This window comes from Lampetra planeri, chromosome 10 (genome assembly GCF_965212315.1).
Source record: "Lampetra planeri chromosome 10, kcLamPlan1.2.h2, whole genome shotgun sequence".
Lineage (NCBI taxonomy): Eukaryota > Metazoa > Chordata > Hyperoartia > Petromyzontiformes > Petromyzontidae > Lampetra > Lampetra planeri.
The window spans coordinates 9,437,204-9,693,510 of record NC_136116.1 but is presented as its reverse complement, the minus strand read 5'-3'; the positions used below and the strand labels follow the sequence as shown (position 1 = coordinate 9,693,510).

The 256,307-nt window shown below is 45.6% G+C and overlaps 9 protein-coding genes across 19 annotated transcripts; 6 read left to right on the top strand and 3 right to left on the bottom strand.

The window, feature by feature from the left end:
• Positions 1-17,446: 17,446 nt before the first annotated feature.
• On the bottom strand, positions 17,447-27,621 carry LOC144720993 (Golgi reassembly-stacking protein 2-like). Of its 2 annotated transcripts, none has more exons than XM_078598251.1 (10): positions 27,425-27,621; positions 26,245-26,325; positions 24,722-24,925; positions 23,766-23,852; positions 23,503-23,633; positions 22,665-22,782; positions 20,938-21,100; positions 20,321-20,377; positions 19,619-19,735; positions 17,447-19,516 (listed from the first exon to the last, which is right to left on the bottom strand). In XM_078598251.1, the coding sequence occupies exons 1-10, from the start codon at positions 27,485-27,487 to the stop codon at positions 19,218-19,220; spliced, it is 1,320 nt and encodes a 439-aa protein (XP_078454377.1). In that variant the 5' UTR covers positions 27,488-27,621; the 3' UTR covers positions 17,447-19,217. The 2 variants fall into 2 exon arrangements, with proteins under 2 accessions (XP_078454377.1, XP_078454376.1); XM_078598250.1 differs by having other exon boundaries at positions 17,447-19,519; positions 27,425-27,620.
• Positions 27,622-46,393: 18,772 nt separating this feature from the next.
• LOC144721141 (dual specificity calcium/calmodulin-dependent 3',5'-cyclic nucleotide phosphodiesterase 1C-like) lies at positions 46,394-71,447 on the top strand. Its single transcript, XM_078598537.1, has 3 exons — positions 46,394-46,652; positions 64,919-64,972; positions 71,215-71,447. The coding sequence occupies exons 1-3, from the start codon at positions 46,568-46,570 to the stop codon at positions 71,445-71,447; spliced, it is 372 nt and encodes a 123-aa protein (XP_078454663.1). The 5' UTR covers positions 46,394-46,567.
• LOC144720992 (dual specificity calcium/calmodulin-dependent 3',5'-cyclic nucleotide phosphodiesterase 1C-like) lies at positions 71,356-95,568 on the top strand. The gene is made up of 14 exons (XM_078598249.1): positions 71,356-71,443; positions 72,642-72,755; positions 73,461-73,643; positions 76,046-76,112; positions 76,889-77,005; positions 77,691-77,831; positions 78,585-78,685; positions 79,272-79,400; positions 85,705-85,806; positions 86,292-86,415; positions 88,123-88,204; positions 89,959-90,079; positions 91,819-91,967; positions 94,498-95,568. The coding sequence occupies exons 2-14, from the start codon at positions 72,742-72,744 to the stop codon at positions 94,833-94,835; spliced, it is 1,668 nt and encodes a 555-aa protein (XP_078454375.1). The 5' UTR covers positions 71,356-71,443; positions 72,642-72,741; the 3' UTR covers positions 94,836-95,568.
• Positions 95,569-95,831: 263 nt separating this feature from the next.
• Positions 95,832-100,640, top strand: LOC144721140 (uncharacterized). The gene is made up of 4 exons (XM_078598536.1): positions 95,832-95,864; positions 97,231-97,356; positions 98,931-98,982; positions 99,279-100,640. The coding sequence occupies exons 1-4, from the start codon at positions 95,832-95,834 to the stop codon at positions 99,458-99,460; spliced, it is 393 nt and encodes a 130-aa protein (XP_078454662.1). The 3' UTR covers positions 99,461-100,640.
• A 3,544-nt stretch (positions 100,641-104,184) lies between these two features.
• Positions 104,185-117,660, bottom strand: LOC144720991 (protein ITPRID2-like). Of its 3 annotated transcripts, none has more exons than XM_078598246.1 (6): positions 117,272-117,660; positions 115,694-116,010; positions 111,179-111,381; positions 107,669-108,510; positions 105,575-105,638; positions 104,185-104,916 (listed from the first exon to the last, which is right to left on the bottom strand). In XM_078598246.1, exons 2-6 carry the CDS (start codon positions 115,990-115,992, stop codon positions 104,765-104,767), a joined length of 1,560 nt encoding a protein of 519 aa, XP_078454372.1. In that variant the 5' UTR covers positions 115,993-116,010; positions 117,272-117,660; the 3' UTR covers positions 104,185-104,764. The 3 variants fall into 3 exon arrangements, with proteins under 3 accessions (XP_078454372.1, XP_078454374.1, XP_078454373.1); XM_078598248.1 differs by lacking the exon at positions 117,272-117,660 and adding an exon at positions 114,125-114,328 and having other exon boundaries at positions 115,694-115,784; XM_078598247.1 differs by lacking the exons at positions 115,694-116,010; positions 117,272-117,660 and adding an exon at positions 114,125-114,785.
• A 5,626-nt stretch (positions 117,661-123,286) lies between these two features.
• Positions 123,287-139,538, bottom strand: LOC144720990 (late secretory pathway protein AVL9 homolog). Of its 4 annotated transcripts, XM_078598242.1 has the most exons (17): positions 139,436-139,538; positions 137,056-137,170; positions 136,393-136,478; positions 134,656-134,727; positions 134,019-134,108; positions 133,838-133,904; positions 132,868-132,908; positions 132,331-132,369; positions 132,029-132,098; positions 131,451-131,896; positions 130,348-130,482; positions 129,073-129,307; positions 127,987-128,104; positions 127,116-127,169; positions 126,515-126,603; positions 125,614-125,829; positions 123,287-123,843 (listed from the first exon to the last, which is right to left on the bottom strand). In XM_078598242.1, the coding sequence occupies exons 1-16, from the start codon at positions 139,499-139,501 to the stop codon at positions 125,630-125,632; spliced, it is 1,923 nt and encodes a 640-aa protein (XP_078454368.1). In that variant the 5' UTR covers positions 139,502-139,538; the 3' UTR covers positions 123,287-123,843; positions 125,614-125,629. The 4 variants fall into 4 exon arrangements, with proteins under 4 accessions (XP_078454368.1, XP_078454367.1, XP_078454369.1 ...); XM_078598241.1 differs by having other exon boundaries at positions 123,287-125,829; XM_078598243.1 differs by lacking the exon at positions 139,436-139,538 and adding an exon at positions 139,311-139,367 and having other exon boundaries at positions 123,287-125,829.
• A 98-nt stretch (positions 139,539-139,636) lies between these two features.
• Positions 139,637-143,516, top strand: LSM5 (LSM5 homolog, U6 small nuclear RNA and mRNA degradation associated). The gene is made up of 5 exons (XM_078598240.1): positions 139,637-140,060; positions 141,959-142,054; positions 142,514-142,541; positions 142,703-142,775; positions 143,256-143,516. Exons 1-5 carry the CDS (start codon positions 140,024-140,026, stop codon positions 143,286-143,288), a joined length of 267 nt encoding a protein of 88 aa, XP_078454366.1. The 5' UTR covers positions 139,637-140,023; the 3' UTR covers positions 143,289-143,516.
• A 3,055-nt stretch (positions 143,517-146,571) lies between these two features.
• LOC144720988 (la-related protein 4-like) lies at positions 146,572-179,349 on the top strand. Of its 5 annotated transcripts, none has more exons than XM_078598238.1 (17): positions 146,572-146,626; positions 149,407-149,518; positions 158,628-158,766; positions 159,688-159,960; positions 160,675-160,762; positions 160,981-161,117; positions 162,670-162,773; positions 163,190-163,300; positions 163,930-163,983; positions 164,820-165,062; positions 165,331-165,431; positions 165,983-166,348; positions 167,580-167,625; positions 168,180-168,347; positions 169,961-170,097; positions 170,888-170,984; positions 171,515-179,349. In XM_078598238.1, exons 1-17 carry the CDS (start codon positions 146,610-146,612, stop codon positions 171,818-171,820), a joined length of 2,499 nt encoding a protein of 832 aa, XP_078454364.1. In that variant the 5' UTR covers positions 146,572-146,609; the 3' UTR covers positions 171,821-179,349. The 5 variants fall into 5 exon arrangements, with proteins under 5 accessions (XP_078454364.1, XP_078454363.1, XP_078454365.1 ...); XM_078598237.1 differs by having other exon boundaries at positions 158,595-158,766; XM_078598239.1 differs by lacking the exon at positions 146,572-146,626 and adding an exon at positions 146,713-146,880 and having other exon boundaries at positions 158,595-158,766.
• Positions 179,350-229,123: 49,774 nt separating this feature from the next.
• LOC144721139 (uncharacterized) lies at positions 229,124-247,259 on the top strand. The gene is made up of 3 exons (XM_078598535.1): positions 229,124-229,169; positions 243,422-243,475; positions 245,255-247,259. The coding sequence occupies exons 1-3, from the start codon at positions 229,124-229,126 to the stop codon at positions 246,481-246,483; spliced, it is 1,329 nt and encodes a 442-aa protein (XP_078454661.1). The 3' UTR covers positions 246,484-247,259.
• The last annotated feature ends 9,048 nt before the right edge of the window (positions 247,260-256,307 follow it).

Genomic DNA, 256,307 nt, shown 5'->3' with positions numbered 1-256,307 from the left:
TACGCAGCCACCCCTTTGCGGGAGATGCAGCAATAACTACCATGTAGTGCTTTAAAATACGGGATGAAAAGTGCCTCTTACAATGCGGAGACTTCGATACGGCAGTCACATCAGACGAGTCATTCCATACCGCATGTGTCTGCCCCGTGACCTGCCAGCGAGCCTTCGACGCTTGACGTGGCCTCAACGTGCACCTCGCCTGGGACGAACACCGTGGTGACGTCACCACCACTTAGTGGCGAGAGGTTGTGTTTTTGGTGAGGGGGGGGCATGTGGTCACCGACAACGCCGTTCCTGACCATGGATCCATCCGCACGACGTCGTGGACGCACGCAGCGAGGTCCAAGCAACAACTGTTTGCTCAACTACGCAGTGACGAAGCAGCTGCATTCGAGCCCGTGTATTTGACACCAGGACCTGCCGTGGAGCTGTGTTTATTGTTATTGTGTCGAGAGTACAACGTTGAAATTTGAGGACGCGTGCGGTTTCTCAATCAACACATGTCGGTGTCGATGTCGACACAGGAGTGAATCTTTGTTCACCGATTGCGATTGGCGTCTTTGTACGAGTGAGCTCTTGGCCATTTTGTTCAAAGAGGATTCCTCCAGTCTCATTGAAGATTCTGATGATTATTTATCTGATTTGCCGTGCGCGTGTGCGCCGAGCCAGCGTCGGCAACACGCCTTGAGCATGTTTTTTTTTAATGAAGAATGCGTTGGCCCCTTAGCGGACACACAGGGCTTCAACAACGTGGGTTCTGACCGTCTGTCTGACATCACGGGCAGTGACGGGTTATTCATTATTCTAGGAGTAGAAGTAGCTGCATATGTAGTAGCTATGGGCCCGCACTTTCAACGGTACCGGGCTAAATACTTTCAATTTATAAATTCCGGTTCAGTGATTCTGCACTTGCTCTATTACTATAGTACTATACTGCCTTCAACTTTTTTTAATGAACAACTGGGTGTTTAAAGTTAGCGATTTGTCGTATTATCTGGCTGTATAGCAAATGAAAAAATACAATAACTTCACTATGCAAGTAAAACATTTGTGTTTTAATATTTATGTTTTTATTTTGTGTAGGACCCCTTTATAACATATGCCACAGGCCCCGCACTAGCTTAATCCGTCACTGACCGCGGCTACGGCTCGGATTGTCGCGTGAGCTCCCACCCCCCGTCTCCCGTCCCACCTCCACACACACACACACCTGTGTAGGCTCGGTGCACACAGAAGGAACCCGTTGATTAAGGGTTCCCAGTCGCGGCGACGAAGATCGATGATGCCAGGTGAGCGCATTGTATGATCGTCCACGAGGAAAGCGGTCCCCATACCTGTCAACCCCTTATCAGTGCCGACCTTATTGCAGACCAATTCAGACCTTATTGGTCACCCATTGCCCATATAAATCTCAACGTTCATCATCACAAAGGAGAAACACAAACAAATAGACAAAAACATGATTTTTTTTGCCCGTATTTAAACGGCTGTACGCCGTATGGACCTGTAAACTCAAATTCCATGTAGAAGAATACTACTAAACAGTATGGGTTAATAGCTATGGGGTTGTAGAGTTGTCCATGAGGAAAGCGGTTCCATTATTGACGATGAGAGAGAGAGAGAGACACTCCTAGCGCCAGCACACATACTCTAAGGATGCAGTCATCGCACTGAAAGGAGCCGTTGAATGCTGCTGGGACAAGTGCTTGTTTGTGAGCACCTATTGGGGCCGAGCGACACACGAGGGTGAGGCGTGGCCAGCGCCACGCCCGGCCACAACTATCTCTTCGGGGTTGTAGCTTGCACACCTCATCAAATACACTGGTTCGCTGTCAGGCTGAGTCGACCTCGGAGAGGCACAACAAGAATGCAGATGTCACTCACAAATGATGTCCACCTTGACCGGGAATCAAACTGGGGCGACCGGATTCGTAGGGCAAGTGATCCTCAGCGATGGCACCACTCCCCATATGAACACACACGTGAACATAGGTACGAGCACATGATCACATGGACATAGGGACTGGCGCATGAACACATGGACACATACTTAAACGAAAGGGACTATCACGTGAACACATACTTAAACATATGAACTGTCACATGAACCCATGATAATAGGAACTAGCACATGAACACATACTTAAACATAGGAACTGTCACATGAACACGTGAACACACTCGAATACTGCCGAGAGGAATATTCACTGTGGATGAGAATGAAATAAGCTCGCCTGCAGTTCATCGGTGCATTGTCACATCCAGCAGTGGACCGATCATGCTCGATGATGATGATGTTGAACATAGGAATGTGCACGTGACAATGTGAGCACGCACGCGAGTACACGCGTACGCATACACCGAACGCCTGGTCTAACTGAAACACGTGCTGAGGAAAACGTTACGCGACAAAGCCGGATTCGTTCCCCCACAACGTCGATTTATTTTACACTGAATATTGATGCGAGCACATGCCCGCAGAACTGAATACTGTATAAGGCGAAATGACCAGCTAAACTTGGGCCTCGCCGATGTAAGTTATGTCAGCACTGCCAGTCCTTTATTCAACACGTTGATTAAGTCGACGGTGTATCAAAGGGACCGCACAATGATTCACTATGACAGCGGGAAAACCTGTAAACGGATAAGAAATCCATCATCATCATCCATGAACTATCCACTGCAAGTTGATGGCATACTCATGTCATCGCCATCTTTCATGGTTTAGTGAAGCAACGATCAATCTGGCCCCTCTACCGAGCTGCTTTCATTGATCCTCCTGCACGGCTGATGTCCACGTGGGTGTGTTTTCTCTGGCGGCTGCCACTGTCGTTATTATCGACCACCCAGCCACCATCCCATCGAGTGGTGTGTCCTCCCCGCATCAACTTCACTTGATAGTACTCATATTCTTAGGTTTTTTCGGTAAAGTCACGTAGGTAAAACATTAAAATTAATGAAAGTAAAATAAAATAAAAAAAATCACGACGTTTCGGAGGCAACACAAGTCTCCGTCATCAGGTGGGACCGTCACAGCCAGATTTGCTGCATCAAGTGAGGCAATGATTCAAGATGTAATCCCTTCTAAGCAAGTTGAGGGGGGAGGAGAGGGGGGCGGAGCTCATCAGAATGTGGTAGCCAATGAATGGAACGTATCGGGAGGGAGGGGGGCGGGGCTCAAAGACGGCACGACGTGCCACGTAGAACGCCTCGGCGTCGACGTGTACCACGTCGTGCATTCTTTTGGCCCCGCCCCCCCTCCTCCTCCCGAGGCGTTCTACGTGACACGTCGTGCCGTCTTTGAGCCCCGCCCCCCTCCCTCCCGATACGTTCCATTCATTGGCTACCACATTCTGATGAGCTCCGCCCCCCTCTCCTCCCCCCTCAACTTGCTTAGAAGGGATTACATCTTGAATCATTGCCTCACTTGATGCAGCAAATCTGGCTGTGACGGTCCCACCTGATGACGGAGACTTGTGTTGCCTCCGAAACGTCGTGATTTTTTAAATTTTATTTTACTTTCATTAATTTTAATGTTTTACCTACGTGACTTTACCGAAAAAACCTAAGAATATGAATCCTTGCAGTCACGAAAGCTTCAAATCTAGAATTGATAGTACTCTTTGTTTTTTTCGGTAAAGTCACGTAGGTAAAAAAATTAAAATAAATTAAATCACGACGTTTCGGGCTCAACACAAGCGTCCTTCTTCAGGTGGGGACAACGTAGCGAAAGCACGTGACTGTACCGAAAAAACCAAAGAGTATGAATCCTTGCAGTCACGAAAACTTCAAATCTAGAATTCACTTGATAGTCTCTTTGATGTCTACAGCTCGTGTACCTGACATTGCTTGGTGCGTGAAAGTCCACTGCCAAGGGGTGTATAGTTGCAGACATGTATTTATCGGCATGGTGTGTCCATTCTTTTGGCTGCTAGCCATTGAACAAAGACAGTTACCGCATCGCGCACTTTCAGATGCGCTTCTGCCGTCGCCTGGAACGCTCTTCCTTCCGATATTAGGAAGCCACTGGAGCTATATACTTTTAAATCATCAAGATTGAAAACTCATTTATTTAAAAACAGATTGTTTGTATTTTGTTCGTTGTCCTTCCCCCGCACCTCCGATGAGCACGGTTGGCTACGTACGGTGCGAAAGAAGTTCAACATCCTTACATTTATGTTGATTCTTACACTGACAACACGCGCATGAACTCGTGCTTATGATAATTAATTGTGTACGATGTGTGCAAATTGTACATTTCTCTTAGTCCGATGACTTGCCACAAATGAGACAAAATATGATATTGTTTTTTTTATCAAGACGATTCATCAAGACGGCGGCATGGGATGAAAGGCGTGCGGAGTTGACTCAGATTGGGCTTTTCACAGTCACGTTTGGCATGCGTTCGGTAGCGTTAATGAAGTGATGCATAATTCTGCATGCCCATCAACATTAAATCCATTAAACTCTTTACGTGGGTAAATCTGAGTGAATCATTCAGCCTGGCGTGGGTTGGAGTGGCGGTGGAGGGTGTGGGGAAGGGAAGTAATGAGCTAATGTTATCCTCGTCTTTACTTGGATGGCGTAGGTATGCCCCTAGTGTATGTTATCATCGTCATCGGCCTTGGCCGATCTACTGTTGGAGGAAAGCCTCCCCAGAGCCGTCATGCCTCATGGTCTCAATGATGCTGGACATCTGTGAAGCTACCGGGCATCTGTGAAAAAGAGCTTCATAGCTCGTCGGATTCCTCCAGGATAAATCAAGATTCTGATGTCGATGCAACAATGCATCCAGCTCCTGCAACACGAGCTGGTCTCATCGCTCCAGCTCTGCGGTGAATGCCTCTTGTGGGCCGGTTCCCGCCCTCCTTTGGCTGCCACTCCATCATTCGTCTCGACCACCCGCCATCAACCGACTCTGCCAAAAGCTCACTTTCTCCTAGCAGTCGGTATGATTTCTGTCACTTGTGGAGAGTCTCTAATACATTTGTATTCACACCTGTTTCAAGCCACCGCAAATGATCCATCCGACCCTTCGAGTGCTTTGTGCGACAGACGTTACGGTGGCAGAGCAATCGTTTGATGGCGATCATAACGATGACAACAGCAATAACAGACGACGATGAGCCGTGATATTTTGTGCGCGCGTGTGGAAAAGTCATGCTGCTACTGCCCAGCCCAGTGCCGATTTGCTGCTCGTTTCCAGGTTTAATGAGGCCACAGCTGGGCCGCCCTGCAGGACAAGACGAAAACAAAGGGAAGCTCTCCGCCTAATTAGGGCGCGCAAGTGTATGTCCACGTGGCCAACAGCTTGCACCCCCAACGGCTTTTGTGCGTGGCCCCTTTTGTGCGGGGGCAGCGAGCGCCCCACGAGGCAAGAAAATAAAGAGCAACTTGTGTCCATTGTTGGTGTCAAAGAGGTAATCGCTCTGACAAATCGCTTTCATTGTGCGAAACGTGCCGGGAGTCCTGTAAGTGAAGGTGAACGGGGGCAAAGGTGCAGCCCTGCAAATTCTGGCTGCTGGAGGAAGGGAGATCTGGGGAGCCTCTCTAAAGGGACATTTGACCCACTCTTCCCACTACGCTGGCCAGATGTTGTTGTTTTTCGAGGTGACATTTACCGGCACTTTACTCCGTCACGCGACCTTCCGTTCGGCAACAAATGGTGTGCCCATTTTTACTGCTGGGTGAATAGAGAGCAAGGGGTGGGGGGGGGTAGATTTATAGACATAAGAGTCCATTGTGCTCACCATGACACCTCGGCAGCATTCCTCCTGCGGTGATGACCTGGCTCTGAAATGTGCGTTACGACGCGGTCACCGTGTATTGGCATGGCTTACGAATTTAACTGCAAACTTTCATGTTGCAAAAACAAAACGGCAAATCGGCAGTGTGTACTTGGTTCACTGGCACGCGTTAAGAGCCGACTGCCTGCTGGATCCCAGGAGACGAGCGGCTCTGGATGTGTTTTGTTTATGTCCCTGCTGGTGTTCATGTCCTTGCCCTCGCCCTGGAGCAAATTCATACCAATCACCACGGAATGAAGCACAAAGCCGTATTACTGTATATGTTACCAACACATCCACTGGCTTCTCCCCTTCTCCACCGGTCCCTATTCCTGGCTGTGGTTAAATGAGTTTCACAAATGCTGGGAGTCCATCTCAACGAATTTGTGAGCACTCTCTCCCACTAAGCATGAATTTACTCTGGATTTCCTCCCAGGTGAAGCTCACCATTCTTAATTGGAATTAGCCAAGCATCAATGTGTAAGGATCCTCGTGAAAAATGAGCCATGCTTCTCAAGATTTCCTCGGTAAATAAAGTGCATTATTACTACTGCTACGAAAGCTTCGTTTCAGATGGGTCTGTATCGGTTGGTAGCGTAGGAAATATTTCTTCACCGGCACACAACATCCAGTCTATCTTCTTAGGTGTTTTCGGTAAAGTCACGTAGATAAAAAAATAAAAATATTAATTAATTTAAATGTTTTTATCTACGTGACTTTACCGAAAAAAACCCCTAAGAATATGAATCCTTGCAGTCACGAAAGCTTCAAATTTAGAATCCAGTCTATCTTTAACTAGGGCTGTCGCTAAACGTCACGTGCCACATCCTGGCCTGCTCCAGTCTACCAACGAACCATAAAAAAGTATGAATTGACCAATGAAGCTCTTATTGTTACTATACGAGGCATCACCGAGAGCGGTGCCACGGGGACGGTCTCCAAAATCACGCGCAGAGCAAAGTGGTCACTCTCAGAAGGTTCGGCGTCCGCTGGCGATCGCACCGAAAATCGCAGATCCGTGTACAGCATTTACGGGGGGGGGGGGGGGGGGCTATAAAGCGGGATATTAATCGATGGCCTTGCCCCGGTGGGAGAGGAAATGGCTGGTAATTGACCTAACAAGCAGTGTGGAGGTATTTACTGTCTCCAGATGCATTACGGAGTTGGGTTGGGGGGGGGGGGCGAATGAGACGTTCCATGCGTTGTGTGTGCCCCGTCTGTTGAATGCAATGTGTGATCGTTAATGTAGAATGCCGATGGCGTGTGCAGTAAGCACATTATGGAGGGGCAAGTAGTGTTACCAAAAATCACTCCAAGTTAACACGATCAGAGCCTATGAGGCACTCCCCAGTGATAACATTTGTCAGTCGGGGGCATTTGTTCTCTGGCGGAGATGTAAAAATCGCTTCAGGCTCGGTGGAACGCAATCATAAAACGAAATAATGTACAGACAGCTCTTTGTCGACTCTATGCTGGATGAAGGCCTTCCGACGCTGCGTCATTCATTCGTGGGAGTCGTTCAGCCATACTTCACCATGCAGGTTGGTGAATGAGAGGGGATGGAGTGGGGCAGGACCTGTGCAGACATCGCATGCCACTCGTGTGAGGCAACGGCCGAGAATCACTCGGGTCACTGAGGCTCAGAGCGCAGTGCATTATCCACTGGCTCATCTGCGTCACCCCCCCCGCCTGCCCCCGTCCTATCCTCCATGTGAATATCGAGATGAAATGGTGATCACGGTGACAACAACAAGTGCCACTCTGCCTCCATTGTTTGGTTCCCCAGGCCTGTCTGTCTCAATAATCCTCACCCACGAGACCCCCCCCTCCTGCCCCCCTTGGAAAGTGGTCACATTTCCACTTCGCCTCGTCGTCGTGATGTGTCAGTGATCCCCAATGCGGGGGTTAACAGTCGTAGATCCCCATCTCTTCCTGCCCCTTGTTTCACTCCAAAGTGCCGTAACTTAAGTCTGTACACGAGCGTTTTTTTTTGGGGGGGCAGGGGGATGGGTTAGATCGCATGAATATAAATGTGTCGTGAAAATCCACCACCATCCGAAACGGCATATTCATCAGTTTTTGCGACGTAAACAAAACGTGCCAATTGGTTACTACTTCAGCGCGCCAGTGTGTTGGAGAGTAAACGCACAACATTTACATTTTGAGCACGACGTTTCGCTGGTGATTACCGCCAGCTTCATCAGGCGACTAGCCAGAATTGTGACGAAGGCCTCCTGTTTCGGTCTTAAATCGAGTAAAGGTGATGTCACCACTGGGAGCCTTAAGTCTGTCCTTGCGAACCAAACCACTTCAATAGATTTGTCCAGACGCTCACCTCTTTGCCTCCTTTTCGATCACTTATCCCGCAACCTCGCACATTCGCCAATCACTCTTGTCTCATTGCATGTCACATGAAAAGCTGTCTTGCTTACCACCATCATCTTAAAAATTCACGACGTTGCCTTGCTCTTCGCAAGACCTCTTCATTCATTATTGTTTCAGCCTGGTTGACTTTTAGAATTCTCCTTAGAGTCTACGTGTTCTGTCCTCGGCAGGTTTTGCTGCAACTCTTTAATTTTAATTGTCCGTGTCTCACAACGGCACGGCAATGTTAACCTATCGCGACATTTTACCATTCTCTCCCTGATGACCATGTTGGCCAGTTCTGTTGCGTCGGTGAAGAATGACTCCAGAAAGACGAATTTCTGCTCGGATGGAAACTCGAAGCTGAGCGGGAGATTTGAGTAGGCGCATCTTACTCGCGAAATACGGAGCCACGGGCAGATTAAAAACAAAACGCAGGATGCCTCTCCACTTGACTTCGTCCGCTCGCTCCCCACCCTCGCCACCCTCCCCACCCTCGCCACACCCACCTGTGTAGAAGTCCCTCGAGGCACGCAATTGTTCCGTCGTTGAGATGTAATAAACAAAAAAAATACAATGGTAAGAGTCCCCGAAGCGTTAGAAATCAGCAGAAGCCTTCCTAACAAAACAAATGTTTGTGCTTTGAAATAAAAAGATCTCACATGAATTTGAAGTTGACAATAAAATACGATTGGTGACGACAGCTGAGGGTTCGTTGCACGTTGTCGCCTAACCAATTGTACAACGGCCTGTACAATTAACGCCGTCATCGTAATCGGCAGCCACGATCTATCCACCGCTCGATGAAGGCCTCCCCACAACATCGAGATTCCTTGTTTCATCACTTTGATACAGGTCCACCACCAATAATTCCCCTTGGTAAAGATACTCCAATGTGCTTTCTGTCTCGTGCATCTCGGCCGTACCACAACATTGAATCGGTGCGGGAGGTCACGTTTGTACGTTGATCTTCTTTGGCACCGTACGTAGCCAACCGTGCCAATCGGTTAGCTCCATGCAGCGACGTTCTAACTCGGTGGGACGCGGCGGGGAAGGGGTGGGGTGGGGTGGCGTAGGCTGCGGCACGGATACCGTGCAGGAGACATTTCACCACACACACGACATCCTCGTGCCACAAAGGTTAATAACTACTGGTCGAACAGAAGTTTGAAACAACTGTCATTGTAAAATCAAACAGTCTCTTGTTGTGACACCGTTTTAACATGTGCATTGCCTCGCGTATAAATATGGTTTTCATCGGATTTGTTCGTGAGCTTTTGCTCTCAAATTTCAGACTTTCAAGCACTGACGTTGTATGTGTTTGCACAAGGGGATGTGTGTGTGTCAATCGCTTCTCTTGAAGCGTGTGTAATATGATGTCCTCCGGGAGTTTGTGTCGAGTCAATTGATTGATGTAGCTGTAATGGGGACATTGATTTTCGTAGTGAATTTCCAATACGCGCGACACTTCGCGCTGATTCCGTTTTAAGTCGGAAACCAGTGCGTTGGCTTTGCCGTCAATCAAAATTTGCGTAGGGCCGACTTGTCTATTTTTTGTTTAAAATGCGCCCATCTGTACTAATCCAATTTAAGTGTTGATAAAATATAAATACCAAACATATTTGCACATTTGATTTATTTTTCTTACGTTTTTTCTTTTACACGTAATCTTATATATAAAACAAACCAAAAAATGTTATTTTACCAGGTAAGGCCCACTGAGCCATACAGCTCTTTTTCAAAGGCGACCTCGCCACGAATGATAGCTCAACAAAGTGGCTTATCATCTGTAAAGGAACTGGAGAAAAATCCACACGACCACGGGGAGAACGTGCAAACGCCAAATATACAGGCGTCAGGGTCGGGATCGAATCCGCGACCTCCTGTATACCAGGCGAGGGATTTAACATCTCGCCACCGTGGCGCCCGTATATTCTGTCAATGACCAAATAACCTGTAATGAACCCAATATCGGAGGCTAAGCAGGTTTAAGCTTGGACAGTGCTTGAATGGGCGACCACCATGCACCCCAGGTTGTCATTTCGGTGTCGACGGAACAGCAGAGGGTAGTGTCGCAAATTCCCTTGTTGTCATGCACGTGGATTCTCCCATGTTTACGCTCCCTGCATCTCGCAACCCGCACTGACCAGCGTGGTGAAATATGGTGAAACAACCCCCGCGGCATGAGGAGGTCCTCACCCAGCAGTGGATTGACATAAGGGATGTACGTGTCTCTGTTTTTAAAATATTCTGCTACATTGTATATCTTGACACATTTACAGATAAAAAATCTCTTTCGCAATTTTTCAGGATGTATTTCAAACGAAAGGGTATGTAATGCTGATTGTTGTCGCCATCAAATGGTCTAATCAGTGATGTCAAGCAAAAAAAACCAGAAAGATAGCGTGAAAAGCAGCTATCAGTCCAGCTGATAAGCAATTTTATCCAGCAGGAGCCTGCCACCGCTAGTTGCTTCTCGTAAATAATTCAGTGGGCAGTCAGGAAACAAAATCCCTAGGGCAGTTGAGAGCCGAAAGCTTCCCCACGCACTACAAGCAGACAGTGGGGCCCGACATTAGAATCGGTCATAAAAAAAAACGTACGCAACCCACCAGGGAGGTCCTTGGGGTTTCTGTAATGGACTGGCTAATGTCTCATTGGCGGCATTAGCGCATGGGATTTTTTTTAATGTGACCTGTCAGCTATTGGCTTGAGATGTAAAGAGGCTGGGCGATTGAAAGCCCCACTGTGTTGGATGGAGAGCCGATGCCGGATGGGGGTGAGAGCGCGGAAGGACGTGCGTTGCATTGGTCGCGGATGGATTTCCGATGATTTTTGTTTCTGTCGCTAAACGTTGACGTCTGCCAGGGGCCCCGTAGGGGACTCTTTTTATGTCGCCTCGATGGTCGTTTCTGCTATAGAGAGTGCTTTAAAATTCAACAACAGGTGACAATGTTTTAATTTAATGAGCTCAGCCACGACCTATTTCGCCGAGCTTTTAAGAACATTTAAGCGAGTCCAAAACACAATTTGATATTGCAGACTGCAGCGCCCTTTCCAAAAGAAAATCACATTTGATGACACTGAACTCTGCTTGGATCGTATTCAAATAGAGTTTTACTTCGATTTTTTTTACACAATTCATGTTTTGGCATCGCTAATTTGCTTGGTAAGCAATAGCACTAGGCAGTGGCTTCTCACGACGAAATGTGTAAAGATCAGAAATGCAGCACATTTAAATGACACCAATTTAGATGGATTGGGAAGCGTTTACGAACTGTGTAAGACTCTTCTTTATTACTCCTCCTCCTCTGGACATTTTCTCAGGCTTCAATATTCACTAAAGTACTTTTAATTAAAACACATTTTTTTTAAATCGCCATAATATCATTAAGTGCTGTGATTGTCGGATCCAATTAAGCCGAAGCTTTTTTTGTTGAGAAAAAAAAATCCACCTGTAGGAATTTAGAAAATGTCTAAAAAATTAATCAAAGAAAAACTGGTGAGTCAAGTTGTAATGGTAAAGCTCAGGGCCCTACTCAGAACTTCTTGTGATCCTCTTTATGCCTCCAGATGACTGTGGCTTTTTCAGGTCACGTAAAAAAATGCATGTGAACGCCAATTAATCGTCTCATATTCATGCACACGTGACAAGACGCTTGTCACTTCTTCGCTGCATCGAGGGAGTCGCTTCTCGGCGGTGGCGTGATTTGAGATCCTCTTTATGCCTCCAGATGACTGTGGCTTTTTCAAGTCACGTAAAAAAATGCATGTGAAAGCTAATTCATCTTATAATTGGTTATTTACCCTTCTGTCTGGCAACAAAACTGACACCTTTTTACAAGGAGTCATGTTGTGCGCCTTTTGGCGTCATCTGGTCCAACCCATATGAGACTAGGCTCTAAGGAAAGCTGTCTCGGGTGTGGATCAATCAACTTTAAGGACAGTGCACATTATCAGAGTTATGTTCTTTTGTTTGTATTATGACTGCAGGTATTGCGGTCTATGCAAACATGACTCCTTGTAAAAAGGTGTCAGTTTTGTTGCCAGATAGAAGGGTAAAGAACCAATTATCATATTTTTACTGGCAAATGAGGTTCCCATAGTGTAGGTCTAATTCATCTTCTCATATTCATGCACACGTGGCAAGACGCTTGTCACTTCTTCGCTGCATCGAGGGAGTCGCTTCTCGGCGGTGGCGTGATGGCAATTGTAGACAAGTCACGATGCTTTGGTTTGGCAAACGAAGGCTCATCTGCAGAGGTAGGAAAAATCATTTACCCTGACAGATGATTAATGCAAGTACCCCGTACGTTAATTAATTTCCGATTCACCTCGATGTGTGTGAGGTAGGAACTGGCCATGCCGCTCACTGCGCGAATGCAGTGGCCAGTGCAAGCGGGAACTGTGATGTCACGTTTCAATGTTGCACGTGTTTTGTCCACGATTGAGCAATACGCGTGCACGTTCTGAAATGCTGGAGGCTACACAACAATAACACGAACCTATGAAAACGGCTCCAAATTAGTATCAAGAGTCTTTATCAGCAGGGCTTTGCTCAGGAGAGCCAGTTCATCCTTCAATGAACTAGTAACGAATTTACAGGTTTTGATTACGTCACAACCCTTTTCAATCGGCTTCGTCGAGTGGTAGCGGGTTTAACGACGCATTTATATTTACGCGATCTAACCCAAGAAACCTCTTTGATGGATAATATTAGTCGCGAAAGCCAACGTGTTAAAAAAAATCAAATTGAATTGTCTCGAAGTACATGCCCCCCCCCCCACCCCCCGCCAATGTCTGCAAGGTTTTGCGATGTAGTCATGTCCACATGCCAAAGGAATCCACACATTTTGTTCAGCGGGGTTTATGAACATACTTCACCACACTAGGATTGGTCTCAACATATCACTTGCCGATGCTGTTAGCCTTGGTCAGGTATTGAACTCGGGTGGCTTCACAGCGCAGTGAGAGAAATCACTGCCTTGCCGCAGCACCTCGTACCGTAATGACACCGCGTGTGTTCATTTTACCGAGATTGCTGATGTAACATTGCATCCAGCAATCTTAGTTCGATTCCTCGCCATGGCGAACATCAGTGATGAGTGATATCTGAACTGGGGCGGGGCACGCCCTTCACCAACCAGTCCTGGGCCAGCCCTGGCGAAGTGGAGACACAAGCCAACACACAACACGGCTGCCAGAGCGTGCGGAGCTCTTCATGCAGCAGTGGATAGACCAGAGCTGTACATTATTATGGTTATCACGTGTACGCAGTGCACTGCATAGAGAACGACATCCGAGCTGTTGTCATTAACTGGAATGCGAAGCGGTGCTGTGTGAAATGTATTGGTATCATTATTTGAAGAGCAATAACAGCAGCAGAGCACGGGTTTCCGATTAACTGCGTAGTATTGCGTCTCTCGTCAGATCTCCTAAGTTAAGCCTTTTTTCATGATTATTTTATTATATTGTTTCCCTCCAGAAAACTCTCAGAGTCTCATGACCTCTTTCAGGAGGTGATTGCCAATTCTTCAGGCGTAGGGGAGCGATGATTGCAATGTATATTCCGAGAGTAATTTACGGGTATTTTTTTTATTTGGCCCTTGACACTGGCACACAATGGCCTACTCTTGCACGTGACGACAGGGGGTCTTTAACGTCCACTACGAAACAGACGGCACGTATTTTGTTACCGCTGCACCCACAGTGATGACCAGGGCAAGTCGCCGGACTCTAACCGTGAATCTCTGCAACGAGCGACTCACTCGGCCGTGCCACGACCCCACAGCTTGAGCCTGGATTGTGCTCGAGTTGACGCATCTCAACAGGCATGACACAGGTGGAGTAAACGCAGGGGGGCGTCCATAAATGACGTCACGCGATTTTGGACGATTTTTGACCCCCCCCCCCCCTTCGTCACACGGCGTCACAAAAAGTGAGACCCGCCCTCAAATATGACGTCACAAAGCTCTGCCCCCCCCCCCCCAAATAAAACATGCTTCAAATGGCTTTAAACTATTGTCATTGTAGTGCGTATTTAATGTGGCGCTGCACTCTGATGTTGTAGGAGAAAACATTTATTAAAAAGTCTATTTAATTTAGTAGAACGTGTTGTCGATATTTATTTAAAGTTGCGCATTTTGATGTGACGTCACATTTCTCAAACCCCCCCCCGCCCTTCGTCACACATCGTCACAAATGTCTGACCCCCGCCCCCCCGCCCTAGGTGCGTGACGTCATTTATGGAGGGCCCCTATGCTGCTTGCTGCAGGGTTATTCTGTCAACAGAGGACGGTGCAGCAAAATTCAATGCGCTCCGCGACAGCGCTCCAAAAGTTATGCGGCTCGCCTTCAGCACGCTCGTCTGCGTGTGGAGTGTGAGCCAATAACCCAGAGGTCGCAACCGGGTACCCGATACCCGTACCCTACCCGATACCCGGCTACCCGTACCCGGCCGGGTACGGGTAGCCGTTTGCGACCCTGGTGCGGCCGGGCACGGGTAGGCCGTTAGTCACTGGTGAGTAACCGTTTGTCAGAGGCGTAGCTAGGATATTTTGCGCCCGGGGACGAACTATAAAATTGGCGCCCCCCCCCCCCCCCGTTTAATCACATTTTCCTATTACCTCGAATAAGGAATAACAATTAACATTTTAATGAAACATTGTATTTAAAGAAGCAAATTTATAGAAATTATATTACATGGCTCACTCAGTCACTGTCGTAGACTGGTTGACATAGTCTACAAAAGATGATTTTTTCTCGATTTCACTGTCGCAAACTGGTCAATCACGTAATAAAAATCTGTTTTTTCCAATGTTTCCCTTTCAACACTAAGAAGAGCAAGATCGCTGAGGCGATCTTGTCCCATTGAAGCACGCAAATACGACAAAATAAGTTTCAATTTGCTGAACGACCGCTCACAGCTTGCAATTGAAACTGCTATAGTTAATACAATTTGCAGTGAAATTTGCAAATTCGGAAATATGTCGTCTTCATAAAACACAATAAAACCAAGAAGATCCAAAGGAGTTTCTGGTAGAACTTCATTCCGGTTACTGAGCAGCATTTTGCAATCTTCAATTTCTGTGAAAAGTTCGTGGCCATTGATGTCGGTGTCATAGAAATTTCCAAAATCTGTGCAATTTCGACGAATTGCATCGACATCTGTGTCGGATAGAAGAGTTTTGACGTCCAGCAGAAATCCAAATTTTGTGTTCAGGTCTTTTAGTCGTAAAAACCGTGTTGACATCTCCTGTTGAAGTCGATAGAATACGCTTTTCATAACACGCACAATTTATTTTTCTGCTGAAAGTCCTGCATCTCTTGCCAGTTCTCCTGGCATCTTCCGACGTCGTCTAATTCTTGTCCACATCGATCCCCCAGGCTGTGCATCTTGTTTTGGCGTTTTCTACAGCAACTTGGCTCAAATCATCACGAAGCTTGACAAATTCATGCTCCAAAGATTCAAGATGAGTTGCTGCTTTCTTGAAATTCATAGTAGGATCCTGTAAGTGCTTCTGAACACGATCAATTTTTCCAAGAATGACATTCCAGAAATGTAATAAAACTATGAAGTTAAAATTTAATACGCATGCCTGTAACTGTTCTGCATCACTACTGGTTTCAGGCGTCATAGTTACGTCCTCCGATAATTTGTCTAGCAGCCCTACTAGTTCATCCAGTCCTTCATAGATAGCTTTAACAGCTTCTGATCGTGCACTCCAGCGTGTTTAAGGCCGTCGTAGTTTCTGCCACCAAAAAACAGGCCAGTGACTAAGGCTGAAAGACTGCGCCTGTCTGTTGTTTGGGACGTTCTTCCATGTAAGTTCTTAATAGGCGCACGTACCAAAATGTAATTAGATATAATGTAGGCTGTGTGTGGCGGGATATATAATCTTTTAGGTTGAGGTGTAGATTTGTGCAGTAGTTTCAGGCTGCCGCGCCCGCCGCAATAAGTTATAATGTAACGTTGTAAGCCTCATTTTGGCGCCCCTTTACCTTGGCGCCCGGGGACATATGTACCCCCCTGCCCCCCCCTAGCTACGCCTCTGCCGTTTGTCACTCATTTCGGATAGGGTACGGGTAGGATACGGCTACCTGTACCCGGCCGGGTACGGGTACCCATTTGCGACCCTGGTGCGGCTGGGTACGGGTAAGGAATCAAAACACGTTTGCGACCTCTACAATAACCCCTGCGACCTGCACGGCATAGGACAATTCCCTCATTCAGTAGTGGACTGACAACAAAAAAGGCTGGCTGTACGTGTACGTACCAAATGCAAAATCATGATCTCATTGCTCCAACTGTTGCGATGCGATCAGCTCATGTGCCGGAGGGAAATGGATGTTGGCATTGTTAGGACCTTAAGGGATGGCAACAACCACTCTTTGGCTGTGCAGCACATTTGAAATAAGTGGAGCTGGCTCGGTTAATCTGTTGTACTGGAAGAGCATTAAAAAAGATATCCATGTTTAGATTTAACTCGTAATTCGAAAAGACAATGTATTTTATTTGCATATGTTGATTTCCTGCCCATGTACCAGGATTAGCGTGCATGTTTATTCGGGTATTACATGCCAGATATGAATCTTTGCTTCAGTTGCAGCAATGTAATATTGTTAAAAGCAGGAGGCTGAAACTGTTTTGACGGCGTAAAGCTGCTTCCAAAGTATTTGCACTTGACTTAAGCCGTGAAAATGCCATATGTGCCGATTAAAAACAAACTGGTTACACTGGTTCACTAATTCCACGCAGAACGAAGCTGGCCTGTGGCACAATGGCAATTCAGTAAAATTATCATCAAGTTGACAATGCACAAAGCAGTTTTCAGTTCCTTTCTCTGAAATAATCCTAAGCTCGAGTTCCCTCATTGACTGCTGCATTCCTTTCTGGTGTTCTCAACTCGATACCAACACTCGGTACACGTTGCTACTTGCGCAGGTGTATAGCCAGACATATTTGTAAGTTCTCTGTTCTTTTATCTCGAGGTTCTCCTTTAGGGAGTCGAGTGCGATTGTTTTAGGTTGTAAAGCTACAGTCGCTAAGAAAATCCAGACATTACAATTTAAGCAGGTAAATAAAAACTTTTTGTTGGTTTATTTTTCAAATGGGAAAATTCTACAATATTGTAAAATGCTGCTACAAAGAGAACGCCAGCCAGTTGCCTAAACACGTTAAAATTATATTAATTAATTTAATGATAATTTATATATCTCCTTGCTGTGGAATGTAACTTTCACAATGCAGCATAACATAAATCCGGGGAACAAAGTAAAACGTTAAGACCACGAGGTTATTATAGTGCCACCTTTAATTCCGTTCCGCGGATCCGTAAAGTGCCATTGGATCGCCATCTGACAAAACAGGCAGAGCGTCTCGCAAGAGCCTCGTGTGAGCAAACTGTACCGACGGGTGTCAAGGTTTCAATCCTTGAAGAGCAAACCACGATGCCGACATTGTCACAACCGCTGCCACGACGGATGGCAGTATGTGCACCGGTGATATTTAAAACGAATCTGACCAGACTCTTTGAACTACAAATTGTTAGTGTTTTAACGTACGTTACACATATTTTGAAAACGACAAAAAAAACTTTGGTGAAAACTGACAAGTCATTGAGATGTTTAATATAACCCATTGAAGGCTATGTCTGCGAGTGCTGCTGAGCTGAGAGATTGATGCTGAAATCAACTGTGTATGAAGTAGAGGGATGTAAATCTTTGGGGTTTATTAATTTGCCAAATATTTCAATTGCAATACAAATTGAAAACTCACCACATTAGTCAAAATAGCATTTATGACAGAATATATATAGGCTACTATTTTTACAATGGCCCCTCTTCAATGGCAATGCCTCAAATACTCTAGAGGGACATTTCCTACAATGTGAGTTTATTATATATCGTTGTGCTATCAGGCAATCAATGATGAACGTGGTACGTTTTTACAACTTGCATGTTTTGACCAATTCAGTCTAGTAATTTTGGAATTCCGTTTTTGATAGCGCTACTCAAAAATACCCAGTGGAATTTTGACTTAAAGTTTATCTAAAATAACTTAACTCGATAATGAAATGATGATGGGTTTCAAACTGAAAAATCCCTGCCATACATTACTGAGGGCACACACAAAGCCAGTTTTGGGCATCCTGTTAAGCAGCGTCCTCTGATTCTGAACTGCTTAAATCTAACATTTCCAAGTTGACCTCATGTAAGGGGCAGAACTAAGAAGTTGAGAAAACATGTTCCACCTCCCAAGTGCAAGGTACAGTAATCATTGTGGCGACTGCATGGATGTATAACAATGTGTTCAATGGATTCTATCCGTGGGGGAATTTGTTACACTATTTAGCAGCAAATGCTGCCCCTCTGTGGGAATATATAACAAGTGTTCATATCCAGTTTGGCAACTGTCCAGCTCCGTACATTTGTGCTGAATGCATTGAATCATCATATAAAATGCTTCCCAGCGGAAACAAGAATTTAACATCAACATGTGTGAAGACATACATCTTGAACATACATACATAAATATGTATGTCTTCATACATACATCTTCGTTTAACACACCATAATAGTCTACAAAGCTCCACAAAAAATAAAGCCTTCACAGTATGTATGTCAGTCTGTGTGCACCAATTGCACACAACAGTAATACTACAACCGCTGAAATATTGTTGGTTTTCTTTTATAATGTGAATTTCTGGGATTGATGTGAGCCCACACATGATATAAAACAGAAACAAAACGTATTAAGCGCTACTCTCTCTCCCATAATGAAATATTATTGCAAATGTGCCAATATGTGAATGACGTGGCCAGTTGCGTTTTACTTGTGCCCAAATATGACTATGCAGACAACAGACTTGTACAGCCCTTACCTTCATGAATGACAGTCTGCTGCTGTTTGTGATGCGTTATTTTACTCTGTCAGTCAAAGATTGGCTTAAACACTACCACAACCTAACGGTCTCATCGGTTAATGCCGATTTGGTTCCATGCACCGCAAAAGCACTTTATAGACGAAAGGGTGCGTCGGCAAAACAGTTGGACAAATGAGATGTTTTAGCTGCTGCCACTGGCTGCTGCTGCTGCCATGGGTGGATTGAGGCCTGATGACGTCGCTACCATAGGCACTGGGCCGATGGGCGGAACACCAGCAAGCGTGGTGGGGAAAGTGCTGGGAAGCGTGCTGGACAGCTGCAGGTTCGTCATGTTGGTCAGATAACTTAGATTGGGAATGTTAGATATGTTGGGCAGGCCAGCGGGGAGCGAAGGAAACGTCGTGGGAAGGCCTCCCGCCAGCGACAATGGCGGCACTTGTGAGGGGAGGAAACTGTCAGGCAGCGAGGGAAACGGTCCACCTGCTGAAAAAGAAACGAGAGATAAGTTATACATAACGGTGTCGGCAAGGAATGCGGATGGCGGCATTTGCATTATAATAGTGATCTACGTAAGTTGCCTACCTGCAGTGGTGGTGGTTGGTATGGGATTAGCACCAGACATTGGGCCGATGGGCGGCAGGTTGAGTGGAGGCATGGTAAAGCTTAGGTTGGGCATAGTTCCAGGTAAGGTTGCCACACCTGTACAATGGGCAAAGTAAAAAGGGTAGTTATACACTTACATGAGAGTACACGAGTACTTACACATGTGTACATGATTTTACATCTGAACCCATATGTTAACTTTGTACAACCGATGTAACTGTAATGTTAAAAGTAAATGTCACTTAGTTTTACTTGAATGAAAAGTGTCTTGAAATGTTTTGTGTACACTTATTAACTCACGGAAATATCTATACATTGGTTAAAGTATGCTTGTGTACAAGGCTATATATAGTGATTTGTACACTGCGCTACAAACCCAGTGACACGAGTTCAATTCCCGTTCATGGCCATCACCAGTGACGATTATCTGAACCAGTTATGGGCCTCCCCTAGGTCGACTCAGCCTCAAATGAGTACCTGGTGTGGTGTCTCAACATCACAACTGGGGAGACAAAGGCGGCCGGGCGTGGTGTTGGTCACCCACCCCATTGTGTGCCATGCCAGCCTTCATAGGTGCTCGCTAACAGCACTTTCCCCAACAGTCTGTTCAAGCTATATGGGGGATCTTTGTCTATGTGCATACAGCTATATTGTGCATAAAACTACAGTTACAATATTTACTTGTAGATGTCAGGAAGGCATTAGAAGAGGTAGGGATGACTGGCATAGTCGGAGAGCCTACAGGGTCAGAATTAACATCACACATTTCATTACTTGCATCAAATGCACATTTAAAGTAATTTAAAATCATCTAGCACAAAAAGTTATATCGGTGCGTACAGAACAGGCAAACTTGGACTCCTAAAGGCTATTATATACTCGGGAAATATTTTGGTAGTCAATGGCAATGCTTGCCAATTTCCACTGGATAAATGTCCTTACTGCTCCCCCTCGTGGGCAACTAGGATAACTTCAAATTAGATCAAAGACATAGGTCACATGTCTACACAAATGGAGACCAACCATCGTTTGTCATAGTTCTGAAAATAGTACAGACCGGCCCACATCATGGACTTGACACTGGAACAAGTAACAAATGTAGTTTTTACTGGCTAGACAGAATTCTGTGAATCTATGCCAAGTTGCCATGGGTGCTCACAATAAACGTACTGCCAGTGACAGTTGCCGACAAAGACTGCTCAAGTGAACCATCACTTTAATCAACGCCTGTGCTGTCATTCCGACTCGCCCCCCCCACCCCCACCCTCGTTGGAGTTGAATGCAAAAGGGAGGGCTACCTGTGTTCAGGACACTGCTGAGAGGTGGCGGAATTGCCACTCCGGGGCTGCTGAGCGACAGTCCAGACAATGTTTGCTCCAGACCCGTGCTGGGAGTCATGGCGGCAGTGACAGTGGCAGCCGGCGAAGCACTCGCCATTGAGCTACCAGCAGACAGCTGCACCTGAAAGGCAGCAAACCCAATGAAGACCGAGTGAATTAAGGAACGTTGCATCTGCACTACCCCGTGACTTTGTGATCACAAGTGTCACGATATGATTGCGTATTACCGCTTGTATGATTTTAAATGTACGCGAACAGCAGATACGTCATGCCGCTGCTGAATGAGTGCCTTCCCATGCCTGTATGGGTTGTGAGGGTTATATGACCAGACCTCACCACGCTGGGTAGTGCTGGTTGGTGAGGGCGGGTAGCATAAACGTGGAAGCATAAAAGTAGTACATTTATGTATTTTGCTGCATTGTCCTCGACTGCCTATAGTATAGCCATGTAAGCTCTATGACAACATTTATATGTATGGTGATCACCCATCCAGGCACTATCAAGGCTTAATACTGCTTAGCTTGAGCACATAGAAGCAGTCACGATACGTTTTTAGTCCTGCTCTTTTAACAACAAGACCACCACCACAAGCAGCAATGCAAACAGGTGTGCATACATCCAACAAATAGAAGGGTGCCCTATTGTGTAGTCAGTTGTATAAGTTATGCAGAGTTTATATACTTCGCATGCTGTGGAACCGAAAGCCAGTGAAGTACTTCCCGCATCAGCTTTAGGAGTCTGTGGTCATATCACCTCGTGCCGGTAATCTGCATTCATGACACGACTGAGATGTGCCTGTTACTGCAATTGCAGCGTTTTATCAAGCAACTTTGAAATGGCGGATTCAATACTGCTCAATAGTTTTTCAATTCAACAGCATTGAGTCATCTTCTTGAGCAGTGGCTGATCTTTTGCTTTGTTAGCAACCATAAGACAAAGACATGTTTAAGAAGAAGCACTCTGGTATTTCTAAATCAACCAGGTTGGAGCCGAGTCACACTGGCATAACTTGTGTGGAGCAGCAGCATATATCGGCTTCTCTCTAACGTTATGTTGTACGAGGAGCCCACGAGGTTGATTGTTTGAACTTCTGCATATGGAACTTGATGTAACGGTGCACTGGCAGTCAAAGCCTGAACATCAGCAACCGTGTTGGAAAAGGACGAGGCAAATTTCCCAGCATTTTGAGAGCCGGAATCATTGTCCCGGTCGTTTGTCATCTCTCAGAAAGTCTGCCACAGCCACTGTATGAGTTGCCACAGCATCAGACATCTTTTCGTGCCAGTACTGACGTTTTCTTGGCTTTAAGCATCCAATTAATCTGCTTCGTTTGGTCGATCCAAGTTAGTCAGTCTGTGAGAGTACGAGTACGGCAAAGGCGTCGCTCAAGCATTCTTGTTCATCACTGTATAGCGAAATACTCCACATCGAAATACTTGGTTAGCAGCTGTACTTCACAACGGACTGTTTGAGTCGGACAAAGTTTTATCAAAAAATTCTCCCATTGTACATTTTTTAGGTTTTCCTGGTTCATCAATCGTCTTCTCATTGAGAGGCACCAGGTTGCTATACAGGGCCGAATAAAGCAGGTCCAGTTTAACAAAGAGCTGTACATCTATATGATCAACAAGGTTTGATGTGTATAGTGTAGGGGGTTTTTAAGATGCATCACGGTGCCCCCTTACCTCTGTGAAGCCCTCAAGTCGCTGTGAACTGTAGCCAAGTGCAGCATTGGGGTTGGACTCGGTGAAGGGACGCGTGGGAATCCGGTGAAGGTAGCCATACCCAATGCCACACCCGAGCCTGAAGCAGAAGCACCAATTACCAGGTTTATTTTATAATCCTGCATGAAAAAAATACGAAGCATGTGCCTTCACTTTGAGCTGTCTCACCATACGTAATAATTGTATGGTTAACAATGTGCATGTACATGAGGAGCAGTAGACTCCACTTGCATCCCACATTTTGATTACTGGTCATGCAAATCTACGACAAATGGGATCTGGACCTCAACATAATCTAACGGCTATCAGTAAATGCATGACAAATGGTAACAAAACAATAAAGAGTAATAGTATAAAAGATTGTAACTAAAGGTTTGGTCTACTCCATCATGCCTTGTAATTCACGTGACATCACCATACTTTGTGATGTTACGAGAATTTTGGACGATGGCAAGTCATAATAGGTTACTTTCAGAATTAGACCGAACAATTTGTCATATATTTATCCAGTCTTGCATTGGGATTATTGTCCAACACCAATAAAGACTATTTTGTGTGTGGGGTACTCAAATAGAATCCACGCATACATGAGGATAACACTGTTTAAAAAATCTGAACAAGTGAGTTCATCAATCCATTTGTTGTACCGCCACCTCCTGGGAACCTCGCTGCATAGCAGACATTTCACAATAATGCATGATCCATCAACCCATGGCTCCATAAAGCTTGGCTATGACACTATACCACAGGAACTTGCGTGTGTTTTTATATGTATGTTCACATATGTGCGATTACGTACAATCCCTCCCCTCCCCAGGACTTGTTAGGTGTGATGATGACCTCTCGACAGCTGTCCGTGTCCGTGTTGTACACATAGAGCTTAAGAGGTTTCCCGTCATGAGACTCAATCAGGGAGAACAAGTCTTCAGACTGTGGCAGAGAAAGGACCACAGCGCAAAATACAGGTTACGGGCGTGCAGCAAACAACAAGTCTGCAGTGCAATATTAAAACATGTACATGACGAACATAGCTCAATATTAGAAGTTGTCTAACTGCCATACCTCATTTAGCACAGCATCCGCACCGATGATATAGTCAGTGAAGGGACGCAGCCCAGCGAGGACAGCAGGGGAGTTGGGCTCCACCTCCTGCACGACAAGAGAATTGCCAACACCATGTGAGACTAAGGAAAGCTGTCTCGGGTGTGGACCAATCAACTTCAAGGACAGTGCACATTATCAGAGTTGTGTTTTATGTTTGCATTATGACTGAAGGTATTGTGGTCTATGCAAACATGACTCCTTGTAAAAAGGTGTCAGTTTTGTTGCCAGATAGAAGGGTAAAAAAACAATTATCAAGCATTGGCTACCTTGATCAAAACAGGTATCCAACTCCTAAACGTTACGAGTGGACAGCCACTCAATTATTGTTTGTGTTTGCAGAACACCTTAATGTGTCCACCAGAGAAGAGTGAATATTAAATACGAGGTAAGTGATTGTAAACAAGTGCTATTATCACGCTTTCATGCATTACAGGTAATTAACGATATTACTGAGCAGGGATTGGCTATTTTTGTTATAATAATAATAATGCCTTACTTATTCAAGAAAACCTCAGAGCTTCAATAGGATGTTTCCAATATTTGGCCAATTCCGCTTTGAGTGTTCAGAATATGGGAGGAAAATAGATAAACCCAATAAAACCCACATGCACAAGCAAATGATAATTAAAAGCGACACACAAAATGTAGACAAGAATGTAGTTCCTATAATGCAATATGGTCACCTTACACAATTCTGCACGATTCATAAACTCTTACCTCCAAAGGACTGAATTACATGTATGCGCCACTACGCCTGGCAAACGCATCGAGTGTTCTCATTACAGGTATGATCCACCATGCATTGCACCATCCGACCGTGAGAGAAATGCCTAATTAATGACAATAATCAGTTTTCTTGTGGTTCTCCACACTTATCACAATGTTCTCAAATATTCGCTGGGGAATTTGCTCACCAGAATGTGCCACACATTTTCGTTGGCACCGTCAAAGCTGCAGAACCGAATGCTGACACCCAGGAGGCCCTGGCCGCCCCACAGCGCGCTGGGCGTCACCGTCACTTCGCGCACCTTCAGGTTTTTGCTGCTGTACACCTGCATCAACACTGGCTTCTCCACATTCTCCTTGAGCTGCTGCCGCAGCATGTCATTGTCCTTGTCCTAAAGCGGGCCATGTCGGGGGAGTACAGCGCAGTAAGCAATGGTACATAACATTCGCGTGTGAGGAGAGCTGATTAACCGGAAAAAAATTGGTAAGAGAAGATAACTGCAAAAACATATACAGGCATGTACACTCTTTGTCAATCCACTGCGAGATGAGGGCCTACCAATGCTGGAGGGGTGGCGGGGGGCATAGAATTCTTAGAAAGTATTGTAGTTCTAATTATTTGAGCATATTTATGATCGCTTCCATAAAATAATTATCTGAAACTCAGGTATGATTCCAATAATATATAATATCTAAGGTAGAGCAAATGAGACCATGAATATTTAGCTATCAGCATACCTTGCCCAACACTGATTTATTGAACGCGTGTTTCAGCTATACACTGTTTACTTATTGAAGTACGTTTTCCGGAAAGACGGCGGTGACGTTTCGATTGCACGTGGTTTGACGCTGCTAAGATTCTCATCTCCACGTCAACAAGTTGTGCACGGTTTGTTTGTAGATTCTGCGGATGAATATATCATTGCAATTTTCCCTGCTGTGTTACCAGCATCCCGTGCACATTGTCCACGCTGTTGTGTTGATCATCTCGTGACTATTATTCGTACCCAGTGCCCTTAAGACAATTTTTAATCATGGCTCTGAAGCATAAATTAAGTGGTGGTAATTCTCGTGAGAAAAATCTGAAAAAAGTGCAGTTGTTAGATAGGCTTGCGAGAGGTGAGTGCTGCACCCGTTGAAATGTGCTATGGTATGAATGAATCGACTGGAAACGATTAGGAAATCGGAGGAAAAGATAAGGGCCAGTGTTTTTTGCCAGCGCTCCCATCAGTGGTAATGCATTGGAAAAGTCGCTTGATTTGAGGACCCAAGAATGCAACCCTATTTTTCCCTACGGTCTATTATTTGTCAAAAGCGGTGTTGCCCAACATGCTGTTTTCCAGGATCGGTATCCCCACATTCGGCGAGGTATTACTGTACTCGTATGTCAACGTGCATACGATAACATTTAGCAGAATGTGCTCGATGAGAGTTTCAATGTGTATCCCATCACGCATGCCAGGTTGCCATAGACGGCTGCGGACCTGTGCTACGTGTCAGGCTTCAGATGGTAGTGCTACAAAATCCATTCATGTATTGTACTTATATGCTCTCGCATCTATGCTCCCCACCTTCACCAGCGTGAAGTATATAATCAAAAAAACCCTATCACCCGCATGACATGTGGAGGCCATGCTCCAGCAATGCATTGACAAAAGGGCTGTACTGAAAATGCATTTTAATACGTCTGTTATCGGAGCTTCATTTATACCAGTCTGGTGCTTTCAATGGCCACTATGAAGTCGAAGAACGGTTCGAGTCCTGCCTGGTGGCCTGGCGAGCCCTCCTGCACCTGCGGTCGGGACACAAGAGCACAGGATATGAGAAATCTCAAACAGGGGTGACCACACTGGAACCTATTTAATGGCAACAATGTAATTTCAACAATGACAGGTAGTGTAACTGCCATGGATTTTTTTTTTATTCAGATGAAATATTTTAAATGTTAAATGTTACATTTGCTTTCATAACTGTAAAGACAGCCGGACCAAATGGTTAGATTGACCGTTTAATGTAATTTATATTATGGATGAAACTCAAAATGCATTGGTTTAAAACGTGAGTTTATTCTGAATGACTGTAGATTGAGGCTCTGTTTACAGTTATGAAAAGGTGGTAAACCACGAAACATTCCTAATGGAGGGGGCAAGTTAGTCCACAGCACAATTACTGTTGACTTCCCACAGTGACTCATTTTACAAACCCCAGAAGAATGAACCTCTGAATCGGCCCTTTTAATGGGTTTAGAACTTACGAATATGAGCCCTCTGAAGCGACACCAACGCATGTTTTAAACTCAGGACCATCGGTTCCCTGACAAGGCCATAATAAACGTGGCATAACCATTATTATACCCAGAACCAAAGTTTGAATGCAGGTCCTCGGCGAATATGAACACAGCCACTATGAGCCTGACATGCCCATTATAGACTACCTTGCACACCCATTCGCAGTGTTTGAACCCAAAGGCCTCCTCCAATGTCTGACGTGGCCATTACGCACCTGGGAATGGCCATTATACACCCCTCTGAGAGACACCCTGTGACCCAAGGCTGAACGCCAATGTCTGACGAGGACATTCTCAACGTAGCATGGCCATTACGAGCACCCCCCTCACGAGACCCCAGGGGCTTCAATCCCACAGGGCTTCGTGTCGAGGCTGTTAAGCCACCTCAGCCACTCGGCCACAATTCGCGTAACATCTCCCCCCCCACCCCACCCCTGTGCCTCTCAACAGACACAAATGAAGGCATTGCACGCTCACGCCAAGATTTACAAAGTGACAACAAATTCCGTAAATTGGTGACTTGAATCTCCGGTGCGGTCCTCTTGAGAGGCTGTCCTGGTGAAGCATCAATGATAAACACACACACACAGGCACGCACGCCTACCCTCAATACATGGTAGCCCTCGCTTCCTCCGCCGGGAATGTCCACGCTCTGCGCTCCACCCATGATGTATAACTGTGAAGTTTATTTTTTTATGTAAATGTCACTTTATTTATAATTAAGTTCAAAAGTCGGCGGAGGCGGCGTTGTGGCTTGAGAGGGCCTCGTCTGGGGTTCAACGCGACATTGGAATATGCAGTCCGGACACGCGGTCCCGCTGCGAAAAACGCGCGCCATTGGTTAAAGGGTGTTCCCACGTGATCGCATGTCTCTCTGCTATTGGTCTAAAGCGTGCACGCTTGCTTATGCGCTGTAAGATTTCCAATGGGGGAGCTGTGGCAGTGACGTGGCGCTGAGATTGAAGGGGGGCGGTGGGGGGGATGAGGGGAGGGGCGGGGGGCTGAGGGCTGAGGGGAGGGGTTGGGGGGGAAGGGGGAGAGGGGATGCGGGGGGAGGGGTCTTTGGGATCAAGAAAAGGATGTGGGGGGGGGGTAAGGGGAGGGGCGAGGGGATGAGGGGAGGGGTTGGGGGGGAAAGGGGAGGAGGGATGCGGGGGGAGGGGTCTTTGGAATCAAGCAAGGGATGTGGGGGGCGATAAGGGGGGGGAGGCGAGGGGGGATGCGGGGAGGGAGTCTTGACGTCTCTGTTGCTGTCTCAAATTCATCGGATTCGTAGCCGGGATGTAATCCATCCGAGAGCACCACACCATACCAGTTAATTGTTTGGGCTGAGTGGACCTAGGGGGAGGAGGCCCAGGACCGGTTCAAATAATCGTCACCGGTGGTGGCCGTGAGCGGGAATCGAACTCGGGTCGCCGTAGCGCAGCGCGCTAACCACTACACTACAATGCCTTCCACGTGCGCGGGTCACATGACAGATTTGACGTCACAGCTCCCCCCCCCCCCCCCCCAAAAAGTGTATTTTTATTATAATTTTTGCATGGTGTATAGTCTGGAAAGTACCCACATGGCAAATTTCCAGTGTTTTGCATGTCGGGAAGTACGCTAAACATTTTGAACAGACACACATATTCACAACTTTGCCTTTTATATATATGGAGATCTAAAATACAATCATTATCATCAGCAGCAGCCATGGTCGATCCACTGCTGGATGAAGGCTGCCCCAAGCGGTGGTCACCTTTCAGGATCTTGGGATGTATCAATCCACCTAGCTGCTGCAACACGAGCTCGGTTGATCGCTCCATCTCCCCGATTGGACGCGATCTCAGATGCGTTTCCGTTCCTGGGCTGCGACCTCATTATTATTATTGACAATCGGCAATCATCCCTCATAGCGACGTGTCTTGCCCAAGCATTTGAATGCTATATCAGTTCATAATTGACGTGTCAGTCATTAACCACAGTCCCTGGGTTCAAGCCTTGCGTCTTGTGTGTCCCTTCACGGAGTTTATATTGTCCATGTCACGTTCATCATCGCCATGTCGGGTGCAGCTAGACGGATTATTCATTTGCAAGATCGTGAGAGATGGCGGCGGCTTGGTGAGGCCTTCATTCAGCAGATTGACCACGGCCAATGATGATAGCGTAGTACACGAATAAGCAAATTGTGTCATTTAGATAGCAAGCGACATAGCGATCGTCTAACAGTTAACTCCAGCAGGGGATCAGCACTGTTCAGATAAGAATGCCACGTGTATGGCTCAGCACCATGGAGAGTAGCCGATTGAGAAACAAATAGTCGTACTATTTGTTTATTCGTTAACGCCTTATTGAGTCTCCTGATTCGTTTTAGGAGGGTCCTGCAGTGGGATGGTTGTCCAGTTCCCTTTCAAGGGCTGAAATGGTTCTTTTAATATGGGGGGTGGCACGTGCCCCCCCAATGATCCGATCGAAATTCCTAATTTCTATCGGATCATTAGGGTTTATTAGTAATAAATCGGCATTTTGCGACCCCCACTGCCACTGTGTAGCATATTATTACGTGCCAGGGACTCTATGAGATGATAGGATAATAGTCTGAGTCCATAATTGCCAATAAGTAACGGCAAAGCAGTTATAAGTGACTCACAGAATTGTGCGCAGTTGCGTCTACAGTACACGACTTCCCTGAAGGCATTCACCTTCAGCGAGCACGATGCCGATCACACAACGCGGTTCGAATTCGACCCTCGATCGATGGCTGCGCCATCGCCGCACACGCTTCGAATAAAAAGCAAGGGACAACTCCTTACTTACTAACAACTCCTCTATCATGTTTCATTTCTGGACGGGTTGCCCCCCCTACCTGAAAATCCTGGCTCCGACATTGGGAAGGGGTGGAGCGGCGAATGGCGTAGTTAAATCTTGACTCACCTGATGATTGCTTGTGTTGCGCTCGAAACGTCGTGATATCTTTTATTATTTTTTCTATCTACGTGGCTTTACCGAAAGACCCAACGAATATGAATAAGATGGCCTGGTTTGTGTATTGTACTGCGCCACCCACCAGGTGGCCCAAGGTTCGATGTTGGGTTCATGTCAGTGGCGAATGAGAATTGGACCAGCGTGGTGAAATAAAAAAAAACCCCCAATGACTAACACGGCGTGGGGAGGCCTACATGGCCCAGCTGTGAATTGGCAAAGAGCTATAAATGACCATGTTGATGTTTATTGCCTGTGGTATAAATGAGTTATAAAATCGCTTCGGAAACGCAGAAAGGTAATTAATATATACCGAGGGCGGCTTGCGAGGTATTACATTCATATGGGTGGACATACGAAAACAGAACGTAATCAGCCACTTACTAATTCATATACATTGTCTTATGTATTTAATGCACACCGATTGATATGTGAGACAGAGCTCTCGCTTCTGTTTCAGAATTTTCCACTACGTTTTCATTTTCCAGCTGCTTTAATTTCCGTTCTTAAGTTGACTGCCCATACGGCAGATTCACGGCTCAAGCGTCTTCAATCTCTCTCATCACCTCGCTATACCACACCCCGTATAGTCCATTAGGCCAGTACGGATGTTTCACTTGCCGGTGCCACCCGAAGAGGGTATGGTTGTACTGATTCCAGTATCTTTGTGGCCAGTGATTTTATGTGATGAATATTCTTATTTTGAGCCATATAAATAAATGGATAATACTGGAGTGTTGTAACTATGGGTGGTGCCAATCTCTGCGCTGGCTCATGGATTCATAGACGGATCCTTGATCAATGGCTATCTGGACAGAGGATAGATGTGGCTCGCCTTACCTTTCTCAATAATGCTTAGATAAGACTATCACCGAACACAACTTAACGTCTTACGCAGGACGTGTTTTATTTCAAAATATGACCATAAAATGTACCGTAGTTTTTGTATTCAAATTCAGACCTGAATATGCAGTTTGTATCTGCTGGGGGCGATGGATGTAACTGGTGACATTGCAGCGGATTAATTTCGGTGGCTGCGTTTGCTGCGCGTTTTATTGATTAGCAATAACAGGCGCAAAAATAGAGTCGATTTAAAATGAAAGCAACGTAAAACAGCATGGAAATATAAACAGCTGCTCTTGGTTGCCACGGGTGTTGTAATGCGTTGTGAATTCACCGAGGAAAGCGTTGCTGAGATTTAGGACTCATGTTCAAGTCGCTCTCTCTTGGGATGTGTGTAAAATTATCTGCGTTTTAATGTGAGCGTGAGATGACACCAGAGTGCCTGCATGACATCCTCGCAAAGTTGCCAAAAACGTCCACACACATCACGCAAAGCCGCCACAAATACCTGGCAGAGGAATCACGTGGGTATCCACGCAGACTCCATCTCTGCGTGCTCCACCAATGCGGCCTCGTCGCTGGATTCAACCGAACTTATAACGGCAAAACAATCATAAGCGCCGCTGTAAACAATATTAGTATAACAACTAAATTAAGCGGACAATAAGCCTCCTCATATGTCAATAACCCCGCATAAAATATAAAAGTATCGTTTTACACATTTGAGACACTGTATGTCGAAACTGGTCCAGAGTTTGCTTGTATTTAAGCAACGTTGATGAAAATGTGACTCCCAAACGGCTGTGTGGTCGATGGGATGTGCACATATTTTATGTTTTTAGTGAACGGGTAGATATGGGAATTAGGCGAACTGTCTACTTATTAATTTTATAACGGCAGGAAATTTCCAATAGTTATGTTTGTATTAAACGCGTAAGCTGGAATTCTAGGTAATCACAGTTTAATTCATGGATTCACCGTCGTCACTAACCATTGCTGGATAAAAGGCCTCTTCAAAATAGCTTAAATGTAAGCAGTTTCTCAAAAAAATGTAATCGGTCGGCGAGGACCTTTTGAAGGTGCTGCTGCTTTCTTCGGCGTGTTCATTTCATCACCGCAGTGTATTTATGGACACCGCCTAGCACCCGTTTCGTTCTCGACCGAATTCATTTTTTTCCATGTTCATTGAAGCTGTTGCAATGAGAAAGCTGGCAACGCGCGCGTGTGTGTGTGTGGATGCTGCAGTGACGAGCACGCCGTGACACGAGCATGAAGGCTCCCCAATGAGACGCTCTCTGGTAGTTGCCATCAGGCGCGCCTGTGCGTCGCAGCTGTGCCAAGCCACCCTGGCTTTGTCGGCGTGCGCTCGGGGCGGATTTAGCATCGTAAGTAATAACCGATAATTGGTGTTAATGAATGTGTTTACTCAACTCAAATTGACAGTGACGCCACGAGACGATGCGGACAAATAAACATGTTTTGTTTTTTTGTCTTGTTTTCCACTCGTCGGATATACTGCACAGCTCGGCTTTGTACATTGGTGTTATATTTATCACGAGCGGGGAAAACCACGTGCGCTAGGTTGACGGTGTTGTACGCGCGGTTCCATTATGTACGAGGCGCGCACGTGAAATGGCGACAACCGAGACTGGTTGGTGATGTTTTAGTCCTAGAATGGTGACAGAATAGCCGCCAAAGGAGAGAACGAGTCCAAGAGGACACCAACCGCGGGGCTAGAGCAACGAGATCAGTTCACGTGCAAGAGTGAGATGGATGTGGCATAGTAGCACTGGACTGTTAGGGATTGCGACAACTTGTGGAGGAGTTCATCTAGCAGTGGAGAAGTCATGGCTGACGATGATTAATACAGGCTCGGGGCGGTGCTTTTACGGTTTCAACAGAGCGTCGTGTCGGTCATCGGTGGCCTCCCACTGAGCGATTATTGATAGGGGGCTTCGACAAAAAGCCTCTGTTGCTGAAGCGGTGTGCGTGGAAATGGAGTCGATAGAAATGAGAGGGGAGAGGTAGGAGAGTGGGTGGGAGGACAGTCAAGTGACATGAGAAGGGGAGTAGTAGACATGGGCAAATCCCTGGAGGATGTGAAAGCTTCGATTTAAAGCTTTCGTGACTGCAGGGATTCATCTTCTTGGTTCTTTCGGTACGTGACTTTACCGAAAGAACCAAGAAGATGTGAAAGCTGTTGAGTGCAATCTTTAAGTTTATCTGGGACTGAGTTGGGAGCCAATTGAGAGATCCAAAAGTTGGGGTGATATAGTCTTGTTTTTCGGATGCATTATGATGAAGTTAAATATCGACATCATCGTGCGATGAAGGCCTCCTCACTCAGTCGCCATTTCTCACGGTCCTGATGTCCTCGCTCCTTCTCCGTCGGAGTCGTCTCCCGGCCGCGTGATCTCTTTTGGCAACGATTCTGACAGCCGCCTTGTCCATGTGCCACACTCTCTTGCCGCGATATGTTGTACCCAAGCCCATTTACTTGTCCTAACATTCAATATGATTCCTCTAACGTGCCTGTATTCCCTGACACACGTGTTCCTCATAGGGGGTACAAATGTACTTCTCGAAAAATATATTTTCAGCCACACTCGTCGTGCGTTGATTTTTACATTATAATTGTTCGCCTTCTTGGTTCTTTCGGTAATGTCACGTAGAAGGGAAATAATAAATTAATAAAAATGTAACATAATAAAATACAATTGTTCGCCTTTTGCATTTAATTTTTTTTCAATTAATCTTCAACGATCGCGCTAATTTTACATTGTCTACGGCGAAGCCAGCAACCTCCGTCTCACGTGGAAACAGCGAGAATATTGATTTTTTTAACCGATGTGGAAAAAATAAACTGTGCCACCAACGGGGCCGTCACAATAACCCCCCCCCCCCCACACATCTGTGATCTAGTCTGAGGCAGCTGTGAGAGGTGTCTCTAAACCTGCACGGCCACACGATACGAAGCGCGAAACAACATCACGAAGAGCCAGTCACAACTGGAGAAACCCGTTTAGGTGGCGCACGCTGCACCCGTGACTTGGGATTGCGTGTGGATCGTGAGAGCGCCTTGCGAATTCGCAAATGGGGTTGTGCAGGTGATGTGTGGATTTACACATCGCAAGAGCGGGAGAGATAGCGACGGTTTGGAGGTTGGGCGAAGGGGGGGGGGTTGCTTCGTACAGTAATGGATTGATTGTGGCTGATGATGATGATGATGATGATGAAATAATATACTTATAACCAAACGATGACCTTTGGTAGCAACCGATAGTTTATCAAGTAACTTCCGGAGGAATCTTGATTTGAAGCTTTCGTGACTGCAGCAATCCATACTCTTTGGTTCTTTCGGTAAAGTCACGTAGGTAGAAAGAATAATAGATCACGACGTTTCGATCGCAACAACAACCTGAAGACGGTCGCTTGTTGTTGCGATCGAAACGTCGTGATCTATGATGTTTTCTACCTACGTGACTTTACCGACAGAACCAAAGAGTATGGATTCCGAATGAATGTTTAGAAGTTTATGTACACTGATCATGGTTCAGCACCATGGACAGTGACCAATCTAGACTGCAGTACAGTACTGCAGTATATCAGCACAATAAGTATGGTGCTGTAGCTTGCTTATCCGGCTGATTGATGTTGACGATTGCGTCTGCGTACAAACCACCCCACGCCCGTGACGTGCGGAATCTTTAATTTTTCCTTTTTCGCCATAACGCGAACACCCAGTCATCGACGCTTGCATATCACTCAGCGCGCGACCTGGGCTGTCTATCCTTACAACCGACAGTCTTCCGTGGCAAATTGAATCTGACTCCCTAGTTGAGTGCGTTTTCTGGTCCTGTATAGTGTTTGCGCTTCGTCGCTCAATGTTTTGACGCTGTTGAATGAAGGCCCTCCCTATCGGTCGTGCGGGTTGTTTGATTCTCTGTCGGTCAATGCCGGTTGGTGATGGACGCATCACCCAGGACCGGTTCAGATATCACTCGCCACCGATGCTATAGCCAAGGCCGGTCATCGAACTTAGGGAGCCAGGTTAATAGTGTAGTAAGCGATATATTGCAATGCGCTACTGCTAAAATAACTCGGATGCGTTTTTTTAGTTGATTCCACGACAGTTGATTGTTTTGTTGTTGCTAGAATCCACTTAATTAACCTGTGAGTGTTGGGAAGAGGAGGTTCCTGGTGCGATCGCTACGGAGCCGAGTGGCCAAAGACCTCACCGCAGCGCTCATCCCGCCCGTGCTTACGTGCGTCTGTCTGTTCTGCGGCCTATATTTAGCCGGCGTATGCACTGCTTCAAAAAAAAAAAGAGGAAAGTGCCCCGAGGGAGTTGCTTTAGCGCGAACGTACGTCATGGCATCGCCCCATCAGAAGCGGGGATTGTTCGGCACTCCCGCGGCTCAAATGGAACACTCCGCCAGAATAATTAAGCGCACCTGTGTCATTGCGTCACAGTCACCGCCAACTCGAAACGATAAAGGTGGCGGAGTGTTCCATTCGACTTGCGGGGGGTGGTGGTGGTGGGCGCGTTTGCGTTCTTTGTGTTCTACTCTCACATTTGTAATCATCGTAGGGTTCCAACTCGTACCCCGTTGCGCTTGGCAGCAGCTCACGTTCGCTGCACGCTCCCCGTAGCGCGACCGAGGGACTGCGTGCAGCGGCGAAGCGCCGCGCTCCGACACCCCGAGCCGATGGGGTCCGCTATATCAGCACGCCGCTCGGCAGTGGGCCCGACCTCTCGGGAGGGTGGTGTTCAGGCAGCGGTGACTGTCAGGGAGCCCTCCTCCACCTCATCCATGCCCGCGTCCCGCGGCCGCGATCCTGGGAATCTTCACGAGCGCGCAGGTAACGTGAACGAGGCCGCCTCGGACTGTGCCTGCGGAACTTGGGGGAAACTGATTGAATGGAACTTGTAGACCATCGGTGGCTTTGCTGACACGCATACTGCTATGTGATGTGTATCTGCGTGTGTTTGTGGAGATATATATATATATATATACACCGCTCCGCTTGTCTCCGAACAATTGCGCTTTAAGTGGTAAAGTTGCTCGTCACGATTATTTGCAACTTTGGGCAAAAGTTACTCTTTCATTAAACCCCTTACACGCTGAAAACAGTAGATGTGTTTTTTATCCGATTCTGATTTTGTTGGATCCTATGAAGCCTGGTATTCTCGTCGCGTTACGCATTACGCGTCGCGTCTTTCCCCTTAAATCACACAGACGACTACCATCTCATTACAACTCTACATTATCTTTATGAATATACACGGAAGGCCACTACAGTGCATCTCACGTTGCAATAAGTACGCAGGAGAAACATCGCCTCTGCGCACGGTGAAGTTAATTAGTTTGAAAAAACCTTGCGAATGTTAATTTGCTCGTGGACAACCGCGCCTTCGCCCGTGGATAAATGTGCTTCGATGGAGGCAGAATTCTACCCTCTAGCGCCCACACCGCACCCGAAGGAGCGGCTCATGGATGAAATCCAATCCAACGGCTATGACGCAGGCGAAAGCGCTTAATTAAGCCCCTTGCACATAGTGGGCTGTTTGTGTTTGTGTAACTAATAATCTCACATCGCGGCCAGCTATAAACCCCAGCGGATATAATTACAGCGGTGGACAACTCCTCGACTCCGTGTGCTGCATGCCGCAGTCAATCTCTGGCAACAATGTCGACCAAAGTTCGAGCTAAAGTTCGTGGGCCGACTCTGTAGGGTTTAGCCCAGGGAACCAGACTGTACTGTGTTGCTCTTGCGGTGCCACGTGAAATGGCAAAAATTGTAGTTGGACCAACATTATAAAATCGCCAATGAAAGTGAATCGTGAAATAACCTAATTTATTTAATAAGTACGCTATCACATAATCAATCCCCTTTGTATTATCCGCAACGAGAAGCTGGTCCTCCGAAATATGTGTCGCTACCTTTGGTACCGAAACCTCCTCCAGCTCATGGCCTATTTTTGGCAGTTGTGAAACTCGACGTTTCGCTCCACATCCGGGAATCCGCTTCGATTCCCTCCCAGAATAAGTACCGGGAGCACGTGGAGCGAAACGTCCGACATGCCGAACACCACGTGGTGCAAGCCGAAGACATTGCAGCCACAGTTTAGTGGAATGTCACGGCTCACGCTGCCCGCGATCCTGGTTCCTTGACCACGAGGTCGAACATTTTCCACTTTTCGTAACTAAAGTTCCTGTGGAGTGATACGAATCCCTGCGTGTGGACTCCCAGTACAGCCTCTCACAGGGAGCCAGACTCCCCCCATGATTCTACCCGCAATAAATTAACCACATCATGAGCACTATAACCAACCTCTCCCCTTCCTGCCTTCACACAAAGACAGAGATCCCCGTTATAGCCTTGAGATACATTTGGGGAAAGTGCCGTTAGCGAGCACCAATTACACACACAAAGACAAAGATCCCCCGTATAGCCTTAACAGACTGTAGGAGCAAGTGCTGTTAGCGAGCACCTATTAAGGCCGGTACGGCACATGACGAGGTGGTGTGGTTGAAACTAAATCCGGTCACCTTTATTATCTCCTCACTGGTAATGTATACGCATGACCCCAGGAATCCAATTAAGGCTGAATCGACATAATGGTGGCCCAGAACCGGTACAGATATCACTCGCTACTGATGTTAGCTGTGGCTGGGAATCGTACAAAGATCACCGGGTCCGTAGCGCAGTGCGCTAAACCACTTTACACAACAGCACTTGCACGCGCTGCAGTCGCGCACCCATATCGAATAACACGCGCACACGCACAAAATCACGCATGCACTCGTACACACGGACCCAGACAAAGACTGTCCGTGTGGCATTATAAACTTGGGATGAGTGCCGTTTTTAAAGGGCACTTAATGGAGGAAGGCTGCAACCCGCACACGAGGGTCTATGGTGTGGCCAGTACCACGCCGGGGCTGCCTTTCTCTCTCCCCCAGTGCTGATGCTCACACGAAGACAAATATCCCCTCTATGGCCTTATACAGACTGTTGGGGCAAGTTCTGTGTCGCGAAAACCTATGAAAGCCGGGGGGGGGGGGTTTGCGGCGCTTACACAGCCGAACCAGGCACTCATTTGAGGCCGAGTCGACCTACGGGAATGCCCAGGACCGGTTCATAAAGTCGTCACCGGTGTTGACCGTGAGCTGTGATCGAAGCTCAGGTCGCCGGGTTTCGTAGCGCGCGGCGCGTTCACCTCTACACGGACCTCTTCCCCTAAGCAGCAACCCAGGTGAGTCGCCGGCGCACACAAACAAAAGCGTGCCGAGATGAGCATTACGACAACCAAACAAATGAAAAAAAACCACGGGCAAAGCGGCCGGTGGCGATACTTTAAGTCAAACGGAAGAGCACGAGAGGAAATCAAATGAAAAATCTAATTGGAAGGAAAATTGTCCGACGAGTCCTGACGTTTCCCAAGCGCAACCCACCAAAGGGAGTGTAACTGCGGCCGGGGGTGAGAGTGTGAGTGGACAACACGGACTCCTCCCATTTCAACAGCTCGCACGTTCATCATCCCTCTGGGAGTGGCGTCCCTGAAAGCCAAAGTCGAGTTGAAAGCCGATTTTTCTTCTCGGTGGCGTCGCCTAGCGGACACACGTGGGAGCGGCGGCTTCCGGCCTCGAGGATGGGACCGGTTAATCACAATCTAGATTTGAAGTTTTCGTGACTGCAGGGATCCATACTCTTTGGTTCATTCGGTAAAGTCACGTAGGTATAAAATGCAATAAATTAAATCACGACGTTTCGGGCGCAACACAAGCGTCCGTCATCGGGTGGGACAACCACAGCAAGAAACAAATGCTGAAGTGGGCAAAAGGGCTGCTGTGACAAGATGCTATATAGGTAAGAGAGGGGAGAGAAGCAAGGGAGGAGAGATAGAGAGGGGGGTGTGGGGTAGGGGAAGTGGAGCGCTGCTAGAGCGTTATTATCTCTCACGTCTGTCTGGCGCGTCAGGAATGATACTCACGTCAATCAGTCATCGTGAGCAAACTTTCTTTTGGGAATTAGTGATCAAGTTTACGACTAGTGTAAATTAATCATCCACGTACAATAATAGTGTAGTTATCATGATACTAATCCGTAATGATGCATTATTATAATAATTTTTTTATTTTTATTTTGAGGATGATAATTATCACCCTCAAAAATAAGTCTTTCTTAATTGTCGCAAATGATCATCATCAATATAATCAATTCACAATCATCCATCGTCATCAATACTCATCATTATCGTCAATTATCACAATACATAATTCAATATTTTTAATGCATTGGATAGAAACCAATGCTCAATAATATCATTATAAATAATCAATGCATTATCGATAACAAATAAACGATAATGAACTGTATAACCAGCTGAGAGCACATCGATGAAGAGGTATTTTGCAAGGGAGAGCTGGTTTCCAGAGTAAATAATAATGTTAATTTACAGTCCTTGGTCAAACCACTGCTGCATTCGGTACAAATAACTCGATGCAGCAACACGGACAATGAAACTATGAAATAAAGTCGCTACTTATTAAGGAATAAAATATAATATATGCAAGAACGTAAAAAGTAAAAGTGCACCGCTATACCTTTCACATATCCTCACCTACATCCAGTACCCACCCCTGTATCACTACATCAGCACTCTCACCCTGTCTCACTACATCAGTACTCTCACACCTGTCACTCGACACCGGTACTCGCCACGCTCACCTATAGTCCGTACACCCACCTGTGAGCTGGTTTACACGGAGTAGTCATTTCGATCCCTGTCGCCAACTACTATATGGGCCCGTTGTATGTCGCTGTTAGGAGCTACGCACACATTTCAAACGCTTTAGTTTCTCATCCCCCCCCCCCACCCCGGACCATGGGGTTGTCTGCAATGGGGTTCTGCTTTTGACCAAATCGCCTCTTTTTAAATCCTTTATATTAAGTTCACTTGCTTGCTTGCTTGCGTGCTTGCGTGCTTGCTTGCTTGCTTACAACCGTGCAAATCTTTCGGTCGTGTTTTAACCCACTTCCCGTGATCCAATCGAGCTGACATTTTGCACACAGACTCGTTGTGCGTGACAATTAATTTTCGTGAAAACACATTTCCAAAATTTTACACTGTTTAGGGAAAATTTTTTAAATACTTAATTACCAATTGCTTAATGCTGGCAGACAATCATCTGACCCATAGGTGGCAGCCATCTCAAGCCAGAGGACGAGAGGACTCTAGCCACCACGCATATAAAGGATTTAGAGTGAAAAACTTTGTTTTTACGGGTTAATCTTTTAAATCCTTTATATTAAGTTCGCTTGCTTGCTTGCTTGCGTGCTTGCGTGCTTGCGTGCTTGCTTGCTTACGACCGTGCAAATCTTTCGGTCGTTTTTTAACCCACTTCCCGTGATCCAGTCGAGCTGACATTTTCCACACAGACTCGTTGTGCGTGAAATTTTTTTTCAAACATTTTACACTTTTTAGGACAAAAATATAATATTTAATTACCAATTGCTTAATGGTGCAATGCAATCATCTGACCCATAGGTGGCAGCCATCTCAAGCCAGAGGACGAGAGGACTCTAGCCGCCATGCATATAAAGGATTTAGAGTGAAAAACGTTGTTTTTACGGGTTAATTTTTACGGGTTAATTTTTTTTAAAAATGCACCCCATCTGGTCAGATCTCGCAAGACCGAGTAGGTTTGAGCCTGGCTGGTCCACGGCAAGGAAGCTGACGGGGAATTGCCGGGGGATGCTGCAGGGCATGGTCGTCGAGGTGACCAGGAGATGGCGACAGAGCGACGGAGTCTGGAATCTCTTGTGTCTGGAGCTCTGGAGCTCTGTGCGGTGTCGTCCTCCCCTCGTATGCGAGACGCGTTTTCTCACGACTGCTCTGGGTTACTAACCACGTGAAGTCAAACACTCTTGAATGGGATTTGACCACACTTTCCCCCTTTACATAACCCTCCACAAATGTATTAGGAAGCCACTTGAGATATGCATTTGAAAAAAAATCGAGATTTTAAACTAATTTCTTTAAAACTTATTTTTGTATTTAGTCTGGCCCTCCCCCGCGCACCTGCGATTAGCACGGTTGGCTACGTACGGTGTGAAATAAGTTCAACATACAGTGCATACAATAGTTGTTTTGGGAATCATCAAGGCTTTCCTGGGTAATTAATGGACATTGTTACGCAGATCGGTAACGTAATGCAGATCTGAAACGTAATGGTTTATACCGCAACATTGTGGTTGAGTGATGGTGCATTGTTAGCTCCCTGAGTTCGATTCCGTGTCATGACTACCGCCAGTGGGCAATGTAGGATCCAATGCATGGGGCGATTTCCCCCCCGCCACTCACCTTGGGATGTTTGTAGATCAGCCTCTGACCAGTGGCTCTGGTAGAGTGATGACTCTACCGGTTCAGCCCCCTCACCCACCCACCCCCACCACCAGCACTGCCTCAGGGTGGCGATGCTACGACAATTCCCACGATCAACACGTCATGGGTGAGGCCCGAATCGAGCAGAAGATCTGAATTGGGCAAATGTCAGAGGGGCTGGCTTGCTAAAGGAAGCTCGGGTATGGAGATGCTGGGGGAAGGCCGAGACATATACAGAGGAAAGTGTTTCTTAACGACTTTGAGAAAGGGCTTTCTGTCCACTGAAACGAAGAGGAAAGTGCAATATTGCAATATAAAATTGCAATTTTCAGCCCTTTGTAATGTCCACTGCACGTTGAAGACTTTTCCACTCCATGTCAGTTACGGAGGATTTGGACCAGAATGCACCAGGCGCGATCAGTGCGGTTGGGTGAAGGCAATGTGCCCACGACCGGTTCAGATGTCAAGAAACACTGACGTTGGCAGTGGCCGGGAATCAAACTCAGGTTGTCGGGTTCATAGCATAGAAATAGAGAGATGAACAACCGAGCTATCGCTCCACCCATTTTACCCGTACAATATATAGGGATACAGCAAATAGGGTGAACTGTCGTAAACTTTAAGTATGACCATAAATCATTGGCGATCATTGCTTTACCGTGTCTGTGTGGACACCGTGAACACGTCATGAATATTATGGCGCTATAAGAAACACAGCACTAACAGTTTTTTTTTTCAGTTTCATTTATTTGGTATAGCCCTGTGAGCCATTCGGCTCTTGAATCGGGTGCAACCGCAACAAACAAAAAAACATGAACACGAAAACATGTTAAAGTGACTATGTGACTATGTGCAAACAGAAAAAACACAAACGATGTGGTTACCTTACAGGTATCTTACTCACGTGGGTGCTTTGAGCAGCACTGCAGCCTTAACAGGTGATATGCACCTGCAGAGGTAGATAGTGTTTGTCCAATCGTCATCATCATCACACATAGTCTATCATGCTTATTGTTTATGACAGTTCCCACTCTTTACCGTATATTGTATCTTGTCTCGGATGATTTTTTTTATCAGTATATCCTCCGGCAATAATTGGGTGGAGTGTCGGGATTTAGGATGCATACGTCATTGCGCGGGGGAATGAAGCCGCTTGTCTTCACACGCAAAGTTGCGCTGCTCCTCGTGGTCACGTTGAGCTTTCCTGAAAGCACTCCATCCTGCTCTCGAGAGAGCTCCCGCTATTCCGCCGGTTTGATCCCAATCCTTTTTCAATAATTTACCGAGAAAGATTCCTATTCGTATATGCTACCGTGCGTTTCCAGGTGTGTCTGTAACACGTGCTATGGTTTGTTGTTGCCTAGCTATGTTAAACGTTTAATAGGTTTCTTTAATGAATATACATTAATAATTACGCCTCCAGTCTATTCCAATGATACAATTGACATCTCATCATTCGACCGATTATAATCCATTGAGACATCTCGTGAATTTTTTCCCCCGTGTGTCAGAGAATGTACCCGCGGAAGCAATTTATGGAATTTGTCCAACGCCATATTATTATTATTATTTACACCGTAGGAGGCACACTTCGCAACTCGCTCTGCTGTGAGGTTATCGCCTGACAGTCTAAACCCCATTGTACACAGTATATCTGTAATTATTCGAACTGGAATTTTGCCGAACCCATTACAAATGCAAATTATTAATGCTGCGGCGTGGATATTTGTTTTGTGTGTGCAGTAATTGGTGACCAGGCTGAGAAACATCAACTGGTTTACAACACCAAGTGGCTGCGTGAATTCTAGCACATGCGCTCAGTGATGATAGCTCAGCGCTGAAACATCTGAGCGACCTGCTCACATCTATATATGCACACACATTAAAATCATGCACATATACAAACGTTAACTCTGCTTGTTAAACAAATCTTAGTTTATTGTGCTTTATGAAGACACACCCTGCACAAACATATTTTCGTGCGGGTGTTTAACCGTCTTAAAAATATATTCCGTGTGCACGAGTTGTTTGTGAGAGAGGCTCTTTTATTTATACCGAGGCGGGGTTGAGATAAATGTGATGCGGCGTTTTGATTGCATATTCGTGAGCCATGTCAATTTAGTATTTTCATTACCCGTTTCAATGCAGCCAAATAATTGTTGACAAATTGCGCCTCATATTAGTTCATACCGATGCGCATTCTGGGATGATGTGTGTGTGTGTAGGGTGTGTAGTGTGTGTCGGATGTGCAGGAGAGCAATGCCTTTAATTTTAAAGGAACACCGAACCTGCGAAAGTCATGCATGTTTAATGTTTGACGTATTTTTTATGTTTATACGCACATTCGAGTCTTGTTTCAAAAGCCCTTCCAAAATGTTAGAAGCTAGAAGTCAATTTACTGATGTTGAGTAACTTTAGTGGCAGCTGCTAATAAAAATATCAAATATAAATGAATAGCAGCTTTAAGAATGTAAGTTGATATTTTACTGTTTAAATTTGTTTTTTATATAATGAAATAGAGTATTGCGGGCTATGGAATTGGCTGGAGAAAACCCGTCAGATTGAACTAATGAGTAGCAAGGAAGTGCTAGACTGGATTCAGTGGGACAGAATTCTGATAGGAACAATTTGGAGAAGGCAGAATATTTGAATAGGGCAAATGTCAGAGGGGTATAAAGATGCTGAGGAAAGGCCAAGAGGTATGAAGAGGAAAGTGTCTTTTAACGACTTTGAGAAAGGGCGTTCTGTCAACTGAAATGAAAAGGAAAGTGTAGTATTCGGCAAGATAGAAGGAGCTTGAACCGAGGAGTCTGCTCTTAACAGAGCATAACAAAGAGGACAATATTGGAGGTTTTGATCAACCATTGCGGAGATTTATTTTTTGCGCATGGCTGTATGAATAGCAGCTTATACGTTGTACGTTTTAATAGCAAGTTATAAGTTGTTAAGTTTCTTGCCAACTCACTCGCAAGACGAGCGAACACTTTTTGAAGGCGCGTCAAACACCTCTCAAATTAAATCCGTAATGCGTTACTCTCAAGCGGCAAAAAACTCGCGTGGACGGTCACCTTGAGACAGCTTCCGTAAACCGAAGACGACGTGGCCCACAGATACACAACGTCTCCATGGGGCACGCGTGGAGCGTTGGTGGTGAAGTGGCCTCGCTAGTTGTGAGCGTGTTTGATGTGCCGCGCAAGTGGGTAAGTCCACCAGAGGGTGGCATTTTATTCTGTTCATTGTGGGCACGTGGAAGTGGCACGGCACCGAGGATTGCCGCTGCGCTCCTGTGGGACTACCTGCTCGTCACCCGTGCCCCATCTGCACGTAGATTTCCCATTAACTCAAATTACATTTTAAACTAAAATCCAGACACGAGCCTTCGACTGCACGCTGCTCTGCATCTTTAAGACTTAAGCACGATATTTATTTTTAGTTTGGTTATGAAACTGGCTATTCTGGTGGCATACACATTGGTGGTGTAGTTAGATCTTGGGTTCGATTCCTGGCCATGGTCAACATCGGTGGCGTGTGATATGTCTTCACAAACCGACCTTGACCAATTGGGAAATACTGTATATTAAAAAAATAACTATTGCCGGTACAGCACGTGGAGGACTTCATCCAGGAATGGCATGACAAAGGGCTACACATAATTATTATTCTTATGAATCTATCCTTGAAGTCAACCTACAGTTCACAGAAAGGTTTTGCCTCAAGGATAATTAGTAAATTTTTCAACTTTAACATTTGGCACATTTTAATCAGGTTAAACGATGTCCGTAGGTAGATAAATCTCCATGGAGAGGCGTGCCGTTGATTATAAAATTAACTTACAAACGAAATATTTCAATTTCCAAACTATTCAAATCATTAGAGGGCTGCTTGAGGTCATTGATTGTCTCGTGTCTGTGTCAAAATATACATAATGTATCCTGCCGCATGAACAGACAATGGCTCTACGCACGTGCTGTGTGTTACGGCCTACACGTGCACGCTTGGAGAAGCAACAAGGTATTATCATGCATAAGGCATAGATGTTTTTCTTGTAAAAAAAAAAAAATTTTGAGCACAAAGAGAGAGGCAGAAAAGAGAGCGAGAGAGAAAAAGATCCAGCGAGACATTGATCGAGATTCTTTGGCATAAAATGTTGTGTGTAGTTTTCTCTTTCTCTCGTGACCTTGTACACGCATTTAAACCGCGTCGGAAAAAAACGTGGTGCTGGGAACAAGCGTTGCTAGGGGTGAATCCTATTTGATTTAGTTCTTCCACAAACACAATGATCTCCCGTATAGCCTTTAGAACAGACTGTTGGGGCAAGTGCTGTTCCTATGAAGGCCGGCACGGCACACGAGGTGGTGGGTGGCCAACACCACGCTCGGCCGCCTTTGTCTCTCTAGTGGCGATATTTACGCATTGCACCAGGCACTAATTTGAGGCTGAGTCGACCTAGGGGAGGCCCAGGACCGGTTCAAATAATCGTCACTTGTGTCGGCCGTGAGCGGGAATCGAACTCGGGCGGGCGGGTTCATAGTGCAGGGAGCTAAACGCTACCCCCCCCACACACACACAAACACACACGTGTACACACACAGACACACTCACTCACCTCCCAATTCACCTACCCCCTTCCCCCACCCATCCACCTTTTTTGTGCACCCCTGCGCCCACTGCAGTCAGCAATGTTCAATGGGGGCGCTACCATGCATCGATTAATTGTCGATTATTTTTTCCCCCACCTCCAATTACAAACACATTGCGCTCTCGGTGTAATGTCATGCGACGAAATCGTTGCTGTTTGGAACTGCAGCTGCCAGTGCATCACCCTGTGTCAATTGGTATTAAGGTTCGCGATGCAATGCGTGCGTGTGACCAATCGACGCTTTCCCGATTACGCAGCAACGTCTCCGCCAAACGATGCGATCGTTGCTTCATACAAATGCGGCTGTGAATATGATGCGAACAAACAATGAGAATCATTTCTTGAATCTAATAGCGGCCGTGATTTGTGACAAATCATCACAGCTCTGGAGTGCGTGGGGTTGGAGATGGGTGGGAGGTGATGTGGGCTGGAGGGGTTGGGTGGTGGTGGTGGTGGGGGAGTAATGAGTGCTGGGAGGCTGCGGTGGGTTTTGCTGGGGGGGTGGGGGTGGTCGAGGTGAGTTGTGTGACCTGGGGAGATTGGGTGCCGGCAGATGCGGGCTGGGGGGCTTGGGTGGGGGGTGGTGGTTGGATGTTTGGTGGGGAGTGGGGAGTTAGGTAGGTGGAGGAGTGGCGGGGAGGGGGGGGGAGGTTATTCACTGCACCCCTATTGGACAATGTTGCTGGTGAGATTTCGCCCGCCCGCCTCGCTCGCTCTGCACGCTGTGACTCGCGGGGCCGCGCCAGGGAGACACGCGCAGGGAGACACACGCACAGGGATTTCCATGCGCGTCCTCCGCGTTTCTCCAAACTCGCGATCGAGCCGCGCGACGCAGCCGCCTCACGCCGGGACATCGCATTCACGAGCGCCGGCGACGGAACGTCACGGCCATCATCATCATCATCACCATGACGGATAAAGGCGCCAAGAAAGGAGAGTTTATGAAACGGAGGAGCGCCACTTTTAACATTGGAGGGTGCTCGTACATCATAGGTACCTTCCCGCGTCTTGCACCGTCTCGCTGTTACAACTGAACGTCGCGTGGTAAAAAGTGATATTACTCGGAGGGGACTATTGAATTTGACCGCTGCATGTGTGACCGTGTTAAGCAAAAACGGTATGGATCACATACCCGTATTTTGACGGGGTTACTTTTAATGTGTATTTAGCGCAGCCTGATCGTTTGCTACATTGTACGTGTGTGTCGTGCCGTGTATACTCCTCGCCGTCACCAGTCACCGCGATGGTGAGGTATGGCTAAATAACCCCACAGCAGTGCATTGTTGACAATAACTTTACCATGTACAGGACATATTTGAAATCAACCTCCGCTGTGATGACTATTATGCAATCGCTCCCTCCACGCGTGTCTTTGTGCGCGCGAGCGGCTTAATTGGACCGCCGTTGCCCACGTTGATGACTTTAATGGTTGCTCCTCGCTTTGAGTGCCATTCTCCAAAAACACCGTTGCTCGATTTGCATCGTCGGCGCCTTCACTGATCGCATTGCCACGTTCGTGTTCCCCGTGTTTTACACGCGCGCGTTTACGCTCGGACCACGGTAGCGCCTTCCGCGTGGTTCCGCTTTATTAGAATCCTGCAGTAGTTTTGTACCAGTTTAAAGGGTAAAAACCTACTACTATATTTTGCCACTGGTAAAGGAGGTCTCATAGTGTAGAATCCTACAGCTGCTCTGTTGCACGCGGCTGGAGAGCAGCGCCGGCTCGCATTTCCATAGCGAGCATCGATGGCGATTGATTGGATGCAGTCCATAATGCAATTGGCGCGGTGCGGTGCAGGGCTGTGATTTTAAAGCACCGCGTTTTGCACCTGGTCATCCCAGTTCGATCCCCTGTCACGGCTGATCGTTATTGGGCGAGTGATAGCTGAACCGGTCCTGAGTTTCACCTCGTTACCAACCTGTGATTGAGAGTGTTCGTCCAGCACTGCATGACATCGAGCAGACTACATTGCGAATACGTACTACGAATATCATTCATTTAAGACTGTTATTGGAGGTGAGAGTTAGCATATATACATACACGTTTCAGAATTTAGCGGTGTAGTTATCAGGTACAAAAATAACATAAATGTACAACAAAATAATTCGAGAAAGGGTAATTAGGTTTCTTGGACATATAATGCGAAATAAAGAGACGTAATATAAATGTTTTTCTTCTTTTTTTACTGGGAAAAATTAAGAGGCACAAAAAGTCGGGGAAGACGGCGAATTAAGTTCGCCGTGAGCAAGTTGAACAATCGGTGCAACTGTGGGAGACCCTAATGCGGAGTTGACCGAGTAGATATCACGGGCAGGGTTCAACGGAAGAAAGGCCACGGTCGCCGACGTCTCTGAGGAAGGACACGGCTAGCAGACGAGAGAGAGTGGGCGGCCGGGCAGAGGAGGGGTTGTCGTTATAATTGCGTGTTTATGTGTTTCTGTAAAGCTTCTGCATGCGTCTTGCGTCCTGTTTTTACCCTCCGTGATGAACGAGGGGGGGGAGGGACGTCTTGAGGAGCACGCGGAATTGCCGACTCGACCGGTGCAGCTGGCAAGTGGCGCCCGGCGCAAAGCGTGCATCGGGAAAAACGACGTTTTGCAGAACGCCCGCGCGGATTTTTCGCAATGCTCTTCATGCCGTGCAATGGTTCCTGTTCCGCGGCTGATTAGTCGCACACATGCGCGCGCACGCACGCATAAGTGTGCTGCTTTTTTTTTTACATAACGCGCGTGGCCGATTGCAGATGAATGTTCCACGCGGCCGGACACGGTACAATGGCCTTGGGCACTGTGCGACAAAAAGAAAAGGAATGGGCTCATTCAGCACGCAGTGTATGTACCTGCATCCGTTGAGCTATCGACGTTAGTTTGCTCAGCGCGCGGGGCCTTTACGTTCTGGAGGAACAACTTGTGGCACGCAATTGTCTCGTTTGCCGGCCACCTTCCACGTTGCAATGCTCATGCGTTGACGCGCAGAGGGCAGCGCTGCGTGTTCGAAGCAAACACAACAAACATTCCACCGGAGGGGCTTTAAGACTCTGCGGTTTGGGGGGGGGGGCAGCGGGTGGTGATTGGAGTGGTTGTGCTACGCGTAGGTGTGTGGGGGGGGGGTAAGGGATTAAGGGAGTGGCGTGGGTTATGTCGAGGCCGTGTGGATTTGGGGGAGGATGAGAGGTGACCAGCTGGCTCGGTGTTTTAATAAACCAGCCGTCACCTTAATTGTGCTCCCACTTCATCATCATCACCACCACCACCACCAACCATGAGCACCACAGCCATGTTTTATCCATCAACTCCACCCCACCTCACGTATTCCCAAACGGGCCATGTCTTCTTCCTCCGAACACCCCACCTCCCAACCCTCCCCTCTCCCCCCACTTTCCACACCCATCCCTGGACACTCACACCCACGTACACTCGCACGCACAGTTGTTGGGGTTGTTGCTATAGAGGTAAGCCGTGGGGATAGGAGGGCAGTAAGATGCAGGGGAACGCAGTTGGACGGCGGAGTGTTTTGGTGGTGGTGGGGTGGGGTAAGCTGTGCTTTAAAAACTGCATCAAATGATGTGGAATTAATAGGTTCGAATCTTTTGAGACATCTTCACCCCCCCCCCCACACACACACAATCTATCGTAGATACGATAAGCTGGCACACGTAAGGGTGCTGTCGGGCTGGAAGGACCTCGTACTTTGATGATGCACAAACAACAACAAAAAAACATATCAAAACAAAACCGTTGGTTCAACTAATGTGGGGGAGGGGATTTAATGAACGTTGAACGTAGACGTTAAACGCAAAGGAGGCCTAACGTGGTGCATCATAGCAGCACACGCGTCTCACGCTAATGCACAATTGGCCTCGTGCTCTTTAAACGAGGTTTGCATCATTTTCAATACGCGTCTGAGAGTTGTTGCGAAAGCAGAGACGCCATTAAACATATACAACATGTCAGCTGCATCATGGTTTCAATCCCCCCCACCACCCATGAACGACGTTCATGAGCCACATATAAATGGATTCATTCAGATACCCAGTGTGTGTGTATATGTGGTCGTGTGTGTGTGTGTAGGGGAGCGGTGGCGTAGTGATTAACGCACCGCGCTACGAACCTGACCTGGGATCGATTCTCAGGCGTGGCTAACACCAGTGGCAAGAATACAAGCTTTTCCTGGGCCTCCGCTGAGTAGACTCGGCCTTAAGCTAGTACCTTGTACGGTGTGTGAACGTCAGCACTGGGCCTGGTCCTGGCCCCACACCACCCCTGTGTGCGGCCTAAATAGGTGCTCGCTAAAAGTCCTGGCACCAACACTCTGGTCAAGGCTACAGCGAGGCCCTTTGTCTTTGTAATCCGTATGCAGTCGCGTCGTATGTAACCACGACATCGATTCTACTACAATTCGTGTACGAAATTTTGTGACATTTGGTGTCTGTAATCTGGCCCGATCCTTTTCCCTATTCTTGAACGAATTGGCCCCTAACGAGTACTCATTAAGTCTCAACAATGTTGAGACAAAGGCGGCCGGGCAATGTAAAGCGCTCAGCGCTGGCAACCTTTACCCCTTAACAGGCGCTCACTAAAAGCACTTACGCAGAATGGGATTATTAATAAGAATTACAAATGTAATTTGTGCCTTCCTAATGCTGCACACGCATAGGCTGATATTAAGTGCAGCATATATATATACTGGACTGTACTACGCCGTCGGTGGAGCGGTTGCGCAATGGTTTTAGAACCCGGCGACATGAGTTCGATTGCCGGCCAGGATCAAACGTGAGTGCCGCGTGACATCCGAACCGATCCTGCACCCTTCCCGGCTCAGCAGGGCCCGTCTGCTGCATTGCTTTCAGCACCATGGCCAGCACGGTAGTGGAATGCACACGTTTTGCACACGCGCAGGCCTACGACTCGCGTTGCAGAAGTAATCAAAAAAATCGCTTGAATAATTTGAATAATCAAAATTGATTAACCAATTGTAGAGTCCCGCCGGCTTTTAATTCGGTGTGTGACGAACGTTTTCGGCTGCATTTTTCTGGAAATAATTAGCCTGAAAAGAATAAGAGGGGGGAGAGAGACACTCGGGTTGGTCGGGGGGGGGGGGCGATGGGATTCTGAAAGAACGTGACGATGCAGCCGATTTGGAGCGGAGATCTCACGCTGCGTTTGCTCTGAATGAACGAGTTCACGCGGACTTTCACCATGGTGGTAGCGATATGAGTGATACTGGGGGGACTGACCGCCGATGGGCGAGTGACTGGAGTGAATGAGTAAGTGCGGGATAATAAATCAGCCGGACTGCTTTATGTTGAATGTTATCGAGTGCAGCGAGAAAACTACTTCTGAATCGCTTCGTGAGGCCTCTCTAAGACATATTATAGCCTCGCGTATGTACAACTACTCGCCCTTACACATCTAGGCCAAAACTCAGCAGACTTCAAAATAAAACAACGTGAACTTTTATTTGGGCGGGCAGTCCTTGGTGTGACCAGGTTGAGACAATTCATTCACTGCGCCTGAAAAATCAGTGAAACAACACGTGGCTATCGGCCTGATTCGAACGCAGAATCTCAGTGGCGCAGTCCCTTGAGCCACTCGGTTACTTTTACATTCTCACGTATATATGTGTGCTTATATATAAACATACATTTGTATTCGTATCCATATCTCCTGTACAACCACAAACCGCTACACCCACCGTCTTGGTGTCAGAGATACTCAAAGCATAACACATTTTGACCCATCAAATATGTGCACGTTTTTTTATTATCTAAATAATCATCCACATTTAACAATATACAACAGCGTGGCGGATGTATACTGTTGAATGTGGATGATTATTTAGATTATTTATACGCTGATCGTGTAAACGAACGCGAGAAAATATTCGACACAAAATAGCAATCGCTTTTTTTTAATCCTTTATATTAAGTTCACTTGCTTGTGCGCTTACGACCGTGCAAATCTTTTGGTCGTTTTTTAACCCACTCCCCGTGATCCAATGGAGCTGACATTTTGCACACAGACTCGTTGTGCGTGACAATTTATTTTCGTGAAAAAAATATTCAAAAATTTTACACTTTTTAGGAAAAAAATAATTATATTTAATTACCAATTGCTTAATGGTGGCAGGCAATCATCTGACCCATAGGTGGCAGCCATCTCAAGCCAGAGGACGAGAGGACTCTAGCCGCCACGCATATAAAGGATTTATAGTGAAAAACTTTGTTTTTACGGAGTTAATTTTTTGCACACCCTGTGGAGCCACATTTTTTGTTAGAACAACTTCCTCGTCACCCATCGCGCGCACGATGTGCACGTTTGTGAACACCTCGACGTGTTAGCGCTGTGTCACGTGCGCTTGTTAGTAGTTGCTGAGGATGTGAAATACGAGTGCCTGTAGTTGTTGCTGAGGATGTGAAATACGAGTGCCTGGTAATTAAGTGAGCATTTTATTTTACGATGGCATGTTTACTTAACGTATCATCCGCTGTCTAATTGAATAATTGCTTGTTATTGCTGAACGCTCATCCGTGCCATGGCGACGGGTTTCGTTGTTGCTTCGCGCGGGCATTGTCCTGGCGCGACGTGGAAATGTCGAGATCTCGGCGCACTGGCAGCAAAGTCAGGTGGGTCACATGCCTCTCTCCCACCTGGCCCCCCCCCATCGCCCCAGTCTCAGATCCGACCCCGCCACAGAAGCACTGCCAACAGCGTGAATACCGCGGCTATTCATTCCGCCAGTTCGTTTTCTAATTTGGCGGTCGCTTTGCCCTGATTCCACGTACAATTATTGCGTACAACAGTGCGACTCAAGTTGGGAGGTGGCGGTGGAGAGGCAAATCGAGTAACCCGCACACACAACGCATCTGGTTATTCAGCGATTGGATTAATAGCTTTCTCTGCCTCTTCCACGTGGGAGCGAGACGCAAGGCAGCAGGGAAAGAGCGCTGCACGCGGCTGTTTGTTCGCTCGGTGGGAGCGACTCTTGTGGCGTGCGCATCCAACCCCGTGTGGACACGCGTGTGTGCTGTGCATGGGGAGCGGTGGCACACGGTAGTTAGCGGACAGCGCTACGGACACGGCCACCCGAGTTAGACTCCTGCTCAGCCTTAAGTGAGTACCTGATGCAGTGTGTAAATATCAGCACTGGGGAAACTAAGGCTGGCCGGGTGTGGCGCTGGCCACCCACTCCCTCGAGTGCCGTGTTGGCCTTCATAGGTGCTCGCTAACCACACTTGCACCATCAGTCTATTAAGGCTATACGGGGGATATTTGTCCGTGCATGCAGGGTTTTATTTGGGGATGGAGGGGGGTGACAGCCCATGAACGAAGTGGGGGATGGAGGGTGGAACAGATGGTGGCTGCGGAAAGAAAAACAATAGAGGAGAGACTCAGAGCATCGTTGGCAGATGGGATTGAGGTCACCAGGCAAGAGGCTACTGCTAAGATGACATCACGCCCCACATCTGATCACTTTGAAGAGACCCGCTAACTGCACGTGGCCCTGTCTATGAAGTCGAACGCTAAGTCAACAATAATTATCAATTATTTAACCAGACAAGGCTCGCTGGTCATCGAGACTCATTCTCTACATTCCATCGTAACAGATGACCACCTTACTCACGAGCAGGAAGCCAGAGTAACACGTGGACAACACGCACACACATACACACGAGGGGATGTATGGATGCAAAAGTACGCACGGATGGGTGTATGAACCCGCTTGCTTTACTGCAATTTCCTGACCAATTTGAAAATCAATGTACGCATCTACGTAAAACGTCTTTCGCACCATAAGTAGCCAACTGCGCTGATCGGTGGTGCGGCGAGGGGGGGAGGACAACAATCTAAACACAAAAAAGCAGTTCTAAAGAAGCGAGTTTTTAATCTAGATTTAAAAGTGCAATGTTCCAGTGGCTACCTAATGACGAGCTCCAGTAGCTTCCCAATCCAGCAGGTGCGGGAGTGTCACCACAATTGGCGTGATCGTCAACTCTTGCCTCCGCCGCGCCGGCTTTACAAGCGTGAGCCGCGACCCGTGGGACACTGACCGGTGACTACAGCTGCGCCGTGGCCCGCCAATTTTAGGCCGCGAAGCAACGATTTCTGGCGTTTGTTTTCCAGAATTGCGTGACCGAGGTGGGGGGGGGAGGGGTATAGGTGGTGTTTGAGTGAAAACAAAAAAGGATAATTCCACCAGGTGACGTGAAATGATGGGTAGGGTCACCGCAAGGGGTCCAATTGCTCTGTCAGTGCTATCACATTATTTTAGGAATGGCAGCAATAGTTATTTTCATGTCAGTTGTGTATTCTGGAACGAGAGGGAGTGGGTGGGTGGGTGGGTGGGGGGAAAACACAACGTATTATAGTCGCTGCCAGGTGAAATGAATAGACGCATTGTTTCGTGGTGAGAGCACCCGATGTGGTCGTTTCACACGAACCGGGGCAACGAAACCAACTTTACTCGGCATCATGTTACAGCAGTCGTTTGACCATACTTCACCATTCTGGTCAGTGTGGTTTGGTGAAGGGGGGGGGGGGAAGTGTGGTGTCCGGTCGGAGTTCAGATATCACTTGCCGACTCAACTGAGTCGATGTATCTTGGGCAAACGTTGAACGCTCTGAATTCACAGTGACAACGATTGTGCACTCAATATTGGCGGTGTGTGGGTAAGGCACGTCCCGTATGCCGAGTTGGGAGTGGCGGCGCAGTGGCTGACGTGCGCCGCGTTATGAATCCTGAGTGAAACATTTGCAGCCGCGGTGGTTAACATCAGTGGCGGAGAGATCATTATCTATTCCGCCTCCGCCCTCCCGCTATCACCAGCCAGCAATCACAAGCGTGGTGAAATATGGTGAAACATCAAGTTCATTTATTAGGTATAGCCCTGTGAGCCATTCGGCTCTTGAATCGGGTGCAACCGCAACAAACAAAAAACAAAAACATGAACAAGAAAACATTTTAAAGTGCAATCAGAAAATCCAAGAAAAGACCGCAAAATATTGCAGAAAAAACACTGCACACCAACGCTGTGTGCAAAAATCCCAGTGGGATGCAAGTCAAACAACAACAACAACCACAAGACAACTTAGATTAAGGCCATCAGTCTAACTCTGTACTACAACAAACAAACATGGCCAAACCAATACACTTTTCTGACACATTGCATCAGGGGGTGGGGGTCTTTGATCCAGAAGTGAATTCATAATGGGCTGTACATGACGTTACATTTGCAGCAGATGTTCTTGCCAGCGCACGAGTCTAGAAACGAGGATCGTTGCCCGCTCACCTTTTGCTCCAAGGCACCCCCAGCTGAGCCCCACACGAGCAGAGCCTTCTAATGTTTGCTTTGCTCGAGCTTGAAAAGAATGCCCAGTCGTTACAAGTGTGTGCACTAAGACCCGGCTCTTCGGCGAGGTGAGACCCCCCTGCGAGTGGGAACACCCTTCGTGGTGTTATTTGATATTGGAACAAATGTGATTTGTATGCCCAACACATATATACAGACGCTGATATCGGCCGTATAGCTACGTAGACTGGTGGAGGGAAACAAGTGTTGTTTGCGTGAGCCAGGTAAGGCTACATACAACGCAGCTTTGGGGGGGGGGTGGCAGATTGATTCGTGGTCTGAACCTGGTGTGTGATCCGAGTACTTTCCAGACGGTTCATATCGTTGGCGAGTGACATCTGAACCAATCCGGGCCCAACTAAACCAACTTTCACCAACATCTGTCAAATAACCCCAATGATTGACACAGTATGGGGAGGCTTTCATCCATCAGTGGATTTACAAATAGCTGAATATTATAATCTACACACACACAATGCACCTGCGAACATTTAAGACATTGTACTCATAGACCATATTCCGAGTGTGTGTGTCAACCTCTCGACAAATATTCTGTATCTATAGCTTGCATTGGTTTAATCTTGATTTGAAGCTTTCGTGACTGCAGGAATCCATACTCTTTGGTTCTTTCGGTAAAGTCACGTAGGTATGAAATAAAATAAATAACGACGTTTCGGGCGTTGCTTGTGTTGCGCCCGAAACGTCGTGATTTATTTTATTTCATACCTACGTGGCTTTACCGAAAGAACCAACGAGTTTGTATCGGTTTTATGATTTGAGACGTTTTTAGAGCCGAAAATTACGTAAGAAGAAAAACAACCAATCTCCTTGCCAGGATGTCACTCCGGTACAATCCATAGTACAATTGCTGCAGCCCCATCTGTGGTCACCTGTGCATTTACATTCTAGTTTAGAGCCGCTTAGTAGACAATAACACATTTGTCGACAATGCGCTCGGAAGCGACGGCACATAATAGGGCACTGGCACTCTCCACTCTGATGCCAAACGCGTTAGACCTTTCCAATCAAGGTCGGCTGTGCTATAAAGCTTCAGCTTTATGATCTTGACACATTTCATGAATGCGAGGAAGCCTCCTCCTCCTCCTCCTTGCGCGTTTAAATGTGTTCAACCCGTCAACGATTTACAACGGCCGGGCCAAGCACTGATTTGATAATTGTGCTGAGCTCGTCTAGAGAGCGCCTTGTCGGGCTGCGGCCTGTTTTTGAGGTTTGGTTGCCAACAGCAGGTGGCTTCACGTGTGTGGGTGTGTGTGTGTTGTTGTTGTGGGGAGCGGTAGTGCAGCGGTTAGCGCGCAGCGCTAAGAACCCGGCGAGCCGAGTTCGATTCTTGCTCACAGTTAACACCAGTGACGTTTATCTGAACCGGTTCTGGACCTCCCCTAGGTCGACTCAGCCTCAAATAAGTACATGGTACGGTGTGTAAACATCGACACTGGATAGACAACGGCGGTCGGGCGTAGTGCTGGCCGCCCACTCCTTAGTGCGCCGTGTCAGCCTTCATAGTTGCTGCTCGCTAACAACACTTGCCCCAATAATCCGTTGAAGGCGATACGGGGGATCTTTGTCTTTGTGTTTTCTTATCAACGTCGTCTCGTTCAATCCCCCACTGTTGCCACCTGGAATCAGGTAAAACAAAGACCGTTGCGACCTTATTTGGGCTATAATTCACACAAACAAAGCTTGTCGTAAATTGTTTTGCTTTTGGGTTGTATCAATATGAGCGGGGCATCGACCTTCAAACTGTCGGGGTGGGTTTGTGCAAAACACATTCTTTAAGCAGTCGGGCGTCCAGATCAAAGTAAAATAACAAGCGCCAAATCAAGTTTAAAATAACAACTTTAAGGTTTCTGGCCAATGCAGCGGTTTGTCTAATTTCAACAAAAAAAGTCACATGCAAAGCAGGATGGGCAGCAATGGTAAGGGTTGGAGCTGCAGTTTGGTTGTCCAGGTCAAAGTAACCATACACACGGAATGCTCCTGGTAAATACAGCGGTGTAAGCAATATATGGCGGTGAGCCGAGAGTGAATACTACAGAAAGACCCGATCCAAGTAATAAACCACTTACCTTTGCACATACAACGTAAACCTAGGGCAGCGCGATCTTCACTGTCAGAATTTCAACATTCCTATAGAACGAGATAACTCCCATGCATCTTTCCAATACTACGTCAGTCCAGTGGCATCGCTCGTGGGCTCTAAAGGGACGTCAGACGGTAATAATAAAGTATTTTCGGTAATTAAATGACCTGCATGTAATCTCGTGTCTCTTAGAGCTCTCTTCACTTGATACAGTAATTTTGCTGTGACGGTTCCACCTGAAGACGGAAGCTTGTGTTGCCTCCGAAACGTCGTGATTTAATTTATTTATTTTCTTTTTTTTTACCTACGTGACTTTACCAAAAAACCAAAGAGTATAGACCCTTGCAGTCACGAAAACTTTAAATCTAGAATTAATTAAATGACGCTTAGGTGCTTTTGTCAGACGAACTCGGGACACGCAGCCGCGAGATAAAAGCTGTTTGTGTCTTCTCATTTTTGGTTGCATCATCAACTTTTGCAACGAGAGGAGAACAGCTTCTGTTCGCCAATAGGTGACGGTGACGTCACCGCAGTGCTTGTGCCAGGCTCAGTGCACTTTGAGGCCCACGCGAAGTTGTCAAAGTCTCGCGCTGGCAAGAAGTCACTGGCGCCGGTTGTCATGGGGGAACTGACCGAGATGACTGACAAGTTCGAGTGCGTTTAAAACAACGAGCCCAATCGCACACACTCGCACGGCAGTGCACAGAGGTCCTCCGAGAAAACGTGTTGAATAAACTCTGCTTCCTTCCTGCCAGGATGAGTCAAGAGAATGTTTGTACGAGAGGAACAGCACTTGAATACAACCCAGTGACACAATTGAATTACACCAAAAAAGTAGTTTTCTTTCTTACCGTTTTGTCTGTTTCCCCATTTACAATTTGAGCTGTCTGGTGCCATGGTCATGATACAAAGGGGTCAATTTGGAACTCTTGCAAAGTAGTGAGTGCATCGCTTCATCCTAGACGATGCGTACATAACTACTTTTGAGGTGCCTTCACGTAGATATGTTCTATTATATGGCAATGAAACCTACGTAATTTTTTTTGTTAATGTACTTGTGATCTAAAAAAAAATCTAATATGAAAACCATGATGGGTTGTATTTTTGTGTGGTGGTCATTCCAGGTTAGGTTTTTTTTCGTAAACCATCGCTCTGAGAATTCCATTTCATCACGGGTGGCTCAGATCCATACCCCAGAAGTCTTGTCAGTGCTACTTCAGCACTGCTGCGAATCCGTGAGCCACTTCCCAATTGATTTGAATGTTTAAAAAAAAAAACGATAACACGGCGTGCCTATCCGAACTTCGGCCACACCAAAGCGCGTGCAAGGAGGCTGGAAATCCACGTGCGGTTTGTGGCAGCAGGGCCGTACAGCTCCTGCTCGCGCCGCTCGAAGTGAAATCCGATCGCTCGTTTTAAAGAGCGCAGCAGCAGCGGCAGCAGCAGCTGCCTGCGTGGGTCTCGCGCTCTGTAAACAGCGACGCACCCGGCGGCGTCCGCGGAAGAAAAAAAACATTCCGCGCGGCGCGTGGCTCTTAAAACAGCACGCCGCGTTTGTTTTTGTGCTGCTGCTGCTGTTATTATTGTTTAGGACAAAGGCGGCCGGGCGTGGTGTTTGCCAATCCCCCTCCCCACGCCCACCCCGCGTGTGCCATTCCGGCCTTCATAGGTGCTCGATTAACAGTATTTTGCTCCGATAGTCTGTTAAGGCGACACGGGAGATGTGTGTTATTGTTTAGGCTTTGCGTGACATGTCGCAGCGTTCGCTGTTTGTCGGGTTGTTGATTTCCGCAGCGAGTTTTTTTTTTTATATTCCATGCTGCAGGGATGTTCGCCATCTCGTGAGAACCGTGGAATCTCCTGGGCAAGTCCACGGATGCTGTGCTCCTGCCATTAGGATGTGGAATTGTGATGACGCGCTTGAGACTACGGCCGTAGGAGTGCGCTGGTTGTTGTAAGGAAAGGGGGGAACTGATATCTTGACTGGACGTGCCCTCGCGAGTTTGCGTGTCGGCGACGGTTCGCAGTTTGCGGTTAAACCACAACTTCTTGAATGCTTCAGCTGCTGCGAGGTGTTTTCTTTTAGGTCAGCTCATGTGTAGCGAGTGAGATGGACTGTGGCGTAGCAGGATCGTCGTGAGGGATTGCAACGACAGCATGCGGAGGGGACACCTCATCCAGCACGGAATAGACTGGCTGGAAATAATAATGATTCATGTATTTGTGCCCATATTAATATGTAGAATTGCACATGGGCACAGCACAAATTAACGTATGCATGTACTAGCCTTGTAACCAAATTGCCTGGGATGTGCCCAAACTAATCAGATTTGAGAAGCTATACAGAGTCGAGGTTGGATAGATGGGCAACGACATGCATAACAGCTGTTGTCGGCTGCAAGGGATGCGTGCTTGCCAGAGTGCAGTGCATCAAATTAATGATTTTCTTGTACAGTGCTTCGATGCCCCCGTGTATATGTTCCCTGCCTTCAAAGCATACCGAGCAGCGTGGTGCAGTTTGGTCGACACGTCGTGGGGAGGGCCCTCATCCAACAGTGAAATGACGACATCTCGTACATCTATCGATACTCCGCGGCATAGGGGGCGGAGGGAGCCGTGCACGCGTGCATCGCATTTAGACGACATCCAGCGATGCAGCACGAAGAGAGTGCGTGCGGTCACCGTCGCTCGATGGGATTGAAGGCGGCACCGCACCGTTCCGAGGCAAATGAATGGCAGTCCTCTTATTGGACTCGCCGCGCTCCGATCCGCATCGACTTTTCCAACCTCCTCGGGACACCCGGGAAGCCGATCGGCACCGCGCTTCCCGCGTGATGAGGACGTCAAGCCGCTCGCGATCGCCCAATTAGACGCCGTAATCCAGAGGCGCGGTGCCGCTAAGCGACGCGGCGCTTGCGGGGAAGCGCGCGAGCCCCGGGCGTGGAGCGCTCGGCCAATTGGTTAAACCGCCAGTCGTGCGCAGAGGATGTCCCTTGCACTCCGGGGGGGGGGAGGGGATCGATCCCCACGTGGACGGTGTCCTCGCTGTCCTGATTCTGTGTGCGTGCGCGTGCGTGCGCGCGCGCGCGTTTGGTGAGGTGAGGAGCGGTGGGTGTAGTGGTTGGCGCGCGCTGCGCTACGAACCCGGCGACCCTAGTTCGATTCCCGCTCACGGCCAACACCGGTGACGATTATTTGATCGGTTCCTGGGTCTCCCCTCGGTCGACTCGGCCTCAAATGAGTACCTAGTGCAATGTGTAAATATGGTCCCTGGGGAGGTAGTGCTGGCCACCCACCCCTTCATGTGCAGTGCCGGCCTTCATATGTGCTGCGAGCTAACAGCACTTGCCCCAACAGTCTGTTCAGGCTATACGGGGGATCTTTGTATTTGCATTTGGTGAGCGTGTGAGAGAAGTGCAAGCGATGAAAACTCCCACAACATGTGTACTAATAACTGGGTTCTTTCGGGCATTATGTAAAATGGTAACAGATAAAGGTAGTAATAATCATTGCAGCCGATTTTCAATCCACTGCTGGATGAAGGCCTCCCCATGAATTTTGGTCATGGAGGATGTTTGGCCATATTTCACCGTGCTGGTCAGTCCACGTTGGTGGAGGTTTGGTGGCCCAGGATCAGTTCAGATCTCAATTCGCCACTGACGTTAACCAACGTCGGGAATCTAACTCAGGTCACTGGGTTCGTAGCACAGTGTGCTAACAACTGTGCTACTCATCCGCCACGTCTAAAACGGGCTGTGGTATATCTGATGCACAAAGACGATTGTGCATGAGTTATTTATATCCATTCTAATTATGTTCTGTAAAGACTACATAGCTTAAATTGTGGGTACAAATATATTGCTAAGTCTATGCTTTTAACTAGGAAAATCTGACAACCTAAATGGTTGAATTTGCACCGCCATAAATGTGGGCAGGAGCTGTATTACTTTCACTCATAAGGCAGAGTCAGCCCAAAGTTCTAATTTACTTAAGTATTGTCCTACACACTTGCAATGTACGGTCTCCATTACCAGTGAACCAAATTCATTCAGCTGAAGACCTGGAGAGATTTATTGTGGAATGGGTTTGTAGAATGTAAAACCATGCACTCAGAGATAGACTAGCAGAGTGTAATGCAAAAGACAATAGTACTTTTTTGTGGGCTTAAATTATTTTGCTTGGCTCACTCCCTAAATCGCTGTTATCGTCGCAATGCACGAGTTGAAATCCTAATCCATTCAGTTCAGCCCATTGTTACGGGTTTTGGAGTTATTACATTGAATCGTATTTGGTGAACAGCACCTTGCTGGAGAAGATCACTTATGTAATGGTTATATTTGTAGCCTGCCATAGAAATGTGGAAATTCTGCAACTGGAATATGATCACGAATGGAAATGAGTGGCGGACAATGTTCCTTTAAAGAACGGGGACGCATTGACATTTCAGAAGCTATATAAATAAAATGCATTTAATTTAAAATATGAGCATCAGGCAGCACTTCTCATAATGTGTAGAAAGAAAATTGCACCATGAAGTCTTAAAAACCTTGTTTCGATGACCCAGACACGTGAATTGATGGGTGGAAAAAAAACATGAGATTTAAATGGGAAATGGAAATAGGGTTGACCTGGCTGTGAGTAGGAAGCAGCGAGCAGGGCAACCGAAACGCTGAGCGCGCGAGGTCACAGCGGCACCGTTTTCAGTGACATCGCCACATTACATTCAAACTAAACTTTTCATTTCACCACTGAGCTATTGGCTCTTTTTTCAGAAGCGACCTGGCCACAAATGATCGCTCAACCAATTGGCTTACGTGGCATTTTATAGCAGTCAAATACACTCTGAACGCATGTTTCTAAATGTGGAGGGACAAACCGGAGAACCCGGAGAAAAATCCACGTGACCCACGGGGAGAGATACACGCAAACTCCAAATAAAGAACAGGCATTAGGGTCGGGATCGAACTCACAAACTCCTGTATACCAGGCGAGGTAGTTAACATTTCGCCACCGAAGCGCCCTGCTGAGAGCATCTTTAGGAGCGGCACTCCACTTGACACGTGGCAGCGGATATTCCCTCTGTTCAAGTGCGACACCTGAGCAGGCGTATCCAGTGTGAAGACGTCAGACGGCGACCCTGAGTGTGGAGCTGGGATATAATATATATGATTATTTTAATAATCGATTCCTCTACCGGTCACCGTCGGTTCCATTCCTCTGCTAATCGGATAACAAACAAAAATGTATTTGAAACAAAATTGATAATATCTGTTCAGTTGCTTGCCACTGGAATGGGAGGCGATGGGCATGGTTTGGTGACGTCGTTGGCATCACCAGCACGCAATGTTGGGCATCACTTGTAGGTGGCTTTCCTGCTTTCGGGAGGCAGGATTTCTTGGTGGCTGCCAATTGTCTAAGGGCCCAAATAATCGACCACAAACTTGTCGTTTGCAATTTTTCGTCGATTTGATTGATTGAATTGACGAATCGTCTAAAACGCGAAGAGTAGCCTGACATTGCCGTGACAGCATGTTGTAAACTTGAGTCTCCCAGGTAACGGGGCTTAATTCCAGCCGGGTCTGTGCAGGTGGGTGACCCAGTAAATGTATTCACACCTGGCACACAACAGCCGCCTATACCTGTCACACTAGTCACGTGCCTTACTCCTGACCTGGGTAACCTCTTCTGCGAGGTGTGGAGCCCTCCCCGGTGAGCTCGCTCACTGCGACCACCGGGAGCTCCACGAGGCACTTCGTGACTTGCTCCTGACGATCACGTGGTTGATAATCTGGTATCGACCTGTGAACACAAACGCAAGAGGAGAGGAGCAACTCCACGTGATGTTGGGCAGAGGCCACAACTGTCCACGTGGGCGGGCCCAGTGGGGGCAAGGTGAGTAGGGGGGGGGGGCGAATGTGACTCTCGCTCCTGGCGTTATTTTCTGACAATCCAAGCAGCCGTAGCCTCCACGGTCTCAGTGATAGTTCGAGCCACGGTCCCCCTCCTCGCCCACCCCCTCCCGTGCCGCTCCGCCCTCTAGCAGTGAAGCGTGGTCGCGCCCGGCGCTCCTCGTGCGAGAGTGAGCCACCTGGAACCGGCTAACGAGCCGGTACGCTCCCGCTACTCAGAACTCGAGCGGCACGCGAATGTCACGGCTCCTGCCCAAGAGGGATGGAATGTCGCGCTTTGCTGCGAGGTCCATCTGCTGCCTGTCACGATGCACGAGCTGCTGAACACGGGAGAACGGGCCGCCTACAAGAGGCGTATTGTCATGGAATGGGTTCCAAGTCATTTAGTGAGGAAACCAAACTGAGCAAACACCGCTTGCCAAATGAGCACTGTTGGTAACATGCAAATAAACAGATACAAGTCTATATCTGTTTATTAAAATAAATTCCAGTCTATAAATCAATGGGTATAAGTTGATTTATTTGTACATTTGTCTTGCAATCTCATATCGCTCCACTGATTTTTATTTCCATGAATGAGAAATAATTTGGAAGTTTATCAAGTGCGTTTATTGTGAACAATTTTAATTACGAATGGATTTCTCTTAAACCCAATAATTTGCCTAATTCGGCTGATTGGCTCTGAAACTGCTTATTTATTCTACCATTTATTAAAGCCTGGAATATTCAACAAGCTATTATTGAAAACCATACAACCAATAGGCATAACCCCCACCAGTGAATCTCAACGAGCTTACCACTACTGTAGTTGTTTTATAATGAGTCATTATAATGGGTATCTATGCAGTGTTATTTTTGGCATTGACGAGTCCCATCACTGAAATGCATGGCTTGTGCATTTAACATCCAACAGCATTACAGTGTTGGTTTAACAAGCCTGACTACTGATGAGACCCAAAAGGTCAAAACCAGTCCACGGAGTGTTTTCCTAAACAAATGCTGTTAGACAACATAGTTCCAAGAGGTCCAATGGATGTTGAACATAAAATATGTCTTTATAATGAAGGAACAAATATTTTTTTAATGTTTATTTCTTAACCACAACATTTGGTATAGTTTGCTCGAGGCAAGATACATTCATCAATTCCCTGGAGCCATTAAATTAATTGTCACAGTTACAGTGTCGATATTTAGAAAAAAAAAATGTTCTATAACATATTTTGTCTTGCTCACCATTATTCCCCCCCCCCCCCCCCCCCACCTTTTAATAAGTTACGTTTACTTCACGAGCATAAACATCGACATTAGCATTCCACTATAACTTGTCACCGTTTAAGCATGATTCTTACGCGCACGGCATTATGCAAGTATCATGAGCGTAGGGATATTAATTTGTTGTCAATGAGTCTATGCGTCATCACATGCCCGTCTTCTCTATCCGCAACGATCAAAATTAAATATGGAAGTGCTGCTGCTGTGGAACCCGTTCGTCCGAGAGCGGCCCACGTCAACTGCCGTTTCCACCCCTGCAGAACCATCAGAGCAACCGACCTGAAAAGTGTCAGGACATCCGTGTGTCGTGTTGTGAAGAGTGGCGGCACGGCATGCCATCGTGTATACCGCGGGCACGTGCGTGTGCGTGTGTTTCATCGTATGTATCCTAAATATCAATGTATTGCATGTGTAAAGTGAGAGTGAGGAAAAAGTATGAAACTGTTGCAAGTATGTTCAGTGTAAAATCAGTTTTTTTCAGTGGCGTACGTTTGGTTAATCTGCAGTTTCACCAAGTTATTTGTTCTTGTTGATGTTGAATCATCTAATTATCTTCTCATCTCCCGCTCTGCCTCTCTCCCCACCAATGCCTCTCATTCTACCCCCCACACCGCTCTCATTCCACAGTCGCTAAGGAACACTACGATGCTGAAGGAAGGAGGCCTCTGGAACGATTTCGACGTAAGTACTCTCCCATTGATTAATTATTCACACTTTTGATGATCAGCAGCAGCCATCCACTGCTCGATGAAGGCTTCCTGCAAGCGGTCACCCGACCTCTTGGTCGTGCCGATCGTGACAATCCGCCTAGCTCTTGCACACGATCCGATTTCATCGCGATTATATATTTAAAAGAAATATAGTATTGATCATGTATTCGTTCACCCCAGAAATGCCTTAACGGAAGTGTGTTGCGCCCGAAACGTCGTGATCTATTTTATTTTATTTTATACCTACGTGACTTTACCGAAAAAACCAAAGAGTATGCCCTCACGGAGTCTAAACCTAAATTGGCAACAATAGCTTGCTGGTTTTTTTGAACGTTTAAACAATATTTATTGAACATTTTTGCTTCAGCTTGGCAGTGCCTGAAGACAATCCGCACAAGCAAGGCATGCCAAATGCTGCACAAATCGCTCGCAGCGAAAACCTACTTGCTGTACTGTGTCTAATATATGCATATATATTGCTCTGCAAAACAGCTTTGAACACATTTGTGTTTTAGTTGCACGATATGTATATAGCGCACACGTAATGTGAACATGAATACACGATTGTGTGTGTGTGTGTGCGATGCTAACAATTGAAATTGGCTGTGGAAATAAAATCCCGGTGGGAAAGAACATGCTATTCAATTACTGACCACGTCGGGCCATTGTGTGACATGTCAGGCTTAGTCTCAAGTTTGAAAATATTTCACAAATGGGTTTGTTAAAAATTAAATACTTTTCCCCCTACACTATACTCTACATCTGTGATTCCATGGATTTCCATACCTGAGAAATAATGACTCTTGCTGGGCCCTCGCCTGGTTAAATAAACATGTTGAACTGAATATAAACGACTTCTCCCTTAGACATTCCCATACGTTCGTACATAATGTGTTCATTATGAATGTTGCTTACGGCAAATTGAATTTGTATATTTAGTGCCATTACCTTATAATGAATGCTATTTTATCATCATTATTCTTTTTTATTTAACCCTGCAAAAAGCGTAGCTGATAAATGTGGCACAAGCGAGGAGGTCGTGCGATTTCCTAAACGTGCTTTGGCGGATCATTCAAGATCCAACAACGTAGCATTATTAGCAGGGATCATTTTATAATTACTGTCCTTAAACGGAGCCGATCGATTTTCCGGTGAGGGGGGGAGGGGCAAAAGAAAAAGGGAGAAATTTTGAAAGGGGACTGACAACGGAGCATAAATAAAAAAACAAATAACTGAATTTAAACGCTCGTACGCACGCTTTAATCAGCGGCTCTCCGATGATCAAACCTCAACATGCTCGTAAACACATTTGCCTCGTCCAAGTCAGCGGGTAAGGCATCTGCCCCAAGAATGCACGGCCACGTGGCGCCGAATGAGAATGAACATTCTAATGAATGAAGACAAAACGCCGAATGAGAATGAACATTCTAATGAATGAAGACAAAACGCCGAATGAGAATGAACATTCTAATGAATGAAGACAAAACGCCGAATGAGAATGAACATTCTAATGAATGAAGACAAAACGCCGAATGAGAATGAACATTCTAATGAATGAAGACAAAACGCCGAATGAGAATGAACATTCTAATGAATGAAGACAAAACGCCGAATGAGAATGAACATTCTAATGAATGAAGACAAAACGCCGATTGAGAATGAACATTCTAATGAATGAAGACAAAACGCCGATTGAGAATGAACATTCTCATGAATGAAGACAAAACGCCGATTGAGAATGAACATTCTCATGAATGAAGACAAAACGCCGAATGAGAATGAACATTCTAATGAATGAAGACAAAACGCCGAATGAGAATGAACATTCTAATGAATGAAGACAAAACGCCGAATGAGAATGAACATTCTAATGAATGAAGACAAAACGCCGAATGAGAATGAACATTCTAATGAATGAAGACAAAACGCCGAATGAGAATGAACATTTTAATGAATGAAGACAAAACGCCGAATGAGAATGAACTTTCTAATGAATGAATACAAAACACCGAATGAGAATGAATATTCTAATGAATGAAGACAAAACGCCGAATGAGAATGAACTTTCTAATGAATGAAGACAAAACGCCGAATGAGAATGAACATTCTAATGAATGAAGACAAAACGCCGAATGAGAATGAACATTCTAATGAATGAAGACAAAACGCCGAATGAGAATGAACATTCTAATGAATGAAGACAAAACGCCGAATGAGAATGAACATTCTAATGAATGAAGACAAAACGCCGAATGAGAATGAACTTTCTAATGAATGAATACAAAACACCGAATGAGAATGAATATTCTAATGAATGAAGACAAAACGCCGAATGAGAATGAACTTTCTAATGAATGAAGACAAAACGCCGAATGAGAATGAACATTCTAATGAATGAAGACAAAACGCCGAATGAGAATGAACATTCTAATGAATGAAGACAAAACGCCGAATGAGAATGAACATTCTAATGAATGAATACAAAACGCCGAATGAGAATGAACATTCTAATGAATGAAGACAAAACGCCGAATGAGAATGAACTTTCTAATGAATGAATACAAAACGCCGAATGAGAATGAACATTCTAATGAATGAAGACAAAACGCCGAATGAGAATGAACATTCTAATGAATGAAGACAAAACGCCGAATGAGAATGAACTTTCTAATGAATGAATACAAAACACCGAATGAGAATGAATATTCTAATGAATGAAGACAAAACGCGGGCAACATTTTTTTTTTGTAAATGAAATCTGTTTGTTTTAACGCAACCGGACCAACTCCCTCGGAGCCCTTCTCCACGTCTCTTCTTCACCATCCGTCCTCCTCCTTCCTCGTTACACCTCCACCCTCTCCCAAGAGGCGCTGTCGCTAAGCGCTGTGTGGATGGATAATTGGACGCTGCATTATATATTTATTTAGTTGCATGTCGGGGGGGGGTGGGGGTGGTTGGGAAGCGGGATGAGAGCTTAGGGAGGATGGCTGTGAGGTTTTAGTTGGGGGGGGGGGGGGAACGGCGGGGAGGGCTGAGCCGAGCGTGTGCGCTGCAGGGGAGGGGTGGAAGGGATGGCAACAGATGCGCAGGGACGCTGTGCCGCTCTCAAAAGGTCGGCAGGGAGGAGGAGGACTTGAGAGGAGTCGATGAGGCAGTCAATACGCACCGGGCGGAGGTGGGGAGACGGGGGGGGGGGGAAGCTTCGCCAGCCCTAATTGCGCTCACAGCATCGCAGGGCGAGTCCGGCCGACTTCTCGCAGCTGTTTGCGCAATTTGGCGAGAGTACGCTGGTGTATCTGAATATATATAATACGTGGATATATATTTATTTATATATAATATCTGTGCATTTTATATATATATAATTACAACATGTTTTATATATTTGAAATATATTAGATATTTATGTTGTGTGTATATTGAATGTATATGAATCTTTGGCGTTATATATATAATGTGTGTGTGTGTGTATATACTGCGTATATATATATAAAGCGCCACTGATTAATTCCAGCCAGGTGTGTCAGGGTCGGTGGCACAGAAAATTGTCCGGCGATCGGCACACCACATCCAGTATCTTGATCGCCGTGGCTGCCGCGACGAGCTTAGCATGCCTCCCGCTCCAGTCTTACTGCCAGTGAACCAGACAATGTTTCGGTGAGACGTAAAATCCTCTCGCATCGTGGTCGCGTTTTCGACCTCGTGGCTGAGCAGACTGGATAAAGTGCTCTTGATGTGTGATCATCAAGCGCGCGGCGCAGGTTGCTGCAGGCTGCTTGCGGCAATGCGTTTGACCGTCTTCTTCTTTTATACGGCTGATGTAGATGCAGATACAACAACTGCAATTTAACATTGGGGTGGTCAAACCCAGACAACCGCGTCACGAGCAGCGGTGTCTCGCCGTGACGTCTCCTTCGTATTTGCGGATGGGGGCATTGCGTGGTAATACGTTGTGTGGTTGGTCCTGTTCTGGATGACCACAGTCGCGTCACTGGATAGTTAATTCATTTATTTCCCATTTGTACATCGGGTACCCGCATCTGCCACGGTTTATGCGGATGTGGTTTAGGGGTGGACCATGATTTTCGTTGGTGGCAGAAGGCAGCAGTGCAGCAAATGCCCTGTGCGGCCTCGCCCCGCCTTCAGCCCAGAGGTCGCAAACGGGTTTTGATTGCTTACCCGTACCCGGCCGCACCAGGGTCGCAAATGGGTACCCATACCCGTACCCGGCCGGGTATGGGTACCCGTTCCCTACCCGTACCCGTACCCTACCCGAAATGAGTGACAAACGGTGACTCACCAGTGACTCACGGCCTACCCGTACCCGTACCCGGCCGCACCAGGGTCACAAACGGGTACCCGTACCCGGCCGGGTACGGGTAGCCAGGTATCGGGTAGGGTACGGGTACGGGTATCGGGTACCCGGTTGCGACCTCTGCTTCAGCCCACACTCGCCCCACGACCCGCACGGGGAGGCCCCACGACCCGCACAGGGAGGCCTTCATCTGGCAGTGGGGATTGGCAAAGGGGGGGTGGGGGGGCCGTCTGTGTTTACATTAATTTCCCGTCGCAATTTGTGCACAATTCATAACCCTCTTTTTTAAGTGCATTTAAGGGTCTTTTTTTAAGCGGGATAACAAATGAAGGTTTAAAAATACAGACAAATCACATGAATAATTCAATATTAAATGAAAAAAAGTGGCGATTATGGTGATGGGAACAAGCGGCAGCCGGTAGCAAAACGCAACAGGTTGCAGATGGTTATTAAAGTTTAATTACCTGAAGCATTAAATATTTAACAATTATAAAATGTAAGCATACACACGTGTTTCATGCCAGACCTTTTTTTATCAACTGTCGTGGGGATTAAAACCAGTTGTTTCAATATCGGCATCATGAATGAATCATCTTGTTGTGGACGGAACCAGAAGAGAGCTCATTGGTTTCAAAATATATCTTTGCACAGGAAACGTAATGTCTGGCTGTGTCTGAATATGTCGGTTCTCTATGTCTGGTCATAGATATCCGACCCTTGTTTCTGTAAAAAAAATACCACAATTTTTACATCATTTGCACGAACATTAGTGCTTTTTAAATTAAAGCGTGCAATAGGATGATAAAGTAAACCAGCTATAAAGTGGACTACCAGGGAAAGCCCTGTTCTGCAGGCTCGTATGCATGTGTGTAGAACTTTTTTCGCACCATACGTAGCCGTCCGTGTTTATCGGAGGTGCGCTGGATGGACAACGAACTTAACACAAAAATAAGTTCTTATGAAATACATTTTCAATCCAGATGTAAAAGTGCATAGCTCCAGTGGCGTTCTAATATCGGAAGGAAGCGCGTTCCAGACAACCACAGAAGTGCATCTGAAAGCGCACGATGCAGTGACCATCTTATTCTTGGTTCTTTCGGTAAATAATAAAATAATATAAATATAAAACAATAAAAATTCTCACGACGTTTCGACTGCAACACAAGCAATCATCATCAGGTGTGAAATCCACAGCAAGAAAATTTGAAAGCTTTAAATCACAGTCACCATCTTGTTCAATGGTTTGCCAAAAGCTGCGACTGCAAGGACGACTGGAGTTTGGGTGATGGTTTATGTTCCTTGACGAGATCAGCAAGGTATTCTGCTTCATTTGTGGCAAGCACTTCGTGTGTATGTAACGAGTGCAACCTTTGTAATACAATCCTTTGGCAACGGAGAGCCAACGCAGTTCAGCGAGGGTCTTGCAGTGTCCATCCGACACCCGAGTCCACACTTTCCCTCGTGTCATTTGTTGAATCGGCATCAGCCGGTTGCCGTTTTTTTGGCGCCGTCTCTTGGACGTGGCCGTGAACGCAGGGACGAGGCGACCGTCGAGAGGCGAATGAAAGGGGATGTAGCCGACCATCAACAGGCGGCCACTTGCGGGCAATTGCCAATTAACCAATCGCTCCTTCACACGTGTGTACCCACTCTCCCCAGGTCAGGCCTTGCCCTCTCAAAAAAGGAACTTACATTTTTTGGAGAAAGGGGAACCGTTTTGTTCGCAATTGGTGTGTCACACATTGTACGACTGCTTTTGGTTCTCGAGTCAAATGCGGAAAGATGGACAAACATCCTGTGATAACTCAACAGTCGTGTGCCTCCTGATTAAAAATTTACCCACAGAACGGGTGATGAATCCACACGCGATGTTTCCCGCTCCCAACCCCGTGTTGCAGGGACTCAATCACACAGCTCCATCAGGGGGCCGAGCGCCCAGCAGGAGAAGGGAGCAACGCAGCAGCAGCAGCAGCACCTGCTGGTGCCCGGGGGAGGGGAGTGGGGCCCAGCGGGGGGTGACCGGGGCCACGGGGGTGGCCGGGCGGATGACCGAGACCCGGCGCAGGTCCTGGCTGAGGAGCCGCCACCCTGCGACAGCCCCGAAGCTCTGGAGAGAGCGGCCGTCAGGTGAAGCTCGTCACCACCTCTGCTCACCCCCAGCTGGGCACCTGAGCATCTGAGTGTCTGTGTACCTGGATGTCTGGTTGTCTGAGCATCTGCACGTTAAGACGACTGGGTGCTTAGGCATCTGAACGTCTGGGTGAATGAACATTCTGGGTACCTTAGCACAGCGGTCCTCAAGCTGTTTGGCACCAGGGACCGGTTTCGTGGAAGACAATTTTTTCACGGACCGGGGGGGGAGGGGGAGGGGGGCGTTCATCATTGGGTCTTTCCCCCTTTTCAAAGAAGCTCTCCGGCGACGTTTGTTTTTTACTCATTTTGGCTCGGGGTTAGAGCTTGTGGGCTTACCAAAACTGTGACTGAGACAAGTGCGGGAAAGAGGCGCGGACGGAAGTGGTAAATAAAACAATGGGGCGGGCCACGCGCGGACTCACCGCTCTCACCTCCTGCTGCTGTGCGGCCCGGTTCCTAACAGGCCACGGACTGGTACCGGTTCGTGGCCCGGGGGTTGGGGACCCCTGCCTTAGCACATGGATGCCTGGATACTCCAACATTTGAGTGCCTGAGCACCTGGGCATCTGGGTACCTGGACATCTAGACAAAGCTGTGCCTGGGCATATGGGTATCTGTATATTTGGGCATCTGTATGCCTAGGCTGCTTGAGTCCTTACACATCTGGATGTCTGTATTCCAGCCATGCACATCCACTCACACATTGAGAACAGTGCTCAGATTGTTTTCCGGGATTTCAGACGAGTTTGTGGAGGGTCGAGCAGGTCTTTGTGTAACCAGTGGTCGATGCTTCCTCGGATATGTTCAAGTTGCTTTGTCCTCCGACGAAACAGTAATAAAAAAAAATAATTTTAAGAAAGACTTTTTTTAAAGAAAGAGCCATGCCACTCAATGGGGCTTTCAAAAAAAAATAACGTGCGTTTTATTTGAAGGTGACTCGCCAATGTCACACTCGTTCCTTTTCATATGCTGCGATAAAAAATGTATGCATTTTGTACCGTTGCATAAGCCTACACATGGCACTGTAAACAAATCATAATGGCCCCATTATGTTTTGGAAAGTTACCAGGAACCCAATTAGCCCACGAGGTGAAATGGGCCTTTATATATTTTTTTCGCGTTTTTATTTACCATTGTTGTTGTTGTGCCCGACCCTGCGATGCCGCTGATCTTCTCCCGACACGTTGCCCAGACTGCGATGCCTCCTCAAGCAGCTGGAGCGAGGGGAACTTCCCGTCGCCGACCTCAAGAAGAACCTGGATTACGCCGCGTCCGTGCTCGAGGCCGTCTATATGGAGGACAACAGGTGGGGGGGGGGGGAGTGTGGGCTCAATGTGGGCATCTGGGTGGTGAGATGTTAACTACCTCGCCTGGTATGCAGGAGGTCTTGGTGTCTATTGGACCTTTTTGGCAGTATCAAAATGATGAAAAATATAAGAATAGGCTTGACTATTTCTGGCAATAAAACAGGTGTTAAAATGTTCACACACTAAATAGAAACCTTTTGCGAGGTATCAAGTCTGCATTAACCACACGTAATTGTGGAAAAATATGCAAACAAACATGCTCTGATAATACATGCATTGCATTTGAAACTGATTGGCCTTGGGTTCGATGCAGACCCTGACGCCTGTATATTTGGAGCTTGTATGTTCTCACCGTGGTCGTGTGGATTTTTCTCCGGGTCCTCCAGTTTTTTTCCCTCTACATTTAGAATCATGCGTTTGAGAGTATTTGCTACTTTGTCGTGTTATCATTTGTTGGCAGGTCGCTTCTGACAAAGAGTTGTATAGTTGACTGGGCCTTACTTGGTAAAATAAAATTAAAACAGTATAGTTTAGGCAGAAGGGCAAGAGTGCACCTCGCCTTGTAGCCTTGTACAATCGCTGCGGTGACATCATTGTCACTTAGTGTGGAATGGCAGCTGGTGTGCTGGTGCTTGCTGTCTCTTTGTGTTGTACCTGCACACTCACCCTCGCTCTCTCTCTCTCTTTCCCTGTGGACACGCAAGGCGTCTCCTGGACCCTGAGGATGAGCTGGGAGACCTGGGCACGGAGGCGGTGCCGTCGCAGGTGCGCGACTGGCTGGCCTCCACCTTCACGAGCCACATGGGGCTGGTGAACCGAAAGCCGGAGGACAAGCCCAGCTTCCGCAGCATTGTTCACGCCGTACAAGCCGGCATCTTTGTCGAGAGGTGCCATACCCTCCTGCCATACCCTCCTGCTCCCCCCTCCTCCATGCCGTACCGCCTCCGCTCACAAGACTCTCTCTATCACAAGGTTTCTGCATTGCGATGCTTGGACCATTCATTGTAAAGGATTGTTCACGCGAGAGAGGAAAGTGAAGTGGCACGAACGGTGAAGAAAAGCCGCCACACATGCCAGGGGGTAGCATTCAAAGGATCACGCAGATGGGGTTACAAATTCACACACTGCACTGCCACCTTCTGGCCATATCGCAGCCCATAAAGGTATGAGCGTCTCGCAAGTCTCCGCGATCCACGACCTATGCTTCCTAAAGTTCCGAATCACAGGAGTGTATGCGCTACCGAGCCTGGTTGAAACACACTTTACATGGAAAGCGATCGTCATAAACGCAACGCAACTAGCTTTTCGTGAGAGCCAGGTACTCGTTTTAAGACTGAATCGACCGATTGAAAGCTTGGGACAGGTTTAGATACTGCTTACAGGGGAAGGACAACAAACTGCGTTTTGTGCTTAGTTTGATGTCCTTCCCCCGATTAGCACAGTTGGCTATGTACGGTGCGAAAGAAGTTCTACATACATACATACATTGCCAATGAATTTAGCCATGACCGGAAACCGAAACTAGGTAATTGGATTGGCACTCATCGGGCCCGCTGCTCTTCACACACAAACACACGCGAGACACAGATTGCACACGTGAGACACCGTACACAAGATGGTGACACACATGCAACACACGAGCAGACACAGAGACACACACACACACATGCGCCCACATACCCGAATGCCTGCCCAAGCATCGTTTTTTGGCAGCCTTTGTGTTTAGAGCCCTCCTCGTGTGACCAGAGCAGCCAGGTGTCGCGCCGCTTGTGAACCGTGACCTCCTGACCCCCCTGGGCGTGAGCGCGCAAACCGCTCACTGCGGCATCAACCCGGCGCTCTGTACGCTGCTCACTCTTATTATTATTATTTATTTGTATTAATAATATATAGAATTTTTAAACATCCTCTTCTACCTCCTACGGGTTCCACATTTGGTTTCCGACTCGGACAAAAATTGACGCACACGAGCCAGTGGCGTAGCTATCGAGTGTGCAGGCAGTGCAACTGCACCGTGGGGGCCACAGATTCGAGGGGGGGGGGGGGGGCCTGGGCGCCAGGCCACAAAGACGGCGGGGGGGGGGGGTGAAATTGGACATGGGGGTATGCCCCCCTTTATTCCTTGCCACCCAGGGCCCATTTCGACGAACCGCTACGCCACTGCGCCCTACCCAGAAACCGCTGAGAGATAAATAAACGCAGCAGGGAGCCAGTTGTGCTGATTCAAGTCGTTCACTGCTCTGGGGAAGCCAACGGTCGAACCACATGCTCGGCGCCATTCAATCCCTGGGTCGTCAGGCAGCGGTCCCCTTTGTCCCCGCGTGACCTTTTTTGATCCCTGGTGCACGACGCAACGGCGCCCCGGCCTGATTTGGGCTTGGGCCCGTTTTAACGAACGCGTGGCACAACCCCGTGAACCGCGCCGATTGCACCGTGGCAGGTCACGGTCGATTTGTCAGGGATTGAATTCACACGGAGTGCGGGGATCATCCCATTCGCTCGCCCGTTTGTAAGGATGTCCAGCCGCTGATCACAATTTATCGTTTGGCTGTTTTTGTTTTTTCTTTAACAATAGTTTGTTCTCATCTTGTTCTTCTAAGGTAAAACTATTCAGCGGTGGGGCCAGCAGGGCAAGATGTTGTTGACCAAAGGTTGTCTTGGTATCAGAAAAATGTAGCTTCATAGTTTCAAGATACTTACAGATAAGGGCACGCAATTTTCTTCCCATTCCTGCACCGAAATCCACAAACTGCCATTACTCTATCAACGACAAGGATTTGCTGTTGACAGAGCGCCATGCTTATTTTGCCAGGGTGGAGCGAAGTGTTTTTCGTCGCATCTCAACACATTTTTAAAAGGGCAACGTTGTCTACTGCAAGTAGTCCCAGTTGCAGCACGAGGTGACAGGCCTGCTAAACGGGCATTGGTCTGCTGCCAGTAGTGGTGAGGGAGGCGGGGGGGGGGTGACGATTGCTTGATGTATCATCCCATATTCTTTGGGTCTTTCGGTAAAGCCACGTAGATAGAAAAAAAATCACGACGTTTCGATCGCAACACAAGCAATTGTCATCAGGTGAAAAAATAGCGGGAGAGCTGCTGAGGCAGGATGTTATAAAGGTTTGAGATGGGTGTAGCCCAACGGTCATAAGCGAAGTGGGCGGGGCTAGTGATGAAATTTGCATGTAACGACGACGAAGCTGCAGAGGTGGCCATTGCATTGTGAGAGATTAGCATGTCAATGTAAGATGGTAGAGCCACGCTGCCGGTGCTGCTGCTGCTGCATTTGCAGGATGTACCGCCGCTCCTCCAGCATGACGGGGCTGAGTTACCCACCGGGCGTCATCTCAGTGCTAAAGGTAAGCCCAGCCGTTACGAGCCGACAGCACGGTTCCATACGTCGATGTTGACCGAGAACAATCAGGGTGTAATGGCTCTGAAGGACTTTTGAACATAATGTTAATTTGTTACGGTGAAACGACTCGTATCTGTGTTGATTATATGGACTCTTATCCACTATTCACAGTTGTTCTACTCCTTAAATCTGCGTTAAAGTGTGCATGGATAAATGCGGATAATCGGGTGACTTTGCCCCCCCCCCCCCCCCACGACTGCTGAGTTACTCTGACTCGCTAATTAATTCCTGATACGAGGATGAATGATGTACTCCCAGGTAACCACTACAGGTCAAACCGAATTGGGACAAAGCTCAAGATAAGTGTGGATAATCGGTTGAATGTGCCGCAACTCGCAGGCTGTTGCTTCTATCCACACAAAAGTGGATAATCGGATACATTTTGTCACCAATTCTGGGTTAACGATCTTGTGGGCAGATAGTAGCAATCATGGACACATGGCTAACAATAATGTCCGCGTGTTGATTCAAATGTCCACGTTGCACCCGAGTCAAGAGCCGCATGGCTCACAGGGCTATACCTAATGAATGAAACTTGAATGAACCTGAAAGGCGTGAATCACAGACAGAGAGGATAAAAGGAGGCCAGATGCGAGGAGGAGTTTCACCGAATATAATTCTCCTGTATGAGGTTGTACGATTGCTTTATTCTTTTGCAAAACTGCTGCTGCGCACGGAAAAAAAGTTTGAATTTAGTTTTCGCGAACGCTCTGTTTTCAGGACGTGGACAAGTGGTCCTTTGACATTTTTGCCCTGAACGAGGCGAGCGGGGAACACGCGCTCAAGTTCACCTTGTACGAGACGCTCACCCGATACGACCTCATCGCACGGTTCAAGGTGCTACGATCAGGAGGGGGAATAGTCCTACGACCACAGTGCCACTTCATCGTAAAGCCTTCACATCGTCATGCCACCGTGACCTCACAAACCGCACGGCAACAACCTACCTCTGCAGCTTCCCTTTTGTAAGCCCAGGGACTCATTTTAGTCCTCGGCATGAGAGTTCTATGGATTTCTGCTGAATTTCTGTACATTTTCTATTGGGTACGATGAGCGGTATGGACAGGTGTGAGAGTAAAACTACCCAACGTCCTAGTCTGGCCGGGACAATCCTAGTTTCAGAATCAGCATCTTTATTTATACTGGAGTAATCCGATGGGCTATGAATCTCTCTTCCACAGATGGTCCAGTATGGGTGGGTCAGCAAGAAGGGTTCGCCTACCTGAAGAGTGGGTGGGGGGCTTAGGAGAAGCAGTTGGGCCCAACATTTGAAAAAAGCGAGGATCGGGAGGAGGCCGCTCACTAAGTGGGCGGAGCTCGTGGATAATTGAGTGGGCGTGGCTTTTAAAAATGCGTGAGTTTCCGACAGAAGGGAGGGGATTGCCCAGCCAACCCACGTGCCTGTCCCTGGTTAAAGCTCCCAGATGTGTTGGCGACTTTTGGGTGTCGGGGGGGGATGAGGGTGACCCATAAGGTACACGCACTCAATGATTAAACGCGCTCCTGCTGTCCGCTCGGGCAGATTCCCATCTCCTCGCTGGTGTCGTTTGCGGATGCGCTCGAGGCGGGATACAGCAAATACAAGAACCCCTACCACAACCTCATGCATGCCGCCGACGTCACGCAGACGGTGCACTTCCTCCTGCTCAAAACCGGCTTCATGGTAACGCTGCTTCCACGACGACAGAACTTCCTGCGAAACACTAGCTCAATAGCAGTCGTTTAGTCGATGAAAAAAAATGGTTTTGTTGCGTCTATTAAAACGTTAATTAATGAATGACACTTTGAGCCACCCGATGGAAAATGTTAGTTATTGTGAGCGTTAGAGCTTTATGACATTCCTTGAAGGCAACTTCATTCAAGAATGAAAACAATTTAAGCTTAGAGACGGCACTAAGAGTGTGTAACAATCATGCTAACGGTGATTTAGATATAATTACCAGAAAACATAGCATGATACAGATATTACTGGATACGATCATGCCAATGATAACTATAATTTAAATGATCATTTAGATGATCAGTTAAATACACATAGACTTTTTTTTTTATGGCTGAGTAACAATGATCATGAAGATACTAATTTATTTAATCTAATCTATATTTTTTATACAGCGCCTTCACTCAATGTGCTTGACATGACTTACAAAACTGTAACAGAATGGAATGATATAGAGGGAAGGGACATTGATTGAGGAATGAGTGACAGCGATAAAGGGGTACTTGCGAATCACAACAGGGTAGGGGAGGGATGGGAAGAAGTGGAGGGGCAAGGGGAGGGAAGGGGAAGAGAATGGGCAATATTGAAAGGAGGTGACCTTAAAGAGAGGAACGGGGTATGAGCTTAAGGAGGGGGACTGCTTAATGTACGATGATGATGACGTTGATGATGTAGCTTTTCGACTCTCGTTGCCAGCACTGGCTGAACGAGTTGGAGATCTTCGCCATGCTGTTTGCGGCAGCCATTCATGACCTGGAGCACACGGGCACCACGAACAACTTCCACATCCAGACCCGGTGCGCACGCGCCCGCGTCTCCTCCACGCATGCACTCACTCACGCACGCTCGCGCGATGGTCGGAGTACCGGCGCGTCCATGAGGGCACTTGCCATTGTAGTCGCAATTATTTGCGGCTCGTAGTTCAGGAGTGGACCAGTCGCACTGTTGTTCATGCACAGTGCCATAAACCCAGCCTCCTGAGTTTGATTCCCAGCCTGGTGCCCTATATCCCCCCCCTTCACCAACACGCACTGACCATTGTGGTGAAGTATGGTCAAACCACCCTCCATAACCAACATTGTGTGGCGAGGCCTTCCTTCAACAGTGGATTGACAATGGCAGAAAATGATTGCATTACCCTCACCTTCACGCCTTGCCCTGACCCCTACCCCTCACTCTCATCCTCGACCCTCCCCCACCCCCTCAGCATTACCAGCACCCCTTACTTTCATCACGACCCTCACCCACACCACTAACCCTCACCCCTGCCCCTTAGCCCCACCCCTCACTCTCACCCCCGTCTCCCACTCTCACCCCCGTCTCTAACTCTCACCCCTTACCTTGACCCCCCCACTCCCGCTCCTCACCCCCACCCCTCACCAGGTCCGAAGTGGCCATCCTGTACAACGACCGCTCGGTGATGGAGAATCACCACGTGAGCACCGCGTACCGCATCATGCAGGCCGATGAGGATGCCAACATCCTCATCAACCTCAGCAAGGATGACTGGAGGTAGAGTCTACATCTGCCTTCATCTTTACCATCACCAACATCACCACCGCCATCACCACCAACATAACCACCACCACCATCAGTGTCTTCAAGCCTAAGCTATCATCATCATCATCATCATCGTAGTCGTCGTCATTTATTCTATATTTAGAGGATGGTGGGAGAGCTATTGTCCAATTTGCAAAAAAGAAATCGTGCCCCAGTTGGTGAAAATGACCACGCAATTGGGGCAGTGCCCTTGTTCAGAAAATGATCATCCAACGCGCATCATTTTTCCGATTGCCTGTGTGTGAGGCCGTGCTGGCCGGGAGATGAAATGTTGTTTTTCTCTCTCCCCCTCGTGCTAAACCCAGCTTGAGTGTATCCCCTGCCAAACTGTCGACCTACAGGGGGAGTACGAGGAGAACGTAGCTGCTGCTGCTGCCGCTGCTGCTGCTGCTGGTGTTGCTGCTGCTGCTGCTGTGCACGTCTTAGTCGTTTCGTGCTGTGCCACCGTGGGCGATCGGACAGACGCAGGGACAGATGTTGTGGGCTAAATGACGAGGCCCGCGGCTGGTCCCTTCGTAGACTTGTAGACAATGCCGCCCCCCCTCCCCCCCATCTACGGAGTGGTGAAGACACTTAGACTCACGCTTAAGTGTTTTCGGTGCGCGATTGCAATCACGATGAAGGTCTCAACGGCATAGAGAGCAGACATTGGGCGCAAATAAAGCCATATCTACACTCATAGAGTACATAGAAACATCTGAAATTCGTATTTGTAACTACTGCCTAGAGTTGAAATAGAGTCCGACCTGCTCGTTGCTACGTGTGTTTGCCTTTTTTATGATTTTGGGCTTTATAGAGCATTGTAGTATTTATCCTCCTGGTTACATTTGTTTCGATATTAGGAAGCCACTGGAGCTATATGCACCTCCAATTAGCACGGTTAGCTACGTACGGTGCGAAAGAAGTTAAACGTACATATAAGACCCTTTGTTCAACGAGGTCTGCCTGCCTCTTCGTTTTTTCTTCAAAATAGTGTCGTCGTTGAGTGCCCGTCATTGTGTGCTGCACAACATGACGTTCATCAGCACCGTCACCTCCATCAAGTCCTCGAGTTTAGCTTATCCAATTGTTCCGCTATCGAACGGCTATTACAGCTGGCAGTTTCTTGGGGTTGAATTATCCCCAGCCAGAATCAGAATCATTGTTTGTAGACTGGGAGGACTGCGATGAGCTCTGAAGCTTTTTTTTCACAGATGTCCAGTCGTATGACCCATGGGTCCTCATCGACAGAGATTGCAGGATATTTCTAACCCAATTAAGAAAGCAATTAATGAGCAGATAATCTAACGAGTTACGTCTTAATGCCTATTTTTAATTGCACTTATAAACAATTACATTTCCAACGACGATTAACATAACATTTTCCATTGATTTTTGTTTTAATTGCAACTGTTTCATTATGGAAATCCCCGACCCCACTCCTTGCGGATCATTTGAACTTCATCTCGTCGGAGCGCCGATCATCGATTGATCATTTGCGCGACACCCATCGCCTGGTCGCCCGCTGCAGTGTCGCAGGGGACATCGTCGTGGTTGTGGTGTTGGGGCGGTGTGGGGCGTGGGGGGGGGGCATGCGCCGCATGTGAAAGGTGAACACTGAAATTGGCCTCTGGGTCGGAGGGGGTTGGCTGGGGGAGCCACGCGTCTCACAGTCGCAGCCGTGGGACCAGCACACACAACGCCATCAGGCGGGGGGGGGGGGGGCAGCCCCCACTCCCCTGGGGGGAGGGGGGAGGGGGGTGGGGGGGAGGGAGGATCAGGGGGAGGAGGTGTCGGTGGAGGGGGGGGTTGGTGGAGGGGGGGGCGGGGGCGGGGGGAGGGGGGGGTCGGGGGGGAGGGGGGTGTCGGGGGGGAGGGGGTGTCGGGGGGGTCGGGAGGAGGTATGTGTGGGGGGAGGAGGGGGGGGTTATGGGGAGGGGGGTGGGGGGGCTCGAGGGGGGGGGGGGGAGCGCTCATCGGCAGCGACAGCGGCAGCCGGTGGCGAACAGCGGCAGGGGATGATTCGTCACCCGGCGTGCTCGCCGTTTTAACGATGTTTAATTTATGGAGCTGTTTAGACTCCAGTATTTGCACATCGTCGACTAAGTACACAAGACGGACATACTGTCGGTGACTGTGTGTGTGTATTTTGCTGTTTGCGCGGGTTTTTATAGTATGCGCATATGTGACTGTGTTTGTGTGTGTTATGGGGGGGGAGCGGTGGCACAGCGGTTAGCGAGCGACACGAGTTCGATTCCCGCTCATGGCAAACAGCAGAGACGATTGTCTGAGCCGGGTTTGGGCCTCTCCTAGGTCGACTCAGCCTCAAATGAGTTTCTAGTGCGGTGTGTAAGCATTGCTGCTGGAGAGACAAAGGCGGTCGGGCTTGGTGCTGGCCACCCACCCCCTCGTGCGCCGTGCTACTCGCTAACAGCACTTGCCCCTAGAGCCTGTTAAGGCTATACACGGGGGGGGGGGGGGGGGTCTTTGTAGCACGGGGAATGGTGGCGTGGTGGTTTTCACGAAGTGCAACGAACTCACCGACATCATCGATAATCAATAAGCAGATGTTTCCTTTATACATCTATTCCTCCGCAAAAAAATACACATTTTTTACATTTATATCAATGGCTCGTCCAAATACGTGAGTTTGATTCCTGACGCCATGGCTGACTAAGTGGCTAAGTGGCATCTGAAACCTGTTCGTGGCCTCCCCCTAGGTCGACTCAGTCGTAAATGAGCACTGCACTTGCCGCACTGTGTAAACATCAGCAATGGGGATACAAAGGCAGTCCGGACGTGTTCATGGTCAACTCCACCCCCTTAATAGGTGCTCGCTAACAGCACTTGCCCCAGCTGCCTCAAAAAAACATCTATACAGTGCCTCGTTTTAAAACAAATCCACACAATGTTTTTAAAAAAACACATTGCCTTCGGAGGAACAAAATAAATCTCAGGTGACATTTCGGGCAATGGCGCTTCTTCGTATCACATAAATAGCACTTGTTTTTAATATATAGTATGTGGTATGTGTGTACATTGACGGTATAGTGGCTGGGAGCCCCATCACCGGCATTCCCCTGAGAGACCTAAACCCCCTCTAATACAAGCCCTGAGGACGGCACCACGCCTGCCAAATCCTTTACGAACGTGGTGATCTCTTGCATCGTCGAGTCGGGCGCACAGCACGCGTCTTTGACGGCGTGCGATTGCTGCCCCCTCTTCGCTGCGATATACAAATCGAGTGCTGCCTCCAACCGGGTTCACCAGGCACTGCAGCCCTGCGGAACATTTGCGTGAGATGGAATCGTGCAGGGATAAAACCGCGCCGAGGTTCACACAGGGCGTATCGGACACCTTATGAGAAAGGAGGCAGTGTGCGTGAATCTACAGCTGTGTTTGTTTTTCGCCGTGAATTATGGCGATACAGTAGATTGAAATGAGGCAGGTTTGACTTTTTTGAAAATTCGTAGGGATTTTCTTGCCACGCGGCACCAAGCTGAAATAATCTTCTCTCATGAAGGGGTGCCACGAGATATTCCAATGTCCACAGGGTACTCGTCAAGTTTAACATTCTCCGGGTTCTCTGGTTTCCTGCCACAGGTAAAACAATCATTAATTAGCTGATAACACATGCACATATACAGGATCACAGAGCTTGGGCAATTGTTGGCGCTGGTTCACTGCCTGGCTGCCTTCCCACTCGTCTGTGGTTCCTCCTCGCACGTCCGAGTCGTTATTTATCTCCACGAGAGTGAGCGAACACTGTGTGGTGTTCTCTGGTCTGACACTGGTGAGACCAGGCCCTAAAGAAAGCTGTCGCTGGTGTAGACCAATCAGTTTCAAAGACAATGCATATGTTATAAAATAAATGTAAATAAAAAATGAATAAATCAAATCACGACGTTTTGGAATCAACACAAGCTTCCGTCATCAGGTGGGAAAGCCACAGCAAGAAGCCCTCCCCGTAGAGGCGGTTCAATCTAGATCTTACGTTTTCGTGACTGCAGTGATCCATAATCTTTGGTTCTTTCGGTAAAGTCACGTAGGTAGAAAATAAAATAAATAAAAATCACGTAGGTATAAAATGAAAATGTTATACCTACGTGATTTTACCGAAAGAACCAAAGAGTATGAATCACTGCAATCACGAAAACGTAAGATCTAGATTGATGCATATGTTATCAGAGCATGTTTGTTTGCATGTTTTGCCACAAGTACGTGTGGTTCATGCAGACTTGATTCCTTGCAAAAGGTTTTTAGTTGGTGTCTGAACATCTTAACACCTCCTGGTTTATTGCCAGAAAGAATAAAAACCTCTTCTTAACCTCTTCTTAATTTTTTTTATACTTTGATACTGGCAAAAATGTCCCATTTTGTGGGGGTTAATTTACGATACTTCACCATGTCAATAAGTGCGCGTTTCTCAAGAGAGCGTGGGGCCCTGGACTGGTTCATACATCAGTTTTAGAGCGCAGTGCTCTCACCACTGCATCACCACCACCCTCACCACTGCATCACCACCACTTTCACCACCACTCCCACCACTTCATCACCATCACTCTCACCACTGCACCACCACCACTCCCACCACTGCATCACCACCACCCTCACTACTGCACCACCACCACTACGTCACCACTGCACCACCATCACTCTCACCACCACTTTCACCACTGCACCACCACTCCAACCCGATGTGCAACTACTGGAGTCTAAACAAGAGAGGAACACGTCTGATCCTGAGCTCTTCTGATGCTGGAGATTTGAGGAATGTCGACAGTGGTGCGGCGTGGATCCCAACCCTCTTATTAGCTGTGCGCAGATCCTGCACAACGCTTTGCGTAGCTGTCAACACAAATAAGGCCCACCCGTATTCTTGTACAGGGAGATTGAGATTTCAGGCCCATACGGCACACAGCCGTTTCAATACGGACGCTGTTTTTTGTCTCTTTGTTTTTATTTCTCCCTTGTGATGGGACTTTGTAGGGTGAACGTTGAGATGCGTAAAGGTGACCAATCAGGTCTGAATTGGTCTGTAATACGGTAGGGGGCCATCCATTTAGTTCATACGCATGGAGGGCGGGTTAACCCAAATGCGTACCGCTTGCGTATGGGGGGGTCTACTGACAATGTACGTACACATAGGGAACGGTGAGGGGGGTGAAGCCTCGATAATAATTTGTCTACATTGGTCTTCAAATTAGTTAGTCCCGCGGTGGACTTTCTGTTTGCTTAAACACGTTAATATTATTAATCCTTGATCGTTTCTGCGTGGATTAAATATCGGCCGTTCTATAGGATTCGGGGGGGGGGGGTGCGTCAGGCAAACGTACGCAGGTGCGTACAGGGAGAGGGGGAGAGGGGTCAAGTTTTGACATATTTTTGCGTACCTACTAAATGGATGGCCCCTAGGCACTGACAAGGGGTTGACCGCTATGCGCTTGTACGTTGTGCGAGCTCGCCGGGTGTAGCGCCTGGTTGTTTGCACAGGCTGTTGACGCGGGGTGTTCACAGCCTCCCATCTGCGCTGAAATGAGCTCATCTCGACGACGACGGACATTGTTTTCTGCACGCTAACCGACGAATGCGCCCGTGCTGTCAGCTGACAAAGGCAGCAATGCGCAGCGTTTGGTGCCGCCATTGTATGGGGATCGTCGACGTTGTTTTCTGTGAATGCCCCCTAATGGAACACTTGGTCCGTAATTCTGGCAGCAATCGCCTGCGTGGGTTGTTAACCCCCGATGATCTACGCCACGTGGTTTTACGAGCTCTTCGCTCACATTTACCGGTGCCCTCCACGTCGCCACCGTCATCTCACCGTAGCCTTAACCACCCTCGTTGCGTCTTTGTTTGCTTCATCAATCCCTTTCTCTTCTGTTTTTCTCTGTATCTGTAATCAGTCACTCTTTCCTATCAGTCTCTTCCGCTGGATATTCGCTTGTCTCTGTCTCGTCCAGTACATTCTTTTGGTCCCCATGTTTGTTTTTAAATGCTTTTTTTTATGTATAAAGGTAGAGACAGTGTCACCGGGCTAGGTAATGCAGACTGATGGTAGATCACATCTCAAAAGCTGCTGGATTTCGGCTGTGCACTGCCACCATCCACAACCAATAAAGCAAATCAACAGAAGAAGAATGTAAAATTGAACAATTCCACGAGGCCACGGGGGATCTGACAACTGCATTCCCCTTCGAGTTTAACCCCTTTGCCTCCCTGTTTCATGATCCCTCTCCCCTACTACCTCTCCGCTCCACCTCCCGTCCGTGGTGAGTAGGGAGCTGCGGGCTCTGGTGGTGGAGATGGTTCTGGCAACTGACATGTCCTGCCACTTCCAGCAGATCAAGGCCATGAAGACCACGCTGCAGCAGCCAGACAGGTTTCAGCCCCGTACACGGCCCCTGATCCGTCGCCTGTCCTATGTGCGACCGTTAGCGGGCAGTTCTGCAAATTAAGTGACCTCGCGGTAAAAACATTTTTAAAAAAAATACTTCCTATAGGGTGTCATTTTTAAGGCAATTATTGCTATGTCTAGTTTTAGAAACAGATTTTTTTTTTTAGCGAAACAAGTCGGTGCTTTGACACCGACATGAAACTGAATGTACCATCTGCATACCAGCGTGTATAAAGAGAAAGTCGGGTTGTCTGCGCGCGCCCAATACCGTGGTATTTTATGAACATTTCTCCCTTGCCCAGAAAGGGGGGGGACACGTGTTTTCTAAAATCTAAGTGACAGTCCCAATTGGTTCACAAAACTATGCCCAAGTACACTCAATAACCACATCGTTGTTGGCACCGCATCGGCGTCTTGCCTACGACCGAAGTGTGGACTTGGCTCACGCCCACCACGTTCCCTCTCTGCAGCGTCATCGACAAGCCCAAGGCGATGTCCCTGATCGTGCACACCTCCGATATCAGCCACCCAGCAAAGGAGTGGCGGCTCCACCGCCGCTGGACCGAGTCCCTCCTGGAGGAGTTCTTCCAGCAGGTGAGGTCCCCCCTACCCAACCGGATGCAACGAGCAGTAGGCAACGAACATAAAACAGGCAGTGTTAGCAGGCAGGCAATGCGCAGAATGCAGTTTGCAGTAAGCTATGGGCAATAAGCAATGAGCAGAAGATAACCTGCAGCAGGTAACGTGTTGGCCTTGTAGCAATTCACTCAACCACGTACGCCGTTCCTCCCATAATTTGTCTTGATTAAGGGTCACAGTTCGATCCAAGAATCTGCTCGTTTTTGTTCCATTTGCACTGCCTCATGCCTGTTGTCTCTTTTGTTTTGTCTAGTTTGTGGTACCTTATTGCATTCATTAGCCTTAAGATGTGCGCATGTACAGGCCTTTAATCTATCCGCTGCTGGCCGAGGGCCTCCACATGCTGTGCGGGTCTTGGGTTATTTGACCATACTTCACCATGCTGATCGGCGTGTGTTGGTGAAGGCGGTTGGTGGTGGTGGGGGATGCAGGGGCATAGGAATACAATACAACAGTCTATTTTGCAGCACTGCTCTCTGCTGCCCACCACTTGTAGCCCTCTGGGTCTACGTAACCTAACACGAGTACTGTACGTGGTATCGTCAGCCCAACAGCAGCAATGGGGATACAAAGGTGACTATGTGTGCGTGATGAACGCATAGCAAACCCAAATTATATCATTCATATGAGATGTATTATTTCAGAATTCACGTGGCTTTGCCCACATCACTTGCCCCAATAATCTATCTAAGCTGATGGGCAAATGTGGTCACGGTGTTTTTGTGATTGACACAACCGGTAAGTGCGCACAGCCACGAGTAGGTTTGCCATCGGTACACAAGTGTGTTTGCTTAACCAGGTGAGCAGTAAATGCCTTCGTCTCTTTAGCACTACTTTTACTCTGTTTTGAGTCTCTGAATAGCTTCAGTGGTTTTGCCACTGTTGTCCCAAATGCACATCCAACAGGATGCACGACTTTGAGGCGCTCAAACCTTTTGTGCGTGATCTTGATTGTTGTTGTTTGTTTAATTCAAAGATGATAGCCCCAACCGGCGTGGCACGAGCGGTAATGATGAAAACACGAGGGAGGCGTCCGTAGTGAAATAAATCATGGACATTGATTGGTAACGAGTGGCGTAAGTCCAGGGGGCGATTTCATATGGGGGGGTGGGGTGGGAATTTCCTGGCTATAATTATTTACTTTGTCCCCTGGACTCCGCTTTCAGTTGTCTTCGCTAATCTCTGCGTGGAGCTATGAGCTGGGGAGCGGCCCCCTTTCTTGGCGTGTGGTGGGTTCCTTTTCCGTGTACCCGGGTTCCCTTTCACGAGAAGCCAAACTCTCATCATCGGAGCTGGACAAGCATGCACATTTAGCAGCGCCCTCCTTAAAAAAGAGAGTCTTGAGACTCGGTGAGGCTTCCCAAGATTAAACACGTTATTTATTATTATAGCATCATCATTATTATTTCAAAGTACATACAACACATTCAGGCAACAGCACCTGTTATGTGTTCGTTACAGTTACGGTATTTTTCAATCTGCTATTGGATGAATCTGCCCTCGTGCAGTGTCGTTTACGGGGGGGGTTGCTTGGCCATACTTCACCACACTGGTCGATGCGGCTTGGTGAAAGTTATTTTCTTTCATCCCCCCCCACTGTAAAATTGACAAATCGAACGCCGTGTTGAGTCTCTGTCCTCGCTGCGCTTCATGTTGACGCAGGGAGACCGCGAGGAGGAGCTGGGCCTGCCCTTCTCTCCGCTGTGTGACCGCAAATCCACCATGGTACCGCAGTCACAAGTCGGTGAGTTGCCCGCGCTGTTTATTGGTGGGTTATAACTATCGTTGAGCCCCCGTAAGTCATTAGCCACGATCTATTCCGTGCTGCGTGGATGCCCTCCCAGAACTGCCGTAAGCCGCCACACCTGTTCAGATGCAGGTTCCCCTCGCTTTATGCGGTAGTAGTAGATGCGTTCCAAAAAAAGGGGGCGTACCTGACAGAACCACACGAGGAGGCAGCTGCCTGCCAGGGAGCGCACACAGTACACACAGACAGTACACACACGCACACAGTACACACAGACAGTACACACACGCACACAGTACACACAGATAGTACACACACGCACACAGTACATACACACAGTACACACACGCACACAGTACACACAGACAGTACACACTCACACAGTACATACACACAGTACACACACACACACAGTACACACAGACAGTACACACTCACACAGTACATACACACAGTACACACACGCACACAGTACACACAGACAGTACACACACTCACACAGTACATACACACAGTACACACACGCACACAGTACACACAGTACACACAGACAGTACACACACGCACACAGTACACACAGACAGTACACACACGCACACAGTACACACAGACAGTACACACACTCACACAGTACATACACACAGTACACACACGCACACAGTACACACAGACAATGTTGTCCCACGTCCGACTGTATATGGGTGAATTCATAGTGGGTAGAAATAGTTTAGCCACACATACGTGAAATTGCACAAATCGAACCTGGTTCAAATGAGGGAAACCTGTACTTTGAAGATTCATGTAGCTATTAGAATAATTATCAAGTGTATCTTTTTTATTTAGTCATAGTCTGGAGATAAAAAATAATGTGTCTACTGTTCCCAATAATGGAGAAATGCAGTGCAATGCTATTAGACGTACTCCAGATGAACTGGCTTTTCACGTGAGCTGGGATGGTGGTGGAACATTCTGTGTCACGTTCCATGTCGATATTTACTCTCAAAGGGAAACCCCACATATAGTGTACACGCACGTGTACAGTCCGTTTTTCGCACACAGTATGGGGGTTATTTGACCATACTTCACCATGCTGGTTGGTTGAGGTTGGTGAAGGCTGGGAGCATAGACGTTCCAGCACGGTTCAGTACAACAATGGATTTTGCTAACACTATTTTCATCTACCTCCAATCTAACCCCACAGCCTGAAACACCTGTTCCATACACTGTGAACACCCACGCCAGCACTACCGAAGCTCAGACCTGCTTAGCTTCTAAGATCAATGAGATGTGCTGGTTAGTGTGGGTCGGTGAGCGCAAAGGTGCAATAATGTGGGAGCACAGAGGTACACTTCAACATTGCATTTTGAATCGCTGTCCTCTGTCCCATAACGTGTGTGTAATTACGTCAAGTTCAAGTTCATTTATTAGGTATAGCCCTGTGAGCCATTCGGCTCTTGAATCGGGTGCAAGCGCAACAAACATAAAACAAAAACATGAACAAAAAAACATCTTTAAGTGAATATGTAACTGAGTGCAAACAGAAAATCCAAGAAAAGACAGCAAAATATTGCAGCAAAAAACACCGTACACCAACGCTGTGTGCAAAAATCCCAGTGGGATGACCCCGTGGGGCTGCGTTCATTTGTAGAAGTGCCCGACACGGCGCTCGGGAGGGGCCATTTATTTTGAAGCGGCCGGGGGCCGTCGTGAGCTCGCTGTCGTTTTCCCTGCGCGGGCGTCGTGCTCCGCAGGCTTCATCGACTTCATCGTGGAGCCCACGCTGTCGGTGCTCACGGACATGGTGGAGGGCATCGTGGCGCCGCTCGTCAAGGAGGCCGTGCGCGCCGCGTCCAGCGCCAAGCGCCGCTCGAGGTGAGAGCCCGAGGGTCGTGGGACATCGCCGGCATGGCCGACTTCCTCCCTGCCATTGTCGCTGTTGCAGTCGTCGGCGGCGGCGTCATCTTCGATCATCATCCATCATCGATATTGTTGTGAAAGACCCAACGCAGATGATCCCTGGGTTTGATTTTCCACGAAATTCACAGTCCACCTTAAATCGCGTCCATGCAAACCATGGCAGATGCGGATATCTGATGCACAAATGGACGATTAAAAACTCTCCAGTGTGTGACTCTGGTCATCCAGAACAGACCATACAATATATAACGATGCAATGCCCAATCCACAAATACGAAGCAGACATCACAGCGACACACTCTCTACTCCTGACACGGTTATCTGGCTTGACCACCTGAATGTGAAATTGCAGCTGTTGCTCTGCATCTACATCAGCCGCCGTACGAAAGAAGGAGATCATTATCATTGCCATAGTCATTGTAGTCCATCATTCATCATCATCCAACGTCGTTATAATCGTTACCGTTCATCTATCATTTATCATCCGTCCATCCACCGTCACTACGATTATTGAACAAGCACCTTCCAGAGCTGGGTAGGCAGTGGCGTAGCTATCGAGCGTGAAGGCTGTGCAACTGCACTGGGGCCCATGGAGCGGGGATAACGGTGGCCTGTTGAAGTGAATGCGCGACTCATGCTGTGGTGTCGTCTTCAGGAGCCATTCCCTGGACGCGATGTAATGCTCTGTTAACTGAAGAAATTTAATAAGAAGACGGTCGCTTGTGTTGCGATCGAAACGTCGTGATTGATTAATTTTCTATCTACGTGACTTTACCGAAAGAACCAAAGAGTATGGATTCCTGCAGTCACGAAAGCTTCAAATCAAGATTAAATGAAAGATGTCTGTTCACTCCTTCACACGCAGTGCTTAGCTGGTGGCTCTGGGTTGCCCAAGGCCACAATCTCCAGCTCAGGTTTTCTGGCTTCCGGTGATTCACTGAGTTACAGGTGGATTCACTGAGTTATTGGAATTCGCTGGAAACAAATTCATCATCACCATCATCATTGCCTTCTCACAGAGATAGAATCTCAAAAAGACCCCATAGCCTTGCACAGAAGCCCATATTCTCACAGAGAGACCCATTTAGAAACTCAAATGTCCTGGCAGTGGCTTCATCATCAGCACTGTCTCCACCATATGGGGTGCATGCAGCCCATGCAGCTTCCCGCGGGAACTGGTCTTGTGGGAACCCAGCACTGGGACCATTATCATCACCTCCACATGCTGCATTTGCATTCCAACTATCAATGAATCCACCTGCGTGAGTCACCTGAGACTGGGAAACCCAAGGCGAACTTCATTGAATCTACAAACCGGACTGACAAAGCAGCACTAATGATGGTGCTGTTGGATTATAATTGGTGCATAACAAACCGTGTGTCCTAAATAGGCACGTAACGACGCGTCGATTCATCGACTGAAGTCGATTCTTACGGCCACAATATAGGCATGGAATTCTGCGCGTAAGAATCGATTTGATTTAAACGTTCATGTTGTATCCGATAGATTCTCGTAAACCCTGCAGCCAATAGAGATTTCACACACACCGAATTCTAAGTCGAATCCCATCGTTGAATTGAGAGTGGTCACCAAAGCACGTGGTGGGGGTGATTCGTTACACACCTTCCCCCTCAATGAGTGTTTTTATTTTCTCCCCCCCCCTCCCCCCCCGTTCGTAATTTCCTGAGCGCAGTGTCGGGGGCATGGAGGTGAGCCAGAGAGGCGGCAAAGCCAGCCCCGCCCCGGGCTCCGTGCTGTCCGTCGACATCGCGTACTTCGGAGCGGCGTGGCGCGAGTGCATTGTCTACAACAAGGAGCGCTGGAAACAGCTCGACATCATAGGTGGGGTGGGGGGGGGGAGCCCACTCGGTGGTTATTTTGGTAACGTTCAACTTTCAACGCGTCGCCGCCACCGCACAGCGTTCACTCGCTCTCGTAGAGAGCGAGAGAGAGAGAGAGATGACGAGCTGGAGGTGCGAGGAGGAGGAACCGCTCTCGTAGAGAGCGAGAGAGAGAGAGAGATGACGAGCTGGAGGTGCGAGGAGGAGGAACCGCTCTCGTAGAGAGCGAGAGAGATGACGAGCTGGAGGTGCGACGAGGAGGAACCGCAGACGCGCGGGAAGGCAGCGGCCAATGCTCTGAGCTGGTGCCAACAATTGGCCAAGCTCTGCGGTCCTCTATGTATTCAGCTGTTATCGGATAATTCAAGGATTGTTTTACATGTGGGAGGAAACTAGAGAACCCGGAGAATGTTAAACTCGATTAGTACCCTGTAGGCACTGGAATTACCTGTGGTACCCCTTCGGTAGGGAATAGGGTTTCAGCTTGGTTCCCCGTGGCTAAAATCCCTACAAAAGATAAACAAAAGTTAAACCTGCCTAATTTCAATATACTACATCACGACGATTCACGTGGGAGAAAACCTAAGCACCCGGAGAAAAGCCACGCACGTGAAGAGGGAAACGCTATAATAAATGTATAATTAATTGTTTGATTATACGTATATAAATAAATCATTTTGAAAATGACCATGATTTTATTTCGAACCGGGATAATAATAATAACAGTAATGGCCTATAGCTAAATGACCCCTGAATGCACTTGAGTTCATGGGTCTCCGAAGCTAGACAGGGTTGAGTCTCATTGGTAAAGAGCTTGCCAGGTGGTGTAGGTGTGAAGTTCTGACGTGGCCAAGAGATGGGATTGTTGTCCCCCCCCCACCTCCGATTGGCAACGTGTGGTGCGAACTAAAATCTACACGCATACAAAGTCGCTCCCTCGTATGCACGGGTTTTCTCCAGGTTATCAGTTGCTCTCCCACATGCCAATCATCAATGCTGGGATTGTTTTTGAAAAGTCTTGAGACTCCTTGAGGATGTTGCATTATTATTAGTGTGATGAATTTCAAGAAATACATTATGTCTGTTCTTTGTTGAGCATGGTGGTGGGTTCGAGCTTGGTTCATGCATACACCAGCAGATATACAACGATTCTATGAATGACACCAGCAGAATAGAGTCCTGCTCACATGATGCACGAACTTTACCAGACACCACGAGCTGCTGCCTCACTGTGCTATGATGAATGCATCGTGGTGTAAAAGTACAAGTTGGTCAAAACTTGTTATATTTATTCAACTGCCATTACATTTAATCTGGTTGTTTGTATTCACGTCCCGGTAGTATTAGCATAACCTCCAATTCCAGGAATCTAATGTAAGTTTATTTTTACATCTCAGTCGACCACATGTGTTTCGAAGAGGCTTGAAACTGCTGGACAGTATAGGTGTAGCACCCAATGAAAGTTCTCGGTGCAAATTACAAATGTATCATCGGCATTATTAACACGTCGGCTTTCGCGACCAATATTATCCATAAATCTGGCTGTCGCCTGATGAAGCTAGTTGTAATTCCTGGCGAAACGTCGTACTCAGATTGTAAATGTTGTGGCTTGGCGCTCCAACACACCGGTGTGCTGTACTAGTACACTACACTATACACTACACTACTCTACACTATACACTACTCTACACTATACACTAGTGCTGTACTAGTGCTGTACTAGTGACAAATTGGCTACGTTCTGTTTACGTGACAACTCTGACTAGTTGGTTGTGTCGGGTCGTGGCGGGTATTAACGACACATTTACATATTTGCGCGATCTAACCCAAAACACCTCTATTATGGAGCATTATTACCGTTGACTCCGAGAGATAATCGCGTTATCGTCGAGTTCAAATAACGCCGTGCAGTGCCCGGAGTGGCGGCACACGGCGTCACGCCGCTGCTCTGGGGGCACGGCGAGTGAGTCGCGCTCACCGGACTCTCGACCTGCAGAGTTATGAGGTGGCCTGTCGCAGCCAGTACAGGAACCAGGTCGTCTAGTTTGAATGTCACATGCTTGTGTGTTTATATCCCCCCCCCCCCTCACATTCATGCATTTGCTCTGATCACTAGTTTTTTCCCACATGCAAAAGCACTTATTAAGTGGTTGTCAAAACAAAAAAGGCATGACCGTCATTAATAACAGTCTCGAGACTGAGGTGAGACGTCCCTTAATCGACGCGGCAGTAATACACATATGTTTCCGTACTTATTTTTTCGCCATATCAATTAATTGCTCATTTGTTACACAAAATATCCCGTTTAGCTAGGCACCCTGCTAGTTTCGGTGGTAACGGCTCACAGCAGCCACTAACAATAGTTATAGTCACGTGATCTAACCCAAAAAAAAAACTGGTCACGAAAGCCCTACGTGTTTAACTGACCGACAACAGAGTTAAAGTTGGGGCAGAGACGAACTCGTCCAGCAGCCAGCCAGAACACTCGAGTAATGATTTTTAATCATCGTCCGATTATTCCCTTTTTATAGACCAACGCCTCAAAAAGGGACTGTCGGTCGATAAAGTGTCGGACGAGGAGGACACGGCGGCTGCCAAGCCCGGCGAGACGAAGCCGGAGCCCTCGACGGAAGAACAACCGGTCATGGTCATGACCCCACGGAGACGAGCCAGAGCGCCCCTTTCCCGGAACGGGAGTCGAAGCCGCGTGGGCAGCGGGAGGTCGGTGGGCATGCGAGAGAAGGCGACCAATGGGAAGACCAACGGCAGCTTCAGCAGCACGGACGACGGCGACCCCCGGACCATGACGCCCGGGAGCGACTCGGGGAACTTCGCCGCAATCGATGGTAAAAAAAATAAAAACGACTAGGAAGAAAAACCGTGCATATTTCATGGCTCCTGTATCGCCTTCCCAGCATTTCTTTGTCCACTGAAGCAGGGGCGGTTTCTTCATTAGGGCGATTGGGCGACGCACCACCAATGTCATTCAACCACAGAGTCACGCTAGCCGTCACTGTCAGCCTCTGGATATAGTCCAATCAGCGTCATGTCACGTTCTGTGGAGTACCGCCTCTTTTTGGGCGATTTCACTACGGCTGAGAATCGCCCCGAGTGGCCCCATAGACTTACATTCAAAGATGTTTTTTTATCGAACGGGGGCGCTGCAATGCATTCTCTATGGCTTCCGGGAGGGCATGCACTAACGTGCTTACGTCATCATACGTGCTAACGTCATCATACGTAAGCACGTTTCATCCAACAATATAATTTATCGCCACCTAGTGGAATCTTTAATAAAATAAACTTGAGTGGTTTGTTTTAATAGTGAGTATATAAACAAACAAGATGTATTGTAAGAGTCACTTTATTTTTCATTAATATTAAAGAAGTGAAGTTGCCTTTACATGCTGAAGCTGTTAATTTATTCATTGCATGGGTGGACCTTATCAATCATCCAGACATTTGCCCCCCCTGAGAGATTTTGCAGGAGCCGCCACTGCACTGAAGTATTTAATAGCAGTACGGTCGTCGATGGCTGGCTGCCACGGAAAACTGCTTGCACATATTTATGAATAGTCCTTGACGTGCTGATTTGTAGTTTTAGGTTTTGGGCTGGCTGGCCCTTTGATTCTATTTGTCGGTTTTCTAAAAGGCGAGTCTGTAAAAGCAACATAACTTTATACTTAAGTTTTGTGTATATTGGATTATTTTTCATATCGTTTTCTTTACCCATTGTTCCAACAGACAAAGAAATAATAGCCATATATATATCAAATACATCTGCTGACTTTATTTATGCCCATTACAAGAGTACTGCTGCCATGGTCCAAACACAATTATTATAAAGTTAGCCTATGAATACTGGATGGCCATCCTTGCAATGGAGATTTACTTACTGGTAGATTAATCAGTACATGTACAGCAAATGTATGAATCTGCTCGATGGATTCCCCATGCTGCTTTAAGGATGGGGCATTGTTTGACCATACTTCACCATACTGGTCATTGTGGGATGATGAAGAATATCACTCGCCACTGATGTCAGCCATCGGCAGGAATCAAACTCAAGATGCCATGTCCATAGTTCAGTGCGCTAAGCACTACACCACTGTTCCACCCCGGATGAAGCATATTTAGGGAGACCGCTTGTGTGAACTGTTGCACCTTTTCTACCTCTCCCCTATCATATGGCAATACTTCCCTACTCGTACATAGCCCCAGCTCCAACAATCAAGGACGCCACCGGACGAAACCCAGCGTCAACCACCTGTCATTGGGAGGGTCACTCCTCCTGCTCTGCTGCAGCTGTTGTCTGAAACCCATTCACCCTGGCTATCAGCACTGTTGACTTTCTCTTAACTCCAAACTTCGTCTGCCCCATTTGCCGATACCCCCCCCACCCACCCCATTACAGACGCCTTCCCCCAACAGTCATCTACTAGCTCCTTGAACGCCAGTCCTCACCACCCATCACGCTCCGTCTCTGCATGTTTACCAATCTCCTCCATTCTGATATGTCCTGTATTCGTGACACGTTGCGCTCGCCTGATGATGAGTAAATATGTGCCACGTGATGTAGAGAGCGCTGATCTGAAGACAGAGATTGTGTGTGTGTATACGAGAAATGTCCCTCATGATGCGGTCACTCAGGTTGCTCAGGTCGATCTTGTTAATGAGAATTACCCCGGTCTCTTGAGTTCTCACCTGGTTAAGCAAAATACGCTTGATATGGAAAGTGCTAATTCAAATGTATAGGGATCGTGTGTGTGTGTTTTTGTGTGTACGTGTAATGTCCCATGGGGAGCGGTAGTGTAGTGGTTATCGCACTGTGCTACGAACTCGGTGACTCAAGTTCGTATCCAATATCAGTGACGAATATCTAAAGCTGGTTCTGGGCATCAGCTAGGTCGACTCAGCCTTACATGAATACCCAATGCAGTGTGTAAACATCGGCTTTGGGGAGAAGACAAAGGCGGCCGGGAGTGGTGCTGGCCACCCACCTCCACGTGTACCGTGCCGGCCTTAATAGGTGCTTGCTAACAGTACTTGCCCCAAGAATTTGTTAAAGGCTTTATGGGGGAGTTTTGTCTTTGTGTAATGTCCCACGTGGCATAGATGACGATTGAACTTAAGATGGAGATATCGTGCACGGCCCTCATCCAGCAGTGGATTGACAAAAGGGGCTGTACATGTGCATACAGCTCACTTTTTATTGAATTGTCAGATGCTGTAGCTTGCATGATAGCTGCTGCCATTGTCACCAGCGCTGCTGTTGTTGCTGCTGCTGTTGCCATGTGCAGACAGCCCAGAGGGGAGCAGCAAGGGACAGAACGGACCGTCTCCATCGCAACGGCAGCTCCCGTCGGAGGAACACAAGCAGGTGGAGGAAGGTGAGATGCAAGCCGATTTACTTGAATAATAAATAATCTGCCTCCGAGTTCATTTTTATCCGTAGCGCAGTGGGGCCTTGCGAGACTTCTCACCTGGAGCTGCCAGGCAACCCGATGAGAATGTGCGTGCGTTTCGTGCTAAGGGAGTGCATGGTCCGAGAGTGTGGGGGGGGGGTTTGTACCGCAATGTTTTGCCAAATTAGCAGGCGTAATGTTCGGAGTGCAGCTTCTTAAATGTGATTTTTAAATGGAGGTGTGGCCTATTATTAATACATCTTATTGTAATTTATATAGTGCCTTGGTCAAGGTGCGATGCAGAGAATTAACAATGGTACATGTGAATGTAATGGCGAAGATGAGGCGAAATTAAATAGATGGGAGCAAGTAATGGGCGAAGCTGTGATACGTGAATATGTGAATTGCTATAATCCAGGCGTCAGCAACCTGCAGCTCCAGAACCCGCATGCGGCTCTTTGAGGGACTGCTACGTGACGTTACGCACAAGCATCGTGGCTCTTGAAATATTGAGCTTTTTAGCAAAGTGGAACAAAAAATTGTCTCTCTCTGTCATATTGGTTGCCGAACCCTGGTACAGTCATAAGTGTACGATTTAGTGGGTCCATTAACACGTGAATTCATAACATCGTATCAATGTAATTAATGAGTTCACTGACATGTTCGTTCGTAAACTCGTACAGCTGTAATTAGTGAGACCATTAATTCATTGATCGATGAACTCGTACGTGTATAATTAGTGAGCCCGCTAATAGATTATTACCAAGCTCGTATTCACGTAGTGTGCCCATTTCTGTGTTCATTCATAAACGTACATGCGATTTTATTAATGCATTAATTCATAAACTCTCACAAAAATTGCATATGTTAATTTTCTGATTCTTGAGTGTATTGTATACATATAATTACACGTAAAACACATTGTTAAATACAACACTACATGTAGACAACCGTGGTTAATACTATGCACAAACTTATCCCACCGTAAGAATTGGCAAATGGGAAATCAGAGTAGCGTCACTTTAGTTTCCACTGCAAAGCCCCGTTGCCTTTAAGTAATTAGACTGCCTATTATATTATATTTATAGAGCGCCTTTAACTCGAGGCGCTGAACATAGTTTACAAAACGGCAACACAAAAACACGATTTGGATAGCAGGGGCGTGCAAGGACTTCAGGATGAGACACCACGATCGAGGAAAGGGTAGGGGAGGAACGTGGAGGAGTGGAGGGGTGAGGGGAGGGAAGTAGAGGTGAGGCTTCAAGAGAGGAGTGATGGACGGTATTGGCTCATTGTAACGATAAATACGATAAGAGACTGAAGCGTGTACGCGGTTTCGTTTTCAGCTCCATCGTAAGTCACGTCTGTGCTGCTCCATGTGCAGTGTGACTTTTCACGAATGCCCCATTTTTACTTTTAACATATTTCTTCCCCTGCATAACAATGCAAGTGTGTTTCTCTTCCACAGGTATTTTTAACATTTTGTTTTAGTTTCCAGGGTTTGTGTCGGGGACATCTCCAGTTTTTCTGTTTAGATAACTTAGGTCTTTTTCTTTCAGGCTCAGAAGTCGCAGCGGATCAGTAGGAATTGGGGAAAGCAGCTTCTCCAAGGTTGAGCCATCACTTCCTCAATTTACCATCTCAATCATACACTACCTTGAAAACAACAACTTCTACCTGACCAAACCAATGCATGACCTAACTTCCCATTCCCACATTCTATTTTGCTAACCAGGGTGGACTTGCTGTGATATTGTGCATTTTTGGTCATGGATGCTTCCCTTCCTTCACTGCCTAACCCCCCTCCACCACCTTGATAACAAAAGAACAAAAAATCCCCCTTTCTGTTTTGTGCTTTGGTCGAGGCGACGGCTCACTTCCCTCGCTCTCTTCTTCCCTTTCCTCAGCCTCGGTCGGCGTCGTGGGGCTCAAGTTCATGGGGGATGACAGTGACCGGCCCCCGTACTGCGCCAGTTACCACACCAGCCCAAGCCCCCCGGACACGACGCGTCGTTCCAGCAGCACGGACGCCCGCACCAAAGCGCGCAGGCTGCGTCGCCTCAGCATGAGGGCCAACGTGCTGCGCTAGCCGACGCAGCGCGTTCCGTTTTCCCGTCACCGTCACTCCGCCGGTCCTGGCTCCTTGGAGGCGACGTGGAAGCGATGGTGTCTGGTGTGGACAGTGCTGCCCCCTCTACCCACCAGGGGGAAGGAACAGGAGCTGGGATTGTGGTGGCGGTGGCGGCGGCAGCGGTGCTGGTGGTGGTGGAGGCAGCTGCCGCTTCAGAATGGAAACTTACGATTGAAGACTTCCGTTCCGCTATGCCGCTTCAATGTTTACAGAACGAGACATTTTGTGTTCTTAAGACAGAACCAAAGCTTCAGAATAAAAATAATATATATTATATTGTAAGCAAATTAAATGAAAACAAAATAACGTTTTTTTCTGATTCTCAAAGAACGTAGGAAACGAGGTAAATTAAGCCTACGAGTAGATACTGCGCTGTGATTCCCTCACTTGACCTCCACAGGCCAAGGAACTAGGGGCAACATTAAGAGCGAGACGATGGTCCAGTGTCTCCACTTTGAAATTCGCCACCACGGACCGCACGGAGGAGCACGGACACAGAGTTGGTATAAACAGAACGACCCCATCGCACGTAGGGCGCCAATTGTGCGATTCACGCCCACACCCTTGTTGCCTTGGCCCAGCTGTTCACAGTCGGGCGGAGAGAGGACCCGCCTGTGCACTCCGGCATCGGCCGAGCGACCGTACAAACCGAACCATCCGCTGTGCGGCCGACTGCTCGAATCCGAAGGCCACGTAGTGGCACAGTAAGACTCTTTGCCGTACCCTTGTTGCCTATCGCTCGAAGCCGTGGACGTTGAGACAGAGAGCCTCAGAGGCGGACCACTGAACCCCCCCCCCACTCCTCCACCTTTATTTACTGTTCTCAAGAAAACGCAGGAAACAAAAAAAAGAGTTGTATTTAATTACTTAGACTTACAAATTCAGGCTTACTTTTTCATGGCAGCAGCATTTCCATTTTGTTTTCAAAACACTGGTAAGGGTATGTCTGCGGAAAGCACGCCAATCATCGCACGGTGTAAACTCTGCGTTGGCTTTCGATTTAAAGCTTTCGTGACTGCAGGGATTCATCTTCTTGGTTCTTTCGGTAAAGTCACGTAGAATGGAAATACTAAAATAATAAAATAAAACATTATAAAATAATTCTCACGACGTTTCGGCCACAACGCAAGCAGCCGTCCTCAGGTGAAGAACAGGTCTGTCGAGAAGACAGAGTCTGAATGACAACCTCAGGCTTGGAGCGTCTCCCCCCCTCCAAGCCAGCTTAAATAGACGTTCCAAGCCTGGGGTTGTCATTCAGACTCTGTCTTCTCGACAGACCTGTTCTTCACCTGAGGACGGCTGCTTGCGTTGTGGACGAAACGTCGTGAGAATTATTTTATTATTTTTATTTCCATTACCGAAAGATCTGCGGTGGCTCTTCAGTGCCTGCATATCATGAGCGTTGAGGCTGCGATGGCACCTCCCCGTGCACACCAGGGTAGGGGGCAGTGCTGTACCGCACAGCTGGACTTGGCCGCCTAAATCCACATTTGGTGTGAATTGTCCTTGCTCCCTTGTCACTTAAATCAGCTGTTAATGCCCTTGTCGCGTTCATCTTAGCTATTACATGGACAAGCATTTGACATTGATTGACATGCAATAAGGAGATTAGTGGACGTGGCTGAATGTCTCAGGGCTCCAATATCTGTGTTGGGAGTGCTTAGCCAGCAACACGAACATCTTGGGTGTCACATCCTGGGCTTTTATATATGAAACAAATAATTTCCAGGCTTCTGTTAATCCACTGTTCGATGAAGGCCTCACCACGCACTGACTAGTATGTGCTCTAGCAACCTGGGCTTTAACCTGGGATTAAGTATAGGGAATTGATATACCCTAAAAACGTGTTCATATTAGTTCGCCACTCATTTACAACTATCATCACCTCTGCACAGTGGGGGTGAATAACTTGCTGCATTTCCATGACAAATATAAACAGATCCGAGCCACGCCTGAAATGTGTTCCTCAAGCACAAATGTATAAAAAGTAGTTTGAACGCATACTGACGTTGGCTTCCATTACCCAGAAGCTAACCACCGTTATTTTGTAAGAACAAATAAGAAATTGATGGGCCCGCAGTAAACCTTAATGGCTGTCGTCTCTTCTGAGTCGGCCCCCATGACATCGCGACTGTTTCCGAGGGTGGGCCCGGCTTAAAGCAAAGCGGGCTTAGCCACCTTGGCCACAGGGAGCCACCACGCGGGCCCAGGGAAAAGTTGAACCGTGGAACTTGAGCACGCGCTCGTCACGAGGCTGCCGTGGGAATCCGGACTACGAAGTAGTCATGGGAACAAGAGGCACAAGTGGCACTAAGCCACAGAGCACCGTGAGGCAAACGAGTACAAGCGTAAGCAATTTATTTCTCAAGTTTATTCAGTAATTTATTTTACCCGTTTTGGTGTGGGGGCCGGAGGGCACTGGTGTGCAAAAAAGTGACGGTAAAGGTGGCCTTTGTAGCCGTCTTGCATTATATTGCGTCATTAAACAGTTACGGCTCATTTTACACGTGTGTATGATTATTATACGATGTGTATTGTATATTAACACCGGTAATAATGGGAATTAAGATTTCCATATGTATTTCATGAAATGAATTGAGATGGATTTAATGTAATTTATTTTTTTTCCAATTTGTTCAACTGTATTATGACTGTAATTGTAACTACAAAAAATGCAGAAAAGTCATAGGTGCTGAACCATACACGGGTTGCATCAACAACTATTAAGCATAAGGCTGTCATACCGGATCTCAGTTATGATAGACTGGCAATGCTTAAGCCGAAGTCCAGCCTCAAGAGCGTTTGCTGCATAGACAATAACGTGAGGACACTAAAGTCCATTCCTCAGAAGAACTGGCACCATGGAGCTTGATGTGGTCTTTGTTTAACATGCCCTGTCCTGAAGGTCAATGACACCAAACCACCCGTTCTGGGCCTGACCTAAATTTGAGCCCGGCTTTGGCCATCCTCACAACCCTTCAGGTAACCTGGCCATTTTGTGTTCATGGCTCATGGTTTAAAATTCTTGAGAGAAATATAAATGATAGGGAATTCAAGAAAGATCACTTTTTTAAAGACAAATATTTACATTAAAACTGCATTATATTAGGGTGGTTCAAGGATAACCTGAACGTTGAGATGTGTAGAAGTAAACCTAAGTGAATGATTCGTACTGTTTTTCAACGTATTCCCCTGCTACACATGCATTTGACCCATAGGTGTTGTGACACCTTATTGCCGGTAGCATATAGAGTTTTTTACAAGTACGCAGACATTGCAGGACATCTGCTTTCACATCCTCATCACGTTATATTTACTAATTTCTACTGTTAAACCTAATGCACCTAACACACCTATGCATGAGACACGCATAGCAAAAATTTACATCTGACATCGTGTAAATTTCAGTTACTGACATTTCCCTCCACCAAACATTTCATAACAATGCTGCCCCACAACGCGTGACAAGACTTTTATTCCGCTATCTTGGAAAATACCCAGACTGCTTTGCACAGCCGAGATGTCACTTCACACTGGAGTTGCCAAATGTTGACATTCCAACTCCCACAATCTTCCAGCAGTGATCTATCATTCTTCTCCCATTATCTAGAACAAAAAGTACAGGTTAACCTTGAAACGCCCTTGTAGATAAAAGCCAGTAAGGGAGAGTTGGTCATTTGTTGAAAGGAAATAACATGTATTGCATCATCGTCCTACGCCTTCAAGTTTGTTTCCAATTGCATTTGTTTAAACCATGCGACCTTGGACTGGTTTTTACTTCACTCATTAGTAATGCACACGCATTTATTCACGAACTTTTAGCCTTGGGTAACTGAACAATGGCACTGTGAGGGTAACAATCTCAGTGCATCTTTGGGCTCCAGTTTTTGGTTACACTGTATTAAAGTTTTTTTTTATTCGTGCATTGACAATGGCGTCCATAACGGCATTTACTTAAGATATATTTGGCTCTGTGCGAAGATTCTCCTGAAAATGTGTTGATGTTTGATGCATTTTAAATGTTCATGAACTTTTTTGGCAATGGAGATACATGTCTTTGTTTTCTGTAACAAGGAGAATGTCGCAGACCATTTATTATTGTCTTACCCAGTACAGCACTGACGGAAACAAAGAGAGACCGAATACTGTGACTTCATTTTTTTCTCCATTTTTTGGTGTGAAATCTCTGCATTAGATGAATAAACAAATACCGTTTCATGTAAACCAATAAATCCGTTGTTGAAGGCCTTTGTGGAACGCTCAATTCACATTGATTCGTGTATTCGCTTACTGTGTGAGAATTATATTATCGTTAACAATAAATAAGCATAATTTTTTAAGGGTAGCCGAGGTAGCTGTCCTGGGACATCGAATTATTTTAGGGACGTTAATCGTCCCAGCTTTGACAGTTGCATAACAATAGACCGGTCAAGAAAGTGCATGTATTTACATGTTCTCCCTATCGGTGTTGTAGATCTTCGTCTTCCCATAAATGTCCTGGTTTTTTGTTTGTTCCAAACAGGTTGCGACACTCCATTTGTCTTTTGTGTAAAATCACTGCAGTTTTGTCATTGCCCAAGTAGGATAGGCAAGTGCTAACCCTGCTTTTGCCTTGAGTGTAGTCAGTTGATGGTGTAATGTTCAATGAGTTCAATGAAAATCCAGGCAACAGTTACTGCTGATAACTTGTAAACATTTATTGGAGCATTTATGTTTATTTTACTGTATCGTATTGCACAATTGTTTAGGACTATTTTAGTGGTGTGGTTTAGGCATCAGTAATCTTGATGATAAACAGATGCTTTGCGTAATGTCCAGTTCAGCTCATGACATACGTGATTACACAGTTATGCTTTTGTTGACAGCAGCAGAATGTAATCCAGCAAGGGTGATCCACCTGAGCTCATCTTACAAAACACACTTAAAACGTCTCGCATTGTGCTTTAACAGATGATATCTGGTGTAAAAGTACTTACGTTGGAATAACAATTAAACCAGTTTCTATTATTGTTGGCTTATTATTAAAACATTATATTAATTCCTGGAATCTAGTACAAGCATATTTAAGCAGAAGTAGTAGACTTTCTTTTACCAGGTCAGAGCTCAATGAGACAAATCCCTCTTGCAAAGGAAACCATGTATACATACAAAAAGATAAATAGATAATTAGATTAATAAATTAGGTTTCTCTCGTTAGACAATCTAACCGTACCAAACGGAGCCACGCATTTGTGTTTGTTCTTCACTAATGGCGACGATCGTTCACTCCAGGATCCACGTCTCTGCGGAATCTGTGACGTCCCCTGAAGGCGGTGGTGGAGGCGGCGGTGGCAGTGCAGGCGTTTGATCTCCAGCTGGCTCCTCTGAGTAGCCACTGCTGTCCGACTGCACGCTACTTGTTCGCACAAGGTCGGCTTTGGGGGCAAATGGACAGGTCGGACGAAGGGACAGAGGTCAGTGTAACCAGGTCACAGCATCATAAACCATGGTCCATTACACTTCATCACTACTGTCATAATCATTGACTGAAAAATCGCCCTACATTTAACTAATCTTTGACATTAGAAGCTAAGCAGGTTTGAGCCTGGGCGGTGTTGGGATGAGTGATCACCAAGGCTCCAAGAGTTGTAAGTGTGAGGCTGCAAGATGACCAGGAGGCAATGTGGAGTGTCACCACCCCCCTTGTTCGCGTGGTGGATTTTCTCCAGGTAAACAGGTTTCCTCCCGAAAGAAGCCAAACACCCATTTGTGGAATTAACTAAACATCCCAATGTGACAGGATCCAAATTGAAAATGCTTCTTGGAATTGGGCGTGGCTTTCCTGGAAAAATGCATGGCATAGTTTAAAAGGAATTTTTAAGACTAATTTTAGTTGACATTGCCCGGTGAAATTCATTTTAGGGGTTTGTTATGACAGGAAGCAATCTTTAAAATGTGCGCCATTGACACGAATATAATAGCGCTCTGAGAATATATTATAAAAACATACAAAAAAGTAATTACAGTGCATTTTTTCATTCAAAATATAAACAAGTTCGCATATGATTACATCAAAATGAATTTGCCACTGACCTTCAGCACCAGAACTCCCATCCACACACGCTCCATGCATGCCCTCTCCATCCTCGCTGCGCACCTGAGCATTACAAGACAACACAAAAGCCACCACATCATGCCTTTGCACTCGTCAAAATCTTCATTATGCTTATAAATCAAAAATCAACACCAGTATGTCGATGAGCAATAGCAAAACTAAATTTGCCTAAATCTCCGTGCTGTGAAAAAGAGCCATTGCCCAAAACGTCACCTATTATATCATTTTCATTCTTAAGGGAGTGTTATCATATATGCTCCTGCCATCCCATGTAGAGAACAATAAAACAAATCCAGATATAATTATTGACAGGTTTGATTGGGCAGCACACATCGTGAAAAGGGATAGCGGCAAATAGAAGATACCAGTGATGGAATGGCAGCAAAAGGAGGGAACACGTCTGAGAAGAAGACGACCACAGAGCTGGATCGATGAGATCAGCAAATGAGCAGGCGTGACATTGAGTGTGGCATCGTGTCACCATAAAGGATGGTGATGGTATGGCAAGGTTTTAATTCAGTCGTGGATAACACAAGCCTGATGATAATCATGATGAGCAAACGCAAAAAGTCAACGCAAAATTATAATGTTCAAGATGCAAGTTTGTATTTGAGGAGGGTGTGACCTGACCTGGAGAGTGGGCAAAACATTTTAATGAAGAAAATTAACATCTCGCTGACCACTGCAACATTGCCATCTGTAATTCGCAAAGCAATAGACATTAAGCGAATAGCAGAGTTCGTGCGACATTGCATGGACCATGATTAAAATAATGAAATAAAGAGGCAAGCAATAGCAGGTTGGAATGCTTTGGCAAGATGAAGAAAGAGAGTGTTGATTGCAGGTCGTTTATTATCCACCCATTGTGATGAGCAGATGACAACTGTAGACACGTTCACGGATGGACGTTTCAACAAAGGTGCCACCACTGAATGATAATATATTAGTTTAGGCTTTGCAGTGAATAAAGAATGTCCCCTGGCCACGGATTGTTTTTTTCACAATGCCATACATTTAGTTCTCTGTTGTTTTCAGAAAAGCTCGTTGGATGAGCTTGTCCAGATTTTGTTATTTTTCTCCACTTATATTGCAATGAGCAGGATCACAGTGAAGTATTGAGCCAAGAGAAATATAATGGCATAATCTAAAAGAAAAAGCATTTGTCATTCCACTAATTGCAGAAATGAGTCTTAAACATGTTGGGACTGCACAAAGAGCTCTATGGTATTTAAAAATAACCTGCCAAAGGAGTATTGTGCACTTAAAAGGGTACTTAAGTCAAGATCTAGATGACATCATGCCTAATGCCACCACACCTTGGCATCATTCCCTGTATTCTGCTGGTGTGGCAATCTTTACACCCTGATTCCATTGTCCGCTGTGAGCGGCGCATTTACAATGAGTAAACAAATATTGTCAATTAGTAGCCACGCATAAGCTATTCCAATACACTTTAGTAAACCTGTTATTTTAATAGCAATAATAATACTGTAATTTGGAACATGTGGCATTCGCATCATTCTTATAGCGCAGATCTATAAGAACGATGCTATGTTGCACTGACAAGTAAAGTCTGCCAGTTGCTATGTGGTTTTAGCCCTTTCATTCATTTGTAAATAATAAAAAGTGTATCTGAAAAATTGGAATGCGACACCGGCACACTTCTTCTTGGTTCTTTTGGTAAAGTCACGTAGAAGGGAAGTAATAAAATAATAAAAATAAAACATAATAAAATCATTCTCACAACGTTTCGGTCACCTGAGGATGGCTGCTTGCGTTGTGGCCGAAACGTCGTGAAAATTATTTTATTATGTTTTATTTTTATTATTTTATTACTTCCCTTCTACGTGACTTTACCGAAAGAACTAAGAAGATGAATCCCTGCAGTCACGAAAATTTCAAATCGAAATTTAACCGGCACACTTAGCATACTCTTTTTCCCGAACCGAATCTTGAACATCCACCATGAAGCAGACGACTTGCGCTATTTGTGGTTAACGCACCGACTGCCGCGCCTTCATGAAGCCCAATCCTCCTTTTTACTCGAAGCGGAGGTGCCGTTGTCCACTCACCTCGTCCATCTCAAACGAGTCCTTCCGGCACGCGTCGTCGTGCTGCAGGGATTGTGGGAGATGTCCGCCTGGGCACGATGCTCCGCCTGAGTTTGCGTCATCAGCCTCCTGCGGGGCGCCCGCCGGGCCGAGCTCGTCTGTGTGGCAACCACCGTCACCATTGCCGTCCCTTCGAGGTGGTGGTACAAGTGGAACGGCTCTCTTGTCGGTCAGACAAGCGTTCTCATCACGGGACAGCTCTTCAAAGTCTTCCATGCCGTCGTTTGAATATTCCTTGCTCTTCTTGCGAAACGGTCTTCCCACTGACCTGACCACACACTTTTGGCGGACAAAGCCATCACTTTCTGGCAGTTCTTGAGCATCCACGTATTTTTGGACGTCATCCCTTTCCGTGTATGAATTTAAAGTTGTGCGGTCTAAATTTTGTTCACTGGTGGCCTTAGAAAGGCATTCGTTGTGGCCGGTCTTTTGAAAAACCTCTTGCTCTGTGGGAGAAGATTCAGGTGATTCGATGTCAGCCCAAACATCAAGGCTGTGACACGAACTTTGGTTAACGTTGTGTGATGGCACCGTGGGTTCTTCCACCACACTCTGCCAGGAAACGCTCCTCCTAAGCTGCCGAATCAACCAGGCCCTGCCCGAGTGTCTGCCACACCTCCTTTCGTTTGCGTCATTATCGCCGCCGACTACTTTCTGGCACGGCGATGCTCTCGATTGTGTCGACCCTGACATCGGCTCCAGATGAAACTCCCGAGAAGCTGGATTTCCAGCCCCTGCATCCCATTCTGCTAAGTTCATGGTAAAAAAATGAGCCGGTAGTTTGTGTGCAAGCTTGAAACGATCTGAGGACACAAAATTAGTTCAGATACTGTTAATGAAATAGCTAGTATTTGTGTGAATTGGGTGGCACTTTATTGGCTAAAATCAGCTGTGATGTAGTTGTCATGGCCCAGAGCTTTCCAAATTTCATGGCTGTATCCATGAAAAAAGGTATATTTAAGTTACAGTGTAATTGCACATGTTAAAATACTGCTGTACAATGCTGTTAACTGCATGTACTACTGTATTCCCTATGGGAATTTGACATTTATTAAAGCCTAAGATTTGAATACAGTAAATCCTTAATATTTGCCCGAGATACATTCCTGGACAATGGCGCATATATTAATACTTACAGCTTATGAGAAAAAAAGGTTAAGGGGGCATGAACATATTTTTTTAAACATGTAAACTGTATGAACATAAACATAGTTAAAATATCACATATAAATAAACAAGCAAATACATATTTCGCAGTTCGTAATTGCAAACGACTGTAAATGAAAGCACTAGCGTGTACACAGCGCGGCACGGACAACTTTGGCGTGCTACGGCCGCGAATATTTAAATTACAACCCCGCGAATTTAAAATAGCGTAACAATACATTTGTTGTAAATAGGCATAATCGGTGCATATTAACAACCTGCGAATATTAAGGGTCGGCAGTACATTAAAAGGTAAAACATGACGCCAAAAGGCGCCTATTGGCGTCATCTGGTCCAACCCATGTGAGACTAGGCTCTAAGGAAAGCTGTCTCGGGTGTGGGCCAATCAACTTCAAGGACAGTGCAAAAAAAGGTGTCAGTTTTGTTGCCAGATAGAAGGGTAAAAAAACAATTAGAATGTGGGGATTAGAATAATCACATGGCACATCCATAGACCCCCCACCCATGCATTCGCATGCACTTATAGTAGCCCCATCTCACCATTGACTACAACTCTGTTCACAGCTACACACAGTATTCATAGATCCCCTGCCCAACTATGTAACCCTACTATTGACAACTGCATGTACTTTCAATCGGGTAAGAACACATTGATTCCACGTCATCACACATAGTATTAATAATTGTTATTCGTATGTGCAATACATGTGTTGCAGTGCATTCTATTCAATGCAGAAAATCACATCACATTACAAGTACAGTGCATAGGGTTGCCAACTCTTGACTGAAGCCATTCTGGAAGATGTTTTTATTAATTTAGTTTCTAAAAATAGCCTATTTAATATCTCGGATTGCTTTCAATAGTCACCGGGAGATCAATGCCAATTCTGGTAGAGACTCCCGGCCAATCCGGGAGGGTTGGTAACCCGACCAGTGCCGGAGGGTGACGCTGAATAATGCACCCTGAGTTACTGCCACTGCCAGATGGATAAACATTTGAAAATTGCCACGGGGGATATAAAGACAGCACACGAAATGCGTTGTACAAAATCATACATCCTAGCAAGTAGGTGTGTGGGACAACGGTGTCAAACAATGGTTCTTTCAGTAAAGTCACGTAGATGAAAAATAATAATAAAATGAAATAACAAAATAGTACGCCGTTATTTATTTATTTTTTAATCTAAGTGACTTTACCGAAAGAAGCAAAGAGCATGGATCCTTGCAGTCACGAAAACTTCAAATCTAGAATTAATGCAAGATGTTTAAAGCATTAAATAGAGTAAAACTAGCAACTGTTGTACCCGTGTGGAAAAAGGAACGGGAAATCAAATAAATAATAAAAAATCGGAACTAAAAGGAGAAGGAATTGAGAAATTGGAGCAAAGGGTCAGGAAAGATGAAGAGGCTAGAAAAAAGCCTCGTCGCTGCACGGAGCAGAGTGTGTTTTCATAGGGGGCAGGGAGAGGGCAGCGATTTAGAGTCAGGGTGGCCACACAGAAGTCACATGATTTAAAAGAGGCTTTAGGGATGGTTTAGACATATAGAATTGACTGAGGAGACGCATCTGAAATGTGTACTGTCCACACTAATTTTGTATGGGAGGCAACCCCACGTGATGGGCAGAGCATGACTTTGATTCTCCTAAGTTTATATGATATTGGAGATTTGCTTCTTATTGCTGTGAACATCTGTGTAAAGCAAAGTAGGAGATCAGCAGTGTCGCTGGTTGCCACGCATGACAGGTTTTACTGAATGTTACTTAATGCGCCTTTGGTTTAATTACTGACTTCGCTTCTCACTCGTCGAGGGTCAGTGACCATGTCCCCAAATGACCACAAACATGTTGGCGAGTCAAACCGGTTGGTTGGAAAACCATCTTCACCCCCATTCTATGCAGGTAAGGAACACATTTGCAAAGCCTATTTTAAGCAAGTTTTTGCATTTTTGGTGTTTTTAGTTTTATCCGAGCCACCTACTTGGATAATTGAGAATTCACTATTTTTAAACAATGACTAAAAATCACGCAACTTTAGGTAGCTGTCAGGGAAAATTCATTTGCTAAATTTAATATAGTCATGTTTGATCTGGTTTGTGTCTCCAAGTTTTAAGCACTACTTTGATCATTTTGGCAGGAAAGCTCATAACAGCAACACAACTTGAGACCAAAATTGAGTCAATATGAGATGATCAGAACATGATTCAATCCTCCTCCAGAGATGTATAATTGCATTTCAACCTTCGTTTGAATGCATTAAGAGCCGTGCAATGCCTCTGCGTGTCTCATGGCAGTGCTGTCCACACCCAGGATAATCAGGTGGTCCTGATCATTGCGCCGCGCCAGGGTCTGCTGCAGGAGGTCGGCACTGATGCCCTGGGCTCGCGACGGTGCCTGCAGGAAACGCTGGGGGACACGAGCCACGGAGTCGGGGTCCTCGTCCCCAAAGCCCAGGCTCAGCAGCGTCTCCTCGGCGTCCTCCCGGCCCAGGCTCAGCAGCTCCACCAGCCTAGGTCGCCACCAGCACCCATGAGTAAAACGGACATCGCAATGTTTCCACTGCGCTCACGTTCTCGTTTTGCCCTTGGCTGTCAATTGCGCTGGATACCATGGAGTTGGCCGAGTGCCGCACACTAAATGTATGAGTATAAAGACATTAAGCAACTTCTAAATGAGGGCAAAATGCATGCCGACAAGAACATCATAATTGGTTGACTTAAAGGTGAAAGTGGATTTTTAAAAAAGAGCAGAAATTAGAGGATGATTGGTACATTTGGCATCAGAGTGAGAGACCTGGAGAAGAGAATGTCTCATCGTGTTTACAGTTAGCAAAAAAGGAGTCGAAAAAATGGACATTCAAAAGAGCCCAAATGGGAAGTACAGTATATATGAATAAAATTGCCTTGATTTTCACGGACAAACGTCAGACAATTAGATATGTCTCTGTCCTCTGCAAACTCCAGCAGAGGAAGCGATTGCAGGCTGTTGCTATGTAACATTACCAAAGAAAGGACAAAGCTAATTACAGGCGAGAACAAGACACTCAACACCAAATGTGTAGTTCAAGTTCAGCAAGTGGGGGTGGGAATTAAGATTGATCATGAGAAACAGATAACAACCTCTCGGGAAGACAAATTGTGATATACATTTCATCAATAATAATAATAAATAACTCGCATCTACATGGACAGTACACTTAAAGTTGGCACAAAGTAGATAAGCAAACAGAACAAAATATCTGAAACCACAAACAAACATGATGGGAAAGAAGAGATGTGCCAATAAGAGACAGAATAAACATAACTCTAAAAAACTTAGGAACTTGTTGAGATTAAAAATTACGGAACACAAGACAAGCGATTGGAGAAATAAAGTAAAAAGACGTAAATGAAGGATGTAGAGTATTAAGATTTAATATTTGCTGCCACATATGGTGATTATACCAAGCAATGAAAATGTATTACAGGAGACAGTTGAAGAAAATGTATTACAGTCAGACTTCTCCACAACTCTGGCTGTCGCCTGATGAAGCTAGTTGTGATTACTGGCGAAACTTCGTACTCAGATTGTAAATGTTGTGGCTTGGCTCTCCAACACACCGGTTAGTGCTGTACTAGTGACGAATTGGCATGTTCTGTTTACGTGACAACCCTTACTAGTTGGCTGTGTCGGGTGGTGACGGGTTTTAACAAAACATTTATATATAGTTACGCGATCTAACCCAAAAAACCTCTTATGGATGATATTGGTCGCGAAAGTCTACGTGTTAAATAGTTGAAGAGGTTAACAAAGTTGGACTCGGGTGTTGTACGTGGGTGGCTTGTGCTTTATCCGGGCCACATTTAACTATCTGACTCAGGTAACAGCTTTTGTAGGTGAATCGCATTCGATCCATTTGCCTCGCATAATTACGATAAGTCAGATGCCGTGAAGAAAAAAAACATTCTGAAAGTGACTCATCTGGCCAAACGGATATGGATACATTTTGTCATTGTCCGCTTCAAGTTTCTGGGGCACTCGATCAGCAGAGAGTGGGCACGGATCCCAGTATTGCGTGCTAGGAGGGTGAGAGAGGGGAACGCTAGGAGGGATCAAAGCAGCGGATGGGGAGTTTGGCTGCTGGGTTTTTATTACATAAGATGTCGAGCTACTTGCACTGCCTATGCCAACGGGTCTCCAACAATTCCCCGTGCCTCCACACTTCCCGATTACAATTTTTACTCATCCGCTGACTTATTCAGTGCACACATGTGTTCATTTGCACGTGATGTGAGTGCAATTTTGAAATACAATACAATGCAATTAGGATTGTGTATAGCATGTAATCGCGATGGCAGCTCAAGACGCTGTACAGAAACTGTGGACATATTTATTTATTGGCGAGAAAGACCATCAGTGATTGACAGAAGAAAAGAGACAGGTCAAAAGTCGGCATTTAACAGGGGGCAGAGAATTCAGACCACGGACATCTCAAGAAGCCGTCTGTGAATGAGAAATATTTGATGTAAGACCTTCAAGGAGAACGGTTTCACATTGACATCCACTGCTTTTCACAACCCAGGATTAGTGGCACCCTTCCAATAGCCAACAACCCCACGCTGTCCCCTGATGCCTCAAGTTATGTTTAACTCTGGATATAATTTTCATCTAGAGAGACCAAGACAAAAGAGGTATTGTGTTCCTCTTGAGAGTTTACTGTTGTACTCGACATACATGACAGCCGTCTTAATAGTTTTGAACGTTATTAATTTGTTTCCATGCATTCAAAAGGCATTTCCATTCTTCACTTTCCCTGAAGTGTAATTAATAAACTGCACGTTATGCAATCATATCAGCCAAACGCATAAGCCGTCAACGCATTGCGAATATAAATAAAATACAGTACACTATAAAGGTATTTACACTACACCCATTTGTTTAAAATAATAATTAATAAACTGTTGTTAATGAGAACGCATTCAAAATACATTATTTTAGCCCTTTATTTTAAAGTAAACTTTGTAATCTGGTCGGTGTGTGTGTGTAACCAGATTTGTATAACTTTATTGGCACTAGGCACACGATATTAGTGTGTCTTACGTTTCCGGAGCCGCCTCATAATCCCGAGAATAGTTTAGTTTGTAATTAAGTTATTTAAGTTAATATAACAAAAACAATTATAATTAAAATCTTCCCGTGCTCTGTGCGATGGGCGTTGTTTTCCAGCCTGGTGTGTCCCAGCTGAGTTTGAGCCCCGTTTTTCAGTCACACACCTCATCGTCGTTATCATCGTCGTCCGTCCCTTTAATTGTGCAGGTTTGCGGGAGCATTAGCGGTGCTGTTGGAAATCAACTCTGTCCACCACTTGCGGTGTTTTGTGATCTGCACGGCGCTTGCCAATCATTTCGCATGCATTGTGTATTGACTTAGTCCTTCCTTTATCCGGTGAAACTTCATGTATAAATAAAACTTGTTTCCTGCAAAAAATGCCGAGCACAAATATTTCCCCTTGAGTCATTGACCGTTGAATCATTGAGCAATGACAAGGAACTGTTTTTCACTTTTAGTGTTAAAACATCGGATATTTATCAGGATAAAGCTGAGTAACTTCAACATGTGGAAATTTTTCATAATATTTTCGTATCCTTTGCCTCTCCAAATTAACTCTTAACTCACAGAAACTTCATTTACATTTTTTTGAAATGTATCATAATAAGATATACATAGAGTCAAACATTTTCCACAATGGATTTTCTCATATTGTTATCATTCGTACGTTTAAACTATGGGCATCACAGCCTTTCCTCATGTGCATTGGGGGTGAGAGCTAGAGCAGAATGCATGACAGACAAAAACAAATCGTATCGTTACTCAATCTGTTAAGACTCGTCTACGTTTTGTTTAACACAGTGTGTGTCGTGCACCCCTTCCCGCCAATGCCCCCCGCCCGCTCCCACCCACCAATTCGTTTTTGTACATGACACTCATTTAGACAAGGTCACGCTGCAGGGTTGTGTTTAACAGGTGTTGGGTCCAAGACACACAGAGATGGACTGCACATGGGAGAGTCACGGTCCTAAGTCTCGGTGTGTTCATCACAAAGATGCGACTGCCGAGTGCCGTGCCACAGGGCAGTGCGAGCGTTCTGTCCACCACATGTGTCATAGAATGAGACCACGCCATGCTCATTCCCGCAGCACTTAGCATTCCTATTGGACAACAGTGCTCACCTCCAATTGGCACGGATGGCAACGTACGGTGAGAAATCGTTTTCAACATTGATACATGCACTACATTGATCACGAACTGTATTTTGCTAGTGAAACATACTTTAGGAACACTTAGGGAGGTGTATAATCATATTGACACAGCCTCCAAGTCCCTCTTGTTAAACTTTATTCCACCTATGCATAGTTCTAAGGAGGATGTTATATGACCAAGGATAAAAATGTTTTTAAAAAAGCTATTCGTGTTAGCGTAACATAATGTGCTATGCACCTGGAAATCTGATTTACACTGCCCAGCCTGGTGAAGTATGGTAAAACAATCACCACTACCTTCATGGAATGGGGAGGCTTTCATCCATAAATGGGTTAACTGTTCTCATTCCTGCCTATTAAAGTTATCTCATTTAGCTTCTATACTGTACTTTTTTTTCTGCCCTTGCCAAACAATTCATTTATTTGTGATGTACAGCACCTTGAGTACCTTTAAGAAAGCCACTTCAATGTAATCGAGTGTTATTTTAATTTTGGTGTCGTATCTTATAAGCAGATCACTCTTTATTACAACTCTAGAAATGAAAGAAAGGATGCAATACAAACAAAATCAATGCTCCTCACCAATCCTTCGTGGGGAACTTGGTGTGCCTGCTTGGGTACCGATTCCCTGAGCCAATGTGCTCCGTGCCATCGTGCCTCCGACGGCCGCTTGTCCGTTCCGCCTGCTGCCCGCGTGAGACCTCCTGTGGCCACGAAGAGGCACCGGTACGGGCCCTGTCCTCGCCGCTCGCGAAAGGGACGGCCTCCGAGTCCAGGGCCCTGCCCTGCCAAGAAGAGCGGCTGACGTGCCAGCGATTGCGCCTTGAGGAGGAGGCAGCTGCGCTGTCGTGACGGACGGACATCTCTCCCGTCTTCTCCATCGCCTGCGATGAGATGCACTGCATATGGGGGGGTGGGGGGTTGCGGTATAAATAGTAAATGGTGATGCCGTTTATTATGATAGGGATGAGATCTGTTCCCAGCACTGGGCGGATGCTTTGTGGGTATCACTGCGTGTTTCCCGTCATCGGGTAATGCTGTCTGGACCTGTGAGTGGGTGTCTCGTAAAATACCTGGGGACAGTACCGGGAAAAATGTCGTCAGAGCCGAGGGCTCTCAGGGAGGCGCGCGTGTTTGTGTGCAATGATGCATAGGGGAGCTGTGATGTCAGTCATGTGACTGAAAATCGGAGATGGTTTTTGTTCCTTTAAAAGTTTCAGCTCTGATTATGCAGACATAATGCAAAACAAATGGTTGTTGATAGTTGTCGCATACATCTCTGTATGGCGCAAAGTGCGGGCAGGTGTGTGGGCTGACATTCTGGAGGGTTTCATTATCAAACTGCGCGCATCAAATATCCCTCCTATATCTTGATTTGAAGCTTTCGTGACTGCAGGAATCCATACTCTTTGGTTATTTCGGTGAAGTCACGTAAATAATACATGACTTTACCGAAAGAACCAAAGAATATCCCTCCTATAGCCTGAACAGACTTGGAGCCAGTGGTGTTGGCAAACACCTAATAAGGCACACAAGGAGCGAGGTGGCCAGCATCACGGCCGGCCGCCTTTGTCTCCTCAGTAGCTATGTTTACACACCGCACCAGGTACTCAGTTGAGGATGAGGCCACTTGGAGAGACCTCGCACCGGTTTAGATAATCGTCACCTGGTATTGGTGGTGGCTTTGAGCGGGAATTGAATTGGGGGTGGCCCGATTCGCCTGCACCCTGATGCAGGCAAAACTCACAGCTTCGTCCACGCAATAATACCACGCACATTATGCAGGACAGGTAGAGCAAATGTATCGTAGTTTTATAATTGAACACAAAAGCGCCAATGAAAAAAAGTCTGACCAAAACTATTACAACGCGCATACTCGCTGGAAATCTGCATGCAAGCGAATTCCCCGAGAGGACAAAAAATAAGCCGTGAAATAAACAGTGGCATCATCACGCACGTGGTGCACAAGCCCTTTAATAACTTCACGCTGAAGCAAGTTTCAATGCAAAGCAAGCATATGTCAAAAAAATACATGATAACGAAAGGTGTGGGCACGAATGCCGTTTAAACCCGAGCCCTCCTGAAAAATGAAATCACAAACACGTTATAATTTAACAGATGAGAGACACAGAGAGAGAGAGAGAGGACAGTCATACACACCCTGTGATGAGTAGCCGGCCGTGCGGAGTGACGAGCAGATCGTAAGAACAAAAATAACTTGTGGCTGGGATAGTTGTTTTGTGTCCAGGATCCTCTTCCACCTCGTGCGCGGCCCTTGCGGACAGACCTGTGGCTACCGGCGAGACTCTCAGTGCGGATCCTGACGCCACGCTTCTAGATCTCCCCGGGGTGCCCTCTTCTGCGCGGCTCGCTGCTGCTGCTGCTGCTTCTGCCTCTGCTGCTGCTGTTGTTGTCTCAAGGAAGCTAAGGTGACGGTCACGAATGAACAACAGAAAAAAAACCCTCCTTGTTCTCACACTCGGCGGCGCGCTCCAGACGCCAAAGCGTGACGCACGACGATGCACTTGCAGAACTGACTCCTCGCGACACTGCCCACGACAGCCAAAACCTTCATCCTGTGTCCTCGCTGCTGCCCCACCCAGCCCATCGCAGACCCCCCCCCCCACCACTACACCCCCCCCCCCACCACTACACCCCCCCACCACTCCCCACCCCACACCCCCCACCCACCCCCACCACCCCCCATCCCCTCCCACCCCCCCCCCCCACAACTCCCACCCACCCCCACCACCCCCCATTCCCTCCCACCACCCCCACCCACCCCCACCACCCCCCATCCCCTCCAACCCCCCCCCCCACAACCCCCACCCACCCCCCAAGTCCCTCTACCCATCAAATTGTTCTGTGATGGCATTACGTGAAGTTAATGTGTAAAATGCGGCTGAACTTGGCCTCTGAATGGAAATGGAAATTAGGCAAGGGTTTCTGGCAGAAGACGGGCTCAACTGGTGCGTGTGTTTTGTTGTTTCAGTCTGTGCTTGTTTGCAGGCATGTGCTGCTGATTGGTCCCATGTGAAGTTATCGCAGTGCAATGATGCAAAGCCACAAATGTTGGTCGTTGTGCAGGATAAAGCCATTGTTAAGTAGTAAACACGCCACCTATTAGGTTACCATTAAACGTGAAGGAAAACAAAGCGCAATTACATCTTCGTACGCGTTCCAAATATTTAACGTAGATGAGTGGAGTGGGTTTTCTGAAAGCTACGTTTAAGTTTCTACTAAATACACTCTCTGCGTGGTGAGTCAACACCTCAATGTGTTTTACAAAGTCAAACCTACAGTAGTAAAAGTGTGAGTGATGCTACAGTAGTTAGCACACTGTACTGTGAACGCGGTGACCTGAGTTTTATCCCTGACCACAGCTAAAACCAGTGGTAAATGATAACTGGAGCGGTCCTGTCATCCGCTTCAACAATCCACATTGACCAGCATGGTGAAGTATAATCAACTCCCACCATGACCGAAACAGTGTGCAGACTACTTCATTTGGCAATTGGATTAACAAAGGATCGTAGGTTATGTTCAGGCACTTAATAAATGTTAAAATGAAATGAAACATTTATTTTATTTATTTTACCGGGTAAAGCCCACTGGGCTATATAGGTCTTTTTCAGAAGATACCTGGCCACAAATAATTGTTCAACGAAGTGGCTTATCATGTAGAAATGTAAACTAGCCAAATACTCTAAACACACGTTTCTTAAAAAAATAGTGGAAAAAATGGATGCATTCATTTTGCACTCACTATGTTTGGATATTAGAACATACAGTCGTGGATTATTTAGCAGCTAGTTTGAATGGCGTATTATATGAGTGAGGATTTGTGTTGACTGGCACAGTGTAAGTGCGTTCCATAGATACAATTTGATCCAAACCAGAGCTGCAAGGTTGAAGCGTTTGGTTTCTCTTCGGGCCACTTTGATACCAAGCGATACATTCACCATGGTCTGACTGCTTTGGGAACATCAGCTGTTTTAGAGCAGGCACTCCATGAGCTGTGTGGTGTACCTGATTAATGATTTAGTGTCCACTAAGTACTGTAGATGTACGCACATATATTATATTACAAAACAAATACAGGACCTCACATGCGGCTGCCATATGTAAATATGTTAAAGCACAAATACAAAGATCCTCCGTGTAGCACACACAGACTTTCGGAACAAGTGCTGTATGCACATATGAAGCGCAAGAGGGGGGTGGTGTGGCCAGCACCACACTGAAGTTGATACACCACGTGATGTACACTAGACCGGTCCAGATAATCACCACTGGCCAGGAGTCGAACTCGGGCGGCCGGGTTTGTAGCACAATACTAAGCTCTACGCCCCCAGGGTACCAACATAAGCAAAGCTCCCCCGTGTAGATTTAAACCAGGTTGATGGGGCAAGACACACACACACGCATGTACACATATTACCTACTGTAATTCGCTGCTGTCAAGGCTGCATGTTTCCATATCTCGTATTCTCGGAGTAAGTGATCTTTGCAACAGTGGCATTTACTGTAGCATGCACACATGCTTTGCGTTGCAAATGGGAGGCAAGACAGATGATACGTATGGAAATTACCGCATGCATACGATTGCAATGGGCTTAGTGGTACTGTTATTGATTTGATCTGTTTCCCCTTGGAGACTAAGTTATCCAAATTACATCTTGTAAAGCTGGCTGGGATATTATTTTCCATTTAGGGCTATTTTAAGAATCGTGCAATGAGTGCATTGTGCATGAAGAACTTGTCAACATAGGTTATTTAAAATTAAGCTGTTTTTTGTTAATAATTTCCATTGTCAATAAGAGCTGGCAAATTACGCTGCACATCCAACACAGAGTCTATGACCAAATCACATGGAAAGTGCCCATATCATTGATCTTAAATGCTATGCAGGTTTGATACCGGATAGTGCTTGCATGGGCGACAACGATGCAAGAAACATGTGTTCGAGGCTGCGGGAATACATTAGAGGCAGAAGGCAGTGTTAGCAAATCCATTGTGGTACTCTACCATGCTCCAACGTCTATGCTGCCTGCAATCACCAACCTCTACCAACCAGCATTGTGAAATATGGTGATATGACCTCCACTACCTTGGCGGCGTGGTGATGTCCTTGTCCAGCAGTGGATAGACAACAGGGCTGTAGATGTACACCTGAAATCTCAGGCTAGAGTGGTGGCAGATTAGTTAATATACGGCAGGGGTGGGGAACCTTTTTTCTGCCAAGGGCCATTTGGAAATTTATAACATCATTCGCGGGCCATACAAAATTATCAACTTAAAAACTAGCCTGTTATATTTGGTCAAACATTTAATTAACTCACCCCTAATGTGATGGCTGGAACTGCTTCTCTTTGGTGAGGCGTGTGATGTTAGCTGGTATTGATGATGTTGCTACTCGCACTGCTTTTCCAGGTTTGCTCCTAGATTTATTGAATTTCGAGTCCCGCCTGCGGTTGCCTTGGCAGGGCCAGACCACATGATTTTGCGGGCCTTATACGGCCCGCGGGCCGGACGAGTTAATCTCTAATGAACCTGAGAATTCCCGGCCACAACTAATATCAGTGGCAAGAAAATAGTTGAAGCAATCCCGGGCCCCTACCTGGCGAAGTATGGTCAACAACCTGGAAGACGTTCACGCAGCAGTGGATTGCCCGCTGTAAAGTATTATTATTTTCATTGTATTTACCTCAAGGTGTCATCATGCTCTGTTAGGCCATATAAAGTACTCAACTTCTGTAGCAGTCCTTGGCCATTGGTGGAAATTCCATGTTTTTTGTCAGGAAATAGTCCCGTGATTCTATAACCGCATGAACTTTAACCCTCGCTCTGCTCAACACATTTGCTTCATCATCACCCATGATTCCTATAATGCTGCATGAAGGCCCTTACTGAGTCGTCACCATCTGTCACCCTCTTGCGGTGGAACAAACCACCTAGCACCGCACACGAGCAGCAGATGTCATCACTCCACCTCCACGGTGAACATCCATTCGAGCGTGTTGCACATCGTTTAGAGCACAGATATCATGTGTTTGTGCTTCTAGCAGCTTACCCTAAAAGCTGCACCGTTAAATAACGTGCACATCACAATCATCACGGACGTGACAGTGGAACAGTGACAGTCGCCGTGGCTATTGAGAGAAGCCACACCATCTGACTCTTGTGCACAGAGGCGGCTGTGTTGTGTTTTATTCGGTGGGTGGGGGGTTTGGGTGGTTTTCTCAAAAGGCTGACGTAACTTTTCTCGGGCATCAGAAAGGGGTCGCCGTGACAACGCTCCGCCAATCACACCGATTCTACTGCCCGCCCCCCCCTCTCCCGTTAGGGGAGCGGGGCGGCCGGGCCCGTTTCGCACGACCCCGACGGTGGCACCCCGGCTCCTGGCCACACGGAAACCGCCACGAAACGCAGCACGCGACGCCTTACGGTTGTTATTTTTCGATTTAAAGCTTTCGTGACTGCAGGGATTCATCTTCTTGGTTTTTTTTCCGGTAAAGTCACGTAGAAGGGAAATCATAAAATAATAAAAATCAAACATATTGTATTGTTTTATTTTTTAGAATAATAAAATAATAAACATATTTTATTATAATAAAAATACAAATATTTTATTATGTTTTATTTTTATTATTTCCCTTCTACGTGACTTTACCAAAAGAACAAAGAAGATGGTTTGTTATTTTTTTACTTCCATCCCACTGGGATTTTTGCACGCAGCATTGATATACGGTGCTTTTTCTGGAAGACTTTGCTGTTTTTTCCTGGATTTTTCTGTTTGCGCGTCGTCACTTTAAGATGTTTTCTTGTTCACGTTTTTTGTTTGTTGCGGTTGCAACCCATTCAAGAGCCGAATGGCTCACAGGGCTACACCAAATAAATGCACTGAACTGAACCCGCCGCTTTCGCTTTGCATGCCACCACCCGCAGAGCGACTCCCAGAAACCAGTCGTCACTCGCCCTTGGCCCAGTTTGTCTAAGCCACCAGAGCTACCGAGTGCCTAAAGTCAGAGGAGAGCTGATTTGCTTCGTGTGAATATTAAAGTTGTGATACCTTTAGTCATCAAACAAAGACGGTCACCGCAACACGTGCGCTTCTGTGGCCGTCTGGAGCACTCTTCCTTCCGATATTAAGAGACCACTGGAAGCTATGGGGCTATACATTTAGTAGGTACGAAAACATCTGTCAAAACTTGACCCCTTCCCCCCTCCCTGTACACATGCGGACTTTTTACACACCCCCCCCCCGAATTCTATAGAACGGCCGATATTTAACCCACGCAGAAACGATCAAGGATTCAAAATATTAACGTGTTTAAGCAAACAGAGTCCACCGCCGGACTATCTAACTCATTTGAAGGCCAATGTAGACAAATTATTATCGAGACTTCACTTCCACCCCGTTTCCTATGCGTACGCACATTGTCAGTAGAGCCCCCCATACGCAAGCGTACGCATTTGGGTTAACCACCCCCCTTCCCCCTCCATGCGTGCGTACGTACTAAATGGATGGCCCCTATACACTTTTAAATCTAGTTTGCAAACTAATTTCAGTAGAGCTGCTTTTTGTGTTTAGCGTGTTGTCCTTTCCACCCAGATCCAATTAGCACGGTTGGCTAATCATACATACACATTTGACCCCTTACACATACACATTTGACCCCTCTGACCTTTGGCTCCGTGTGCAGCCCTTGGGAGTCCTTTGTCAGCTGCGCCCCGTGTCACCCAAGTACGTCACACGCAGCTTCGAGATTACAATTATTTATGGGATGTCACGTAAATTAAGGCGTTACAATGACGCATTTGCGCAAAACAAGTTAAGGTCACTGCCGCAACGCTTCGTTTTTTGTTGTGCCAGTGGAATTTAAATGTCTTCCAAGATGTCACAGAACACAGTAAAACAAATTCCTCCGTGTCATGCCGAGACTGCTACCTTTGCAGTTCGCACAATGCACGCAGCTTTGTAAAGATAAAGCAAATTGTCAAAAAGTCTCATCTTATTTAATTAACCATATGCAATACCTTCCATATCACGAGATTTACGGTTTGACGTCTTGACTGAAACGTATGATTTTTATCAACCTGTAAAGTAATGTTGCCCGATTAACACCAGCCAAATATTTAACTTGCTAGAATATTGGGAGGGACCACTGAAAATTCTCTCCATGCATTATATTTTATTGACTATAGCTTCAACACGATAAACCAAGTGTAACACAGTACGCAGGAAAAAAAAGACCGACATTTTCTGTACTTTTTATATTTATAATGGGAGTTTAAATAACGATGCAGAAATGTATAATCATCATAAGTTTGTACTGCAACAAGATATGGTGGTGCAGTGGTTAAGGCACTGCACTATGAACCGTTAATTCGAGATTCATTGCCACAGCTAACGTTAGTGGCTCCCGACTCCCCCACCCCCAAATAAACCCACACAGACCAACACATAGTGCTTTGCTGGAATACAAAAACCCGCGACGGATATTTGATGGGGAGGCCCTCCTCCATCCAACAGCGGATTGACATTTTAGAGTTGCACTTAACTGGAGATTCGCTTCTATACATTACATAGTGGAAGTAAAAGTGCACGTTATACACTATACAAGTTTCGCGGTAGAGCATTTGGTGGATCGCTTTCTGGATTGAGTTCTTCTATCAGCTTGGATGACCATGGATGCTCGGTGCAGTCATCTCTTCTGGTGATTCAAGGGCTGTTTAGTCAGTGCAAAACACGAGGCAAGCAATGGTTCACACCTCTAGCGATAGTATGAAATATCACGATCCGGAGTTACAATTTAATTCACTAATCAAATGTACTGATTTTCCTATTCAGTTTTGTCTATACCAATTATATGTAACATTAACAAATCTTACTCGCAAGACTCGATTCATGTATCATGCACGTTAATAATCTAATAAATGAATCAAAGCATGGTCACATGCCTACAAAACGGCCAGTGTCACGTCGCGTTATTGATGGACAGTGCATGCCGGCAATAATATGCATATTATAAAGTTAAACTTTCACTCTATCCCTAAATTATTACCAGTTTTCAAAGCCGCAGCATATTTAAGTGGTGTTCACTTGTATGTTGATGACATATTTGTAAAGAGAATCCATGCCTTGGGTCACTCAAGGCAAAACATGTTTAACGTCGCAACAAAACAAACGATACGATTAAACTAATGTTACCATAGTGTGACTAGTTCAGTAAAAAAAACATTCTCTTGGAGTATATTTTCCCCCCCAAAGAACTGTCAAAACTGTTCAGGCCCTTGCAAAACAATAGGCTATTGCACTGAGGCCCATGACCAACAATGACCATTCTCAGCATCTTTCTCCACGGGTGAAACAGAAAAAAAACAGTCAACGTTTGCTATGGGCGTCACATTGGTGGAAGGCCAATCAAGAGACAAGGCATATGGTGGAAGTAATGGGGGCCATGGCGTGTGCTGGTGTACAACTTTATAGGTGAACACTGACGATGGTACAATTTTCTTTTTTTCCAAAATTAATTTTCAAAATAGCAAAATGAAAAAAACACGATAACTAAATTTTCAGATCATCCAAAAACACAAACTTAGAATCTACACAACCTTGTCCTGCTTACGAATATGCTGTTGGAAAACGTTGGTCTCGAAGGCCCATAGGGTGACAGACTAACATTTGATTTTACATTGGGGAAACAGACCCATGTCTATTCTTTTTTACCAACTAGCTTTACTACCCGGCTTCGCCCGAGACTTGGATTCTTGTCAATAACCCACGACAACACGTGATATATTCTGTACAACATTGCTGTACTATGCTTAATAGGCTTCACGGTGTTTGTGTAGCACTCTTGTTTGCAAAAAAAGCATCTCAGCAGCATTTAATGGGCCACACCCTACTTATGAAATTCAAAGTTAAAATCAGTCAAGAGTTTACCTTCGTAAAGAAATGCTGCTGGAAAATACTGTTCTAGAATGCCCATAGGACGAGAGTAAAATTAATTTTTTTATGTTCTGAAACAGACCCTTTTATGCTTTTCTGAATATTTTCAGATCATCAAGAATTCTTTCAAAAACTTTTGAGTGTCTCTGCGAGTGGCTCGCTATTAACCACACAAACTAGGCAATTGAATGAACAAGTGCAACTTGGCAATTTCCTGTTCATGTCCATTTTGTGTTCCGGGAAAGGGGAAGGCGCTGCAATAAATGATTGTCGCGCACAAAGTGTGCTCAACATCCACATTCTCAATGTTCTCAGAGACGTTTGTTATGCTGAGTTCTCTATCATTTTAAGTTGTTGCTTACCTGAAAGGGTTACATTTAAAGGTGTACATAACATTGCTATTAATTGTTAGTGCCAGGTAAACAATAAAAAAAAAATACTTTTTGTACCATTTACAGATAAAACACATTTCAAGTAAATAAATAAATTAAAGCCATTTCAATGTATACCAATCAAACTTTCTCATCAGTTCACCGCATTACAGCACCTTCTCCTCAGCACATTCAGGGGTCAGAGGTCAAATGGATGGCTTCGTGGAACAGGGGGTCTGCATGCAGACTCTCTCCAGATTCTTGCTCCTCTGTGTGACCTCCCCAGGACGCTGCAGAGTTGCCCGGCTGGTTGGGACGGCCGGAAAAATACGAGAAGAAGGAGGACATGGCAGAGGTGGCGCCGCTCAACACCCCACCCACCACAGACTGGCCTGTCGACGCACAGAGAGACGGTTTCTTGTGAGGCTCTTGGTGACACACTCAAGTGCAATCAATTAACTTACTGCAGCAGACCATCCATCAGCAAAACACTTCAGTCAACCACACACACGAGTAACCGCACGAAGGTGCCGGTGAATTTCTGCTTCATAGCATAAGCACTTGCAGCTCGGTGAATAGGAGATCAGCGTGTTCCTTCCAATCTTCCCAATTGCTCTGCCACCCTCCCTCCAGCTTTCGCTCTCAAGACTTCCTTTTCCCCCTGCTAAACTCCAACTGTTTTCCATGAACAGTGTGAATTGTTTTTAATATTGTTCAAATAACATAGTTTCTTACCCTCACTAGTTTGTTACCCCCCTCCCCACTCCCAGTCAGTGCAGTGCTATCATTGACAAATGCTGCCAACATTTCAGGAAATGGCCATTTTTGCAGGAAAGAATATAAATCAGTAGAAGACAACAGTTTTCACCAAAACGTTTGAAAGAAATAGACTTTGTCTTTGTATCGAATTACAATGTGCAATGTTTCAGAAATAAATCCATTGGTTATACAGCCATTCAAATTGGTTATTTCCCTTCATGTAACACAAGCTAATGGTCTTTCCTCAGAGCTGAAACGGGACGCAAAAGGAACAAGATTGTAGCTTGCCAATGGGAGACCATCCTTGTACAGCCTTACCGACAGCCTTCCCCGTCTGCAGGACCGAGCGGCTAGTTGACAGCACGGCCGTGCCAATCCGCCGACCGCGTTCGCTGCTTTGCACAGAGCTGTGAGATACACACACACACACGAGACAAAGATCCCCCACATAGCCTTGAAACAGACTTATGTGGCAAGTGCTGTTAGCGAGTACCTACGAAGGCCAGCACGGCACACTGGGTGGTAGATGGTTAACACCACGCCCGGCCACTTTTATCTCTCCAGTGCGGATGTTTTTACACGCCGCACCAGAAATAATCATCGCTGGTGTTGGTCATAAGCGGAAACGAACTCGGGTCGCCGGGTTCGTAGACAGTGCGCTGCTATACTATCGTACAAACACAAACGCACATACACATCCTATCCTTGCTGCGTGCACACAGATATCCCTTGGCAAGCTAACAAAAAGAGGCTAAGCAGTCACCACCCACTCTATATACCCTTGCTTCATTGGAAAGAGAACGTGCAATGAAAATGTCAACGTTTATGCATATCTAATCCCTCACTTTTATATATATTTGTATTTTGATTGTATGGGATTTTTCCCCACATACTTTTGATAAAGGTTTGTATTACTTACTGTGTTAGTCGCAATTTGACGTCAGCCACAGTGTAGTGACCCTGGAAAGGGTGTCTGAAAGTGAAGGACAAGGTGAAGACAGAACATTGGCAAAGGTGGATAAAAATGCTAAAAATGCCAAACAAATATCCAATTAATTCACTTTTCCACCATTGCAAACAGTAATGTTTTATATGTAGAAGGCATTTATTTATCCATACAGAAGGAATCAGTCCATGTATTACAAATGTGAAGTATATCAGTGGTCATATGAATATTTGGAGGAGTGGTTTAGTATGCATAATGCAGCCAAGAACTCAGTTAAACCATGTCTAATTTTAAATAGCTAAGCTACAGTCCTCCTCATTGACAACTAGGACACCAAGCAATAGCATAAAGGGAGGAGTGCACCCAACTCAACTTTTTGTAGTCCTTATATCACTCTCTACATATACTGTAAAACCTTGGATTGCGAGCATAATTCGTTCCGGAAACGTGTTTGTAATCCAAACAACTCTTATATCGAAGCACTCGTATATCAGTTGTGATGACGTGACGCTCGGCAGACAAAGTGTATACGTACTACTCGTATTGCAAGACCTCGCTCGTTTATCAAATGAATATTTATTTTTTTTAAATGCTCGTCTTGCAAAACACTCGCAGACCAAGTTACTCGCAATCCAAGGTTTTACTGGATAGCTATACTGTGCCGATCCTCAGCATTAATACAATCCATGTTCACTTCCAATTCATCATATTATATCACACTGGGGAAAGGGCTTACTGTGACCCATAAAATGGCTACATGATACCACAGCGAGTGACTCAAGCACAGAGATGATTAATACAGCAGCGGATTGCCAATGACTGCACGTGTGGCAGGGGGACCCACCCTGGCTGCACGTCACGCATGGCCGGGTGCTTGTTGCTGCTCCACACGCGGTGGTTGTGCGTGTCCTGCCACGCCTCCACGAACTCGCTGCCGTAGTCGGCCAGCATCGCCTCGTTGTCTGCGGCATCACAACGCAGTGCAAATGCGCGACAGTTATTGCCGTGTTGTCTGCCCAGTGAACCTGACTGTGCGCTGTAAGCAGATGCTCGACTGAATCATTCCTGCTGGCAGTGGCCAGGTGGCTCAGGAGCTAATACCGTGTCCTTGCACTGCTGAGATCCTGGATTCCCATGTAATCAAAAACGGAATGACAACACGTTAAATTAGCTTATCCCTTAATTTGTCTAATTATAGGTTTAAGAATTGTTCATTCTGGTTCTATTGATTTTTGCACACCACTCTTTGTAAGGTGATATAAAAAGTGCACAGCTAAAGGAGCTTTAGTAGTATTAATGTCATCTTCCAGGCCTGTCATCTGATTTATCTCACTGTTATCTCACTGCAAGCTGTGAGTGTTCTCAGGTAAAATATCAGCTTATTATGGCATGGCAGTGATAGCACCATTGGATTATGAATGCAAAAACATTAAGAGTCCTTCCTTCAAAAAGATACCAAGTTGACAAGCTTAACCACAAGGTTTTCAAATTGATACACATGGCATCACCTCAATCTAACTGTGGATACCAATGCATGTCCGACAGGGCTTAGTGGTAGAGGCATCTTAAAGCTGTGCATCTAAATACATTGTTGTACTGTACTTCTATGCTCTCACATGTACACTCCCCACTCGCCAGCATGTTGAGGTGTGGTGTAATAACCACCACGACCCATACAGCATGGGGAAACCCTCATCGACCAGTAGACAAAAAGGCCGTAAACGTAAACAAAAACTGAGTTGACAGATTAGGGTTGTGTATGGCGCTGAATAACTCCTCATCCCACACAGTCCTGTTGGCTTGATTGGCATGGGCCCTGGTTCAAGGCATGGAATGTGATCATCTGTCCAATTTCCACTCTTACCGTAGCCGGAAATCTGGGCCCAGGTGCAATCATACCACCGCCACGTCCAATCGCGATGCCACTAACCCGGCAGCTGTGTGGTGGCGAGCAGCGACATCAGGTAGAGGCGGAAGTGGGCGCGAACCCACTCCTCGCTGCCCTCCCACTCCGCACTGCCCCCACCGTCGCCGTCGGAGGCCCCGCTCGCCCCGTTCTCTCGCACCTGCCGCTCCAGCAGTGCCAGGAAGCGCAGGTCTGCCGTCGTGGGGCTCAGAGCGCGTTCCAGAGCAGCGTCCTGGAACTCCAGGTGAGCCTTCTCTATCTGGGGAAAGCCAACCGAACAAACGCTGCATGTAGCACTTTTTATTTTCATCTTAGACTTGCGCTATGTTTGATCTGGTTAAACCGAAATACAGAAATAATACATTACAGAACAAATGCAGGTTGATCATTTCATCATGACTGTTAAGAGATGTGGGGCTGGGCAGGACATGTCCCCTAGAATGGATGGTTAATAATAATGGCAGTTAAATTTGGATTTAAAGCTTTCGTGACTGCAGGGATTCATATTCTTGGTTCTTTCGGTAAAGTCACGTAGAAGGGAAATAATAAATATAATAAAATTATTTCCCTTCTACGTGCCTTTACCGAAAGAACCAAGAATAATGGGAGTGGCTGCAAAGAGGGGGAATATTCCCCAGAGTAAATCCAACAGTGATGGAGCGATTGAAGCAACTCATGTACAGGTGCTTTGTGGTTTGTTGCATCAGTTGATCATGAGATGGTATCAACTTGGCGAGTTCTTTATCCAGCAGTGGACTGTTCAAGGCTGATGATAGGAAAATCGAAATTTGATCTCCCACTAAGGAGGTGGAGTGATGGCATTCGGTTATGTACAGAAGATGGATTGCGGCATTGTATTACTGTAAGGGATGGCGATAGTGTGGGAAGGCCTCTATCAAGTAGTGGATAGTTCAAGGTCGATGATGAGTAAAATTACCTTGTTAAAAGGATGAGGTCAATGTTTCAGTCACTTAGCCTTCTGTGTTCTAGCCTCGATAAATTGAATGATTTATTTTTTTATAAACACAAACACCAAAGAGCACACAGATCATACATTTCTCATCAATAAAATATGAACATCTGTAAAAAGTCAAAGATCTTTCTTATTTTACCACAAATTTATCTCAATATTTTTAGTGAAATTGTCAAAAGACATAGCACCCAATTCAAAGACCATTCAATCACAGAAAGCTTAATGGATTTCCAGGGTCTCATTAGTGCCACCGCAGCGCTCTCACCTTTGAGGCAGGTGGATGATTCAATGATTTGTATTTCTCAGTGGATTCAGTCGTGACTCACATCTACTGTGACGTCGGTGAGGTGTTTCTGTCGGCGGAAGAGGTAGTTAGTGGCTCCAACCACGAATCCTCGAAGAGAGACATCACTCAGCAGGGAGTGCTGCTGCAGGGAGAGGTAGGGCAAGCACGCGTAGCCCTGCATGGAGGCACAAGGACAGGACACTAAATAAAACTGTCCCTGCCTTCCCACACACCACCTTCTTCATTGTTGTAACATCTGTAATGCACACAGACCCCTCTACAGTATATCCATTACTTTTTTTAAATTGAAATTCAATCATCCGCCCTTTAAAAAAAGTGTCAAGGTTATAAAAAGTTAATTTTGACGGGTTTCTTTTTTCATTCCTGTTGATATATGCATCTGTATCATTCCATTTCTACTGTAATGTGGACTGATGCTTACTTTACTTAGGTCAATATTGGCACAAACTAAAGATTGAGTGAATACCATTTTGGCAAAAATGTGTAAGTGATAATAATATCTGCAGTGACTAACCTGAGCGACTGACAACTCCACAAAATTGTGAGAATTACTTTAAGTTTTTTGCTGCCCAATGCTTATGCCAACTATGTTATAAGTCATGTTATGAGCTGATATGAATTTGGAATGTTCGGAAAGCTATACGTACCTTGTGTGTTATGGAACAGCCCGCATACTATTTATAGAATTCCTTCTGATAGCACTTCAATGGACATATTTTGCCACACATTAGAGGGGGATGCATTTTCCCGCATTGTCTACTGTTGACAATTGTTTGTCAGGTGAAATCTTTTTGTTAATTATGAAAGTTGGAATTTAGCCACATCAAGTGAAAAACATATATAAATGTGATAATTTTTATGGAGTCATGAATGACAGTGCTGAGAACATAAACTCAGCAGCGAGTTCGTGGAACCTTGGCAGGACATAAACACTGTGTGTGGATTAGCAACAAGCGTTCAGCCATGCTCAATGTGCAGCCAGGATAAGTGAGCCGCTTTAATCACAGGTGGCTATCTGGATTGGCTCAGTGCCCTGACATCTGAGTCACCTGGCCATCGTAATTGTTATTATTTTGTTACAATTATTATTCTTGAGCCATTCACTGCCCAGTAAGTTCGCACCTTGGTAAACACGGCAAGCGGCATGCCATATTGGTCCTCATCCAGGCCCGAGAGGAGACCCTTGGTGACCCGGGCAGTCGGGTCACCGGAGGCATGCAGAGGCTGCACCACCACTGGAGCTCCATCGCCCATCGACAATTTCTGGACCAGACCCTTGGTTGGAACTGCCCGGGCCTCGTCTGTATCATCCGCTCTGCCCACCTCCACATTAACACCATTCCCTTCCGAGTCCAATGGAAATGATGCACATGCCCTCTCAGAGGGCCCTGTCCTCCGTGGCTCGGTGTTTGGTTCTACTTGTTCACTGTAGCTTTGTGCTTGAGTCGAATGAAAAGAGTTTGTGAAGGTGGACGTGAAAAGAAATGCCGATTCCAGAAAGTCGGCTTCGTCCATAGAATCCTTCCTTCTGTAGGACACCGAGTCCACAAAGCCGCGTTCTATCATTCCTGAATAACATAGGGGGGACGTAATACAAAAAGCACATGCTTTCATCTTGATTGTGATTGTATAAGCGTTTATTTGAATATAACTCCAGACTTGAGTGTATAAAGCATAAGTCACGTGCAGTTTTCACGAACCTGGAAAAAGGGAGAGTAGTGCCATTATTGTTCCAACCAACGTGTGGACGGGTGCAATGAAAAATAACACCTGCAACACATTGAATGATGCATCCATTTTCAAATATTGCCTTAAAAATTAGTTACAAACATGTCCACTCAATTGTTTCCATGTCTCTGTTAATGTTTAATTTCCAACTCAGGAAAGATATTTTATTTGTCCACTAAATTAAAATAAGAAATTTATTTTCCAACATCCAAGATATGCACCAACTGCTTCCCAATATGGTGCTTGTGATTTACAATGCGGTTTCATATCTTACCCTCTTTTCCAGCAGAATTAATTTGAAGAGCATAAGTGCCTGTAAAAGACAAAAACTAATATTAATCAGTAATTGCACTGCTTGTTATAATGCACACAACACAATCCATGCACAACAATAGAGCTCTCCAAAATCAAATGGTAGTGCCTCTTAAAATGAATATAATTCTGAATTATTGAATGTTTTTTTTTCATTTGGCAGACACTCGTGATGGAGAAACATCAACAAATGTAGCGAGCCACTCCGTCTTCCAATACGTGTCAAAAGTGAATGTAAACACCTTGTACTTAAACATATACATTTTCAACAATGCTTTCCAAATGGCCAAAGTGGAAGTATTTTTTCGAGTTCAGCACATTTAACGTCAGATTACGCTCATAATTGGTTACAAAATAATCGGCGTTGCCATCTCATTCAAGGCTCTCAGGCAAAATCTCTCACGGCTACATTTCGTTTTTACGCATGCCTGCCACAACTCACTGAAGATATCATTAAGCAATATCGTATGTTTTACTGACAGGCAGTAACTTTTAATACCTTGTGTCCAAAATGCAGAAGCAGCTCTCTGACGGATAAGCCTGCCAACACACGAGGAACAAAGCATCATTCCAGGTGATATCCATCACGTACAGTTACTACAAATGCTCCACCTTCAGTCGGGTAAATTTCCAGGAGTGTAATATTTTAGTATTCTTAACCCTTTCCCATTTGGAGATGACTACAAGTTGCAAGGTGGGTCCCGTTCACTGCTGAACCTCAGCACGTGCAAGCGGTTCAGCATTCATTTTATTTAGAGAGGTATAGCACTCACCACAGAGAACTGTACTCACCACAGAACTGTAGCGACACGACCGCACTCTATGATAGCTGGTGCCAAACTGTGCCACACGCCCTCTTGCATGGCCTTGTGGGAGCCTCGGTACTAATAAAGTTATTTTATTTTAGGTTTTCTTCTGGTTCCGTTTCGATGACGTACACGTATGTAAATAAACACCTTGTACTTAAACGTATACATTTCTAACAATGCTTTCCAAATGGCCAAAGTGGAAGGATATATACACGTACGTTATCGGAACAGGAAAGGGTTAATAAACTCAATGGTGATTATTTTATGGCAACACTGTTAATTTCATGTAGTGGTGCATTGCTGACCAAAGGTAAATAAGACTCTTGCAGGAGAAAATGAATAAATCAACATAGCGATTAAAAAGGCTCACGTATAAAAATCTGGCATCAGTAGAATACACTTATCATGCTGAATTAGAGTTTCATCATTGTCTTGTTTTCAATGTGTGGTATATATTTAGATGTGTATTATATACACCCAAATAAAAACAATGAGTACACCAACTGACAACATTAAAGCTCCACAAATTGTTCAAGTACCAATGTGATCATATTCAACTGCAATGGTACAAATTTGTTAAATTGGCTGAGGAGCAAGAGACAGATGTGTAGAGGTTTTTTAAATGAATGTATTATCCACTAGAACTTAATTTGCGTTTACCTATGTACAGATGAGAAGGTTCCAGATGATTTGTACCCAACGTGCTATTGAGTTGTTCATACAGCTCCTGGTAAGATGAGAAATTGCATGTGTCAGACAAAATAATGAATGGGACTTGTTTCCTTTGATAACAAAAACACTACCTAATATAATACAAAGCTTGCATTGTTTAAATATTTACTTTTAAAACATCAGTTTTGGAGAAGTCTTTCTCTTGGAAGTAGACCTGAGTGATCATCTGTAGCTTGGCTTGCAACAGCCCGTAAAGGGGCTACACAAAAAAACACAAGCAAAACACACAAATACAAACTTTAGAGAAAATGTCGAAAAAAAATGCTTTTCTAATTTAGAGTGCAGGAGTGCACTTACAGCAGCCCTATAATGATTCACCTCCTTCGTGAGTTGATGAAATGCATGGTTCTGGGTTGGGATTCCATTCTGAAATCGATCTTTAACATCGTGGTGCACTGCAGCGTCTCTGATTGCTGCAGGAGTCACGTCAACGAATTGCACACAGCAATTCTGGTGAAAGTTTCTCAGAGCCATCACTATCTCTCACAGTCTTGTGATACAAGTCCATTTAGCTCCTGCTCACGATCAAATTTCACCACTCCATCCCTTCCCAGGCCATGTCTCGGCTAAGACCGCTTATTTTTCTGAACGGTCAACATAATGCCTCTACTCTTCCCGGTATTTATTTCTAAATCATAATTAATTTATTCTCAAATGCACGATGTTCTGCATTTATTGCGAGCATAAGAATATATAAGAATCAATGCATAATTTACCCCTCTTCCTCAGCATTCTCGGTGACTCACCAGTCGGCTGAGCACACACACGCTCTTCTGCACCGTACCACGTGTCACCTCGGAGTCGCGCACCTTGAGAGCCTGGGGAGAAAGACATCGCAGCCACGTTTCACGCTGTGCTACCATAGTCTCTTATACAGTGCTTAGACGCCAAGCATGACGTACTCTTCATCATTTGTACAGTTTATATGCACACAGTAAAAATAACACAGCAGCTCAGGTGTTGGTTAAAAATATAAAAATTGCATTTTGCAGCCCTTTGCAAATCCACTACATCACTGCACCTTTCAGTCATATGGGGGTTGTTGACCACACCTCACCATACCAGTTAGTGCAGACTGGTGACGTTTGGTGGGGGAAACCAGGTGTCTGAGTACAGAACAACTTGTGCAGTTGTAGAAATTTAATAAGCTAAGACTTATAAGAACAGGTTTTCCCCCTTTTCTTCTGGCAACAAAACTGAAACCTTTTTACAAGGAATCATGTCTGCATTAACCACAATACTTGTGGTCAGAATGCAAACAAAAAACACACTGATAATATATGCATTGTCCTTGAAACTGATTGGTCCACACCAGAGACAGCTTTCTTTTGAGCCTCGTCTCAAACGATGCTAGACCAGAGGACGCCAAAAGGCGTACAGCTCAAAGACAATGCACTGTCAAAGTAATGAGGGCTCGGGGTAAGCATCTACTCAGACTTATCAACTCCAATTCCATAAGAAAGTAAAGACAAAGGATTGTAAAGTTAGGAAATAACTCAGGAGTGTTCAAAGTGTTGATTTTCAAAAACAAACTAAACGATAATACAAAAAATGTTTAATCAATATTAATAACACGACTGATAATATTAATAGCATTATATACAAAAATAAGCAACAACAAAAATATATAGCTATCTCAGCCACAGACAAGCTGAAGGAGATGCAGTGATGATGGCAATGTAGCATGGGTCTTCCTGCCAGGTGACTGGCTGGTGCTGTGCGAGTCATAATGTAACCCCTAGAAACCACTCCCACACCCCCAGCTTTGCCCTTGAACGTGGTCACCCATAGTGCCTTCGAAATTGTTTACATTTGCGCTTACTGCCAAATTCTACAAGCATATTTTCTGTACCCAGGCACCAGGACTGGTTCAGATATTATCATGAAGGTTTTTTTGAGTTTGATCGCGTGAATATAAATGTGTCGTTAAACGTGCAACCACCCGATACAGCCAATTAGTAAGGTTTGTCACGTAAAATAAAAACGTGCCAATTAGTTACTAATTAAGTACACCGGTGTGTTGGAGATTAAACCCACAACACTTACAATTCGAGTATAATGTTTCACTGGAGATTACAACCAGCTCCATCAGGCGATTAGCCATAATTGTCAAGAAGTCCTCCTGTTTCGTTCAGATATTACTCTCCACTGATGTTCACGATGGCCAGGAATAGAACGCAGATCACCGAGTTCAAAGCACAGCGACGTTGATGTTTTCAAGATAAATGTTATGGAAAGAACATGTTAAGTATAAGAATGTGCTTGTACCAGCATTTTCAACGCTGGGCTTGACAACTCCACAACTGTAATCTTCCTCAAACAAGAGCTTGATGCTCACATGTAAGGCAGAATCTTTCATTTGAAGCAAGATGTGTATTAATCATTGTATATCAAAGTAAATCCACTGTAAATAAAATACAACGGCTAATTAACTTACAGGTTGTTCTTGCATGGCGTTTTCAACGGCCTTTCCAAGCACTCACCTCCGAATCCATCTGCTGGTAGCAAGACACTCCGTACACGATGCCTCTGTCCCCATCTCGTGGAGGGAGGTGGAAGTAAACACAATCTGCAGGGAAAGAAGCACACACGTGCGCCAGTGTCAGCCGAGCGTGGAGGCTAAGCCACTACAATTCAGAATCAGAATCTTTATTCATCCTTGAGAAATCCGATGAGCTGTGAAGCCCTTTTTCACAGATGTCCAACAGGGGCAGGTCAGAAAGTTATAACAATACAAAAACAACTATTGTAGTGCAAAGTACATGAAAGGAACGCAAATCACAAAAGATTTATACATAAAATGGATTAAATGCAATTTGTATTAATGTCTAAATATAGCTGCATCTCAAGATGCTGTATTAAAACATACATGTGCATCACTGGGAAAAATAAGGTATGTGTACTTGTTTTGGCAAAATAGTCATAGGCAGAAGAGAAAAAAGGTATTGAGCCTGGGTTTGAACAGGGGCAGGGAGTCGAGTGTGCATGTCCGGTGGAAAGGAGTTCCTGCCACTCATTATTTTGTAACCCTGGCTTATAGAACAAGTTCAAACACAAGTCTCTCTCATTCAAGTTTCTACAACAAAGCGAGTGAACACCATTTTGGAGGCATTGTCGTGCCGCCCCTTGAGTATATTTAGACTCACCTTCAAGGTAGTTGTGTGCACCGTCAGGCAAGGCCAGGTAAGGCAGGTGCTGCCATTCCTCTGGCAGTGAACGGCCTCCATTATCATCTTTAATCTGAGGATGAGAAAACTCCACCTGGGAGAGGTGCCATTTGTTATGTTTTAAACGGCTCATTCAATGACAGGGGAATGTGGCTTATTTTTTCCACTCACCAATAGGTATTAATTCATTAGTAAAACGTTGTTATGTATCAACTGCTAAATAAACACCATTTATATAGCAACTCCTATTGTCCTGTCCCCGCACCTCCGATTAGCACGAATGGCTTTGTATGGTGCAAAAGAAATTCAACATACATACATTTCTCCAAATGTCAGCTTTGCAAAGCAACACATTGTTAATGTATGTCTGCCTTTTCTCTGGTTTTAAATGGTAGCTTTTTATATACACCCAGTGTATAGCTGTGGTAATGACCATAATGGTTAATTATTTTTGCCCTTCAGAAATTGACGGTTTGACCTCACCTCTCTAATACCTCCACTTTTCAACCTCCAAAAAACGCAAAAGAATTGAAGCCTCCAGGGCAGAGCATGTGTGGAAGGTGCAGCTGCTAATGCTCGTGTTCCAATGGAGACAAAACACAACACTAACCCCTGTAAATGTTTTCATTAAAAAAATTCCACACAAGGTATTTATAAAGGTTTCATTCGTGTAGGGCTCATCAGCAACACACATTACTGTATAGTTTATCCTTATACGTGGTATCCCTCTATTTGGGGCGTTTTTCAAATACTCTTTAGACCCAGTGTCGCACTGTAGTCATTCTTAAAAGTTAATCAAATTTAAATAAAATTCCCATTGTCGACACATGCAGAGGGAGTGCAGCAGCTGCCACAGCAGCCTAACTTGCTTATACTGCATGCCTACTATAAATCCTGGGTAAACCCAGGATGGATCGTAGGCAGAGCAGCCTGAATGTTTTAATCCAGCGCAGGTGTTCCTTTAAAGGGCTACACGTTTCATAAGCATCGAGAAGCAAGAATATAGCTGTGGCCAAACCATGGAGCTTCGTGTGGAGCGATAGACCAGATAGCGTCTACACGGTGTTATGCAGCTGATGAAAAGGCAATGCCGCTGGACTGATTTGGAGACCTCTGCTGCCTAACCAGAGCTGGTCATCAGCACACTGATAAGGTACGGAAAATTATCTACAACTGCCCCATCACTCCGGGGGTCTTGAGGGGAGGGGGTGAGTGAATATTTGGGGCTGATGATGAGGTCCAATCTCTTAGTAGCAGGTTCTAGGTTCAGACGTAGCATCTCCAACACATTCTCAGAGCAGCAATTACCAGATCATCAGCATACATAACATGACTGACCAATAGGGAGCCCATCCCTTGACCACACCCGGAAATCGATCAGCTTTCCCATTGTATATGTACCAAATTTAAATTCCACCATTACAGCCATGGTAAGCTTCTCGAACTACATGGTAAAATATGTTAAATAGTGTATGTGCCAGAAGACATTGCTGTCGCAACACAAGCTGAACAGATAATGGCTCTGCCTCCTGGCCAATAAGCCACCATCATCTCTGAAGGTCCTTCATGATTGTAAGCGGAGGGTCAGGGACTCTGAAAAGCATGAACAAAACCTATATCCCTGGCCGATTGATGGCAGTTGTTGTAACCGATTCCCCCTATTAAAAATGCGGACAACCAGGGCATCCTTAAAATCCTGCAGAACCCGTCATGTGGACCAAACGGTTGGAATGATGTTACATAGGGCAGTCTGCACACAAACATGACCCTCCCTCAGCAGTTCACTTCAGAGGTCATCTCTGCCCGGCGCTTTACCTGGTCTCCACAGGATTCCTACCACTATCATTACCAGTATCACAATCACCATTTCCACTATCATTACCACCACTGCCGTCATAACCACCAACACCACAATAATTTCCACTATCACTACCAGCAGCAGCTGAACCACCAGTCAGTGTGTAAAGCCAGGTGCAATGATTACCTGCTCGCCCTTTATTTGTGGAAGCCCACCACCAGCACCATCACTGCCCCACTACTACCATCACCTCCAGCAGCAACCACCACCGTCACCAATGTGAGTGTGTAAAGCGATGTGCAATGAATTACCTGGCAGCCCTTTTAGTGGTGGAAACCCACCACCAGCACCATCACTGCCCCACTACTACCATCACCTCTAGCAGCAACCACCACCGTCACCAATGTGAGTGTGTAAAGCGATGTGCAATGATTACCTGGCAGCCCTTTTTGTGGTGGAAACCCACCACCAGCACCATCACTGCCCCACTACTACCATCACCTCTAGCAGCAACCACCACCGTCACCAGTGTGAGTGTGTAAAGCGATGTGCAATGATTACCTGGCAGCCCTTTTTGTGGTGGAAGCCCACCACCAGCACGGCCAAGACAGGGCCCGCGCCGCTCATGATGTCAACAAAGATCCCCGCAGATTCACCCCGGAAGCGCTCTCCGTGACCCCCACGCCCCGCCCCCATGACCTCCCCCCACCCCCCATGACGACAGGTCGTTGAAGATCCACGTGACTTCGTGCGTCGACGGCCATCTTACTTGGGGGTGGGGGAGGAAAGCTGCCCGTGTTATCGGCAGGGCGGTGTATGCCTGTGACGTCAGGACACTATCAACCAATAGAATTGCGAGAAAGACACTCGCTTCCCTACCTAAGATGGCGGCGGCGACGACGACGAGGCCGAGACAGATCGCGCGCGCCGTACGCCTGCGCCGATAATTGAATTTGGGGTGTCCGTGCGTTATTGTGTCAGAAGGCGGGGCTCCTAAGATTCCGAACGCTATAATTTTAGTATTGCACTACTTAATATTGTTTTCGTTAAGTGTAAATTACCCACGGGTAGCTATAATTTAAAACTGCAGGCGGTAGCACTTCCCAAGCTTAAGGAGTAGAAACCGGAGTGGCCGTATCGGCTTTCGACATGAGCACAACCAACCCATCCCAGCTGCTGCCTCTAGGTAACGAGGGGATAGTCGCCTCCTTGTACAATGCAGGCTTTGTTTACATTAAAACGTTGGACTCGAGCGTCTTCGCTCTGTTGTGCTGCATGATGTTACGTGTCATGCTGCTGTACTGTGAAAAGGGTCTCTGGTTTGCAGTGTTTCTGATGTGGCCACTCGCGCTTCGAGTAGAGGCCTTGCTTTTCTTCATTCATTCACACGTGTGTTAATGGCCTGCAGTGTGCTCTTGTTGTGGATTGTGATAGGATTACACGTGTTAAAGTGTGTACATCGTTTCATTGCTTTACATTCACTGTGCAAAGTGAATGCACACTACGGCTTAATTGTTAAACGATCGGCCTATGGCCCTTCCGGGCTATGCTTTAATTGCGGCATTTTTTTTAAAAACGGATATATTGTAACATGGGGATAAAGCGGCATTTGTGCAACAGGACTGACTGCTGATGAATCCCAGAATATGCCTGCTTAACTGTTTCTTTCATGAACCATGAGTCTATAAGGCCCAAATGTGAACTAGAAAAAACACATGCAACGCAACAGCGCTGAATGAGTTTTTACCGGCTTAAATATTAGTTGGATAGGAGCGGTAGAAAATATATATAGTTAATTCACTGCCCTGTGAATCTGGACATGTACATTTGGCTCTACGCCGCATCGGTGGCGAGTGATGTTTGAACCGGTCCTGGGCCCCCCGACTTCAACCCCCACTGACCAACGTGGTGGTAACGGATTTATGAAACTTACGAGGTGGCCAGCAAATGCGTTAATGTACGTACTGTTGTACCTGTGGACACGTGAATGGGATTTTGGGATTCATACTCTTAGGTTTTTTCGGTAAAGTCACGTAGGTAAAAATAATAGAAATAAAATAATAAATCGCATTTTGGGAACCTTTGAGTGTTATACCCTCATACTCTTTGGTTATTTCTGTAAAGTCACGTAGGTTAAAATAATAAAAAATTAAAATAACTAAATTAAATCACGATGTTTCGGAAGCAACACAAGCTTCCGTCATCAGGTGGGACAACCACAGCAATAAACAAAATTACTGTAATTTTGTTTCTTGCTGTGGTTGTTTCTGTAGTTTGTTTATTGCTGTGGTTGTCCCACCTGATGACGGAAGCTTGTGTTGCTTCCGAAACATCGTGATTTAATTTAGCTATTTTTATTTCCACCTAAGTGACTTTACCGAAAGAACCAAAGAGTATGGATCCTTTAATTTAGTTGTTTTTATTTTCACCTACGTGACTTTACCGAAAGAACCAAAGATTATGGATCCTTTCTGTCACGAAAACTTCTAATCTAGAATATTATACCCTCGTATGCAAAACACACTGCAATTGTCCAAACATTCGGATGCAGAACCATCCTCAAAATGATCCTGAGCATCATGGAGGTTTTTCTGGATTTTTCACTGTCTTTAGACAAGCCAGTTGCAAACCGGACAGATACCTGTTTTAATGGTTTATAGAGGGTTGATCTTAAATAATGTACGCCTTGTACAGTTTTTATACCAGAGCCATGCTCCAACAAATTATCCTCATGGTGGTACCCCGGGGTACTAAATAATACAAATGGCCGAGGCAATTAAATGTTTTATTTCTGGGACACTATTTTTGTCCAGGGGTGTACTTCACTCCGCGACTGGGGTACCAATCAATCCGAAATCAGTGCTACTCCGCGATGTCGTACCGCAGCGAGGACGATTGTGCTGAAACCCTGAACGCTCGCACGTGGCACCTTAGTGGTGCATCGTGTACAGCTCGTCGAGATGAGTCGATAGCCGCGTCGCCGACCATCAACAGACTAAAAATTACTGCATCATGGACATTATGCGAGAGCTGGGGTACCGCCATGAAGTTAAAATGTAATTGTCCTGTTAACTATTTTCGCAGAGCTGGTGGACAAGTGCATTGGATCCCGCATCCACATAGTAATGAAGAATGACAAGGAGATCGTTGGCACCTTGCTAGGTTTTGATGACTTTGTCAGTATCCTTTCTCAGCGCTGCTACAATATTTGTCAGATAGTCATAACCGAGGGAGTCTTGGTACTAAAAATATTTTCCATTATTCATATACTTGAACATTATAATTTCATTTAATCGCTGGATGAGTAATATAAAGGCTTGAATTTTTTTACGTAGTCATACCTAAGCCAAATGTAATTGGCAGTATAATGGTTAAAGCACAGGAATTGAATATGTATTACCACACATTTCCCATACTGACCTCATTACAATGTGTTTGGTGGAGCTGTCGGACATCATTTCCCGAACCACTGAACTCTGCCTCACAAAATTGTTTCAGTTTTTGTGCATGACGTAGCAGTGGCAATTGGAGGCTTGATGTGTCTGCCTGTGTATTTGTAGTTAAGGAAACGTGGCTGCCGAATTGAAATGTTTAGCTAGCATCCTGCATTACAGTTCGCCCTTAACACAGACCTTTAAGATATGGTGCTGGAAGATGTTACGGAGTTGTGAGTATTACATTTTTACTTATTTACCACTTATTTAAATGCACATTTTCATTGCAAGAATACTTTGTTAAGAGTTTCTGAATTATCAGTAAAAGTATTTTCTTCAATTTTAAAACTATGCTTTTGTAACACTTGAATGCCCATTTGTATTCTAAATCCAGTGAGACGACAACAGAAGGCAGACGAATAACTAAACTGGATCAAATTCTTCTCAATGGGAACAATATCACAATGGTGAGTATTTAAAAAAGTGCAGATGTTCTTGTGTCTCAGTCTTAACCATAAAAATAGACCAACCACAAACATTCTGTATGTAATCCAACAAGTATTTTTTGTAGAAACTAGATATGTTGCCTTTATGTTTTATATTTTAAATTATAAACTTTCACCATAAAAGATATGCATAATATAAGATCTACAATATTAAAAAGAGTGCAAAGGATGAAGATTAGTCATTGGGTAATTCACATGTAGTTTATAGGCAAGATTTGGGTGGTGAATGTAATCCCACATTGTCACTCATTTTATTTTAATTACCAAGCTATAGAGCATTACTGTTCAAAAATAATAAATATGCAGTTTGGTCCAGGGCTCATTAAATCATAAAACATGGTCATTTTATTTATACTCAGATAAGCCTAGTCTATACTTGTGATTTGCAGTGAAATAATTTAATTGTTATTACATTTCAAAACCGTGTTTTCTTCTTTGCAGTTAATTCCTGGAGGAGAGGGCCCTGAAGTCTAATGCAGAGCTCCGTTTGTGTGTGATGTTGGATAGAATGAATATACTATTTTTATTTGTGTATTACAGGTTGTGAAGGCATTTTCACATTCAATGTTACTTTCAGCCAATTATTATCGATACAAACATGATAACTACTTCAACTTGTAAAGGATGTAAAGCAGCATATGGGTGACAATGCTGTACATTTCTTGTGTGAAGTTTGAATAAAATTTGTTACACATTGGCATACCTATGTTTATGTTTGAGTCCTCAATCTTCGACCTCCTGCAGGTTCTGATACTTTTTGTGTGGAGCAACATGTGAGCAATTTTTTAACGTCATTACGAAGACTTCACAAAACAATTCACTTTTGTGGTGCAATATTCCCTTGTTTATATTCTGATTTGCCTCCTAAAGGTGACATGAAGATAATGGTAAATAATGATGATGACTTGCCTGGTTTCACTTGTATCAACATCTGTCTCGACGGTTATTTTAAAATAGGTGTGGTTAAGAATCTACGAACTGCACGAGTTCTATCTGCAATGCGACTTATTCTGACATTCCAGCAAATTATGTATGCTTGCTCTAGTGTAATTACATTAATTTACTGCGATGTAGACTTGAAACACTTTAATATTTAATGGTTGAAGGAAAGCTTTTTACACGTAACAGATGACTGAATAACATCCAGAGGAATTCAATCCTGAAATCATATTTAAAATTCCCCACAGAAATTTACATAAATAAAATGTGTTGCTAGATTCCAAAACAGGTTTTCGTGTCTACACTATGGGAACCTCATTTGCCAGTAAAAATATGATAATTGGTTTTTTACCCTTCTATCTGGCAACAAAACTGACACTTTTTTACAAGGAGTCATGTTTGCATATACCGCAATACCTGCAGTCGTAATACAAACAAAATACATAACTCTGATAATGCACAGGTTTCGTGTCTCCATGAAAAAAATGCCCATTTACGATGCTGGAAGGGTATAATATAAAAGTTATTACTTGAAACAAACTACAACATTCCTCGGTAGTATTTGAGATGGCATGTTTATGCCAAAACCAGTGCCCAGAATGCATCACATGCAGCCTGTGTACACACTTGGTGGACTATTTAATTTGGTCAAACCACATAAATAATTTAACATGCCACGCACTTTTTAACATGCCACGCACTTTTTAACATGCCACGCACTTCCAAAACAACCTCTCCTTTTAGTGGTGAGCGGACACAGGCTACATTCAAGAGTAATCTGTATGGAACATTGTGCGACAGATGTGTCATTTTTCGTTAATTTGGTATTCAGTGGACATTTCTAAGGTTCAAAATTCACCCAAGGCACCCAGACAAAAGGGAAATTTGTCGCCGGCTTGGAACAGTCAATTTCAGCCTCAACGCAGAGGCGGGTGATTGAAAGCAAGAAAAAAAACCCATTTAAAGGCACAGCACACGCTATAATCGGCCGTGATGCTTTTTTTGTACAGAAGCTGGAGATTCCAATGCGTGACGCCATCACGCAGTCAAGTGAGGGGCACCTCCACTACGTCACTCACATAGATGGGGGGTAGGGGTGGGGGATTCCTCCGTGCGTGTTGACATCACGGGTGGGCCCCCCGCACTGCGGTAAAAGAACGGGAAGCGAAGCTTGTTCGCTCGTGCAAATTCACAGCTGCATCAAAGCATGTTGATGCAGAAGCGTGCTTCGGGATGGTTTATTGTTGCTCGTGTGGAATGGAAGATCGACAACAACAATTGTGAGCTTCAAAATATTCATCTGAGCTGCATGCAAATTTATACAGACGTCCCTGCACATTATTGTACAATTAATACGATAAAGCGTACATGTGCCTATTATACTGGTAAGTCACGTAGGGTAATTTAATAATTGAGTATATCACGTACAATTGTTGAAGTCGAGTCATTTTAAAGGACTGCTGATATTTTGGTGAATTGGATACATAGATACATTCCAAACTGTGCATGATAATGCACATCTCTGTAATGACAGCTCTTATCAGTGTTTAAAGGGATTAACAATGCTACATTAACACTAGGTGTGGTCGCCACCCACCACATTGTTAATTCCGCATGCAGGTGGAATTTCCAGAACGCGCTTCTCTTCTGTTCATTGAGCAAGCAGACCAAAGTAAAAAATTAGGGCACCCCGAATGCAATCCGCAACCCAGACCTTATCCTCTTGCAGGATTGGCATGGCATTTACATTTTTTTAATATTGTTTTGCTGGGTTGAGTAGTAGGGTGCAAATCAGGCAGCTACAGTTCTCATGTCAACTTGGACTCGGAGTACCCAAAGCCAGAGAATCTAATTATCTTACAAAACCACCTTAATGGGTTCCTCAGCAGTATAACGTTTGTTATAAATACATTGTTTAAGAGAGTTCCAGCTAACAAATACAAAAAATTTGCCACCCTTACCAACCAGACAGCGAAACCAGACATTCATTGCGGCAATTTATTTTGAAAGCGATAAACCCCCAAAGCAAAATACAACCCCAAAAATCGACCCTCGCATTTTTACTTCGACCCCCCCCCCCAGCCTCCTTAATATACCAATAAATATCACAAAAATGAGGGTGTTGTTCAAGTTCATTTATTAGGTATAGCCCTGTGAGCCATTCGGCTATTGAATCGGGTGCAACCGCAACAAACAAAAACATGAACAAGAAAACATCTAAAAGTCATTATGTGACTAAGTGCAAACAGAAAATCCAAGAAAAGACAGCAAAATATTGCAGGAAAAAACACCGTACACCAACGCTGTGTGCAAAAATCCCAATGGGATGCAAGTCAACAACAACAACCACAAGACAACTTAGATTAAGGCCATCAGTCTTACTCCGTACTACAACAAACAAACATGGCCAAACCAAAACAACTTTTCGAAATCACCAAAATAAAGCCATGAAAGCAATGAAACAGTGATCATAGGGGGTGAGATTTAAATATTACACCAAAAAAACTTTTCGAAATCACCTAAATAAAGCCATGAAAGCAATGAAACAGTGATCATAGGGGGTGAGATTTGAATATTAAACCAAAAAAACTTTTCGAAATCACCTACATAAAGCCATGAAAGCAATGAAACAGTGATCATTGGTGGGTGAAATTTGAATATTACACCAAAAAACCCCACAAATAATGCCCCATCTGGATGCGATAGGGCCCACCAACTGTGACCGTGGGCTCACGGGCGCCGCCTGCAGTTGGATGCCCGCCCGTGCCAGGTGAGCCGAGCTCGCAGAGACTTCCCCTGCCTCGCCCCCCACCCACCCACCCCAACCCCCCAACAACACGAATTGTATTCGCGTTCATGAAATCCGTGTGGAGGTGAGTAGCAGCGTGCCGCACTTCTTCTGTCGGCACGGAGATACGATTCACGTCTCCGTCCAGTGTGCTTTGTTTGTATGTTCGTGAAGGGCGGATTTGGGGGTGGTTGGGGTGAGCCCCACGGTCTCGCCATGTCGGCCATAGGCCTCGCTCGGTCACCCACCACCAACCAAAGCAACCACCGCCGTCGCACTTTCGCACATTGAAAATGATCGTTCGTTAACGGCGTGCGGACACTGGGTCCCGTGCACTTTGTAAGGATGATGCTCGCAAGAACGGCGTAGTAGAATCGAGGTGGTTTCGTGTGTGTGCGTGCGTGCGAGGGCGGCACATGCCAAGGCCTAGGCCGTGGGCGCTAGTCCCGTCGAGCACATGTTTGTCTTCAACTTTGTAAGTAATTTAATTTATAAATGGCCCGCACTACTTCAAAGGTTATTTTCGCATTTGTTTTTTTGCATCGGATGGTATCCTCGCGCTGCTTATCACGACTGGGCGTTGTCCACGTTCGATGAGACGAGACGTTTAATGTTGTTTAGTGGATTTGAAATGGGACAATTTGTGTGTGTGTGTGGACTGTACGTGCGGTGGTCCTCCATGCAGCGTGCGCGTTGCGGTGCTGTTTTAGACACTTTCAGCTGCATTATAGTTGCAAATTATGAACGAGTATCGTGTCGCCGGGCTCTGTGATGTTGGGAGAACGCAGATTTATTGACGTGAGCAATGTTCATCTGGGTTTAACTGAGCGAGGAGAATGAATGAAATGGTTTGGTGACAAAGGCCCAGGCTGCACCCAGTCAATGTCAAAGGAGCTTTGCCTGTGACTGTACTGCACTGTTATTGTCACTATTATTATTTTAAGTACGTAGTAATGTGATCTCACTCGTTGGTATTTAAGGTGGCTATTTAAATCGATACTTAAAATAGCACGAGTTCCAGTGGAGACTACATTATTGTACTTATTTCAGGAATTGCAGGTGTATGCAGTACTGTACAATAATGTACCGAATTGAAGTGTATTTGTGCTATGTGCAGTAGTATTGCAGTGTGTGTGTAGTATATTGTAGCGATGTCTTTGTGTGCTACAGTCTTATTCTCTCCGGTGGTGTAATTAATTGTGAAACTGTATTGTTCTGTGGTGTCACGCACATGGACGGCGCTTTTTCTTAGTCAATTCACTGCTAGATTGAGGGCATTTTCTCTCCTTGCGGGTCGTGAGGGATATGTGGTCATACTTCACCACAATGGTGAGTGCGGATCGGCAGAGGTGGGGGATTGCCGAAAAACAAACTGTCTACTGTTGTGTATTGTAATGCCCTCGTGTCAATGTAGTGTCATTGGCCACTGTAGTGTAACTGTATATGGTTATTGTGCAGTGTACTCTGTTGTTCTTGTAACATGTAATTGTGTAATAGTATATATCATTACCTCCGTTGTCCTCTACAGCACTGTGATCTCTTCTCTAGAGCACTGGTAGTGGACTAACTAAAGTAATTATATTCTATAAGCATGTTATTCTAACATTCTACTGAAATGTAATGTACTATACATTCTGCAAGGTTAGTGTTATTTATTGCTTTTTGATTTAGGAATTTGCTTTTTTTTTCTTACAAAATGCTGAAAGGAAATGTTTTTGCAGAATGTTTATTTGTGTTCATTATTTGACCATTCATACATTGTACTTTCTTTGTACGTGTATATTTAACCACTTATTTACACGTTTGGTTATTTACATGTCAAACACATTGATAAAAGCCAGTGAATTATCTTCATAGGTTATCAAAGCATACCAGGGGTATTTATCAACCTTGCTTATATTCCTAACATGTGCATTTGTTCTTTAAACTACTGTAATAAATTTTCCTTCCCCCAATAATTAAGCTGTTTTGTAGTGACCAGTTTCTACATAATTCCACAGTGCTGTACAGGATAATTTTTAGCGACTGTAATTTCTAACACTCACCAATCACATCATAGTACATTACACAATGATCGTATAAAATTACACTACCGAAAGTACAGTACACAAATCCTTTAAGATTTAGAATGTCCCTTGAGGTGGCTGGGTGGCTTAGAGGTCAAAGTTCTGAGCTTGTATTGCATTTATCATGGGGTTGCGTGATTAAACCGGGTTATGAAGTGTAACTTGTTAGTCGCTAATGACTGCACAAAAATGCATGATGAAATTTGAGATTCACGTAATCTGTCATAATCCCAACTTGAATATTCAAATTCTGGATTTGGCTATCGCATAAAAACACCAATCTCCAAAGAAAGCGAGTGGGGAAAATGTGCCCCCTATTTATTGTATAAATATAAAACAAGTTATATAAAACGCTTGTGCAGCTTTTGTCAGGCATACAGGATCACACTTCTTTGTGATTCAGAATGGATTCTTTATCTCGTGGTATCATGATAAGATGCCATTAGGGCACTTGAGATAAAAATGGGAAACCGCAAAATAAAATATATAAGATTGAAAGCTCCAAAACTTGTAGAATATAGTTTTTATTAATAAAAGCCAAATATACACAGTTGTCAGTCGTGCATACAATACATCTGTCTTTCCTTGTAGATTATGTATATTGGTATTGAAAAAAGTCTAACCTCGCAGATGGTAATGCATATTGTGTTAGCTCCGTTAACTTGGTCGTCTATTTTCTTTTTACCAGCATGTGATAATAATCCATTCCATTCATGTTTCAACTACCAGTGTTTGTTTTGAGTCACAATTGGTAAGGTACTGCTAATGACCTTGTTGACCTTTCCTTTGGCATTTACAGTAAATGCCCTGTGGCCACGGAAGAGGAAAGTTGTAAAGGAGATCCCATGACTTCAGACTGTGACGGTGATGCTGTGGCCAAAAATGAAATGTCCCAGGATTCTGCCTCGCTGGTATGTACAGGTTTATATGTAAATTTAACTAGATTCGCGTTATATCTAAATTGTTATATTTGTGTTTAACCGGCATGTGTTGTTTCTCTACAAGGAACCTGCCCGCTAATGCTGGGTGACCTTTGAGGATGTTTGAATGACTAAGCCCCCGTTGCCACCACACTCGTCAGAGTGCATGCACTGTAATTGTATTGTTCACTTCTCAACATAGAAAATATTGCAACTTGTTGGCTATACATACTGCCTATTCCAGTTAATGGGTAAGGCTACTTGATGGGTTTCTTTTATTAACAAAAAAACAAGTTATAATTTACTATTCTTGGTAGAAGTCTATCTTGGTGACTATGCAGACAAAAACAGTACATGCAGTTGAATTCGCATATTACCAGTCTCTCAGCCCACATTTCCATAGCAGCCTGGCTGGTCTGATGCAGTTCTGTAAAGTCCCACATTCAACCTACCAAGTCACTTTCCAACCCAATACACTTGTTTTATTCCTCATCTCTACAACCTATGGGAAACATTCTAGCTCGTTGTTGGTGCAGTGTTGACATCAGAGTGCACACATTCTTAAATTTGCACTGACCCTGATCCTATACTCACTTGACCTGTGCTTACAGCTGTGCCAAAACCAGAACCAGGCTTGCCATCATGGATTCAATTTAGAAATCAATAGTTAAATTGTGCAATCAATAATTACATTTTCCATTTTAATTTATGTAAAATTTTGGAATTTTTTTAAACAAACATGTTATTTTAAACCCAACCAATGGCAAGTTTAAACTTAAACGCTACTTTTCCAAAGATGGCTTCCTGACCTCCACTACCTCAGCCCTTTTGGGTGGGGGATAAAGGAAGTGGGAGGAGACGAGCCCTAGAAATCTAAGGAAGCATGGGTTCACAGACCTGGGCCCTGGTATGTTTTCAGGGCTGATACTGGCTCATTCCTGGGCCAGTAGAGCCCAGTTTTCAGTCACCATGGTAATGAGGCATAGGTGCTGTTAATGTGGTTCCAACCTTATTGCTGTTTACATTAACATTCTACTGTTATAATCCGATACTACTTTATATACTTATTAAAAACGTTAAAGCATCAATGTATTTTTTCCTTTTATTTATTTTGTTGCTTTAAACGTTACATTTGATATGCCCAAAGGCTTTGCTCTAAGTTGGTGTTATATGGGATAAATGGCCAAATGTTTTCTACAGGTGTGCTTTTTGCCTTTGTGTGGGGAGAAGAGAGCTTTTACAATGTTCATTTGACATAAAACACCTTGCATTTGCACTTTTTATCCAGATACTATAATGGTGTTGCTGTGTCACAAAAATAAAAATGTTGTCATTCCATTCCTTTTAGCAGGCAGCTTTAAAAACACCATCTTCTGAAAAGTTCCATAATACGTTTAAAATCATGTAAACATGGATTTTTGTGCTTGAGGGAACTTGCATTACAGTACTATTGTTTATTTCCTCAAACCTTTAGGACACATTTTATTAAAATGTATTTAATGCATACTTGTGGGACCTTGTCAAAAGTGATTTTGGTGGTGTTTAATATTGGTGCATTATTGTTGGGATTTGTTGAGCTCCCCAAGGACCGTGCATGGGTGTGGAGATGTGTAAATGTAGTTTTATTGAGGTGTCGACACTTGTGGGTGGTTGTCGCAATAGTAATTTTCTTATGAACGTAGGTTGAATTTCTTGTACTAGATAATATCAGTGGTATATAGTAACTAATCCTGTTCAGGACCCTTCCCCTCTGCCAATGATTACCTGGTCAGCAGAAAGGAGCCAGACGTGGATCTCTTTATACCATCCATGAGTGCACTTGGCTCGTCTTAAGAGCCACTTCTATCACACCACTTGCCCAAACAATCTATACGACTATATGGTGGATATCTGTGTCTGAGTTTGTCTGCTCAAGTTGGAAATCTCTCGTATTACTGTTTAATACAGATAGTCCTCTACTTACGATGTAGATGCGTTACGACGACCCCATCGTAAGTCAAAGATATCGTAAGTCGAAGATGGCCTAGCCTACGCAGGAGTCTTAAAGAATGGTGATAATTTAGCAAAACAGAGCAATTTACAGTACCGTACTGTATATTAATATATACAGTATGTATTTATTAATTACAATACTGCATTGCACAGTAAAATGTAAAGTAAAAAAACAAGGTAAATTCTTATCCTACCTATATGAACTGCAATTTAATAGAAAGTTTTTTCAGGAAACAATCCTATCTAACCTATAAAAACTTTTAACATGCATTGAACGTATCGTATTGTGGTAATCCTGAAATGAAATCGCTAAAGCTACGTATCATACATGCATTGAACGTATCGTAACGTATCATATTGTACTGTACTCGCCAATATTCATATGCTGCTGCGTTTGCTGCCGCGCAACATTTGAAATATTTTACAATTTTGTCGCATATGTTATCGCCATCGTAAGATCGAAATATTGTAAATCGGACCATCGTAACTCGGGGACTATCTGTACAATGAATGGCACACCTGATCCATATTTATTTCCCCTTATCCAATAAGGTGTAATTACACACTGCCAAGTTTAATAACCTGCTATTGTTTGACTCGTTTTGGTCAAATATGAAACCACCTTCAGGGATTCATGGTTTACAGTGATGGTAGCTTTGTGTGTTTGGCAAAGTAATTGATTACACGTATATTTTACAAGTGTATTATATTTTAGTTAATGTATTTACTTTGTATATTGGTTTCACTGAATTACACTTGGACTGTTTGCTTAATTAACTTGAGGTCACACCTGTCTGCTGATGGCAGAGTGCAACAACTGCATGCTCAGCTGGTGGCTTAGGGAAATCTTTTTTTCGAGTCCCAGAATCTAGCACTGGAATGTGACCATTGAAAAGGTTTTTTTTACACAATGTATTTTTGTGAAAAGTGTATCTGATGCACAATGTCAGTAACTGGTTTTCAGTAAAAATGGAACCATGTTATTGAAGCTTGATTCTTAGAATTAGAGAATAGCATCTCTAATTTTACAGTCATGTAGTTTTCTTTCTGACAGTAATGTTCAAATGTGAACTTAATTGATGATTACAAAGGTTACACTCATCACATTCCTGCCCACAGACTGAAGCGTCTTAAGGTTTAGAAGTTTTTATGAGAGTTAGAGGTTACCATTAATTAGTTTGAATGTCCAAATTTGAAAGAGATGCATGCGTTTCTATTTTATCTATTGTGATATTTATTTTTAAATTATATGCACATGCTTTGTAACTAGGAACAAAACATGAATATTGGTTGACAAACATCACATAAATGACCTTGAGCAGTCAAACATTATTTAAATTGTAGGTATATTGGACATGCATATGATCAAAACATTTTTTTAGAATAATGTTTCCAGAATCTTGTAAAGTGACTGATATGGGCACGTGTGAGATTGCAGCTGTTTCTGCTCCACACTATTTTGGGATTTGGTGTCAAGTGTCCTACACCACGTGGTTGTCTGAAACAGTATTCACTGTCTCGTGGTGGGGCTTGTTAGTTTGGACGTTGTGGAGTTAATGCAACAACGCAGATATGGGCTGCTGTTTCAGTAAAGAGAAACGTCAGGATATTAATGAAACAAAACCACTTCTTGAAAATGAAGGGAAATACGACACCCCTGCAGTCACATCAGGGGTCATTAACCCGATGTCGAGCCTGGCTGAGGCCTTGGAAGATGGTGTCAGGTCAAACCTGACTCTCGCTTTGGCCAAGTGGTGCGAGGTGGAGGAAGAAAGTCGCGCTGCGGACAGCGAACTCGACGGAATTGGACGGAGAGGGCTTAACACGTCGCCATCGACGGGTGAGTCCAGCGGCCGGCCCAATGTGCCCTCCACGGTTGTACACGGCTTGCGTAACGCCAGCCGCAGTTGCGCCGATGTCACCCTCGCATCGTGGCTGAAGGAGACGAGGACGCTGCTGCTGGCACAGCCCCTGGATGTGCTGTGGCCCAAGTTCCAGACGAGTGCCGAAGGCCACGTATTGGATGGGAAACAGGTGCAGCTGTTTCTCAGCGAGTGGCACTGCCTTCTTGTGCTCCGTGATCGGCTGTGGAAGATCATGCCATTGTCATTCGTGGAGAAAAAAAGGAAGACTCTGTTTAAAAAACAGAAGACTGTCAACAATGCAGACATACGGCGGTGTTCTCCAACGTGCACACAGCTTGTTGTCGTTGAGCCTCCGTGTTGTACAGTGCTTGCCGATAACGAGCAGTCGAGAGAAACGCAAACCAAGCCTACGGAAATACTGGAAACTGACCAGTTCTGCATCAACAGTAAGTTGATTCTCGGTAAAGATGGACCTGATGCCTCTTCAGAATTATCTGTAGGGCATTCCTGTGATGCAAATATGTTAAATGGCCTCCACTTGACTGAGGCCAAAGGGAATGTAAATGGATCCCTTGATTATGTTTTTGAACAGGAGAGGCATGTGTCCTGTTCTAGAAATTCTACGCTAATGACTGGAGTCTTTGTTTCACCAGCTGAATGTGGGTCATCTCCATTGTTGAGTGATTCACAAATGTTATGCATATGTGCTGAGACTATTAAAGCTAGTGAACCTCATTGTGATTTTCAAGAGTCAGATACACTCCAAGGAAACTCAATGGAGAGAGTATTATGTAATGTTGACAACACTAGTGCTGTTGGTCATTTAAAAAGCGATGAAGATGCAGTTGAAGAAGATACAAATGCTGATGCATTCTTAAATGAGGCACCCCAGTTGCCAATACCTCTTAATCTAATGCAGAAATGCAGCCGTGACTTGCATTATTCAGAATGTGACATTTCTACAAAAGCAACTGAGACAAAATGCCCGACCCAAGAGGTGGCATCTGAACAGCATGCATTGGAAGAGAGCTGCATTACAAAACTATTATTTCAGTCACATTGTAATATCTCTGATGGTCAGCATGGTGAATTAGCTTTGTTTTCCATTGGCAACGGTGTTGCTAATCAAGTTGGCACTGATTGCCTGGACTTGGATTTCGGTTGCCAAGACACACTACCCACGCACGCATATCTCGACAGAAAATGTAATAAATGGGCTACTGCACCTTCATGCCTGGTTGCCATGGTGCAGGAAGACGAGATGAATGAACGAAGCGGCGTCGCGATTCCAAAACAGAGGGACGTCAGCAGTGACGGTAGTGCAACGCATCCAGACGGCGGTTCAGCAGAGCAGGACTGCATCAGCACCACACACCGTGATGTCAAGCCCGTTGCCGAGGTGACGGCGGAACACGTCAGCCATTCATCGTTTTACTGCAACGTGGAAGCAGCGCAGAGCCCCGACAATGCAAGCTGCATGCCGGTGCTCTCCGATGAAAATCTATTAGCCGCAGGGGGATCACGGTGTGAAGAAGTCGGCTGCGATGCCTCTCTTGTAAAAGCCGTGCATGGTGATCCATTGGTGAAGGTTACGATTGAAGACCGAAGCTGCAGTGAGGTAGGAGAGCAACAATTGGTGGTCGGTTATTCTGGTGATTCTTTGCAAGTGAGTACTGACGTTGGCGAGAGTGTTTGCATAATTCCGAGTGCAGCTGCCATGACAGAGTTGCCTTTCTCTTCAGAGAGCCTGATAAATGGTGATGATGGGTCCCTGTTGCATTGTGGTGAGCTGGCACTCCAGTTTGTTTCTCACAAAGACTGTGAACTGCTGTCATCTCGGCGCATATCGTTGGTGCTGTGTAGTGAATCTATGCAGGAAGACATGTGTTCCGTCCTTAACTGTGATGCAGTAAATTATTCCAGCAATGGAAAATTACGCGGAGTAACTAATTTAGAAGGAACGATTCCGAAGGTGCCATCGGACAACATTTTAACATCGAAAGCTGATGAAATGAACTTGTGCAGCCTGGAATTGTCTGAAGAGTTGAAAGCGGATCATGAGACTGTGTGTGATGGGACAGTGCCAGCAAATGTTCTGGATTCTCCTAATCGTACATTATATTGTGATAGACAGCAACTAGAAGCCGATTGTTTGGAACATCCTGAAAATATTCCAGCAAATTTTGATACCGCACAGGAGTACAGTGTATGCTCATCTTCAACATCTCCAAACAGTGTTCAATGGTCAGATGGTAATGCAGGAGTTGTATTGGATGAAAAGCCACATGATGACTGGAAACTGAAGTCAGCTGCTGCTGTTGCCAACTCATCTGAAGAAACGGCCAAGCAGTGGTTGGAGCCTGTGCAGCATTTACAAGATGATAATTATTTGAATGGGAGTGAACTGCATTCAATAGATGCCAGTGTTACATCACAGACCATTAATCCTGTGACACGGATGCCAGTCTTTGCCGAGACACCTGTGGATCAATTTGTGGAGCAAAATCAGATTGATAAGTATGCTGCGACGCCATCTTACGAGATATCAGGCATTTCTTCCATTAAATTGTCTGCAAACTCCCGCAAAGTTAGACAACCCAGCAGACAGCATTGTGCTGCTTATTACCATGATACATTCAGCTGTGAAAGTAAAGAGCATAACACAGATGCTGCTTGCTTTGAAGTGCCAGTATTTCCAGAAGGCAGCAACACTGTAATTCCTATGCCCACATTTGACAAAGCAACTCCGACTGACAGCGACGACCCACACTTCTCCAATATGTTCAAACTGTTTGACACAATGCCCGTAGGGGAAGCAAGCTTCCCTTCGATCATCCAGTCCACACCTGAGGGCCAAGTGATCGTGGAGGTTTCAGAAACTGAGTACATTCCTGCAGGTGGGCTGGCTGGTGACTTGGCCAACAGTCTGCTTCAAATGTCCCCTATGTTCTACATGGCTGCCGGCTCTCCAATGGGCCAGTCGGAGACCATCACCGTGCCCAGCGGCATGCACGGACCTCTGGCATATAGCGGCAGTATTCCTGAATCGGGAATGTGGAGCTGGATGTATTCCAACGTCCCACCTCTTCAAGTTGATGCTGTTAGTATTTTTTTAGTGTTTTGCACCTAAACTGTTTTATGCAATATTTTGTACGGTGAAAGTTGTTATTGCTTCGTATTTTAATGTTAATTAATGTATTATTTTAGAGCCGTAGATGTTTTTTAAGGTTTAAATCAATGCTTACTTTTTAGACGACTTGCATTCTAAAAAATAATAATTATGAAACAGTGGTCGTAATACGTAGGTTTAGTTTTTTTTACATTTGAGTATCAAGTCTTTGTTACGTGCTTTCCCACACCTATTAGCAAGGTTGGCCATATACAGTGCAAAAGAAGTTCAACGTACATGCATACATTGCTGCAGCTTGTTGCATCAAAGTGCTAGTGAAGGCATTCGTTCGAATGCGGGTTGTCATTTTGTGAGATTACAGTTCCACGTACAGATGTTTTCTTTTTATTTCTGAGGACAACCTGATGACAGCAAAGTGCTGAATAGACGCACGTCTCCCCCATGCCTGTGCGCCCCATAAAAGTACAACCGTACTCGCAATACGTGCAGAATTTCCTGACGCCGCTTGCTATATTTATACTCGGGCTACCATGAGAAAGTGGCTTTATTTAGACACTTGCCATGTCCATGTGTTGTTCACACTGGCTCCATGGCTGCCTGTGTCTACACCGAGTACCCAACCACAGACCCGAAACGGAGTATATGTGTTTTGTTCTCTGCTGTATCAAAGTACTTGGAGAAGTTAAGGCACTCTTGAGGGTCTAATTCGGTGTCGGGATAATTCGTTTTAGTTGCTTCTGAAAGTAAAGGGGGACTTGTATATTTGTAAGTGGGGTTCCTTGGCTGCCAGACAGTCTCGCTTCTGCTAGCTATGGCCTGTCCATATATGGTAAAGAAGTATTTGTCAGGACATGTTGTAACACATTAGGTGTATGGTTTATGCTTGAACGCTAGTTGAGGGAGCGGCTTGGCACATGAATAGTTAATTGATTATGTTTGGATAACTTGCGTGTTTATTTTTCTCTTGTGTCCATGTCTGTGGGGGGACTGTTACGGTGAGTGCTTGTGTGCTTTCTGTAAAATATACGTAGCATTGTACCGTTAAGCTGCTTAGAATTCCACTATTTTTAGTAATTTATGAATGCATTTGTAAACCAGTATGATGATCCAGTGTGCTGTTAAAGGGTGTTGCTTTACTTTTTTGTGCAACTAAGGGTTTTAAGTTGGCGTCATACCATTTGCAGTAAAGAATGGGTTTGTTTTCATGTGTAGAAACTGCTTGTTAGTGGGGTTGTTGGAGTGTCTTAGAACGTGTGCTGTTTTACACATTCTAAAGCATCGAGTTTTCTCCACATAAATTAAACTAAATGTTGTAGATTTGTCAGTATATTTGGGGAGCATCTGTACATAAAAAGTTGTGGTATGAAACTGAATCCAACATTTTTTTAAGAGCAACCCAAAATTTGCTGTAAATTAATTGTTATTTTTACAAACACCGTTTTACTTTAAAGCATTGTGTAACTGTTTGGGGTTGTAGCCAAGAAACTCACTTTTGATTACATGAAAAGAAATCTCTCGTTATTAACTTTTACCGAATTTTTCTGCTTTTGTTGTCTTTTCCCATGAGCTTTGCTTAATCATGGGGTGCTGCTAGAAAAGTGAAGAGTGGCTATGTGTCACAATACCACCAAGCTAGCCGAATTGATAAGCCGTGAAATAGTTATGCTGCTTATGCTTACTCGGGCTTTGCCGTGTACCAACCCATGCTAATTTAGTCAGAGTCTTATTAAATGTAGTCATAGTCCAGTCGATGACAACCTATAGATGTTTAGCAACGTCTTTGTGGATTTCATTTAGTCATTCTCTTTGCTAGGTGACTAAAGCAGTCAAGCATTTTGTCAATCCATAGTTATTAAATGTTGGTGTTGATATTATCTTGTCAGCCAACCAGTGAACTCGGCAGGGGGCTGCCATCTTTAATAATGCTACGAAGTTATCTTTGTCATAATTCAGACTCGTTATTCTTATCTCATTATAGTCGGACATGCTTTGGTCTTTGCTGGTAGTCATTGTCATACACTCATAGTCATCGTTGACTAGAATACAAAAAAACTGCTGAGTTCTCATATGTTTTTTATAGAAAATAAACACTGCTCCCAATGTGGCAACACAGCTCATGGTGGAGGGCGCTGTCCTGAACCCTAATGCTGCATCCTGGAAGAGCCCGGCGCCCAGCGCTGACATCGCCTTTGCTCCAGGCAGAGCCGTGAATGGGGACTGGCCCGACCCAGAGCCTCTACCCTACTCTGAAGGCAAGCACACTCGTACACATGCACGTATGCGCACAAACACGCACACATGCCTGGATGTACAGTGCACTGAATGGATATACAATATGATTCGCTGATACTCGTGTGTACAGTTTAGTTGAACATGATGATAACAATGCCACTGCTCAGGTGCTGGTTGAACATGAAAATAACAATAACCTTTTGCCAATCCACCATTGGATGAGCACCCTTCAATGTCAAGTGGGTCGAGGGGGTTATTTTACCTTGCTTCACGGAGGTCGGTGTGGGTTGATGAAGATGCAGAGCATAGACCTGGGAGCTATTCAATGCAGTAGTACAATGATGGCTTTTGCTGGACTCTACTTGCCTACCACATAGCACCACAGCAGCCTATATCACCCCATTGGTGGTTGCCCAGCAATAATTTGATGCATGTAATACGATCATCAGGATTAGTTTTAATCAATAAATCCGATACATCATTATATGCCTACCGCACAACACATTTAGTTATCTCTCATTACAAATGAAATAGTTACACACTTTGTAAAATCCTTTTTTGCATGATTGAGCAGTGGAGGATTTTTTTACATCTTCTTGGTTCTTTCGGAAAAGTCATGTAGAAGGGAAGTAATAAAATGATAAAATAAAACATAATAAAAATAATTCTCACGACGTTTCGGCCACAACGCAAGCAGCCGTCCTCAGGTGAAGAATGAATTCATTTTATTATTTCCCTTCTACGTGACTTTACCGAAAGAACCAAGAAGATGAATCCCTGCAGTCACGAAAGCTTTAAATCGAGATTTTTTTTCAGTTAAATCATTGCATATGCGCATAATGACGAGACATTGATGACTACACATCACACTGCACTTGGTAGCAAGCGTTCTTGTTAAGCAAATGAGTAAAGTGTTGTAACGATGTGCGCGCCCATTGTAGTTTACTCCGGGAGCAACGGGGAAGAGGGTGAAGCCACGTTCGGCGCTTCGACCGAGGTGGAGCCCGTGCTGCCCCCTGAGATGCTGACCCCAACCTCACCGACGCCCCAAGACGAACACATCCCCGAGGGCAAGCCGTATGTCGTGATGGAGAGTGCCAGCGGTGATGGGGAAGCTCCAGAGGCGGAGGATGGGCTACAGGTCCCTGTCGTCAATGGTGCGGGCAAGGAACCGCCCAGCCTGGTTGGGGAAAACCCCACATGTCCCCTCACCGGTATGTGAACCCATGCCAGAACACCTAACATCCTCCATCACACAGTATTGATCTTGGGTCTTTGTGGTCCCGAGTGGAAGCATCATGTTGAGACTACAGCCACCTTTGAGCTTGTTTGCACTGCTTATTCATTCAGTCGTAAATGTTTCTTGAGCCAAAATTGCTTTTGGCTGATTCATTGACCCTTGCACAAGCTGATTAATGGTGAAAGGATTGCCTGTGTGTTATGCCTGCCACGTGTCACTCAGAGGACCCCCAGAGCCACTAGGTTTCCCTGCAGTCATGGGTTTTGCTCATTGGCAATGCTGTCCTCGCCTGCTCGAGTGCCAAGTGGATTTTTAGTCATTGCAGCGAGTTTTAAGAATTGCCTTGTTACTGCTCCTACAATGCAAAGGTTTTCAATGCTCATGATTGTCTGTTTCTGATCACTTGACTGAACAGTTACATAGTAATACAATAGGTTGGTCCTGCATGTGTTTACCAATACAGCACTGTCCCTTACGCCACTCATTGTTGCCTTCGTTTACTTTCATTAAAATCGTGCACAGTAAATATCTCAATCAAATAATTAATTTTAATCTTAATCAAGTTTAAATAAAGAATGTCAGGATGTCTTTTTTTGTAACATGCACCCATAAACACTCAACTTTTTTGTGTGTTTAATGTGAATAAGATCAAAACATAGTTGTGTTTTTTATGCATGTTTGTGTGCAGGTGATGTAGGGCAATCAGAAACACAAACAATGAAGCCCGAAGAACTGAAGGAAATTTTGAGAAAACAGCTGGAATACTACTTCTCAAGGTGGTTGTTTTAACTGCTTAAAAGTACATTAAAATGTTGAAGTTTGATAGATTGTAGTAACAGAGGGGCACAGCTATGCCTTCCAAACTTGCTGATGTATCCATTGAGTATCCGATTTCTGCCTTTGTGCCTTCGCGAATGACACCGGCATCAGCACTTGCAATTTTAATGCCACCGGTGATGTGCAAGGGATTTTCAACGTGCATCTGTGCTTGCAGAGAGAACCTGGCCAACGACATGTACCTAGTGTCCCAGATGGACAGTGACCACTATGTGCCCATCTGGACAATCGCCAACTTCAACCAGGTCAAGAGGCTAACTGCCGACACAGATCTCATCGTGGAAGTGCTCAAGTGTAAGTTTTCCTTATGCGTCTTGCAACCTGGCACGGCACTGGTTGTAACCCTCCCCCCCTCGTGTTTTCCTTTACAATTGAAAGGCACTAATGTTGACTTTGCTGCTGCGTGACCTGCTAGAAAATGTTACATTTGGGAAGTGGTGTCAATGCAACTGATGGCCCTGCTCTCCTCAGCTAGATGTTAACTACCTTGCCTGGTATACAGGAGGTTGTGGGTTCGATCCCGACTGGCGCCTGCTGTATATTTGGAATTTGCATGTTCATTCTGCCCGTGGTGACATAATTTCGTGCATGAATCAATGGCATTAATACAGTGCTACAGTGAAATGCAGTGAAGTGTTTGATGACATATTTTCATGCAAGATTCACTGCCATTAAATTTACACAAGATACAATTATACTCTGCTCAATTTTTTGCAAATATAATACAGCTTTCATCCTAGCAAAAGGCTAGTGGTAAATAATGCCTTTTGGAAGGATAGTTGAGCCATTGTTTCATTGATAATTAAGTACTGTGCAACAAATCCAGGCTTAATACCGTTCGTGCCTGTCTGCCCAGCGTTTCTGTTCTGTATCTTGGACTGTGGTGGCATTTATGTGCTATATACATTCAAATTTTGTTATATTATTTTTAAAACATGTTTTTCACATCTGCTCTTACAAAAAGGTGGCTTTTGAAATGTATTTTTTTTTTAATCAAGAACACTGATGTCCTTTTACAAAACAATGAAAATAGAGTATGCTTTACTCTTTCCGGCAATAATACTTAAGATTTTGAACACCAAATAGACACATTTCTTTTTTCTATCATTTTCATACTGCTATTATAATCAGACTATTAAACTATTCACCATTGTTGCAAGCATATTAACTTTACATCTTTGGATAATATGCCAGTAGGTTGTGAAATAATGCACAAATTTAATACACAGATTAAAATGTATCGGACTCTGAATGTGTAAGCTCTATAAACAGTTGATAAAACAAAATAGCAAAAATAATTAAATGTTGATAAACACTGCTAAGATCTTCATTTTCGTGGAATGATGTGTGGAAATGTTGCCAAGTTTTCAGAGTGATAATCTGGATCCACAAATATTCCACAAAACACTGCTTTGCAAAAAGCTTGTGTGACATTTGAACAGCAGGGCAGCACTCCCAAACGCTTTTGGAACAAATTCAAAGGCTTTTTCTGGATTGATTTTTTTGTATTCTTGCCCTTTAAAATTCTCTGTTATTTTAATTTAACAGTCTGCAGGAAACATGGAAATGTGGTAAAGAGCAATCGCTATTGAATACTTGAACAGAATTTTTCTCAAAAATGCACCGCTGCTTAAGTCTAGATATTTCCTAATTCTAATAGTTGCTCTACTCTGCTCAGTTTTCTCCACTGCCACAGGTAGTCAGTCATATTTAACCAGATGAGGAGCATGTCAACACTACTAACAAAATATCACCCGTTTTCTAATTTGACTTGACTAATGTTGGCTTATAATGTATAGGTTTCTGTTTACATGATTGTTGTGTTTTTTGTTGTTGCATTGCTCAGCCTCGCCACTGGTGCAAGTGGACGAGAAAGGGGAGAAAGTGCGACCCAACCACAAGCGTTGCATCGTGATCCTGCGAGAGGTCCCGGAGAGCACGCCCATAGAGGTAGGCGAGCATGCTGATCTTTTCTCTGGCACCTTGACATGATTTAGATGGAAGAGGCTATTGCAGAGCACCTGCTCCTGATATGGCATATTTCAGGTTGCTTTTAGTTAATGGAATGGTTCACGATTTTCTGTTGGCCATGCTTGTATGTTTTTGTGCGTGTGTGTGTGTAAATGTGTGTTATGGTAACATTGTTTTTCTTCTGAACACAGTGTTTGTACATTGTTTTTAATAAAAAAAAAAATTACCCACATGATTAATTCGTTTTTCAAAAGCCTAAATATATATATTTTCATTCTAGTTTACTTGGCAAATTCATGAAATTCATTACTGTTTGAAACGTGTCATTCCTTATATTAACGAGGATCTGATTAGCCCTTTTGTTTTATGTCTTGACTCTTCGGATGCTTATTCAGGAGGTGGAAAGTCTCTTTAAGAGCGAGAACTGCCCCAGGTTTGTGAGCTGCGAGTTTGCTCACAATGACAGTTGGTACGTTACGTTTGAATCGGATGCAGATGCGCAGCAGGTGAGGGCTCCCAGTGAGCCAATGTGCCCTCTCCACACTCCTCATTTTCAGTGTCCCACTTTTAAATACATGATTACATCAGCATATACATTGAGACCTCCTTTGCCAGTAGCAAGATGTAGTAATAGATTTTTACCCTTTTATCTGGCACCAAAACTGACACCTTTTATACAAGGGATCATGTTTGCAATAACCATAACACAAGCAGTCAAAATGCAAACAAAAAGAGACAACTCTGATAATGATATGCACTGTCCTTGAAATTGATTGGTCCACACCCGAGAGACGGCTTTTCTTAGAGCCTAGTCTCCACTGGTGTTGGACCAGATGACGCCTTTTGGCATAGTTCAACCATTTAGCATAACACTACAGTCGCCTTTGTTGGCAACATATACCATGAGAACAAAAAGGTGTGTTAATTAGCATGCCTTAATTCTCATCGCATTGTTTTGATAACTTGGTTGTATTTTGTTCTTTGAGTATAAGGCTGCGATGCTGGTGTATGATGGCCAGAATGAATGATGCCATCGGGTTTTTAATTTAAATGTTGCTACACCTGCCTTTTGTAACATTGACATTGCATGCACAAGACAGTGCTTGTATGATTGAATTTACATTTTCCACTGCAGGCTTACAAGTACTTAAGAGAGGAAGCCAAGACATTCTTGGGAAAGCCTATCATGGTGCGTAAATGTGTTCTTGTTACTGGAATTTTTCATTGTATTATGTAGCCAATATGGATTAGACGGCATGATTATCTTAATTTTAAAAATTTAATAAAATTAGAACATTGCTTTAAGATCCATCTTTTGGTGTGTGTGTGTTATGTGGGGAGAGCTTCCCATTAAGAGATCGAACCATAGGTGCTCTTTGGTTCTGTCGGTAAAGTCACGTAGGTATAAAATAGATTAAATCACGACGTTTCGGGCGCAACACAAGCATCCATCATCAGGTGGGACAACCACAGCAAGAAAACAATTGCTGTGGTTGTCCCACCTGATGACGGACGCTTGTGTTGCGCCCGAAACGTCGTGATTTATTGTATTTTATACCTACGTGGCTTTACCGAAAGAACCAAAGAGTATGGATCCCTGCAGTCACGAAAACTTCAAATCTAGATTCTAACCATAGGTGTTTTATCAGTTGAGTGCTGGCTTCCTAACAGGGAGCAATGTAGCAATGACGTCGTGGTTAGATCACTACCATCAGCAGCGAGTTATTATCTAAACTGGCTATGTGTTTCTATATCAACCTACACTGACTAACATCTGCTGTGAAGTATGGTTAAATAAAAATCTCATGACTGGCACAGCATGGGGATACGTTCATCCAGCAATGGACTGTTAAAGGGGCTGTACTTGTATATTTGATGTTGATTTAAATGCTAGCCTTCCAAACATCTTAAATAGTTGTTAATCAAACCTGCACTCTGATGCTTTATTTCACAAAAAGTCTAGAGATGGTGTTTTTGTTTTTACACGCATGTCTATTTGTGCTCTTGCACGTGTTTTGTGCTCAGGCACGCATTAAGGCCAAGTCGATGGGCATCACTGCATTCATCCCCAAGAATGGTCAGCAATCACTGGAAGTGGGCGGCTTTCACCAGCAGCAGTTCCAGCCCGCCGCCGTATACATGCAGCCTGTGCATTACAGCCCGGCACAACAGCAGCAGCAGCAGCAGCCAACATACCCCTTCTACAGCATGCTGTCCCAACCCTGGTCCTCGTCACTTGGCTACTACGATGGCACGCAGCTCGTAACGGTGGGCTGCCACATCTTGATCCAAAATCGGCATCGAACTTAACTTTTGCACAACACTACAATTATTATTAATGCCCCATGTGAAAAAAGAAAATGTTAGCACGTTGTTTTTTTAGTGAGCACTAATTTATTATATTTGTTGACTTGTTTGGAAAAACAGCATTAATCAAGGTTCTGTGCTTATCATTTTGGAGAAAATAGGCATTTTGCAGATCACAAGTGTAGTGTGTTTGAGTTGACTTTGTTTGTGTGCTGTGTCATGCTGACAGGGCACTTTTCCAAGCACTGCCTTCCTGAGTAGCTTCCCTGCCACTGGCCACTACAAGCACATGCAGGCACTGCAGCATCGGCCATACACAGGCAGGAGCAGGTAATGCACACGCCCCCCCCCCCCCCACCAAAGGCTTTTGAAAAAAGACATGACCAAAAGAGAGTGATAGCTTTTGTAAGTAAACTCTGAGGCTCCTATGTCCAAGGCTATCTGACACAAGTTTGAAGCTTTGTTCATGAAGGAAAAAAAATGTTAACGTTCTGATAAACTGCATTACTCATTGGTGCAGGCACTGATACCCTCCATATGTGTTAATACAACGATGTAGTTATGTCACAAGAGTGCTCGGGCCAGTGTGCCTGGCTATGATTGGAAAGTATTTTTGCCCGCTGTAAGAAAGTTTCAAGCTATTGTTGGATACAAGGCCTAAGTACATAGCTGCAATGTTTTTTTGGTTCCATCTTCCTTGAAATTTGGAAGATATTACATTGAATTCAATGCCAATTTGTTTTTGTCATTTAGTGCCATGTAAAATCTAGTATAATTTGGAATGAGTAACATAATATTGGAGCGCAGAGTGAAACACAATAAAAGCTTAAGCAAATGTATTTTCATTAAAAAAGTATGTGCACATTTTGTCACTCCACTAGGGGAGGAGGAAAGTCCCAAGGAAGGAGCCACCATAGCCAACACGACAAGGTGATCCCGGACGCAATTTCCTTTGTGCCGATGAACAGCGTGCACCTCGTCGACAGGCCGGCAACCAATGGTGCCCCACGAGGAGGGGCTAATGCCGGGCAGCGCCGGCCTACGGGCAGCACTGTGGGCAGTGGTGTGGGTGGCGGCAGCAGCAGTAGCATCACCAGTGGCGTGAGTGGCGGAGGCAGCAGCTACAGGCCTCATGCGCCAGAGCAGCCGTTCCTGGGCAGTCGAACGCAGCCGTCGGATGTCCCCTTTGTGAGGCGAGATGTCGAAGTAAACGGCGGAGACCCGGCACTCCTCGCCTCCAGAGGAAGGTTTGTTCGTTTTTCTTTGCCTTTTTTCAGTTTGACAGCTTGAATTTTGAACATGCTAGTGCACGATATCCTTGCCGAACGTGTGGGTTACGTTTCTAGAAAATGATGCGTTGGGCTCACCTCTCGCAAGCCTTTCTAACAACAATTTTTACAACGTCAAACTCCGTATAGCCAAAAATAATCCCCCCCCCCCGGGATTCCAGGAAACAATATCTCCTTAAGTAAACGGTGTATAGCTAAAAGATGCGTTCTAAAATCGCTTCTTACGTTCACAATATGTGCATTTAATTGTACGTGTGAAAATGATAGTGTTCGATATATGCAAATATAAAGAAATAGTGGTTGTGGAGGCAGTGTAGTGGTTAGCACACTACACTTCAAACATGGTGATTTTAATTAAATTTCTAACCCCGGTTAACATCAGTGGTGAGTGATATTTGAAACTTGTCCTGGGCATTCCTTCATCAACCTACACTGACCAGTGTGAAGTATGGACAATCAACCCCTGTAACTGACAACACATGCAGAGCGCTTCACCACTAATTGATTGACAAATGGGCCTTTCAAAATTTGACCATTACATTTATTTGGTAGAACAAAACAACTATGGAAATGAGATGGTAAAAAAATTTCAAGCTACAACTAAAACTGTAACATATAGACAGAAAAGACATTTCTGAACTAAAATTGTCACCCCGAATTATGACAGGTCATCAGTTTGCTGAGGTTAGTGAGTTATCACATGCCTTATCTAATGACATTGTTACCGTTCAACACAATATATGTTAGCGTTTTTGTTTCTAAAAAAAAACACAACCTGTAAATTTGCCCAATGATGAGAACATTTTCCTGGAGGGATTTCGCCAGGAGGACAGTTTAGCTCATCTTCCCTTCTGTCCCCTTCCTACGTTGCTATCCTTTACTGTGCCTTTTCTACCTTGATTCTCTTCCATATTCCCTTTTCCTTATATCTCATTGCTTTCCTTTTTCATCTTGTCTCAACTATCCTGCCATGTTTTCTTTTCTGTCCTTTTCACCATTTCCTCTGGGCTCTTACTGTATCCTCCTGGGTCTGGTCCCGATGACCACAATGATTATGAGATCTGAGGGCAATGGAAATATTTTCTCCTTAAAGGTTCTGCACACTAACATGTTTTTAGCTCTTACACATTGCTTGGGTGTGTGTGTGCGCGTGCCTTTGTTGACTGGAGTGTTTGTGTTCCACACACAGGAAAGGTTTCCGAGGGAGGAGGAGAAGAGACGATGAGCGGACTGTGGTATGTGGTCCTCTCTTAACCCTTTGGTTACCTTGGCACAATAACCTTGGCCTTAATGTCAACATGGGCATTCTTCAGTGTAAATAACAATATCTGTAGAAATAAGTGCCTTTCATTAGTGTGTATAGCCCAATTAAACAGATTGTGTTTGTGGTGTTGGGGGGTTTAATTTGGCGTGGTTATTTAAAAAAGATCAATATTAGTGCAAACTACGGTTATAATTTTATTTCTAAAAACATGAAAATAAAAGTATTACTTGATAAGCTCACGAAAAATCTTCACGTAGTTTTCCTGCTTGTAACATCATGATTAAATGTTGTAGAGTGCAGAGTTGCAGCTACTGGTCTTCAAAGTGTGGTCGTCTGGGTTAAGCTGCATTTATTATATTAACCTTTTCCACGCGCTACTGCGGGGCACCTTCAGGATTTGAAAATGTTCTCTCAACACATTCCCAAACCGTGAAGAGAGACCACACTTTGATTACGAGCGGCTGTGAATAACCTACAATGTAAAAAATCCACTTATTTTGCCGTTCATTTTTGTGCTCGGAACAGAAATGTCCGCAGCCGCCTGTGCCCCTTGTTCCCCCCGAGTCCCCGCGGCTCGAATTGGCCGCGTCCGAGTTCCCCCCCCTGCCCGGGGCGTCGACCAGCGTCCGCGAGGACAGTGTCCCCACGCGGCACGAGAACCGCCTCGCCGACGTGGTGCGAGGGATCGGAAAGGTCAGCAGCGTCGTGATCGCCACCATCTCTTGCACCTGCTGCCATGCGGGAACCGTCTTTGTGGTTCATTCGTTCATTACTCTTCCATCCATTGTTTGGCGGATTGGAGTCTCTGGCAGCCATTTACCGATTACACTTTCTCCAGTCGCTGAGTGTTTAGGGCTATTAATAATGTATAAAGCTATGGCTGTTGTTGCATAGAAGTTAGAGTGGAATTATTTTTTGTCATTGACAGGAAAAGTTTATTGGAAAAAGGCCGGTTTAGTGGAACCGTCGATCTGCTTGCCCGATGATGACGTCATTTTCTGAGAGGGTTACCGCCAGGCGGATAGCTGGACTCTGCTGTTCTTCTCTGTCCTGTCCCTGTGCTGTCCCTCACCTCAAACTTTACTTCCTTTTACTTTTGCGTTCGTTGTCTCTGCGCTGCGCTTTTACTCTTCCAAACTGTCCTTTGCATCTGTCCCTCCTGTATTTACTGCTCTTGCCATTTTCCATCTCCTTTCCCTGAGTCCTTGCTATTCCGTGCTGGGGCAGGTCCCGATGACCCCAAAGATTATGAGATCTGAGGGCAATATCAGCTCATGTGCCAATGTCACTTGGACAAAAACCACTGTAGCATTAGTTATTTCTAATGAGAGCTAGCTTACTCAAAGCAAAGTTAATGAAAACCTACTATTAATGCTATTTGTATATAACTGTTATATTAACTTCAAAGCGTAACAGATACACGTAAAAAGGTGGAGGACATCGGAAATCAGTGCTGCAAACACACTGTACTGTACTTCTATGCTCCCATCCAACCCACACTGGTTAATGTGGTGAAGTATGGTTAAATAACCCCCACAACCCACGTGACATGGAGAGGCGGGTTGACACGAGGGCTGTAAGTATAAATATTTATCACTTTAACCATGCCTTGATACCAATGGAATTTTAAATACGGCGGTGACCTGGCCCAGCGGTTGTGTGTTCTCCGATTATTGCAGGTCATGGTTCGAATCCAGCTGACTGCCCTGGTTATTACCACAGGCATATTAACCGTAAAAGTACACGACTTCTGCTTCAGTGGACATTAAAGATTCTGTGATTTCATTACAAAAAGAGTAGGTCATTGTGTGTCAGTCTCATTGTCCAAATATGCAAAATTACTCAATTGGGATGACACACAGCAACATTGTGAAACATAGTGCCTTCGTAATGGCCTTGCGCTATAAAAATGGTGTGAATACCAAATGTACTAAATAATTATAAATACCTGGCTCCCATGAAATATCATGTATTTATTTTATATATGCGTGTTCACAGAAACACTCATCCAAAAATAGATGTTTATGGTGACAATTTTAAGAGATTTGTGACCAATGTCACGTGTTAGGTTTGTTTCCAAAAATATGGTTATGAAAATAGTTGGCAAGGTTTTCGACAACTGCCCTTCACAGGAAAGTAAAGGAGGTCTGTTGTACTGAAAGCTGGTATTTTTTTCCCCTAGCTAATAATAGATGTCCTTGTGTTTTGATGTACCTATACATGCATATACCTGTTTTTATACGGTTCGTTCCTGGAAAAGTACGTAAAATAGATTTGTAAAAAGACTCGATATTTTTATAACGCAGGCCTCGCAAACTGGGAGTACAAATGGCAGCACAGCAGTGCCCCCGAGCGCATTGAACAAGAGCAAGCCCACACCTATGCCTGTGTGCAGCCCTGAGCCCACAAACCCTTGCCCCACATCTCAAGCCACTGTCAGCAGGTAAGCCACAACTTCACACCTCTCCTCCCACGGTGCATGGTTTTAGCTTCCCCCACTTCAAGCTCTTTTGTATAAAACAATATTCCAAATTTGATAAGTTACTCGTACTTTTGATTTAAAGCTTTCGGGACTGCAGGGATTCATATTCTTGGTTTTTGCTGTGGATTTCACACCTGATGATGATTGCTTGTGTTGCAGTCGAAACGTCGTGAGAATGTTATGGTTTGATATTTTTATTATTTTATTATTTCCCTTCTATGTGACTTACCGAAAGAACCAAGAATACTCGTACTTTACTTAATTGGGAAGCCACATAGCAACATGTCCCCTTACTGGCAGACTAATCTCCACTTGCTGGCGGTGCTACATTCAACTGGACAACTGCCACCAGGGGTCGCCTTGAGATGTACTGCACGGGAGGCGTGGTATAAATATTTTGTGATGGTGATGAAACATAGCAGTTCCCTCCGTAGCAGTTCAATTACAGCAGTCCTTGTTTTCTTAAGTTGTGCATGTTTTTCATTGGACTAGTTTTCTTTGGTATCACATTTAATCAAATGTTGCTAATATGTACTACACACTTGTCGATATATAAAGTAAAGGATCAGTTGCCAGGATAATGTGAGCAGTTGGACAGTGCTATCCATGAGATGCTGAAGATCACAAACTTTGGAAACTGTCTCTCATGGACATCAACCGTGAAACTGTGAGGATGACAGATGGAGTGACTTTAAGCACCTACCAAAGTGAGACATGAGAATTTTACGATCCTCTGTGTGTACGGGCGCAGTACCACGGAGACGGCTGGCACATGTACGGATGAACCGAGCGAAAGCCGTGCCCCAGCTCCCACCGTCACGCCTGGACCCGCTGAGGTCCATGCCACGGTGAGAACCTGCACACACCCCCTGCCTGGACACAACCCCTCGTCCTGTCGTGTCATCTTGGCCAAGACCTCTCCTCTACTGTTAACTCTCAATTATCTATTGGTGTACTATCTGGGTTGTGGATTACCTGTGCTTGTGAATAAATAATAGATTTATGCACACACTGGTTTTATTATCTGCTGCTGCTCACTTGTTTATGGTCAGTAACTCGATCCCCATGTGACTGCAAACGTGTGAGCAAGCAATCCCATTTAAAATGACAGTGTCCCCACACCCCGTTTTACGTAAAAAACCGAGGTATTCAAGAGTTGACTATTTACTGTTTTGTGTGCTTGTCTGGTATATAGTACAGCATGAAATAGTTAATGTATCTTAGGAATAAATAATATTTAGACACTATAAATTAAAGTTGTTTAATTAACATGAGCAGTAATGAAACTTTACTTATCAGGAAAGAAACGTAATTTTTCAACAGAAGCTTGTGTTCAAGCTATAACCTAATGATTTGCGCAACTTCCAATTAACAACAGGAACCAAAGAAGCTGAGTTACGCGCAGATCTGCCAGCGGCCCCCAATGCCTCCCACATCCCAGCCGGTGGCCAACGGCTCCGCAGTGGCTGGGACGGCCGGAGACATGGGCGATGCAGACAGGGACACGGCAGATGACTCTCGGGAGCCGGAGGTGGCCAGCAAGCCTGTCGAAGGACCTCCGAGAGATCAGCGCAAGCAGTTCGGCATCTCCACACACGCGCATGCAGTCGCCCGAAAGCCACTTGGGGTTCAAAATGGCATGGCCAGGCCTCGGGCAGCAATGGTGGCCAAAGAAACACAATGACCACCGACCACCGCTTGGCCAACCTGGAATTCGGGAACCGTGTATCGGGCCGATGTTTTTGTTTTCTCTTGCTTTTAAAAATTCGTGAATATTTAATTTTACCTTTTTAATTTTAAGATGGAATTGATCCATTTCGAATTTGCCAAAATCTTGAGCTATTGTCCTTGGCAATGGGAGAAAACACAAAGCGACTGAAAAAAATACAGGAGGTGTTGATAGGCGCGAAAGACGTTCTACATACATGCATAGTGAAGCCCTGTCATGTGCAACATGATATTTGGGATTTGGAGGCCGGATTCATGGACTTGAGTGCTGGAGAAACCACAACCCAGCCAGAGAGAACAGGAAACCAGGACTGACTGGAGAGAGAGGCTGGACTGCTGCTTCACTGTTGCAGGCATCACATGAAGGCAAATCAAGTGCACTAATTCCCTTCTACATAAAAACAGACGGGCACTGGCACAGCAGCAGTGAATGACTGATGTTGCACCGTCTCCGTATCCTCTCAGCGTTTTCGTTGTACATAGGACACTGGAATAAGCTTGAGCATTGACAAACTCAGAAGCAGAGTTAACATGATAGAAGTTGTGGTTTGATCGGTAAAATGCTAATGCTTGGTGTAAAATGCAAGGAAAAAGTTAGTGTTGAAAAAGGTAATATAAAATGACTTGTTTTAAAGCTAGTAGCAAGTCCAGGGTATCTATAAAAATCGGTTGTTTTGATTTATTGTGTGGTGGCTTGTTGTCCTTTGTTAAACTGCACTGCCTCAGGTTGCAGAGTAAAAAAGCGAGGCTGTTGCAAGACTTGTAAAGCAATTAACATTTACAACTGACAAACACGTGTACATATACTAATAGCCGGTATGGTTCTTTTGTTTGGGTAACCCTAACACATGATTACTTTTGGGTGTTTAAAAAAGGGTCTTGATAATTGTTTTGTTTGTCATTCTGCTATGTTTATGCTTCTCGTATTGTGGAATGTTGATCATTTTTGGAGGTAATTGTGTGGGATGTGTGTAATTGGCAGCAGTTATGTTGAATTAAGGGGGGGGGGGGGGGTGTTTTTAATGTTTCTTTAACAATTCATTGTGGTGTTGTTCAAAGGAAGAAGCCACTGTTTTGTCAAAACAGTTCATCTGCAGGAAGGTTATTTCTCAGACGTCAAGCATGCTTTTTATTTTCAATAATGACTAAACGGCAAATGTGGCAGATTTCAGCACCTCAATAGAAAGTGTCCACCTCTAATTTGGGGATGCTTTGGTCTACCACCACTTATACAGGAATCCCCCCACTATGCATAAGGAGCAGCAGTTCCTGGGAAATGCAGCATTTCCTGGGAAATGCAGCTTAACTCAAAATTACTTAAAGGAAACTAATTTCCCATTGCTTTAACATTAAAATCAGGAGTGGCATATCCTAGTTGACATTCCTGGGAAATAAATGTGACTAAACGTCGTGAAGTGCACGAAAATGCATACAATTATAAGTCGAAATACATTTTCACTCAATACAAATAATTATATCAACTCCACCACGTCACATTGCCAAGTCCAGCTATGTTGCTATGTAATATTGTACATTACGTGGGTAGCGCATACCACGACGTAGTGGAAACGGGATTTCCCGCCACATGCTCCACGACACTTTTTTTTAAGAACACATGCAAAACATTAAACGTCGAAGACAATATGCTCCCGAAAATGCATCAGCAACCTATATATGCAAAGCAACTCATGACGCCGCAGCTTATTTCGGGGGATTCCTGTATCATGCGGCACTTGGGAGTCGGTGTTCCTTCGGCATCTTATACGGTTATTATGTTTGGTTCCTGTGAGTTCGCTTGTGACTAACAAGACCAACATTTAAATGACACACTCACCCTTGCACAGTCGGCTGAGGGTAACTCCTGAGATCCAGCTTCAATCGACACAGTAACCACCACTTCTGACACTCGTCACTTGGCTTTTGTGTCTCCGTGTCTTCAAGACGTCGCTCAAGCAGCTGAGGAGTTTGAGCAAAGCCTGCGTGCCATTGCTGTCCGTTTTTAGTGAGCCTTTTCTCATGAATCTACAGGAATTACGCATCTCAAATTTGAGTGAAGTACATCCTTATAGTGCAAGTACTGACCTACTCTACACGGTTTTCCAGATAACACAACTGAATTACATCATACCACCTTCATGCTTGTTAGCCGCACTGGTTTTTATTAATTAAAAAAAATATTTTCACAAGATTTTTTCTTACCGAATTTTGGAGACTTGATGGATTTCTTAGTTAAACAATTTTGGATGTACTTAGGGGTGGTGGGGGGGGGGTCGGAGGTGTGAACTATTACTATTTAAGGTGGAATTTCCGTGATTATAATTAGTTAAGATTAACAAGTGTCATTAATTAAATGTATACCAATAACATTGAAGAAATCCATTTAAAATGTTTTGGCTGAAAAATAATTTCGTCTGAAGCATTATTTAGAATGATTCTTAATTTTACATTTATTTATATATATTTTTGTTGGTGGTTTTCAAGTCTTTGCTATAAAGATGATTGGCAAATACATGCATGCATACACAACACGGTTATACCTCGACAAGGAACGAATAATATACGTACTTTATTACATGTTTATCTTAAAGTACGTTGGTGAATTAATGGCATGTCTAACCTTTATTGGTTCACCAGAATCAAACTACCACAGTAAACATCTCCGGTTAGCATGATTAGCTGCGTACCGTTCGATATAAGTTCTCCATACATTCACACGATTTGACATTGTTCCATATAAGCGATCTACATACACCATTGTTCTTTTCCTATCCTGCAAATGTGGTGCCACAGCACTGCCTACATGTATCTTGGATTGTGGCCAAGAAGTTAGATTCTGAGCGATTTAAAAAATACATTGTAGATGCTGCCCTGTGCTTTCTTTGAATCCGCGAATTGACTCCATTTTCATCACCAACGTGTTTGCTCGTGCCGTTCTTTAGCGCAAGCGGCTCTCTTCGATAATTCTGTGGTACGGGGTTGGGAGATGTTTTCCTCTGCCAGTAGAGGGCACTGCTGCTGCGCTTTAACACAGGAGTGAAAACCATTTTAATTGCATATTTGCCGGTATGACACATTAAGCATAGGTGGTTCCATACAGAGCTGTTGCTCTTGTGTGTGGGTGCATGCTCCATATTGGACAGTTCTCAATTGTGTGTTTTTATAGGCACGTCAGTTTCCTTGCAAAGGTAAACATGATTCGGATTATTCTCCCAAACTCGCCTCGCCAAAGTTGTTTGTCCCATTGACACTTTCCTGACCGAAACACCATTACAGAGATAGCCTGTTTAACTCCGGTTTGCCCGATTAATTAATACAATTGTGGAGTACTGACTATCATGTGTATATCAGGTGAACACTTAGCCAATGTAATGTAATTGCACTGAAATGCATTTATTTCTACGATCGATCCTCCCGTCATGTTATTTTGTACCTCCCGTTACCAATTTTTTGCAGCAGTCCCCACTGATCAATCTTTCGACTGTAGGAATTCGATGAGCTTCGAAGCGCTTTGTCCACAGATGTCCAGTATGGGCGTGTCAGTATAATAACGTCAGCGGCTTGTCACAGACGGTGCTTCCACATTGAGGTCAATCACTGCAACGATGTTGGTGTGTGGCTGACAGCTGGACGTGGTGATTTCACCGTGTTCTGCCAAGGCGAGAACTTTGCGTATACGTTGATGTCTTGGAGGCGTGGATGTACAGTTGTATACAGCTACGCGTTTAGGGCAAATTCCGGTGAGCGTTTTTAAATGTGCTGTTGGACATAAATTGGTGATAAAAAATATATTTACACCGTATATATAAATACGTAATCCCAATTTTAGCTGTGGTTTACATAGCGACGTTTGGGGCCCTGTAGAATATATAGGCGTTTTGATTGCGTTAAGGCAGTGCAGTGATTTTTTTAATCTGTTGTGCATTTGTTTTATCTGCCAGAATGGCAATGGAGTTGTACATTTTACATTGATTGTATTGGGTGGGGGGGAGAAGATGGGGATGTTCGGGAGGAGGTAGGGTGTGGGTAATTTTTTTTGTCTTTTCCGGTTTAATTTCTATTTTTTTTTGCCAATTGTTGGGTGACGCCAATGAAACATCAGGTTGATATTTTTTTGTTCTCTTGTTCAGAGCCGATGAACGGATAAGCATTGTTTGCAAACAAAGACTTGAATATGTACAGTATAGATATATTTACACAGTGATCGTTTTTGTTTCCCTGCCTTAACTTTTGTACGTCGTGTACCCGCACACAAAGCCATCGACAGGGCAGTGTCACCTCTTCATATACACAAACGAGATGCGGATCGGAGGCCTGGAGAAGAATGGATGTATTGTCTGCATAATTTCCGCTATAGCAGCCCCTTTTTACGACTAATTACGAGCCAATTGATAAATCTATTTTACAAGGGAGACATCTTTGGGTGTGTAACGATGCGTCAATTCATAACATGAAATTATTCTAATGCTTATCTGTACAGATATCAAATTACGAGTGTCCGTATCGATTATTTAACGATTTGTGAGTTGCATACAGAGGCCGTGACGTGGCCGAATAGGAACGCATTTGCCACTTGTTGCCGAGGTTTGTGGTTGGAATTGAGCAGACCGCCCTAGTCATTATTGCAAGATATGTTATTTCTGCTTCACAGTGGATGTTAAATTCTCGTAATGTAATTCGAAACGCTTCGGGAATTGTGTGCTGCAAATGGCTCCGCTAAGCTGATACGTGGCAACCATCGCTCGAGACTGGCAAAGTTACCCACTTGCACGGCGCTACCCAGTTGCCTTGTGCCACACTTTGGCAGCTGCCACTGGGGGGGGGGGGGGGGCTCTGCGTACGTTTGAGTTGAGATTGCGCTTTGAGTTGCCGAGGCGTTTTAAGCGCCATTTAAATGCGAAGATCATGATTATTAATGTTACGCTGAGGGCCATACCTGTACAATCAAGTGAAACATGAGCATACATAAGATTTAAAAAATGACAAAGTAGCGATTCCCTGAATTGAATCACGACGCCATAATCGTGACAATCGAATCTTGGAGATGAATCGTTACACGCCTATGTGCTTTCTACAGGAGACACGTGTACTCCTTGCAATCACGTGGTTCTAGGCTTATAAAACAAGGAACCAATTGCAATGTGCTTATTACGATCCTATTCTGACATTAATATCTCATTGCAGAACCTTTGTGACTGCCCCTCGTGTGTGTGTTATGGAGACGGGGTCATGGGCGTGTGATTAAGGGCCAGCCAATCAGACGCGAGTGTTCAGTAGGAGTATATAAACCAATGACGGGCATATTCGTTGGGTCTTTCGGTAAAGTCACATAGATAGGTTCAAAGACAATAACAAAAACTACGACGTTTCGATCACAACGCAAGCGATCACGATGTTGTGATCGAAACGTCGTAGTTTTTGTTATTGTCTTTGAGCCTACCTACGTGGCTTTACCGAAAGACCCAAAGAATATGAATTCCTGCAGTCACGAAAGCTTTAAGTCAAGATTCGGTGATGGGCAGTGGCGAATCTTATTTTTTTGTTGGTCCCGCTGTGCGTTTGGTTTGTTTACAAAGCTCGCGAGGATCCGGGCAGAACCCGCGTCTGGGTTGGTTTTGCACTCCCCTTTCATTCGTTCGTACGTGTTCCTCTCGCGAGCGACGTGTGGTAGCGATGCGCACATATATACACACACTGTAATATCACGCCTGGTCAGTGTAACTTCATGCATGACGCTATAAAGGTGTAGCCGTGTGTGGTGTTGAGGGAGGCGGAATGCACGTTGAATGCACGGAATCTTAGCGCGTTGGGATGGATAAGGGTGGCCTCCGTCTTGGAGGACTAGGAATGCCTTTGTGTTGTTGGTAACCTATTCATGATCTTGATTTGCTGAGAAAGAGTCGACAAGCACCACGCACGACTGCTGATCGGGAAAGGTCCCCTTTCCGTCTTGAAGTGTTTTATCACTGCAATCAAATCGTTTTCTCCAGCATTGCTGGTTTCGTCCCGCACCTCGATTTGTCCTGCAAATAAAATTAGGCATGCAGGGACCATCCTGAAATTTGGTCTTGGAATAATCGATGATTCGGGTTGACGATTGTTCAGCAAATATGATTAGATTTAGCAAATCTGAAAATGTAAAAAAATGTGTTCTCCAAATCTTCATAAAGAGAAATTTAAATGTGTCGTACAAGATATCTCGGGTATTACACAAACAGTTATATATACGAAAAGGATTTGAGCCCTACACAAATATGTTCTTGAATTTAAATGCAATGCAGTGGGCATAGACGCCAGGCCATTCAAGTGTCTGCCTGCGGAAACGTGGTTTCAAGGATCACATTGGGCTGTATTCAGGTTGGAGTATCACATGAGAATGAGCCGCTCAAATCCGTGCATTCCTCACACCTCTTCCTATAATTACTTAACACAATTTTCATTGGAAAACCGATTCTGTGTACTATTTAACATAGCAAAGCACGCTCATAGCCACGGCCAACTTTCGTATCAATGTAGACCTTTAGCCTGCAATTGTATACGTTACTGTGGTATTCACGTTGTGGGTCGCCAAGTATTTTGGCGTTGTCGCGCACGTACTTGTTGTGTACACGTGAACCCTGAATACCTTTCAACATGGCTCTTCTGTGCAGGAGGTGTACGTCCATCATTAGTTGAATTATTGGTGAACAATCAATCGGGTTGCAGCGATCTGGTGATATTAAAATGTGTTGTATGAGACAAGATCCGCGATAATATAGTACTTTTTCGAAATATTGTTCTTATGGTTGCTCATTGTTTCTTAAATACACATTTTCTTTGTAAAAAATTATGGTATAAGTTTGCAATAGTAATTAAAGTGAAAAAAATGCTGTTACACATTAAATGGGAGATTTGCAAAGGTTTTCTGGAGGAATTGGCAATTTGTCGATGTATCGCCGTCATTTTACAACGATGTGTGGCAGATTCTTATTATTTTACAATCATTGGAATACTTGGACAGGCCTATATTGAGTGAACATCATTATTTGAAGTCATTTTAAGCATCCATTCATATTTGAAGTCCATCTAAGCACAACAAATAAACTTAAGATGTGAGATACAATCACAAATATACAATTTACATTATTTTGTAATAACTGCCATCATGAAATGTAATATCGCACCTTATTGTATTTGTGAAAAGGGGTATTGTGGCAACTCTGGAATTACTTTTATGTTAGCATAGAGGTCATAATTTACTAATCTCTTGCACAGAATGGCACCGGCTTGATCCGCAGTAATTCCAAGAATAAATTTATATATAACCGCGCTGGATGTTTGCATAAAAAAAACTTCTCACTTGCGTATTTGGTTTTCTAATGAAAAATGTATCAACAAAATGGTGTTCGTTTTGATTCAGATTCAGCTGCGCATTTGTGGAGAATGCTTATCGTGCCTGTACAATGTGTAAATAGCAACAACAACAAAAACAATAAATAGACAACTAGAGACAAGAGTGTGGCATTGGTTTTTCTTTCCGCTTGATTTGTTTTTTTTACAGTTTCATGAGCTCTCCGTTATGTGTTCATATGTGGTGTGTTATTCTGCCGGACGTTCCACGCTTTGCTGCATATTCCGGTAGCTTCTTAAAACCGGAAAACACATGTGGGAGCTCTCCAGCACAACCGCGTGAACATACGCAGAAGTTTGACGAGGACTGCACCACAAGTTGTTGGTAGCAAAAAATATTTTCAAGAAATGTCCCTTGGTATATCTGTGTTTAGTATAGGAAACGTGTAAGTAAATTTCCACTCGGGTTGTATCCATCCGATTGCAGGTGTCTGCCCCATTCTGGTCTGTCCAGGTTCGGATAATGCATGAATTCATGTGTTAGTTACGTTGAAGAAAGCCTACCCACGGTAGTGACATTCCCCCACCCACTGCTGCTGGTCCCAGTGAAGTGGGAAGCCATGCACAAGAGATCGGCAAGTGATGTAAAGTTAATAATACACTAATTCCTAACCCCTGCTTTTTTACTAGCCCATTTTTATAAGTTAATGTTTGCTTTCGTGTGTAATTTCGATCTAACATCTCAGTCCAATATTATTGCTATAATCGTGTATTTAAGGAGAGTGGCAGCCATACACGGTAATGTGTCGGTGTGCGCGCCCCTTAATTATATTTAACAGCAATTGTGTGATTGTGAGAAATTCCGTTTTGTTGTTGTTGACAACACTGACAAGTTTGGTATACATGATAATGCGCGGAGCAAACAAGGTGTTAATTGTCGTGTCATTAAATTAGATGTAGCTATTCTTTATCACTGCATTGCAGGTTTCCCTTGTGCAACAATTACATGAATTAAATGAAGGGGAAATTTGATAACATTCCGCTGCTTGAGCTATGAATTGTGGTTTATGATTAGCGTGGTTGGCTATGTACGGTGTTAAAGAAGTTAAACATACATTTGTTCTGGGTTTTTTAAGAAGTTCAACATACATTTGTTCTGGGTTTTCATCCTTGATAATTGTTTTTTACCATTTTATCTAGCAACAAAACTGACACTTTTTTTTTACAAGGAGTCATGTTTGCATTGACCACAATACCTGCGGTCGGAATGCAAACAAAAAACACAACTCTGATAATATATAGTCAATGCAAACATGACCCCTTGTAAAAAAAAGGTGTCAGTTTTGTTTCCAGATCAAAGGGTAACAAAAACAATTATCATATTTTGCTACTGGCAAAGGAGGTTCCAATGGTATTTCATCCTTATTCTTTGGGTATTTTGGTAAAGTCACGTAGAAAGGTTCTAAGAAAATAACAACAAACTGCGATGTTTCACCCTTAATTGTATCATGTCATAAATTCAAACGTTACGTGTTGTCAAGTAGTGTATTGGCTGTGTCATTTAATCCCTTTTAATAGCAAAACATGTCAATGTCTACACTGCCAACTACGAGGCCAATCACCTAAAGCAATGTGCATTGGCTGTTTTGTGAACATGTAAATCTGAGCCATACTTTCAAAACCTACTTTTTGTACTGCTCCACGCATCCACATGGGGACCTCTGTATAATGCTCCTCGAAGGGCAATAAACTCTTCTGCTATTTGTACAACCGAATGAATGTACGTCTTCGACAGGTGGTGCAATAATTGTCACGAATTCTGTGGCAGGGTCATCGATCATCGTAATTTGAAGGAGATAACGGACGAAGCGTTTTTTCAACACGGCACGGCCATCTGTGCATGTCCGCTGTGAGTAGCCCACACGCATTCGCACTGACAACGGCTGAAAATAGTTCATTCTACAGCAGTGGAGCCTTTATTTAAATGTGTGATTTGGAATCTTGTGAAGGGTCGACTCAACCCATCTAATGTCAGTAAGATGATTGCTGACTGCTGAAATGTTGCTTTGGTGAGAAAGTGGTGTTCGTATTAAGGGCATACTTGACTCCAGTCCTAAGAATGTGGAATTTCTACTGCCTTAGGAATGCCGTTGGGAAGTTGAAAATAATTTATGCTTGATGGAGGATGGGGACATCGAAAACCAATTTTCTTTCGTTGAAACTTTATTTTCAGAGCTTTGGGCAAGTAGTGGTTATCATCCAATGCATGCTTCACCACTGTCCTATTCTGCTGGGAATATGTGACTACTTAATAATATACCGTGTGCAAGGCTTATTTTACAGTATCAATAATGCCTCACTCAAAACGTTGATTAGGTTTCTGCGTTGGGGCATACCGAGAGCGTGGCATGTGGGTGGGAAGTGGAGTATTGTACCCAGCACAAACCCATGACAAAGCTGCACACAGATGGATTCAATACTTCATCGCTGTACTGCCACGGTCAGTTGGGTGGGCGAGACCAAATCGCATTGGCCACATACTTGACATTTCCGATGTTACATGCTTATATTATATGGTTCTTTCGGTAAAGTCACGTAGATAAAAAATAAAAAATATTTTTATTTATTTAAAATATCTACGTGACTTTACCGAAAGACCCATAGAATATGAATTCCTGCAGTCACGAATGTTGTAAGTTACATGTTTACACAATTGAATAGCATGTATATGTGTGCATTGCACGATGCACCTCGGCAACACATGTGCCTCGTTGCATTGCACTGTGACATCCACAGGTGCGGGTACGCCAATTAATGGGTGAGGCCGATTCGGTAATGAGCATCGCGCTCCGCTTGTGACTGTGTCTCGCGAACCTGAGCGATAATGAAATCTCCCGGATTTCAAGAGTTCCGTATAAAGCTCTTTAACAATCTCAAGTAACTGTTACTAACTCTGTGTGCTACGAGTTTCTTTTGCAGTGTGCATCACACCTTGTTCTCAATTCGCATTGCGCTCCCTACACTCACACGCTTCTCATTAGAACATCTGCTTGCAAACAACTTCCTCTTAGTAAGCCTATGACGAACACACATCCTGATTTGGAAAACGTTTCTTTAATCGGTCCACTTCTGTGTGTCCTTTTCTCATCTTACGCCGGTTTCATTGTCTTGTGAGGTATCCTTCTCTCATGCCTGTTTGTCTATTTGTATTCTTATGATAAAATCACCCGGAATGTGCACAATCCCATCAGATCTCCAAAGTTAAGCAAGATGGAGCCTGGATAGTGATTGGATGGGTGACCATCGTTAATAACAGGTAATATACGTTGTGGGGCTACGTGGTATGCAGCGTAGGGCAATGAAGCAATATCATTGTACTACTGTCCTATGCTCCAACATCTAGGCTTCCCATATTTACCAACCTGCACTCACCATCGTGATAAATTATGGTCAAATAAACCCTCAGAATGAGGAGGCTTCTCATCCAGCAGTATATTGCTACAACGGTTCTACATTACTGTGCGTTGTTTTTTTGTCTCATAAGATCCCTGGTTGCGGGAGTTGAGAGTGCTTGGTGGGGAGTCGAGTGAGATGAGAGGGGACTATCTTCAAGAAACGTCAGTGCGATCTTGAAATTGATCAGGGATTGGATTTGGAGTCCATGGAGTTTTGGGGTGATGTGATTTTGTTTACAGGTGCGACTGAGAAGTCTGTCAAGTTGCATTTTGGATCATCTGGAGTTTGGAGATGAGGGTTTTGAGGACGAAGGAATATGAGAGGCCATATCTTGGCTGCTGGTAAGCACTGAGCAACCCGTTTGATTTTCCACCCGAATCTCAGTGGTAGTCAGCTGCAGGTCATCCGAGGTGAAGCTAACGGGAGCCTCACACAGCTATTAATCCTGTCAAGCGCTAGATCCCAGCAGTACCATCTTGTCTCCATGTATAAAATGTGCATATCCACAGGGCTACGATCTCTTTAGGAGGTCCTGAAATCATCTTGCAATTCAGTTCCTGAAGAAACTCCCCACGCATGGAGTGAAATGTGAGACGCCATGCTGAACAACTGACAGTGCAATCGAAATCACATTCGAGATGGTTGTTGATGAAGGGAATTTACATTTTCTTTCGAGATCAGAGCCGCCCTTCAATTGCGGTGTGGAATAAAACATTATTCACCAGTCGATTCTCCCAACAAGCGAAACATTTGCTCCTCAAAAAATAATCTACCATAATCTCGTCTTTGAAGAAGCTAATGGGCAACATAATGGACCTGTCCAAATGTCTCAACTTGGATGAGAAAAACAAGATTTACAGCCAAAACATCTCGGAGACTCGAGGGACTTCATAATTGGCCTCCGTCGTGAAGTCAGGCGTCCCCGACAGAGAAAGGAAATTGAGTGTAATCGGGAAACAATTATTGCAGCAACCGGACGTCACTCACCCATGGGAGGTGCGTCGGCAGACAGAAAACTCTCCGACTCACGCGGCCACCCCCCAAGGATGAGGGTAACCGCATTGTCGAGGGCGCTAATGAGAGTAACAGGGAACCCTTGCCAAAAAAAAAAAGACTCAAATTTGAGAGGCTCTCGACCACAATGAATTCCGAAGCACACACCCGTCCGTGGTAAATACCAGAGGTGTGGACTCGAGTCATGTGACTTGGACTCGAGTCAGACTCGAGTCATGAATTTGATGACTTGCGACTCGACTTGGACTTGCATAACAATGACTTTGTCCCACCTATGAGGTGTGGACTCGAGTCATGTGACTTGGACTCGAGTCAGACTCGAGTCATGAATTTGATGACTTGCGACTCGACTTGGACTTGCATAACAATGACTTTGTCCCACCTATGAGATGTGGACTCGAGTCATGTGACTTGGACTCGAGTCAGACTCGAGTCATGAATTTGATGACTTGCGACTCGACTTGGACTTGCATAACAATGACTTTGTCCCACCTCTGGTAAATACCCAGTAGTCACCATTCGGCTTGCTCGTTAAAAAGGGCTCTGGGCAGTAGTGTAGGTTCACCGCCGGTGCAGCTGAGAAAATCGATCGGTGGTCTGTTCTCTGATATAATAAAAATGTTTCACCGTGGTGTGAACCAATGGCGTAGCTATCGAGTGTGCAGGCGGTGCGACTGCACTGGGACCCACGAGACAGAGGGGCCTAGGCGCCTTGCTACGCAGAATGGGGGGGGGGGGGTGGTGCAGATGGTCAGGCGGCCCCATTTCATTCGTTGAACCGGGGCCCACGTCAAGCACGCGATGCCAGTGGCGTGAACGAAGTTTCGCAGCAGAATCAGGAGGCCTGCAATGCCTAAGGAACGGAATAGCCGACCGAACTTTAAACTTAAAGATGAATGCACTCGGCATTGTCGTAGATCAGAGTAGTTTGAGAGTCAATGCTGCGTATGATTGGGATGCAAATCAAAGAAAAGGCACAAGAACGCAGAAAAATAGGAGCACGAGTCTCTCAGTAATAAGGCTGATGACAAATCACTGCATGCACAGCTACTTCCAAACGCAAGCGTGCCTTCAACTAGGGCAACCCAACACAACAAATAGCCACGCACATGGTGCACTAGAAGAAGACGCATTTGAATTAAACTCACGATCCAAGGTTTTGCGTGGGAAGCTCATATTTATATTTCCATATTTCCTTGAATATCAAGGAGGAGGATGTCAACGGCATCAGTATTGAGGCAGGCTGCCGGGATCCGGCCTAAAGCGCCCGACAGAGATATTGCACATCAGAATTAGGCGTCCCACGCTTTTGGTAATCAAAAATTAGTGGAGAGTTAAAGAGGGGGGGGGGGGGGGTGCTCAACAAACTCCTTAATCTTCACGAGATCACGTGAAAACCTGTATAACATCAACTCTCGATTTGAATGCACATGAAAGAGTGAATCAAACTTCTCCCGTTTGGGTTAATCGACCACTATTAGTCGCAGCAGTTGGGGGCGATGTACAATCATAAGTGTGAGTGAAACATCTGTTTGATTCACTATGAGATCTCTTTTACCAGTGGCAAAATATAGTAGTAGGGTTTTACCCTTTTAAACTGGTACAAAACTGACACCTTTATTCAAGGCATCATGTTTGCAATAACCACAACACAAGTAGTCAAAAAAGCAAACAAAAAGAAGCAACTCTGATAATGATAATAATATGCACTGTCCTTGAAGTTGATTGGTCCACACCCGAGACGGCTGTTTGATATCGAATTAATTCAAATCGCGCGTAAGAAGCAACGAATCCGCCTCCGTTTTTGGGCACCCGACCACCGTTTTGACTGCAGAAAGAGAATATTGGATAAAACATTCATTTGATGTTGCTGATCCGACAGCTGCTCAAATATGTCACGGTGCCAACAACTGTGTTTGGAAAAAGGATTTAGCGAAATAATTGACACCACCCAAACCAAGAGATACGAATGCAGACTGTCATGGCTGGCATAACACGACATGGTCGTGGCTTTTTTTTAAGGAGGTGACCGAGTAGGGGACCGTGATGAACGCGTTGAGACATCTGATGAATCGTAAAAACTGAATACATTACAATTGTGGTTTATATTTCCTCGACATATGACCACATCTCAAGACGACGCTCAACAATAGAGGGTGGGCAATGTTCATTTTATAAAAGAAAGGCAGCCAGTCAATCATACGCAGAGTGACAAGGGACGGTCTTAAGTCTGGACGTGAACCCGGGGCATGGATTACTGGGGCTAATGAGTTGCAGCAAAATAAAATGAGTGCATTGAGCAAAAGGTTGACTGGTTGCTTCGACAGAAAGCCTCGGTCGCTTGAGTGGAGAGTGTGTGGAGGAATGTCGAGTGATATTAGCTACTCTAACCCGTGTGCCCAACGCACCTGTGATTGTCAATTTGATTTCCTGCTTCGAGTAGAATTTAGGCAGTGCTCATCTCCTGCTTACCGCCCTGAGCTAGTGGCAGATATTCCATATTCCTATGACGGGGTGAGTATATCCATAGAACAACTACTGTTTAATTCCTCACAAAGTTGTACTTATTTATCGACCCGAGATGGTTGATGGGTCGGAGTCAACTCCCCAAACCAGAATTTGAACGTACAATCTTATGTTTGAAAGCTGCTCATTGCTTGCATTGAACCACCCGGTCGGATTGTGATAAAGCGTGGGCTAATTTATACTCAAACGAGAACGTGAACCTGCTTTTGTCATTACACTGATAGACATCAAAGCCACTGGTCAGGAGAGAACGGGACAAAGAAAAAAGATAAATCCTTTCAGACATTGATAACCAGTGCACCTGAGACATTACATGTGAGGGAAGCAGACACATCTGTGGAAGAACATTTTAAACACGGCTTCTTCTGAGGCGGAGGAAACTAATTCCGCCACACAATGACAACGAGAGCGACAATAATGTTCACGTTGCATGAAGTGTTGCGGGTAAATCTCACTGAGCATCCTCCGCCAAGGCGACATTCAAACTCGCGAACCGTTGCACGGGCAGTCCGAGTTTGTTGTCCTCCCCACTCACACACTAACGCCTTTCCTGTACCCATCTCCCCGTGGTCACCCACCATCAATCCATTTCCATCTTCGTTAAATTCCACGCATCGTTCCCACCACCACCTCATTTTACAAGTGTAATGACAGGGTGCCACCTCTCAGCCTGAAGGGGCAATCGCGATTATGGGTACATCACGTAATGCCTAATTACGAGGAGGGCGTATCTGGGGTAAAGGTGAAAGGCGGAGTCAGTCGAGAAGCTCCGGGAACCTGCTCGAGGATTCTAGAAGGGGGCGTGGCCGGAGGCGGGGCTTGGCCACGCTGGGGCGTATATAAGGGGGAGCGAACCAGAGAGGTTCGGTGCTGTTGCGGCTCCTGGGTCCAGGCTGTGTCGCTGCTCGCCGTCATCTCTCTTCGTCGTCCGACCACGTGGCCGATCTCCTGGAAGGCTCTCACCGTCGCCGTTGCTGCGCTAGACGGGCAGCTGTGTAGTTGGACGCCGACGATGGGGTTGTGTGTTCGGGTCGGCGATGTGTAGCTGCGTTACATAAATGTATCGCCCAGTGTGCTCTTGATAAATAAGGAGCATTCTACACGGCGTGTCTCAGAAGTCGCTCACTACACATATATCCCACCCACTCATCTCGTTTCATCTCGCCAACCATCTCGTACCATAGGGGCCGTTCATAAATGACGTCACGCGATTTGGCACGATTTTTGACACCCCCCCCCCCTCGTCACACGGCGTCACAAAAAGTCAGACCCCCTCAAATATGACGTCAAAAAGCTCTACCCCCCCCCCCTCCAAATAAAACATGGTTCAAATCGCCTTAAGCTATTGTCATTGTAGTGCGTATTTAATGTGGCGCTGCACTCTGATGTTGTAGGAGAAAACATTTATTATAAAGTCTATTTAATTAAGTAGAACGTGTCCATATTTATTTTAAGTTGCGCATTTTGATGTGACGTCACATTTATCAAACCCCCCCCCCCCCTTCGTCACACATCACAAATGTCTGACCCCCCCCCCCCCCAGGTGCGTGCCGTCATTTATGGACGGCCCCATAGTTCACCGCACAGCGCCTTGGTTAAGGCGCCATATAAATGTATGATAAGATCAAATGCTGTAACTTTGTCACCGTGCGCTGGGAGACAGACGATGTGAGCGCTACACCTGCCAGAGCGTGTCCGGGTTGCCCAGCTCCACCGCGAGAGAACGGCTCAGGTTGTAAGAGAGCGTCATCCACCGAGCCAATATACCACGCTGACTTCGAAACGGCAACATGCGTTCACGTTGAGGACCCGTTTTGTTCTATACACTGCTGGACGCGGCCCTACCGCGCCGTGCTGGTCTTGATGGGAATTCAATCTTGATTTGAAGCTTTCGTGACTGCAGGAGTCCATGATCTTTGGTTCTTTCGGTAAAGTCGCCTAGGCTGGTTAGTTGCAGGTTGGTGAAGATGGGATGCATCGACGTGGGAGCATTGTACAATTGATGTTGGTGCAATGCCCTCTGCTGACGACAACATTCAATGCGACGAAGCGATTTGCCCATTGACTAACGGGGCTCGTGACAGGTCGTCTCTTCGTGATTGAAAGGCATTTCAGATGAGCAAACAAAGCCGGAATGAGTTGGGCGCTGTGGATCGATGCTGATTAGGTGCAGGCAATATCCCATTGTCCTCGCCTGTTTCTCGTGACTCATGTTAAGTGTCTGGAGCCAAGAGCAAGTTGAATGTTTAGGGTTAAGGTTTTTTTTAATGAGGATTTTCAGTGTGAATTTCAAACTAGAAAATGTACAACAAGAAAATAGGATCGCACAGATAATTTAAAAAAAGATGTAGCAATTAAACACGACTATTACCAACCACTTGGGGAGTCACAATTGGAATAACAATGAAACAACCGCATCTACAAATAAAATAAACAAAACATTGTTACCGTGAGTTCAACTGTCAAAATACACTGCGTCTCTATACTTGTCACCACAATCATCACCACCACGGCTGCGAAAAGGACTCCGGGGCAGCTTTACAGATGCTCCCAGTGTGGGAATGCTGCTGTCAGCTCAGGGTGGCAGAGCAATGCGCTGCATTGCTGCAATGCCGATCTTTGCAGCCGCAACCAAACTACGGGCAGCGTCTGCCCTGACATCATCGCCTCACCGCCTCGTGCCCTTTGCATGTGCTTGGGTGCCGGTGTCCGTGTGGAAGAGCCATTGACATGGTGGAACGATGCTTTAGACAAGGATCATGACCTGATTTTCATGATTAACTGACGAACACCGACACGGACACCTCGTCCTTTGCGGGGAGTCGCGAATCATCGCGTCTCTCACGGCACAGTGAGCGAGACGGTGATTCAATCAATGGTATCATTCTGGTCCAGAAGTACTGAGTGTGCTATCCTCAAATGTGGAACGTCAAGAAAGCTGTTGTTCAGTACCGTTTTAGTTTTTTTTAGGGACCACCTGAAATGTTAACTCAATTGTTATTATTTTTGAAAAATGTAACTGGGAAACTTTTTTTTGTGATTAAATGTTCAGTGGACACTGCATATGTATGAGCAGAACAATGGTTAACTTTGTTACGGAGAATAACATCGCTCATAACAAAATAAGCCAACGATAAGCCACTTTAACAATGGAATGTGTAAAAAAAATAGTTTTTATACACATTCCATTAGCCACATGGCCCTCTGGGAGTGCGCTGTTCGTATTGGTGCCTTGAGGCATTGTTATTTGCTAATTAGCCAACAAATGTATCTTTAAACATCCCCTTGGGTTAACCGTATGAAAATAAACGCTGCATGTATTAACGTCATCTACTTTTTGTGCACAATGCCTGCGATTTTAAAAACAGAATCCTTGCAGGATTTGGGAGCATAGCACACAGCGAAGTACAATTTCTAATAAATAAACACACACATGCACAAACAAGCACCATCGACACGAGTGCCAGGGATCCCTTTGCAAATAGTTATACGATGTATAATAATAAAAAACTTGAAGGGCCATTGACTTAATTAATATAATTATTCATCCTCATAAATCACTACATTGTCATGAATGTGGGACGTAAATCAATGCATACATCGATTATTGTATTATCATTGCGACGAATGCAGAATTTATCGTGATGAGAATATTCATGTGAACCAATCGTCATTAGCCATTGTCTATCCACTGCTGGATAAAGGCTTCCCCACGCAGTCGTCAACCCTAACAGTTCACTGCTGGTACCATCCATCTCACTTGGACTGATCTCATCGCTCCATCTCCACCATGGTTGCACTTATTGATGCCTGTTCTCTTTGAGATGCCATTTAACATCATCTAATCATCGTTATCTGAGACATTCCGAGTCACCCATGGAATTTGAATTGCCTTGATGTACAGAGCATAACATACCACCACTATTTTCAAGACTCTTTGTCTATCACGTTATGGCTTCATTTTGCTCTCTCGGGGACTCCCATTTGTGATTTCCCCAATGGCCAATGCCGTTTTTACTGCTTTATCCTCCCATGTATTTAGAAATATAAAATACTGATTTGATGCATACATAATGCAAGAATCTATGTTTGGGCAAATTGATAGTTAAATGGCTAATACACTTTGTCTAGCTACGCGTAGAGAAAGGTAATCACAAAGGGCATTGTTCCAGAGTGTTATATAGTGAGACCGGTCTTTTGTTCCAATACAAATATCTCAAAGCGCAGAACGTCTCTCACAGTAATGAGCACGAGGACGCTTCCACAACCTCAGCAAAATCCGCAGCCACAAGAACGGCCCTTAATTAAGTGCCAGGCTGCCGGGCAACCACGCAGTGCAAGGATGACTGTGGGGGGCCCATTCGTTCCTCGCGCTGGGCGTGGCACGTGGTTGACATGGGCCACAGTGACGGGGGGGGGCTGAATGGTGTCTCCTGTACAATTTAAGTTCATTTGCTTGCTTGCGTGCTTGCGTGCTTGCTTACGACCGTGCAAATCTTTCGGTCGTTTCTTAACCCACTTCCCGTGATCCAATCGAGCTGACATTTTGCACACAGACTCGTTGTGCGTGACAATTAATTTTCGTGAAATTTTTTTTTCCAAATTTTACACTGTTTAGGGAATTTTTTTTTAATATTTAATTACCAATTGCTTAATGGTGGCAGACAATCATCTGACCCATAGGTGGCAGCCATCTCAAGCCAGAGGACGAGAGGACTCTAGCCGCCACGCATATAAAGGATTTATAGCGAAAAACTTTGTTTCTACGGGTTATTTTTTTCATATCCTGGTGTCTGGGCCATTCCCGTTCGTGGGCCCCGGCGCAGTGGCACCGCCTGCGCACTCGATGGCTACGCCACTGCTGCGGGCGCAAACATCGCTGAGGCTGCTGTCGTGAGTAGTGAGCGAGGCTCTGTGCCCAGTGGCTCGGTCTCGTCGCGTCTCGCGTGGTTCGTGACGCAGAGTGAGACCCGGGGATCAGGGCACCACGTGAAGTCTCCGGGCATCTCCACCAGGAGGAGCCCTTGGGGACCCGGGCTCAGCGAGAGCCTCACACCGACTCTCCTCCCTCCGCCGGGTTTCCTGGCCGCAAGCTCACTCATCACTCGTCGTTCATTACGGGTATCATCATAGCCCATGATCAATCCACTGCTAGATGAATGCCTCCACAGGCCATCGCTCTGCCTCGCGAAATCGCAAAGCAACAATCTCATCTCGCTCCTGCAGTGCGAGCTGATCTGAGTTGCACGGAGACGCTTTACAAACGCCACTCAGATTGCAACTTCCGCCAATGAACCACTAACTCCACGCGGCGTGCGCTGCGACTGACACACGGGCTTATCCTGAGCAGGCTGAGCAGCAGCAACTCGTGGGCAGCAGAGGGCAGTGCTGCCCCGAATGTTACGCCTGCCCCCTGCAAAAACCTCACAAATGCCACCGCTGTAACGTGAACAGAAGCCGATTTCAGTCTTCTGCATGATGAGTTATGACCGCGTGTTGACGCCATGCTGCTAGGATTGTGTGTATTGCAGATTGAAAATACCGAGCTGGATATGTTTCTATTTGGTGAAATTGTGAACAACAGCCATATTAGACATCAGTACATCTCATCGGAACAATCATTGGTTCACTGCAGCTCAAAGACTCAGTCCTGCTAGGCGTGTGGTAAAGTTCGGATATGTCCTTGTGCTCGGAATTTGAAGGCCTGGAGACCAGAATCGGTGATTTCGTCGACAAAGTGTTCAGGGAAGGAGTTCCGTATACGGACAGCAGAGTGAAGCAGAACGCTTCTGTCGAGGGAGCAGTGTTCTGGAAACTGGATTGGGATTGTACAGACGAGACGATGCAGACGGCACATGCGAGGCGACTAACGAGAGTGGATAACCAAGGCAAACTTACAGGCGACAGCCAGCACGCAACGGTACAGAAGATGTGTTAGGCAGTGCAGACGAATCTGCAAACGAGACGACATTGACCGATGTTGTAATCGATCGTTACCCAGGATTGTGACGTCGAGTCGCCGGTGAATGAATCGACACGCGCAGCTTATTATCATCATCATCATCAAGCTCCCCTTCTTGCGGTTGTCTGGTCCGATCTGGCTCCTTCTCGATAAGGTCGCAACCCCTGAGCTCGGTTCCATCATAGCGTGCGTGGCCGGCATCGTCTGCCGCTGTGCAATGAACGCATGAAATAGCCCCCCCCCCCCACTGCTATCCAATTCCTAGCTCCCCTCATCCTCTGTTGGCCCCCTCCGTCCCCGTGGGACCCCGGTGTAGCTGCGTCGCCGGCGCGCAGATGAATAGCGACACCGCCTGCCGTCGAGTCGTCATCTCGAGTGTTTCGGCTGCAACCCTCTGCGGTTGTCTCATGATGAGCGAGCGTGACAGTTCGACGCGGCCGCGTTCGCGATGCGCGTGGGTCGTCTCTTGTGTCAGATTTGCAGCGAGATGCGTCCGCTTTTGAATGTGCGTCGTCGCTCTCCGCTGTTTTGCACCTTCGCGACTGCAGTGTGAGGATGCCGAACTTTTTTTCCTTCCATTTTAACATTTTTTCAGCCGAGCTTAATGAGTGTTTAGACAAGTGAGAGGAAACCCGTGCGTTTGACGGAGGCAACGTGGCGATTAGTCTACTTGCTGTACTGCCTTCTCGTGGCGAGCCAGGGGTTTATGGCACCTTGACACTCACGGGAAGGGAGTTTTACAAAATTCCGTGCAGTGATCCACCAACGCTGGCCTCCCACAGCGATGGATTACAGGCCACGCGCTGAGTCGCCAGCGAGAACGTGCACTAAAGTTTTATTTTGTGAACATTTAAACACTGAGCGATTGCTCGTGAGCGTATGACCAAATCAACCCGGATTGCGATCCGATCTCGTCTGATCTTGGACGCGAAGTAGGTTTGATCCTGGATAATGCGTGTTGGTATACTGGTAGCAACCACCTGGTTCCACCAGCCCACAGGGGATTATTGTGTCCGTCCGTCCGTCGTGCATCCAAAAATGGGAGGGGTGGGGCTGGGTGGAGAGGGGAGGGTGGGGAGGGGCTGGGTGGGGGGTGGGAGGGGTGGGGCTGGGTGGGGAGGGGCTGGTCACCCCGTGTTGCCCTTATAAAACTCAACGTTTAACCTCTCACTCCGGCTTGTGCCCGCCCTCACAGTCGGGCATATTTGCGGAATACACCACGCCGCCGTTGACCCTGGCCATTGACCGAGCAACCCAACGTTCCTACCAGCTCCCTCCGCAGGAATGTGTTAGAGTGCGGGGCTACCTGCATCAGTAGAGAAAAAGTGTCAGCAATATCCATTATTGTCCTGTGCTGTTGTGCTCACACGTCTTTCTCTTCACCGCCTTCTTTCAACCCGCACTGATCAGCGTGGTGAAGTACGGTCGAATAACATCTACGACCCGCATGGCGTGGGGCAATCCTCATCCAGCAGTGGACTGACAAAGGCCTGTACATGTCCATGAACACGAGCTGAAGCCTCAAACACATTCCTGCGGAGGGAGTTGGTAGGAACGTTGGGTGGCTCGGTCAATGGCCAGGGTCAACGGCGGCATGGTGTATTCCGCAAATATGCCCGACTGTGAGGGCGGGCACAAGCCGGCGTGAGTAGGTTAAACGTTGAGTTTTATAAGGGCACCACGGGGTGACCAGCCCCACACCTCCCACCCCCCACCCAGCCCCACCCTCCCCACCCAGCCCCTCCCCACCCTCCCCTCCCCACCCAGCCTCTCCCTGCACGACGGACGGACACAATAATCCCCTGTGGGCTGGTGCAACCAGGAGGTTCCTACCAGTATAATGTCCTGCAATCTCAAGTGGTTGTATATATGGTGTACGAGTCCCTGTTATCGGTATACGGATGCTTTTTTCTCTTTCCTGCCACTGACATTTTCAGATTTCACCGCAGTGTTGTCAGAAGCAGCAGAGGGTGGCTGTTGCGGTCCGACCTGTTGATCCGCCATCATTCGGGAACGTGTTCGAATCCGGGTTTCAGCCGCTCGTGATTACGCCGGGGTGGCAGGTCCACCGAGTTCATCGGTATCAGCCTCGACACCAATAGCATAGGGGTCCGGTAACCAAAATAACAAGCGATTTTTTTTCTTGGTTCGAATTCTGTTAAAACTCAATATTTAAAGAGCCGCAATGCACGTGCTGAATACGAGACGGTGAGGCATTAATAAAGAACGTCACGAAGCGGTCCTTGAACAGCCGCATGCGGCTCCAGAGACGCGGGTTTGCTGACCCCCTGCCAATTCCTACCTCAATAAAACACCACAGTCTCGAGCAGCGCGCAGCACGTGGACATTCGAGCACGAATCCCCTGTCTGAAGCTCAGATTCTACGCATTGCAGCTGACGCTGGTACAGCCATGCAATTGCTTGGTAACGCCACTGCTGGTGAAAGGGCCTCCAATAGGTGAACCTCTCTACGAGATGATTTGGCCTACTCTTCCACGCTAGTCCCACGTCTTTGGAAAGGTTAGTCCAAGGGCACAAACCCAATACGGCATCGTACTCGTTGGTACCAACTAAGATGGCAAAATTGAGTTGCACCAAAATCTTTAAATCACTAATGAAAGTAAATTACGCAATCATCACGTTCAAGAAGTATGTTCACGTAATCCACGTTTATTAGCCATATTGAAAGACTGGTATTGATAATCACCACTCCGTGCTACCGATTTATTCTCTCGCCCATAGAAACAATGGGACTTGGGGTTTTGTCTTGCGGCCGAGGAGGGATGGGATGCGAGGAGCAGGAGAAAGAAGAGAGACGAGGAGGAATGGGGGGTTGCGTTATAATTTACTATTATGGACAGCAGGCGATACGTAATCAGAGTCACATAAAGACGAGGGTGGTGGGGCGACAGGGGGGAAAGGGGTGTGGGGAGCGACGCGCGCACAACAATGAACGTGATCAACAAAGTGGGGTTGTTTTTTTTCTTCCGGTAATTACCACGCCGTTGCGACACCCATGCGTCAAGTATTTTATGACCCTTTTCATCACCTGCCGCTCGTGGCTTGAGCTAGCCTTTGTGTCACACGACTCCCACCCCTCCAAGCCCCGCATCTCGCACTGCACTACATCCCCCGCAACTTACATTTCAGCCCACTCCATAATGGGTACTTGGTAAACAAGCCGTTGCTCGCTTACATTGGCTGTGTTTAGAAGTTATTGTCGCATACAATGATTCGACCCCCGCCATAGGAATGTGCAATGTCCACCACCGTCTCTCTGAGCTGGTGCAGAGGAGATGAGCATCAGGCCCCTTGCTCTGTTGAGCGTGAACGCGCTAGTGTGCATTTTGTAGTTTAGTGCTGGTGAATAACGGTGCCTGCGGCATACTCTACAAATGTGTCAGCAGACGGAGGAGGAAGTGTGTTTCTATATTCGTGAATAAATTACGCGAAAGTGCATTTCGCATAACGTGCTGACTTTGCAAAAAGAAATGAGTTTTTTTGTTGTTGCTGTAATGAACAGGACCGTGTCCATTTTTATTGTTTACTTGAATCCGCTTTTCATGAGAAGCAGTCGAGAAACAATTGCGATTCAATTGAGTGTTTTAAATGTCCCTTTTGCAATAACTGTTTTACAGTCGTGAAAATATTCTCCATGATGAAGTCGCGTTGTCCAGAGGGCAGTGCAGTAAAATCGATTATTGTACTTTACTATACTCCGAGGTCCATTGCTTTCTGCCTTCACCAATCCGCACTGATCATCATTACTACGATAATGAGCTAAGAATGTATGTTTGTGTGTAACGCGCGTGACGTCACTCCACATGCCACACCCCCCTCCCCACGTCATGAATATTCATGAGCGGGTGGATTTTTACACTCACGCAGAAGGAGGTCGAGTGGAAATAATTTTTCTTTCGCAAATTCGCTTAACTTTGACGTTTCTTTATTGCTATTTAATCTAGTAAATAATTATACGCAGCAACAAAGTGGATTGATGACAAATTTCTGTTCAAGATTCACTGCCATTAAATTTACACAAGATACAATTATACTCTGCTCAACGTTTTCGTAAATATTACAGCTTCCGTCCTTAGGACGGGCAAACAAGCTCGCAGTGAAATGACGCACCGCAGGCCCTCGCACGGCACGGGGAGGCTCTCATCCAGCACTGGATTGCCAGAAATCAAATTCCATGTCAAATGTCGCAGGCTCTTTAACATTCACCTCACAATATTGGACATTCAATTCAAACACAGAGAGCCGGTAAAAGGAGTGCAACTGCTGCCTCCGTGTTAACTGTTCACAGTGGCCGAACACTGTATACACATTTCTAGATTTGAAGCTTTCGTGACTGCACAGATTTTTTTCGGTAAAGTCACGTAGGTAAAAAATAAATTTGATTTCACCTACGTGACTTTACCGAAAAAACCTAAGAGTACTGTATACACAAATTAAATTGGCGTTACATCTTTCCTGGGCCTGCCAATCCCAAATGCCTAACCCCAACTGCTGATGGGGGAGTAGGGGAGGGAGGTCAGATATTTTCTGCAGCCCAGCCCCGGGCAGTTCCAGCTCAACTGAAACCCAGAACGAATCGATGTGTTTTGTCTTCAAGGACCTTTATGGACGTGCGACATTCTAATGTCCGCGTAAACGTTCAACTAATGTGACCGCGCATTACACGGCCTGGAGCAGGTGGTGGAGTGATGGAAGGAATGAAGACGCTTCTCATGGGCCCGCGCGGCTTCTAGTGCGCTCATCCCTCTTGCGAGCTTGCACTGCATCGTCCTACCGGGACCCTGGAACCTTAACAAAAAATGGCGATGATAACGGTCAACATCACACGTAAATGGATGGACACATTACCGCCCCAGCGAGGTCTTTTATGGACTGCATTTTGACCCAGCGGAGTGATCGGCTAAGGGTTTTGAGCATCTCTCCGTGATGGGAGGTGTCTCGGCTAACCTCCATGAATGACGCGCGGCGGCTGAAACCTCAAGGTTCAAACGGAAAGTGCCTATCTGTCTCACGCGGGCGCAAGTAGCATCCTGCGAAACTCTGCCCGGCAACAAGAGACGTCCGGGAATGGATGGAGGGTGCCAAACGGTGATTATGCTCTCTTGGTGTCGTGCTGTGAACACCGCCAAGGAAAAGAGCCGAACGCTGAGAAGACAAAGGAGAACACGGTAGAGAGATGTTAAATACCTCGCCTGGTGTGCGGTAGGTTGTGGGTTCGATCCCGACCCTGATGCCTGCTGTATATTTGGAGTTTGCGTACCTCTCTATCTGTGGTCGCGTGGATGTTTCTCCGGCTCCTCCGGTTTTTTCCTCCACATTTAGAAACAGGCGTTTCGAGTATTTGGCTGCTCTTACATTTCCACACAATGAGCTACTTCGTAGAGCTAATCTAGATTTTAGTAGAGCTAGTTTGTGGCCAGGTCGCTTCTGAAAAAGAGCTATGCAGGTCAAGTGGGGCTTACCTAGAATAAAAAAAAATCGTTTCGTTTAGAATACGAGCGATTCCCGAACCAACGCGCCAACCAAACACCTATTTGTGGTCTTGGCCAAAATACTCAATGCAAGACCCTCCGAAAAAAAGAGATCTTAAACTCAGTGATACATTTCTGGGTAAAAGGCATGAAATAGCATGCATTTTAATGGGTGCTAATAAAAAGCAAAATACACAAACGCGTCCTTTCATTAAGACCGACTACTCAGCAATCACATGTTGTGTTTACTTCTCCCATGCAGGCAGTACAGCCTGTAACTTTGCAACGATTTCCATGCAAACCGCTTACTATGAATCACTTCATTAGCAACACGAGCCACCAGAGGCAAAGCCAACAGGGGCATAAAATCAACCGCGCAAAATCCAGACTAGCTCCGTCTCCATAACGCTGCTCCGGCTACTAAATCATGTGCAGGCGATTCACGTTTTGCCGTACTGTGGTTGGCCTGGCCAGTGTGGTTACCCGTTTCACCTGGAGTGGCCGTTTTTACGGTTGGGTTTTGATGGACCGATTTACAAAGTGACGGGGATAGATTGGTGTGCGAAGTTCGATAAGTGGACACGGCTAACGTGAGTGGCAAGCGATATCTGCCCTGACCAGCGTGGTGAAGTACGGTCAAACAACTCCCCGTGACTGATACGACACAGAGCTGCCTTCATCCAGCTGTGAGTGGCTTGACAAAGGGCTCTACGTGATAAAGAAATAAATATATATAAATGTGAACTATTAAAATAACAGAAGTTATCAAATGATAAGGGCCGCAGACAAAGGTTATATGCACGTAATGACAAAGGACGCTTTTGGGAATTAACATTCTTTTTAACAAGTCGTCAAAGAGCACTTTAATTTAGTGCTATTCTGCATCTCCATCCCAAAATTACCTCCCACATTACTTTCAGTGTATGGTATACACATGTTTTTTTTTACTTTTGCAACATCCCCAATGGTTTGGCAGTACCTCGTATTTCTTTGGCGTTGGCTTACAATCTCCCTAGTCCACATTACCGTCTAACCGATGAAATAGAAAAACCCTTCTCACATTGCTGCCCCCTTTAAAACACAAAAAAACGAGACCAACCTTGTGCTAATGTTACTGATTTTCCTAACTGAAAATGATCATTGATTTATTAATAATACTGCCTCGCTCCTCGTGTACGCCTGCCCAAGGGCGTTCTCGTGAAATAGCATTGCTCCCCGGGCCGCAAGGGACTAAGCAGGCTTTGGAGAAATAATATAAAATAAAAAAGAAAAGCGGGGCACGTAATAACCCCATGGCATGGGCCCATGCCTTCGAAAAAAAAAACCTAATTAATCAATTAAATTTGGACCCCTGGGTTATATAGGGCACAACAGCACGGTGACAAGAATTCAACAATAGAGGGTGGAAATAACGTCGGTCGCACACGCCCTGGCAGCGTCGGATTTATTGTGCGGTGAGCAGCTCTTCTAGGACACACAACCCACAGGGCCGGTCAAATCGCGTTCTCTCACTCGAGTAAGACTGGAGCTAAGGTCAGCGCTGTGGCATTTTACCGGGTCCAACGTGTTCGCCCATGTTCAAAATGATCTGCGCTCCCTTTCATAGATGTATCTATTTATACGGCTGCTGTTTATTTTCACTGCACCACTCAAACACGTGGGGTCCTGGTGGAACTAGGTTAGCACCTCCGAGTAGCACGGTTGGCTATGTGCGGTGCAAAAGAAGTTCAACATCAACACGTATCTCCTCTCTCCATGTAGTTCCCTAATATTGCGCATGCACAGTCCTTTTGTTAATCTGCTGTTGCATGAGGGCATCTCCATCCCGTATGGGATGTGGGTGTCATTTGACCTTGCGGGTCAGTGAAAACAGGAAGCATAGAAATACATTACAACTATTTATTTTGCTGCACTGCCTTCTAATGCTCACCATGTAGACCTCCAGCAGCCTATAACAACCTGTTTGTGCATGGTGGTCACCCATCCCAGCACTCTCAAGTTTCAAGCCTTCTTAGCTTATGCAATCAGAGGAATTCTGGGTGATTTGGTCAACGGCTTCCTCACGATTCGGTCATCTATTTACGCAGAAAAGTTTCACCGAGTTCTCAACACTCTTTTTTCAGGAGGGCCCTGCATTGGGATATTTGACCATTTTGTTTTAACGAGTTTTCCACATGCGAGAGATAACCTCGCATAAATAAGGAGAGAGCACTCAGCTCTCTCCAGCGGGTGTAAGGGTTTCGCGTAAATATCTGCATGATCCACCAACGCTAGCCTTTGAAGCGCTGCACCGCAGACATGCATGGCCAGCACGCCTCTAACAAGTGCATGTTCTTAACGTTTTGACGCGAATGCTGTCGAAATGAGTTTAGAAGATGTGGAGGAGCTCGCTTCATGCGAGTCGCAAGCGATCGCGAGCAGTGGTAAGAGACACTGGGGGAGGCATTTGCATAGCAGTTGGGATGTCACCAGACGAAAAAAGAAAAATAAAGAAGCAAGTGTTAATGTATGCTCCACATCGTGTGGACTGCAGGATGAAACAGCTGCTAAGGCAATAACATCAGAGTCCACGCGCAGGTAATACAGTGTAGGCAGCACACTATGCACGACCTCCACAACCAATAGGTCACGTCGACATTAAAATTGATCGCTGCTTAAAAAGTAAATCTATCAGTGGCACTCGCCATGTGAGAATTACACTCATGAGGACCCACATTAAATCTGGACGCGTGGGATCATCAAGAAAAATGGACTAATAAACACTCGCATCATCTGGTGTCAAAAATGCTCTTAGGTCAAAATTTAGAAAGCGAAAATTCAAAAGTCTGTATCGCCGCTCCATTGTTGGCTTTGAGCCAGTGGTATAAATAACATTTTTTTACGGCAGGATTAAATTTTTATTTACACATCATTATCAATAAGTCTCGATCTGACCATCTTTATTCTACTACTTCTATTCCTTTATGCCTTACTTGTGTGTGCGCACGTGTATATCTTAAAATGTGTTGCACTTGAGGTGGTCAGATGAGTAATTCTGTATCAGAGGCACGTTGCCTTGTTAATGTGACAATATATCTGACAGAGTAATAGTCTGAAGCAATGCTGCGTCTCAGACACAGTAGTGCTCAGCCAGAGAAAACTTGGAGCCAGCACTGCTGATATTCCATTTTTGTCTTTCCTTTGCATATTCATTTGCGTTTTAAATAAAGCTTACTTGAAAAAAAATACGTTTTCGAGAATTAAACGGGGATCACAAGACATCTGGACCGCCCTGTACATTGGACTGAATGGGGGATAGCCTCAGTCTAGTCACCAAAATACTGCACGCAAAAACCCCCATCACATCAAATTTGGTTTTCAATTAGTTTCCACAAATTCCCTCTCTGGGCACTTAACGTATACATTGTGATTTCCACGCAACAAACCGGCTCTGCGAACCACGTGAGAAGATGCACCATCTAGTGCTGAAGTGGAGAGAAAATGCCGATAAGAGCGGACATCAGACGCAGTTCTGTGATGTTGCCTTCCAGAGACCTTTCTCTCCAACCGGTGGTGCAGTGCTTTCTGCAAGAGTTCCAGGTGGAGATGTCTTCATCTCGCGAATCGTCGCCGTTGGCACAATTGGAATAAAGTTGGCGTAAGATTGAAAAAAATAAACCGACTACGTTGTACTCTCTCTCTCTGTGCGTCACGTGAATTTCAGGCAGCACCCTTGAGAGGTTGCATTTGTGAAATGTTCTTCCCAGGCCCCAAGTGGATCGACAGTTGAAAAGCCCTGCAGGTAAAGATGCTAACGAGCCTCAATATTTACATTAAACGCCGACTGAACATGAACACTTGTTTGGCGTGTGAGAGAGCAAGTGCGTTGGTAAGTTCATCTGTATGCAAGTCGACGTGTACACCACTGCTTGCCGTGTGCTAATTCACAGACACTAGTAGGAGGTACATTCTCTTTTATTCCGGCCTTCACAGCCTTCGGGGATAACTCTACACCAGGTCGGGACAGCCAACATGCTGCCAGACCCACAGCTTGCGGAGGGTGAAGATCACGACGACGGCACAATGAGTTCCATATTCTTAGGTTTTCGGTAAAGTCACGTAGGTAATTTTTTTTTTAAATTAATAAAAGTTCCACTCCAGCTCACAGCAGCCCCGACTGTGAGTCGGAACTCGCCTTTTATCCTGCCCAGCGTGGCCAGGCTCCGCCCTCGGCCCCCCCCGCACCCCTCTGGACCCCCCAGGGGTCTCAGTGCCTTTGCCCGCAGGTGCAACTGGTAGAACGGGCTGCTATACCCCTAAAGCTATTGTCTACCAATCTCCCAGCGGCACCCGCTACAGCGACTCATTCCATGTCACTACACATGTGTAACGTTCTCGAGGGAGACGGAGACTTCTTAGAGGCCACACGCTTTAATTCAATAACAGCTAGACATCTTGACACACTGGGGAATGGCCCCTTTACCGCAACCTAGGGAGGTACAGCCTCCGGGCTATTCTAACCACGCTCCCTACTTAAGCCCTCGGGGCTCCTCAGCCTAGGGAAGGCTAACCCACCACCGGCACCCCACTCAGTCCCGGCCCGTCGACGACATCGGCGGCTTGGGGTCCAGGGTCTTCGGCGGCTTCTTGCTTCAGCTTGAGATGAGATGGACTGACTCCCGCTCTCCGGGAGCCGTCTTATATATCCCCACTCTGAGGGGCGGGGGTTCTGGGGGCCCCGGCTCTCGCCTGCCCCCTCCCCTCAGAGCGGTTCCAACCGCCTCTTGCCCGACCGGTCCGGACCGGTACCTACCCCTCCCCGAGGTTGTGGCACGTGTGTCAATCTTGGCCAGCACACATGTAACAACCCCCCGCGTGAGTCCACTGCTCTCCTGTACAAGTAACTACCCCTGTGTGAATCCACGGTTGGATGAGTACCTTGTCTTGCAATGCGGGACGTGAAAGCGACTTGAGCCATACTTCACCACGCTGGCGAGTGTGGCTTGGTGAAGGCAGGGAGCACAGATGTTGGTTGCTGCCCACGACTCTAACACCTGGTTATGCATGGAGATCGCCCATCCTCCAGAGCATCATCCAGGCTCGGTGCTGCACAGATGACGCGATCTCACGAGCGATTGGGCGATTCTCTTATTGGCGTAGAGATTATACTTCACCACACTGGTTCTCGCGAGTTAGTAAAGCCAGTTGAAAGCGATCACTGGCCGCTGATGTTAGTCCTCGCCGGGATTCAAACTCAGGTAACCAAGTTAATCGTGGTGTGTGTGTGTGTGTGCGCTCCCCCACTGCGTTGCTCCACTGCGTTGCTCCACTGCGTTGCTCCACTGCGTTGCTCCACTGCGTTGCTCCACTGCGTTGCTCCACTGCGTTGCTCCACTGCATTATTACGGCATCAACACTTCGTTTGTATGACACACACAAAGATCAAAGATCTAGCCTTAACAGACTGTTGGGGCAAGTGCTGTTAGCGAGCACCTATGAAGGCCGGCACGAGGGAGTGGGTGGCCAACACCACGCCCGGCCGCCTTTGTCTCCCTAGTGGCGATGCTCACACATCACACCAGGTACTCATCTGAGGCTGAGCCGACCTAGGGGAGGCCCAGTACCGGTCTAGATAATCGTCACTGCTGCTGGCCGTGAGCGATAATCGAACCCGGGTCGCCAGGTTCGTAGCACAGCGCGCTAACCACGACACTAGCGTACCACCCCCCCACACACGCAAGCACACACGCAAGCACACACGCACTCGGACCATAGAGACTTTCCTCGTTTATCCACGGTAATTAGAGGAACAACTAGGGGATTTGGAAACGTTTGTGAGTGATGGCGTGGTAAAACGCCATGCAAACAACTATTACATAAATTAACGGCCGATTATATATATGTGTCTTTCTTTAATATCTCCCTTGCCATTCATTCACACGTGGGTTGTGCATCAGTGGAAGAATGTTCTGGCAATATACTGCATTTAATCAGAAATGGTCTACCCACTGCTATTTGAAGGCCTCCCCATGCCGCCATCTCTCACCGTTATTCTGAGACGTAACAATACGTATGGCAACTCTGCATTGCATGAGCTGATTTTCGTTACTCCGTCTCCTCACAGCACTGGACCAGCGTGTGTTCCCTCCGTTGGCTGCCGCTCCAAAGTGAGTCTCGACCCCCCAGTAATTATCTTTTCTAGCGACGTGTCCTGTCCACGCCACCAACTTTGTAAAGAGCATAGACATGCTTGCTTCACTTTCTCCAAGTTAAAATAATGTTTAGTCCATCGTCCGATTGACCTTGCGAACAAATGTTATCTGGCGGAATTTGTTTAAACAAACAAACTCTGGACATGCTGGATACCATTGGCCAATATGCTGATAAGACTAAATATATTTTACATCTGTCCTTTTGTTTCTAATGTATGTATTTACTTACCCAGCTGCCTATGACTAATTCACCCACAATGTCCCAAATCTCGTCAGATCGTTAATGTTACTGTATCCATCTTCTGCAACCTTGGCTGACCAGCGTGGTAAAGTATGGTTAAATGACACCCTCGGAATGTGGAGGCCCATATTCGGCAGTGGATTTACAAAGGGATGTACGCATATACACTTTATAATTAGGTGACATCCAACTGGCACGAATAATATTTGCAAACGAAAATACATAGAAGGTATAGACCCAAAAACGATCACAATTTACCATAGTATATATTACAGAAGGGTTTCCTGCTTTGATATAGATACTCGTTTAGATAACCCAAGTCTGCCTTGCAAGAGAGAAAGAGAGTCTATGCTGCCTTATTGGGGTGCCACGTGGTACACATTAAGGATACCGATCTACCACGACTACAGTATTCGTCTTCAGTGAAGTTGTGACATTACACGAAACTACTCACTCGTCTCACGGTTAATGAGCGCCGTGATGGAACAACAGCAAAAACACTTTAAAAGGGAAAGTTTGAACTTGTACGTATTGCATTCATTTATTGTAAAACAAAATCTAGTCCACATCTGTTACATTTTTTTGTTAAACTGTATTTGTTATTACATCGGTATAGACGTTAACCCAGGTTGCCCTTGTATAAGAAGCGACACTGTTTAATGTGTCTGAACAACAAAGTGTAAATTGCAGAAAACATCGTCAACGCGTCAACTACACCTACCGTTTGCCTTCTAGGCAAACTCAAACGAACTGCTTCCTCTTAACAAAAAAAAAAACCTCAATACATCCGTCAATAACACTTGGGAATCAATCGGAAAAAATATATACAATAGGCGACGTTTCTGGAAATGGCCCTTCTTCTTAGCACATGAAAAATTTGAATAAACTTGTTGATGAACAAAACATAGGATTGATAAAACATTTAAGGACTGTGAATTATTTCATGCGCTATGAAGAAGGGACGTTGTCCAAAATACCATGTATTATATAGTTTCCCTGTGAAGGCGGCAGTGTTATTGATGTTGGGGATCACGAGGACTTCCTGAGCACTGCACACGTTTAATGACAGACCGTATCTGTCCAAGAGACCCTCAATGAATATCAAGGCTTTTTCAAGAGTGTCCTGAACTGGGATGTCTGGCCAATTCGTTTTAAACAGTATTGTGCATGTGTGTGGAAAGCAGTGTACTTGGAGAAAACCCAAACACATGATGGAGTAACACTCAAATATCTACGCACACGCATTCAAAAACCCCATTATCCGTATTGTCATATCATAGCCACATTTGCTTGAAGCCCTGGCGGGTTTGGGAGTTTCACAAATGACTCACGCGATCCACCAACACTTCTCTCCAAAGCACTGGATCACACGCGTGCATAGCCACCATGACCTGAAACAATACAGGGCATCATATCTCTATGTGATGTTTAGTCTTGATATTTGTTCCATACATGGCCACCCGAGATGAATTCCCAGGCACGCCGAACATCAGTGGCCAGTGACAAGTAAACTGCTCCTACCACCGTGACCGACACGGCATCGGGGGTAACCTACATCCAACAGTGGAGTGACACAAAGGGGGTTGTAAACACGAGTATAATTGTGTAATTATGGTTCTACCTGGGTAGAGACGGCTGTCAAAATTTGACGACGCGTTGACGAAAAGGCTTCGCCGTTAATTGTGACCGAACGTGTGAAAAGGCAATTAATGAATTTGAATTTCAAAAAATCCTCATCAGACGTGTCTGGATATTTCCTTTCACGTGAAAAAAAATATAGATAGTCGCCGCGCGCGTCGTCCTATTAATTAGGACGGGCGACAGGCGCTGATTAACGAATACCTTGAACGACACAGGATGTGTGTGTGCACGCGCGCGCTCTGTCTGAATGAAGTCAAATCCAATTAAATGAGTAGTCGCTCTCCGAATTGTCGCGGCGCATACCGCACAATTTAATTGTTGGAAAATAATAGACTGCCGATTGGGGCAGTTGCAACTATGTGGGAAAGTTTCTTTAACCTCCCCGCCTCTGTCCACCCAGCAGTTACAAAACATGTACACCACATTCCATCGGCAGATTTGGGCGTGGTGGGATGAAGCGTGGGTAACCCATCCAGCGTGGAAGAGTAGGCCAAAACAACCTCCCAGAGGGAGCTCTCGAGAGCTCCGTCAAAGTGGAAGTAGCCTCTTCCACCACAGCATTGGCTTGAGTAAGCGATTGCAGGAACGCATCTTTTACGAGGGTCGTTGTCATGGCCAGGGGACACTGGGGCTTTCAATTCGGGGGGGGGTCACCAGGTTCGATTCAATAGCCCGCCGCAGCGGTTGAAACCAATGTCTCTGCTTTCCCTAAATAGCACCCCCGCCCTCCCCATCGCCGTCTCACCAATCGGTGGGATAAAGTGTGGGTACGCATACCTATTCCCGGGTAGAGGTGTTTTGGGTTAGATAGCGTAAATATATAAAAGTGTCGTTAAACCCGCCACCACCCGACATAGCCAACCAGTAAGGGTTGTCACGTAAACAGAACGTGCCAATTAGTCACTAGTACAGCACTAGTGTATAGTGTAGAGTAGTGTAGTGTATAGTGTAGTGTACTAGTACAGCACACCGGTGTGTTGGAGAGCCAAGCCACAACATTTGCAATCTGAGTACGACGTGGCTGTCGCCTGATGAAGCTAGTTGTAATTACAGGCTACACATCGTACTCAGATTGTAAATGTTGTGGCTTGGAAAACCATTACCTGGTTCCTGACTTTCCAAAACCGGTAATCGATTCTGAAAACGGTTACCGCTTTCAGAATGTATATATATACAGAATGTAAGCATATGCATGTCTGAATGTGTGTACGTATGGGTGTGTTAATACAAGTAGATACATGCATATAGGATATTTGCGAATCTATGAATGTGTCTTTGTGTTGGGAGCGGTGGCTCAGCGGTTAGCGCACTGCGCTACGGAACCCGGTGACCAGAGTTCGATTCTCGCTCACAACTAAATACCAGTGACGATTATTTGAACCGCTTTCCTGGGCCTACCCCTAGATCTACTCAGCCTCAATTGAATACCTGGTGCGTTGTGTAAACGTCGCCGCGAGGGAGAGACAAAGTCAACCGGGCGTGGTGCCGGTGTGCCGTGTTACCCATCCCCTCGTGTGCCGTGCCGTCCTCGCCCCAACAGTCTGATTGAGATATCGAAGGCGTCTTTGGGCAAAGGTGTTGGCGTGTGAATGTACGAGGGTGTGGTGTGTGTAAAAGTGTGTGCGCGCGCGCGTGTGCGCGTGTGTGTGTGTGTGCCATGCGTGTCACACTCTCCGCTCCATTCACCACAGCTCGCTGACATCACCCGCGCCGTGCAGGGGGAGACCCCCCCGCCGCCCCTACCCGCACCCTCCTCCCCACCTCGCCGCCAGAGTGAATATATTTGGGGCAGAAAGCGCCACGCACGCCGGTGGTGGCTGCCCTCCTCAGCCAGGAGGTGGACACGGAGCGGTGACAATCAGTCCACTCTGGGTTCACTCAAGCAGCACTCACTCACGCTCCAGCGGGTCTAGAACACTCCTCGCGCACGGCGCAGGCAGGGGAGTGGGCAGTGAGGAGGAGGGACAGGAGGAGTGCGAGCGAGCGGCAGTGAGGAACATCGAGGGAGTGGAGTTGAGTGGCGCATTCGGTGAGGTACAGCGAGGGGAGTGGAGTGCGTCGGAGTATCGAGTAGTGAGGGTAAGTGGAGTCGGTGAGAGAGGGAGGTTAAGGTCAGTCAGGGAGTGAGTCGATTGAGCGGTGGTGGTGGAGGGAAGGCGAGGGAGCGGAGTGCGTCGGCGGAGGAGGAGTGAGCGGTAGGAAATGTGAAGTGAGTGAGCGACAAGGAGGGGAAAGGTGAGAGCCAGCACGGTGAATCGGATGAGTGAGTGAGCTGCAGGGGAGGGTGGGTGAGTGAGGCAGCGGAGTGTACGCAGTGAGCGAGAGGAGCTGATCACATTGGCTCCACGTGGCTCGGGCGAGTAGTCGTAGTAGTCTCGTAGACGCGGCAGCCGAGGAAGAGACAGAGTGGCAAGCCAGGGGACCATGGCCTCCACGCCGCCTTGCCCCTTGGTGCTGGGCACAGTCGCCGAGCAAGACGTGTCTACCCGGCGACCCAAGATGAAGCGACGAAGACGGAGACGCTCGCGAAGGAAAGGTGTGTGGGTCCTGTGGGGGGGGGGGTGAGTCATTGATTCGAGTCTCTGTGTGGGTCCTGTGTGTGCTCGCTGACAGCCCTTGTCCCTAACGCCAAGGAGGCTGCTAAATGGGGCGATCTTTGTGTTTGTGTGGTGACGGTGAGTTGCGGTGAGCGGCGGCACAGTTACCGGGCTACGAACCTGGCGTTCTAGGAATTGTAGCTAAGATTGACAATTATGGATACCACAAAGTGGAATCTAAATCTGTCCCAGCCCTCCCTTCCTCTGGAACGACTCAACTTTTACATATGTATGGATGTATGTAGAACTTCTATGTATGTTGAACTTCTTTCTCACCGTACGTAGCCAACCGTGCTAATCGGAGGTGTGGAGAAAGGGCAACACACTTGAACACAAAAGGCAGTTCTAAAGAAATTAGTTTAAATCTAGATTATTTAAGAGTGCACAGCTCCAAGTGGCTTCGTAATATCGGAAGGAAGAGCGTTCCAGACGGCCGGAGAAGCGCATCTGAAAGCGCGCGATGCAGTGAAACCGCCTTTGTTCAAAATGAACACCTGGAGCGGTCTGTGACACACCAGCACTGGCGTAGTTGTGGCCACAACCACCGTGACGACCTTGGGTGCTCGCTAACGCCTCTCGCACTGGTGCCTTTGTTTACGGCGTCGGGGGGGGGGAGTGACTGTTTTAAGAGGCGGCTGCTCAGTCTTCTCTAGGCAACTCATTGTGGACCGGTTTATCCAAACCTGCACACCCGTCTCCCTCGCTGCTCTAGACACTCGCCGCGTAACTTTTACAGGTCCCCCTTGCAAAATGAGCAATCGTCTCTATGGGTTGCCAGCCATGCTGTCATCTCGATCTCGATAGCATGACGCCGACAGAGCTCCCCCCAAATGGGACATCATGCGGCTGGCGCTGTCACCCGGTGTGTGTTTGGGGTTTAGTTGGACGTGACTTTTGATGAGCGGTTGGTTAATATTAAAGTTGACGATGACGATGATAGTGACGATGAGCTTTTGAAGCGCTGTTGATGAACGTCCGGGTCGCAACACCAGCAAGGATAGCAGAGGCGTATTTGCGCCACGCACGTGGACCGAAACGTCGGACATCATGCTGAACGACGAGCGGCACCACGCGAAAACGTCAGCGAAGCTCTACTGAACAACCTTGAGAACTTGAATAAGTTTGATGTCGTCTCTGCGTTGGTCGTTTGTTTGGGAAAGCGTTGCTCGCTCCGCTTGGCGCAGGCTCTATTCACAGCACGTGCGCTCGAGTGAGAGAAAGCGTCAGAGGTGCTCTATAGCTAATGGGATTCCTCCAGTCTTAATAAAGATTCTGATTCTGCGGTCTGTACAACGGGCTTTGATTCGACTCGACTGTCCTCACGGTCAGTGGGCGATGCTTATTCGTGCAACGCCAAGCACTGCCGTCCGTCAAGACTGCTCGTGCGTCCACTGCCTTCACGGTGAAATCTTCCCAAACTTGTAAATCCATTGTTACGATTTGCATACGCGTAATACGCACACTACGAAGTGTGTGCGTGTCCAGTGGAGTTGCGTGGTTGGCATGGGCCCTGGTGCACAGCATGCAATGGGACCACTGCCTGAATAATCCCCCCCCCTCTCCCCAACCCCCACTACCCCCCAACCGCTTCTTTGTAGCAGTGCGTCTGGATTCCTCTGGCCCGTGGGCCCTCGTGCAATTGCACCGCCTGCACACTCGATCGACACGCCACTGTGTTGCGTGTGTGAGAGGTGCTCGGTAAGAGCACTTGCCCCAAAAGTCCGTTAAGGCTATACAGGGGGTTTTGTCTTTGTGGTGCACCCCCGTATAATTTGCAAGAAAAACTACCGAAGCTAGGGCAGAATAATTTCGTGATTTTCATGGAAATGAAAAGCGAGGGCGCCCATTGAGGCAAGCGTGCTTTGCAATGAATATCTGGATAATAAAATTATTCACATGTTGATGTGTGCCTTTTATACATCTCACGTCTCAAAGATATCAATTTCGAATCGACATTTATTGCGACTGCATTTTCACTATTTGTTTTGTAAGAATCTCTCATAACAATGGGTTGTCACTTGGCTTCAATAAATAACCTTCGTCTGATAGTTGATCTATAAAATCTATTTTTAAAGCAGTGTGTTAAAATCGAATTAAGAACGCATTTCAAGCTGATGACATCAACGTTACATTGTGTACGTTTCAATTGTATGCTTGGAGCATGTTCATCCTTATACAAATATCACATTTAAACGGGTCAGTGATGTAGCGGCTACGTGTGCAGGCAGTGCAGCTGTACTGGGGCTCACCCCATCAGAGGGGCTCAGGTGATGAGCGACACAGAGGGGGGCGGGGGGGGATTAAACAGGGCCTATGCCAACCTCAAGATGCCACTGAAAATGATGTTAACATGATGTCTTCCTTCTTACAAACATTCTGCATCATCATCATTGTCCTTAAGCTTCCCCTAGTGACCGTAATCTTTACTTTATAAAGTAAAATTTCTTACTCAGGTATGATTTTCAGTATGTATGTTAAACTTCGTTCGCATCGTACGTATCCAACCGTGCTAATCGGAGGTGCAGGAAACCCACAACAAAGACGATTTGAGCACAAGCTCTACTTTAGTAACTCCTTCGGGTGTATTGTTCAGTATAAACTGAATAGTTTCGATGAGGCATTCGCATGCAAAATATCTACTGTGGTATGGGGGGAGCGGTGGCGCATTTGTTAGCACAACCCAGCCACCTGAGTTCCTTTCCCAGCCACAGCTAACATCAGCCACACTGACCAGCGTGGTGAAGTATGGTCAAACGAGTCCCGTGCCTGTCGGTACTGCCCTGCAGCGAGCACCAATCATAGCCATAGTCCACAGTAGCCAAGAGGTGGGCGGGGGGGGGGAAATACTAATAACCTCTTCTCCATCCAAGATTTTTGGGGGAAGCTTCCCCGCTGGGGTCGAGCAGTGGTGCACTGGTTAGCGCACTCCGCTTTGAATCTGGCCACCGTGATTTTATTACCAGCCACGGCTCATGTCAGAGGCGAGTGATATCCGAACCGGTCCTGGGCCAGAAATTCACCAATCCGCACTGCCCACCGTGGGGAATTATGGCCCATCAACCCCCCACGATTGAGACAATGTGGAGAGGCCTTGATCCCAGCAATGCAGTGGCAAAGAAGCTTGAAGAGTTTCGATTTACAGCTTTCGTGACTGCAGGGATTAATCTTCTTGGTTCTTTCGGTAAAGTCACGTAGAATGGAAATAATAAAACAATAAAAATAAAACATAATAAAATAATTCTCACGACGTTTCGGCCACAACGCAAGCAACCGAGTAGACAGAGTCATTCAGACTCTGTCTACTCGACAGACCTGCTCTCCACCTGAGGACGGCTGCTTGCGTTGTGGCCGATACGTCGTGAGAATTATTTTATTATGTTTTATTTTTATAATTTTATTATTTCCATTCTACGTGACTTTACCGAAAGAACCAAGAAGAAGAAGCTTGAAGAGCCTCTCTCTCCTCTACCCCCGCCAACCCCCACGCGCCACCTCTCCCATTTTCTAACGCACAAGCTCATTGTCTGCCGTTTGACAAGACGTATTCTGCAATTAGTTATTAATAATAAATAGGCTTCGCAAAATAGCTTAATATTTTAAAGCTTTTCCCCCGCCTCCAGTTGAAATGTTTGTCGAGAAAAGACGTGTGGCGTTTGCCCCGCGATTACCCCGGCGGATGAAATTTTTGCGTTTGGGAGACGCCCCGCGGTAGCACCTTGGTGCCACGTCGCCCAATACGATGTCCTTCCCACGTCCTAGACCCCCCAACTCCCATCACTCAAAGCTGCCAGCGCTCCGACCGTCCGTCGCCCTCCACCTCGTTTGCGGCGGCGTATGGATACGAGGCGAGACTGTGCCCCGGAGCGTTTCTGATAGACTTCAGCAGTGTACTCCATCATGAAGCATACATTGCTTGGGCGAAGTGGGGGGGGGGAAGAGAACAAGGGAGAAAAAAAATACACAAACAGGCACAATGTTCGCTCAGATGTATTCAAGGCTGGATTGTTTCAAAGCTCTGGCACGATGTTATACGTGGTTTTTTTGCAGCAGGTCCATTTTAAGAAAGGTCGTTTCTCAGCCACGTAATCGCACACCGCACACTCCTCCTGTCAATCCAATGCTGGGCGAGGGCCCTCCGCACACCACGTGGGTCAGAAGCAGGCCGCGGCTTTAGCTTCGGAGCTGTTGTGTGTGGGGGGGGATGCACCTCGACAGCGATTCACCGTAATAGAGGCTTTGTTTGGGTTAGATCGCGTTAATATAAATGTGTCGTTCAACCCGCCACCGCCCGAACACAGCCAATTAGTAAGGTGTGCCCCGTCAACAGAACGTGCCAATGAGTTATTAGTACAGCACTAACCGGTGTGTTGGAGAGTAAACCCACAACATTTACAATTCGTGTACTGTGACGTTTCGCCGGTAATTACAACCAGTCTCATCAGGCGACAGCCAGAGTTGTGGAGAAATTCTCCTCTTTCGGTCTTAAATACGGACCGAAATATTCACCCGAGGATCAACTTCGGTGGGCCAGAGGGACATTTGGTGGTGCAGGGCCCAACTCAGCAACTCCCTAGCGCTGGCCCTGGTAGGAAGGGTTATAAAACCATACCTGACAATGCTGGTCAGTGAGGGTTGGTGAAGGCAGACAGCATAGACGCTGGAGCATCGTAGAGCACAACAATGGATTTTTTTGAACTGCCCACGGCTGGCGATATAGTGCCGCGGTGTGTAACAACCTGTGCATTGTGGTTGCCCGTCCACACACTATCCAGGCTCAAACCTGCTTAGTTTCCAATATTTGACAGTGTCGGGTGCATACCTGGTGATTTGGTCCTTGGCAAACATACATACAACCATTCATGCAACACACTAAGCTTTTATATGCACTTTAATGTGTAGTAGTCCATTAGAACGTGACAGAAATCAATCCAAAAGGACCTGTACGTCGATAATTTGACCCATAATATTCATGCTCAGCATTGCTGAACGCAGTGATCACTTTCCCACTGCAGCGTGTGTGTGTGTGTGTGCACACGCTGGGGAGCGGTCGTGTAGTCGTTAGCTCGCTGGGCTAAGAACGCGGCAACCAGAGTTAGATTCCTGCTCATGGCCAACACAGGTGATGATTACACTGGTCAAAAAAAAAAAATCTGGCCTGGACTTTTGCAGCTGTTTTAGACTAATTTCAGGGTGCTGATTCCAAATCTGATCTCAGATTTGCTCTATCACATCTCATTTTTATGCTATCGGCATACCCCATTTTCATTGATTTTACCCGAAATTCACTCTGTCACTTATGATTGCAAGTTGTTGCGAGTCAGTGACTGCTTTAGTGTTAAAATATGGTGCTGTATTTTTAGGATAGTGTGTTTATAATATAATTTTATGTAGGTATCCACATTTATTTAATATTTTTCTTCTGCAGTTTTGATTGAAAATGCAATATTTGATATCTCAAAAACTTGATGTGATAGACAAATACTCATGCCAGATTTGGAATCAGCACCCCAAAATGACCTTCCAACCGTTGGAATACCTTATGCCAGAAAAAGTGTGTTGACCAATGTTATCTGAACCCATTCTGGGCCTCCCCACGATCGACTTAACCTCAAATAAGTAGCTGATGTGGTGTATGAACATTGCTACGCGGAAGACAAAGGCGACCAGGCGTGGTGCTGCTGTATTACCCCCCCCCATCCCAGATTTGATAGGTGCTCACTAAGAGCACTTGCCCCAAAAGTCTACCAAGGCTATGCGGGGGATCTTTGTCTTGTATATACACACGGGCGACAGATGTGCACTGTGGAACTAAATTGTGCGCGCAACATAATCATATATTGTTTATACATATACATGCTAATGCGTGAGCATAAAGATATACAGACTAAATAGCCATCGTGCGTCTGTCCAAGCAAATTTGCCAAACAGCTGCTCATCGCTGGATGGGAGAAGGGGCCGTCTGTGTAGCCGTTCTGGTGTTTGTATCTGCCCTCTAGTCTGTACGCATGAGGTGTTTTCAGAATACAGAGCCCATCATTGTCGTCTAAATGTTGTTTGTTTATGGGTGTAGTGAGGTGAGAGGTGAAGCAGGAACTCGTGAGTCAACCCCATGTTGCTGGAGTGATAAAGAACTGTAATGTGTATAGCCATAATTCTAGATTTGAAGCTTTCGTGACTGCAAGGATTCATATTCTTAGGTGTTTTCGGTAAAGTCACGTAGATAAAAATTTTAAATTTAAATTAATGAAAGTAAAATAAAATAAAAATCACGACGTTTCGGAGGCAACCTGAAGACGGAAGCTTGTGTTGCCTCCGAAACGTTGTGATTTTTATTTAACTTTTATTTAACTTTTATTAATTTTAATTTTTTATCTACGTGACTTTACCGAAAAAACCTAAGGATAAAATGTGTATGGCCCTGTAGCCCTTCATCTATCCACTCCATGTCTTTCAACTCATCGGCCTTGTTTCACCGTACTTCACCACGCTGGTCAGTGCGGTTTGATGAAGGTGGTGCCTAGGACCCGTTCAAATATTATTCACCACTGATGTTAGTCATGGTCAATTCGCACGGTTGGGCTCGCAAGGTGCGAAATAAGTTAAATATACATACATCGAACTCCGATAGTAGAATGCATCTTATTCACACATTGTCTTGTCCTTAATGTCTTTCGCAAATTCATTGTAGATCATAAAAATTTCACTGCATTTGCACACGAAACCCCAACTGAGGCAAATGTGTTAAACTCAATATAAAAATAAAGTCTAACTCTCGATTTAAAGCTTTCGTGACTGCAGGAATTCATCTTCTTGGCTCTTTCGGTAAAGTCACGTAGAAGGGAAATAATAAAATAATAAAAATAAAACATAATAAAATAATTCTCACGACGTTTCGGCCACAACGCAAGCAGCCGTCCTCAGGTGAAGAACAGGTCTGTCTCCCCCAGGTCTGTCTCCCCGACAGACCTGTCTCTTCACCTGAGGACGGCTGCTTGCATTGTGGCCGATACGTCGTGAGAATTATTTTATTATGTTTTATTTTTATTATTTTATTATTTCCCTTCTACGTGACTTTACCGAAAGAACCAAGAAGAAAAAGTCTAACTCCTTAATGTTATTCCCCAAGCTTTACTCACACTGATGACTATCACACTTATGGTCATTGCTATGAACATGCATCCAAATGTAATTCCTCTATTTTGAGATCATGCCTGTGGCCCAGCGCAATGGAAGGTGAGGAATCGTGGATCGCAGATATCTGCGAACATCACACACCCACCAGGCTACGACGTGGCCTGGAGATTGCAGCACGGCAAGAGGGTTTGTGCACAAATTCGCGCAGATCTCTCAATGTTAACCCACTTGTACGGGTGAGTTTTCTCCCAAGTGTTACATTTTCCTTCCACACAAAAACAACGCGTGTTCGGCTAAACATTAAAACGCAGGAACAATGCTTAAAATGTCTTGAGACCCAGTCAGCCTTTCCTATATTAAAACATAGCATTATTAATCATAATAGAGTTTTTTGGGGTTAGATTGCTTAAATATGAATGTATACAAATTGGCATGTTTTGTTTACGTGACAAACCTTATTTATTGGCTGTGTTGGGTGGTGGTCGGTTTAATGAGACATTTATATTTACGCGATCTAACCCAAAAAAAACCCTCTATAATGGATATTGGTCGTGTAAGCCTCCGTGTTAAACTAGCATGATGATTGATTGCGGGGAGCAGTGACGCAGTGGTTAATACACTGCGATGTGAACCAGGCAACCTGAGTTGGATTTCCAACCACAACCAACATCAGTGGCGAATGATATTTGATCTAATCTTGATTTGTAGCTTTCGTGACTGCAGGAATCCATACTCTTTGGTTCTTTCGGTAAAGTCACGTAGGTAAAATTAAAATAAAAGAAAAAAAAGAAAACATTGATCTGGCCCAAAGCTCTCCTATCCACAATCCACGCTTGCCAGCATGGTAAAGTATTGCCAAACAACATCTCATAACAACACAGCGTGGAGGGGCATGCATTTGGCAGCGGCATGACAAAGGAATGCAAACAATATTATCGTAAGTATTATGGTAATAGACTCAAATGTGAAGGCAGAAAACGCTTTCTGATTCGGGCTTAACCTTGCGTGGATGCGTTTGCTAATTCAGATAGTGCGCTGCTTCTGAAGACCCGGGGGCAATACCAGAGCGTCGTGAGGGGTATTGGGGCCGCGTGGCTGGGGTAACATCCATCTCCACCTTGCCCTCACCCCAACAGCCCCCCCCCCCTCCACCGCCCACCGCCCCCACCCCATGCCCCATGCCACCCATGAGCGCGTGGGGCTGTTAGCGTTGTGATGAGATCCAGCGCGCGGCTTCTCTCAAGCGATATGTAAATTATACGTGGCCCGTTAAACCGCCGCGGCACCACGGGCCCGATGTGTGCAACAACACTCGGTAATTGACGAGGCTGCCTCTGCACCTTCGCAATTTAAATCTCCAGTAAACATTTCAGTTTTGGGATGAAAAATATACATTCGTACATATACACCGCATCATAGAATACATGTCCGTAGGAGTGTGTGTACACTACGCTTCAATGTACAGCGTTCATATTTGGTTATATTCTAAATAATTCTGCTAGTAATTTCCACGCTTTGTGGGCCATATGGTGTTTATGGTGGCATTTGCAAAGAGGTCCTCATCTGTCAGTAGACTGAGAAAGTTGTAGGACGCCACCACTGATGCTGATGATGATACTCATGGTGGCGGTGATGTGTGTGTGTGTAATTTAGGCCACCGCATGCAGTGCTTTGCAGATTGCTGGATGGGAGATAAAGGGTCCTGTGTGGGACATTTTAGAAGCGAGGTCTTAAAGAGCGCTTGTGATTGACTTACTAGATTTTGTACGGTTTCAAGAGAAAGTTCAGTGTTCATCTCTACACGATAGGAAATGCTCTAAATGAAGCAGTCAGGTGGCTCAGAGGTCAGAGCACTGAGTTTGCACCACTATGATCCTAGTTGTGAATCCGTGGCGCTTCAAGTGATTAAACCGGATTATCGAGGGCAGTGAGTTGATGGTGGCTCTGATTGGTCACCATATACATCACAAAAAAACATAATGTTACATTTGGTTATGCATCTAATTTGGCAAATTCCAGCTCTGAGAATATAAAATATGGGTTTGCCTGGCAAGTGATGAACAATACTTCCGGTTGGCAGGGCGGATGGGAAAGTGCTGCCCCCCCCCCACCATAGCATGTGGATATGATGTCACTTGAAGGGATCTCAGAGGTAACTCTGTGATATCCACTTTTGTGGGCTGTTTTCTGATCAGAAGGGTTGCATTGCTCTGCAAGAGTTCCGAATAGATATTTTTTTTTGCCTCGTGATATGTCTCGTGGGATCAACTTTGGGGAAAATACAATAAAAAGCAAACAACGCTCACTAAAGAACGGCCTTGTATTGCCCGGTGTGATATTGCAGCTGTTTCGCACACAAAGCTCCGTGGCAGCTCAGCAAGAAGGTGTCAATGGGAAGGCACTGGAATGTAAGTCATGTAAGTAATGTAAGTAATGTTGTGCAGTAAGCACGTACGGTGGAATACCCCGCGTGGGGTGGCGCAGTGGTGTCGGAGTCAGCACAGCGCGCTATCAATCCGGCCACTTGAGTTTGACTCATGGTCACGACTAACATCAGTGGCGATATTAAAACCTGTTCTGGATCCCCCCCCCTCCTTTCTCCAACCGCTAATGACCAGTATGGTGAAGTATGGTCAAACAAATTCCCATAATCAACACGGATTGTTGAGTCCTTCATCCACCAGTGGGTTGAGATTTTGGCTGAAAATTATTATCACTACACAGACCATAATAATTTAATTAATCTCGTCCGAAGTCCACACGGCATTACGTGGCTTACACGTTAAGAGATGATGATGATGGCATTGCAACATCACAAGAACGCTGCTGATACTTTCTGCACAAACGGAGACCCAAGGGCACTCCACAATGCGAATCCAGTGAACGACTTCATACCATGGAACAGCTGGTAAACAACTCATACTCATTCCCCAGAAACATCTCCAAAAATTCACTCCCCCATCTCCCAAAGCTCTTGACTGGATATTAAAACGTAGCATCATACTGAAAAATGTTGTTATTCCTCGATACTTCACGATGATGATGGGAACATTTTAAGTGTATACCTGCATGTCATCAGGTGTGTGTTGCATGTTACGAGGGAGCGGTCGTTTAGTGGTTAGCGAGCTGCGATACGAACCCTGCGACCCGAGTTCGATTACCACTCATGGCCAACACCAGTGACGATTATCTGAAGCGGGCATGGGCCTCCCCTAGGTCAACTCAGCCTCAAATGAGTACATAGTGTGGTGTGCAAGCATCACCACTGGGGAGACAAATGCGGCCAGGCGTGGTTCTGGCCACCCACGCCCTCGTGTACTGTTCCGTCGTGGTGCTCGCTAACAGCACTTTGCTACAGGCTACACGAGAGGATCTTTGTATTTGTCTCTTGTTACGTGTAAACACGTGTACGCACCAAAAGTGTGTGCACTGCATTTTGCAGCGTGCCTATTAAACCTGAGTGTTAGGAAAGGTGCCGGGAGGATAATGTTTGGTGCGAGCGGGGAGCTGGGGGCGCTGAGCTGCGGTGAGGCCGTGTAAAGTAATCAGTGCTCGTGCCAAAGGCTAATTAATTCTATGGATTTTTATGAAATAATGCCTCTTTATAGTATGGAGCGAATTTGGGGTGAAGAAAATCAATGACGGCATTGGCATGGAGTTGTAATTGTGCGTAGAGGCATTTCACAAGTTAAAAGTAATCTGTGGGGACTAACTGTATTAAAATGCAAATTGTAAAAAAAAAAATCCCTCCATCAACGTTATTATATCTACAAATAATGCAGGGCAGTGGTGTAGAAAACACGTGTATCGGAGTAAATGAACGCATTCAGGTGAGATTAAAATCGATGTTTTTTTTATACCTTCAACGTTTACCCTCGGGCTAGGAGGAAGAATAAAAAAAACGTACAAAGTGTTGCGCGCTAAAACTAAAATGTTTTTAAGCCAGCCCAGGAGACATGGCAAACAAGGGATCTCCACACCGCGTCTGGTCGCTGGGCTCATTTTGTTCAGGTCACATGGAGAAATGAGAACTCGCAGATTGAGAACGAACTTTGATTATAAACATATTTTCTGGACCCAGTGGAGGGTGAGAGAGTGAGAAGAGACTTTCCAAATTTAGCCCACGATATTAGGCGTCAAATTGTTGATTACTTTTGGTTTTGTGTTGTTATTTTTTTTTGGGGGGGGGAGCATTTTCTTATTTTCTTTGGTAAACACGTTTTAAGCAAAGTCATGCAGTGTAAAATAGCTCGCGGACTGCTGTAAGGGAACACCTAAATTGGTGTTTATTTGCTCCAGTGGGTACGTTTAAATGACACCCACGCTGGTGTGCCATGGCAGGTTTACTCTCTCCGCGTGACTCCGGCCGCCTTAGGGAAACCGACTCGTCCCTTCCACGCATACGCCGAGGCCAGCGTGGGGTTAATGTGGGAGTTGACTCCCTGCTGGAGGCTGCGGCAGCCATCTCCCTTCGGCACACAAAAACCCTCGGCCGCTGGAGGTCACCGCGGTCATTCAGGGTCCAGCAGTAGCTGGTGTAGCCCCCGGATTGACCGATGTAGACCAGGTAGCCCTCCTGGCATGTTTAACTTGTACACGGTTGCTATAGCGGCGTATATAACAGGCTAACTACGGAACCCCAGGACACCATCAGTAGCTCCTATTGGGGTCCTAATACGAGTTGTAATGTCGTTAGTCACCCCAGGCCGAAGGATGACGACTACCATAATGTAACGGCGTTGTCTGTGAGAGAGTTACGATAGTTGCTGGGTTTTCTTTTTGTCTGTGTGTGTTTTTCTGTTTCTTTCTCGTTGTCAAGATGGTGTTTTATTTGGCGTTGGGCTCCTTATATGACCCTCGGTCCACATCGTTGCTTTTGAAAACTTTCCGCACAAAAAACCCGGCCAGTTTCACCGCCTCCCCATTCCATCTATTGCCAGCCCTTTATTTATCCTCCTTGGAATTCCACTTTTTGTTAAATGGAACTGCAGTCCATTGTGAAAGGTATGTGTTATTCTCAGCGGTGATCTTCCCAATTCAATTATTTAAATGACACAAATAAAAAGCCTAAACATTATGTTCCCTGCACTTAAACTATATAACCATAGTCAACACGCGCCATTTAGCTCACCAATGGACAAGAGGCCCTATTCCCTCAGGGGATTCTTTCCATTGCAATATTTTGAAGGATAACTCCTCTAAAGTAAAAAAAACACTGCAACAATATCTGTACTGTACATGGATGTGTCGATTTGCAAATGATTGCGAGTCCAAATGCCTGTTCGGGGTCAAACTTAGTGTTTAATTCCTCCGAGGTAAAAAAGAAACGAGTGCCACTTTGTCAGATTACGAGAACAGCGGATGTCTTATGGTGAGACCTGGCCCTGTTATAGACATCCAGAATTTCCACCACTAATGGCTTTTGGTTGTCAACAGAGATGCGCAACGCCTCGCATTTGCTCGAGCATGGGGTCACATCATTGTCGACTACAAGTCTGTAGGTATGTACGTCTGTGCGTAGCTATGTGTTCTGTAACGAATGTGTGTTTTGAACTTTATAACAGCGTCGTGGACATATGCAGTGACTGCCACCATCATTATCATAATACAATAACCCAACTATTATCCAGTCATCGTCCAATCTAATCATTGTCATACAATTAATATTTATCACGTCAACTGATCCAAGCATATTACAATCATCCAATTATTATCATCATAATCATTCATTATTATTAGAATAACAATAAAACCATTATTATAATCCAAGCATTTTCCAGTCACCCAATGATCATGCAGTCACCCTGACATCATCAAACTTAAAAACGAATTTCTTGAACACAGCTTTTTGTGTTTCGTTTGTTGTCTTTCCCCCTCGTCTCCGATGAGCACGGTTGGCAACGTACGGTGCGAAAGAAGTTCAACATACTCAATGCAACATGCGTACATCATGAACATGATGCTAACAACATCATCACCATCATCAATCCAATAGCCGCTTCACTCATCCTGTCAGTGAGCTATCAGGAAGAGCCGTGCCACATGGCTCCCCCTGTCCCGTGTCGCTCCCCGTTCAGCCTGCGGCTCCGCTGTGGTTTCTTTTTTTTTTGCCGCTCGAGTCTCATCCCCGTGCGCTGCGCGGACACCGCGAGACGGCGCCGATTCACCCGGCTCGAGTCGTCGGCGCGCCTGACTCGGGGTAAAATTAGATTACAATTAGTTGTTAATACACGAGGGTGTGTAATTAGCATATCGTCTCCACTCTCGAACAAAAAATCTGCCTCCGGGCTTCACGTATCTTGATCATTTCTTTTTGGAAATCTCGTAGACGTTCACAATTACCGGCTTTATGGTTCCGCAGGTTGGACGTTTGTGTTTGGGGAGTTTAAGTAGTTTGTTTCACCATTTCCTTCATTGCTTGAGCAAAATGAGATGCATTGCACAGAGCGCGTGTGTTAACAGACGAGTGAATGAGAAATCCGGTTGGTGTTATAGCCAATGCCGTGTTGGAAACATCTTGGAGAACAGTCTTATAAATTGTGGTGAACATACAGAGTAGTATTTAAGTTGCTGGGGTGGAGTGGTGGCGCACTGGTTAGCACACTACACTACGAACCCCGATTCTTGAGTTCGATTCCCAGTCATGGCTAACATCAATGGCGAGCGATATCTGAACTCATCCTGGGATGCAACTTCAGCAACCTACACTCGCCAGCGTGGTTAAGTAAAGTCAAACAACTCTCGTGACCTACACAGGGAGGCAAGGGGTGTTCTTCTTCCAGCAATAGATTGACCAAGCGCTGTATTATTTAGGAAGCTGTAAACGAACGTATTTGGAATGCTTGCCATCAAGCTATTGTTCACAGGGTTGATATTCGTCAAAATATGCGTGGGTTTAGAGGGAGTACCCCACGTGAAGGCAAAGGCACATTAATGGACAAACATCCCAGTGGAGGACCCTCCTAACAAAAAGATGTTGTTCGAGACGCAGAAATGCTTCTCCGGGTAAATAATGAGCGACTTTAATGCATAATTTGCAAGAGCAGGTCTTTGAATGCTGGTGTCAAAGATAAATCACAATATTTATTGCAATGTTCATCATAAAAACATATATAATTCACAGTCAAAATTGTAAATTACACAGGTCTCTCTCGCAAAAAGAGATTCGTATATCACCACTGCTTTCTGAAGATGATAATGGCTGATAATCGAGAAGAATATATGGCTAAACAAAGCCACACATTACTGGCTCCACACGTCTACCGCTTCTTCAGCGACTTGAACAGAATCCACACGTCAGACGCCGAAGCCGCAGAAAGTCCGCAGTAAATCCAGTGGCAGAATTATTATTTTTTTCCCATTACATTTGTTGTGAGTTTTTTTTTCACAGCAACAATAACAACAACCCTTTGAATTTTGGGCCCGAGCTACCGTAGAAACACGTGGCTCTGGGGGGGGGGGGGGGGCGGTTGATGGCTTGTGACTTTTGCCCTCCAGGCTCGGCTTGGGCGATTCGTACAAAACGAAATGCGTGAGCGCACAGTGAGACCCCCCCCCCACCCCCACGGCGCGGCAGAGCCCCGTGTAGCACACGGCGACCCGAATCTACCTTTCTTGCCCTGTGGCCAATGAGCAGCAATTATCAGAGATGCAGTCATACCTGTCAAGCCGTACGGTGCAGCCGTATTCTTGAACAGGGGAATTCAGCTTTTTTTTAGGTCCATACGGCGTACATCCGTTTCAATACGGGCAAAAAAAAAACAATGTGTCTATTTGTTTGTGTTTCTCCTTTGTGATGAGACTTTTGGATGAACGTTGATATTTATAAGGGCACGGGGTGACCAATAAGATCTGAATTGGTCTGTAATAAGAAAGGGCACTGATGAGGGGTTGACAGGTATGTGCAGTTGCGAGTGATTTAGCCATTGACTCGCCTGAGAGTCATGAACCAAATACGCGACAGTTCGGGTGATGATTTTCAGATTCAAAAAGTAGGATTTTTTTTTTGGGGGGGGGGATTTCCAAGGTGAATCTCGAAAACTTTGTCGGATTTTCGGATCAATTTACGTGACGTAATAATGTTAACACCTCTTCGTGCTCGACGAAATCGAAGTCGCCTGACGCCCACGCGACTCCACTTTTGGCGGTGGGAGCGCATAAGTGATGCATCGTAGGCGACGCTTCTTCCCGCGACGTTGCACTTTTAACTCCGCATTTCGGATCTTAAGCCCCCACTGTTGGATTTGTTGCAATTCATCGGGAACGCACGCATCCCTTAGGAGCGGCTCGGCAAGCGGCTCGCAATCGTGCAGCTCTCCACGGCTGCATCTGCTGGATCTCCACCTGTGCTGCGGTTGTCGTATGGAGCCTTAAGTGTGTGTTTGTGAGCGTGCGTGTGCGTGCGTGTGCGTGCGTGTGCGTGCGTGTGCGTGCGTGTGCGTGCGTGTGCGTGCGTGTGCGTGCGTGTGCGTGCGTGTGCTCTACGCATCTCCATAACCGATCCGTTATTTTGCCCTGGCACAAGCCGCTGGCAGCAGGAGAGCACGGGCAGACCGCGGTACGCGCGGACTCCCAAAGATTCCCCGACGCGCGTGTGTGTGTGTGTGTGTGCAAAGACAAAGATCCTCCGTGTAGCCTTAATGGAGTGTAGGGGCAAGTGCTGTTAGCAAGCACCTATAAAGGCCGGCACGGCAACACGAGGAGGTGGGTGGGCAGCACCACGCCCGGTTGCCTTTGTCTTCCCAGTGGCGATGTTTACACACTGCACCAGGTACTCATTTGAGGCTGAGTCGGCCTAGGGGAGGCCCGGGATAGATTAAAATAATCGTTACTGGCGTTGGCCGTGAGCGGGAATCGAACTCGGGTCGCCGGATTCGTAGCGTAGCGCGCTAACGGCTACACCACCGGTAGTTCACTATCGCGAACATCACTTGCCCCAACAGTCTGTTCAGGCTATACGGGGGATCTTTTCTTTTGTGTACTCAAGCAGACAATCCCCGCCACGCACCGGTTTTGACGGTGGGAATAAATTGGCCGTGGGGGGGGGGAAGAAAAAAACAGAAAGCAAGAAGGCGATACTCTGAGCAATAGCTCACTCTAATTGGGACCGTGCAATGGCTCTGATAGACAAACGCGCTGCAGGGAAAATAACAATAAAAACGGAGGGAGCGTGTTCTTCACACAAACGTGAGCACAAAGGAGGCGCAGGTTTAATTAGGATAGCCGCTCCATATTAATTTCCTTTGGCTTGTTAAAACATTCCACCTTCACTTTTCGACGTCATTGTGCGCGCAGGGCAGGGCGTACAAAATTCATTAAAATTCTCGGGTAGCATTAACATTATTTCAAAAACTTTATTTTCCGTCAACTCTTCGCAATGTTATTTATGGTTCTGAGTCACCCCCACTGCTAAAACACCACGAAAGCGTGCGAATCGAGGGAGCATGCTGATGGCTGATATTTATGTAGCAAGCATCACCCGAGTATTTCCTAATGGATGGCAACAAAAGCACTCCTGGAGGCTTTGAGCAAAACTGAAAATTTAGTATTGAGGACTCCCATAACACAATCGATCTCTTACCCTCCCACAACCAAGCATCATCGTGACGTCTCTGAGCCGAACAATATAATTGTTGAGATAATTTCTAGATATGTAGATAGACGCATTTGCATTTTCTAGATACGTTATAGGGTCAAACAAAAATTAAATTGCTACGTAAGCTGCCTCGTGATAGAGATGTCTGGGTGGCGAGTGGTGGTGCGGTGATTCGTGCTATAAACTCGGAAACCTGCGTGCAGTTCACGACCACCCCTCATCAGCAACCCATCACCGACCAGTGTGGTGAAGTATGGTGAACAACCCCCAAGACTGACATGGTGTGGGGAGAAGCCCACCGTGGAACAAAGAACGACTCGGTGCTTGATTCACAAATACAAAGGAGGCATCGCGGCATTACATGTCGCTACTCGTGACGCAATTATCTGGCTCAACTGCCTCAATGTTCGATTGTAGCTGCTGCTCTCGGTCAACATCAGCCAGACGAAGAAGACGTGGATTGACAAAGGACTGTAAATTAATGTAAATGTCTGAACGGTCTAATTTTTTTGAAAATGCGCTGACCTTTCAGCACGACCACTATTATTCCGCACAAAGAAAAACTATGAGACTTCCACATACGTGTGTTAGGTTAACTGTAATTAGGGTTCCATCTGTGTGCAAGTTAAGCATTGGCAAGATATGAAGGCCAGGCTTGGCTGAGCACCTTCAACTGGAATTGAGCCACGTCATAAGCTTTAAGCGACGAGGCCAGGCGAAGGAAGGGGGCTCGTGACTCTGAGCAAGCGTCAGCCTCTCCTCGCTGACAAGAAGTGTCCAAGCAGAGAAAAACAATAAAAAAAAGGCAAAAGAGTCGAGAGCTGTTCTTCAAAAAACGAACCCTGTTTCCAATTTCTCGGCTCGATTGCACACGCAAAATAAAAAAGGGGGCCGAGTACAGGAAGAAAAAAAAAGATGAAACATTAAAATTCCGAGAGTAAATAGCGGTTCTCAAAAAAAAAAACTTAGATCGGGAAACGTGCACGTCCTCTGATGTGGCCATTCCTCCCGCTCTCAGCGCTGCGCAAAACAGACACGTGCATTTCGGCCATTTATCTAAAAGTGACGGTGAATTTTTAATGCCGCCGTTTGATGGATGTCGCATAATGAGAAAAAATCTCTGCATGGCGAATGTTTCAAACGGGGCCATGCATCGCTCATTTCCCTGCGAGCAACAGTCATACGTTAAATTATTATTGTATGAACACATGGATAATAAATACGGTGTGTTAACGCTGACTATAATAACCTTCTTCCCGAGAAAGGGAATGCTAAAGAGGCTGCTGCCATTCCGCACATGAGTCACCGTTCTTACCGGGATTTTCCTTTCATTAGGTGCTGCTGCAATGCTCAAAATGATGTACGTGCGCTTGTGATGGCCAGATGCATGCACACGCTATTCAGCAGCCTGGCTGCAAATTGGCTTCCCGCGTGGAATGTTGTTGCACAAGTAAGATAAGTAAGTGCACGCAGTGCTGTGTCTACATATGTACGTTATGGTAAATGTATATATAGCATACACACCTATAATGCATATATATGCACGGTCTGTATACAGCATCGTGTACGTGTGTGTGTGTGTGTGTCTGCGGAACAGTGTTGTAGTTCGTGATTGGCGCACATCGCTACTCCGAAACCGGCTACTTGAGTTTAATTCCCGGCCATGGCTAACATCGGTAGTGTATGTCCAAGCTGGTGACCTGGTACGGGTTGTAATAACATCATCACTGGGCAGACAGAGGTGGTTGGGCGTGATGCTGGCCGTACCACGTGCTCGCTAAAGGGGCCTTGTCCCAACCGTCTATAAAAGACTACACGGGGGATATTTGTAGTTTTACGTCTACGCCTGTGTGTGAAGCGATGGCACTGTGCTCTTAACCCATGCAACATGAGTTATATTCTTTGCCATGGCTAACACCGATGCCAGGTCGTGTCAGAACGTATTCTGTTGACTCGGCTTTAAATGAGTACCTGGTGCGGTGTATTAAAACCCATCAGCAATGGGGAGATGAAGGCAGTTAGGCTGAGCGCTGGTCACACTGCCTCATCATGCGCTGTGCTCAATAGGCGATCACTAACAGCATTTTCCGGAAACAATATATATAACTCTACGGGAGCTCTTTGTATACACGTTTATATGTGTGTGCATTGGTAATAGGGCTTCCTGCCTGTGCATGTTGACTTTGGCAAGAGCGATGTATTAGTAAACGACTTCGAAAACAAAAGCGTTCAATCATAAATTATTCAAATGAAACTAAATCTTGAACTGCGCGCATTGCAGAAAAGACGTTTCACTGCAAAAGATGAACCTACTATGGCAACTGGATCTTTTGAAAGGGTAATAACGAAAGTGCGTTTTGCAGCGAAGACTGGGATTTGATAAAAGCCATCGAGATGCTCGTGTGCTGTGTGGACTGTTCTGGCAAACCATTGTTATTGGACAATGGATATGCAGCACAAGGTTAAGAAGGGACACTTTTCCTTGTATGCTTTGTCGTAACTAATTCTAGACAAGTTTGAATGAAAGCAGGTGGCTAGGGTTCTTGTTTGCATCCAGAAGAAATTGCTCCACTCTTAGAAAAAATAAAAAAATACAAATATCGCTTGTCATCATTCACCGTGCCCTACGTGCATTTATTCTAAGAAAAAAATTTGAATCTATAAATGTAGCAAGGAGGTGGAGAGGTTGTGCAATGGTTAGCGGACTGCACAATGAGCGTCGCGCCACGGCCAACATCAATGGCGAGCAATATCTGAGCCGGTCCTGCCTCCCCTTTGTCCACAGACCAGCGTGACAAAGTATTGTCAAACAACCCGCATGATTGGCACAGGGTGTGGGAAATGCCTTGGTTCATCATTGTATTGATTGAGGGCTCTAACATTAATTGTATTACTGAGGTAGCTTAAAGCTATTGTTGTTGGCATGCTTGCCATCTCAATGATTGTTTGAACCTCCTTTACTCCAGTAAACATAATTTAATTAAACGGGGTGAAAAAAAAGAATTGGAAATCCAATTAATTTTTATTTATTTAAATAGACTATATATTAGGCCACCCAATGAAGTGGTGGCGCGAGTGGGGTTTGCGGTGTGGCTGTTGATATCACTTGCGGGAAAAGTCCGCCCGGTCGCAAGCGTGAGGCTTGCTTTACATAATCCTGTGGGCGGCAATGACTTTCCAACTTCAATTTGTAGAGAGACCAGGTGTGGGCAATTACGGTTAATTAAACCACATCTGCACATAGCATCGTGCATTTAGTCTATTGACCACCATATATTATGCGTAAAACATATTTACTCTGTGCGTGCGCATATGCTTGAGGGGGTGGTCTGTACATTTCTTGACAATGAATCGTTCGCGGGTGCTGTACACGTGTCCATGTGTAGAGGCCATCATCCAGCAGTAGAGCGCCACGGTGACGAGATGTTAACTACCTCACCTGGTATGAAGGACGTCGTGGGTTCAATGCAGACCCTGACGCCTGCACATATGGAGTTTGCATGTTCTCCCCGTGGTGGCGTGGATTTTTCTCTAGGTCCTCCGATTTTTTTTCCTCCCTCCACATTTAGAAACGTGCGTTGAGAGTATTTGACTGCTATAAATGTCCACGCGATAAGCAACGTTGATGAGCCATCACTTGTGGCCAGGTTCTTTCTAAAAAAAGAGCAAAAAAAGCTCAGTGGACCTTACCTGGTAAGATAATATATTGTTTAGTTTTAGTGGATTGACAAATGCCCGTGCACGAATGTAGAGTCGGATACGTAAATGACCATAGAAGGATGCCGACAAAGAAAACGGAACTAATATGGAACGAAAGCATAAACGTTTGCAAAGAAGTGCGGATAGTCGCACGCTTTGAATTTCACTGCCGGGGGAACACGTGTGCACCGTGGAGCAAACGCAACTCGGTCTTCATGTCGACCGCTAAGCATAGTAAGTGTGTTGCCTCCGAAACGTCGTGATTTTTTTTTTACTTTTATTTTACTTTAATTAAATTTAATTTAAAATTTTTACCTACGTGACTTTACCGAAAAAACCTAAGAATATAGTAAGTGCACTTGGGCAGAACACATTTCGAGACGCGATGATAGCTGTTGGCATGACAGACGAGGAAGAGAAGGTGCCCGATAGTACGGCCACCGCGGAGATGGAGCGATGAGAAGAGTTTGCATGGAACAGCAAGAAGGCTTGTGAGCAGTGCAGGGCTATGAGCGATGGTAACGGCATCGAACGGTCTTCATACAACAGTCGACAGACAATGACTGGTTGTGATGATATACATCTCGGTATGTATGATCACATACTGCTTCTAGTTCACTCGTCGTCCCAGACACTTGTAAACATTTGAAATGGGTGCCAATCTTCATTGCCAGAAAGGGTAAAACCTATTCTTATTTTTTTTATACATTGCATGACACTGTTATGTTATTCTTTTTTTACGTTCCTCACAATGGTATAGTTGAGTGAAGAAAGCCGAGGCATGTAAATAATGTGCTCACCACACATGTAGATGATCTGCATTTATAATCAGGAAAGAGCCCATTGATACCATTATAATAACTTCCAATGTGGAACGGAAGACAATGCAGCAACGCGAGTCAGATTTCAGTTTATTTTAAAGTACCCTGTGAGCTAAGAATCTCTTAAGTCGGGTTTCATCAATAAAAACCACACACCGTTTCCACGACAGCCATAACACATCGGAGAAAAACAAATGACTCGTACAAATGAATGGAAATGTAAGAAATCATATCATTTAAAATATAAAGTGTATTTTAAAAATGTTTGCGCTATTTAAGCTATCAAATAAAGTGCAAGATTATGCATGAAAAGTTCCAGTGGTAAAACTAATGGCAAATGTACAGCTATTTTTCTCAATTCACTGCTAGATGTCCTCCCCACGCTTGTGTGGGTTTTGGGCGTTACTTTACCATCTTTCACCCCGTGCCGGTCAGCGCAAGTTAATGATGGTGGGTAGCATACGAGTTCGGTACAACAATGATTTGTGCTGCACTGCCGTCTGCTCGTCACAAATACTCGAATCCTATAATTATATTTTTATTGAACATATGAAAAAGTTACATATTTTTGAAGGTTCAGTAGCAAAAAAAAATACGATTTATTTTTTCTGCCAGTTGGTTCATTGGGTATTTTGAATATGTTTTTAATGCAGCAAAGGAAAAAGTTAAAGGTGCTTCAGAACGCCCCTCTTATAGGGTAGTTGGCCTACTCTTCCACACTGGTCAGATGTCTTGTAAGAGGTAAGAGGACCCTCACTTTACTACACCTGACCTGTGGTGTGCCTATTTATACTGTTAGGTGGACAGAGAAGGGGATGATTTAAGAAACTTGCCCCACTTCTTCGAATCCACAACCTACAGATTGCAAGCCCTCTGGATTGCAGTGAATAAATACATTAAATTAATTATACAATAAGATAATTGGTTTTTTACCCTTATATCTGGCAACAAAACTGGCACCTTTTTTACAAGGAGTCATGTTTGCATTGACCACAATACCTGCAGTCGGAATGCAAACAAAAAACATAACTCTGATAATGTATGCACTGTCCTTGAAATTGATTGGTCCACACCTGAGACAGCTTTCTTTAGAGCCTAGTCTCACATGGTATTGGACCAGATGATGCCACAAGGTGTCATCTGTTTGCATTTCGACTGCAGGTATTGTGGTCAAGGCAAACATGACTCCTTGTAAAAAAGGTGTCAGTTTTGTTGCCAGATATAAGGGTAAAAAACCAATTATCATATTTTGTTACTGGCAAATGAGGTTCCAATGGTGGAATAATTATACAGTTATGGTAGTTGCTTGTACCGTAGTCAACGGACAAATGTACTCGTTGTGCAAAAAAGGGCCTTTCTGGGACTATAAAAAAAAATACTTTTTCGTGAATTTTTTAAATGTAACCCGTATTTTCAAAAGCTCTGAAAACGACACTTGATTTGTTCGTGCGTCGTTGGATTTTGACGTCTGGGAAAATGGAAATGTCCCTTTCGAAAGATCAATGATGTCGGAGGCAACCCTTTAAATCATAATGGAGAGTCACGTCTTGACAGACACACACACACAGACGCGCAGCGCCGGGCTCCACGCGCGCGACACTCAGAGGCTCAGCTTCCCTTCCAACGTGACCTGGACCCGCAATCCACAATGGAGCAATTAAAATTCACACCACCATTCAAGGTTAGTGCGCTGCTAAACAGCCACTCTTTAATTGCCTCTAATGACCACGTCTGGTGTGGGGAATTTTTTTTTTATCCCTTGAGAGACCGATGGTTAAAAGTTGACCGCCTACCTGCCTTTGGGAATGTTCTTTGACATTTAAGGCTCAGGGCAGCGCTAAGACCTTTTGGCCCAAGTTTTGTTAACCTGTATTGGTTGTGTTATGCTTGCGTATAGAATCAAATTTGTCAGTGAAATTATGACATGAGCATGAGGCCACAAGTGGTGGTGTTGGAAAGGAGGAAACCTCCAAAGTGGCTCAATACCTGTCTGGATTGTGGCATGCTACTGGACTTTGAGAAAATATGAGGACATCATGAATATGGTGATGATTAGGGCCAGATTAAGTTTGAGGCGTCCCAGTGCTGTTCTACTTTTGGAAGGCCCCTCTTTCTCTGTCCAGTTCCTTCCCTCGATTATGTTACCACCACCCATGCCCTATGCAAAATGCTCTATTGTTATTTACATTGCCTCTTTCAGTTCTAGTATTTTCAAATGTGATATATGAAATTGTAAAGGTGAATCAATGTTAAAATGAAAAGTTATTTGCCAATATTTTAATTTTGGCACGTAACTGGTAGCAAGTAGTGATAATGTGGCTTTAATTATCAAATTACCTATCATAGCACTACAGTGATGTGTTTGAACCATTCTAAACCTATATACCCAAAGCACTAGGCTTGCAGCCCCTAATACCATTGCATTAATTGGGGTTAACCAATGAAGATTAATGAGGAAACGTTGGTTATATTATCTCTTATGGGTTTCCTCAAGCGATGTGTATGTGTAAAAAAACATTGGCTTGTCAGAAAGCATGGCTTTATAAGAGTGTTCATGCTGCAAAAGATTCGTATCTAGATATGAAGATTATCTTCAAGTAGGAGTTCATTGATTAATAGAGGTCACTTTCAAGGAACACCTGGGATTCAATGCAAAGTGTTGTTGTGCTCCCATCGAGTTTTGCGTTTGTACCCTAAACCGGAAGCAATTAACGAGCGACAGATAATTAATTAACTATTAAATTAAGCTGGGCCAGGTTTGACAACCTGTGCTTCTCCTGACAAATGTTGGCTCGTCTCGGGAGAGTGAACGCGTTGATGGGGAGGTGTTGTCCACACGGCCCTCATGGGGCCACTCAAGAGTGTGGAGCTCGATTACCTGCGCCTCAAAATTGTCCGTGATTTTCCACCACCAAAAAAAGAGTTCCCTACCCCACCAACCTCTCTACCTATGACTGTGATTTTTATTGTTGTTGTTAAGTGTGATTGAGCTCAACTTAGTTGCCATGTAATTAAAATGTTACTGTTCTTGTGCAAACGGTAATTAATTTAACGAAATGTGTGGTATGATGACATTTTAATTATAAATCTGGACCATCATTGTCAGCTAGCAATGACTTAATTAAAAACATATATATATAAAGTTATGGTCAAACACTTTGGCTTTTTTTTAATATGGAATCACAATGGTGCCACCTTCACTCGCCTGCACGCGAGCACTCAACTGCTGCACGAGGCTGAACTCATTCAGACTCTGCCTTCTCGACAGACCTGTTCTCCCCCTGAAGACGGCTGCTTGCGTTGTGGCCGAGACGTCGTGAGAATTATTTTATTATGTTTTATTTTTATTATTTTATTATTTTCCTTCTACGTGACTTTACCGAAAGAACTAAGAAGATGAGGCTGAACTCTTTGACTTTACGCTGGTCTACGGGAAAAACCCGGCCTGGAGACCGCCACGTCGGAGCAAACTACGTACAGGAGGGAACCTTTGGCTGCCATTCCTTGAGTGCGGTACCCATCCCAGCTCGTAGAATGTGTTTGTGAATTACCGTCGAATACGCATTTACGTGCCTCTTGGTCAAATATGTAATTCTTGACTGCAATACAGCAATGAAGATTGGAGTGACAAGGCAATGTACTGTGCTCCAAAAAGAATGCCCATAAATGCTGGTTCAGATCCATAGTTTCAGACTTTCAAGTCCTCTATGTACAGCGCATATTAAGAGACCGAGTTTAATCCTGCGTTAATAATACAGGAATCAAAAGCGTGACATTCCTGCTGGATGAAGACCCCCCCCAATGACCCGTAGGTCATGGGGAATTCTGACCACACTTCATCATGCTGGTTAGTGTGGGTTGGTGAAGATTGGGACCAGGACCGGTTTCTGATATCTGTTAGCCATGACCAGGAATAGAAATAGGGTCACAGGATCCATAGCGCCGCTGATCCCCCCCATGTTAATAACACACTTTGCAAAAAAGAAATGTTGAAATATTGTGCAGCCAGTCGCCCCATTAGTTTAAAATAAATACAAGATGTAATTCTCAGCTGCTCGGCGCCCCCCTGTGATGGTGTACCAAAACAACCCCAATTGTCTAGATTATTACAGAGGCTGGTCTATGCGACTAACAGTGCCGTGAAACTCCAAGAGCCGAGCAATTTTACTTCATCTTGCCAACTCTCCCACGGTCTTCCATGTTTTGCCTCTCTCTCTCTCTCTCGATAGCCACTGTGCAGTTCATTTTGTCTCTCGTCAGTTCTCAGGACGTGTCCGGCCAATGTTTCCACTTTGATTCCCTTTACTTTCGCACAAGCCGCATGATAAACACACAATAAAAATGCCCGTGTGTTTAAGAGAGTGATGATGAATTTTGCCTTTCACATGTCGCTAATGTGCCGTTTGATTAATATACTGGGGTTTATAGCTGTTGTTTGCAGATTTCCACCGAATCTGTGCGCAGCTGTCTCTTATAAAACTTTAGTAAGTTGGTCTCAGGAAAAGACTACAATGGATTGTTTAATAATAACTTGTGCTGTTCTGCTCTTGTTCTGTGCAATCGTGTGCAATTTCAGAAAGTGTTACACTTTACCCGCATGACTCCCGAGTAATTGGGCAGCCGAATGGCCACTCAAATAACTTCGCAGAATTCCATGACAGAGGCTTTCTGTTTGTTTGCTTGTTTGGAAGAAGTTTTCTGTTTGTGTAAAAAGAGTACGGCGCCATGCAGTCATGTCCGTCAAATAGGCGTTGGTAAAAGCATTGTGTATTTCATTTGTAGTGTTGTGCAACTTCCTCATTGATGCCTCAACTTTGTGCCGAGGAATATTCGGCGTCAATATCCTTTTGAAAATCCTAAAACTGAGCGAAGGCATCCCCGAGCCAAAGCGATGTCGGCCATTTGGGGTTGTTGTTGTTGTTGTTGGACTATACTTCACCGCGCCGATCATCTCAGGAGAGTGAAGTCGGTGAAGTCGCGATTCACGGCCAGGGATTCGCTTGAAAATCTACTTTAAATTTTTCACATTTGCGATGGATGTCGCGGCCTCTAGTGACTGCCGGGAAGTTACACGAGTCCAATACCTATAGCACAGCGTGAGCGTTGCAGTCGATGATGGATTGACTAGGCGTCGTTACGTACCCAGCGGCCGCGTGCCTTGGCCACAAGCCACGTGGGTCTGCGCGTGCGTCCGTGTCAACGCGTCCCCCGTCCTTGTTTCGTCTCGATGCAAATTGACAAATGGCCGCTGCCAGCCATGCAGAATAATGACACGGTATAAAATGAAGAATATTTTTAGCCAAAGTAATTATCATCTGTTTTCATAGCCGCGGCATTCATTTTTCACATTAATTAGCAAATAATTTCATCACGACCACCAATTCATTTCTGCGCTCATTATTACGTTGCTAATTGAGCCTCCCCCCCCGCCCTTTCCTTCTATTTATTATTATTACTTTTTTGGTTCGTCGTGTGATATGCTTGGTAAACGAATATAAATGTCAAGACAAAATATAGGACCTCGACGTGCCTTGCATTTTTTTACGTAATTTTTTTTTGGAAACCATCTGCTCTTGCATATGAATGTTCGTTTATCCACAGACGCATCACAATGCAAGTTCCCTGTCAGGATTTTTTGACATGTAATGAATATCTGTGAAGATCTGAAACGCATAATTTTATTGTGTTCTGACATGCACTAAATTATTGTGTCCTGTGAATAACACAAAAGCCAAGGTTTTTTTTTCCATTAACTTTTTTTATTCATTTAATAAGTGCCGATGAATGAAATCCAAATATTTTTGGAAGGACAGTTATATTTAAGCCAATAAATGCATTTTGGGCAGAGTCAATAAGTTCAAAGTTCAAATAAAACTCCACCTCATGGATTGTATCCAGCCACAGACAGTTATGATCAGGATGCTGCTGTGAAAATAGCACTGGTAGTTGTGACCACAAAAAACACAAGTATATTTTGGGATCCGGTGAGTTCACTCAACGTGTGCGAACACTCCGTTTTATTTGAATGAGCTTAGAGTTGTTCATTCTACTTTTTCCTGTTTATTGTACATGTTTGTTCGCTTCGTGGGTCATGTCAGTCGGATAAAGTGTGCGGCTTCAAGTCTGCAGGTCATGCACGGAGTTGAAATCCCGCTCGGGAATTTGACTCGGCCTCTTCACATCTCCAGGGGTCGACGCAATAAAAGGAGCACCACTTTGTCCTACACTGATTATTTTATCACTTTATGTGAGGGGAATGACACAATTAACACGTTTTCTCATTGAAAATATGTAAATTTCAAAACATCACTGTCCTGGTCCCAAAAGCAAAGTTTGTGGGGAATAATAGCCATTTTCTGTACTTTTGAAGCATAAGCAATGAGAAAATAACACTTACTGCCCAGGTACAAAAACAAATAGTGAATTATCCTATGGATGGACTGGCCCCTGACATGAGATTGTGGAATTTTGAACCAATGGTTCGGAATTGTAAACAAGGGATGAGCCTCGCTCCACAATCTTTGGCTTTTGATTTGATACAGGGACGAGTTTGTTGATGATAATGATGACAGTTTTTGTCACTCTGGGCGTCAACACCACTGCCAATAACAATCTGTTAGACTTTGTTCCAAGTTGTTCTCTTGAGCATATCATTATGAGTGTGATATGTCTTCTGATGCTGCTGCAAGTAGTTTTAATGTCTGCATATCTGGCATGCGGTGCATTCCAGGGGTAATTCAGACTCTGAAGAAAACACGTTGCATAAGATATCACAAAGTTGTGCCAGTGGGTAAAATTAAACACCACGGAAGCTCTTTACATGAGCCAATTAAACCCAGCAGTAAAATGAGAATAAAGTTGCCGCTTCCTTAAAGTCTTACACAAGGCACAGGTTAATTAAAATAAGATATATTAGTGTTTTCCTCTGTCACTGACAGGCTAGAAATATCTCAAATTGTATGATGACTGGCCTTCGGAAAACATCGCAGTTTATGAAGTCGTACATTTTATTGGAGAGGTAATTGGTGGCTTTGCGGTGGGGGGAGATGTCAGATTTGACTCGATTGAGGTGCAATTAGTTATCACCGATTGAATATATCCGGATGCGTTTCAGAAGTGAAGTATACGATTGCATCACTGAAGTGTAATCAGCTCTCAGTGGAGAATAAATGCATTCGGGGTGGGGGGGGGGTAGCTCACAGTTGGTTGAATGTTGAGGTTCAATTAACACTGTGGAGGTGCATAGGAAGGTGGATGTGAATAATGATTCCTAGCTCATTGTCAACCGACTATTGGATGAAGGCATCCCCACACTATGTCAGTTATGGGGGGGGGGGGGGGCTATTTGACCATACTTAGTTATGCTGCTTAGTGTGGGTTGGCCATTTGGGGAGGCGAGGACCAGATCAGGTATCACTCCATCTCAGGTTGGCGGATTTATGGCTCGGTCTTCTTGGTTCTTTCGGTAAAGTCACGTAGAAGGGAAGTAATACTGGTAGGAACGAAGTGGACCAGACCACCAATAGATTATATCGTCCGTCCGTCCGTCCGTCCGTCCGTGTATCAACATCGCCCCCTACTGCAAACACTTGGCAGGACCCTACAAAAACCTTTTGACTCAGTGGGGCTTTCCTGGCTTAACAAGTGTAATAATACATTATGTTTATATTCTTTGGTTATTCGTTCCTACCAGCCCACCCCGCAGGGTCCTGTTAAAATAATAAAAATAAAACATAATAAAATAAAATAATTTTATTTTATTATATTTTATTATGTTTTATTTTTATTATTTTATTACTTCCCTTCTACGTGACTTTACCGAAAGAACCAAGAAGATGAGTCCCTGCAGTCACGAAAGCTTTAAATCGAAATTATGGCTCGGTGTTCTAAGCACCGCGCCACCACAGCGTTTTAATACAGTTTTTTTTAAATATTTGCTGCTTTATTCCAGGATGTTTCTGTTGCGCGTCGTCGCTTTGGGATGTTCTGTGTTCATATTTTGTTTGTTGCGGTTGCACCCGACTTAAGAGCCGCATGGCTCACAGGGCTATACCAAATAAATAATAAATTAAACTTTAAACTTTAAACCACATGCCCTATTGAAAAACAAAGGGCTCGCATCTTAGGGGTCGAATTCATATGTTGACGAAGGAGGCGAAAAAAACCCCGGCTTTTACGATTTGTTCCATTGTTGGCAGAGATGACATCGGCAAAACTCGGGCGAAGTGGACGTACGTAAAAAAATATATGTGCACTTCGCCCCAAGTGGGTGCCATGATGGCGAGATGTTAATAACCTCGCCTGGTATACAGGGGGTCGTGGGTTCGATGCAGACCCTCATGTTTGTATATTTGGAGTTTGCATCTTCTCCCCGTGGTCGCGTGGATCTTTCTCCGCATCCTCCGTTTTTTCCCTCCACATTTAGAAACATGCGTTTACAGTATTTGGCTGCTATGCATTTCCAAGCGATAAGCTACTTCGTTGAGCTATCATTTGTGGCCAGATCGCTTCTGAAAAAGAGCTAGATAGCACAGTCGGCCTTACCTGGTAAAATAAAAATAAATATATATAGTTTATAGTAACCCTGCATTCCATCATGCGCGAAAGCGGCTATGAGACGAGAACAATGAGAGCTCCGGCGCTTCGGGAGTAAGAGAAACCCACGCAGTTCAATCAATTAACGGGTCCTGCAAAAAAAATGGGCTTCAGATCAAGGTAGACACCTTCCACTAGCAATATCTGATTACTTTTTTCAGAGAAGAGACAGATTTGTTCAAACGTGCTGGTTCAGGAGGAATAATATTAGGAAAAGAGGGTAAAAAAAACGGAGGACCCGTGCTTTCTTCCCCCCCGCTCGCTCCAATTGCCAGCACGAAAAGGAGCAGAGATTAGTTGCGTCCACTCGTTCTCATTGTTGGCCCAGACGCTGGCTCCCACGTTTTTTTTGTTCGCGTGTGAAACGCTCCGCTGACTGGCGCGTCGCTCGCTAGGGACACACGCCCCTTCTCTCCCCGCACGCTTGACCCTCGGAATGACGGATAACGTGTCGACCACCGGGAAATGAGGTCAAGAAGCAATTTTCACCGACGGACACGTAGAATGTGGTAGACGTCCACTGGGCGGAAAGTGGCACTCCTCAACCGTGTTCTTCCTCCTGCTTTCACCGGCTTCTGTAAAGTGACGTTATGACTGTAATGTATGACTGGAGGAGAGAGAAAGAGTGATCATTAAAGTGTCAACCCCATCAGGTGCCCCATCAGGAGTCCCTGACGTGATCACGATGCCATCACGTCACCAGCTCCCACCCTAGGGAGTCACGGTAACTTTATTTAATCAGGTAAAAATTGCCCGGTTCATAAGAGACACTTTTCTACAAAATGACATGGACCAAATCTGAACATAACAAGAATAAGAGACACACACTGCACGGTTTCCAACTCATCAAAAGGTTCCGTTGTTAAACATTAAATGTGTACTTCATAAAGCAATCAATTACTTTCGTGCACATGGCATCATTGTCAGCCATGCTTTATCCACTTCTGGATGAAAGTGTTGCCAAGCTGTCACCATCTGTACAGATCAGAGTGCTGTATGTATACCTCGGGCAGCTGTTGAAGACAGGTCAGGATGAAATTGATTAAATAAATGGGTGGACAAGAGGAGGTTGGTGTCCTTCTAGAAAAAAGTGAACTTAATAATGAAAAAAAGCACAAGAAAGCTTTTAAACTGTGTATATATCCCTGCTGTGACATGTTAATCATAAACATGGATATAGACACAGAACATTTAACAAAGGAAGCCTGGAGAGATGGCAGTGAATGGTTATGTTCAATCAGCAGCATTGAGTACAACAGTTGGCCAAACCCCTTAATTATCCTTGCATGCTGTGCCATTCAGTAATTATTTGTGGAGCCTAATTAACAGTCTCTTAGTGCCAGTTGGATCAACCACTGCACCATTGCATTGGCCCCAGTGATCACGTGTCCACACCGCCACCACACCAAGTTACAAGACTCGTCAAATCGCTTTCTTGGGACCCAATACTCATGTTATTGGCTTATACGTTTTGCACGCTGTCAGTAATTGATTACCGCACGCGTTTACTGCAGGTGAAGGGGTGCAGGAGCACATGATGAATTAGAGCGTTTGCTTTATTCGCCTGGGAGGAGGTGGGCTCTCATCAGGTGAATGTAGCGGAGGGAGGAAGGAGGGGGGGGGTCTGCGCAGCGTGGACCGACAAAACACAACGAGTGGCGTGCTCCGTGAGTTGCCCGGTGGCCGCGATTGATCCCGGCACGTGAAGTGTCATCGCCCGCTTGAGACCGTCGCACCGATGAATTTGCGTTACGTGGCTAATTGGCATCTGTTGTCGCGGGCGGTGACATTGATGGGCGTGCATCTGGCAGGTGCAAATCACTCTCCGCGAAACGGGTCCGCATCCCTCGACGCTAAATATTATCAAGCCGTAGCGTGCGTGCACGAATGCTCAGAGAGCCAAACTAAGGCGCCATGATGTATGCCTGCAAGCCAATTTACACTTCTTTGAAGTCCCATTCATTTTTCGATTTAAAGCTTTCGTGACTGCAGGGATTCATCTTCTTGGTTATTTCGGTAAAGTCACGTAGAAGGGAAGTAATAAAATAATAAAAATAAAACATAATAAAATAAAATAATTCTCACGACGTTTCAGCTACAACGCAAGCAGCCGTCTTCAGGTGAAAAATGAGACACTGGCAATGAGACACTGGCAGTCTCATTCTTCACCTGAAGACGGCTGCTTGCGTTGTAGCCGAAACGTCGTGAGAATTATTTTATTTTATTATGTTTTATTTTTATTATTTTATTACTTCCCTTCTACGTGACTTTACCGAAAGAACCAAGAAGATGAGTCCCATTCATCATTCTTTTCCCACAGAGAGCGAAAGCGCCTTGCGAATGGCTACGTGCAGCAAAGAACTAAAGGTGGAGTGGCGTAGCGATGTGGGCGAATTGATGAACGGAGAGGACGAGTACATACAATCTACGCTTTAAGATTGTCGGATATTTTGCGCGATGTTTTTTAGTCTTGACCGTAAGACTCGTTCGCTCTCGTGAGTGCAGTTGATCGCCCTCGTGCATGGCTGACGATGCATTTCCGGCTTTTCGCTGCGTTTTATTTCGGCTTGCTTTAAGTCGAGTATAACCTTTATGGAGGGAGGAAAAAAATATCGCCTCTTTAAAAAAAAACTCACGTCGTGAGGTGCACTTTGGGCTCCCAATAAGTTCCAAGTGTCGCTGACCTCCGGCTGACCTTACTTGGCGTTATGTTCTAGGGCGACTTTTTTTCTATGATTGCGGTTAACAAAAGGAAACGGTGGAAGGTGATGGGGGAGATCGATGAGTAATTATCAAAACTTGCGGATGGCTGCTGGAAAGCTTTCATTTAAGACACAGAATCCCTTGTGATGGTAAATGTTTTCAAGCTGTTCTTAAAAAAATGGAAAATGTGAGCTGTGGTCAAAGAACTGCTGCCACAATTTTTTTTTTGTTCAGACGTGTCTGTATGCGTAATTTGGAGTTTGATTTAATTGCCTTTCAGAATTTTTTTCAAAACTCTGAAAGGACTATATGGATTCCTTTGTAGTACATAAACGTAACTACTGCAATTCGCGGGGTCCCTTGTGGCTATCTACAAAGCTGTAAATGAAATTTCAAAGCCGGTCATACTTGCAGAAGGGGGTAAAAAAAAAAGAATCCCTCACCCTAATTGCATTTTCCATCCAAGTGAATGGTGGCAATTTGCCATTACGTGCGGCTCAGCTTTAGCTCTAAAGGCGAGTCGATCTCGGCCTCGTAAAGTGCCAGCCTCTTGTCGCCGGCTCTACCTGCCAATTGGGGACCCATGCAGTGCCGCGCGGGGGCCGCGACAATTTCGGAGGGGTTCTTCGCAACGCCGAGTCGGTCGTCACGACGGACCTGACATTGCGATTCACTTTGGCTCTTTCTTTCTTTCCTTCTGACTGGGTGACAAAGCCAAGAGTGAGTGACCTTTGCCATTAACATTGAGCACTTGCCTGCGGCTCCGACCTGACTGACATACTCGGGGTGGCAATTTGTGGCAATTTGTGGCAATGAACGCACACGCGTACACAGCCCCCTTTTGCCAAAAACCACAGCTGGATGAGTGTCTCCCGACGCTGTGAGGGTCATGGGTTTTTGTTTTTGACCATACTTCACTGCGCTACTTAATGCACCTTGGTAAAGACAGGAAGCACATATGTTGTAGACCAGTGTAGTACAACAATGGTTTGTTTTTCTGCACTCACACTGCTGGCAAGATAGTACCGCAGCAGCCTAAAACACCTGTTAAGCATTGCGGTCACCCCACCCGGGCACCATCCAGACTCAACTCTACTTAGCTGCCAATGTCTGACAAGATCGGGCATCATTCTGGGCGATTTGTTTAACACGTAGGCTTTCACGACCAATATCATCCGTATTGGTCGCGAAAGCCGACGGTGATTTGTTAACAGCCTTTCGCGACCTGCGTACATGCAAACCTAAATGGACGCACCGCACACACCCATGCGTAATTAATACTTCAGCTGACCACGAGGCATGCAATGCCGCTTCAATTCACTAGCTTAACAATTGGGTGCGTGAGAACGTGTTATTTACGCCTTGTTGCAAACGTAACCGTTGCATTTAAGCGCACGTGGTGAACAATCGTGCGCAGACGAGATAGATAAATATTACAGGAGCAATTGAGTCTTGAATTGGATCACAACCATGGAATTATGTTGATTAATCAAATCAATGGGAGGGGCGGTGCGTGGGGCGAATCGCTAAATGCCACTGTTACATATTTGTGTTGTTAAAACATTCCTACTAAAGTTATTGTGTATATATATACAAATGTGTGGGGAGCGGTCGTGTAACTGTTACCGCGCTGTGCTACGAACCCGCTCACGGCCAACACCAGTGACGATTATCTGAACCGGTCCTGGGCCTCCCCTAGGTCGACTCAGCCTCAAATAAGTACCTGAGGCGGTGTGTAAACATCGTCAATGGGAAGACAAAGGCGGCCGGGCGTGGTGCTGGCCACCCACCTCCTCGTGTGTCGCGTCGGCCTTCATAGGTACTCGCTAACAGCACTTGCCCCAACAGTCTGTTAATGCGACACGGGGGGGAGGCTTTGTCTATATGTACATAAATAAATGGCAAACACAAAATGTTATGGCAAGATGTTAACGTACTTTACTGCAGAACGACAAATACCCCCCCTGACGGCAGTGTCTGTGGAACTCGTCGATGATATTGTGGTACAGCGGGGGCTGGAAGTAAGCACACCTTATATAAGCACAGTTCTGATATAAGCAACACATGCTTACTTTACACTCCTTGGGGCTGGGGGTGGCAAAAGGCAACTTCTCATCTCACCACACTACTTTACATATAAGCACAGATGGACTTGCTCCCAATGAGTGTGCTTATATCCATCCTTTGGTGCAGTTGCGAATTACGTGATTCAAACACGCCATACAACAGGTTGCCAAATGAACACGCGAGAGACACCAGACCATGGAAAAAGATGTTCACTAACATCACCTTTGTCTCGACTAGACACTGCAGCACTGTTGCGCTCAGACAAGTAGGAATGCGGTCCATTATCTTTGCCATTTGCATTGTTACGAAGTGTCTCGTGTTTGTTAATAAGGTTTTACGTCCATTACTCTCCGCATTAATTTTCGACAATCTGCGATAAGTGTGAGTGATTTTGTTTCTGCGTTGGAATAACGCACGTGGTGGGGGAGGCGGGACACACACACACACGCGCGTACACTCACACGGTGTAATTAAGTGCTATGTTGCTCTTTGTTTAGATAAACTCACCGGAATAATCCACTCCGTGCCCCGGGATGACGAAGACGACACGAGTGAGTTTGAATTTTCACCTCCACAGCGGGAGGGGGGGAGGGCGGGGTGGGGTGAGGAGGCAAGGAAGAGGGCACCCTGTGGAGTGGGGTGGAGAGAGCAGACGTTTGGAAATACAGGTTGAAGAATGGTTACAAAAGACTGGTTCCAAAATTGAAGCCTGTCGAATGATCTGCCATGGGGATTTAAAATGCCGCTCCCCACCTCACCACCACATCCCACCGCTTCAACACAATTGGGGCTTGAGTGACCACGCATGCATGTGGAGGGTAGGAAATTGTGCGCGGTGCTATTCTCAATTGAAATATTTTCACTTTCTTTTCAGAAAAGTATTTCGCCATTCTTCATGCAATCTGCCCGCTACATTTGTGCGTCCTGACTTATTTTCCAGAAATGTAACATTACGTTTCACAGTAATTGGGGTCGTATGCGCACTGGCTTGGTGATGTGAATACATTTATTTGTTACGTTTGTTTTGATTTTATTATTTTTGTCAATTGACAATATGTATAATCGTGTCATTTAGACAAGACGAGGCTGTGAAACTTAATGGCCACATTATTCCCCTTGTAGACCTGTGATGATTTTACATTCGAGTGCAAGGGCATGCGTGCGAATTTACGTGCGCATGTAAGTGTTTGTGTGTGTGATTCCATGTATGGGGAGCGGTAGTGTAGCGGTTAGCGGTCTGTGCTACGAACCTGGCCACCTGGTTCGATCCTCGCTCACGGCCAACACCGGTGACGATTATCTGGGCCTCCCCTAGGTCGACTCAGCCTCAAATTTGTACCTGGTGTGATGTGTAAACATCGCCACTAGGGAGACAAAGGCGGCCGGGCCACCAACCCCCTCGTGTGCTGTGCCAGCCTTCATAGGTGTTCGCTAACAGCACTTGCCCCTACAGGCTATACGGGGATCTTTATATTTTTTGTGATTCCATGTACATGCGAGGTGCACCTTGCTTGGCACTAAGGGTCGTTGTGACGTCACCGCTACTTTGTGGCGAACGGCGGTTGTTGATGTTGTTGTATATCCATGTGTGTACACATGCGTGTGTGTGTTGACGTGCATGTGTATATATATTTTTTACGGGAAGCGGTAGCGTAGTGGTTAGCGCACGGCGTTACAAATTGGCGATCCGAGTTCGATTCCCGTCACAACCAAGGTCAGTGACGAATATCGTCAGCAGCCCTGGGCATCCCTTGGATTGAATCGGCCTTCAAGTGAAGCACCTGGCGTGGCGTGTAAACTTTAGCCCTTGGTAAGGAAAGGCATCTCAGTGTGGTGTTCACAACACCGCCTCCTTGTGCGCCATGTCGGCCTTAACAGGTCCTCACTTACATTAATTGCCCCTCACCCCACCCCACAATCTGTGAAGGCTACGTGGGGCACCTTTGTCCTTTTGTAATGACGACTTGACACACTTCTCTTGAGATGGCACTTTATTGACGACACGTTCACTTGACATCAGGCGGAGACCCCCACTGCAACAGCCCCGAGTCTCCCACGCATCTCCCCCTTTTATACCGACACGAGGCCACGCCCACCTTCTCGATCATTCTCGCTGACTCTGGACGCTCCCTCTACTGGCAGACTCCGCTGTCCTCTTCCGTCACCTAACCACGCTCCCTTCTCGAACTTTCCCGTAGCCACCAGTCCTTTCACACTCGCAACTGATACCCCTGTCATTACCTCCCGTGGCCATTAGTCCCCTCACACCGCATGCAGGCTCTATTGACATTACACTTGTACGCACGTGTATTCGTTTGTGTGCGCTCCAGGCTCGGGCAGCGTCAAGGAAAACTACGCCCTCTCCGATGGCGAGGAGACTCGCCCACCCCCACCGCCCACCCTTTCCGCAGAAGTCGCGCCGGCCGATTCGGTCAGCAACCCAAGTTCCAGCGTCACCTCACCCTCAAGTTCTACCGTTTCCCTTCCGCCTCCTCCTCCTCTTCCTTCTCCGTCGAAAGAAGAGGGGGGCGCGAGGCAGGCACCCGCTGCCACGGTGGTGCCTAAGATCCACGTGGCCGGGAAGGCCAGCGGCAGGAGGAGGAGGTGGAAGCTGCGGCGGACCTGCAGACGGAGGCGTCACGTGCTCCAGTCCTCGCTTCCGTTCTGCCCGCCGCCCAAGTCGGCGCTGTCGCACCTCAACGAGCTGAGGCCGGGACTCAGCTTTCAGCTGGCATCGCACACGGGTCCTCCCCACGCCCCGCGCTTCACGCTCGCCGTCGAGGTCAACGGCACCACCTTCGTCGGCGCCGGCGGGAGCAAGCGCGAAGCCAAGCGGCGGGCGGCCGAGCGGGCGCTGCGCTCCTTCGTGCAGTTCCCGGACGCATGCGAGGCTCACCGCGCCATGGGCCCCGCGGCGAGCCTGCCGGCCTGCTTGGACTTCGCGTGCGACCCCTGGGACCCGAGCTGCTGCGACCCGGAGCGAGGCCTCGCCGACGACGGCCTGCCGGAGTTCGCCGACAATCGAGACGAAAACTCGCAGAGTGCGGCGAGGACGGAGCCCAGGAGCTGCCCTCCGGGGGAACTCCACGTCAACGCGACAAAGTCTCCTTGCTGCTCCTCCTGCTGCTGCAGCTGCAGCGGCTACTGCCGCCATTTTACAAGCTTGCCGGCTCCCAGCGATGCCAATTGCCTCCCTAAAGATTCGGACGCCGCGGGAGCTTTTGTCCGACCGGCTCCCGCCGGAGCGTACGGGAGGTACCCGGGCCACGACTCGTGCGGTTTGCCGCAGCAGAGTCCGCACCGAGCGGCTCCCTGCAGGCGTTCGCTGACCAGGGTCCTGCAGCGGGGCCGACCGTCCGGCGACTTGCACCCCCTTCCGCACCCCCTCCTGCACCGTCCGTGCAGGACGTCTAAAGCGGAGCCCTACAGGAGGTCTGCGATCAGCCATCTCGGTTCGGTGATGCCTCAGACTGGGGGCAGGAAGGCTGGCGTGCCTATCGATGGCCAGGGCTGCGTGAAGAGCCTGCAGCTGAGCGTGAAGGCATGCGCTTTCCGGTAGATCACAGCTGCTGTGTGCATTGTGGGTCACCAGTCGTTATAAGGAGAATCCTCGCTGCAGACAAAGCGAGGTGACCTGCGAAGAAAAACGAACGATCCTCTTGACTATTCTGTCTCATGGGCTCTCATTTATTCGGCTTTACAAATAGTAGAAGATTATTAACAACTGGTTGGCACATATTAATTTAATAACGCCACTTCGGTTTGATTAATTTACACGATTGAGGGTCACGTTTCAAAAATACTTTTATTGGTCTCCATTTTATCATCTTGTTGGTGTTGTTTCTCTTTCTTTCTATCTTGTTTGTAGAGTTGCGTTTGCCTACTTAGCATGTAGCATGTAGCTTGTATACACATTTAAATAAATCATGGTAAATCAATTCCCACAAGTGTGACAATGTATGTGAGAACGAACATATCCAATTTATTGTCTAATAGATATGATCAGTTTTCTTCAATGGGAATGAATCGCTTGGTGTTGTTCAAGGAACTCCGAATCGTTGCAAGTGGGCCACAGCACAGGCCTAACCCGTGTCACTAACTCCATGGATTGCGTGGGAGATGTCGCAGTGAAATCGCGTGGTGAGCTTCTTCAGCCAACCCTTCTGATACCCCTCCCCCATACCCCCCTTCGCCTCCTCTCCGTGACAAATAAAATTCACTGCGGCCCTTCTTCTTGGCAGTCGCCCGAAGAGAGACCACCACGCTGAAATGACGTAACCTGCCACGGGACGAAAGCGATGGGGTGAGAGAAAATTATGATTTGAACAAACAAGATGATGGTGACAGACTGTCATCGTTCGGGGAATAGCCGAGGTGGTAGAAATCGGGTGCGGGGGTGGGGTGGAGAAATGAACAACAATTAGGAACAATCCCTGACGGGGAGAGGAGGGATGCAATCCCAATCGCCGGGCTCCCAGGGACAGCAATAACGAGACGGCGCAGCAGGCCCAGGTGTCACTCGTTACCTGAGATGATGAACTACTTACCCCTGCCCACCTGTCTGTTTTGTGCCACGTACCGTGTGCCCTTTGTGTAAAGCGCTTTGCAAACAAGTTTTTTCTTCTCTCCTGATTTTGTATTCTTCTGAAACGGCACGCGCACGAGGGATGGTACAAAACAAATGTTTTATGACGGCGATGCTGAAAAAGTCGCAGAGGGTGTGTGTTCTTGTACTTTATTTATCGTATATCCATAAAATGTTCGGCCTAATAAGCTATTATGATGGCGCATTGTTACGTACGAACCATAACATAGATTTACCGGTTTGGTGCGCGCAGGCTAATGTAGTGAGACGTACTGTAAGCTTCCAATGTGTAAGTGTACGCTGTACCTTTTTAATATACTGTTTACAGCGCTGTCTGATCGCTCCTTTGTGTACATTTCAAGCAGTCGCTTGAGGTTTGACCCTGGTTGTCGGCAAGGGACCTTACCAAGGTATTGCTTCCATGCCAGAAGGGGGATCCATGATTTAGTTCAATCATATTTACGAGTGATGGCATGGTTGGCAGAGTGACGGCGAAGTGGCTGGAAGCACTGCACTATAAACGTAGAACCTGAGTTTGATTCCCAGCAATGGCTAACATCAGTGATAAGTGGTAATTGAAATGGGCCTGGACCACTCCTTTTTTTCACCAAATCTGCACTCACCGCCTTGGTGAAATATGGTCAAACAATTCCCATTACCAACATGACACGGGGTGGCCTTCATCCAGCAGTCAATTGGTAAGGACGGGGGTGTACATTTATATATTGATGTCATGGCAATGATGCTGATTATACATTCCTAAATAATGACACAGATCACTTTTGGAACGCAGGCTGTTGTTAAAAAAAATACATCTGTGTGAGCGGACAAAAATACACGTGGCTAACAGAAAAAAGTGAGATTCCAAATCCAATGATGATGCACCTTGCTCACCTCTTATAATCTCACCTTCCTTGGTGAGCCGTGCACTTTTTTCCCATTGTGTGTCGAACAATTCAATGGATTTACTCTCATTCAAGACAGTCTTAACTCTGATGTGGTTATCGGCTGCATGCGTGACAGGTCTGTAGACGTGGGGGGGGGGGGGGCTGGATGGATATGTCTGGATAGCACAAAGCGTTCGTAATTTTTTTCTGTGAGACTGTCGTTCCCTTAAAATATAAAGCGGCACCAGCGTTGTCAATTTGTTCTCAAGCGCTGCAGTTTTTTTTTGCTGTTTTCTTTTTTGTGGCAGGAGTTATTTAGTAGGCTATTGATCGTGCTTATCGGCTGAGCCAGTGGTTATAGCTCTCTGTTGGGAGATTGTAAATCATTGCCATGAGTTGACAAACCATATAGTCGTGCATTAGCTTTGAATTACTGTGTACTGGGTGTGCGCTGTATAATTTTGCTTCAGAAACGGATGTCCTAATTATAGACCCCACATCAGCTTAGCCAAGGCTAACACTGAATGGCCAATTTAAAGCATGGCTGACAGTACTGTAGTTGACCATATCATTAAATAAAAATTAGACTTTTTAAAAATATGGTTTAGCTGTAATCTATTGGTGTTTTCTCCGTCGAGGCTATTGTAATGATGTAAAATCAACAATTTTACTCGCATCCGTTGCACCCTATAGTTTGGACGGTATGGAATAAAATTACAAAATACATTTGTGTCTGTTTCATAGTTACTTCATTGCCCTCATCACGTACGTATTTCTGAGTTTTAACAATTTACTCACATTCAAGGCAGTCTTAAATGTACCACGTGACCGATTGCCAAACTCGACCCACGTGACGTGAAGGGGTGCTGATTAATTTGAATCGACATTGTGTCACGTGGGACACGTGCGCACGAGCTATCATTGACCGAATCAGCGCTCTCCACGTCACATGGGACACGAACGCACACGTATACACACACACACTTTCTCGATATTAATTATAATCAGCACTCCTATGCCCCATGAGACCCACGTACACAAATACACCAACCGTTCTCTAATATATATGAAGCATTGTAAGCAGAACTGTATTCACTACATCACGTGGGACAAACGTACACAGGTCCTTATATAGTGTAGTATTTGAATAGGCGCGCTTTCGTCACATGGGACGCACATGTACAAAGTCCAAGATCTTCAATTTAGCCTTAAAAGACTTTTGGGGCAAGTGCTGTTAGCGAGCACCTATGAAGGCCGGCACGACACACAAGGGGGTGGGTGGCCAACACCACGCCCGGACGCCTTTGTCTCCCAAGTGGCGATGTTTGAAACACCGCACCAGGCACTCATTTGAGGCCGAGTCGACCTAGGGGAGGGCCAGGACCGGTTCAGATAATCGTCACTGGTGTTGGCCGTGAGCGGGAAGCGCTACACTGCCGCTGATGCTTGGAAAGCCGAGTTGGAGTTCACAAGAAGCCACAAACAAACGCCTCCTCGTGAGAAACCCGACAACGGAGAAGATCCCTTGGCTTCGGTCTTCCGCGAAGCTAATGGGCCACAACAATACACCGCATCCACTGCACAAAGCGTGGCAGCAAATGCGGATGAATATAATTGATGATGATTCACAAATGGGAAATAAATCAATAAAATCCCCTGTCAATGTGCGAATGTGGTCACCACCCAGAACAGGCCACGATTCGATTCGCGACACACAGCGTTACTTCTGCGGAATTTATCTGGCTCGATCACCTCAATATAATAACATCATCGTTGTTGCTCTACGAGTCTACATCATCATTAGCCACATGAAAATGAAGATTCGAATAAACGTTCGATACGTTACACGGGGCATACACCAGTATTGACTGACGCAGAGACACGAAGAGTAGGAGGCACTCTGTTTACTATACGGCCTTAACAGTTAACACTTGGTAACTATGGTCCCCAGTCAGGACAGCTGGTAAACTGCCTGACTGGCCACGCCAAGAGGGTGAAGAAGGAGATGACGGTGAATGCTCCAGCAGCACGACGGGATCCCACTCCAAACGACAGCCCCGAGCTCCCCTCCCGGGGCCCCTCTCATACTGTCAACGTGGCCTGGCTCCGCCCCCGGACACGCCCACAGCCACGCCTCCTTCTGGAACCTACTAGCGGGTTCTCGATGTGCCCTTTCCGTGACCATTCCCCTACATCCCTCTCTGGTCTATCACGTGGCCTGTTGTCAGTCAGGGCTGCTGCAAGCTGTAGATCCCCTTCCCAGCCAGCAGCCAGCGCTGTGCTGCCACGTGACCGATTCTATGTCACTACACACGTAATCACATTTGCTGAATTACTTTGTTAAACAACCCTGCACCTTCACACACACAGTGTAAGCATGTTGTGCTGCGTTGAACTGCAAAATAAGTTAATGGAAACTAAACCAATTGTTTTATTTTGTCGGGTAAGGCCCATTGAGCTAAATGGCTATTTTTCAGAAGCGACCTGACCACAAATGATAGCTCACAGAAGTGGCGTATTACGTGGAAATGTATCGCAGCGAAACACTCTCAATGTATGTTTATAAGCGTGGAGGGAAAACTTGCAGCACCCAGAGAAAAGTCCACACGAGAACATGCAACTCCAAATATACAGACATCGGGGTCAGGATCGAACCTACGGCCTCCTGTATACCAGGCGATGTATTTAACATCGTGAACACCAGACTTTGGGGTAGCGGGGCACATTGTGAATAATAAATATCATCGGCCAGTGGCATAGTTTTCTCTCCGACCATAGTTGCTATTTCCATGAACTTCAACTCCTTGATTCCTTGACAAGGGGAGAACTTGGATAATTGTATTCCTGCATCACGGCAAGGCTCGTGCCATGCACGCTGCACCACGTGTGTGTTTTGTTGTGAAACGCGACCCGCACGTGAAACAGAGGGGCTGCTGACAAATCCAGCTTCCATTACTCTGTCTGCAGAAGACTCTGATCGTTAAATTGCAATTAGCATTTCGCGGTTGATTTCCATAAAAAAAAATGCTCATTCAATCAAACGCCAATTACAGACAGGACAGGAGACGTGGCACGGCCCACGGGCGCGAACACAGTATATAATGATGCACAGCACAGTACTTCATAGGCAAATTAGCCTGGGTTGTAGATACAGATTCGATCTCTCACTCGTTGGACGTAAGGCATGCCACTCACGCACATATATCATACTAGTTCATAAGCTTGTCTTCGCCGGGTAAAAGTTTTAAATAAATATCATAATGAACCTTATATGGGTTTTTTTTACAATTTTTATCTACAATCATACAATAATAACTGCTCCAAAAATGTGCATTTTTCTGAAAAAAAATTGTTGATGTATTCATTCAACTTGTTATATTTAGAGATATACCCATTGGAAACCACTCAATTTAATGATTCCGTTCTTTGTTGCTATTATATAGAGCAAAACATCAATTAACTTAATACTCTTTGATGGGAAGCTCCTATCTTTCACCGGTTTCTAATTATTCAGATTTGAACATAAAATGTATATGTTTTCGTTTAAAACCACTTGAATCGGAAATATCTCAAAAACAATAAAAGATGGAACAATAGTTATTGATTAAATTTGATTTTCTGTGTAATGCTCTATCAAAAGAAAAAAACGCAATGTTATATTTGTAACGGTTTCTGAATGACACGCACAAGCATGTTAATGGGACACATCAATATCGAGACTTGGGGGCCTTAAAATGAAAAAAGCTACGATTTTTCTGATTTTTCCTGTTGTTTGTGCCCGAAAAGTTAAGTTTTCTGCCATGTCGGGAAGTACCATAGAGGTTTTTGAGACATACAGATGAAGGTTTGTATTTATATAGATAGAAGATACCGTATTTTGTGCAACTTAAGTGACGCAGAGCACATGTTTTGGGTGCCTCCTGCTTGAAGGAGCAGATTATATTAATAATCCATAGAAAACGGCAATTTAAGGTGGCGACTTATCAGGAAATTCAAAATCTGTGGATACCAAAAATTTGAGGTGTCAGGAGATTCCCGCTTGGTGTAAAAATGCGGGTTGGAGCCTCACGGAAGAGTTGCAGCGTGCAGCATAAAAACACGCTTCTGGTGGTAAGTGCATCTCAATGTTCGGAGGATTTTAGACTTCGCGACATCTCTGTTCCTATCCCAAGGCTCCCCACATCACAGTCTTCGCGACCTACCGCGGTCCTCCATTCGAATACAAATCAAGGTATTGAACGACAAACAATGCTGACAATTAATACTGTTTAAATGGTACTATAGCTACATATGAAATGATCGCATGTTGCCCAATAATCAGGCACGTGCAGCGTGTGTAAAGACTAGACCGTTTGTGTTTGCAGAATATTGGTGAAGGAGGAAAGCGTACTGTAGTCGTGATTGGGGAACCCCACTCTCGCCATTATTTAACTAATAAGCAAGTAGCGACAATTCTACAGCACTAAACAGATTATTTATTTCTGCGACAAACGCGTCGAATCGTGTGTGTTGCTCGCAATGCTGCAAATTATTATTCATAATCACATTCAAATGTTACTCTGCAGGATAATTGGGATCAAACGAGATGGACAATATAGATTAATTCGGGGGGGGGGGGCGATTATTACATCAATCGGGGTCCAAATTGAATCGCGCTATCCACTGTCGCCTGTTTTGTGTTTTGCTGGAAGGCAAATTAAGAAGATGGATGTGACGCTTTGTTTACAGATATGTGCAACGTATTTTAAGTCAGTGCTGGTTCGCGTCTGGTTGTGAGGTCTGTCGGAACGGTTGCATGACATAGTTTTGGTCATGCATCGGTGCATTTGAACAATACTTTTGGCGTGTAATGATACTTCACCACGCAGCTATCACCTCGGAAAGCCACTCCATCTTTCACCCCCCATCACACACACACACACCTGTGTCCCACCATAGGCTATACATACCCACACTACTCCCCTCCGGCTGAACAAATCACCTGGGGCAGTTGTTAAACAGACCGGCTGTTTTCACAAATGCAGGCAACTTCGCAGTTTTAGAAAATATGGACTTGTATACGGTGGAGCTCTGGTACAGCGATTATCGCGGTGCACTATGGACCACCCTGCCACCCGCGTTCGACTCTCTGTCACTGTGAGCGGTGGCAAGTGACACCAAAACCGGTTCTGGGACATCAGCAACCCGCACTTACCAGGGTGGTGAAGTAATGGAGAAAAGCTTTCATGACCGACAAGGTGTGTTGTGAAGAAGGACCATTGCCTGAAACGTTGCCCATTATATATTATTCCTTTTAAGGCCACATTTTTGTTGGCGAACGTGTTGGGATTTTCTTTTTTTTTGACGTGTTGTGCGGGAGGCCTTCGCCCATTGACATTCACGAAACTGAATGGCGCAAGCACTGTCCCAGCGTGAACCTACGGCGTGAAAGAAGTTCAAAATACATACAAAAGACTGTTTCATTGGAATAGGGCCGACACCACCGTATTCAATGCGCATTTTTCTCGAACCAAGAAGAGTGGACGAATTATCTCCATCACAATTTTGGTCCGAATTGATTTACATACTCTGGTCAAGTTAAAAGACCACTTCATAAATACGCGTATTATTATATCTACGTAAGAATAAATGCACGTCCAAAATCGTTCAAATCTTTCCCTGTTGACACATGTATCTCAATTCAAACACTGTAGTCATTACATCCCGCCCGCACCTGATGATCGCTAAACAATATCCCCGCGTGACGAAGCGAACGCCAGTCCAAGATATGTGTGTGTGTGACGTCACCGCCACTTAGTGGCGAATGGCGGTTGTTGTTGTACCTGGGTGGAGCGTGTAATAACCTATTTTGCAAAATGAACGGATGTACCGTGGCGGCGTGTTGCGAGGACTACCCTTATGGAACCCCCTACTTTACCATCATCAGCCATGATCAATGGATGAAGACACCCTCAAGCCAATTGCCATCCTTCGCGATCCAGTGATGTAACCGGCAATTCACCCAGCACCCACATGTGCATTGTGAGCACAATGTGGGTGATCTCTCGCCCTGTGCCCTTTGGGGTTCGGGTGGCGGTGGTGGCCTGGTGGGTCGGCGTGTGTATGGATCTGCTGCTGTTCGTGTGCAGGGGAGGGAGAAGGGCGATGAGGGAGTGGAGCAGGTGTAACAGCCGCTGCTCGTCTTCTTGGTTCTTTCGGTAAAGTCACGTAGAAGGGAAATAATAAAATAATAAAAATAAAACATAACGTGGTTTAGTAACTGCAGCTACATACTATTAACACTCCTTCCCTTTAATGGTAGGTTTTTACCCTTTTAACTGGTACAAAACTGACACCTTTATTCAAGGCATCATGTTTGCAATGACCACAACACAAGTAGTCAATAAAGCAAACAAAAAGAAGCAACTCTGATAAGGATAATAATATGCACTGTCCTTGAAGTTGATTGGCCCACACCCGAGACGGCTTTCTTTAGAGCCTAGACTACTTGTGTTGTGGTCATTGCAAACATGATGCCTTGAATAAAGGTGTCAGTTTTGTACCAATTAAAAGGGTAAAAACCTACCATTATATTTTGCCACTGGTAAAAGAGATCTCATAGTGTAAATTCCTTCCCTTTGTTAATGCTACCCCCTATCCCCTCCCTTTGATGCTGCTGATCCTACATAATGCACGGGCATAATATGACTTTGAAACCCCCCGCCCACCTCCTACGCATTTGCCATGAATATGCTAAATTCCTCTTGATATGCAAATTATTTTGTCAAGGCGCTCTCCTTCCCCCTCCAACCCAGCTTAAATATACGCTCCAATCTTGGTGGTGTTTCATTCTTCACCTGAGGACGGCTGCTTGCGTTGTAGCCGAAACGTCGTGAGAATTATTTTATTATGTTTTATTTTTATTATTTTATTATTTCCCTTCTACGTGACTTTACCGAAAGAACCAAGAAGATGAATCCCTGCAGTCACGAAAGCTTTAAATCGAAAAATAAAAAATAAATTGTTTTAAGATGTATGTTTTTTTAGCCACTGCTTTGGGCACAACGTAAGATTTACCTAATGGCGGAGTGAGACCGTGATGGGTGGTGCTCGTGTTGCTCTGCGACCCGCATACTACCCCGTGCCGTCTGCACGCTGACTGCTTTACTGAGGAGACACACGTGGAGTACTCTTCACGCCTTCCGCCCGTGTTGTTAAGCCGCTGATGAGGACCTCGATCCTCACGCCTTGGGCACCGAAGGGGGAATTTGAGAATAGTTCACCACGCTGCAGGTCAGTCTATCCGAGCACACTTTCAGGCCAGAGGTCGTAAACGGGTTTTGATTCCTTACCCGTACCCGTACCCGGCCGCACCAGGGTCGCAAACGGCTACCCGTACCCGGCCGGGTACGGGTAGCCGGGTATCGGGTAGGGTACGGGTATCGGGTACCCGGTTGCGACCTCTGCTCCAGGCTCACTAACACTTGCTAGCTTCTGATATCCGACTAGAGTGGTCGCTTTCTCGTGAGTTGATCATCGGTAAACAAGCCAAAGGTCCGCTGTACAGTCTAAATAAACTGTTGGGGCAAGTGCTGTTAGCGAGCACCTATGAAGGCCGGCACGGTACGCGAGGGGGTAGGTGGCCAACACCACGCCCGGCCGCCTTGGTCTCCCCAGTGGTGATGTTTACAAATCACACCAGGTACTCGTTTGAAACTGAGTCGACCTAGGGATAGATGCAGACTGTTACCACATATATATAAACACACATATATACAGAGATATAAAAAAACGAAAGAATTAGGGGTTTCGGAGCCATCTTCAGCGCTGGTGTTACTCGAGATGCATTGGGGGCATAACCAAGGTTGAATAATCATTCACATTTAAAAGCTGTGCAAATCAAAATTGTATTGCTTTGCCTGAGCAGTCTGC

Excerpts from the sequence above, each read along its gene's own strand:
- LOC144720990 (XM_078598241.1), bottom strand. The coding sequence starts at position 139,501 with ATGAGCGGCGCGGGCCCTGTCTTGGCCGTGCTGGTGGTGGGCTTCCAC. Across the intron at positions 131,897-132,028 it reads ACTACTCTCCCTTTTTCCAG|GAATGATAGAACGCGGCTTT; the intron begins GTTCGTGAAAAC and ends TATGTTATTCAG. Across the intron at positions 126,604-127,115 it reads GTCAAATTGCGACTAACACA|CTCTGTGCAAAGCAGCGAAC; the intron begins GTAAGTAATACA and ends TGTATCTCACAG.
- LOC144720993 (XM_078598250.1), bottom strand. The coding sequence starts at position 27,487 with ATGGGTGGAGCGCAGAGCGTGGACATTCCCGGCGGAGGAAGCGAGGGC. Across the intron at positions 26,326-27,424 it reads AGGGCTACCATGTATTGAGG|GTGCAGGAGGGCTCGCCAGG; the intron begins GTAGGCGTGCGT and ends TCCCGACCGCAG. Across the intron at positions 19,520-19,618 it reads ACCAACCACCACCACTGCAG|CAGGTGGACCGTTTCCCTCG; the intron begins GTAGGCAACTTA and ends TTTCTTTTTCAG.
- LOC144720991 (XM_078598246.1), bottom strand. The coding sequence starts at position 115,992 with ATGGAGAAGACGGGAGAGATGTCCGTCCGTCACGACAGCGCAGCTGCC. Across the intron at positions 111,382-115,693 it reads AAGTTCCCCACGAAGGATTG|GCTGGTGGAGCTGCTGAGCC; the intron begins GTGAGGAGCATT and ends GTGGCGACCTAG. Across the intron at positions 105,639-107,668 it reads ACTCGTTTGAGATGGACGAG|GTGCGCAGCGAGGATGGAGA; the intron begins GTGAGTGGACAA and ends TGTAATGCTCAG.
- LOC144721140 (XM_078598536.1), top strand. The coding sequence starts at position 95,832 with ATGGCCATCCTTGCAATGGAGATTTACTTACTG. Across the intron at positions 95,865-97,230 it reads CAATGGAGATTTACTTACTG|CGCTGCTGTTGTTGCTGCTG; the intron begins GTAGATTAATCA and ends CATTGTCACCAG. Across the intron at positions 98,983-99,278 it reads GGGAAAGCAGCTTCTCCAAG|CCTCGGTCGGCGTCGTGGGG; the intron begins GTTGAGCCATCA and ends CCCTTTCCTCAG.
- LOC144720992 (XM_078598249.1), top strand. Across the intron at positions 78,686-79,271 it reads AACTTCCACATCCAGACCCG|GTCCGAAGTGGCCATCCTGT; the intron begins GTGCGCACGCGC and ends ACCCCTCACCAG. Across the intron at positions 88,205-89,958 it reads GGTACCGCAGTCACAAGTCG|GCTTCATCGACTTCATCGTG; the intron begins GTGAGTTGCCCG and ends CGTGCTCCGCAG.
- LOC144720988 (XM_078598235.1), top strand. The coding sequence starts at position 146,958 with ATGCCAAGGCCTAGGCCGTGGGCGCTAGTCCCGTCGAGCACATGTTTG. Across the intron at positions 159,961-160,674 it reads CCCCACATGTCCCCTCACCG|GTGATGTAGGGCAATCAGAA; the intron begins GTATGTGAACCC and ends GTTTGTGTGCAG. Across the intron at positions 167,626-168,179 it reads GAGACGATGAGCGGACTGTG|AAATGTCCGCAGCCGCCTGT; the intron begins GTATGTGGTCCT and ends TGCTCGGAACAG.
- LSM5 (XM_078598240.1), top strand. The coding sequence starts at position 140,024 with ATGAGCACAACCAACCCATCCCAGCTGCTGCCTCTAG. Across the intron at positions 142,542-142,702 it reads CTGGAAGATGTTACGGAGTT|TGAGACGACAACAGAAGGCA; the intron begins GTGAGTATTACA and ends TTCTAAATCCAG. Across the intron at positions 142,776-143,255 it reads ATGGGAACAATATCACAATG|TTAATTCCTGGAGGAGAGGG; the intron begins GTGAGTATTTAA and ends TCTTCTTTGCAG.
- LOC144721141 (XM_078598537.1), top strand. The coding sequence starts at position 46,568 with ATGACGGATAAAGGCGCCAAGAAAGGAGAGTTTATGAAACGGAGGAGC. Across the intron at positions 46,653-64,918 it reads AGGGTGCTCGTACATCATAG|TCGCTAAGGAACACTACGAT; the intron begins GTACCTTCCCGC and ends CTCATTCCACAG. Across the intron at positions 64,973-71,214 it reads GCCTCTGGAACGATTTCGAC|GGACTCAATCACACAGCTCC; the intron begins GTAAGTACTCTC and ends CCCGTGTTGCAG.
- LOC144721139 (XM_078598535.1), top strand. The coding sequence starts at position 229,124 with ATGATAGCTGTTGGCATGACAGACGAGGAAGAGAAGGTGCCCGATA. Across the intron at positions 229,170-243,421 it reads GGAAGAGAAGGTGCCCGATA|ATAAACTCACCGGAATAATC; the intron begins GTACGGCCACCG and ends CTCTTTGTTTAG. Across the intron at positions 243,476-245,254 it reads GGATGACGAAGACGACACGA|GCTCGGGCAGCGTCAAGGAA; the intron begins GTGAGTTTGAAT and ends TGTGCGCTCCAG.